Source organism: Aythya fuligula, chromosome 3 (genome assembly GCF_009819795.1).
Source record: "Aythya fuligula isolate bAytFul2 chromosome 3, bAytFul2.pri, whole genome shotgun sequence".
Lineage (NCBI taxonomy): Eukaryota > Metazoa > Chordata > Aves > Anseriformes > Anatidae > Aythya > Aythya fuligula.
Genome location: NC_045561.1, coordinates 746,636 through 1,034,993, shown reverse-complemented (window position 1 = coordinate 1,034,993; position 288,358 = coordinate 746,636). Strand labels below are relative to the sequence as shown.

Genomic DNA, 288,358 nt, shown 5'->3' with positions numbered 1-288,358 from the left:
GAGGAAACTGAAATTTCATCACTCAAGGAACAATGTACAAATAACCAAGTACTTCATGCAGCATTTTTATTTGAAGTGAAATCTGTCCTGAACTCTCTCATGTACTAGATCCTCTTCTTGAGCATGTTTGGGTGTTGTTTTTGGGATGAGAAGCTCAACCCAAAGGCTGGAGGCAGCACAAGATGCGTGGCGCAACCTCGTGGGAGGCTGGGACCGGGCACACCCAGGGGCCCTGCTGTGTCTTTGCCTGCATTTCTTTCATTGTGGTTTTCACTGGCACGGTGTTGCTGGATGCCTGACTTTGGAGATAAATCTCTGGGGTTGGCATTTTTCTGTTTTTTTGGCTGAGGCAGCCCCGCATCAGCAGCACACCTCTAATTGTGGCCGCTGACCCATCCTGCACCGTCTGCTGCAGAAAGAGCTATTTTTTGTCTGGCTTAAATGGGGCTTTAAATAGAGCTTCATAATGAGCCTCATTACAGCAGGTACTCCCGTGTAGCGGGGATTAAATTACCCGCGGCAGCTGCTGACCTGTGGGCCAGGTATTCCCCCCGGCCGCCCCGTGCACGCCCGCGCGCACCCCTGAGGCTGGCGGCCCCTGGTGGCCCATAGAGCAGGGGCCAGGAATGCGCCATCCCGCACGGCTGTCACCAGGGCGTAAGACAGCCGACAGGGAGCCGTGGACGCTGTCAGGGCACGGGAGTTATGGGGTGCCAGGTCACACACCCCTCATTCACGGCCGGGGGCACGCGCCCCCTCCTTGAATAAATAAATTAAAAAATACTCCCCGCTGACAACCCTCCCGGGGCCTTTGAGCTGAGCAAGTGAGCAGTTAGAGCAGCAGGAGGGGTGTCCCTGCACTTTTCTGGGCATAAAGACAGCTTTATGAAATGGCAGAGTCTGTCAGCGCCTTTGATGAATGGCACTGGGGAGAGGGATGGAGCCTGTGTGCTGCCAGCCCCGTGCTTGGCTGGGCACATTGTCACCACGCTGTTGGCCTGGGCCACAGCAGGCACCTTATGCAAGGGAAAAAATGGTGGGAAAATGCTGTGGCACAGTGATGCTGCTGTGCTTTGTGCGTTCTGTTGCTGTTTCTTACCAGCATTCCTCTTCTGAACAGCTCTGTGCAGCCCTCCTGAACATGGAGCACGCCTGCTGTGTTTTCTACATGGCCTCCCTCAGGGCTCCAGGACCTCCTCTCCCTCCTTTTCCAATTGCTTTTCAGTACCGAGCTGCAAGAAATGGAGCTCCAAAAAGCATTGAGGGCAAAACATCCCCCAGCCCTGCAGCTGTCTGAATAGCTGACTGAAGCTGGCTTGAGAGCAACCCTTCAGATGCTTCTTCCTTTTTTTTTCACCCCAGATTAATTCACCCAAAGTCTTATAAAAGAAATCATAGTGCAAAATTGAGGCAAATGCTTTGGTACTTAGCAAGCCATTCTATGCGGCTGGAGGTGTGCTGCTTGACATTGCATGTTTCAAGGCTCTTGAAAAGCAAAATGGAGAGAGATTTCTAAATGAAAACTCCTTGCCAGACCTTTATTATCAAATTTTTGCCAAAAGACACTTTCTCCAGCTGCCCTTTCCCACGCCTTGTGAGCCTGTGTGTGATGGCTGGGAGCAGGGCATCGAGGCTGGGGAGGGGAAACACCTCTGGGCAGCATCGCCCACTGAGCACCGCTGCCGTAAAAGATTTTTGCCAGCCAGGTATATTTGTACTCTGATTAGGATGACGCATTAAGGATGCTCTGGAGGGTTTTCCATTAATTTGGTGTTTTTTTTTCTGCTGTGCTCCAGCTGCACTATGTTTTTGTGGGTCACTCCCTAACTGACAATGAAAAGCCTGCAGGAAACTCATCGATGTGGCTCACTGTGTGCAGAGGGAGAAGGTCTTAAGGGGGACCAGGAGGCCACCGGTGCTGGCATCCCGAGCTGGCTCCGGAGCACAGGCTCAGTGGGCAGCCGAGGTCTCAGAGCGGGCACCTCACATCCAACCTGTCCGCAGTGGTTCCCCGGAGAGAGCAGGTCCTTCGCCTTCAGAGTCACTAGGTGGCAACCTAAGGCATCCTTTGTGTTTGAGAGAGCTCTGCAGAAGATGGAAATGTATCTGCTCCTGCCCCGGGTTGCTCCCCCTCCTTTTTTTTTTTTTTTTTATTTCTGAATTACTGACAGACACTGTAAAAACATCTCTTTCCCTATGTTCTTCAGCGGCTGAGGGTGGAGGACACTTCTGGATCTGTTTTATCCCAAGATTGCACCAAATAATGAGGTGAACGCAAGCAGGTGACCACATGCTGTGCAAAGCTGAGGAAGAAATGAGAGGTTTCCAAGTGGGAAAAGTGATTGAGGGGGAGAAGAGTCCTCTGCTGATCTTGCAGGCTATTGGGTTATTGAGATAACAGGCAGTGAAAATCCCAAATTTGTGTCATGTTGGGGATGTCCATGGTTAGCTTAATAGGAATTACTGTTTGGGTGCATGTTTTGAGTGTGGTTTTGCCTTCATTCTCTGACTACATTTTGAGGGTTCTTTTTCTGGACCTTTTAACAGAAAAATCTGAAAATATTGATAATATATATTTTTTTCTTCTAAAAGAGGACAGATTCAAATGCTCTGCCTAGGAATACAGGATTCATCACACTGTTGCAGCCTACAGAATATAGCCAGTGTCAGCAGGGGGAATGTTTTCTTCCCATGAGCTCTGGCTTAATCAGGGGCTGGGGCTCCCTTTCCCTGTCTGGGTGACACTTTGTAGCTGAGTGTGGGTACGGACAGGGCCAGAGTAGTCCCCCCTATCTCACCTAGACACCAGCTCTCCTGGTCCACCCTTGCCACCAGCCATGTCTCCAGAAGGGGAGAGTTGCAGCTCTGTCACTCAATAACCATTCGTTTATCCCATGACCTGTCACTTCTTAATCCATCTGCTCTCATGACTTTCTTTTCCCCTCCCTTGCTCTATTTGGAGCTTCAAATTTGTCCTGCTATTGCCTCACATGAGGAAAATACACAGAGCTAATCCTCAGTGCTGCAAAAGGCACGCACGCCTGCAACGCCAGGCAAACACTCCTGGCTTAATGCACTTCTGGTGCCCTTCTATGAACTTCCTCTAAGCGTGGAGTCCCTTTTCCTGAAACGCAGCATCTGTGCAGCTGCTGCACAGCACCCAGATCCACCAGCTCCAATGGTCCCAGTGGCCCTGGGACGCAGCAATGCAGTGGAGCTGCAGCGAACACGGCAAGCTGCCAGCAGCAGTTCAAAAGGTGCTGCGTGGATATTTGCTGCCGATGTTTAATCCAAGCAGTGCCCCAGGTGCCTCCCTGTGGCCATGCTGGAGGGGAGGCAGAGATGCAAGGGGCAGAGCATCCTCCTCAGGAGCCCAGCTGCTCCATCGCTGGGAACGCGTCCCCTGGCTCCACTGCCTCTCCACCCAGAGCAAGGAATCCATTTACACCTTCCTCCCATTTAATTTGGCTCCCAGCAGGTCTATTTTATAGGGCTGTCTACTCTGGGAACAGGGATTTTTCAGAGTATTTATTCTCTCCAGATGTTCTGACCGTCTTTGGTAACCCCTCTGGTGTGAGTGTTAGACGGTGCTTCTGTCTTCGCAGGGCATGATTGGGTAGGACAACTCACTCCTGGCTACACATGCTAATGGCAAAAAAAAAAAAAAAAAAAAAAAAAAAAGTCATGATTCATAGCAAAAGCCAGGCACAGAGTTTTATGAGACCTCAAACACTTCCCCTGTCCTCTGAACTGGGCTAAAGAGACAAAACCTTAAAGGAAAAAAGTTGGAGGGCACTGAGTTCCCTTTCCAGTAGCTGCTCAACATTGCTCAATCTTTTCCTTCAGTGCAATAAAAAATTGGGAGACTTTCGGCTGGTTCGTTTCTGACTCCCTCCCCATACCGGTATTTATGTGAGCACAGCTGGTATCACTTATTTCCTTAGTCAGCTAATAACTGATAGTCAGGTCACTTATCCTATTGAAGAGTAGTGATCTTTGAAGAAAACTAATAATAATAATTTTGTCTTTATTTTTTTTTAATTACTTTTTTCTGAGTTCTTGCAAAGTAAGTGGAAGGTAAAGGGGGATTACAACCCACACAGGATACCCAGACGGGTGTGCTCTGTGCAGTCAGAGAAGCGAATTCCCTGCCCATGGCAGCAGGCACCCTTACCCTTTGCTCTGGGCAGTGCCCTTCTGCAGCCAGTGGCCCCACAGACCGCGTGCAGGATCACAGTGCTGGGGATGACACCCAGCATTGCTCTGGTCCTGCTGCCTTTTGCTGCCACAGCCACTCAGCTGCCATTTGTCCCACCACCCCGGTTAAAGTCATTTTCTCGCTGCTACCCCAGATGGATGCCATGGTGGCTTGTGCTCATGGCCAAAACCGAGCCCCGGCGCAGATGGGACGAGGCACGACCGGAGCTGTGTGCCCTGGCCAGAGAAAACAGCCTCTGCTGGAGCATGGAGAAAGAATGGCCGTTTATGGTTTGCAGGCTACAGAAACATGATCTGCTGGGTTTCTAATGTGGAAATAGCCTGAGAAGACTGGATCTCTCAGTCTCAGGAAAATGACCGGGCCGTTGGCTTTCGGACAAAGAGCCCCACACATCATTATTTTGGCTTTGCTTTCTCCCCCAGTACAAAGGGCTGCTTTCTTAGCCCAAATCATTCTGCAGGATGGCCACTCCAGTGTGCTGGCTGCTTCCAGCTTCTCGCAGTACTGAAGTGGCAAGAATGGAGAGGTTTGGTCTGTTACCAGCCAAATGCCTCTCACGCCTTGTACTGTGGTGGCTTAATTAATGCTCAAACACAACACATAAAGTACCCCGGGTCCCTTCTACTTCAGCCTGAGCCTCCTGTCGTGCCCTGCTAGGGCTTCTAAGTCTTGCAGTCTTTACCCCTGAGTCTCAGCTTCTTTCACGGAGACCAGGTTAGGAGAAAATCTGAATGACCGTGGCCAGGTCTTCACCTGCCAGGGTGGGCAGAGTCCCTGCTCAGACAGAGGTAACTTGGCTGCTGGCACACAGGTGCAGGGATGGGTTGTTGCTCAGAGCTGCCCACCAGCAGGTTTGTTCCTCAGCCATGAGCTGCTCCCAGCTCTGACACCTGCAAGCAAGGACAATGGTCCCAAAGGTCCTTGTGCTGCCCTAACTGATTTCTGCTACAAGGCTTCACGACAGGCACGGACCCTCCATCCCGTTCAGAGAGCATGCAGGAGGACCATCAGCTCTAGGAGACGAAAGCTGGCAGAAAACAGGATTCCTTTGTGGAAATTGAGTTGAATTTGACTGGTTTGGGATCAGCTCATGCATTAACAAATTGGAGCTTGTTTCTGGTGATGCCGTATGCTCGCTTGTTTGGTGTCATCCAATCTTTCTCCTCTTGCTAGGGCAAGACAATTTTTGTTTGCCTTCCCTGCACAGACCTGGATCCATACCTCAAAGAGCTGTTTATTTTGTAGGGGGTTTCCAGACAGATCATTGGGAAATATTGCGGAGTGGTTGTCTCAGGCTGTGACCACCAGTCCCAGGCAGAAGCACAGAAAGCAGCTGTGGGACAATGTGAATAATGTGCCAGAGCCCGAGCACATCAGGTGAAGCCCAGGATGAGCCATCCTCAGGGTGACATGATGCCTGATTCCCTGGGTGAGTTTATTGGTCTCAGTGGAGGAACCCCAAAATCTGCAAATGAAAATCTTGTTCGTACCAGCTCTGCACTTGGAAGGCTGGCTTCATTTCCTTCAGCAGCAACATTAACGGGATTCATCTGTCAGGATGCAAATAGAAAGATGTGTCATGTTCTGAGGACACAATTTTTCAATGGAAACATATCATGGGACAGGCTTTTTGAGCAAAGGTTTCACATAGTTACCTTTTGCTTTGGAAAGAGTTAAAAAAAAAAAAAAAAAGTGCAATTTGGAGCCAGATTAATAAAGAACTGGACAAGATCAAAAACTATTCATTTTGCTTTACGTACTCATATTTATCTGACCTCAAAATACTGGCACATATATATATTGCATCAATAATTGTCAAATAGTGATGTTTACACAACTGCCTAATCCTGGAGCCCTTCTCCACCTGATGTACTGCTTCCACTTGGATTTAGGCATGACGGGCTTCAAACAAAGGTATGTACAAGAATCTTCATCTTTTCAAACCAGCATCATGTTCTTTTATGTCCCTCCGAAAGCTGGCCAGCTGCTGGGGCTGCCAACAAGAGCCTTTGCTGTGGCTTTCCAACAGGATAATGTCAGATTTGGAAGCCGGCAGCTGCAGGTTGAGTGTTTTGAAGCGCAGTCCTTCAACACAGCTACACAGGGGAAACTTTCAAATACGAAGGCAGCAGCTGCATTAGCAGGCAGCGGTGCAATGGGGAAGGTCTGCAGCACAAAACGCTGCATGCCAAGAGCCTTGCCTCCGTGTGATTTGGTCTTTGGCAATTTCATTGCAGCCTGTTAAGGTGAATGAGAAGCCTAGGAGAAAGCAGAGAGCAGGCGAGCCCGGTGCAGCAGCCTGCTCTTGCCAGGCACCTCAGTGCTCAGGCTTCATATGAGCTTTATGAGCTTCATCCAACTTTTATTTCCTTTTGAATTTAGCAGACGGAATAAAATGTGATAAGCAGAATACAGGAAACCCTTGCAGCAGGAGGAAAAACTCTGGGAAAAAGTTGAATTCAAGGTAATGAAACAGCTAGCGGGCGTTAGCACCATCCCCAAACCAAAACCAGCCCCTCCTGCAGGGCCGGGAACATGCAGCGGGTTTCGAGTGTGGCTGCTCTCCAGATCGCTTCCACCTGTGGGAAGGGGGTGCTCGGTGGGGCATGGGGCTGGGGGGTGCCCACCTTTCCGTGGCAGTGCTGGCCGTCCCCCAAGGTCCCAGCCTGCCCATATGGACAGTGAGGTGGCATCTCCATCTCCATGCCCTCGCCCTGAGAAGAAGGCAGGTGTGCATGAAGCCACGCATGGGTGCTTTCCAGTCACTTATCGGGGCAGAGGTATTCTCCTGGTTCAGGAGTCATTTGGGGCAGGAGATTGCAGGCAGGCAGCATGACCGCACGAGTCGTGCTTCCTTTGGAGACCCAGCAGACAAATCTCGGGATGATGAACTCAGGGTTTCTCTGTACTTGCAAGTGTATAGGCATGTGCGCTCTGGGCCTGAATCATATTTCTGGACACAAAAGCAAAAAAGATGTGTCCTATCTTTGGCCAAAGAGAGAATGAAAAAAAAAAAAAAAAAAAAAAAAGAGAGAGAGAGAGAGAGAGAAATAAAGAAAAGAGTGGGTGATGTGCCAGAACTTTTACTTTTTATTAAAAACTTAAGTGCAGATGACGAGAAACCCACCTGTTTTTGATTTTTTTAATAAAAAGTCAAATAATCCCCACAAACAATTCTTTTGCAATGGTTTCAATATCGGAACCGTAAAGATGAACTTTAAAGGCGCTTGTAAAAGAAAGAATATTACAATAATTTCAGTGCAAAACTCCGATATCATATTTTCTTTTATTTGAAAGAAAAGGGAATGTGGAGAAGATTTTTTTTCCTTCCTCAGGATACAGCAGTTTTAGATAATCTCCTCACTCCCCAAAGGACAGGGAGAGGAGGAGGAGGACAGGGAAAGCCTGAAGACCCAGAGCACTGTGCAGGATGCGCCTGGGGACACTCTTGACCTCCTCCTACAGTTTTTCCCTGGCTGAAATTGGGAGCCATGCCCCTGGCTTAGCTACAACTGTGGCATGAGAGCAGGGGGCAGCCCGTGGAGATACAGGAGCCTTCGTGGTGACATGGGGGCTTCCTTCTCCCACAGCAGGCAAGGAGAAAAGGGACAACAGTCCTTGGGAAATGATGCAGCCCTGTCACCTTCCTCACCGCAGCAAGTTCCTTAAACTCAAATGAACCAAAGCATAACCCAGCTCTCAGAAAGAAATTAATAATGCTGAAAGATAAATAAGAAAATAAGCAACCTTGTCTTAATCTGACCTCCCCCTCCCCCTCTCCCCCCCCCCCCCCCCCCCCCCCCAAGAAAAGCCATACAATTTCTTCAGGACAGTTGTACCCCGGGTGTGCAGGCACCAGATGTGGGACAGAGCTGCCCTGGTAGTGATGGGGCTGGGAAATGCCAGGTATGTCTGGCTGGGGCCAGCAGGAGCCAAGGGCGAGCAGGAAGGGGCAACATGCTCCTTTCTCCAGCAGCATCAAGGGTGAGGGCACAGAACGTGCTTCCTTTGGGGGAAATAAATTAAATTAAACTAAATGCATGGCAGCCACTCATCTGCAGGCACTGCCAGATGTCTAGGCCCTGAGCAGGGGCACAGCGCTCTTGGGTGCTCAGCACAGTGCTTTGTTTTGGACTACAGGCCTGCCATCCCCCTGCACCAACGCTGTGATTTGCTGTGAAAAAGGAGAAGCTATGGGAAAATATCCATGAGAATTAAACTCTTCTTTTTCTCTGAAAATCCTTCTTTCAGCCCACTTCATGGTCATTCTTGCTCCAACACCAGAATTTTAAAATGCATGGGAAGTGGATAAGGTGAATTTTAATCTCTTTTAAAACATACTTCAGGTGGGGGAATTAAAGCCAGTGAAGATCAGGCAGCGGTCGAAGAGCACATTTCAAAACCACTGTCAATCCGCAGCTTTATGAGATATCAGCAAACAGAAGCAGAGCCTGGCTAGAGCTCGCAGCCCAGAGGCACAGCTCACACTGCCCCAAGGACATGGCTGCAGGATGGGTGCCACATGGCTGTGGCTCCACCAGCTGCAGCAAGGGGCTCAAAGGCAGAGGTGGGCAAACAGGCTGGCCTGACTGGGGCCAAAAGTCAAGCAGGCGGAAGAATTCAGGAGCAGAAAATAAGGCTGAAATGAGCAAAACAAGCAGCTCTGGGCTGCGAGGGGAAATGCGAGGCGAAATGCGAGGCTGGCCAGTAAAAGGTTTCTTTTGCCAGTGGTGGTGGAAGGTTTCTCTTTGTTTCATTCCCCGGCTCTCTAATTTTTTTCTCTGTCCAAAATCGGTTTACCAGCTCTGATTTCCTGTTTCCATTTTGGAAAAAGAAACAATCAGACAAAAATTCCCCTGCCAGGAGTCATGCTCAAAGCATCTTCAGGCTCAGACTTGTTAAACTCTCTGCTGGGGTGAGCTGGCAGCCTTGCAGGAGCAGCCTTTTTCATCTCATTTGGAGCCTGCAAAGCCAAACAAATGATGCTTTATAGACACGTAAACCCATAGCAATCAGTCCGTGGGCTCTTTTTCTCTTTGAGAACTCACTGTTCCTGAGTACCTCTGTGCAGCGGGTCAGGGAGGCAGCAGCACAGCATGGCAGTGGGCAGACCTCCTGTCCCTGCTGAGGGGCCTCTCCACAGCATTGCTCCTGAGGTGGCATTTTCCCTGTCCGCGCCCCTCAGCTTTCCTACCCTTGGCTTTGGGACCTGCTCAGTCGTGGTGGTGGCTACTTGAACCTTGGCACCCAACTGTGCTGCAGCCAAGGTTCACAGGGGGGAGGATGGGGCTGCTGGGTGCTGCAGGGTCCAGGCAGGAGGAGCTGGTGGTCACCTGCCAAGGGGAACCCTTTGCAGGCCCTTGTGCTCGGTGCCTTCCTTGGTGCCCTTCTAAAGGCAAAGCAATTGTTTTTTGGTGGCTTCAAGGCTGTTCTCGTGCCATCTGGACTCCTCCTAAATTTCCCGCTGCTGCAGCCAAGGGACACTGTGTGAATTCCCGCCTTTAGACACTCTGATATTTCTAGCCCTGTGGGTTGGACAGGAAGTTCTGGAAATAATTGAAGATGACAAGTATGAGTTTAGCCAATGTGATTTATGCAGATATTTTTCTGAATCCTCCCAATCCTCAGCCCTCCCTTCCGACACGTTTCGCTGCCCTGACAGCCACAGTGGGGACGAAGCAAGGCCATCATCCCATGCAGCCCAGCTGGCTACAAGGTACGATGACATGCGGGGGACCTCAGGATGACCTGGTGACACCAAACAGCTCCCACACCTTCTCCTTTTGAGCCAAGGCACCTGTGATGTTGCCCATGCGACCCCAACAAAACCACTCAATTAAGGCGAGAGATGTGTGGGGCTGCGGGGACCGTGCCCCTCTGCCTGGTGCTTCCACCCGCCTGCGCTGCTCGCCACTTGTCCAAACAGCCGTAAATCACCACCGATTCCCAGCTCTCGCTGGGGAGCTTGGCGCTTCAAAGGCAGCAAGCGCAACCCTCTGGTGAGTCGCATGAGGACCCCCCAGGCTTCTCCATCACAGGGCTGCCACCAGCCACCCCAGCAGTGCGCACCCATGGGTGCACAAAGCAGACCCTTGCACCACTTCCTAGCTTGCTCCTCTGCCAAATGTCAGCGCTCGCTCACCCCACCAGCATTTTTTGTTTGTTTTTGTTTTTCCTATTGTAAGTTCTTCCCAAGTATTAGAAAGAGAGTAAAAAGGGCACCAGAGATATTGTAATCCGCTTGTCTGGAGCTCAGAGGCAAATCCCTGGTCTGCACCCCCAATAACCCACACAAAACGGCAAAGTGAGAGTGCTGGACATCAGCGTTTCTTGGCACTGTCTCATTGGGCAGGCTACAGCCCCAGGAAAAAAGAAAAAAAAAAAAAAAAGTATATTTGCATTTACTGATGCATTTACATTTGCTAGGTTAGTGGAGAACTGTCCAGCGGCACCAAGCTGCTGTCCATTCCTTTTTCACCCTTAGTCACTTAGTTTTCTTCCTTGTCATTATATTTTATTTTATTTTATTTTATTTGAGGCTTTTTAACACTGCAGAGGAAGCAGAGGTCATAGTGGGCGTTTTACATGCGAGGGGGTGACACAGCATATTCAGCTGGGAATGTCATTTCCTTCACGTGTGACCCGAGCATCAGATGTTTGCCTTCCCAGGAATCAAGGTGAAGAAGAGCAAACACACACTCGGACCAGGAAAATAATGAAAGGCAGGGGCTGGGCTGAGCTGTACAGGCACAGAGGCAGAGCCTGCTGGCTGCCCACAAGCCAATGGTGTGTGGAAAACTCATCAGTGGGCAGCCTGCCAGAGCCGAACTGTGCCTATGGGTGGTCACTAACAAAGAGTAGAAAAAGAGGAAGAAAAAGAAAGAAAAGCCTGCACTCAGATGATTTTCCATGATGGGCACTGTCTTACTGAGCAGTCCAAGCAGCGTAACCATCACCCTCCTGCTGAAAGACAAAATGTCAGCGGAGGAAGGGGCGGAGTGCCCATGGTGCTGGGAGGCTTTGGGACAGCCGTGTGGCTGCATGTGGTGGCACTTCAGGTGGCTGTGTCACTAGGGCTGCCCCTGCCTGTAGCAGCCCCTGCCCCAGCCACCCCATGCCTTCACCTGTGCGTGTAACGTCCCAGAAATGTGCTTCTCATATCCCCACACCTGCTGTGAGCCCACCTGCTTGTGGGCTCCAAAATAACGCCACTGGACTTGAGGAAACTGAGAAGGGAAACTTCAACAGGGCAACGCTGCATTTCCAAAAACGTGTTCAACTTCAGATGTAGTCTCTGCTCCCTGCCTGCATGTTCACAGTGAAGGGAGGCCCTTACCCCATGCCCCTACGAGCGCCCCATAGGCACACAGCTGCCTCTGATTGCAGCAGCATGGTGGGAGCAAGAGCAGTGAATGGACACCCTCAGGCTGTGCCAGGGAGCTCTATCCCAGCTGGGACCAGCCCAGCAGCCCCTGGCCCCCAGGCACCTGCACTTAGGCAGGGGCCAGGCAGCCCCGGGGTGCTGATCCCCCACACCTGTGCCACATTGTCACCTCCCCACCCAGCTGCTCAGGCCTATTTAAGCCCTCCCCAGGGAAGCAATATTGGTTGGTCCTTGAGGAGGGGGGGGAGTCTGGAGTCTGGTTGGGTCCCTCTAGGCTGTCCCTTCCCCTGTGGGGCCTGGCCCAGCTCTGCTGCAATGGGGTTGTGGAGAGGGTGTGAGGCTCCCAGGGAGTTTGGTGGTATTGCAGCAGGAGATGTCTTGGAGAAGAGGATGGGGCAGAGCCTGAGCAAATGTAAGGTGATAAGATATGGGAAAATGGAGAAAGATATGGGAGGGCTGTGAATGGGCTGATGACCAGGCTGCAATGTGCAGCTGGTTTGGTTATGAAGGGCTCTGGGGGGCTTTTTGGTGAAGCAATAGCTGCTGCTGGCTGAGAGGAGCGGAGTGGCTGTGCTTTGCCTCCAATAAACATGTTACAAGCTGCCAGCTTGATAGCTCAGGGGCTGCAGCTCCTCTTTGTAGGCACATGGAAGTTATTGATGCCTGTGCTGTGCTACGTTGGTAGCAGCTGGATGGCTGGGCTCTGCAGCTTGCAGTCTCAATGAGCAAGAGACTGTGCTGGGGTTATTTGTAAGGGTGTGTGCTGCTGCCTCCCTGGGATGTGTCCTGAACATCCAGTGGGTGCTGGGAGGGAGCTTACCTTCCCTCTTAGCAGAGGTGTTAATAGAGGCTCTTTTCTATGGGCATCTGCTAGTTTTCATTTTATCCCCCCTAATTTGTTGAGATCTAATTCTTTTTCCTGTTTGGCCAGGGCTGAGCAGCAGACTGAAAAGCAATGGGAAGACGCTTCTGGTTTGGTGGAGGGATGTGTACTTGAGAGATTACACAAACCCCACTTCTTTAGGAAGCCAGGCTGAAAACCCACAATGCTTATTTTCTAAGAAAATAAACCGTTCCAATACATCAACTGTCTGCACATAGGCGGGACAATCACTGCTTAGCGAAATTACTATAATTTTCCCTTTTCTGTCCTTCCAAAATGACTCCTCTAGGCTTGGATCTCAGGCAGGCTATAAAATGTGGCTACTGAAAAAGTTGAGCGTGTGGATGCTGTTTATTACATTACTGCTGAGTGCTTCTGTGTTGCAGGGCTCCGAGCTGGGGGAATTGGGCAGTCGGGATTTCTATTCCAGATGTGTTTTGTGAGTGATCTGGAGGCTTTGCAAGTGAGGAGAGCTGCCCACAGGGCACAGCATCTCCCCGCTGGGCTCTGTGCTGCAGGGTGCTGTGGATGTGCATCAGACACTGGGTGCCTGTGGGTGCCCCTTCTGCCTGTGTGCCCTGATGGTGCTCAGGTGCATCTCCCCAGGAGGAAGGAGGGGTTTGAGCTAGGAGACATGGATGGTGAGGACTTGTCTGGGCTCCCTGCACAGTGGGGTTTCCTTGCTTTCAGGGCTGCTCAGCTCTCCCATCCTGCCTGGCTCCAGGCAAGGTAGGGTGCCTTTTGCTGCCCTGCTAGCTGCTGTGTCTGCAATTAGCTATTCCTGGCTGCACTACCGGAGCTGTTAGTTGGAGAATGGCTCAGGGGCCTCTGTAAGAACTACTTCAATTTACCCCTGAGCATGGCCATACCTGTACCTGTTTCCCATGGTATTTGTTGGGGTAGACATTAAGAAAATAATACAAGCTTTATTGAACATTATTGTTGGCTTGAATGCAGCTGGGGGCCACACCTTCAGGTACTTCACTCGAGGTGCCTTTCTAACTGCTCTCTAGAAAAAGGGTGATAGTTCTGTTTGTCAGCTGTGCCCTGTGAGGCCCAGCATAGCAGAACAATGGGGTGGTGCCCTGAAGCTGTTGTTAGTCACTGGCTCTGGATCACTTCTCACCAAGAACAGCTGGTTTTGGGTCAGAAACCCCAATGGAAACAAGAAGTGTGGACAGGGTCCTGCTGAGCCCCCCAATACACAGAGAATTAATTGTAGGGAAAATTCTGTTTTGGGATCCAGCCCCCAAATCCCCTGTGTGCCCGAGGAATTTATTGGACCTAGCCCCAGATAAGGGGAGGTTAAATGGGCTCCCACACACATGCTCCTAGAGCTTTATGTGCTTGTAATATTCTAGGTTGTTTTCTGGTCCCTGATGATTTAATTCATTGTGTTTTGTATTTGTTTTATAACTGGCAAGCAGTTAATGTTATTGGCAAAAGAGTAAATAAAAGATAAATGGTGCCTGTATTCTAAAAAATAAAAGCCACATTGTTCAAAAACATGCAGGCACCCCAAAACCCATGTTCTCTGAAGCTTTGCGTGACCTTCTGTTTCTGAGCTGTCTTGCACCTCTCACCTGGTTCAGGGGATGCTGGTGGTGGGTGAGGGCTTGCTGCATGTCTGGGGCTGGGCTGGTGTGAGTGGCTCTGGGTGCTCACCCCTCATGGGTGAGGGTGGCTGCTGCCCAGACAGCTGAGGGACCTGAGAGGCTGCAGCATGGGGAAAAATAAAAAATAAAATACAAGGAGGGGTTGGGGCCTAAGAAAGTGCGAGTCTGGCAAGAGATTTGAATCTCTGAGGCAAATAAAAGTAAATGTTGCTCTTGCTAAAGCTGCCTATTAAAATTTCCATTCACCAGCTTTTCTCCTTCATTAAGACTAATGAACAGAGTAGTCTTGGCCTTTCTTTGCTCCCTTGCTTGTGCCTGCAGGCTTTGTCATCAGACCCCCCTGCAGCACCAAACCTTGTGTTTTCCCTGTGTTGCCTTCCCTTTGTGCCTGGGGTGAAACCTTGGCCCACTGACATCAGTGGCTGATTTGGGGAAAGCTGAGGTCTTATCCAGAACAATATTCTGATATAAAAAAAAACGTTTACTAGCTGGCATCAGTGTATTGATGCTCAATCTTTCTGAGACCTCATTAGTACACAAATGGTTTTTTTAACCTCTGAAGTCCCCTATCCCGGCTCCTAGAGCTATTGAAGCAAATGAAAGCACCGGTTGTTCCCAGTCCCTGCTGGGTAAGCTCACAGGTTTGAGGACAGTGCTCCATTGCTGAGCCCCATGGTGCTGCAGCAGGAGCAGACCAGCACTGCCTGGTGTGACTATAGTTACAGTAATTAAAGGGCTCTCTTCTTCCTTGTGAAAAAAGATGAGCTGACCAGGTTTCTGCACTGTTGTGGAGACTTAGCTCAGTGTGGTGGATGTTGTTCCTGTTCAGCCCCAAATGGAGCAGCCAAGTTTTACAGTGTGTCCCCAGCCCCGAGCTGGGCCCTCAGCTTCTGCCCCTGTTTGGGTGCCAGGAGGAGCAGGCAGTGTGAGCATGGCTTCAGGAAGCCAGTCACAGCTAGGTTGTGAAACGAGAGCTGCCTCCTAGCCTAATGTTTTAACCACAAACCCTCTCTCCAATGTACACTTTTTTCCTTGTATCCAAAACCCATTCAAGTGTCTGGAGCAGTTGAACATCTGGTATTAACTGCTCATCCCAGTTCTGAGTTTCAGAAAATGAATCTGAGCAATTGGATTAGTCACATCCCCAGCAGATGAGTTTACCCCTGCAGCTGACTGTCTCATTCCAACTCTTCCTGGGATTTTGACTTCTTGTTACCTGTTCCCTTCCAGGCCCACGTTCTTTTGAGTGACTGGGACTCTGTGCTGTGCCAGGGTGCTGGAGGACCCCTGCTGCCTGCTGGAGGAGCAGAGGTAAGGAAGGGACTTCGGTCTCTCTTGATTTTGCTGCTGCGCCTTGGTGTGTGGGACAGGGAGAAATTAGTATTGCTGTCTGAGCTGGGCCTGTCCTGCTTGGGGGGAATGAGCAGTGAGCAGGTGTGACCAGCATTGAGGGCTTGCTCTGTGCACAGAGATGAACAATGGCTTAATGGAAGTGCTGGGACTTCACCATGCAGCCAGATGTGTAATTTCCTCCCAGTGGAAATGTTGTGTGCTTGCTTGGTGGAGTTAGAAGTTGAGGATTAACTATGCTGCGGGAAAGTCACTGCTTTCTAAACAAAATATTTTGGAATATTCAAGCCTAAAACATTTGGATTGTGACACCTTGTAGGTGAAGTCTTTCATTTAGCAGTATCTCCTCTTAAAGTAAGCATTGTTGAAGTAAGGTTTTTCCCACAGATGTTGAGTTTGATGGACCTGCTTGTTCTGATGAGAAAGACTTTCAGCAGAAAATGTTTAACCTACTTAACTGTTAAACTTAATTCCCTACTAGTGCGGGTGCTCTGCTTCAGCTTTAAATTGCACTGTGACCTGTGTTCAAGTGTTCTTATGCCAGGCCTCCAAATGTGCATTGCTGTGAGCTGGAAGGTGTGCTGCATGGAGCTGTAGCTTAGCCAGGTGTTTTGGGGCTGGAGCTGTGCCTGGTGTCCATTACATGAATGGATGTCCGCATTGCAGCTGATGTTACTGGGAGTGCACAAGGGTGGTATGGATTTACTAATGGATGATGGAAGACCTCTGAAAGGCACAGTAAGGAACACCTCCCAATGTGGATGCTTAATCTGCTGGGAGGACGGGTGGGCATGAGGTGTTTTCAGTTCTAAATTTAAAAATATTACATAGATCAGGGCAGAGACTGTGGTTTAGAGAAGGAAGAGTGATCTGGGAAGCAGGATTCACCAGTGCCTCTCCTGGAAAACAGTTTTTATTTAACTTGAAAAACATGCCAATAACAGAAAACATAACTCATCTTGTGAAAGTTATAGTTGGCTGTAAAATAGAATACAGAAAACTTTCCTACTCAAGCTGAAATGTTTTTCTTTTAATTCCTTGGTATTCTCTCTGCAGCATTATAAACTCTAATTCATGTCTTGGCCTGGACTTCGAGATCTAGCTGTGTTTAGCAGAATGTAGCCCACTTTCAAAACTTTCGAGATTTTGTCACACACCTTCCCTAGCATTAAAAAATACCACATGTCAGTAGGTCTTTTCCCATTTATGGGATCTATGGCTTAGGGGAGAGGCAGAGAGGAGGATTGGAAGGTAAATAACTAACTAAATGGGTTTTAACTGCTGCATGTTTTAAATATCCTTTTAAAAACTAATATTGTAAACTGAGATGTGCTCCAAGTTCAGGGATTGCAGATGTCATTTATTTTCCTTCCAGGTAGTTCTTAGACCATACAGTTCCGGCCATGATTTAATGTTGAGAGTTTAAATGGAACTGTATGTAATTAGACATCGGGCAATATAACAATGAGGATTTCTGATGTCCTGTGCATTTTGTAGGGACACGGCTTCCTGTGGGAGTTGTAGGCATTTTTAGAGCTGTGGAAAATGCTTGTCTCGCTTCCCCACCCAGACCCCTGTGATATGACCGATGCATCACTGTGGATGTGTCTTGGGGGGGGGCGGTGCTGGGCTGGGGCAGGAGAGGGCAGCTTGGGCTTGTGTCTAAGCCTGACTTAAGCCTGACTTATGCACAGAGCCCCCATCTTGCTCCACCATGCTTTCCAAATGAAGAAGCAAGGGAACAGCTGCCCTTCTAGAGCAGAACAGCATTTGGGCTTTTGACTGGGGACATCATCTCAGATGTTGTTTTCATTTTGAAATAGTGTAAAACAAATGCTTTGGAAATTTCCAAGGAAGAAAACGAAAATAACCCCTGGTTATGTTTTCATTTTGTTGTCCTGAAACTCACAACAATGCTTTTTTAGATTTTTTGCATTACCCAAACTGTCGTGTATCCAGACATCACTCCCACTGGAGCATCTGCTCTGTTTGACGAGGGCTTGAATTCCATGAAAACTGTCTTATCTCCTGCAGACCGGCTCCGACCTATGCTTCCAGTCCGCTCCCCAGGCAGATCATAAAGCGTGTACTGCTGTACTGAGCACAGCTCCAATGCCTTTAGCCAATTAAGACTACATTAATTGTGGCTTGCCCTCAGGTGCATGCATGCCTGCCCCTTGCAGCAGATGTGCTGTCCCATCCCATTTGGCATCTAAAGCTCAGGGCGAGGCCATGGAGCAGTGCCTGTGGATGACCTGGCCAGCTTTTTGGGGTGTGTAAGCACCCTGTGGCTGAGATGCCATTAATGGGGTTTACTCCTCTGACATGTCATAAATCTTTATCACCATGTATGGCTGAGTTATAAATCTCATCTGCAAAGAGCAGTAAAACACCACCCAGTGTACAGGAAGGTGTCTTCATGGCTTTAAGTATTTGATGCCATTTTGAAGTGTTCAGTGTTTTGGAGATGTTATGTCCTTTTTAATCAGTGTTGTATGTCAGAAAGGGAAGGGGGATTTTATTAAATCTGGTGAAATAGTAGCATTGAAAAACTGCTCAAAGAAACAGTACAACCCTTAAACTGAAGGATTTTGTTTTGAAGTCTTATGTGAAACCTCTCTTTAATATTTCTAGTCTGAAAAGTGTGAAGGCAGAAACCTTAACTTGCTGACCAACAAGTTAGAAAGCCACGGAGCCCTGCCTGATGGGTGGCTTTGTGCAGCCAGCAGCCTGTTGCTGCTGTAAGCCATTGTCCCAGGCTCCCCCTGTAAGAGCAGCTTGTGAGTTTTGTGCTCTGCTTGTGGAAGAGGGGACAGGAGCACACAAACAGATGTGAGAATAAGTGCTTGGGGATGTTCAAACATGTAAGGAAAAAAAGAAAATAGTTATTGATTTACTTGAAGAAACTGACTTTCCACCTTCGTCCTTTTGGGACGGATGCTCCTGAACATGTTCTGCACCCAGCAGGATGAGCAGGGGACTGGTGGCAGAGCGCAACCACCTTGGTTTTGTGTGCAGGCAGCAGTGTGGTGGGGCTGGCAAAGATAAGATGTGCACCGAGGGGATGGATCTGTCATGCAGGGGATGCTGCCCTCTTCCCCTACCCCTTGCAGGTGGCACAAGACCTGTCTGTAAAGCATGGCATCATAATTTCAGTGGTGTGACTGTAAGATGCTGGTGTTTCACGCCTGTGCCATTTGCTGTTGTCCATGTTTTGTTTTGGGTGGTTAGAAAAGTTCTGCTCACTGTACTCACAGGTGCTCTTGTGGGCCTCTTCTCTCCAGGATGGCTGTAGCGCTGTTTCTCCAGCGGCAGCTCATAGTTAATTATAATGAAACGAGTGCAACAAAGGTCTCCTATGAGGAGGGGGAAAAAGAAACAGCGCAAGTGCTAGACAGGTATTCGTCTGATGTTCATAACTCACAAAATATCAGTCGTTTGCAAAGTAAATGATTTATCATAGAAAAATAAAGCATGGTTTCCTACAGACTCCTTTCTAGAAACCTTGCATTTATTTACCTTCACAGCGTGGCTGTTTGAAAAAGGTATTTCTCATGAAATATTAAATGTGTTTTTTATTTTGGAAGAGTTCTCAATGGTTGGGGGAAGTAGAAATAAAGCTAACTAGAAAACTGCAAACCTGCAAGTGAGAAGAAAAGCTGCAGCTTTTGTCTATCCTTTTGGAGAGGCAAACTGTGAGTGTCAGTAAAATGCTTTTTTTTCAGTGGTGCTCCCTGACCAGCCACAATTTAAAAGACTGAAATGTTTGTGCAAGATGGCTTCCTTGAAGTCTAATATTAGTACCTTATGCTGGAATAATATAGCAACAAATTCACCGTTTTTCTCCTGATCTGGACAGTGGGTCCACAGGGCAGCTAGGAATGTGCTGCAGGAGGATTTATGGCATGTGCTGTCTGCCAGCATTCAGCTGAGAGCAGCTCTTATTTTAAATGATAGCTGGATATATTTTATCTGAAGTATTACAATAAAAATAGAACTGTGCATGATATTTTTTATTTCACAATGGCACTAATCAGGATTCTTAAAAGGAGGAAGAAAGCTTTGTTTCAGTGAGTTCGGTACTTGCTTCCAGGTGAACAAAATGCTTTTGTGGATTTTTTTCTTGCTTTCTTTTTTCAAAGAAGTGGCTTCTTTTGCAGTTTTTTAAATAACTGCCAAAGTGCAGTTATTTAATTGCTGAGAGAACCAGTGCTGCAAGTAAAACATGGACAAAAAGCTATCTGATTTATTCTGTTTTCCTGCAGGTACTGTCCCACACATGCGAAGCTGAGCTTGTGAAGTATCACATAACTAAATGAGAAGCTGTAAGGAACTCAGCAGTGTGAAATAAGTAGCACGCACTGTTCATGCTTGCCTCCGTGTATGATCAGAAATATCTCTTTGCATGAATTAGAGACAGCCTCCTAGCTCAGGGTCCTTAATAAACATGCATGCCTTATCTTGTCTTCTTTCCCCTCCCCAGCAGAAAGAGATCTTCCACTCCCTGCTTCAGGTGCTGGAGCTGGGCTTTGGGTAGTACACAATGGGTTCTCACAGTCCTGCAGGTAAATGAAAACAGTATCCGATTGCCAAAAGCCTATGGAAATACATGGAAATCTGCATTTAAACAGGGTTTATGTCAGGCAGTGCAATGACAAGCTGGTACATCAGTTTTCAGACATCTAATTAGCTCCCTCTTTTTTTTTTTTTTTTTTTACCCTATTACATTTAGTGGTGTTAATTGATGCTAGTGTATCTCTGTTCCACTGATTGTAGGCTCTTGGTGATGGCTGGCTTCAGGGTGTTTTTTTTCAGAGATCAGAATTGCACACAGCAGTATTTTCAGAGGTACTTGCCAGAGGGTCAGTTTGCCTGCTTGATGTATTTTTTGTGAGCATTGTAAATTTATTTTAAGACCTTTGGTACTGGACTCATATTTTTTTGAGAATTGTCCTTTCACTGAATGGCAATGTTCTAGTAATTTTCACTAATGAAAGTCTCCCAAACTCAAAAGTCCCAACAGACAATGAAAATATAAGAAAGCAAGTAAGGAGAACTTGATGTTCATTTGCTCTCAGAGGAGCATTTCTCCAAATTACTCTGGACCAAACGGGGTCCCTTTTGGGCAGGCTCATGGTAACAGTGCCACAGGTTTCTGGGGGGCTCAGTCAAGCTGAGCTGCCTCTATATGGAGCTCTGCTGAACCCTGCTGGGGGGGGGGGGGGGTGTGCTGGTTGGGCTGCAGCTGCAGTCCCTGGTCATGATGCTGAAATAAGTTTAACTTCCCAGGAAGTGTTCCCCCAATAGCCAATGGATCCCTTATCCTCTGTTATGTTATTCTCTGGAATACAGCCCAAAAGGCTGTCATGCTATGCCATAATTAGTGCTGCCAATTTATTCCAGAGCTGTAGCTCTGTTTGAGACTAAGGCAGAAGAATTTGCACTCCAAGTTGTGTTGCTGTGTGATGAGGAAGAAGAGGGGTTACTAATCCAGTCACAAGGGACTGGACCTTTTTGTTAATATTTCTGTTGATATTTTTTTCCTATGGTAATCTCACATCTGGCTTCACACAGCTTAAAATCCAGAACAGGCAGGGGAAAGACCAGGAAAAAGTTGGTGAAAAGATTTCCCCCAAGGATCTGCCCCATCCCTTGGCACCTCAGTTGTGCCATTTCCTCAGTGGGAGTATGACTTCTGCCCAGCTCCTCCACATGCGGGGCTGCTTCATAGCTGCTGCCGTTTATGGCCAGTGCATTAAAGTAAACTGGCCCTGGTTCCAGTTTATTTTAAAACTCCAGGCTGTAAACCAAAGCAGTTAAAATTTAATCTACTGGCGCGTGTGAATCAATACCCCATGAGGCTGGGTTTGCATGGGAGCAGCTGAGCCATGGTCACACTGTCCTTCCTTACACAGCTCCCCTGTGGGTCACTGGGAGCTGTGGAAATTAAATGAATGATGGAAAGCCCTGGGCATTCCCAAAACTGGGGGGCTTGGCGAGGAGGTGCAGTGCTCCTATGGCTGAAGTGCAAACAGTGGCATTGCCCTGCTGCTCTTTAGAGGCTGCTGGTTCAGCCAGAGTCGGATCCCCACCTTTTATTTCCAGGAGGTCCCACAGAGGCATCCACATATATGTAAAAGGTTAAATGGGTAGAAAATACCTTATAAGCATGGTGTGCATCTGAGAGTTGCAGGTCATGCTGCTGAGAGGCTTTTGGGAGCTGCTTGGCTGCAGGATGTTCCCAAAGAGGCAGTGTGGTGTGGTGCCGGCACCCTCTAGCTGGGCTCCTCTCCCTGTGCCTGAATTACAGGGAGGAATGGGGTTTGTGCTGAGCAAGACACCCAGACCCCTGGATCCTGGGCCGGGCCATGCAGGCACTCCTGTGCCATGCTCTTGTGGCTCACAGTGATGTTATGGAGCCATTCAGCACCTGTGCTGTTAGGAGTCTGCAGCAAAGTCATCTCCTTCCTTCTGGCCATGATGGCTCTTGCACAGCCCCTTGGTGTTACTTCTGCTTTTCCAACTGCACCAAGATCAGGTTCATGTCATTTTGCCAGCAGTACTGAAAGAAATCCACTTCACCAGGGCAGCATAACAGATTACAAACTGTTGCTGACACTTTAAACTTCAGCATGTTTTGTCTGGGTCTATTTGGAATTCCAGTACTAAATGCATGGCCCTTCAGTGTGTGGATGGCTCTATATTTGCAGTCTGTTATTTACAGACATTGAAATACATCTCCCTACCTAAATAAACTGATTTGTAACAAGAAAAAGCAGTCATGTACTCAGCCTTGGAGAAATTCCCATGTGCTGTATTCAGAAGGATTTAAATTGGATGAGCTCAGTTAGAGGTGCCTTCTGTGTACCTTGCAATCTCTAACTGGTTTAAAAAAAAAAAGTTACATTACTGGTAGTAACAATGAAAAGGTATCCTCCCCTGCCACCTACCAAGTAAACATAAGCATTCAATTTGGAGGACTTCAAATTCATGTGTTTCCATCACCCTTATTTCATTTGTCAGGCGAAGGCATAAAAAGTATTTTACAGTTGAGCTATGCCTGGAAAAAGACATCACTCAACATCTATTAAAATATGTAAAGCACAGGAGATGACACATTTATCTGTATAAATCTGGTTACTTTGTACAACTGTGGAGATAAGCATCAAACCACTGAAACCTGTCTATGGCTGATTTGGATGAGACTCCCCCAGGCTCAGTTTCTGTGAGGAGGGCAGCTCAGCGAGGCCAGGGTGAGTTTTTAGTGCTGATGTCCATTATATGGATGTGGCTGCAGTTTCATGTTTGCACTTGAAAAAAGAACATGAATAAAGGCATCAGAAATGTGACTTTGCAGTTGCTTGCTCCTGCAGCAAGAAGTGAGCTGTGCTTTTTGCAATCTGGGAGCCTGCGCTAATGAAGATCTCTCTGAGAGAGACTTCCAGGCATATGGATCCCATTTGTAACCAGTGGTGAGAATATACAGGTCAGCCTGCGCTTTGGTGTCTGTCTATCCATCTGTTTTCACATTACTTGCAAATTATAGAATCCTCCAGACCCAAATGATCGTAAATCTCCACTATGAGCATGTACACTTTTCCCATCTGTCATAAAACAATGAATTAAATTCATGCCTGTCAAAATACGCGGCTGCGAGTCCACCTTGTCCTGCAGCAGGAGGAATACAAAGCACCATCTCATTGCTGTAATTTATGGCCTCCTTGGGAGATTTGGGTGATTAGGGCTTGGCCCACCAACACGCAGAAAAACAGTAGGAACTCCAATAACTCCAAATGGAAATCTTGGGTCAAATTTATCAAACAAATCAGAGAGAAATCTATTTCTGTTTGGAGAAGAAGGAGATATATTACATGTTTAGTATAAGAGTACTGCTCTGGAACATTTGGCTATTCGGTATTTGTGAGTTTTGGAATTTCTAGCTTAAATAGTATCACCAGAGGATATGTGATGTATTAGACATGAGCACATTTTTAGCCAAATAAAATATACAAGTGCAAGCAAAGAGGTTTTTCAATGTTAACAACAACATATTTGTGCAAATGATGTAACTGAAAATTTTCTAGGTAGAACTTAAAAAAGCAAGAGCTTTTTTTAGTTCTGGAAAAATACACGGGGAAGAAAATAAAATATGTTAGAAGTGGATGACAACACAACCAGTGCTGGGGGGAGAAGGTGATAAGGTGCCGTTATTCCACTTACAGAGATTTATACTGCTGGTTAATCGTTGGCTTTTGGAGAGAATCTTTTTTAGATCAATCTTTTTTTTTCTTTTTTTTTTTCCCCCCTGAACAAGACCGTTAATATGAAACACACACTGGCTGTGCTACTTCCTACCAAAAATACCATTTGCTGTTAGAGATGTGCTGAATAACAAACACAGATAAGTGAGGGCATGCGATGAAAGGCACACGTGCTCTGAATTGGCGGGGGTGCCTTGGCACACACTTGTGGGAGCGGTGGCTTGTCTGCGGCTGCCCTGGGATGTTCTCGGCGCATGGGGTCCCTGCTCATGGCTGGTGCTGGGTTGGTGCTGCTGCAGATGACGAGGCACAGTGATGCTGCTGCACCACAGCTCTGCTCCCACACCAGACAGGATGCAATTTGTGCATGCCAGGAGAAAAATGCCAGCTGCCCATGCGTAAAGGCTTGGAGCAGTAGTTTAATCCCTGCTGCAAGGCGTTCTGAAGACAAGTGGGGTATTATTACAGCTTTGATACCCAAACAAGCTGCGAGGATGCCCACATCACGCAAGCAATAAAAGTTAAAAAAAAAAAATACAGGAGTTTGGGAAGATGTTTGTTATGATTTATTGCTCTCCTTTGCCTCTGGGCACAAGGCAGGTCAGAGCCAGTCAGGGTTCATGGGATGGCTTTGCCTATGGAAGAGTGTTTCAATAGGGCAGAGATGAGCTGGAGTGTGGCACTGACCCTGGGGGTCGGGGATGGGCAGGTCCTCTCCCTTGGTCTGTAAGTCCTCAGCGTTAGCTTTACTCGTAGAAGATGAGGGGCATACGTGACAGCAGACTGTGGCACGTATCTTCAGTGGTCTCTCTGTCAGCCTGACCATAAGTGGTTAAAAATAACCCTCTGCGTTTTCTCTTTGGCATCAAAGGGCTCTGCTGCTTCTGTGCACCTCCAATCACCCCCATGCTGGGGTCACTGGAACATTGCCTCGGTAGCGGGCGGCAGAGCTCATCCAGCATCTGCAGGTATCGACAATGCATTAAAACAACACTGGAGGACTGGGGGAAAATCTCTAACCTAATTGCACTCCATTAGCCTCTGTAAGTGAAGTAACTAGTGTAACCTAAAGGCACTGGTTTATTGATTCACACTTCATAAAATAAGTTGCTGTTGGTTTTACTGCAGCCTTGGTTTTTCTGCTTAATGGGGGAAAAGGTAGTTCTTTACACGAGAGCCGCCAGTACCTGCCCAGGCTGTGCCCAGGCTCTACACTGCAGTCTGTTCATCGTCTACAAGGCATTATTAAACAGGAACATGTCTGGAAGATGAAAGACTGGTTTTGCCATTTTTGCAGAATTTGGTGGTTTGGTTTTGCAGGGTCCTAGGTTTGAGAAAGAGCAGAGAAAAAGGCTGGCTAGGCAGCGAAATGCTGCGCTGCTGCAAGGCAGGGCATGTGCTGCTGCTGCTCAGTGCCAGGGCTCAGCCCTTTGGAGACCCAGGCGCCTTATTCATGTTGCATTTTTGCAGGGCAGGAAATGCATTTGCTGCTGGAGAAATAATATTTGAAAATTGAAATATGTCCCAACTGTCCCAAATTGGGATTAAAGGTTGATTTTGAAATCACTTGCACATGCCAAAATGGGGGAGTGTAATGGTTCTGGGTCACTTAAACTGGCTCGTTTAGAATGCTTTCCTGTGCCCATCGTGCATTACTGTCTTCCTAACTTGTGCAATTATGAACATCGTTGGAAACCCAAAGATGGTTTTGCATGTGACAAAGCAAATTGATAAGATCAACATTGTTTTATTCTGAAGTTGTTTGCAGCAGGAAAAAATTCTGATACTAATCCTTTACCCTGAAAAACGTCGATTTAAACAAATTGCCCATTCCTTTTAAAATTAGTGCCTTGCTCTTTGTGTGTCCTCATTGAAGAAGATGCAAGCCTTCTGGCCCAGAACATCTACCCCAGGTCAGATGCTGAAGTGAGTGGTGAAACACGATTGATGAGGCTGAGGTGATGCTGAGGAGATGCCAACAGGGGCCTGTATGAATTCCTGAAAACCTCCCCCAGGCCCATCTGACGGGCGAAGAGCCTCCTCAGTGAAGCAGTGGGTGCTACCACAGGGACCTCTGCAGCGGCGCCCGGCAGCACATGGCCAAAAACCCGTGAACCGCACCATGCCAGGCAGGTTATTTATGGCATCCATCCCCGAATATGAAGAAAGGGTCCCACGCCTGGCAGTAATTTTAGGGTTTCGGAAATAATTTAAGTGCGTGGCGGCTGCCTGCAATCAAAGCTGCCACAAATCATTTCCAGCCACCAGCAGCAGCAGTCAGCACCGACACCTCCGCAGAGGTGTCCCCAGCACTGCGCCGCTGGGTCTGTGGGTGGCAGCGGGGCCACGCTCCTTGCGGTCACCTTCAGGAGGAAAGGGCACGTTCTGAATGCCTCTCCTCACTTTTCTGGGTCAAGTTCAAGACGCTGGGAATTGTAGAAGGTAAAGTTTTGGATTTGTGCAAGGTGCAGTGCGCTCCGTCTGTCCACAGGGTTGCTTGATGTGACTATCTCATATTCCTTGCAACAGATGGTATGAGGGCACCAAAAAGCCCCCTTTAAAAAGGTACAGATTATCTGGTGAAATTTAAATTAATCCTTTAATGGTTTGGGGAAGGAAAGTAGTAAGGAAAAAGTGGCTCAGCCCTTGAAAACATTGGGGCAGGTCTGAGCTCCAGCACACCACCCTGCTTTGTGGTTTTGTTGTTTTGTTTTTGTTTTAATGACGGCGTAGAGCATTTTAGTGATTTTGCTTTGCACTAAAGAGCATGTGGTGCAAAACATACGTGTCTTCTCTCGGCTGTCATCGTCTGGAATCTTGATGACGTCTGGTCTGCTGACTGTACGTGCTGGGGTGCTTCATCTTCCTTCACATCAGCTTCTGGAGGCGTCCATGGTGCTTCCTGGCTCCTCCTGGGAGCCTTGGGTACCAGAGCTCTGGGAAAGACCAGGCAGAGAAATGGCAGCATCAGCACAGGGCTCATTTCCATACCTGGCAGAGCCTGTAGACAGAGGGACACTGGCCAACACCTCACCCAGACCTCAGGGCCTCTTTGCGTTCATATTTGTTTAGATGAGCACATACGTTTCGGTAACAATGTTATTTTTAGAATGTTAGCAACACTAAAAGTTGGCAATTATCCCCTCATAGGCTAAGGAAGCCATGAGAGTAAATGGTATTCTGAGCCTGCCTCCCATGGGTTTTACAGAGAGACTTGGTCAGCTGGGAGAAAGAGCTTTGCATGATTTCCATTTGTGCTTTTTCTGTAAATTCAAATGAATATATTCGAAGCCTCCTTTGCCAACAGACCACACCTGTGCCTTCTGGACCTTCCCTGCCCGTGTACACAGCATAGATGGTTGTGAGTATTTAGAAAGGTCCATGTCCACAGTGAAGCCCTCTGAAGCTAAGAGATAAAAACACGGGAACAAGGCTGTCAGAGTTCGTTCCACCCATTATTTTTAAAAATAGCTCTTTTATATTTACCTTTCGTACGTTAAACCACAGCAGAAAACACTTGTAACTCAGTGTAAGACACTTACACTGTTCAGCTTCAGTCATGCAGCTCAGACATACAAACGAGCTCCAGGTTTTATACGCAGTTCATTCTTCATGTTGCCTCTCTTGGCTTGTTTATGTTAGCTTAGCTTCCATCAAAATGATGTCTTAATTAAATCTGAAAAATGGACATTTGACTTTATTTTAAGTGATGATTTCATTCTGCCATGGGTATAAATTTAAGTTATACATAACAGACATGTACTCTGCACAGCTCATTCCTGCATTATATATATTATTTAAACGATAGCATTTTTTTCTCTCCATATTTTTCAACATACTTAAAAAAAAAAAAAAAAAAATCAAATCAACCACCAAGCTAGAGGAAATTCAGATGTCTGTCTCGTGCCTGCCAACCTCAACGGGTGGCTGGGGGAGGCGTCCATAGTACGGTTCTGTCCCAAAGCGCCCCTCGGGAATGTGCCTTGCCGCCCCGGGTTTTGTGTGAAGGTCGTGTCCTTTCCAACCAAGTGCCTTGTCAAAGGTTTTGCTTTACTGTTGGCAGAATTTGTGCATTCATGAGAAAGCAAATGACCCCAGCGCCAAGATCCCTGTCTTTGCCCTGCACCTATTCAGGGCCTGCTCATGGGCATCATGGGTTTCGGGCTTCCAGTGGCTGCGTGTGCCATGCCTTTGGAAAGAGCCCTCCTCCACCAAATGGAGAACAGAGGCCTTTAAACTGTGGAAAATTAAGAAAATGCAGAACACATCATAAAATCATATACTCAGGAAGCTGTGGCAATCTTTCCTTCCACTCACAGAAGGTCCACTATAAATGAAATCTATATTTTAATGATTTCCAGTTCGGATGCCCCCAATGTGCAACAGAGAACCTCAACTGCTTGCCGTAGAATAAAAGGGAGAATTGGGTGGTAAAAAGAAGAATGCTGCAGTTAATGTGGAACAGTTGCACGTTTATATTCCACATTGCCGTGAGCAAAACTCTTCCTTTTATTTTGGAGAAAAAGCAATTGATTTCCTCCTTCAGTACAGCGTCTGTACTCACGTTATGTTTACTCATGAGCTCTGACAGGTTTACCCGTAGCAGCTTTCTGAACCAGCTGCTCTCCCAGTAACCGCTGGGGCTGTAATTCTTTTAAGTTGCAGGGCAAAAATATAATGATCTGCTGGCCTTTCAAGATGCTAGGCAGGCAGAGGGAACTGTTGACATATTTTATTTTTTGCATAGCATTTCCAATTACAGAGAGCTGGAATAGCTCTGAACTCATCGGCTTCACCGACCAGACAAAAACTGTAGTGCTGTGTGGGTTTGGATGGTTTTGAGGAGGAAAAGATGGATATTGGAGGTGCGGCCCCAGTCACCTGTGGGGAAGCTGCGGGCAGCTGGGCAGCGTGTGGTGTGCAGAGCACTGGCCCCAGGCAGTTAAACCAACCCTGATTTGCCTCTGAACAGCTTCAGGTTTGGGTCAGGTTCATGGCCTCCCCTTTCTGTGTTTTTTTTTCCCCTCCCCACTTGGGAGAAAGAAAAGGGGGAGCAGGAGACAGAAAAGTGAAATAACTCAGCAAAAATTTCATTTTTTTCCCCCAATTTTTATTTTTTCATATAAAATAATGGCACTTTTCACACCTGGTATTCAGGTTGAGAGGTGGTGTATCACTAATGTGTTTAGTCTTCAAGTATGGAGGGTCTGTAGTGTGGGCCTATTGCTGTCAATGCGCCTTTCTTTCAGTTGACTAATGGAGTATTTGATTTTTATTTATTTATTTTTTTTCTGGTAATATTAGATCTCACCAAAGATTTCCCTTAGAAAATTAAGAGCATAATACCCTAACTATTTTTCTGATGTTAGACAAAGCACTTTATTGGTCACAAATGCTTACCTATGTGTTTACGTATGTATACATATACATATAAACGCACATATATATTCTTCCTTTTCACAAACAAGTGAACTCAGAAATACACGTTCCTTATCACCTGTAAAATATCAGATGTACCAGCGCTGCCTCTGGCAAGTGCTGGCTGTCACACTTGCCACATGCCATGAAATGAGCAAAGGCTGTCAGGAAGAAAATGTAAATTGCAAAATTAAACATTAAGTTCTCTTTTATTCAGTTTTAACATGAAGGTGTATTTAGTACAAATAGTAAAAAGCAGATTCTGGCCATAGAAGCACAGTTTACTATATTTTTTTCACTGTTTCAATGCAAAGTGGTTATCAGTTTGGTAAAATGGCATCTCTGTGATTTGAGATCCAACATCCCCTGCACGCAGAGGGAATTTTTAATCCTAAAGCTCAGAGTAAATGTTGAAGCAGCCCACTAACTGCCACATGAGCCGAGGCTACCCCCAACAGTGCCCGAGCATGCTGCCCTGTGCTCACATCCCAGGGGGACAGGACTGTCCCCACCTTGTCCCCCTGCCTAGCTGCTCACCACAAGCCCAAAGGTGAAGTGTCCCCTGTGCAAATGCTCTGGATTAGGCTCAAAGCATACTAGCCTTCAGATTTTACCATGTTTGTGCATTGATATATTTTCCTTATATTAATGTGGGTTTATATATTCTTCCACTGGAGCAGAGGCTACAGCCTCTTCTGCAGTTAGGTGCAAGCTCTACCGCTAAGGGTGTTTGTGATTTACAAAGTTTTTAAAAAAATTCTTTGCGTGTTAGAGTTGCTCCATCTCGAAAGCAATGACCTTGCAACATTGTCAGAATATCACATCTCCTACCACTTCGAATGCCTGTTTTTTTTTCTTTGCAGTGATTTTGGCTTGGAGGGCTGGTTGGTCAGTCCCTTTGCTCTTTGCCAGCATCTGTTCTGGGAGGGTGGACTTGCTTTGAAGCTCTGATGGAGATTGTATGGGCTGCATTGCTAAATGCAGCTCCAGCACACACTTCATGATACACGGTGTCATCCTTCAGAAGTGGGCACTTGGCATCCCGCTGCTATGTGTGCCTTAGGCTTTTAAAGTGTTTTTCTGACTCTGGTTACAGGGGAGAATAATTAGGAGAGCTGAGCCTGAATAAGGGGGTGGCTGAAAGGCAGCTTCAAAGAGAATCTAGTCTTTTCATATCTTTGAGAGCTTGTGGCTGAAGGTCGAAGGTATTCATGATTTTTAAGAGCTACAGCTCAGTATTTCAGTGCTTAGGGCTGACAAAGCTACCGTAGTCAGCTGTATCTCTGAATGTCTTTGATGCATGTGCACAAAAGTGCACAAGTTTCTTTGTCATTGATTTAAAGTCCAGCCTGATTCAACTCTGCCACAGGTATAAACCCTTAAATGCTCTGAATATGGGCAGGGGATACAGCCAGAGGAGGACCTCTGCTTCTCCCAAGGTAAAGGTGAAAGTGGAAACAAGTCACAAGAAATTGTGTTTCTCTTTTCACATGGAAAATGTGGTCTGCATGGAGTTCAGAGTGAACTTTCATCTTAAATAAGGGTGAAAAACACCTAAGAAAACATGTTCTTAGGCCTTTGTCTCCAGACATCCTTTCCATTCCTGCTATATTGGCATGAAGCTATTCCTGGGTGGAAGGAAGCAGGGGGTTGGCATGTTGCAGCCTGGTGCAATATTTACCATCGCTGGTAGTCCCTGGCACACTGTAATGCACCAGTGACCGTGCCAGGAGCACCATAGTAATGCTGTGCTCTCACAGCTGTAGCACTGCTGTGCTCATCCCACCATGGTTATTCACAGCACAAATGAGTGCAAATGCTGCTGCTGTACGCCACACATGGGCTTGCTTGTTGCAGGAGTGTGGACATACATGTTCCTGGCATCCCTCTGCAGCCCTGGGCTGGGCTGGGTGTGCAGCAGAGCAAGGAAGATGTTCTGTGGCTTCTCCCTGCTGGCCACTCCTGCCTGCAACAACCGGTGCATGCTGCTGCCATCCCTTGGGGCTGGCAGCAGCAGGGAGGTTTTCACCATGTTTATTGCCCTGTGGTAATGCCTTGAAGCCTCTGCCATGGCACACTGGCCTTGGTTTTTCATTCCAGGCAGCTTGGCTACTGGAAAAACAAGAAAAAAAACAATCAGAAGGCAAACTGCTTAGCGGCCAGATCGTCACGCCCAAGCGCTGGCTTGACGGGGAGCAACAGCGTGGGGCTGGTCTTCCCTTTGCCAGCTCTGCCCAGGGGAAACAGGTTGGGCTCTGGGGTGAGGAGCGATGAAAGGGAAGGGAGGAGCATGGATCTCTTCTTGATTCAGGGTTTGGATTTCTTTTTTATAACATTTCTGCTAAAAACTTGTCAAGAAATCCAGGTTCTGTCGCACTGTTAAAAGCTCGATGGTTTTTTGTTCTGTTTTTGGGTCAATTGAATTCTTTCTTGTTAAGTCCCTAACCTTTCTCAAAAGGCCAAAAGACTGTCTTCTGTCCAGGGGAAAATTACACAAAACCCAGAAAATTGATTTTCTGGGGCTTGTGCAGCTCTGTGCTAGAGCCAGACCGCTCTCATTTAGCCTGGCTCTCCGCAGCCGGAGCTTTGTCCTGAATGAGGTGATTCAATGATGATGGCTTGGTGGTGCCTCTGCCTCGCTGGCCAGCGGCTCAGTGGGGCTGTGCCGTGCCCACCAGCCACTGATTTTTAGATTGAGATTAAAAGCAGAGCTTGTCCTAACCCAGGGAGAGTCAGCTGGATTAGGCCTTGATTTTGGTATGGGGTTTCTTTGTTCATTTACACACAGGAGTATACCTGGTGATGCTGTCTTCTTTCCAAGATGCTGCATTTTCTTCTGTATGATGTCTGTAAGAGTCACTGTAGGGTACAATAGACAACATTTTGACTAAGGCAGGGTGTCTTGGTATTTTCTTTTAATCCCTTCCTACTTCCAACCAGTAGCATCCGTGCCTTCATCAGAAAACACTTTCTGCTGCTGCTTCGCCAGGGAAGACACTGGTCAGCTTGGTGTGCTTGTGGCTGCCTTGTAGGTCATTAAACCCTTCTACCGGCAAAAATAGTATTTTGGAGAGAGCCAAGATGGTGGTGATGTGATCCAGCACGACAAGGTGGTCCCTCTGGCTGACCTTCCTCAGAGGGAGGGAACCATCCTTCCCTCACAAGCCCCAGATTGCGAGTGGCTGGAAATCCAGAGGGAGCACCGAAAGTAACGCTCCAGCGCGGAGTGGCCTAATGCCAGGAGGAGAACAACAGAAAACCATTCTGCTGATGGATGAGCTCAAACAGGCTGTGCCCTTAAAGTTCCTTCCAAAGAGTCATAGCTCTGGGGAAGAAACACTGAGATCTTGTCCTGGAAGTGATGATTAAAAAAAAACAAAAACAAAAAACATGTTTTTAGGAAGAATCTAAAAAGTGTAAAGACAACATTATATCAGTGATTCAAAAACAAAGAGGTTTGAGTTGCTAGATTTATCTGTGATTACTGAAAAATTTTGGATTGAATACAAAGTCTGCTTAGCTGAGCAGTATTTCTTCTGCCTTGTGATCAGAAAGGGAACTGCTTAAAGGAAGAGACAACACAAAGAAAAAATGATGTAGCTGCTGTCTGGAAAGAAAACAGATCTGTTTCCTTACTTTAAAATGTTACGGGTGTTTTTGTAGCTTAAGAAAACCTTGGACTAAGCTGAGGTCAAGAGACATTTGCATTTATATTGGTGCCCAGTTTTCTTTCTGTGTCTATTCACAGGCGAATCTCCTTAACTGAAACACCAGCAACTAGACAATAATGGAGAAACAGAGCCAGAATTAACCAATGACAAAATATTTAGGAACAGAATAAAAAAGAAAACAAGGAGCATCTCAAAGGAGAGCCTCATCCTTAAACTTATTTTGGTCCAAATGTCATCTGCCTTCACAGTCTTTCAGTTGCAGCTGTTCTCTCCTGTCATTCCACCTGACATATATATGATTTTCTCCATTCTAACTCAAACGTGTCATCTAGCTGGCAGACACTGTCCGCGGTCTCTGACGTGCCTGCTTCTTGCCTTGTTCTACAGTAACGGCAGCTACGGAAGCCTCTCTGGAGCAATGCAGGCTTCGTGTGCCAGATTTTGTGCTTTCTCTTGTAAACACATCTCCCGTGGTCCCACATGGCTCCCTACCTGCTGATGGCTGAGACCAGGGGAAGCTTGGCCTTTGGTCTCTGCTTCTCTTGGGGGCTCCTTTAGGCCCCAGACAGAGCTGCTTGCTGGGCAAGGTGCTGCCCTGCGTGGGGTTAAAAAGCAGCCAGCATAAATGCTTGTCCTCAGAAGGAGAGGGGTGGCTGAAAGTTTGCGCAGCCAGAAGGCAAAGTTGCTTGTGGGAATTAAGAGAGAAAACCAAACATTTAATGACTTACTTGAACTTTGTGGTACCACTGGGATCCGTTCCTGATTTGGTCACAGTTCTGATGTGGAAAAAGTCGTAAGACATGAGAAGTCCTTGTTGCAGCTGCCTGCTGGCTGCAGAGGCTTGCCCCTACTCCTGTAGGGCAGAGGTGGGCAGTGGAGCTGGTCCAGAGGGGCCAAGCCATCCTGACCCCAGCCACCTAGCATTAAAGCAGAGCTGGCTGCCCAACTGTGGGGAGCATTCTAGAGAGCTTCCTACAGCAGAGTTTACTCACGGGGAACTACTATGGTGTTTAATTAAGAGGAAGCCATCCCTGCAGCTATGTCCCCACTTTTTGCTAAGAATTAATCTGGGAGGACATGGGCCTCTTGGTTAAGGACTCTACACTGCTCCGGACTCTGCAGGGAGGACACGGTGGTGAGCAACCACTGAGCTTTTGCCCCCCTGCATTTTGCTCCCTGAAGTTCTGCCATCTTCTGCAACCCTGTTGCCTCTCCAAGTCGTTAAGGATCTTTTGACAGCATTAAGCCTGAGCTGGAAAGAGCCAACCAAGTCCAACAGCAGTGCAGTCAGATGGAACCTGGGTGGAGAGCCGCCTCTGTGGGAATGCAGCTGCAGGGTGCAAGTGCCAAACGGTACAGGAGGCTTCCACTGGGAGCCAGGCCTCTGCGTTGATGAATATCTGTTCCAAAATGCTGTCAGGAAGGCACATGCCAAGATGTCTGCACGTTGCAGGGAAGCAGGTGCTGTCAGGAGCTTGCTCAGAGGAGAGGTGAAGCTTTGGAGCCAAGAGTGACAGTGGAGGCAGGGAGGAGGCTGTTCCCCCAGGACCAGGTGTACCGGTATCCGGGTGTCCCAGCACCAAGTTATGCCAGACCTGGACGCAAAAGGGGAAGCAATGCCAAAGCACTGCATAACAGAAGACACTCACAGGGCAGTAACTCATGTTCACATTCCTTCCGCTTTATTTGTTCGCATCGCGTTGACCAAGAGGCATGTGATGTGCCGTGACGTGTGCTTTGGAGGGTCAGGTTCCCATCTGGGCCCGCAGGTGTGGAAGACATGACGCTGGAGGGAGTGAAGAGCCTTGTCCTGGGGCAAGCCAGGAGGCAAGAGCTGAACATAGTCCCCTGCCCCATGCACCAGTGCAGGGACACGAGAAGCAGTGCCGCCTGGAGACACCAGCCCCAGCATGGGTGCCCGCAGTAGCATCCTCACATGGGAGGTGTCTGTCCTGCTGCACTGCATGGCACGGCACTAAGCTTGGAGGGGCTGTCACATCTGCCCTCTGCCCATGCATGCCTCCCTGCTCAGCATGCCCACCCATGCTGGTGGCAAAAGAAGTTTTTTTCCTTCAGGAAACACCTGCTGGCAAAAGTGGGTCATCTCTCCAAACCCCAGCCTGGCCCCCAGGGCAACAGAAGCCTCCAAGGGCCTCAGGCTTAGCACAGGATTTGGGTGCTGTGTGGGGCATGTGGGCTTAACCAAACATCACAAATCCCTGTGCTAACCCTGTAAAAAGGACCCATGCATACATACCTGTACAAGTAATTCCCCTGCCTAACCACCATTGGGAATGCTGCATTCTGAATTTATTTAGCAAGTGCCTTGACAGCTTCAGGTGTATTTTTTAAAGCCCTGGCTTTTGCGTCACGTTATTACATATAACTGTGTTCTTACACAATGGATGTCTCTAGGCTTTATAGCTGTAGAGGAAATCTTGAAAAGATCCTGAGTCAAAAATTGGAAGGAAAAAGAAAAGAATCCAGGGTTTATTACATTTCTTATTATTATTTTCCTGGTTTCTGAGCCTGTCTTTATTTTCTTTGGAGCTAGCTGATGATTTTTGAACTCCTGGGGTCTGACAGTACTAGAACTGGGCTCCAGAGAAAGTGCCTGACTGCTGCATTTCTGTTCAAGCAGCCTGTAAGCAGGACAAACCAAACCAAACATATATATATTTATTTATTTATTTACTAGAGGCTGTGCAAGGGAGTTCCTTTGTTTCCTCAGGTTTTTTTCCTGGTTGTAACACCCAGCTCCTGCCCCTCTGCCTCCACACGAGAAATCCTGCAGACCTCTCATCCCACTGTGGCTGAAGTGAGTAAATCCCTTTAAAGCTCTGGAGATGCTTCATACTGTGAGATGCTGAATGTGACCAGATGATGCCTCCAGAGCTGAAAATTGAACTGCCACCATCCAAAGCAAGCCAGCAAGGTGTCTCGCGGGCTGCCACCAGAGCAGGAAGGGGGCTGTAGCCAGAAGTCCTTCCCATGGAGTGCTCAGGCACCCACCAGCGCTGGTGTGACCCAGGACAAGGTCCCATGGCATGAATTGGCCAGTGGGTCTCCTGGCAGAGCTCTTCACCAGCTGGGGACCTGGCTTGCTCCTCTGTGCTTGCCTATCTACAGATCCCTCTTGAGATGAACCTCTTTTCCTACATTTAAACGTTGTGAGTCTGGATGCAAGCCCAAAAGTAACATAACGTTACAAAATCTGCCAGTAACACAGGGGAGAAGTAAGCAAATCGACTACTTTCCTCTGTTATTTTTGTTATGAATCATGGATTCATAACAGCTCACTGGAAAGCTTCAGGCCTTTTTTTTTTTTTTTTTTTTTTTTTTGGCTGGTTTGTGGCTTTGACAAACATCAGTGTCTTCTCCACGACCCTCCCAAAGCCTGCTTCTGTCCCTGGAGCTGGGGGAGATGAGAGCTGCTGGTGAAGCTGATGAAAGGCAGGTTTGTTGCCTCTGTGGCTATCCGAAGGTCACCTCCTGGTCAGCTGGGGAAGGGATGCATTGGCTCCCGGGGGCTGGATTGTGGCACCTGGGCACGATCAGTGTCTGAGGACACTTCTGCCACCACAGGGCTGGAGCTGCCACAAGGACACCACTGGGTGGTTTCAGGTGCTCTGCGGGATGGCTTTGTGCTGGTGGTGGCTGTGCCCTGTCTCGTGTACTCAGCGTGCGATGCAGGAGGCATTGTGGTGGGAGAAACAGTCTGCAGAGGAACGCCTTCTCCTAGGTCCTGTGAAGCAGCGTGGTTTTCAGAGCAATATTTGGTTTGGCAGCTTCTAGATCTGTGTGATCTCCAGGATCCCTTTCCAAAACCATTTCAACTGACTTCTGGGCCGTGAGGGGCTGACCCAGCTGGAAGGATCTTTCTTTTTCATGGCAACCAGTCTTTGAGCAGCAACGCCAATCTCTAGCTCAACCTTGTGTTATTTTCTTTGTGTGCTGCTGTGACATCTGGCATTTCCGTGGGAGGAAGGCACCCAAGTGAAGACCATGACTAAAGGAGAAGTTCATTGATTTTCACTTAAATTCTCCAAGAAAAGCCTGGAGCTACAGGAACGCTCTGGAGCATCGTGCCAGAATTCCCCCTGCCTTTTTTACTGCCTCCAGGTCGTAGGTACATACTTAGCCAGAAAAGTCATATTAAGTGTAATGAAGGAGTTGTGCTTCTATGACAGGCCATTGGAGGGACAGAAGAAGACTTGTCCAAGGGTGGATGTATGGGGAGGTGCAGATGTACAGTTTTTCATGGTTAGTTTATGCTGTGTGGATGCGTTTCAGGGTTCCTGAAGGAGGCATTTCAGAAGCTTTCAGAATTGAGAAGGAATTATAATTGTCCTTTTCTTAGGAAATTAAGAAGACAACTACACTTAAATGTAAGTTGTTAATAAACAACCAATGAACGTGTAAGCGGAGCTGAGCAGAGCCATTTAGATGCCCACGGCTAAACTAGCAACAGCATGAAATGGTGCCCGCCCATAGAGCTTTTAGCCTGCCCCTCCCTGTGCCCACTTTTTGGATGTTTTGGGTTAATTGAGGCTTTGCAGCTGACAGTGGCACATATGGAATCAGTTATCACAGAGATTAAAATCAATTATTGCATGTTTTTGCAGCTCTGAGAAGGGCTCCCTCTGGATCGTCTCCGTGGGTTTGTCTGCACTAATCATTTTTATTGTCGCAGCAAGAGGCTTGGGGAGAAAAATGACTCCTCTACTACTGGTGGGGATTTCTTAAAATATTAAGTTAATGCAAAAATGCCAAGCATCACACCAGTAAAAATGTAAGGCACTAATAAAATAGAGTTAATGTTTCACAGTGCATACGCTTCTCAGAGTTTCCTGCTGATTTCAAGTGACTTTGCTTTGGCCCATAAATGTAGCATTAAAGCAACAGTCAGCAATTGCATTTAATTGTGATTAAGGTCTGAGACTGACAACAAGCAAACTTTCCCTTAGTCATATAACTGTGATATTGATTGTTTATCGATTAGTTTATTTATCAATGCCAGGAGCTTTGCCAAGTACACCAAGCCCTTCGTAGAAAGCCCCTGATCCCACAATGATCTTGGTTCACTGCACGTGTTGTGATTAGCCCCAGGGAAATCTGCAGGCACTGGCACAGAATGGGTCCACTTGCAACAAGTAGAAGCAAGCTGATGATGGGACAAGGAAGTGCAGAAGAAATAAGAGATATATTTATGTTAGTCATACGGAAACCTTAATCTATCCCCATTTTGGCATATTTTTGCATTTGGACTTCCCTTTGAGTGCATGAAGTGTGTTCTCATGACAAGTCGTGGGGTGGAATATTTACCTTCAACATCTATTTTTGCTTCCATTACTGTGATCTTTATCCATCATTTAATTTGCAGTAGGCTGAAACTGGCAGTCCAGATGTATTTCTTTAATCAGGCAGAAAGTTTCTTAAACAACAGTCTGAAGCGTGCCTCCTCAGACTCCCAGCTTCTAACATGCTTCTTTCGAGGATTTAAAAACAAAACAAGAAACAACAACAGCAAAACCTCCTGCCCTTTTTTCCTGCAGCGACTGCCTAATTTAATTACATTCGATCCTCCCTCGGGAGGGTCATAATTCTGTATTAATTTTAAGCAGGCGCCCTGTGTGCCGCAGCCCTTTGTAACAGACGTGCTAGGTGATGTGCATGGACGCTGCTGCGCGCGGCCCAGTGCGGAGCCCCCCCTCGGGCTGACAGCCCCAGACCCATGTGCCCCTCTGGAGCCCAGGCCCGCAGATCCTGCTCCAATGGGTGCTGCCCCATCGTGTGTTCTGGCTCGCTCACACTGTGCTTCGAGGCTCTGGGTGAAGCTGGTGCACAGCCCCGAGCACCCAGTATGGTGGGGAGGAGCAGGGGGAATGCTGGAGCTGGTGGGGAACACCACTGTCTTTGTTTCTTTTTTATGCCTTTTTTTTTTTCTTGTTGTTCTTGTTCGGGACAAGAAGATGTTTGCCAAATGGAAAATCTCCTCCTCCCTGAAAAGAATTAATTTCGGAAAGACTGAAACGTTTTACTTTGCCGTTTCAAATCACTGTAAAATGCTCCAATGCTTCCCCTCAGGAGAGGCTTTCCCTTGGATTTTTCCCTGATGCACTTGGATGGAATTTTCCACCTGATTCCACAGGAAAAAAGTCGGCTTCGGCAAAAAACAAGGCTAGCCCCAGGAGCAGCAAGGCAGGGATGGAGCTGCCCTGTGAGGGACTGGGGGACGGACAGCACCCCATGGACCCCAAGCCCAGGAAGCTGTGTGAGCTCCCCACCCATTTGCAGGCATCCCCATGGGGATGTGCGTCCCTCAAGGAAAGTGGGGGGCTGTTCAGTGGTATAAACAGCATTTTCTGCTTCATTCTTTCCTAACAATGTCTGCCATTCCATTTTGATGTTGTTTTTGTAGATGACTGAAGGTGGGGCTGATGTTCTCGTGTAGCTACACACCTTTCAGTACATATTTTTAAGTGATGAAAAAGTATTTTTCAAGCCTTGTGACTCTCTGGTTATCGCCAGCTCCCCTTCCCCTTGGCATTTCTGTGGGATGCAATGTGATGGGATCCTTAGCTGGTATAGTCTGACATAACCTTGTTGCACATTTTCAGTTTCTCCAAGCACATCTTTTCCAGTCATTTTGCAAATAACTATACGTGCATCTGAAAATTACTTCATTAAAACCTTTACTAGCCTGACTCATTTGTCTGAATGTAGGAACTTTGTGCTTCATTTACAAAGGTGAAATTGCAGAGTTCTCAAAAGAGTTTATTTATTATTTTTAAAGAATGCATTCAGCAAAGATCTTCCTGTAATAAGTTTTTCCTTTTTTTCCCCATTTTTCATTTTGTTTCATGATAAAATGGTTTAGGAATCTCAATCAGGCCATTTTACAGGCCTTTCTGCATCTTTCAGCTGCCCTGGCATATTAATGAATTTAGAAGAAATTGCTGAAGCCTGAGCTTTGTGCACTATTGCTCTAAATTGGTATGTTTTTGTTCTATTTGCTACCAGTGGAAGAAATAGAAATACCAAATCCTGACCAGGCTGCAGTTCTGAAGCATACCAGCAAGGTGGGAAGGTGTTTAGCTTTCCATTCCTTTCCTTTCCCTTCCATTGTGTTTGCAGAGGGTGAAACTGGGGTGCTTTAAAGCAGCAAGAGATAAAATGTGGTGAATATCTTTGGAAAAATTCCTGTGTGGTCTTGTGTTGGTCACAGATGCTCTGTTAGCTGCATCCAAACAGGAGCTGGGGAAACAGACACCAAGCTGTGGCTGCATTGGACACTTACTGTGGTCCGAAGAGGAAGCAGAATTCAGTGGAATTCCCCAGGGGATGCTCCTTGGGGTGCAGGTGGGAGCATCCCTGGCCTGCCCCTGCAAGGATATCCCTGGGAAGAGCCCAGCTGGGAGAGAAGGGAGGCGTGTCCCCTGCTCGATGAAGCACGAGGCAGCCAGAAAATAGTGGGGGAAATTTGCATTAGCGTGGGGAAGGAATGAAAAGGAGAAGTGTTCTAAGCACACAGCAACTTGATCTGGGGAGCCTCTTGTGTGAAGTCTCAGCTCATGCTGGAATGGGGGTTGCAGACCTGGACAGGGCTCAGAGAAGAGTTGAAAATGATCAGAGCTCGAAAAACGTTCATCTGTGGAGGGCATGAAAGGCGTGGCTTCACTGGCTGGTAAAGGGAAGAGGGATCGTAAGGTGAAAGCATAATGGAAACGACTAGTCAGGAGGAAGCATTTCTCAAATAGTCGCCTCGCTGATATGGGAAGGGCAAACGGGCCATCCAGGGAAAACGAAGTGTGGGGAATTCCCACAGAATGAAGCAAACTGTTAGAAATGTGTGATATAGCATAAGGGTTTATGGCCAGGCTGGTGTAGGGCATGTAGCAGGGAAGGTGATGGTACCCAGATCCTTGGTATTGGAGCAAAGACCTTGCCATTCCTGGAAGGAATATTAATTACACCTCCTGCTCAAAGCTTAGGCATTGCTTGAAGTACGGGAGGTTATGGTGAGCCCCTTGATGGGCTGGATCTCCTCTTTTTCCAGCATACCTGTGTTTCCTGCAAAGTATCAAAGTATCATAGGGCATTCCTCAGTAGATACCATTCCGTAGTGTTAGGTCTCTTCTCTTCTCTTCTCTTCTCTTCTCTTCTCTTCTCTTCTCTTCTCTTCTCTTCTCTTCTCTTCTCTTCTCTTCTCTTCTCTTCTCTTCTCTTCTCTTCTCTTCTCTTCTCTTCTCTTCTCTTCTCTTCTCTTCTCTTCTCTTCTCTTCTCTTCTCATTGTTTTTCATTTAAAGCTATGCAATTTTCACTATTCTAGGTACATTATGATAGCAGCACTTTCCATCTGTCATGTGAGGTCTTCCATCAAATGCAGAGACACTGAGGAATGCACGTGCACTCCCAGCATCAGACCCATCTGCGTGGTGCTGTTTGCTTTATCAGCAGCATCCTTTCACTTCTGTCATTGCAGCCTTGCCCCCCATCCCAACCCCACTTCTTGCTGCGTGGGACACAAATATGTTGGCCGGAAAGCAGGAAGGAATGAAGCCCATGAGTGTGCCCTTGCTTTTTCTAGGTTTAGCAGAAATGGGCTGCTTCCAGATAAAAGCATCATTTTGGCACTTGTATTACTATAGAAAAGATCAAGCACTCTGGTGAGAATCAGAGAAGTCTGTCAGGGCTGGATTTAAATGAGCTGAGAATCTCATTTTGTCCCTTTCCATCCCCAAATCACACTCTCGTGTTCTCCTGTCTCTGCTGCTCTAGCTGCAAAAATTCTAATTATTTGGGGATTGCCGAGCAAATCTAATCCACTAACCTCAAGAGCTGAAGTCACGTCCCAGTTGTCCACAGCATGCTTTGCCGGCTTTAGCAACACTTGCAGGCACGCACGGCGCCATTCCGTTATCCCTCCTGGCATCTCGCTTGTTTGCTTTTCTTCATGGGCCGGATGGCAGCCGAATCTGCTGGGTTGCTGCCCCTGGGGCTCAGGGAACGCGCTTGGAGCCCTGGGGTGCAGAGCCCAGCGCCTCTGTTCTCACGCGTCAGCTCGTGCTGTGGTCCAGCTTCATCCAAAGCTGAACCACCCAGAGAGGTTTGGGTTTTTGTTTTGATTTTTTTTTTTCTCTTGCAAAACATATCTGAAGTGTGCTGTGAGACTTTAGTTGCAATCCTGGCTATGTGCTCTTTGGAGCCACAGGAAAGCCTGCAGTTCTGGTGTGATCTGTCCTGAGTGAAGGACCGAGATCTGGCTCTGTGCATGGCAATTGCTCTTCCGTTCCTTGGAAATGCCCAGCCAGGGCTCACTCCCAACCCATGGAACTAGATGAGAAACACAGTCTCGGTTTCAGCAGAATTTGGATCAGTCCCCAAAACAGCACATTTCTTGTTTGCATTTCACTTCCTCATTAAGATTAATCGATATAGTTCCCTACTCGACGCAGAATGAGGGTGGAAAGGAGAACTCAACTCCGCTTAACCCCCAGTGTTGAAATCCGTGCAAGGAATGCTTAGTTTTATTTTCCTAGCCTTTCTTATCCTGCTTTGCTTCTCATGGAGCTGTTTGCATGAGTGTTTTGGTGTCATTCTATTTTTGCTAGGCTTTTCCTAATCCACCCAGCTCTGTGGGGTATATGAACATTTAACATAGTTTCGTGTCATTTCCATGTTGATCTTGCACACTGGATTTTTTTTTATTTTAATGAATTACACTTATATTTTACTCACGAAAGTGGGGAAATGCAGCTTAAAAGTGAGAGGAAAAAATCTACCAAAAGCCTCCATAGGCGATTTTGGTATAGGTGGCATGGGTCCTCCAGAATGCTTTCAAATGCACCACCATAGCCACCTATGCTTTATCAGTTGTGTCATGGCTGCAGCTAAAGTCATGGGTCAAAATCAACCTCTGAACATATTTAAGGTGCAATTCCTACACTGCAGAAAAGAAAATATGAGGAGAGTTTATTCACAGAATGGTACGCGCTGCAGAGTGCAGACCTGAGGCGCAGGGCGAGGCTGTGGCTGTGCATTCATCTTCTCATTCCTTCGCTACAGGAAAGAATGGCAGGCTCCTGATGGGCTGTTTCCCGCCCTGCCACTGACCTCAGCTGTGCGAGGTAGGCCCTGGGCTTGTGCAGGTGATGGGCTTGGCAAGAAAAGCAGCCTGGAGGAAGGCGTTTGCCGTTTTCACACCACACTGGGGCGTGCAGCCAGGGACCAGCCAGATGCAAGGGGGTGGCGGGTGTAGATAAGTAACTCAAAATGAAGGCAGCAGCAAAGAGGCAAAATTTCTGTGCTGTCAGCACGCTTTGAGCAGCCAAAACCTCTTGCCACGTGAGCCCTTGCCACAAGGGGGACTGCGCAAGGCTCATCACACAGCCATCCCATGCGACCCCTTGTGTGGTGCTATGGTGTTGCAGGCTGAGGTGCAGGATGCTTTTCTGCAGTACTTTTCCAGCCTCCCACTGTTTTCCACTCAGTGACTTTGCGAGCGTGACGTGATTTCTGTGTTTGGTAGCTTGCAGCAGCTTCCTTGGGGCTGTGCTCTGTCCCCCTGAGCACCCTTCCGCTGCTCCCTACGTGGAGATGCTCCCTCCCGCTACCAGCCCAGGGTGAGCAGCACGGGTAGCACTGACTTCTCTGAGTGGGCTTTGCTGACAGCTCTTAAGAGAAACCCAGGTGTCAGGAGCTGCACGGAGCCCTCCCCAGCCTGGTGCCTCAGCCACAAGAGACTCCGAGCCCTGGTGCTGCTTGAAGCAGAGAAGGCAGCGCTGGTGCAGTGATCTGTGCTAATGCTCAGAAAATGAGAAAAATCTCCTGTAAGAGCTGTGCACATCCTGTTGTGAAAATTCAATTCAAGAAGATCACTTAAAGATTTTTTCAAGCTTGATTGGGGCTTGTTATTCTGCATTCATGCCTCATTTCCCAATAAAAGTTGCTGTAAAGACAATTTTCAGGAACCTGCACGTAGTCTGAGCGAATAAACATGACTGCCATGAGCAGAATGGGAAAGCAAAATGCAAATCCAGCAGTGATGGATGCAGATGGAAGAAAGACCATTGTTCTGTCTGCTGGAGGGGCAAAAGAACCAGAGATTCATTAGGAGTGAGGAATATTTTTCATGAAGTGTTTGATCCTCCCTTTCTTCCCCTTCTCTCTATTCTGGGGTTTTTAGCAGCCTTTCCTACCGAAACCCGCAGCATTGGCAGTGTTGCCCAGCTGCCTGGATGGTGCCTGACACGTGCCCTCGGTCCTCTCCGGCGTCGGCCCCATGTCTGTGCGCTCCTGCTGACGGATGTCCCCTGGGCTCTGCCTCCTACAGGCTCCAGGAGAGGAGAATTGCTTGCTTCCAGGTGCCACACTCACCTGTGGACCCCTTTCTGCTCCACGCGTGCACGAGCCAGCTGGCTGGGCTTATCCTGGCTTCTGTCCTCAGGCCCCTTCCTGGCCCTGGAATTCTCCAAGCTCCCTGCTCGACCTCCTTGGCAGCACTGAGATGCTCACGTTTGTCCTTTGCTGCCCTCTTTTGCTTTCCAATAACCCCGATGCCTCCAACAGACGTGTTTGACAGGATTCCTGCTGCACACTCTTCTGACAGGCTCACAAACAGCATTGAAAAGAAAGCAATTAGGACTCTTGGCAACATCCAACGGCACCAGTGCCAGTGAGAAGGGGTGCACCAAGCAAACACCAGGCTGTTTCCCTGGCAGAAAACAGCAGGAGAGGCATTTCCTGGGCACCGAGGCCATGGCTCACCAGCCCCACATCCAACACAGGCCTGCGGTGCTGAAGGTGCTGCCAGCCCTCGTTCACCTCTGCTGGTTTGCTGGTGTTTGCTGGTTAGGTGGGTTTAGGACGTGGTCAAACCTGCTGGTGGGTCCTTGAAGCTCTGGAGAATTACTTCCTGATGCAGCAGCTCTTTGTGGGGGGTGATGCACTGGAAAATACAGCATTTGTGGTTTTAATTTACAGCACACAAATTACCTTAATTGAGCTGCCTGAGATGGTTGCATCGTGTTAATGTCTGGAAGAACAGCATCTTCATTAGAAATCTGCTGAAACAATGTAATGCACTGGTGGTGCCAGTACCAAGGTACTGCAGCTCCTGGAGGCGCACTGCGTCTGTCCTGCCCTCAGCTGCCAGCCCTGGCTGCGGGAACCAAGGGTGAACACCAGGCTCCCTTGCTGCAAGCACACGCCATGTGGATCAGGGGTTTGGCTGTTTTGCTGGAGAAGCTTAGGAAAGCATTGGTGGTATGGTTATTTTTTGGAAAACAAGATTTCCAAAGCAATGTCACATTTCTTGGAATTTGCCTGCAGCTGGGGGAGTTTTGGATGAGACCTCACCCAGTGTCCTTGCCCAGCAGAACTAGGATTGCTAATGGTGCCTCTGTGTCAAACAGGGAACCTCTGAACCGTCTCAATGTGGTTTGTTCAGTTTTACCTTTTAAACAGGTTTGGTGCTGTATTTCCATGCTTTGCTCTCAGAAATGGTGTGTCCCCGGACCTGAACTATAAAAAAAGCACGAAGAAATCTCAAGAGAAACATCAACAGCCACATCAAGGAGAGTTGGGGTTAAAAACCAAGTCACGGAGTGAAAGGTTTGGCTGGGATGTAGCTGCTTCTCCTGCCTTCCAGTGCCAGCCCAACCACTCAGCAGCTGGGGGTGGCAGAGCCACTGCTGCCATCTAGCACGGCCTTCTGAGTGCTTCTCCCACAGTTAGAGATGCTGCCAGCAATTCATCTGCCTTACTCTGGGGCTTAAGCTCTAAATAACTTAAAAATCACTACGTGAGGTGAAAATACTCTTTTGGCACTCAGCTGGGAAAGATATCCCTTAACAAAGTCTGCTGTGCTGGCTGCTCCCTGTTTCACAGGCAGGACAAAGACGTTTGGTACCTGTTGGTGTAATTTTTCTGTTGCGGTGTTTGTTTTGGGTTTGGGCTGACGTGACCCATGAAAGACTGCAGCTCTCTTGGGGCAGTGTAGCAATAAAGCACAAGCTTTCCTAAAACCTTTTTTCTGTCCTTCTTTTTTTTTTTTTTTTTTTTTTTTCCCCCAATCTCCAGTTATTCTCACCATCCAGCACCATGAGCTGTTAGAGAAGCCAGCCATCTCTCCCATGTTGGTAGACTATTTATTTTCCTTCTTTCTTTTTTCCCCTCATCTTTTCTCATTTGCCAGACACTTCTTCCCCAAGTTTCCCTGACTTTTGCTGGTATTTCCTGCCCCACCCCCCCCCCGGCTGTGCTTCTCCCCACAATATTAAGGGTGCTCCCCTCGAGGAGAGGTTGGGGCTGCTAAGGGACGCCTGCAGGAGATGAGCAGCAAAGCAGCAGCAGAGCCTGGCACAGGGGGTGAAGACAGAGCTGGGGGTTCCCTCTGGCTCTGGAGCTTCCTCAATGTGTGGCTAATTCCCCATCTGCAGCACATGCTAGCAGCCGTCACCACAGCTACAACTTTCCTGTGCCTGGGCTGGGAAGCTCTTAGTAGGATGCATCTTTGGTGGCTCCCCTGAGAGCCCTCCTACTTCACACTGGGTGCAAAGCTCCTGAAAATCTGCTTGGTGATGCACAGTGAAGGGTTTGGGCTGATCTCTTTGCCCTGCACCTGTGCTGAGCGTTAGTATCTGCTTACCTTTGTGAGCCTGGGTGCAACTCTGTTTGCCATGAGGTTGTGGAGAAGCCAGTGTGTGCATTCTTGCAGCTGTGGGAGAAGCCGGCATCGCCTCCCGTTCATTTCCAGACTCCCCCCCCCAAGAGCCTGTCCTGAATGTGGAAATCCACTGGAGGGTCATGAGCCAGGAGAGGAAAGAAAGCCTGCAGTAGGAGACTGCTATTTTCTGTATCTGGGACTGTAGAGGGTGCCATACCATAGACTATACCGGACTTCCCACAGGCCAGCGGGTCTGGCAAGAGGCTGGCTCCTGGTGGTGGCCTTTGCTCATCATCAGCTTTCCCTGTTGGAAAAAATGCTTAAGGAATTAAACACAATAATAACAATAACCCGGCACTTGCCGTCCTGGTGGAAAATAAATAAACTTTATGAAGAGTCATTTTTAACCTTAGTCTTCTCCACACTGTAGCCCTGGGAGCTTCTGAAATGATCAGGGAAGCCTGGTGAATCCATGGAGGCAGGTGCAAGGAGCGTTGTCCTTTGCTTTGAGCTAAGAGCTAAAGCGCTTCCCAGGTGAATTTTAGCCATGAGATAGTGCCAGTAATCGTGGACGGGGTCCGTGCCTGGCTGCAAAGGCACACACTTGAGCTCTGCCCGTAAGGCAGGGAGAGATGCTCCTGTTCAGGAAGCAGCACCCAAGGTGCTCCAGGGAGAGGGGCTTTGGTGCAAGACACCGAGCACGCAAGCTCTTTGGTGCGAGATGCAACAGTGGCAGAAAATTGTGCACCACCCTGCATCCCGAGCAGGCTGGGAATAAACTGCTTTTCTGTTCACTGGACAAAATCAAGGCCTTCTGCATACCAGCGTTGTACTTTTGCATGCTGCAAGGCACGTTTTATCAGTGTTTAAAGGCTCCTGAGTAGCAAAGAGTGGAGCAAGTTTTGAGGTCATCGAGCAACGCTGAAAGCCTTGCAACAGGAGCTAACTGTAACATCTTTCAAAGGGTTCTCCTGGGGTCCATATGTGTAGACTGGTAAAGCTGTTAACGTTCCCAATTAGGTTTTAATTTATCTTAGTTTCCTCAGTATTGCCATTAAAAGTCACACCATACAACCATTAAACCTTAACATTACAATCTCAGAGTTTTGTCAGGTGCTGGCCACCAAATCTAACTATATACAAGCTGCAGAAACTGGACTTTAATTCCAGCTTTAAAAAAAAAAAGAATGTTTAAATGGGTCAGGAGAATTTACCCTGGACATCTGTTTGACGTATAACGTGAGGATATTTAAAAGTCTTTTAACAAAAACAAATAAAGGCTTCCACATTCCCAAGGACAGAAACCATTTAATCTACTTGTACAGTCCTTTCAAGAATTTACCATTTTGGCAGGAGATATATGTCATTAAAGAAACAACCAATAAGATTTATTATGGCTAATTTATGTCTGTAACAGCTAAGACATGTTTTTTGGGCAGTAGAGCTCACCACGGGCAGTGTTTTCCTTCCTGCACATTCTTATTGTTTTAGTTTATTACAGCAGCACGTCTTGTGAGATCATTTATTGCTTAGCATGATGGTACGAAGAACCCATTTAATTACCGGGAGACATCAACACATTGAGTGAGATCACTCCCTTTCCTTTGGGTCAGCGTACTGTAGGTGATGAAATCATGTATTTATCTACAACTTATTAGATGCATTTGATTGACTGGGGATCAATTTTGTTTAACCAACTGTGCTGATGAGGAAGTTTCTCAGTGTACCACCGCAATGTTTCAAAACAGCCGTTAAAATAATTATCATAACGTGGGACCATGGGGGCAGTCCTGTAAACACATGTTTGCAGCGAGAAGAGGACAGTTCTAGCAACTAAAATAATAAGCCATATGGAAAACTCATCCAGCTCCGAGGGGAAAAAGGCTCAACCTGTTTGTAGTTCTTTTATAAATTGGGAATGGTACAGTAAATGTTTGGGATAACCCAAGTCACCAGTAGGTCTTTCCTGCCATTGCTGAACTTCTGACCTCATTTCCTTGGAGGGCTGTTAAAATGAAGTCAGAGGGCACGCAGAATTATTTGCCAGCACTATTTTGATTGTGTGGTCCAGAAAGTTAACAGATTTCCCCCCCCCTTCCAAGAGACAGATGCGGCGATGAGGGGAGAAGATGAGATAGCTTAATTAGCCTCCCAGGCCGCCCAGTGAGGACGAGCCTAGTGCAGCCTCCGATGGGGTGCCAGCTTCTCCACTGTGGGGGATGTGGTGGGGTGGCATACCACCGTGTGGAAAAGGTGGAAAACGTGGATGCTCGGTGTCACCCTGGCCTCGGTGGTGGCTGGGAACCACATTTGGCAGCATCCCGTAGTCAGGGCTCCCGCTGGGTGTTGTGACATGGAATAGAGGCAGCAGGAGAAGCTTGTGCTGCTGGTGCTTCAAAGGAGAAGTCTTGGGGGGGGGGGGAGAGCGTTAGTTCCTGCAGTGCAAACCATCCTGGTGGGACAGTGGGCATCCCTAGCAGGAGGAGAGCATCACTGCGGAGGGGTTCACGTTGTGCCGTGAGGCTGGAGCTGGCAGATGGCTCGGCCTCGAAGCTTAGTGTGATGGTTTACTTGGTAGCTGGACAACTGGTCAAAATAAAGCAAAACGGGGCAAATAAGGAGCTGGGGGACATCTCAGCATGATGTCAGAGCTCATCTGAGGACAAGGCCCTGTGCTGGAGCTGGCCCGCAGGCTACAGTGGGCGTGAATAATGGTTGGCACTGTTCATTCCCTTGACCATGGTCTGTTGCAGTCTTTAGGTGATCCTGGCCTCTCTGGGACCTTGACAAACCTCTAAGCATCTCCTATGTGCCCTGTTCTGGGGCCAGCTTGGCTTCTGTGGCAGCTGGGGGAACCTACTGGAAATCTGAGCTACAGCTGGCTCGGGCTCACCCACACCTTGTCTCCCTTAGCTTCTGGCACAGCAAGCTTCCCCGATACCTCTCCTGCCACCTTAGGGATCACCTCTCTTAGCCAGGCACCCTGCGGTTGCATGCACCTCTCTGTTTAAGCCCGTGCTGACAGCAGGGGGTTGCTCTTCCTTTTTAAGGCAGTTTCCCCCCAAATCCGAAGGCAATTAAAGAATCCGCATGTGCATACTGCTCCGCCAGACGATTCATGAGCAGCTACGTCGGTTGCTTTCTACCACCATTCAAGCTCACTCTCATCTTTCTGCTGCTCCCAGCCTTGCTCTCAGCTTGTTCCCAGGGCTGAAGTCACCATGCCAGCACCACCCGGCCCTTCCGCCTGCACAAGGTGAATGTGCTGCTTGCCTGCACCTGAACGCACGTGGTGGTGATGAATTAGCGTGAAAAGCAGTGGCAGCAGGCAATCCGCCAACACTCCGACAGTGAGCTGGGAAGTAAATAGCAGGCAGCATGTTTCGTTTTATCATTGCGCTCCAGCAAACACCAGACATATGTTCTCTGGCATGATACAAGTCCACAGCCTAAGGTAGATCATACAAACGCCAACTACTTTCAGCTGTGCCGGTGCGATGAAATGTTTCAGACATATGGTCCCAGGACTAATCTCCGCGTAGACGGGCTTGGAAATGCAGAGAAAGCATTTGGGAAGGAGTGGTGGGTGTAGGTGGGTTCCCAAAGTCTGAGGCTCAGGCAGGCTCTGGCTATTGGACAGGGAAAGCCCTGAACTCAGCCATCCAGGCTCGGAGGCAAGTTTGAATCAAATATTTGCCAGCCCCAGGCCCTGATCCTACCTACCCTCAGCCACTGTCTCTGCTGTCGTCCTGATGCAACTCTCCTGCAGTTACTCTCATTAACACTCAGTTACTCTCTTTAGCAGTCCCAGTTGCTGATGCTGCCTTACACCTTCCTCATATACATCATTTCCTAAAGGGCTGGGGGAAATCCTGGGCGATCAACGACCCATAATATAGAAAAGAAGGCCTTTATGAGGGTTTGCAGAATTAGAAGACAAAGTCCTCTCTTCCCATCCGTCACAGCTTGCCTTTGGGTGGCTTGATGCTGCAGGGACATAAGGCAGAGCCAAGGAGCTGGTCTGGAGCATGAGCAGTGGGCTCTTAGCAGAACAAGTCAGGAGCCTCGAGGTTCAAGCCCAAAGCTGTTTTCCACACTCCATCCTCACTTACCCTCCTTGGTTTTAATGTGTGCTGTCCCTCACAATGGTGTGGTTCCTGCCTAGCCCTGTTCTCAGAGAAGCTTTTGGGTTGCCTTGGATGGTGGCAAGGCCCAGCAGGAGCAGCCTCTGATAAGGAAGGCCTAGGGGTGAGTGTGAAAACTGAGTGAGTGGGGAGGATTTTTCTCCCAAGTGTTTTTCCAGCCTCTAGTTAATATGCAGGCTATGTGCAGTCTGCCAGCTGCATGAGACAGAAGGCCCTACTATAATGCTCTAATGATCCTTTATGACCTTAGAAATCGTTTCATATTACCTGGGTTGGGGTGGGTGGTTACCAATTTGTCTGTGCACAGTCTGCTCCTCATAGCTTTGCAAATTCAAGTTTTGTGGCTTGGGGAAGGTCTCAGTGCTTTGATGAATCCAGTTTCTCAACCGGGCATAGTGATACTCACCGGTCTGAAGGCAAGTTCATAAATCAGGACAGCCGAATATTCCTAGGGCACACTTCAATCAGCTTTAAGTGACTTAATTCAACTCAGGCTGATTCCTTATCGACTAAATGACTCATTTAATCTAAACTTTAATGTCAATCAATCTTTCTACCTTGCTGCTCTCATCTTCCGAGGCAGGAAGAAATGGGATCCAGCTGTTTGTGTTTTAGGTCTGTGAATTGCTGCCAAGGCAGAGAAATGTTTTTTTTTGGCATGCAGTTATCCAAACATTCCAGAAAGTTAGCTTCCCAGGCAAGGGGAGGCATGCCATGGCACCCCTGAGAAGCAGGGCTGGAAGGGGTTGTCTCGTCCATCCCTGCCACGGGGTGGGCTCAGTCCCACCAAGCCCCCCCAGCAGTCTCATCTGGGCTCTGCCTATCTGCTGAAGTGCAGAGACCTCTGCCTTGCTGGGCCAGCTCTCACTAAGCTCCTCTAACCATTCCAGAAGGTCAAGGAGCATCTCGTCCATATCCCCTTGCTGCAGCTTCAAGCCATGGCTTCTCGTCTTGCCCACAGCGACCAGAAGAAGCTTCATCCTTTCTTCTCTGTGGTAACCATTATTGATGCTTTATCTCAGCCTTCTCTATGCTAAACAATCCCATTTGCTCATTTCTGCCTTGAGGACCACATTTTCCAGACTTACGATCATCCTTGGTGCTCTTTGCCAGTTCTCCATAATGGGCCCACATCTTTTCTGAAGACTTCTGCAAAGTGTGCAGTACATGCAACAGAGTAAGGCCAAAAGAATCACAAACACAAATGCAAACTGGAGCTTTTTTTTTTTTTTTTTTTTTTTTTTAAATGAGGGAGGAAAATCAACATTCTAACGTTCTGCCCAGAAACTCTCCTGTGCAGGTATAGCAGGTGCACGATTCTTTACCTCCAGAGCTTCAATGCCCAGTGCTGGGCACCCACATCTTGAACATTTTGAATAGATGGAAGCCAGTGGAGTCAGTGATCAGCATAGCAGACTGCACTGCTTTCCTTGCAGCCAAAACCATGGGACAGATAGCCACTGATTAACTGCAGCATAACCAGTAGGGGGCTCATCAAGTATTATAACTGGCATTGTGAATAGTATTACCCACTGGCAGAAGTGGAAACTGCTGGAGAATATCCAGAACCGTTCAGGGAAACATCTGAGAACACGACCCCAAAATGAAGAGTCATGCATTCAAATTCTGGGGAAAACAGCAAATGAGGAAATTAATTCCTTAACTGGTGTCAGGAGTTAGCAAGAAGTGCCGCAGGTATTAGAGCCCAGGAAAGAATATATATATATATTTTTTTAAAAAGCGGAAAACAAGCAGGAGGTGACTTCAGCTCTGGCCTCACCATGGCTAGCCGTGTGCCCCCAGCCCTGCATGCCCATGCACCTCAAGGCACAAGGGCCCCTTCCCCTTCCAGCACCACTGGGCTGGCACTGAGGGCCCCCTGGCAGCGCACTGCCTCGGTGCAGTGTCGGCTTGTGGTTGCAGAGGGAAGTGCACCTCGAGTTCCAGCACTGTGCCAGCCTGCTGGCACGATGCTTCCAAGATGGCACTTCTGTGCGAAACCTTGAATTCCAATCCTTCTCTCCAGCATCCAAAAAACCTTGCAGAGCTGAAAATTTGCACATATGGGCTTGGCCGGGGGAGAATGTTTTTCCACCAATTTGAAAGGAAAAAACTAGATTCAGCTGTTTTTAATTTAGGAAACTGGTGGAGGGGTGTGTGTGTGGGTATTGAAATGTTTGAAATCTCTCGCTGACACACCCCATTTTGTTTGTTTGTTTGTTTGTTTGTTTGTTTTGCTCTGAGCCATTGGAACACGAAAAATTCCCTGGTTGAGTTCTGAGAAAAGAGCACAGTGAGGTGAATCTGCACCATCTCAGTGCGCTTGTCACTTTGGAGCCGTGCAAATCCTCCCGCTACCCCTACGGCAGTGATGCTGAAGCATTCCTGTGTATTATTTTGTCTTTATTCAGGCAAAGACATACAACACTCCTTAATGGCTCAAGAGCATGTGTCTGTTACTATTGGCTGATTATGTATTTCTCGGGACAAAGGACTGAATTTTAGTTTCTTGTCCCCTGTTTTCTTAGTTTCTGTGTGCTTGGCTGTGGCATCAGCCTCTGCCCTTTTCTCAGGTCTCATGGCCTCTTGGGAGTTTAATTATGGCTAAACATCATGCTGTGGGAGATTCATCAAAGCTGTGAACCTGGTTGGTTGGGGCACTGGCACAGGATAAGTCACTCAGGGGTTTAAGACTGGGTTAAAACAGCCACATTCTGGGGAAATGCTTGAGGCACCATTTCAAGGAATCAGGGCCCTAAGGAGACAGCCCGTGGGGTGCAGTGGGGTCGTAGCCCATTGTCCCTGCAGGATCAATTCCTCATGGCTGTTCCCAGCAGCCTGCTGCTCTCCCCATCCCATCCCCTTCTCAGTTACGCTGCAGGCTCACCCCTTCCCCAGCCCATCTCTTTCAGTGCTTCTCCATCCTCAGCCTGCATTTTATCCAGGATTTTCCACCCTATCAGCCGTGGACCCAAAACCAGAAGGTTGCCCTTCCTGTTTCCATCTGCTGTTCACAGCCCTGAAGCTTTATTACTGTGCTTGTGCTTGGGCTGCTCTAAAGCAAGCCCGGGTTTCCTAGCTCAGGGTGCTCCTCTTCCCACTGGTCCCTCCACAATTAGTCCCTCACCTTTCCCACATCACTGGCCCAGAGCCAAACGCCGTGCTCCCAGCAATGTACACAGGCTTCATTTGATGGCTTTGTCTGGTTTTAGCCGGTAGCAGCATACATTGCAGCTAGAATCTGTCAGCCCTTGGGTCTGGTTTCTTCTGCAGACCTGCTGCTCTGCCAGATACTTCCCCTCCCAAATTTCTGCAAATGATCTTGAAAAACTGGAGTAATGGCCTTAAAAAATCAGGCCCCAATGTGAGGAGATGATCAGAAGGCCCATGCTTGGTTGGCCCTTCGGCTGCTGCGTAACGATGTGCTACATGAGCCTGCCAGCGCCAGGGCTTTGGCCAGACTGCAGCAGAGCCAACCCAGATGAGCCTTGGCAGTTTTATTTTTGGCACGGGCAATTAAATAGCCCGTGTAATTCTCATCGATCTGTGAGCTATAGGGTATTTTTTTTGTGAGCTCTTAAAAGTTTAGAATCTTTTGTCTCCAGTCCATACGAAAAGTGGACAGTGCTGTATTCTTAAGTATAATTATGTGGATTTAAAAGTTTCCTTTCATTCTTTTTACTGTTGGAGTCTTAAATGCGGCATGGGCTATAATCAGCTGCAAAAAATGCATCCATGTGCAATGCACATGGCTAAAAACATTTCTAGCTGTATCTCTGCACTAACAGCATTGCTGGGCTCTGAAGCAGCCGGAACTTGGATTTCCGCTCCAGAAGAAATTCTTACATTTCACATGTTGCTTCATGCTCGGTCAGAAAACAACAGATTCTTTCCCCCCACCAAGTGACATTGTAAAAATTATCTAGGATCAGTCAGCATTGTTTAGACAAAAAGCAAATCTTGTACTTTTTCACATTGGCTTTGTTTTTGTTTAGCTATTTCAAATGGTTTCGACAGAGGCCATCACGGCATCCCGCCCCAATACGTGCTCTTTATTTCAATGTTTTACAACCAACTTTTCAAAGTCAGGCTGTTCTCCTAAATGTTTCATTTTTTAACGAAATGGCAGTCACTAATGGAAAACATTCCATCAAAATAATCTTGACAAACTTCAGATATATTCTCCACAATTGCTGCTTCTGGTTTTAGATTACCGTTGGTATCATAACCGGTACGTATTTAATATAGTGCTGTGTTTCTGAATATCTAATGGCAGAAAATATTCATTAAGAAGAAGAGCACATGAAAAGAAGAGGGAATTATATGGTTAAAAAAATAATAATAAAAAAGGCAATGGTGCAAATTGTGGGTATGTTGCTTGGGAATCCTTGTGCTTCAGGACACACACGTATGTCTCCTTGAAAAGAAGGAAGTTCCCAAACTATTTAAACCTTCCCAACAGACCTCCCACAAATGATAACTTCTTGAAAGCCCAAATGTCTCCAAAGATGTACGTGGCTTCAAAAGGAATCCCCTCAACTGATTAGAACCGTACAGAGTCCCATCTGGATTCAAGCTCCAATAATAAGGGTCAGGACCTTGTCCATACGTAGTTAAAAAAATACTGTAAGAAAGCACTTTTTAGTATTTCCAGATGTAGAGAGAACATTTTTTCTTTTTGAAATACAATGAGAAAGCTTTGTCAAGCTTTTTTGGAAACAAATATATAGGCAAAGCACAGCTAAGAAAAACATTTTGCCAAGTAGTTAAGACACGTTAGGGCAGGTGAGTTAGGAATTGGCAGCACGATGAGTTAGCAAAGGCCAGAATATTTTTTGAACTGTACTGTAAATGGGATTTATTTAAATCAAACGGGGAATCACATTTTAAATAGATTCATAGGCTTTTTGGCCAGAAGGATCATTAAATTTTCTAGGCTTTTTCTCCAGTATAACCTAGCCCATTGAATTCTCCTGTCAGTTACTCCTGTAAAATAAATAAACAAATGAATAAGTAACTTGCATTTGGATGGCATTTTGGAAGACCTGCTTTAATCGGACTCAGTATCAAAGGTTCAGACACCTCAAGGCCACCGCTTCTCTCAGCCACTCATTCCAATAGCATGCTGTGTCACCGCCAGCTTTGCTTTCACCTGTGGAACGCCTAGTTGTAGCCTTCAGCCTGTACTTCTTTTATCCCATTTCCCTTATGACATAGATACAAAAAATAATAATAACCTTTAAAGCACATGGTATTTTTTTTTTCTTCAGAGGTATTTATGTACCATAATCAAATCAGTTTTTGATCTTCCTTCTGATAAGTGAAACAGCTTGTGCTCCCTGAATCTCTCTCTGTTTTTCGCTCAATCCCTGGAATAGTTCCTCTGGCTGTCTCCACAAACTGTATCATTCAGGCGGGATCTGAAACTCAGATGTGACTTCCTTCCAAAATATGCTGTGAGGAATGGAATTAAATGAAAAGGGTACTTTGCAGAAAAAAAAAAAAAAAAAAAGGTATTTGCAGACAAGATAGCATTGCATGCATTTGCCAGTTTTCAAACATAGATAACTGGATGCACATGGGAAATAATTCAATTTCCTTGAAAAATAAAATAAGCAAAATATTTTTCAACACATTTGGAATTTGTTCTTGATATTTTGTAAAATCAACTGAAATAGAAGCATTTTCTCTTAGTTTCATTTTTGGGGACTTTATATTTAGTTATATACCGCATGTCTTGCTCGGAGTTTTTTTTTTTTTTGGTTCATGGGCTTCTCTTCTGCTTGTTTCCTCCTCCCCCTCATTCCCATTTGAAAAATAGGAAAAGCACAGGAAAATGAAAGATTTTGTGCATATTTCAGGGCAAGGAAAAGAACTAATAATCCTCACACAGCTTCCTTCAGAAGCATGTGCTCCGCAGGCAGACTTAGCACCATTTGCTCAGCTTAGCGTTCCCCTGCTTGGCTTCCACAGCTGCAGTGAGCTGCTGTGGGGCAGCTCCTGCACGGCCGCCAGTGCCACCCCATCCCCAGGCACCTCGTGTGGTGCCTGGGACAAAACCCAGCTTTCTTCTCCGCTTGTGGCATGAATTGGCCTACGTCCGACTCAGCAGGAGCTGGCCACAGACACTGCTGCCCACAGGAGCAGAGGAGTGGCCAGAGCCGGTCTGCAGGCAGCGGACACCTCCCTGGTCAACACCACAGGTTTGCGGGGGGTGCTGGCCCTGCTGCAGGCTCGTACTGCGCCAGCCCGTCGGTGCCACGACTGTTCTGGTGGAGTAATAGTGATGCCGACTCCTACGTCAGCATTTTAACGCCATTGCACAATACGTGCTAGGGCCATTGCTGGTGGTTGGAGGTGGAATTGCAGCCCTGAACATGCAACACCAGGCGGTTTTATTGTGACTGTGGCTGGACAGGTCAGAAGCATGTGTTTAGCCATGATCCAGCCTTTCTCTGTGAGGCAACAGTGATGGGAGTGAAAGGGCCCACGAGGTCACGGCGTGTTTATGAAAGCTCAATTTCCTGGAAGCATGGGACCTTATGAGACTTGGTTTTCATTTTTAAAAACACCGTGTTTCTAGCCCTTGTGACTGCAGAGAAAAACTCAAAAACATGATCTCCGTGGACTGGTGAGGCTCAGAAAGCACTGGGGAGGGAAAAAGAACCTTTCACGTATCTGGACTCTGAAGTCAGCTCCATGAATGCCTGCAGCCTGACTCACCGAGCTGAGCATTTCGGACTTGGCAGCACCTCGGGTAAACTCCTTGTGTGATTCGGTTCTTCCAGAGAGGGTCTAGAGGTTACTGGTGCTTTGCTTGGTTTTGGATTTTTGGTTGAATTTCTTTGCCTTTGATTTTATTTAAATAATCACTGGAGATTTTATGCTGTTACCAGCCAAATGCTGTGCTGGTTACTGATAAGAACTAGTGCAGTATCCAAAGGAACAGCAAAACAGATGGGCACCTTTTACATCCCAGAATTAGCAGTAATAGGATGGTGATGGTGGTGGTCTGGGAGTTCATCACAAATGGTTCATCCTCATCTTGACTTTTTCATGTTGAATTTATCCTGGTGAAAAAAAAAAAAAATAATAATAATAATAATAATAATTAGTAGTGCATAGCTATTTGCATTTAACAGAAACATGCCTGAAAAGTGAATGTGCCATTTAAAGGTACAGTTCCCCTGCCTGAGATCTTCCACCGGTCCTGGGCTGAGAGAGATGTATAAATTAATCCCGTGCTGTTAATTGACGGCCGACACAGATTCTACGGCCCCTCCGCTGTCCTGCACGTCTCTGGCAGGAAGCAGGGGGAAGAGGGACGCCCGTGAGAGGGAGTTGAACAGTGCTGCGAGCAACATGTGGAGTCCAGCTCCATCCATCATGTTATCTGTGCAGTTGCTAAGTAAAAGCACATTGCAGGAACCTGATACTCCCCGCCGCCAAGAGGGTGCTGCAGCGTGCCATGTGCTTGCAGAAGCGGTGCAGCCACTTGCTAAGGAAGGGTATTTTGCCTGAATAGGACAAAAAACTGTAAAACTTCCCAGCCTTTTTGTTCATCACAGCCTTGCTGATTTGGGTTTAACACGAATGCTAGCTCGCTTGGTTTGCTGTGCATTCGGAGTTGTTTGGAACAATTCTGTGCTGATAGTTATCACTTCTGTACCTTTTTTTTTTTTTTTTTTTTTTTTTTTTGATTGTGAGGATTTTAGACTTTGTGTAACTTTCCCATTACCTTGAAGAAGAGGAGTTCTGAACTGCCAGTTCTGTAAACATTCTCAAATTTATACACACACTTTGCCTCTGGTCTGAGACCATATAGTCTTTAAAATCTGTGCCTTGCCCCGGCTCTTAAATTCGGTTTTAGTCAACTTCCTGAAGGAAGCAAGCAAGAGCACGCTAACACCACGCTGGTTTGTAGTGCAGCCTGCTGCATGGCAGGCACACACACATGCTCACAGCACAGCAAACATGCCTGCAGCCCACCCTCCTTGCCATCCAGGCAGTGAGGACCCCACCAGGGCTGTCCCCACTGCGGCACCCCACGGGAAGCTCCTGCACTGCGTGACCTCCCATAGATTCCTGTGTTCCACAGGTGCCTGAGACAGCTGCCCTCCAGCTCCTGGCTGTCCTCCAGCCCCCCTATTTCTGATTTGTGGGGTTTCTAAAACACACCCTTTTCATACCCCAAAAACAGCAGGCAGGTAGCTGCCAGCTGCCCCCAAGCTCCATGGATGAGCAGACAGCTGCTCCAAAGAGCAATTCCAACAAGAAGAGCTGAGTTCCACTTGAAACCCCAATTTAGATGTCCAATATCTTTGCCCTTTCAAACCACAGGCGGGCTGAAATTCAATGTGGAAAATATCAGCCACAATACAGATTGCCGAATTCTCTATAGACATGATCTTTAAAAAAGCAACCACTAATAAGTATGTATTTTTCATCAATGCTATCTGTTTTACATTTTTAAATGCAATTAGAGCTGGCCTCAGATGCACCTTTATTGCTTTTTATGTTGTTGAAGGAGAGGAAAAAAAAAAGACAACAAAGACCTAGCTGTGTAGATTTTCATCTCGCTTGCAGTGGGTCCTTAGAGCTGGGAACTTGGCCTGCTGAGTCCAAAAGGTTAAACACTGCATGGAAATAGTTTTTAGCCAAGTCAGTGCATTTAATATTTCATTATAGAGTAGTTTTGTTTGCTAAAAGCTCAAACTGTGCATCAGACAGAACAAGGAGGCTCAGAACTGGGAAGCTGTGCTGTCTAACAGTAAAAGCACTGAGCGGGCAGTGGTCCTGGTGGGGAGAGGGTACCAGTGCCGTGAACCCTGCTGGAGCTATAGCGACGGATGGCAGTGCGGCCACTCTGCATTAGCCAGAAGGAGCTAGAGCGGCGGGTCTTGGAAGGCAGCAGTCAGGTGAGCCTCACCTTGGCATTGACAGAGCCAACATGCAACAGAAAACTTAACTTGGCACCCCATTGCCAGCAAGTGCTCTCCAGACTAGGCTAATTTAGGTCTAACTCTTTGTCTCACCAAGGTAGCCAAAAGAGTAGAGGTATATTAGCAGAGCCATTCCCTAGGGATGCTCCATCATCTTCTTTGCCTGTAGCCTCCCAAGCCCACGTGAATCAGCATCTTTGCAGTGCAGAGGGTAAATAATTGCAAAGCAACTGTATTTTTCCAAAAACATGTGTTGCTGTTTTGCGTGCAGTGAGCTGAGGTTTATAGCGAGCGGTGGAGATGAAGTTGTTTCATTAGCAATGAGTAGCACGATCCTGCTAGAGTAAAAGAGCCATGAAGAAATACCCAGATTTTCTGCATTCCACTTCTTCAACCTGATTTTAGTCTGTCTGGTTGCCTAGTCATGGATGAATTTCAAACTTTTGATTGAAATATGGACAGTATGTGATTTAATCAGTACTTGTTTTATCTGCAATGCTCCGTTTGAACTCTTTGTAGCATGCTGTATCTTGGCATGTTAAGACATGCTTCGAATATGCCATCTGGTTTTGGAATGGAGTACCTGTTTCTTTTACGGTCACACTCTGTATCCCTCGGGGGGCCTGTTTGTTTGTTCTACCATTTCTTGATTCGGGATTCCGCTAAGGACAGAGCCCTTCTCTATCACACCCTGGGAAGCAGCACAAGGGCGGCAAAGAGCTGTGTACAGACCAATGTGCTAACCTGAAAACCTTTTGAAGTTTGGTTCGGATCTGTGTCCAAAGTTGGGATGCTTTTCTGAAACTCATCCAAACATATCTGAGACTCTTGGGCTGGGAATTGGGTTAAAACCCATGAGAATAGTCACATTTTATTTTTCAGTCCTGTCTCCAAAGTTTCTGTACTTACTGTTTTTTGCAAAGCCTGGACTCCAGTGAAAATCATAATTCATGAGGGAACTCAATAATTCTCTTTCTGCTCTCGGAAGAGCTTAAGATGATCAGATATGCACAGTCACTGCAGATGGGCACGCAAGTTGAAGTTGGCCTGGCCTTCCTGACAAGGGACTGCCCGTGCCACAGGGCCAGGTTGGCTTAGCGCTGCAAAACCTCCTTTACCCCATTAGCTAGCCTGGGGGATGAGAAGACTCATAGGGGCTCTAAATCCTGAGGGGGCCTGCATATCCTCCAGCCTGCCAGACCTTTGCTTTCCCCCAGCCTCAGAGCATCTCGCACCAGGCACTGCTGACATGTAAGGCTGCGGGACGGGAGCATCATCCCCATGGGCATGAATTGGGGCCGTGGTGCCGCAGCTTGCAGGGCGCTGCTGGTCAATGCTGCCTGAGACAGGACCAAGATACAGCCGTATCTCCATACAGCCTGTAAATTGCCATGCACGCTTTGATACCACTTGCAAAAGCCTGCCAGCAGAGGAGGAGAATTGGGATTCAGACCAACAGAATGGAGCCTCACTGGGACTCTACTCATCAGCCTCAGCTCATCAAAAAGCCAGTGAAAGCCACTGTGAGCACCGCCTGCCTGCTCTTTGTTCCCTTCCTAACGAAAGTGGAAATATCTACAGCAAGGGGAATTTATGGATGGAGGAATTCCAGCTACCGTCATTTCATCTGTGCTGCAATAAGGCGGTCTGCAGCTGACAGCCTTGTAAAATACTGCCGGGTTGCAATGTCGTGGAAGAGCTCCTGAGAAGCAGCCGTCCAAGCCTCCTGCCTGCCAGCCACTCACCCAGCTGGGAGCAGGCAGCCCCTTAAGGGCCAGAAAATGTTTATAACATACTGCAGCTCCCGTTTCTTTATGGGCCTCTTCTCTAAGCCAAATGAAGGCAAACAAGTACTTTATTGAGTGGGCTCTGATGACCTTCGCTTATTTATTTTTTTTAAATGAGCAGATCTCTTTAAGGAAAAAAAAAAAAAGTATATGAAAAACCCAAACTAACTTCAGATGGCAAGTTTAACCTCCAGTGGTCACATAGATTAAAAAACATTAAATCTTTTTATCTAAATTCTAATAAAAATCAAGTCTCCCATGGTTTTAGTGACTGTTTCCAACTACACTTTAAAGCTTATTATTTTCAGGGCAGCTTGTGCACTGCACAGTATTTCATTTTTTTTTCTTTATATTTTAAACCATTAAGTTAAGGTTCATGCTTACTATGAAAAAGTACTTTAAGTATCCTTGCCTGTCACAATTTCACCTGGGAAAAGCTTCATATTTAAAATGAAGCTATGTTGTTAAGTTAGCTAACAAACGAGAGAATTTTAATGGCTTATCAAGCCCATTGCACATTTACTTAATGGTGTTTACCTTCCTTTGTATGGTGTTATAAATATCCCATATTTTGATGTATTAGCTGAGAGAAATATGTTTTTAAAAAATCTTCTATAACTAATAAAGGATGGAAAGGATCGAGGCAGCTTGTCTGGAAAAGGCTCATCTTCAGGCAGAAGCGTCCCCAGGCGCGATGCTGCACTGTTGATTTCACTGGTTGGAAAACTGACCAAACCCTCTGGATCTAAGCACAAACATTCCCAATAAAGGGAAGTTCTGAAGGCTTTAAGGGAAATCACTGCAGCTCCTGCCCCACTGAGATGGGCACAACTTGCTGGATGAGAAGGCTGTTTGTTGAGAAAATGAAAGTTTCACGAGACCACAACTATTCATTAATTAATTTGGGTTGGATTCAGCAAAGCTTGCTGGCAAGGAGGGGAAAATGAGGAAGGCAATTTCAAATTATTAGCTTTGTGTGTGTGTGTGTGTGGTTGTTTTTTCTTGAAGGGGGTGCTATTTTTTGAAATATGTTTTGAAATACGTATTGGTATCTTGAGTTCTCATCCCCAAAATGATGGTTTGAGTGCAAATGTAGTTAAATGGAATGTTTTTGTTTGCTCATTTGCTTGTTTGCTTTCAGAATGCAAAACAGGGAAAAACAAGCTCCGAGACAAAATAACCTTATTTCATTTTGGGTGAAACAAGGCATTTAATTCAATCCAAATTTGAGCATTGCTCCTTCCTGCCCTGCCTTCCCCCCCACCCCCTCAAAAAAAGAAAAAAAAATTATAAGAAAAAAGAAAAGGAAAAAGAACAAGAACAAGAACAAGAACAAGAACAAGAACAAGAACAAGAACAAGAACAAGAACAAGAACAAGAACAAGAAAAAGGAGAGGGAAGGAAGGAAGGACGGAAGGAAGATAGGAAGAGAGAGAGAGAAAGAGAGAAAGAAAGAGAAAGCCACCAAAGCTGAGCGTTTCACTTCCGCTTGATTCAAAATAATTTGGGATGTGCCTGAGGTTTCATTTGTTGTTGTTGTTCTGGTTTGCCCACTCAGCTGAAAATCTGATTATTCCCATGGTTTTCTGGGGGAAAAAAGTCGGCTCTTGTGGCTAGAGGTGCTTTTTGGGCAGCTCCTTTCAAAGCTTCCCTTCACCCTCCTGTTTGCTGGTGTTTGCCATACTTCTTCTCCCCACCCCACATTCTTATTGACAGTTCTGTCACTCACCTGAACAGACCAGCCCAGTTGCTGGAATTAGGTTTGCTCTCAACCTTCTTAACTCAATGCCTTTTTCATGGCCTTAGCCCCACTGGACTGGGAATTTCCCTTGTAGCCTTCTGCTTTGTGGATCAATTTTGTAGTTCTAAGATTTCCCTTGAGCGCTGCTTACATCTAATGCATCCTTTTTTGTGTTAGCTAAAATCAGAGTGAGGTGAGGGATAGGATGGCGGGGGACTATGCAGTGCACCAAGCTGTGTTGGGCTCCCACCAGGAAGCGCATGACTGCAGGGGATTTTATATTTGAAAATATACCATCAGATCTGTACTGCTGTTGAGCACCATATATTCACCTGGAAAACCTGAAGACATCCTCACACCCCCAAGAACATGCAGTGTTGTCAGCAGAAAAGTGCGCCTTGAGACCAGGGGTTGGTGGCTCTCAGGGGATGTCCCAAGAGACACGTCTGTCCAGCTGCACATCTGTGCTGCCCTCACCTTGGCACCAAGGGGACCAGCAGGTCTTGGCTTTGGTGAGAGCGTGGCACAGCATCCCCAGGCCTTCTGCAATGCTCTCAGCAGCAGCAAACCCGTAAATCACGCACTGATCTGGGCAGTTTGCTGTCTGCCTTTACTAGCAAGGGAGCACGGCCTGACACAAAAAGTTAGTGGGAATCATGAAAATCTTAAATAATGGGATAAAACAACTGGCTGAAGTGCAGGTGCTCTCTCCAGCTGAGCTGCTGGCCATTTTGGACACCAGTATTTCCCTCTGTAACGCTGCTGTTCAAGCAAATGAACAACTTTTGCACTTGGTAGAAGCATTTTGCTGCCAGAAAAAAAAAAAAAAAAAAAAAAAAAAAAAAAAAAAAAAAAAAAAAAAAAAAAAAAAAAAACAGGGGAAGGTTCTGGCTCCCCATCCGTAAGAGCAGTTAAACAACACTTTACATCAAAGCCCTTTCATGCCCCGGCAGAAGGAGTTATAAATGGGCTTCGGTGCAAGTGGCATGGCTCCTGCATGAGGACCGAGTGTTAGAAGTACCTCATGCTTTCATATGCCACAACATTAATATCAACCATCCTGGAAGTTAAAAGAATATTTATACACGTACACATCACATTAATAATGCATCGATTGACTGCTCTTATATTTAGAAACTAATATATTAAAACAAATTACCAAGTGACAAAACTTTCTTGACAGGAGATGAAATATATTGCTCTGCTTTATTGTATGTTATATTTATTATTAGAAATCAAGTAAATTCTTCCCATACTACGACTTTTTAAAATAAAGTCTCCATGTCTGATTCTCATTTGTGCTCCAGGCTATGTATGCTTCCCTGCTTGTGTGAAGTGGCAATAGGGCAGATAAGAATGAAGTCTTTCAGAGCTGAAGACTTTAAATCTCCCTGTTTGGGATGTACTTGATTGGAGAAAATAACCTTCTACCCTGCATGTAGCTATGCCGAGGGTGGACGTATCAAACACAGATTTCAGGGCCCCGATACTAAAATTCTGGAAGGTCTTTAGAGTAATCCTTTAATCTGTTTACTGTTAGATACAAGAGAAAATGCTTATTTACAAGAGTAAATATCTACTTCCATTTCAAATAGGAGCTTAATCTGTTTAGGGAAAGGCTTGGGAGGAAATAATTCAAACTACTTTAAAGATTAAGGTTATCTTTTTTTTTTTTCTTCAAAGGAGGTTGCAGGCAACTTTCAGAGGAAGCTGTATTCATTAAAGCTGGTCCAAAAGCATTTAAAATGCTCAATTATTTGGCCTCATAGCAGCAAATCTAGATGCAAGGTCAGGCTGATTTTTGCCTGTTTTGCAGTGACTTCAAGGCAGGCTGTGCAGATGCAGCCCTGCGTCGGGTGCATTTTCCATTCTGCAAATGTACACACTGCCCCAGCGGCTCAGGTAGGCCTTGTGCGGCTCTGACACAGCCTTGTTTTCAGGAGTCTGCATGATTATGATATTATATTCCATTCTTGCTCCTGTATTTCAGCCATTAGTAGGTTCTGCAGCAAATATTAGTGATACTTCAAAATGGCTCAGAGCTTAAATGCTTGGTTTTCTTTTAAGTTTTTATTCAAATGCACTTCTGATTAAAACCATCCGCCTGACCAGACGGCCATTCCAGGCGCAGAGCATCGGCTGACTTCTGCACAACACCTTCTCACGAGGACAGGATAAATGGACTCCCGTTTACCGTAAATCTGCTTGCCCCACTGAAAGCCAGAGAAAGCAGAGCGGATGCAGAGCTCCCAGCAGCTCCATGGGGGACCAGGATGGATGAGATGGAGCTGCTGGCTTTAACTTTGCAGCTTTCTGTGCCTGCCTACTTCAAGGAGGCCAAGTGAATGATCAGCCAGCTCTGGAAATTTCACACCAGCACTGGTCCATGTCCATGGCCAACTGCATGTTTTCACCACCTTTGCAAGACCAAATCCTTGAAGAGCAAAGCTCGGGGTTGCTGCATTCTCTTCTTCATCCTCACCAAAGCGAATTTTGACTTGTACATTAAGGTCCCCCAGAAATGACCCTTTCAGGCACATGAGGCATTATCCCATAGGCAGCAGGGCTGGAGAGGTGGGCAAGGGCCACCCTCTGAATCTGAAGGGCTTCTCACCATGCTGGGTGGCATCTGAAGTCTTTGGATGCTTTGTGCTTAAAAACTCCAGAGTCCTGGAGCAGGATATTGGATTGGTTTAGTTTAATCAGGTGTTGTTTTAAGATTTCTAGCTTTTGTGACCATGGAGAGTAGCTTAAAACTCTACTAGTAGCCATCCCAAAGGCCTCTCCTGTTTCTGATAATTAGCTATTTTCATTGACCTGGCTTTAAAGTGAAAATGAGCTGGGAGAGGCCAGGCTCAGGTTCACAGTGACAAGACCCCATAGCTCTGTGGGACTAAAACACAAACCTTTAAAAAAAACAAAACAACAACAACAAAAAAACTTAAAACTAAAATTCTTCCCCCAAACCCTGCCTCAGTAACCCAAAACACCAGTGGTGGGAATGTCACCATCACCCATAAGCAAGTGCCATAACATTTGATCTTTCCCAGAGAATGTTTGGCACAGCAGAAGAGGCCACACTATGGTCTCGCAGACCTTCCTTCGGTGAAAGCAGTCACATCCCTCTGTTATGGCTTAATTTTGTCCCCAGACATGTAATCCCAGGGCTGGAAGCAGTGCTCCCCTGTCTCTTGCTAGCTCCTGCTCTCCCGGCTTCAGAGAGGTGCACTGTCCCACAGCAGACCTTACAGTGCTTTAGGGGGGAAATCGCCTCCCCTCGGTCACAATCTTGCTGTACATGCAGGCAGGGAGTGGGGTGCTGGTGCACCCCAGGGATGTCCTCTGCATCACAGCTCACTCCTCTTGCAGCCCCAGGTTCAGGGCAGCCTCCCTGGGGTCCCTAGTTGTGCAGGGCCTGCTGCGCACAGCTCAGGCAGGCGGACCCATGCGGTGCAGTGGTTTTCAGGTCTCAGGGGGCTGATGAATACCTGCATTCTTCCGGGCAACTGGAAACCAAAAAGAACCCAAATTGATCTCCATTCTTAAAAAAAGTGATTTGCTTTTCTTCCTTCTGCAGAGGAGGTAAGATAGGCACATGGAGGGCACGAGGGAGAGTATTTAATAAAACATTCGATAAGAATGTTTTGATTTGTTGCATTGATTTTTATTATTTTTTTTTTATGGCATGGCCACTACCAGATTTGTTTTATGAGTAGTGTGAAATGTGTGTTTGGCTCCTGCTCTGACTGCTCTTCCCCTCCCCAGGAGAAAGACCATGGAGCACGGCCGAGGGCTGCCTTGGGACTGCCCCCCATACCCCACCTGTCCACAAGGCTGCACTGTGCCTAGGGCCAACTCCCGGCGTGCTTACTTTCCCGTGAAATTCAGACCCAGTAATCCTGTGTTTTCATTATTCTATTCCCATTGTAGTTACAGTACACTTGTAATGAGAGCCAGCAACAGGAAACCAGGAGGAGCGGCAGTGAGTCCTGATCGGGGTCAGGGAGTTTATCTGCAGCCATCCCGAAGCGGCCAACACAAACAACCAGCGCTGTCCATGCACAAAAATAGGAAGAGAGCTCACACAAAGCTTGACGTTAGTTTTACAAGATTCACAATAACGATATCAATAGCAGTGTAATTGTAAAAGCTTTTGGATCACTTTGAATCATGGGGGTTCAAAGCGTCGTGCTTTGTCCCGCACAGCAGGGAGGACTAGAAGTTTATTCTGCTAAAGCAAACAGACAGGCCCAGGGCTGGTTTCCATGAAACCATCTCCCTGACTGCAGGCTCATCATAGAATAAAAGTACAGCAGTGCTGTGAGCCCTGTGCAGCCCGCATGGCTGGGAACCCACCCTTGCAGCTTCCCCTGCCCCAGCCACCTGCACTCCCTGTGTGGCTGGTGCAAAATGACAAAAAACAGCCCTCAATTTCAGCCTTCCCTTTCGGTGGAGACATCAGTAATCCATGTATGTCTCAAGTGAGCACAGCCCTTACTTTCCAGCTTTGAAGAGTTCCCCTGGTGAAGTGTGATCAAGCTCCTCAAGAGCAAGTGATGTAGTAAGCAAGGTGAAAGTTAATTTCTTTGTAACTAGGGTTTAATTTAAAATAATTATTGCTGTGTTAAAGAAGCATCATCCTCCATTATTTATTTACAACTTGTGCATTAAAATGCTTGACTGGATCTCAACCCTATTAAACCAATCTGCACCATCAGCATATTATTTAGTAAGTTTTGCAGCTCTACAGTCAGCCTCCTCAGAGAGGCTGACACGATCCTCCTTATATTTTTATAAATGCAGACCCCAAAGTCACACAGATGTCAGTAATGGATTTCTTACAAGGCAGCGAGTGAAGCCATTATTCACACTTTTACCTGGGCCTAAAATCAGAACAGAGCAACAATGCACTTTTAAAATGTACAAATATGGAATATTCACATGTAAGCAAGTAAAGTGGTGAGTGTGTGCCAAGTTTCATTTTGGTTTTGGAGTGCAATAACAGCAATTACAGGGTGTGTGGCATTGTGGAGCCCATCCAGGCTTTTTTAAGAGGGACCATGGGTGCTTTTTTAAGATGCACCCCTGCCCTGTGACATGAGCGGCTTGTTTCACCACCCCTCCGTGAAGCAAAATGCTGTGTCTTTGGCTGCCTATCCAAAGACACAGGTGGTTTGGCAGGCAGTGAGAGGGGATGGGATAGGTTTGTGCATGGCAGGGCGCTGGGCACGGCATCCCACAGTTTGACCTGGTGGTGGGTAAATCCTGCCAGTGGCAGTGCAGAGCAGCACGGAAGGGAGCCGGGACTCTTCCACCTACACACGGTTGTTCACCCATAGCAGGGGATTGCTGATCCTTCTCTGCACTCTGGGGACAGACCTGCCATCTTGCAGCCCTGTGTGGTGCGGCCACTTGCCTCCTGTGCCTGGTCAACGTGGGCAGCGTGCTGGATCTTAAGCTGGGCAGGTGGCACCACCTGGCCCCACACATAGGCAGGTTTCTGAGGAAGCGCAGATTCTGCAGAGAGGCCACCTGCCATAAAAGAGGCCAGGCAATCTGTAAAATAGCCGTGTTAAGGACGAGGAGGTAATTCCCCGCCGCCTGGAGACCTCAGCTCCTGCTGTCCGGTTCCACCATTGCCTGCTCACTGAGGGCCAAGCCGGAGGCTCAGACCTCTCTGTCTCAAAAGTGTTTATTCAGTGGGGGCTGGAGCACAGGAAGCCTGTGCTTGGTCCACCTGGGCTTTTCCCAAAAGTTTGACAAAGTGCGTTTGTGGCTGTGCGTTAGTGGCAGAATTAATCACGCCTGACAAGCCAAGTGCAGCCCCGGCGTGAAAGGGCAGAGTTCCAGCGCAGCCAGCAGCTCCTGCCAGCTCTGCCCCGTGCATCTGAAGCCATTCTCCTCAAACACTGATTTATTTTCTAGGCAGAGGGGGGACTCGCCTTGGGTGCGTCCCCTTGGCAGGTTTTCATTTTTTAGTGTGACTGGCAGGGTCAAGTGACAGAAATACTTTCTTTGGCGACGGACAGTGGAGAAAGGAAGCCTTTGTCAGCATGGAGCTGCCACTCTTTTTGGGTGACACCTTTCTTCCAGGGCTGCCAGCAAGGGTGATAAAGGCAGTGATTTGTATGGTAACTCCTTATGGACATGCCTTTACTTCCCAGGCAGGCCTAATTATAACCTGAGTTTATAACCCCAGGTTAGCCCCCAGCTGTACATAGCCTGGTTCATTATGCTGGGCAGAAATGTCCTAATTGCAGCAAGCATCGTTGAATTTTCTTTTTTTCATTTTTTTTAAACTATATCTGTTCAAATGTCACTCTCTCTCTTGCAACTGGGATGCCGTAGCTCCCGTTTCGTGAGTACACAGCCCTGCAGAGGGAGAGGGGCGCAGTGGGAGCAAGTCCTGGAGGGCATGGCCCAGTTCTGGGCTATCAGAAAGCCTGCCTCAGAGACAAGAAAACCCCTCTCACCTTCTGTGCAGCAGGGAGAATGACTTTGTGCTTGCATCAGACATCCATAGAAACAAGAGATCCTAGGGAAAAAATTCACTGAGCCCTCTCTTTTTAAATGTCCTCCCTTTAAACATGCCTTCCCTTCTTAAATGTCTGTTAAACCCACCTCCATGCTTTTTTTTTTTTTTTTTTTCATCGTGCTCCCAGTCCCTTCCTTCTCCAGAAATAAATCTGAATGTCTCTTGAACTCATTTATACTGCTCGGTTGCCTTCCCCAGACTAACTCGTTCCATATGGCTGTTGCGCTTTGCATGGAGCAGTTCTGCCTGGGTTCCCTTATTTACTTCCAAGATTCTTAATTTTATGAACAATTTCCTAACAATCAGATCAATTAGAATGTGGAAAAGTCCTCCAAGGGAAGTGGTGGGATCCCTGTCACTGGTATAATGCAAATCTAGGCCAGACAAAGCAATTCCGACCATCCTCTGTGGAACAATCCGTTTCTGGCGGCGCTGGTAGGCCGGCTGATCTAATAAAGCAGATATTTTCCATCTTTGCATTCCTTGGGCCCAATCCTCTGCCCAGTGACACCAGCAGCATCGTTTTCCTCAGCTTGCTGGGGAAGAGACCGGTTACCCTCCTGCCAGTGCTGCAGAAGCGGGCGCTTTTTTTTTCCAGCATGAGGGCCGCAGGACACCAAATTACGCTGAGTGAGGCAGGCTCACTTCAACAATTATAGTGGCTGCTTCTTTTCTGTTCTCCACTTTTTATTATTCCGAGTAATGCCTGACACATGCTTATTTCATGCTTCATACCAATATATTTCAACAAAAGGCAAACATAAAGAATGAAACCAATACAGTTTTAATGGATCAAATACCATCCTACTAAAAACCACAATTTTCGAATCAACGTATTTATTGAAACAGACTTTCATTCAGAGCAAAGCATCCTACTGAAACCCAACGTTTTTGCAAAGTCGTGTCCAACAGTTGCTTTTATTTTCCCATCTCAAACAGGTAATTTTCCAATCAGACCTATTATACCAAATCAATTTACATTTACCAAAAATATATAATTACAAGAATTAGCCCAAACCAACGTATTTTTTAATCCTTCGCCTGTTAACGCAAACCACATATATCTGCAAGTAGGAATTCTTCTGGAGACCAGTGGAAATGTATTCCAAACAATGCATTCTTATTCAAATTCTTATCCGTTTTAATCAAAAAAATCTTGTGTTATCTGCAACCAATATCTTCTAAGTCAGCCCATTTTATTTTGTTGAAGTCAGACCAGTTTTGCTAATCCACTCGTTTATATGGAACTAATATAGTGCGTAAATCGAACGCGGTGCCTGATGATTTTGATACAATAACACAAGCAAGCCCCATTTTCGGTGTGAGTGTAGCGAATGGCTCTCTTGCTGCCCTCATCTGGACCAGGGCAAATTTTTAGGCGAGCAGGGGTGCAGGCTACAGCTCATATGGGAAACTTGACTCGGACCGTCTCCAGAACCTGCTCCCATCTGTAGAGCCCCACAGCCTGGAGCCCCCCCTGCATGCCTGCCTCCCCTCCAGCCAGGGAGGTGCTCGAGGGCAAGGGCACATCTCGTGGCTCTCCACAGCTCAGCTGAAAGGCGGCCTCCCCTTTCTGAGCCGGGATGTCTCAGAGCTCCTCTCTGTTCTGCTGCACCCGAGCTCGTTTGCTATTAAAGAAAGCCTCCCAGAAAGGGGTCCCAGTGCCAGCCCATCACGCTGACACCAAGGCTGTCCTGGCGCCACTTGTCCCTGTCCCTGTCCCCATCCCTGTCACTGTGATCTGCAGGGGCTGCCGAGAGGGCAGAGGCAGGGCCGGTGATTCAGGCCGTGCCTGGCAGCAGGGAGGCTGGCTGCCTTCCTCTGCTCCTTTATTTATGGAGGGGCCGGGCAGGCTTGGCAGCGTTCTGGTATTTCGGCAAAATGAGATATTAATTTTCTCCTAAATGCTCTATAATTTTATTTTATTAAAACTTTTACAAGGGGAGAGAGAGAGGTTTTTTGCACCATCCCAAATGGATGCCAATAAAATCTTTATACTCTACTGCAGGCTCAGGTACTCCGCTTTTGCAACGAAAAATACATTATGCAGAGAAATTATTTTTTTAAATAGTACAGTAGAGAAAGGACATAAAACTTTATTGGTGCTATATTTCCTACCCGCTGTTTCAGAAAGCCGACTTCTCAAGTGTTACGCACTGAGCACGCAGGCCTGAAAGGCAGGAGGGAGGGAAAGGTGGTGTTAGTCGGAGGCAGGTTGTGCCGTGGTAGCAGTGCCTGAGAGCGGCTCCATAGCCTGGCTTCCTCGGCCAGAGCTCCCAGGGCTGCCCAGGACATGCTGCTCCTCCGCCGCTGCTGCTTCCAGGCTGCCAGGCTCTGGAACAAGGGGGCTGACCCACCGCTCAAATAAACTGGGGGAGCTCTGCCAAAGCCAGACAAGCGCTGCTGTTCAAAAGCAGCCGAGAATCCAGTCCATCCTTCTAGCTTTTATTGGGAAAATTTGTTTACGGCTCTATAAGAGGCAAAGAACGATTGCACAGTGGATTCCTTTCTACAGCACTTATTCACACAAAGCTTTAATATTTGATAATGTTATTTAATAAAATCTGTTACAAGATTCTTAAATAACTCTTTATGACCCTTTTATGATTTATGTCATGACACATAACCTCGGGTGTATATATTTTATGTTATTACAGATGTGTAAACTGATATTAATTGTACACATTTTCCCCTGAAGTATAAGAACTTATTTTTTTCTCTTTTTCCCTTGGCTATATAAGTAGACATATAATAATTTCTACAGAAGGTAAAACCAGCGCGTATAGTAAAAAATGGATGAAAAATGTTTGTGCAGCTCTGCCTTTCATTTTAAATGAATATAAATGTTCGTATATGTCATAAATTTAAGCTGCAAGTAAATTACTGCCAAGTTCTGAGCCCATCTCATGTTAGAATCCTGGAGTAAAATAGAAAACATTTGTTGAATCAGTCTGCTGAAAGCAGCAAGGAAATGATGTAATGTTTATGAAATACACAGTTTTGATAAAATCCAATTAGCACTCTTGCAGGCGTGCAGGGCTCTTCCCACGCAGGGTGCCCAGGAAGCCCCCCGTATCCTGCGATGTACCTTCTTCTGCAGTGCCTACGGGCTGCTGGTGGGGACTCGCTACCCAAGGCTTCCTGGTGGGTCAGCAAAGCAGGCAAGGTTTGGGTGAGATGCTCACCCCGCAGATCTGTGTTTCCAAGCAAAAAAGACAGTTTTCTGAGTGTGAAGGATTTCCCTCCCTGAAACCCAACTCTGCAAATGATAACCCCAGCTGAGGAATCTCAGCATCAAAAAGAAGGGAAGTAAACCAAGATACCTTTCTCTTCAAATGTGATTTACAAAACATTTCAGCATCTGGAACAAGGGACATCAGTTTTGATTATTTCCTTATGATATTTATTCAATTTGTTATACTTAAAACTATTATTGTTTTCTCTTCTATCTCTCTCTCACTCTGTTCTTCTCTTTCATCCCCATATTTCTGTTCATTTGTCAAGCACAGCTAAAGAAAAAAAAAAAAAAAAAAAAAAAAAAACAGCAGCAGGGAAAAAAAAATGAAATATGTCATCAATGTGGCCTTTTTTTGTTTTATGGCATTAAATGAACTGCCTGCCCAGGCAGAAAAAATAAAGCAAGTATTTGAAGTTTGACATTATAACGACCAAAAGTGAAGCATGAAAATGAGCTAGTAATCAAATACGTGGGTAGCATATTTACCCAAACCTCTGCTAATGACGGCATAATGCCCCTGATGGATGCACGTGCACGGCTGCTGAGTTGTGAGCTGTGAGCTGCAGTTAAGTTAACTTTAACTCACATTAAGCATTACATTAAAAGTAACCGCACTTGGAGGGTGGAGGCACAAGCCGCACTTGAAGCTTTATAAACCAGTCAAAGCTGAAGGAATCGGCACTGAGTTTCTGGCAGATGTTTTCAGCAGTTGGGTCTCCTTGTTCTCCTCCTGGTTGGAGGACAGCTTAGCTGAGATGTCCCGGGTTGCTTGCCTAACCCTGGGGACATAGAGCCCAAATTTGCCTCATAAGGTCCCAGGTTTTTCTCTCCTGAACTGCCAGGTTCACGCGCGAGAGCCCGAGGGCTCCTCTTGCACTTCAGGATGCTCACCATGAGGGAGCAGCAGCAGGCACCTCTCACCACCAGGGAGTTCCTCATCACCCTGGAACGATAATGGATTTTTTTTGGCTACGTGGCCAAAAAAATAAAAAAAAAAAAAAATAGATCAGCACATGTTGAATCCTAACTTTGGGGGGAAAGTATAAAAAGCAAGACATGTCATGTTGGGTCAACCTGAAACATCTTTGATTCAATTCTAAAGCACTTTGTTTTGCTTTGCTGATTTGTTTAACTCTTTTGCTCTAACTTTTGTCTTTTAATTTAGGTCAATTTAGAAATAAATAAATGCTGTTTGGAAACAAAAGACTTAAAGGTTTTGCTTGGAAAATGTCAAATGTTTTAGCAAGTTTAAAGTGAAGTGTTTTGACATTTTCAGGAAAAAAAAAAAAAAAAAAAAAAATCCATGCTTTCTTCTGGCTGAAATCAATAGCTGAATTTGACCTGAATGTGTGAATAGTTTCTCATTTCTTCTGAAACTCCATTTTTAAATGAAATTACTTTCAGTTGCAAGAAATATGCCTGAGTGTGGTTCTTTTTGGCCCTTGCCCGGAAAGCCTGTAGGGACCCTTTCCTCTCCTGCCCCACTGGGTTTTGCTGGCACAGATGCCTGGGCTGCATGCTTCCCACATGATGCTCAGAACCCGGGCACTCCGTGGCTAATCCTTTCCCAACTATCCATCGTCCTGGTGTAGGAGAAATGCCTCTGTCAATACCCACCTGGGAGGTGGCTCTTCTTTATGGAGTAAGGACCTGGCAATAGGGAGTGCATCATCTGCAAGTCACTTCAAATCTCTGAGTGTTGCGTGTGCCCCCCTTAAGCCGTCCTCTATTTAGATGGATTTTGTCCATGCAGTAGTCAGCGTCTACATGGTCAGTGCTGATTTTGGTGGTGTTTGCTGCTTAAATTCATTTATGGCTCTGGTTGCCTCTTGTTGTTTTCTTCTCTTCAATGTCAGTGCTTATTACAAGTGTAGAAGTTGGCCCGTTACCCACCCGGAGCACGCAGAGTTTATTTAAACCAGTTTACAGTGGCATGGGATGCAGCTGGGTGTTACAGCACACACTTAATAAACTACCAGCTGGAAAGAAATGTGTTTGGACAATGGGAAGAGACAACAGCAGAGATGAAAAAGAGTACAAGATGTGCCTGCTTGCAGGGGAGCAAACGTAATGCTGCTGCCAGCAATCCCATGCAGAAGGCACTCACCTTCCCCACATTTCTGGGAAGTGCTGTTCCCCAGCTCCTGGCCCTTGGGGAAGTTTACTGAGGAAACTGATACCTTCCTAAAAGCCCCCTTCGTGCCGGTGTCACTTCAGGCATAGCTGGGTAAAAGGATCACCTGCTGCAGCCGGCAGCGCGCATTGTCTTCCCAGGCACGAATGAATGGAGTAACTTAACCCTGGCGAGATAACAAAATGCAGTGTCTGCACTACCGTTTCTTGGTAGCATTTCCCATGAAGCTGCCAGCTCTTGGCTTAAAGGGTCTTTTAGCAAATTGTCAGGATATCTGGCTCCTTCCAGGTGCCAAGTGCCTGTACTGCTTGGGTGCTCTCTGCTCCTCAGCTAACAACAGGCAAAAAAAAAAACTTAATTACCCCCTGGATCTCTTGGCCAGCATTGCCAGGCAGCTCAGGGCTTCCAGCACTGTTCCTTCATATTAATTAACACAGGCATTAATTACATGCTGATAGAAAACATAAAGCAGGGCCAGTGCCTCCACGTCGCCCACCGATGGGTGTTGGCTGCTGTAGCCTGCACTCCAAATTTCTCCATTGTTCTCCTTATGTTCCTATATTTTCATTTCAGTGTGGCAGGTAAACAAGTAGTAATCGTACCAGCTTAGGGTAACACTGATAATGATTATTGCAATCTATGCCAAAAATGATGATAAATGCACCAGCCTAAAATAATATCAGTTAGTTTGTTTGGAAATCAGTGCTACTATTTCCCACCATTTATGCTGTTTACTATGCGTAGTTTGTTGGGTTTTGTATTGCTTCTGGGGCTTGTTGGAAATGACACCTGCACTGTAGGGGAGGATGGCCTTGTTGCCCCTCGCCTGGGCTGGGTCATGATCCATCTCACACTGGTTTGGCTCATCACACTTCAGGTAGTACACCCAGGGCGAGCCGGAGTCAGCAGCCGCTGTGTTCTCTGCATCCAGCTGTCCCTCCTAAAAAGCACGCTTCACAGTCTGGGAAGATGAGGCAAACTGCTGCTGTTTCCAGGCTTCCCTCGCATAATCTCAGTAACAGTAGCAGTAGAGCTTTAGGGATTTATCAGCAAAAGTGGGGTTTCTTAAGCCCCTCACCTGTGTTCAGTGCTGCCTGCTGCTGTGGGGACTTCCTCCATGAGCAGCTGCGCACAGTAATCCAGGCTGCCAACAAATTCCCCAGCTGATAACAAGAAAGAGGTGAACTTCCTTACTTCTACTCCTATTTCACCTTATTTAACCAGGAACTATTTGGCTGGTCCTGCTCATTTTGTGTGGGTGGCGAGGCACAGCTCGAGCAGGCAGAGCACAGCCTTTCTTTTTCAGGCTTCGGTGAAGGCAGTCATTTTCCTGTCACGGACAGCACTCTGTTGTGTAACCTCCCCAGAAATGACAGCCTCTCTTCTTCTCCCTTAAGTGCTTTGTCATTTCTGCCTGTGCCCAAGAGGCTCTGGGTGGGAGCAGTGCAGACATGAAGGGCAGCGTCACCTGGTAGCCAGCACCAAGCTTTGGAGCCTGAGCTTGCAGCCTCCCAGTGGTGGAGGATTCTGTGTCTCAGCACCTATCTGCACTAAAGCCTGCAGGGCTTAGATTGAAAATTTAAGCCGGTCTTGCATCAGGTTGTCCAGCAGATTACATGCATTCTTTTCTGAGAAGTCATCTACCACTGCAAATATCTCACACAGAATAGCATATCAGTTTTATTAAGCAGGATGCTAGGCAATTTAATAGTGTTGTTTAATTTGGGAGAATTCATCCAGTTTAAGTATTTTTCCATCTTCTACTCGACCCATTTTTGATTTATTAGTTACCTGTTTCACAATATATCATGGGTTTAACTTTTTCACTCTGTAAATCATATTCCTGGAGGAAGAAATGTGTTTGTGTTTTTTTTTTTTCACAATTGAAAAAAAATAAATCGTTTCTCTATGTAAGAAGCATTATACCTTCTGTGAATATTCAAAAGAGCATTTACAATAGATGGGATTCAGCACTGAGTTAGAAGATTTGCAGGATTTTCAGGAGGTTATAGTGACCTTTTGAGGATGAACTGCATTAAGCATTAATCTTTCCTACAAATAAAACTGATTTCCATCAATAGACAGTATTTTTCCTGCTGAGCATCGCTTTGCAAAACCATAGATGCGCGGCCCCGCACAAGAGGATGCCAGTCCGTCCCTTCTGCCACCGCCTCAGCACTGGTTCCGACCCCCCTGCAGCGAGCACCTCCCTGTGAAGCTGCCGGGGCCCTCGGTGGCCATCAGAGAGCTGCCTGCCATTCAAAGAGCAGCGCGTTCATGATCAGATGACTCCTTATTGACTATGGGAGGTTTGTGAGTGTCTCTCCCAGAGCCTTGTTTTGTAAGCACTTACTGAAATGCTGCCTGAAAAAACAAACATGAAGCTTAAGTCCCTCGCCCAAATCCTGGGGGAATATTCCCATTCACTTAAGCAGGCACTAGCCCAGACTCTGGCTGTGCAGAGGCATGGCAACATAATTGCAGTAGGTCTCACAGAGGCATTGCCAAATTGAAATTAAAATTTTGTAATTCTTTTATTTTAATCGTCCTCTGCATTCAATCCTGACCAGCTCCTCCAGGCTTCAGAAATAATTCAGTGAAATTCTGGCTTCACCAAGGTCAATGGCAGGAGCTTCCATGGGCTTGGCAAGGCCACGGGCACTCCTGATGCCCGTGATGATTTCATTTGCACTGCGGTTCGGTGAACGACTGCCTAGCACAGATGCACAAGCGCCTCCTAATGAGCTCAAGATCCCTTTGGTGGTTGGGGCTGTGCAGAAATAAGATCAAGGGCTGTCTCTGCTCAGCGTCGGTGGGTCCGAGAGAAAAGCTGGGAGCAAGGCGAGGGGCGACCACCGCACTTTCAGCCCCGTGTCCCACTGCCACAGTAAGAGCTCAGCAGGCGTCTGTGGGGTCAGGCTGGAGGGCAGCGGCTGGTGAAATCACACTCAAGTTGAGGGTTTAACATGGAAAATCAGCCTTTCATAAAAACAGAACCATCCGTTAAAGTTGATGATATCATGAAAAACGTTCATCTTGTCCCCAGAAATGTACTTTCTTTCCGTGTTAAGAAGTAGAAGAGAAAACATTATAAAGAGCATTAGAGGACTTTTCTCTGCCAGAAACCAGTCAGTTGCAAGTGCTTTCAAATGAAAACAACTCAGAAATTTCAAAAATGTTTGCAAAAAGACATTTTCACTTTTCAACCAACTCTGTTATTGATTTTCCAGGCTGAATGAGGAATGCTTGTTGAATTTTATGGAAACTGATAGTGGGGACTATATGAACTGGCCATAAAAGATAACAGATTTTGTTTTAAAGTCAGATAAAAGTTATAGTCCCATGTTATTTGGCATATGAATTTCCTATGATACCAATAAAAATGTTAGTTTTAAAGCATTTCCTGAGGAATGGTTGTAACCCCAAATGATCATGGTTATTTGCTGAGGAAAATAGATTTTATTCCGAACAATAAACCTATGCAGATTTATTAACCTGGGAAACACACAGCCATTTCATGTACCAATCCAGTTCAAGCTGATGGAATTAATAACACTGATATAATGAAAAATATCTTTTACACTCCAAAACCATTGCCTGCATAATGTCACACATAAAAGAGTTTACTTAACAGCCCTTTAGCTCTATTTTCCCATTCTTTGCAGAAGTCTTCATTCACAATGGATTGGTTCTATTTAAATTGTGATATTTGCTATGTATCATGTTACTGCAGCGCTATTCCCTGTAGATGAATGAAAGCCGAGCATGAACTAACAAGAAAAATACTCCAAAGATGAAAATTCAAAACAACCAAAAATGCCTTTCATGCTTTAAAGGTGATAGCCAGGGAAACCAATGGCTGCTCACAGCCCCTCGAAGCCCTCTGCACTTCAGCTCGTGTTTGCTGCAGACCTCTCGCACACAAATAGCCTGTACTGCCTGGAATTCAACCATAGAAAACAAATGGGAAGGATGTTAAATGGAGAGTTACACGGTGCTTGCTCCTCTGCCTTCTGAAGCCACCTGGGAACCTGCCTGCTGACTCAACAGAAGTTTGGGTCGGGCTGGTAATGAATATTTCACGCCGCATTGAGCTGAGCCCTGATGGTGGGTGTCAGGACACGGAGCATCCTCAGCTGGCAGGCTTCTTTGGCTGAGTTGTATTTTTCCTCTCATCCCGCTGTAAACTGCCCTCTGAAACCACAGTCATAACTGCAGAGCATAACTCTATTACTAATGTAGAACTGGAGATGCACAGCCATAAAAGCTTCAACAAGCAGCTTTCATCTCTTCTGCTAAGATGACGGCAGAGCTTTACAGCTCCTCTCCTCCTCAGGACAGGGCTCCCTGAGTTGTTCTCCACCTGCCAAGCCAATGTCATCTTTTGATGTTCTCCTGCAACTCTTTTTTTTTTTTTTTTTTTTTTTTTTAAAGGAAGGAAGAGCTTTCATAGATTAATAACTGGGCAGGATATTAAAGGCTCTGCTCCTCACAGTGTGTGTCCACTTCTTCTGCCCTGGCTGCGCAGTGGGGCAGGGACCCCCAGCCCCCATCACAGAGGCAGGAGGCTTCGCAGGGCAGAAGCTAAAGCCCAGGTGAGGAGCGCCCTTTGGAAAAAGGGCAACAGAAACACATCCTGAAGAGAGCAGCTGAAGACACTTGCTCTAACTGTGTTCTTAAGCCAGCACAAAAATAAGATTAAGTTAGAAGAATAAGGCAAGCTCAGCGATTTTTCCCCTCTAATATTGCTTCTTTTAATTTTTCTTTGTTTTACCCTGAAACTTGCTACCACTGTTTGATTCATTCCACATTTCCCAAGGTGAGAGATGTTTCTCCTGTGGATTCATTCCACATTTCCCAAGGTGGGTCTTTTCCAAGACTACCACCCCAAATGGCAGTGTGCTCCGCAAATGTTATTTCTTTGAGGGTGCACAACAATAAGTGTTTGATCCCGCCAGCTCCCTCTGCATCCTCAGGAAGGCTGGGAGCAACCCCAGCCGTGTCAGCAGAGCAGCAGAGAGCTGTTGGAGCAGGAGGGCATCATCAGCCCCAGCCACTGCCTGTGCAGCAGAGGAAGAAAGGGGGTGAGGGCGTCCTTGGGAAGGTCTGGCCCCAGTGCTCCCGGTGTCAGGCCCAGGAGGTGCTGACAGGGCTGAAGAAGTGCTGGATGCCTTCTCCACCCCTCTCTGTAAGAGCAGGATGGACGAGCGCTGTGTTTCCCTCTGGGGTCTCTGGCTCTTCCATGCCCAACGTGTGCCCAGCAGCGTGCTCCCCTCTTCAGAGCAATTCGCTTTAAAAAAACTCCTCTGAAACCACCACTGAAAAATCAGGTGGAAAGCTCTATTTTACCCAGTTTTGGTACCTCCTTTCAGAAGGCATCAGTTCTATTGATAGCTGTGTTTATAGACCTCCGTGCGCCTAGCTGGCCAGCTCCTAAGGCAGGGGTGCCCCGCTGCAGGCAGAGCTGACTTGCTAGAGCAATTTGTCCTGCCCACCGTTCATCCGTGAGACCTCCTTCCCCAGGGACCTAACCAGGAAGGATTGTTGTGGCATGGCAGAGCCCTCTGGAAGCCCACCACTGCTGCCATGGGGCACGTACACCACAGTTACAATCGCACCGCTGCAAGGATGACTGTCTTTGCTACCTTCGTGTCCCTCTGGCATGCTCATGCCACGAGGCTGGGAGGGGCAGGAGGCCCAGTGGGCCACTGCCACGGTCCCTGGGAACAGCAGTATGTTGGAGCAGCTGAGGTGAGCCGCTGGAGATGCTTCAACCTCCCCTCCCAAAATGTTATAGTCCTCACCTGACACACATCTCTCCTCAATGGGAAGGAGAGGTTAACAGAGGATAGGGGTTTTGTACAAATCAGCACATTCTGCTTTTATAAATGCACATATCTATATATAGAGAGAAGGGTGAGGATTCCGGCTGAATTTTGTGTTTTTATAAAGCAGAACCTCAGTCTACAGGCTGCGTATTAAGCCAAACAGCATGTTTTCAGGTAATTAGTGTTTATAATCAGTTTGTAAAGCTAAAGTGACTCCAGATCGCAATGCGCTCAAGAAAAAACATGTAGAAAAGATTTTTTTCTTTGCATATGCATGCAAATGCCAAATTAACATCTGCATACAATATATGCTCTGGTCAGACCCAAAATATTGTTGTGGTTATGGCCAATTCACTTAAAAGCCTATATGTTTAAAACCTCACATTAGTATGGATGAAATGTTTTCTGTTCCTTCAACTTTTTTTAGGGCTGTTTTTTTTTTTTTTTTTTTTTTTTAAGTTAAAGTTTCACATTAATGGTACTTATAAACCACAGCTGTTTCACTGTACTACATAACAATAGTGTTTTGTATCTGAGCAAGTTTGGAAGTCTTCATGCTTACTCAATTCTTCCAAAACCAAAAGCAACCCTACTTGTTCCTTGAAATGGAAGAGGTATCTGCAGTGTTTGCAAAACAATTAGATTCTTGACAACTTCTCATAAAGACAATGTTTTGTTATCGCTTTGGAGATGAGATGAGGTCAGGTCTTGGAGCCAGATGGAATTTGACAGCGTTGGCTGCGGGGCCGTGTGTTGTTCCTGCTGTGGCGCAGGGCTGCTACCTGGTGCGCCCACTGAGGCTTGTGGGGACAGGGCAAAGCCTGCTTTGGGTCTCCCCAGGTGCCTCCAGGAGCACAACTGAAGTCAAATAGATGAGGTGCTCAGGGGTGGCCCAGTGGAGGAAGGTAAGTTCTGCCCCTTCCCTTGTCCTGCTTCACTCTGGAACCAGCGGTCTTTTTGCCCGCTTCCCCTGCCACACTGCATCACCTGGCATGGGTGGGAGCATGTTCAAATTCATAGCAGGGCTCTTTCCCACACAGCCATCCCCAAGAGCATGGTTTCCTAACATGGACTCGTGAGAGTGCTTTGCCCTCCCAAGCTGCTTCCACACAGCTGCCCGCGCTCTGTGCACCTCCCGGTGGAGGGCGTTCTGTGCTGTCTTCCACGCAAATTATGAAGCAGTTTGTTGGTTGTTTTCTCCTTTTTTTTTTTTTTTTTCTTCTCAGAACATTTCATCTCTTTCTTCAAACCTCCAGTTTTCCGGGAGAGATTTGAAGTGGCCTCATTGTAATCTGACCTCGCTTCTTGTCATATTTGCGTCATCGGCTCTGGGGGCCGTGCTAGGATGCTGACAAGTATTTTCTAACTTTAAAATATGACTCTTTGGCAACCCAAAGAAGAAAAAACAGAAAATAATATCCCACTAGCTTTGGAGTGTTTTCTGCAGAAAAGGGATGAGGGCTCGTGGCACCACACAACCACGACTGAGAGTGTCCGAAGGTGCCTGGCACCCACCCTGCTCCGTTCCTGCTGGTTACTGCAAGTCCCATGCTTCTACCCCAGGGCCAGCCTCCGGAGAGGAGCCCAACACCATGTGGCCCCGGGAGCCCCCTGCCTGCTCTGGGGGCTTCATGCAGGATCGGAGGAATAGGAGAGCAAGGGGTGGCCACCACCTGTGCCAGGAGGTCTCAGTGATGTCTCCCCATTTCCATCTGCCACACAAAGGGCCTTCCTGATAGCGGATGCTAACCCCCAGCTCTCAAGGCTTTATGAAACATTATGTGATAAATAATGCTTTTTAGCTATTTTCCCAAGACCTGGCCTTTACCAGCTGTGAGATAGGGCTTTGTCAGAAAGCACCTTGGCAGCAGTACCTGGCGTCAAGTCCTGCACTCAGGAAAAGAGGTGCATCCTCACTGGAGCAGGGGAGCTGCATAGATTTCTGTAATCTTGACATTTAAAAAAATGTAGGCCCATGTGGATTTAGAAGTAATCTCTGTTAATTCCCCAATTCTTCAAGAGACTCTTCAAGAGTTTAGGGTTTTCCATGCGTGTAAGCATCTGCAAGGTTGAAACCAAAAGATGTTCCTGCCAGCCCTGAAATGAAAAACGTAAATATGAAATATTGGAAACAGATCTGCTCTAGAGAAGAACTTTGACATTGCCACAAATCTGAAGAAGAAAGGGAAAACTCTGGCATATAATTCAGGATGACATCACTTTCTGAGAACCTGATGCCAAAACAGTGCTATCTCTGGGAGAGCTTCAGTGAAAGCTTTTGTCATCTTTGCCAGGGTTAATATAACTTTGAGATAAAAAAGTACTTTTTATTTATACTGCAGAACAGGGAATGAGGTGGGGGGGGGGGGGGGGGGGGGGGGGGGGGGGGGGGGGGGGGGGGGGGGGGTGGAAGAAGGTTTTCCCCAAGGGAAATATACGTTTGTTTTATATAGTATCAGTCAAGCAGCAGAAGACTTGCCATCTTGGATCAAGTCATTGATCTTCACTCTGCAGCTTGCTCCAAAATCCATTGACACACGATGCTTCTGAAGGAAGACTGGAAACCACGGTGCTCCTCGGTGGCCGAGTAACGCTACACTCAGGGCCCAGGAATTCTTTTTGCTTCAATTTATCATCACCAGCTCTCTGCCAATTACCAAGAGGAGCCACTGCCAAAACCCCCTGACAGTACCACTCTTCTTTAGTTTTCTTCCTGCATCCATCAATTCAGCAGGGATTTCCAAAACCATATAATGAAATGCAAAACTGTAAACTAACACTTTCCTGGAAAGCACCTTCATATCACATCACATGCAGTCTTGGTAAGTCTCTGTGCAGGAGTCCTGTTCCAGCCCTGAGGCCGGTGCCCTGCAGCACCCATGGTCCTCAAGAGCAAGCAACCCTCACTCTGGCATGACTCGCCGACGGTGTTGCTGGGCTGGCAGAGCTGGGCAGCCCTTGGTCACCTTTATGAGCACTTTGCTGCAGCAGCAAGGTCTGAGGTTTATATGTCTGAGCACTAAGGATAAAAAGGGAGGTTCATATCTTTGCCCTGCAATCTGGGAGGAAATAAGCTTTCCTCTGTGGCTGCCCGCAGCATGCAGAGCTCGTTCGCCTGCCTTTGCTTCCCTTCCCGGCGGCAGGGCCAACAGGTATCTCCTTTCCCTCTAAAGCTTCAGGTTATAAATGTCTCTCAGCACCTCCAGGAAATAAAAGCCTGTTCTCCAGCCTCATGTCATTGGGGCAGACGTCTTGGATACCAAACAAGCAACATAAATATTGCGGCTGTACAAGGTGCCGATGCTGACGGGGGGTTGTACAAGCAGAATTACAACCATGCGGATTATCGCGGTCACCTCTGGGACTCTCCGGATAGCACATCTGGTCCCACAGCACGGGAGTGCCTGGGCAGCACTGGGCCTCTGTCCTCACCCAGAGGAGGCCTGGGCCTCTGCACACAGCAGCAGAGGCTGCTTTGCAGCCCGTGGTGCCCAGCACCTGCTTGCTGTGGGAATGCATGAACTTGCTGGAAGGGAGCAGCGCGCATTCACAGGCACGCACAGGAGTAGGGTTTGCAGCGAGAGGCGAGCAGGAATTGGGCAGCGTGAGGAAGAGGGACTGAGCCTGGGGCCAGCCCCCAGCCCAGCCCAGGCAGCCTGCTTCCGGCCCCGGCTATTGGCGCTGTTGGCAGCGCCCATCCGAGACATGGCCAGGCTTCACTGCCTGCCGCATTTGGGCTCCCTCCCTATCTGCTGTTAATTGTGGCAATTTGAATGAGGCTGTGTGGCTGTCAGAGCACACTCTGGGCATGGGAGACATCTCCTGTAGCCCTGTTCCTGCACAGTGAGATAAAGAAGTGAAAACCCGGCAAGTGCAAGGCCAGCAGGGCTTCGCCTGTTCTCTGCAGATGCCTGCCCGAGCTCATGACTTGGTGCGGGGAAGGGCTGCACCCAGTGGGGGAACCACCTGCAGGGCGACAAAAAAATGGGCACAGTATGTGAGAAAAATGCCTTTCATGCCTTTGGTCCAGGGCTCTTCTGGAGGACTCGTTTAGTTATTGGCATCTCAGGCTCCGAAATGAGGATCTGAGCCCAGCCTCTCCTGCAGCCACGGCATGAGGGCTCCAGTCAGCAGTGAGCAGCACAGAAGGGCTATGGGGCAGGGCTGTGGGGCAGGGCTATGGGGCAGGTCCCTGTCCGTTTGGCTCCTGCTGTGGGTCAACACTGCTGAAAAAGTGCTGGCATGCAAAACACTGCCCTGGGTTCTGTCCAGCCCCCAACAGGCTGAGTGCCCAAAAGGCTATTTAGGAGGAAATGCTATGAAGTGCCTGAGCAATTTGGGAATCAATGTCCCATTTTCAAAAGCGACTTATGCAATTGTGGGAAAGCTTATAAATTTGCAAATGATGGTTTGGTTTGTGACTTCTGCTGAAAGCCAGGGAGAGCAGGGCACGTATTCTTGTGCTTCCTCCTGCAAATGCTCCTGCAGGAGGATGAGGATCTAGTTACAAAGACCTCAAACATTTGAACCAGTCAGAGCTTGAAAATTGTATATAGGCTGTTTTCAAACATAACTAACATTTACTGAAAACTGGCCCCACGTGAGAGCCAGGTCTTTGGCCAGCCTAATCTCCAGTGACACTGCTCAAGCAGGTGTTTGTGGCCCTGCAGAATGAGTTACCAACAGGGCCGTGCCTGCAGTGCCCTAAAATCCAGGGGATGGTGCCTTAGCAGAGCCGTGGTGCTGAGAGCAAGGTCGGAGCCTGGAAAACACCAGCCCCTGGGGGCATGTGGCCAGGCGGCGAGCAGCACGGTGGCATTGTGCAGGCGGGTGCTTGCGCAGCGCTCGCGCTGCTGCAGACAGTGGCTGAAAGCACCGGGGTGATGCGGGCAGACCTTGCGAGAGCAGCCGCAGTCTGTACTCATGCCAAACATCTGCAAGCCCCGCTCCCACGGCACGACTTGTTTCCAGACGGAGTGATGTTTTTTAAATCTTTATGATTCTTAACATGCTAAAAAGAAATAAATATGTGGTCCACCGGTGAGTCTCCAGTAACAAAGTGCAGGTCTTAGAACAAGGTCTGTAACATTCTCCATGCTGTGCCACGCTCTCAAAAGAAATGGTCATAAAGATATATGGGTCAGGTAGAGCTGATGGAAACAGTTTCAACCTAATTTTTTCCATCAGAAAATGCCATTTCATCAAAATTGACATGTTCTGAGGGATGGTATCGATTTTGACAAAATTGTCAGTGAAAAAGTGTCAAAACGGATTGTTTCCACCCTCTCGCTTTGTTCCAATAAATTCAGAAAGTTCCGCTACGATCAAGTCCAATTTTCTCTCGATTGTGTCAGCCTGCCCACTGCAGAGAGGAATTTGCTGTGAGCCCGGGTAGCCAAGAATCAGAGCAGCACTGATGTAGCCCTGTTTGGGAGGTGTTTTTGCTGCCAATTTTACTTTGCAATTTGTTAGGGGCTTTTGCTCTCAGCATTTCCCTGTGATGGGGTGCTGAGGTGCATGGGGTAAGCACTGAATTTGCCGGGGGTGCTTCGCATGGCTGCTGGCCCCAAGGCCAGCAAAAAGCATCAAAAAGCAGAACAGCTTCATTCTGTGGACATTATCGCAACTTCTGTAGCTTTTTGTCCTTTTGCAGAAGGGAAGGAAATTCTGCACCAGCAATAACCCTGGGGAGGTTCAAAGGTGTGAGCTGTCCACTTCTCAGCAGCTCCAGTCCCTGTGCCTCTCAGATCCCCACCCCGGACTCCTTCCCAGCACCCCTGCAGGTCCTGTCTCACAGCGGCTGCTCAAATCAGCCTGGCCTCCCCCTGGGCACAAGGAGGGGAGGCTGGGGCCAGGTGATGGTGGTGGTGTTCCTTCCTATGTGCAGACCAGGGACAGAACCCCAAACTCTCAGGACTTCCAACCCAAGGCTGTCATGCTGAATAAATATTCAGAGTGAGAGTAGTTTTTATCATTGTCATCACCACCGTAGGCAAAACAATCTATTTTTCCTTTTTTTTTTTTTTTTTTTCTCCTCAAAACTCGGTGATCTACTCCAGCTCATTTTCCTCCTTCTTCACACTACTTCTTTCTCTGCTGCTGTCAGCCTTAGGAAAGCACTTGCTGTGGCAAATTTCCCCACGGTGACATGCTACCCGTTACATTTCCAGCTGGAAATATCTGCATTTCTTACTGGGAGTGTCTGCAGTCTCCGTAGCACCTGCCGCTGCTGGAGCCATCAGTGCTTGTGTCCTACTGCCAGCCTGTGAGCTGGGATGCCTGTTTTGCTCTAGAAAACAGCCCTTTTGTGGCTCCAAAATCCCTGCTCAGTCCCGTGTCCCCCCTCGTCTGAGCCAGGTGTCACCGCCTGCAGACCCAGCAAGGCAGAGCCTCGCAGCAAAGCAGTGCGGGGTGCAACGAGGCTTGCTCCCAGGGGACACACAGCTGCCATGGGGGGTTCTCCCACCCAGCAAGGTTTCTCCTTGACCCCTCCTGCAGGGAACACCAAGCCACGGTGTCCTTGACCTGCCCCAGCACGCGATGGTGGATCACTGCGAGGACAGTCCACTGGGTTTTGCTCTTTGGCTGCTCCGTCTCCACCACAAATGGCGCTGGGCAAGGGCAGAGAGGAGCAGGCTTCAGGTGCCTGGGGTCAGGTGCCTGGTCCCAGTGTCAAAGTTCCCCAGCAAAGCACAGGAAAAGTTCAGACAGCTACAAGCTTTCAGACAGAGGCCTGAGTTAAACCCAGCGGTTGAAACAATGCCCAGACAAACTTTTTTTTTCTTTTTTCTTTAATGAGAAGTCCCTTCTATAGTCATGATTGTTAGAATTGCATCTTTAATAAAGGCTACCAACAGTCAAAGAGATGATCACAAAACAGAAGGCAGGAGCCAGATGATGAAAGCCACTCTGCCACTGCGTGGCATGCTTCGCTCTGCTCCCTGGCTCTGCTCTGTGCCTGGCTACAGGCATCATCCTGTGGCTTTGTGCTGCAGCTCTTCATGACACCTCCTCCCTATACCTGTGGCAAGGCAGGTTTGGTGTGACTGGGCACATCCCCTCTGCGTCCCTCTGTTCCCCGGCTGGGAAAGCGAACCCTTCCTTGCAGCTTGCAGCAAGCTCCTTTCACGTGTCTGCAGAACAATAGGGTCTCCCTCTGGTGGCAAATCCAGCCCGAGGTGTGCAGCCACTGCAGCAGGGTTTGGAGGCTGTCTGGGGTGACGGGGATTGGGGCCAGGGTGGGCGCGAAGGTGGGGGGGAGGTGCTGGGGGCTTCAGGTGGTTTGCTGAGAGCGCTGGGTGCTCACACCCATCCCAACAGGATGCCAGTCCAATGCAGAAGGCTTTTCGGCAGCCAGAGGGACAGGGACACAGGGCACTCAGTCTGTCCCCTCTGGGGATGTGGCTCTGCCATGGGGCCACCAGGGGCTGTGATGAGGTGGGGGGCTGGCTGAAATGGGGCACTGAGCCGCTCCCAGGGAACACCAGCAGGTCTGTCCTGCAGAGAGCTTGAGCCCAGGACTGAGCTTGGCCAGAAGCACCCTGTTCATCCTGCTCAGAGGCAGGGTGAGCCAGGGACACCGCGGGGACACCCTGGAGGCAACCAGGTTCTCACATCCTAGAGGATGGCTGAGCTTCTTCAGGCCCTACATGGCAAAGTTTAAGGGCTGGGGGTGCAAAGGGCTCCTCTGGCCTCCTAGACCAGCAGAGTCCCTACAGAGACAGTGCTTGGCCATCCTAATTTCTGCTCTGCTTTTTCTCTCTTCCCTCTGAGGGACTGCATTTCTTCTGCAGCAATCAGGAGACAGAGGCCCCATGTATGTGTTTGCACTTTAGGGGCATTTCTGTCACTCCTCTTTTCTAGGGCTGGTCTCACCCATGCTCTAATGTAGCTTTATGTGGATAAGCCTAGACTTAGTAAAAACTGTCAGCATCTCTCTCAGGTGACTCTTTCCTTTAAAATGTACCCTGTGGCAGTGCAGGAGGCAGGCCTGGCCCTGGCACAGCACTCTCGCCTGCTTACAATTTCCCCCTTTCCCTCCCGTGCTTTGTAGTCAGTTGCAAAGACCAGCTCTGGCTGGAGGCTTCATAGTGGCAGAGGCAAAACTGAATTTTGCCACCCTAAGGTTGAAGGCAAAATAATTTCCCGGGGTGGGATGTCAAATTTGGCATCGTTCTGCCTCCCTCCCACAAAGACACTCTCTCTGCAGAAAGCCAGGCGTGTATTCTGCTGCCAGGATATTTCCTCCCTGCCCCACTGGAGGACCTTCCCCTTCTCCAGACAATGCAGGGACCAAAGCCAATGGCAGCGGCTGGTGGAGCCAGGGAATTCAAAAGCCCAGCAGAGCCCATTCTGGTTGCACCCGAGCCAGATGGACAGGAGGGGAGGCACGGACCCCAGTGTGTGGGCTTCAAGCGGGCAGCCCCAGAGCACCACTCTGCATCCAGTGGGGGCACAGACCCCCATGCGGGGCTGCCCTGGGCTGCAGTGCACCTGCAATTCATGCTGCCCCACATTCGGCTCTGCACTGGGGAAGGATGCCAGCAGTGCATGGTAGTCTTTTTTTATTAAGGTTTGTTATTATAAAAATATATCATAAAAAGTGTGTGCTTATTTGTCCATTTACACTCTGGGGCAGAAGGCTCGCAAGGAGAGTGCTTCGGCACTGTCCGGCCGGCTGCAGGCTCCTCCCCGGAGATGCACTCCCGAGGCAGGGACAGAGCCCAGGATGCACTGAGCAGAGGCTGGGAATGGAGGCGCCCGCTGCGCCATGTCCGGCAGTCTTCAGGGACAGCAGGGAGGAGAGAGAGAGAAAACTGAGAGCGAGGAGGGAAAAAAAAAAAAAAAAAAAAAAAAGAGACAAAATAAAGATGGAAGGCTGAGCCTCTTCTGTCACCCCTTTCTGATCCAATGGAGGTAACGTGTCCCTCTGGGCAGCATGAGTGTCCCGACCATGTTCCCCGGAGTGGGGATTTGCCGTGGGAGGCTGTAACCTCTGTCCAGCCTCACACCGGCCTCCTTGTCCCCACAGGCACCTGCTGGAGGCAGTGGCACTTTGGGAACAGTTCAGTGGCACCTCTAACTGTTACAGTTCGGTTACAGCCTGTAGGTGCTTGATCCGAGGGTGACCGTCCCTTGACTGCTGCTCCATGGCTCTAGGAAGAGGAGGCTGGGATCGAGAGTCCGTGGATGGTGTTCAGAGTGTCTGGAGATTTGCCCGCAGGGCTGGCAGGTTTTCTGTCCGTGGCTGCAAGAAGAATAGAGGGGGAAAAAAAGACAACAGCAGAGCAGTGGATTACCAGCCTCCAACTTTCCTGGGGAAACCGGGAGGGAAGGGGAAACACATCTCCCAAGCGACAGGGACCGCAGTGGGGACAGACACCCCCTGCCATCTGTCTGGGAGCTGACCTGGACCTGGCTCTTGTGCTCCCACAGCCTGCTGGAGAAAGGCTTCGAGTCCTGCCTTGTCCCCAGGCTGCTCACCTCCCTGCCCGCCTGCAGAGGTTTCCCTGATTTGCCATGGGGGTTGTCACCAGACCAGGGACAGAGCTGTCCCTGCACTGCCTTTTTCTAGGGCTCCAGCTCTTTGAGGGGCAGGGGGAACATTTGGGGACATGGGCTCTTTTTCTGCATGTTTTTGGACACACATTAACAAACAGTCATATAGCAGGGTGCTGCTGCAAGCAGGGCAAGGGTCCAGATGTCAGGTCTGAGCCCTGTCTTGGATGCAGAGACAGGTCCTGCGCTGTGCAGGGAGCGGCAGAGAGAGCAGCAGGCAGAAACCAGAGGGGAAAGGAGGGGAAGGGGAGAGGGGATGGGGCCCGCCATCAGAGCCAGCTGGGCTTAAACTCCTTGTGAGCTCACCACGGCCGCAGGACCCGTGCAGCCGCCGCACCGCCCCGTACGCACCATCGGGGCAAGCAGGGGGTTCGAAAGCCCCGGGGCTGCTGCAGGCGTGGGCACGGGGCAGGGACTGAAAACAATCGTAAACCTTTTTTTTTCCTCCAAGGGGATCTTGCGGGAGAGCGACGGCAGTGAAATCAGAACAGGTCTGAGCCAGAGGGTGAAATATCCCGGCCGACCTCCCCTTTCTTCCTTCTCTATTCTTTCCTTTGCTCCCTTCCCTGACTGCCTGCTCCCCCGTCTCCGGGCCGGCAGAAGCGGGCGGCATGGGGCTGCCCCCCTGAGCGGAGCGCGGCTACTGCCGGCAGTTGAAAATAAGAAATGTCGGCACAAAACCCCTCGGACCCTCTCGGACAGCCCCAGATCCCCCCGGACCTCCCCGGCCCCCAGGCACCCTCGGGCCGCTGCCCAGGTAACCCGGCTTTGACTGGCCCCGGGTCCAACAGAGCCGAACCAGAAATTCGATCCAAAGGCAAGGGCAAAAAATGTATAAAAAATCAAATCAAATCAAATTAAATTAAATTAAATTAAATTAAATTAAGTCCTTCGGCTGGGACCAGGACAGCTTGAGGATTGCCAAGTCAGAAAATTCAGCCTCCAAGTCACTTAAAAAGTGAGAAGGACACCGCAAAAAACGGACTAAAAACGCACAGGGCATCTTCCCTCCATCTTTTGTTTCCTTTTTCTTTCATTTTTTTTTCTTCCTCTCTGTCTTTCTTTCTACATTTTTTTCTTTCCCTCTCTTCCTTTCGCTTTCTTTCATTTTCTTTCTTTCACTTTCTTTCATTTTCTTTCTTTCACTTTATTTTTCTTCTTTCCTTTCTCCTTCTTTCCCCTTCTTTCTTTCGCTTTCTTCTTTCGTGCTCTCTTTTTCTTTCTAATTATTCTTTCCTTTTTTTTTCTCTACTCACTCCATCCCTTTCTCACTTTCTGTTTTCTTTTTTTTTTTTTTAAACAAACAAACAAAAAAAACACAACAGGTTTACGATTGTCCATTTTCAGCTGTTGATCCACGCAATAATTCATCCCTGAGATGACTGATATAAGTCACAGCATGTTCCCGTAGTTAGATAGAAACGGTAAAAGGTCATATAAAAAAAAATAGAATAAAGAAATGGACTAATATGTGGGAAATGAATTGCAAATGTGAAAAATATTAGAAAGTCCAATACCACAAAAAGGAGAAAGATATTGACGGGGATTTTATATCCAGAACAGATGAGTTGGGATTTCTTAAACGAAACCACCTATCGAGGAAATAAAGCTTCCATAACTGTACCGAAATAATTAACAGGAGATAAAAGAAGTGTCCCAATTAGCAGCCACTGGTAAAGGCGTTCAGAGCAAACGCCTGCTCCGCATACAGACTTTGTCTGAGCGCTGCCTGCGGCGGGGAGCAGGGAAGATTTACTTATCACGCTGAAAACTGCTGCCCTCTCCCCGGGCTGCCAGGGGAGCATCGGGGCTGCCCTCGGCACGGCGCTCCGGGGGGCTGCGGGGGACCCCGCTGCTGGGCCGAGCGGCTGCGGACCCGCAAAGTCTGCGGGGGATGGGGATGGAAAGGCTAGGGCTTGCCCTGGGTCGCGCCGCTTCTTCGGCCAGTGGCACACGGCGAGGAAAAAATGGTTTCCAGTCTCCCCTCCCCGCACCCCCCGGGACGCTCTGCCACAATTCAGGGCCATCGAACCCCCGGCCGGGGGGCTCCCGCCGCCCCGTCGGGGCGAGCCAGGCTTCCCCCCGCCGCCCCTTTCCGCTCCCGGCCCCCCGTGCCCCCCGGCCTCCGCTCACCTTCCCTGCCGGGCTGCTTGAACGCCATCGCGCTGGCCAGGTCGCCGCCGTGCACCGCCACGCCGGGGCCGTGGTGGCCCAAGGGGCTTCCCTGCGGCTGCCAGGGGTGGCCAGGGGGGATGTAGCCGCCGGGGCCGCCGTAGACGCCGTGCTGGTTGGAGGGGGGATAGGCGCAGGCCGGGAGGAAGCTGCCCACGGAGGAGAGCCCCGGGGCGGGCTGGGGACGGGCACAGACACACGTCGGGCACGGGGCGACGGCGCCCCGACGGCGCCCCCAGCGCCCGCCGACCCCCGCCCGGTACCTGCGGGTACTTGATGTCCCCGTCCGCCGCAGCCTTGTCGATGCCGTTGACGGGCTGAGCCGGGGTGAAGGCCGTCCTGTTGACGCCGGGCCAGTCTTCCATTTTGGGGGGGGTAGGCAGAGCCCTCGGTGCCGGCCAGCGCACCTGGGCGGGACAGAGCCGCGGCGCCGTTAGCCCCGGCCCTCGCCCCCCGGTCGGGGGAGCTCCGCGGACAGCCGCGGGGGGACCCCGCTGCCGGCCCCGCTGCGCTGCCCCAGCCAGCCGAGGCGCGGCACCCCTGTCCGGCTCTGCCCGCCGCCCCGGCACTTTCCTGCTCTCCATAATTTAGGAAGCCCGACTCCTCTCTCTTGGCGAAGGAGATTTATAAAAGTGACATTGGAATTTTTAAAGATAAATGGTTGCGCAGAGGGGAATGCATGCGGTTGATTTACCCGGGTTTGGGGAGGATAAAAGGACTCGCCCCCCGCCCTACCCCGGAGCCGGCGGGGGAACCGAGCCGGAGCTTGGGGATGCGGTGACATCCATCCTAAAAGACGCGCCTCCGGCCCTCTTCCTTCTCTAAAAAAATGGGCAGATTTCTCGGGGGACGGCCACAGAGATCCGCCGTGCCGCCCGGCTCTCAGAAGCCATTTGCTTTCCCCTCTTTCCCTGATTTTTTCCCTTCCCTGGCATATTCCCCCCCCTTTTTACCCCCACCCCCTCCGTTGTTTTTTTTTTCTTTGCAAAGGGAAATTCAGGGCTCCGAATTTGCGGTCGGCAATCTATCATCCTACGAAAATATTTTCCACATTTTTCATAAAAAGTTCAAGATGTCTGAGCCTCGCCGCATCTGGCCCCGCCACTCCGTCCTGCCAGCACGGGGTGCGGAGATCAAAAAAATAAAATAAAACAAAATAAAATAAAATAAAACAAATCCCCCAAAGCCCGGGCCAGGGAGAGCTGCTCGCCGGGTGGGGAAGAGCCGATGCCTGCCGAGCCTGGCACTCCCAGGGCAGCGCAGGGCAGGGCTGCGGCCCGACAGCGCGCCTGTCGCAGTACCCACCCGTCTGCTCCATGAAGGTCCGGATGCCCAGGATGTTGGTGACAGAGTGAGCCGACGGCCAGGAGCGGGGCAGGCTGACATGGGCCGCCGCGACTGGCGCGCCGGGGTGGCTGCCCATCTTGGCGGCCGGCGAGGCCATGGGGCTGGGGTAGGGGTACTGGTAGATGTGGTTGTAGGGCAGCGCGGGCTGGGGGGGCGGCTGCTTGCTGCCATCGTAGGGGCCAGGCTGGGAGAGGCTCCCGATCTTGTTCCGCAGGATCCTGCTGATGGAGCTGACCGAGGGCACGTTGTACTTGTCGCAGACGCCGTCCGCCAGCAGCCGGTCACGGATCTCCCAGGCGAAGATGCCGGGGTCGCCCTGCTTGTAGTCGCGGATGTGCTTGACCACGTTGGGGGTGGTGACCCGTGGCTTGCTGCCGCCGATGGCCCCAGGCAGGATGGAGCCCGTCTCATTGTAGCGGGCCAGGATCTTGCTGACGCAGCCGTGCGAGACGCGGAGCTGGCGGCTGATGTCGCAGGGCCGGATGCCGAGCTGCGCCAGCTCCACGATCCGCAGCCGGATGGCGTTGGGCAGCGGCCGCCCGTTGACGAACACGCCGCCCAGCTGGTTCACCTCCCCGTACGTGTGCTCTGCCAGGGCCGGGCCACGCCGGGCCGGGACACAGCGTTACCGGCAGCGGGCACCGGGAGCGGGGCAGGGGAGCAGGGCTAAGGGTACCGGTGGGAAGGAGCGGAGGGGGGGGCAGAAACGAGTCTGCGAAAGCCGTGCCCCTTGGGGGAAGGGAAGGGGAAGGGGAAGGGGAAGGGGAAGGGGAAGGGGAAGGGGAAGGGGAAGGGGAAGGGGAAGGGGAAGGGAAGGGAAGGGAAGGGAAGGGAAGGAAGGAAAGGAAAGGAAAGGAAAGGAAAGGAAAGGAAAGGAAAGGAAAGGAAAGGAAAGGAAAGGAAAGGAAAGGAAAGGAAAGGAAAGGAAAGGAAAGGAAAGGAAAGGAAAGGAAAGGAAAGGAAAGGAAAAACGAAGAAAAAAATAGAAAAAATATAGGAAAAAAATAGGAAAAGAAAGAGGAAAAGAGTGAGAAGGGGGGAAAGAAGAAATGGAGAAACAGAAAGGGGAAAGCAAAAAGAGAAAGAGAAGGGGGAGCGAGAGAAAGAAGGAGTGAGAGAAGGAAAGGAAAGGAGAGAAAGAGAGAGAGAGAGAGAGAGAGATAGAAAGAAAGAAAGAAAGAAAGAAAGAGAAAGATAGAGAAAGAGAAAGAAAGAGAAAGAGATAGAGAAAGAGAGAGAGAGAGAGAGAGAGAGAGAAAGAAAGAAAGAAAGAAAGAAAGAAAGAGAAAGAAAGAAAGAAAGAAAGAAAGAAAGAAAGAAAGAAAGAAAGAAAGAAAGAAAGAAAGAAAAGAAAGAAAGAAAGAAAGAAAGAGAAATTAAAAGAAAGAAATTAAAAGAAAGAAAAGAGCAGAACAGCAGAGAGAAGGGAGAAGGAAAGGAGACCGAGAAGTCGGGTAGAGCCGAGCGCTCTCCCACGCCGGGACCAGCCGCCACGACGGCCCGTAGAAGCCGTTCCGCAGCCCGGCCTCTGCTCTGTGGCCGCCCAGTCCCGGTCCCTGTCCCCGTCCCGATCCCGATCCCGATCCCGATCCCGGTCCCGGTCCCGGTCCCGGTCCCGGTCCCGATCCCGACCCCGACCCCGACCCCGACCCCGACCCCGACCCCGGTCCCGCCGACGGGCCGGGGTCCGGCCCGGCGCCCGCCGCCCCCCCGCACCCCTCCTCCCGCAAAGCGAAACCGCGGCGGGTCGCGGCGCCTCCCGGCCCGGTCCCAGCCCTCCCCACAGCCGCCCGCGCTTACCCATCGCCCGGTACCGGGGGAGCGCCGCGCCGCCCGGGGAGGGGGCGCCGCCGGCCCGCCGCTCCGCAGCCGCAGCCGCCGCCGCCGCCGGCCCGGCATAGAGGGCGCGGGATCGCGGAGGGGGCGGCCCGGCCGGGCCGGCTGGGGGCGGCCGGCGGGGGGCGGCGGCCGCAGGGCTGTCCTGGCGGCGCCGCGCCGGTTCCCCGCTCGCGGGGAGCCCCCGCCGCTACTTGGGATCAATTTGACGTGGGAACCACGTCAATCCCGGCCGTCACGCTCGAGGCGCCCCGCGGCCGCCCATTGGCTCCCGCCCTCTCCTAAATGGCCGCGGCCCGGGGGGGGGGCCGGCTCCCTCCGCCCGCCCCCTCGGGGCGAGCGCCCCGGCGCGGCCGCCGCTCCCCGCCCGGGGTCCGCCCGCGCCTCCCCCCCGGTCCGCCTCCCTGTCGGGGCGCCCCCCGCCCGCTATCGGGCCGAGGGAAGGCGTAGCGGGGTACCCGCGTCCCCCGCCCGAGGCGGCGGGGACCCCCCGGACCCCTCCCGCGCCCGTTCCCAAGCGGGACGGGGCCGGGACGCGCACCTGCGCCGCCTCTAGCCCGCAGCCCCGACGGCTGCCGCGGGGCACGGACACGCAGGGGGGACAACGACGGGGCAGCTGGAGGCCGGGCCGGGCCGGACTCGTCTGGGGTTCCCCGAAGCCTGCCGCTGCTCGGCCCGCACTGAAATCCGCCCCGCTCTCGCACCGGCAGCTAACACAGAAGAGCAGCCTCGTGAAACGCGAGTGGGGTGAGCGCCGAGCACTGAGGTTTGGTTGATTTTTGCGTCCACCCCCGTCCACCTCCCCCTCCCCCAGGAAAGGCAGATCGAAAGATCGTGAGTGTTTGTACGCAGACGGCAGAAAGGCTGGGGGGAGAAGGGGGCAATCTCCTCGCAGGCAGCCGCGGGCATCGCCCGCCGCGACCCCGTTCCTGCGCTTCGGGATGCGGCAGGACGCGGGGCCGGGCCCGCCAGCCGCCCCGGATCCGGCCTCGCCGCCGACGGCCCGAGCAGGGCAGCCGCTGCCACTCCCCCACCACCCCTCCGAAGCGGCCTTTCGCTAACGAGCAGCAGGCATTAATTGCGCCGGTTCCGCCGCCGCGTGTAAATTGCAGGAGGGCGAACCCGGCTCGCTTGGGAGCGCAAACGGCGTCTGCGGCCCGCGGTGCGGAGGCCACTCGGGGACGGGCACGGCCACAAGCCCTCCCCGGGCCCCCTCTCCTCGCCCCCCTCCCCAGGGCTGGTTAAGCCCCTGCGCGCACGGTGGGGCCACAGCAGGCAGTGCCGCCCGAGAGCTGGGAATCCGTCTTCGGGAGAGTGGAGCGGATCGATTAAAAAGCAGTTAAGCATTGCGGAGGGATGGGTGCCCCGCGTTTGCTTCCCCCCCTCTTAGCCCTCCCCGGCTGCAGGGTCCGGGAGCGCCGTGGCCAGGAGTTTCCCTTCCTCGGCCGCCCGAGCGGGACGGGAGCAGTTCCCCGCAGCGTGCGGGAAGGAGGCAATCGAAAGGCGGCCGAGAACGCGAGCTTTCTTTCTCCCTGCCCCGTCATTCCGACGGAACAATTTTTCCGGTGCGTCTGGGGGTCCCGGCCCCCCTCGCGGCTCAGCCTTTTCCCTCGGGCTGCCCCCAGCCCCCAGTGGGGCTCACCGCCGCTGCTCGCCCAAGCCCTGCTCCGAGCCGGCCTGGGGCAGAGGCCTGCCCGGGGGCGGCCGAGCAGGCACCGCTCCTGACCCCACGGACCCTCCCGAGCTCCTTGCTGGCTGGGAAACCCGGCGCAGCGGTGGCCGCGAGCCCCCGACGGCGCGGCCGGGCGGGTGGCAGCGCTGCAGGGGCAGCAGCCCGCGGCCACTGGGGCTCCCCGAGCCGGTCCGGCCCCAGCCCAACCGCTGCCCCCCGGCCGGGCCAATCTCTCGTCTTCCTCTGCTGGGAAGTGCGGAGAAATCCGCCCCGGGCCGGGAGGGGGGCTCCGGGCAGCCGCGGGTGGGATCCCGCCAGGGATGGGACGGGGGGGGGCTTTCCCTGGGCGGTTGAAGAAATAAATATGCCCCTCCCCGGGCACCTGCTGCGGGGCAGCATCGCACGGCCGGGTGGCCCGTGGCTCCACCGGCTGCTAGCCAGGAGGAGCAGAAGTTCGGCCGCCTTAGGAGGTCTGGGACGTGACTGCGGGCCTTATGTGAACGGGAAAGGGTCCTCTCGGCCCGGCCTGCTGCCAGCGGGCAAACAGCAGACAGGGAAAGCGAACAAACGAGGAAGGGGCAGAGGAAAGCAAAGAAGAATGAAAAGAGGAAGAAAAAGAAGAAACAAATAAATATGAAAAGATGGAAATTAAACAAAGATCGAAAAGAAGAAAAGAAATGAAGAAAATGAAGAATGACAAGAAGAAGAAAAAGAAAATGAAAAAAAAAAGCGAAGAGAGGGAGAAGAAACAAAAGGGAGGAAAAGGGGGAAAATAAAAATAGAAAAAGAAAAAAGAAAGAACAAGGAAAGAAGGAACAAGAACAAGAAGAAAAAAAGAAAAATTAAAAAAAATAGAAAAAAAAGAACACAAAACAAAAATAAAAAAGAAAAGAAATAAAAACGAAAATATGAAGAAGAGAGGAAGAAGAAGGAAAGAAGAAAAGGAAGAAGAAGGAGGAAGAGGAAGAAGAAGGAAGAAGGAAGAAGAAAGAAGAGAGGAAGAAAAGGAAGGAAGGACAGCGGCTGTAGTGTGTGGGGCTGAGCGGCCAGGATCCTGTGGGCAGCCTGGGCAGAGCAGAGAGGGGGTCTCTCGGACACGGGGGGTCCCTCCCGCCCGCTCTCTGAGGCCGCCCGACGGCAGCCGCTAGGGAAGGGAGCAGCACTGGCCCGACAACCGCCGGGAGCCCTGGGCCACCCTCGGCAGCTGGTACCAGGGAGTGGGACCCAGCACCGGGCTCAGCGTCCCCAGGCCTGTTCCCCTTCCCGCCCCCCCCGGAGCGGCTCCTCCCTGCCCCCGCCCTGCCTCCGAGATGGTTTTAATTTGCTCGGGCTCCTTTCCCCCTTCCACCCCTTCTTTCCCCTCTCCTCTCTCAGCCCTCTTGGTTTATTGACACTCCCGCCTGCCTCCGGTTTTGATTTAGCATCATGAGCTCAGAGTCCAGCATGGAAAATATTAGGCTGGGGTGAAAGCAAGGGGAGGGCAGCCCCTGTACCCCCAGTGAGGGGCAGGCTTGGGAGCACCGTCCTCGTCCTCCTCTTCCTCTTCCTCTTCCTCTCCTCTCATTTTCTCTTTTTCAAGCCCCAGAGCCCCCCATGCTGAGGTAACGGGTGAGAGTGGGGGTGTTTGTAGGGCAAGTGTTCCCGGGGCCGAGCTTCACATGGCTGCATCATAGCATGGCTGTTTGGCTGAAAAAATGTAGCAGCAGTGAAAACAGGTAGCATGCTTTTTTTTGATTTATTTTTTGTGGTAGAAATACCAAGAACATTGCTCTACCATGGCAGCTGTCAATTAGTGTAGTTAAAGGTAGGGGTTCCCCTGTGTTTTCCCCGTTATTTATTCTGTACTCATTAATGAGTCAGAATGGCTGCGGTTCTTAGAGGGAATATTTAGTTAAGTCATGTTATGGAGTTCATTTTCTGTCACAATCAATCAAAATTAGAAAATCCTATTTTAGGCTGTTCAAACTGAGCGCCTGCTCACAGCAAAACGCACTGCAAAGCATAACGTTTCTCTCTCACAAAGTGGAGTGCAATATTATCTGAGTGCCTGTGCGTGTGCTTTTTGTGTCAGAAGGATCACAAAATTACTTCTGACCATTTTTTCTGAGCGTTTTGACACTGGGCTAATATAGAGAGCTGAACTATCCTGCTGTGATGAAAAAAAAAAAAAATGCTTCTGTTTTCTAAAGAAAAGGCTTGGAGAGCTCAAAAATAAAATCATTCTTCAAAGCTTAATGTGCTGTCTGAGCCATTTTGTTTAATCATATATTTCAAGTTTGGTAAAGGCCACAGGTTGAGTAATTAAGAATAACTTGGTTTCATTTGTCAAAAGCAATTTAGCTGTAGAAAATACACCCTGCTGCAAGCCAGAAGGCTTCTCAATTCCACATAAGGGAAGAAGAAATAGATTTTTATGTTTGGATTATTGTGTTTGTTTTGTTTTTGTTTTTGTTTTCTTTTGTTGTTGTTGTTGTTGCTGTTTTTTAAGACTAAATGTTGATCTTCATGCTAGTCAGATTCTTAAAGTGAAAATGATACCAGGACCCTGGATTCTTAATAAATTCTGTCCAGTTCTTGTGCAAAACACATTGATCTGAGGACAATACAAATCATTTTACATTATCACCATTGTTTAAATTAATAGTGATGGATGTATCCTACCTTCCTTTTTTTCTGACAGCATCACCATTTCCTCCTCCTTTTCTGCCTGCAAACCATTTAAAAATACTTGAAAGTCACCGTCGGTGGGTTTCAGGTATCTTTTAATGTCCCGAGCACCATGTGGGCAGCAGGGGGCTAGATGCACTGGGCTGCCGTCAGCGACAGGGGAGCACTGCTGTGGGCCACCCGCTGGCCTGACTCGACGACACAATCTGATAACTGCAGGGCAGTTCACACGGTGACAGGGACATCTGCCTGACGTGTGTGAGGGGACAGGCGAGCAGGAACAGCGGGCTGAAGGCAGAAACCGAGCCCAGCTGCAGGGGGATGCAGCAGGACGGCTCCTCACAGGGAGGCCAGCCTGCAGAGTGCTCTCTCGGGGGCTTCTGCCTGTGCCCCACCTCTGGGTGCTGCAGGTGGCCAGGGCCCCAGCAGAGGCTGTCCCCACCGGGTGACATCCCTATCTCACAGCCTTGCAGTGCCTGGCCACCTCCTTTCTGCTTGGGGCAGGTGAAAACGTGCGTACACCCCCGGCTCTGGAGGCACATGGAGCCACATGCCCTCTGCGAGCCCTCACCCAGCCCCACGTGGTGCTGGCGGTCCCTGGGGCTCTGCTGGGAGCCTCCATTGATGGGAGGGGAGGCCATCAATGCCACCCCTCCATTCCCTTTGGTGGATATTGGTCCTGCAGTGCACTGAAAGAGAAACAAAAATAACACTAATAGTGTTTTCCTTTAGATTAAGGTCTGGTTTACCATTAAGCCCATATGGAAGTCTTTGCCTGAGTGTAAATCTTTGCAAGACCAGGTTATTAGCTTGCACCAAACTTTGCAAACAAACGTCGCACGTGCTTGCAGACAGGAGGGTTGAAGGGCTGCTAAATCTATTCCTTTGTTTTCGCACTGAAATCGATTTCTCATGACCATAATGAAGTGGGAAGGCTGCACACTTGGCAGAGGAGCAGACATTCGGTCGCGCTCATGGAAAAACACATCGAGGAGGCTGAAATAGCACCCGGCTGACTTGTTGCATTTGGCACCCTGCACACAAAGAATAGCGGCAGCAGATGCGTCAGCGGGGGCTCAGAGACCCCTGCTCATGCAGGAGGCAGCCAGGCTTTGTGGCATGAGGCCCCGGGGCAGCATCAGCACCCAGCAGGCTCGGGCAGGGGGACATACGTTCCTGGTGATTTGTCCGTGGGCTGTGCACAGGATCTGCTCATCCCTGCAGCATCCTGGGGAGGGACAATGTGAGGAAAAAGAAGGGACAGGCAGAAAGGTGATGAAGGACACAACACAGTGCATTTCACAGAGCGTGGGGTTCCTTCTGCAGCCCTTTGTGCCACTGCAAAGTAAGCCACAGCTGCTGTAAGAAGGGCACTCTGAGAGGTGTGTGCATGACTTGCTACTCTAGGCACCCACGAGCTGTGTTTCACACGGCCATACCAAAGCATCCCATCAATGTCAGAGCCATTTAGTGGCAGGTAAACTCTTTTCAGGGATCATTTCACAGCAGAAACTTGTATCAATATGAAAATGCACTGAGGTGGCAAGGCAGGGGTGAGGTGAGCAGCAGAGAACATTATAACCATCGTAAAGACTCTGAATAATCATCTCAAAACTGTGTTTATTCCTCCCTCTATGTGACACGGGGGATATAAAATGGGATTTACAGCACAGAAAGTGCTCGGCAGTGAAAAGCTGCCTTGTTGCTCATTCTAGTGGTTCCTGCAGCCCTGGAGCACCTCTTCCTGTGAACAGCACCAAGGCACAGACCTTCCTTCTCCTCCTCCTTCTTCTGCTCCTCCTTCTCCTTCTCCTCCTCCTCCTTCTCTTCTTTCTCCTCCTGATGTTAAAATAGTTGTTTATGTCTCTATAAGTTGTTTTCATTGCAGTCTTTCTCCAGGAAAAAAAAAAAAAAAAAAAAAAAAAAAGGAAAGGAAAAAAAAAAAAAAAGCCCTTGGAGCAAAAAGGGACATTTTTTTAATTTCTTTTTTGCAGTAGTGTGGGATTTGAGTAGAAATGTTTTGAGATGCAAAAGATGGTTTTCCAACTGCATTTTCATGACAGTTGAGGTGAGAGACAATGACAAGTCCTGTATGGCTGGAAAAGTTTGATTTTCATTACAGGAAAAAGATTAAATATTTCGGGATCTCTCTGCTCTGAACTGCACCTTACTGCTGGTGGTGCCCTGAAGCCCTCAGTCTCCTCCTGGACCCCCTTCACCTCTGCCTCCTTTTTCGTCCATGCAGGCAGAACCCAAGCCCCAATCCACTCTGGCTGGTGCTTAGTGGGATGGAGATGGCACAGATGTTATTTTAACCAGGTGTTGTATCCAACTCAATATATCAGGGAATCACAGAATCACAGAATCACAGAATCTCTAGGTTGGAAGAGACCTCAGGCACAAAGTGTCCCCCTGAGACCATAGCTGAGCCTCTTTCTTGCAATATAGCCACCCAGGCACATCCCAGACCAGAGGGACTTGCTGGCTTTTTGCAGAACACACCTGGGGATTCAACCTGCGTAAATTTGTCTAATCCTAATGGGTGGGGGTGGCTGGCTGGGATTGTGGAGCAGCAGCAGCCAGGATGGGTTCAGCGTCCTCAGGGAGATGGCCCCTGCTTCCCAGGGAGCCCAGAGCATCACCCCAAGATCTGAGAAGAGAATGAAATGTGCTGCAAGTTATTTCAGTACTCCCACTGCTCTCTGGTAGCACTTCTGGTGGTTGGAGGAGCGGTGGGTGTTGAAACAGGAACATCTGAGTAGCTGGCTGCCATCTCTGGGATGGGGACCACGAACCGCAAGCAGATTACGGCTCCTTTCTGCCGCTCCCGCTCCAAACCAAGGCACACTCCCACAGGACGAGCTCGCAGGTTATTTGAGTCCCCATGAGCCATGGGACACATGAGATTCCCACACAAATGGTGGCGTGACCAGTGGCTGCTCCGAGCAGCTCTGCTCGGGGGGCATAACTGCCTGTGCGCAGTTATGGCCCCGCATGGCACAAGCTCCTTCCCCCTGCACTCCCACTGCTGCTGCCTGTCCCTCCTTTGCCAGACAGGAGCAGGGAGATGAGCAGTACCCCAGCCTGGTCTGGACCTGCACCAAGGACCAAATCCTGCCCTCTTGTCCCCAGGGGACAGCCCCAGGAAAGTCAACGCTGCCACCACAGGGCGGGTTTCCCCATTAGCTGAAGGCTACGGCCGGACGGGCCAGCAGATCGGGCAGAATGTGAATGAGACAATGTAAGAGGAAAATGTAAGCACAACTTGTAAAGGCTGCATGCAAACAATGCTTCCTGCTATTAATTCAACAGCATCAATAGCTAAGTGCTTTCAGGGCACAGTATCTATTCTGTTTTCCATTTATATGCTAGAATTGTGGTAGATGTCAGGAGAATTTAATACACATGATGTAGGCATATGAATAAGCTGGATCCTTTTCTGGGAACAAGTATTCATAAGTCTCCATGTGGTTCCACATCTACAAAGACGTGGGTATTTATTTCATGAGATCTGGACTCCATTTCAGGCAAGAAAAATCCCACTAAAGCCAATGGGGAATCTCTCTGTTCACGTCAACGGATCTAAGAGCCCCGATGCAGGAATGCACTTAAAACACATGCTTAACTTTAAAGCCAGGCTTAAGTCTCACCAAAGGCCATTAGATGTAAGCATACGCTTGTGCTGAAAGACAAGGAATTTAAACAAGCATTTATGTGCTTACCTTGAATCAGAGTTTGGCTTGTGCTCACAGCAGAGCAAAGCTGAGGCTCGTGAAAGAAATACTACAGAAATAGAGCACATCTGAAGTTTTACTTTTCCAGGTTGTCGGTCTGAGTTGTCCGGACAGTGCAGGGGAAGGGCTCTGTGTTGTCGACGGAAGGAAGACACAGACGCTCAATATGAGTGAACAATGAACTTCAACTTTAATGGATAGCTCAGTCGCCTTTTATCTAATTCGAACATAATCAACTCATACATATTGCAAAAACTAAGCTCAGCATTGGCTAACATTTCCCGCTCTTTTCAGTTTGTTGCTCCTTCTTTTAGCCACCATCCCGCCTTAGGGACTTTCCCAATCGCTCAAGGGCATCGTGTCCTTGATCCTGATTGGCTCTCAGCCAGCTGCGTACGTGCCAGACTCATGTGAGTTGAGTACGGTACTTCACTAGCCCATTGCCTCCTAACTGCCCAACATCCACATGTCCTATTTCACTTAACCATTCCTCCACAGCTCTGCTGCAGATGAAGACATGTGGCCACATCTGCTCCAATTTCCAGGGGCTGCGATTTGCAGCTTGCAAACAATATTGTGCTCCCTGCTGCATCACTAATGGTGCTGCAGGGATGAGCATCATAGGTAGGAGGGGACTGTGGGCTGGGTCCTGCCCCAACACATTGCATTTGGGGGCCTGGTGGTGTGTCAGTCAGAAAAGGGTGATTCATGGGAACGCGCACACCCGCCACAGAAAAGCAAGTTTTCTGGGGCAGAGGCCCTGTGGACACAAGAGTGAGCTCTGTGCAAGCCCCATCATCTGTCCCTGGGGTGGGGGGGCTGGGGAAACAGGGACGGGAACTCCCTGGGGAGATGGGTGCCTGAGGCCCCTGCACTGTCCTGCATTTGCTCTGCCACAAGCCCTGACTCTTGCTTTTAGCAACCTGCAGTGAGTGAGTGACCTGCTCCGGCTCCAGGATTCAACATCTGCAGTGATTAATTTCCTCAGGATTAAATTCCTCTGATTTAAAACAACAGATAATGGCTAATAAGGGGAAACATCCCTATCATAAACACTGCTTTGGCATTTACCATTTGAAATAATTTATATTCTCTGGTCTAGTGGGTTTGTATCACCAGACTTAATGACTGTTTCTGTTTAATTTTCAGATGCTTAATTGCAGTAGAACACTTCAACACCATTAAATTAAAACAAGCTACCAGCTTTTCCTTGCCTATGCTCCTGGCTTGGCTCCAACTGACATTTAAAGTGATCTCAGATGTTTTATTTCTGCCACACAGGCTGCTTGCTTATGAACAAAAAGTGTGTGTGTGTGTTGGGGCTGGGGGGGGGGGCTGCGCAGAGCCACCAACATGGGCACATGAAAAGCAACTTCCAGGCAGCAAAGTGGTGGTGGCCCCCGTGTCACCGCTGCTTTCCCTCCTCCAGCATGGTGACCGCCAGTGAAGCCAGCTGGGCTATGCACCAGTGGCTGGGCAGTGCTGGTGTCTGACAGGGCCAAGGGCCTGAGGGCACAGAGGGACCCCTGCAGGGGGAGCAAACCCCAGCAGAGCACCCTTGGCCCCATGCCACAGGACACCCTCCTCCTTGTCCCCATGTGCGCTTTGCTGGGGCTTCACTGGAAAAGATCCCACTAAGGGGCTTTTCCATGTGCAATTTCAAATCTCGGAGCAAATTTTTAAATGTGGAAGTACTTTGGGTTTCAGGTACCTATTAAAAAGGAGTAAGAGGAAATGGAGTTCCTCTATAAGTTAATATTCTTTGGTAATGGATGTTTAGAGTTAGTATGTGTCTTTACAACATCATTCATAGGGGTATTGTTTGCTTCTGACAGTTTTTCTTTTAAGATTAATGTGCTTATGAAAACCTTGTGCACTGCTCTACGAGGCAAGCTCGAAATCCATCAGCGATACCATCGCCATGACACAATGCTGGGAGAGCAAAGCAAATGACAAACAGAATCTGGTTTTTCAGAGACCAGTGTGTGTTGAAGAGAAATGATCTGAAGTGAAATTTGGCCTCTCTCCAGCCACCCTTCCTGTTCTGCTGTTGGCACTACCAGAGAGGATGGAGAGAGTAAAAATATATGTGAGGGAGTGAAAGAAAAACAAAATTAATTGGAGGGAAAAAATAACTCAAACCTGCTAGTGTTTGGTCTCTTTTTAGCAAACAAGCAAATGGAAAATTCATATAAAGTTTAAAACTATTACAGCCAAACACGCTTGTTATACATATAAATAATTTTGTCAGAGATCAGCGGAAACAATGCAATTAGACGCGAGTTGCATTTAACATGTTGGGATCGCATCCAGTTGACATGCATCCTTGTGAAAATTCAAACATCATGGACCAGACCCTTCGCAGTTCTGAACTGCCAAGCTGTGTTGATTTTCTTTTATGCCCCTAATTATTTTCCTGTTTGTTTCCCCAACTCTGATTAGATGAGACACGGCTGCCGAAGGAAACAAGACAGGGCATGACACAAGCATGCTGGCTGAGGTCCTACATGCTGAACTTGCACCTGTGGGCAAGGCACAAAGCCATCCCCGAGGCCAGCAGACAATGGCTGGGGCCGTGCCCTGCCAGAAAATCAGGCACGAGTGAAATTTGGAGGGAAAATGGGAAAGAAAAAAATAAATATATATATATATATATATATATATATATATATATATATATAATATTTATATATATATATATATAATTAACTTCATTCTTCCAAGTTCTTTAGCAGAGCAATGAGCAAAATGAGGAGGTGTGGACTTAGCAGAGCATGCAGCTCCTTCTAATGGATCTGCTCTCCCAGTGAAAACTTGTGAAATAAACTTGTGATTTAATAAAGCCCCCAATAAACCTGGAAGTGATCCATTTCCCTCAGAAGTTACAATAAGAGATGTTGCTCTGGGGTGAAATCCCTGGGGATACGGGGGTAGGAGGCAGGACAGCCCACCTCTGGCTGCCAGCTCTGCATGCTTGGCTGCCCACAGAGCTGCTCCCCATTACTTGTCCTGCAGCAATTTTTGGTGTCCTGACCATGGGTGCTAACCATAGCCCTACTGCAGAGGAGGCTCCGTGCCATAGAGCTTGTCTGGATCAGCAAAATGGGGAGAGGTGAGCAGAGAACCAGAAGCACAGAAAAGGTGAGTGAGTTCCCCAGGATCATTTATTAGGGGAAATAAAAATAAAAATATATAAAAAAAACAACAACCTGCAGAGAGAACACAAGTGCCCTCATGGGGAAAACAGCCCCATTTCATTCCTTTGTGGTTATCTGCTGATGTCCAGCACAGTATAAGCACCATTGGTCTGTCTTAGGGTGCTCGGGTACAACCTGGGGCAGCCATGCCTGCACTCCTGGGCAGCTGCACAGGGTGGACAAAGAGGACCACTTTGGATTCTTCACCTTCTGCCCTGTGCAGGGTTCACGGCAGCAGCCTCAGCATCGATTTTGGCTGTGACCAGCATCATCCCCTACAGAGTGGGGATGACAGTGCCAGCCCTGCAAAGGCAGGGGGGGCACAGGGCACTTGAGCAACGGGTGCAATCCATGCACCACCCACGGCTGTGCCAAAAGTGCTGCAAAAGGTCTGTGTGCACGGCCAGGCAGCCTCCTGCTGCCCAACACTGCCCCACGTGTCCTTGCACCATGGCCAGCCCGGAGTGGGATGCTGCATTTCTACAGGAGGGTGCTTCTGACATGAAATGCCTTGAAAATACCCCATTTCTTTGGCACAGTAGAGCACAGAAATAAACCGATGACTTTGAAAAATCCCCACCTGATTGTGACAGAGGTGCTTGCGGGGCCCTGGGTTGGATGCTCAACCCATCGATGCCACCTGTAATACTCATTTCTAAACCAGACCGAATGCAGGTGCAGCCCTGTGAAGGAGGAGCTGCCAGGAAGCTCGGTCAGCCTGCAGTACACCAAGCAAATGGCAGCACACTGAAGAACAGCCTCCAACACACTGCTGGAGATCAGTCCAGCACCAAAAGACCCAGCCTCTGAAGCAATACCATTTGTTGGGCAAATCTGGGGACCTTCACTGGTGGGCACTCCTTGGAAACTTCTTACAGCCTTGGCCGAGCCAACTCGAACAGGATTACTGGTTCCACCTTCTTTTCTTGGCCAAGAGGACAAACACCACTCCTGCATCCTGTGCCAAACACTGCAGTGAAAAGGCCGTGTCTGAACGTGGCAGCAAGCACCAAGGGATGGGAGGAGAAAATGTTGCTGGGTTCTTTAAATCTTCACTCATTAAGTCACAGAAAAACAAACAAACAAAAAAAAGTGTGTATATATATATACACACACATATATCTTTACACTGAAGCTGCTTTTTTTTTTTTTCTTTTTGGCAATGTTGCTGGATTCAAGAGGAAATGAAAAAGCAGAGATGCAAGAGGTAATTTATCTCATCAGCCATCATTTCTGAGTCACAAAGGTCTGACATTTGAGAATGGAGATGAAGTTCAGCAGGCTTTGTTTGGCAAAAATTAGAAACATTTATGGATTGTCAGCACCCCCCTCCATACATGCCTTTTGGGAAAAACTTTCAATTTTTAAAATGAGAAAAAAGGCTATTTTTCTCAAAATAATGATTTCTAAGGTGAAATTATGCTTGGGGATGTTTTGTTTTGTATTTTTGGTATGGGAGGGTCACTGGGATGATTACAAGCTCCGGAGCCAGGCCATTTCTCCACACACACCTCTGGAGCAGGCTGGGGCATGCCAAGCCAGCTGTCAGAATCAACAAGAAAGTTTTCTGACCTGGAAAAAAAAAAAAGGAAAAAAAAAAGGAGTGGGTGCCAGTGCATGGCCTGACTGCCATGCTTGTGGTGCAGGGGCTGTGTGGTGGTGCAGGGGTCAGGGCATGCAGCTCCCCGCAGTGCAGGGTGCCAGGGATGCACAGCTTCTCTCCTGGCAGCCTCGGAGGCCGGGCACCTACTGCTGGGCTTCAGGAGGGGTCTCTTGCTCTGTCCAGGTAGGTGTGAGCATGGCTCGAGCCCTGCCATTGTTGCTGGTCAGACCAGGCTGACAACTTCAGCCTTGCAACACCAGGAGTGATAAACACTGTGCATCTCACCTGCAGACTGCTTGTTCTCCTCACCTTTGAGCCCTGCCGTTACATCAGCCACAAAATCATAGGAAATGACAGGCCCAAGCTCCAGTTTACATACCTTATTATATACCTGCGTACTCGCCAACACACACAGAAGTGCTATGTGTCAAATATTTGCCCAGGGAATCCAATTCATTTCATCTGCAGAGAGGCCCTGGAACAAACACAAGAGGCTTGTCTGCGCCACCGTCCCTGCGATCACCAACAGGGAAGCAGGCTGCTCTGCTGACTGCCTCCTGAGCAGCCCCAAGCCACCTCCCTGCAACAGACAATGCAAGTGCTTTGCCCTGCTCCATGCACGACCCCTCAGCCCGTGAACAGCCCCTCCAAGGAGCAATCTCACAGCCCCTGGGGGGCCAAAACCAGAATGGCATGAGGGAGGAAACCCATGAGGGGGCACACATCAACCTTCCCAGGGAGAAGCTGGCCTCAGAACTGGGAAATGCCTCCAAAATGTTTTCAAGCAACTGGGGATTCTATTTTATTTTATTTTATTTTATTTTATTTTATTTTATTTTATTTTATTTTATTTTATTTTATTTTATTTTATTTTATTTTATTTTATTTTATTTTATTCTATTCTATTCTATTCTATTCTATTCTATTCTATTCTATTCTATTTTAATTTCTGTTTAAAGCAATAAAGCATATTTGCCCTGCGGCGCATCATCTGCTTCTATATTCTCGAATAAACTATTGAAAATTAGAGCGTCTCTGTTATCTGTTTGCTATCTGCTGTAGGATTAGAGGCGTCACGAACTAAGCTTTGAATCAACAATGTTTTATTGGCTCATGTCACCGCAGGCTGGCTATGGCCACACTAAATAAGACATCAAGCTGCCCTGTGCGCATAGTGCCATGTTTCTAGAAGCAGGCTTAAAGAAACACTTGTGTTTGTCCCTGGGAACACATATACAGATATGAGGTGATAAACAAACGGGTATGTGTTGGCCGTGTGCGTTTATAGAAGTGTTTATAAGTGTATGCACATACACATGTGTGTTTCATGTTATACATATGTTTACTCCAGAGTAATTGTAACTCCTGGGGCTTGAGACAAAAGTAGGTGAAAAAGCCGTGCCCAGGGAAATGCAGGGGGAAGCTGCAGGAATACTCTGTTAGCAGAGGCTGAGGGGCATGGGGCAGTGCTGCTGCAGCAACCCCACAAGCAAGACTGCTGCTCAGACAGCAGCAAAGCAGCAGGGCAAAGGGACTGGGTTCCCAGCCTCTGGAGAGCTCACTGATTGTCCGCAGGGAGCAGGACCAGCACAAGTGGGTCTGACAAACCCTGGGGCCACAGGGCAAGCCGTCTCCTCAGCCCACTCAATTCAGCTTCTGCCTCCTCTTACCAAGGTGGTGAAGGGGCTGTTCCTGCTGGGGTGCCAGTCCCAGCCTGCAGCCAGGACAACTCCTCTTTATGATGCTTTTCTCCAGGCAACCAAGTCATGGCTGGTTTAGAATGACCCATTCTAAATGCCCAGAAACAGGGGAAAAATAATTGGGAAATAAGCTCTTTGCCATAGATTTTCCATAAATACAAAGCAAAGGTGCAAGTTTTTAAGAAAGAAGGCCCAGATTTGCGCCACAGCTGGACTGCCAGCCAATGCTGATTACTGTAAGGCTCCGAAAGAAATCTGATTTACGGCTCCAATAGACATAGCCCGCCTTTGCAACCATGTGAGAAAACCCTGTGATGTGTTTACCACCATTTTTAGTTTTTAATTGTGCTTTTCCTTGCAGCTCCCAGAGGTGATGGTTGCAGTGCAACAAAACAGGAACAAGGGCATTTGGAAAAGGAAAATGGAGGGATCTGGACAAAAAGAAGAGGAAAGGGGGAAAAGAAGAGTGAGGAAGGGGATTGCAAATATATGTGACATTTTTCCTACCTTGCTGAGGGGAAAGGGGATGCTTATTCCTGAGAACCTGGCCCCAAACTTGGTGTAATTTTTCCTTCTGATACTGATGTGCACATGTTATTTAATTGCATAAACCCAGTCCCAGGACACAATAAGCCACCTGGAGTACAGAGTCAATTGAGCGGTGAAAAGTCATGCGCAAGAACTGCAGAATTTACATGTGGATGTTTGTGCTCAGTGTGTCGCATTCAAGAGAGTAGCGAGCTTTACTTCACATTAAATAATCTTTGGTTCTGTGCATATAAAAAATGCAGCTGGGCTGTTTCCTCAATAAGATGTCCTTACTTCGTTTTTCTATTACTGTTATCAGAGAGGATCAAAATAGACAGATGCATTTACTGTTTTCCATCAAAAGATAATAAAAAAAACAGTTTATAAAATCAGATTATATGAAAAATTGCCTAATGATTATAATTTCTAAACCCATTGCTGAATAATGATGTATTCAAGAGTTGTCATCGAATGATGAAAGAAACCTAATATGAAAGATTTTCCCTATGAAGAATGACTACAGATGAATTGCACAGAGATACAATCCTCTGATAAAGGACAATAAGAGACTCTAGAACACTTAATAATAGACTACTCAGGATGAATTGAGTATTGCAATAAAGGCCCATAAATTAAAAAGTTTCAAAATGATTTCTGATAAAAGACATGCCAAGGTGAAATAAAAAAATCCTTGAAATCAACAGATATACTGGCTGCAGCACGTTAGGTAATAGAAAATGCACTCCGTTAACTCAAAACAATTGATTTTCAAGAGAATGCTCTCACGTGCTATACACAGCAAGCTTTCACCTGGAAGGATGTGTGAGGCAAACTTGGGGTGGAGGTATGTGAGCCCCATCCATGCTCAGCTGCTCCCATGGGTGCGAGAGGAGCCTGGGGCTGCAGCTGTGCCCGTGTGGTCACCTGGCCCCCATATGATGCCCCTGGGTGCACCACCTGTGGGCATCAAGCATCCTTGGGGACCAAGGGCAAGCCAGGAGCCCCATGAAGGAACCAGGTCCTGAGATGTTCTTTGTGATTTTTTCTTCCTTTTTACTGTGTCTCCTTTCTGGCCAGGTCTGGCTCTCTGCAGCCCACAGTCTCAGAGGAGGAGAATGGTATCTAAGATGTTCCTTGTCCTTTGGCATCTGCTGCCAGCCCAATGAACCAGCCAGCACAGTGCATCCAAGGCACCTGGCTATAGCCAAGCATGTGCACCTGTACAGGAGAAGGTAAAATATGTTTGTGAGGTGTTAGAGGGGCTCTGTAATGCAGATGGCTGTGCTCAAAATAGCCATGTTTGCTCGCTGGGGCACAGAGAACCAAGATGATTTATTGTAAGCAGTGCCAGCATATATTATTCATGTTGGAGGCAAGGAAAGGTCTTTGATATGTATCTGAAAAAGCTTCAAATCCATAAAAGAGATAAATTTGTATGAATAGTGTCACTCGGAGTATAGATGAAACTCTCAGACACATCTTCATATCTCATAGTGCAGCATAGCACTCCTATACATATACAATCTGTGCATTAATTTCACTTAAAAGAGAAATTCATTACCATATCTCTACACAATGAGGGCTGACCCAGCCCTGGGTTTTTCAGGCACATCATTAAGTTTTTGTTTGCTTTTGATGCACACCACAGCCCCTGTTTGTTTGCATACTCTGGGAGCCTTGCTTTACAGACTTCCCTCTGGAGCCCACCATTTTTGGGTCAAAATGACATCAGCCCACCCCAAATCCCACAACGTTTAGCCTGGGAGTGAGGGAATGACAGCATTTGCTAAGGACCCCTGGCTCCAGACTGAGCTGCTGCATCCCTGCAGGTCTCCTGCCAGCACTAGGATTAGACTGTGACTAATTATGGCTTTATTTCCTTTAATAAAGAGACACCCAAGTGTTCAGCACAATTGCATTAGAAAACAATAATCATAAAGCCCCCCACTAAATGTCTGCAATTAGAGCATTCATTATTAATTGTGCTAATTAACCCCGTGCACAGAGCAGCTGGCAGCAGGGAGAGGCGGCCGTGTGGTGGTTGAGCAGCCACGGCTCAGGAGCAGCCCAGGGCCCCGGGTGTTATGGCCCAATCCTGCCCAAACTGCACCCAGAACAGCGCTGGGGGGGTTGTGTGGGGGGACTGCAGGGCTCACAGTAGCTGAGAGGTGTTGCCATCACCACCGAGAGAATGGGCACCCATCCCATGCCAGATGCTTGTTTGAAAGCAATTATCAGTGGAAGCAAGCACCTGAAAATGGATCAGAGCCCTGACAGAAACCAAGCCCCAGGGGCAGGAAAGCAGGCAAGGGCATCCTTCCTGCACCCACCCACCACACGTCTTCAGCTCTCCCTTGCTAGCTTTATCCTTCTTCCATTTTTTCTGATCTCTCAAATTATTGCTATTTTTAACTTAATAAACTCCAGGAAAACCCTCCAACTTTCCTGTAGGCTCTCCAAATCTCACAGCTAATTCCCAGCGAATACAACACAATAAAATAATGGCAACTGAAATAATGGCTGTGACACTAAACCCGGGTGCCATCAGGCTTCGAGGAGGAGAGCAGCCCCACTTCCTCTGCAGCGAGGGGCTAAGTTAGGCCAAAGGAAGCAGCTCTCATTTTTCCTCCCTGTCTCTGGATGAATATTTCTTTAAGCCTGTTGCTCCTGCACCAAACCACTACTGAAATCCACCAATCTGAGTGTTAGACAGACAGAAGTAAAATAGAGCATAAATGGGAAAGGAACACGGGTGCCTGCAGCATCCTTCCCTCAACTTTCTGCCTTTGCCTGTACCAGCTTGTGTCCCACAGGGCTTGCTGGGGCAAAAAGATGCCTTTCCCACATGCCCCCTTATGCCAGGGTGTCGGACACAGGGCGCGCACACCCCTGGCCCCTGCTCTCTGCAGCAGGGCTAGGTGCAGTTTGCACATCCCCACCTCGTGTCCTGTGCTTGGGGAGAGGCTGCCCCGGCATCGTGCTTCGGGCCGCTATCAGAGCCAGCTCTGCAAGAGGTTCGGGCCCTTTCTGCTTTGCTTTCTGAGGGGGAATATTCATATTTTCCCATCAGTGTTTTATTTTAAAGCCCCTTCACTCCCCTCCTCCATTTTCAACAGCAAATGTGATGCTTTTGTTCCCTTTCTTTCTCTGGCTCTGATCCTGTGAAAAACAAACAAACAAACAAAAACAAAAACAGCTACAGCATCTGAAGTGGCTGCACAGTGGGTAAAGTCCTGGCTCCCTTGAAACCAAGAGTAAAACACCCATTCATTCCCCTCGATGTGGTTCTCACCCCATGACTTCCATAGGACAATCTCACAGGACACAAAGTTGTTTTTTGTCCCATAAATGGCTCCATTGTCTACTGTTGAGGCTCTTTCCTGAGCTCTAAATTTTCCTTTAGCTCTGTTCTCCTCCTGTCCAGAGGTCCCGAAAAGCAGAGACACCACACTGCTCAGACACAGCAAGTGTCTTTGCAGGGTCCTGCCGTTGCTGTGAGCACAGGGATGTTTGTTCCCCTAAACACACCTTCTGTGACAGCCACATAAAGCTATCCCTGCCTTCATTAGCACTTTTGTGCTACTAATAATGAGTAGTAATAACAAGTAACACCACATTTTCCTGCTGGTAGGATAACAGCTCGATTTGGCAGCAGTACCAGTGCTCCCTGCCTGCCTTGCTGCCTCATGGCCCTGGTGTTTTCCTGCAAACCGGGCTGGCTGCAGCAGGGCAACCCTCCTGCAGGCAGAGGGTGCATCAGCTGCGTGCTGCATCAGATCGGGGTTTTGTTTGCTGCTGCTCCTCTTTTATTAGACACAATGGCTCTCCCCAGCTATATAAGCAGGAGCCAGAGGTAACCTGGACAGCTTCAGGGAGGCTTCCAGGGGGTTCACCCAGACACCCAAAACCAGAGATGGACCCCACCTGGTGTGCTGGCCTTTTGGCGGGTTTTAATGTGGCACCAAGGAGAAAGCACCTCTGCTAAGGAGGCACGCAGCCTGCAGCTGCAGGCATGCTTCCTCCCCAGAGCCTTATGGCTGCCAAAAGCAGGGCTGAGAGGTCCCCGGCCTTGCCACCGAGGGCACAGCACTTGGGATGGTGGTGGGGAAGGGGACACGGAAGCGTTTCGGGTGACATGCGGAGATCCGGACAGGCCTCGTGGGGAAATCCCACACCTGATCTCGCCCCCGGCGGCCCAGAGCCGTGTGCCATGGTGCTGCGGGCGCAGAGATGCGGGGCCCGGCCACAAGATGTCAGCGGAGATCGCAGCATCGCCGCCCGCCTGCCTGCTCCGCTACCCGCAGCCGCCCGCCCCCTCTCGGCCGGGCGCCCCCGGTCCTCCTGGCCCTCCCCCGCCGGTCCCTCTGGCTCCCCCAGCCCCCCCGGTTCTCTGCTGGCAGCCTCTGGGCGCCATGCACTGCCCAAGGTGGGAAGCGCAGGAGTCAGCATCAGGGCTGTGCCCAGCTGCCCCGCACACGGGGGCATGACGCCGGTACTGGGCCTCCAGCCATGCGTGGAGCTCCTTGGTTTCCCCCAGTCTCCTCTCCATGCTTGCTCTCTATTCCTCCAACTCTGCACATCTTGTCCCACTGACTCACCTGTGCTGACATCTCTCCAGCATCGCTGGCCTCCCCTCCACACGACAAAAGGGTGGCAAACAGCGACACAGCCCTTAGGGCACTGCACAGCCTGGCATGGCATGGCATGGCATGATACACCACAGCATGGCACAGAATGGCATGGAATGGCATAGCACAGCATAGCATGGTATGGCACAGCATGGCACAGAACAGCATGGTATGGCACGATATGGCACGGCACAGCATGGTACGGCACGATATGGCACGGCACAGCATGGTACGGCACAGCAAGGCATGGTATGGCACAGCACAAGATAGTATGGTACAGCACGGCATGGTATGGCACACCACAGCACAGTATGGCACAGCATGGCACAATATGGCAAACCACGGCATGGTATGGCACAGAATGGCACAGCACAGCATGATATGGCACAGCATGGCATGGTATGGCACAGGACAGCATGCTATGGCACAGCACAACATGATACGGCACACTATTGCACATCACGGCACAGTATGTGTAACAGTATGTTACACCATGACATGGTGTAACACAGCATGACATGGTATGGCAAGGTTTGGCACAGCACGGTGTGGCACAACACAGCATGGTATGACATAGCACAGCACAGTATGGCACAGCACGGTATGGTATTGCAAACCATGGCATGGTATGGCACAGCATAGCACGGTATGGTACAGCTCAGCATGGTATAGCACAGCACGGCATAGTACGGTACAGTATGGCACAACATGGCATAGCACTGCACGGCACGAAATGGCACACAGTTGCACAGCACGGCACGGTATGACACAGCACGGAACATCATGGCATGGTAAGGCAAAGCATGGAACAGAACGGCATGGTATGGCAAAACAGTACAGCACGGCGTGGTATTGATCTTATCAGTGTTTACAAATGTCTTAAGTGTGGGAGACAAAGGGATTTGGCCAACCTCTTTTCAGTGGTTTGTGGGGACAGGACAAGGGGCAATGGCCACAAAATGGAGCACAGGAAGTTCTGCACCAACATGTGAAATAACTTCACGGTGCGGGTGATGGAACAGGCTGCCCAGGGAGGTTGTGGAGTTTCTGGAGATATTCAAGGCCTGTCTGGATGCCTACCTGGGCAACCTGCTCTAGGGAACCTGCTTTGGCAGGGGAGGTTGACCCGATGATCTCTGGAGGTCCCTTCCAACCCCTACAATTCTGTGATTCTGTATGGCACAGCATGGCACAGTATGGCACAACACGGCACAGCACAGTGCAATTTGTTCTCTCACTGCACAGCCAAACATCTGTGCTCATATTGTAATTCTTGGGTGCTTAACTTGTGAGCTGCCTGCTCAGTTAGGTACTGGGCCAAACAATTTTAGCAGCACTGCAGTGACATAGTGTGTGCTATGAACATAGCCCTGTAAATCATTACTGATTTAACTCCAGGACTGGGCAGACATACGGCTCTGATATACAACTTCCCAGCATTGATCCTAGCCAACCCCTGACACACCATGAGAGGTGCTACCAAATGGACAGAAATTTTCAAGCAAAGTGCTGCTGTCACTCTCAAGCTTTTTTTCTGGCACCACTGAGGCAGCATTAAGAGAAGGGGCCAACTGCTGCAGTAACACCTGTGTCTGCACAGGCGGCACTATGTGGCTGGCAGCATGTGACCAGCAGAAGCACTGCCTCAAGGACGCCCACAAGGATCTCTCTCCCAGAACCTATGGGAGCACAGGCAGGGCAACACCAGCATCATCAAAAATGATGGGCCAGTGATGGCCTGGAAAGCGGCTATCACCTTCCCCACTCCTGTCCAAACAGGTAATAGAAAGCCCTGAAAAAAATGTAAGATTAGTTTCAAACATAGTGCCACTTAAAAAATGCAGTAGATTTTTCTGCAGCCATCTTTAGGTGTCCCTGCCCTTTGAGTGCACCTACTTCAGTTTTTCCACCACAAGCAGTGGTGCTAGCAATTTTTCTCCCCCTTTAAACCAGGGCAGAGATCACACAAGAATGTAATTGCATGAATCCAGTAAATGAGGTTCTAAAAATAGATGTGTATTCTGGGGTTCCAAATAAAACCCAATAAAAGGGATCGATAAGCCCCAAGTATGATTTTATGTCCTTCTGGAACATGAAACTGATCTAAATCCAGCTAGGGTGTCAGGGCAGGCATTTTGTGGACACAGACAGACTGTTACAAAGAACAATTGTAGGCATTAAGAAAATGCAGTCGCTCCCTTTGGCCAGAACCATCCCTCTTCCAGCACAATGAGGTGCTGGGTTCCAGTTACCGACAGACACAAAACCCACCAGAGCCAAGGCAGTGATAAATGGCATCAAGGCTCTGAGCTGCAGGCCAGTTACATGGCCCCTGGGGCACCAGTACCAAACCATCCTTGCCAGTGGGAATGGGAAAGAGCTCCCCAGAGATGTGCTCCCCAGAGACCAGAAGAAAAAAAGGTCTGATTGTCTTTCCAGAACAAAGGACGGATATTTTCTGGGTAAACTAGTCTTCTTCAAAACAAAATACATGTATTTTTTGCTTGGAACGGGCTCTCCACACAAAATTTCCATGGGCTAAATTGGAGTTTTCACGTTGGGGCAGCCCAATAGTCAGGATGGTGTGAAGCACTGCAAACCGAGGCAAGTGGAAAACAAGGCTAAGCCATGGCAGAATAATCTTTTTGTACATCCACTGGGATTCTCTGCTCTCCAACGCAAGCATAAACACACTTCACATAATGCTATTCTCAGTCAGAAGATTATCTGTGAACTCACGCAGGCATAAAGAGGAGGTCTGCTCCACAATGAGACACCTTGAACAAACAACACACTGAACCCTCACCTCCGCCGGCACAGCGCGCCGAGGGCTCCAGAGCCACAGGTCAGTAGCAGGCTTCCACTGCCACAGGCACTGCTTAAACACAAAAGTCATAACTCTGGCACATAATTACTAAGCCAACCAGCAGAAAAGCCTTTATACCAGTAAGCATGAAGACAAGCTGCAGCAGCACAAGGCAGGCTGGTACCAGTGTAATAAGAGTTATGTTATTATGGCCATTTCAGTCCAAAATAAAGTGCTCATCAAATCAAATTTGTTATAGCACTACAAAAACAACATCCAGATCATATACCTGTTTATAGAGGGCAGGAATTAAATGGAAGTGTGCTGCCTTCACCATGCAGAAAGCTGTTGAGATGCTAGAATTAAACCCAAACAATCTTCCAGACAGTAAAACAGTATCTTCAGTTATTAAGGAAGAATATGTCTTTATAAAGGATATATTGTACGACAGGGCACTGAGGACAGCAGAGACCCAAAGCTGCTGGCAGGGGATCCATACCATCTTCATGGCCACGTACAGCTACTCAAAGAGCAGTTGCACATGAATAGTGTCACCCTGAGGCAGGGGAGGTTCAGGCTGGACATCAGGAAGAGGTTCTTCATTGAGAAGGTGGTCGCACACTGAAACAGGCTCCTGAGGGAAGTAGTTGCTGCACCAAGCCTGTTGGAGTTTAAGAAGTGTGCACTTAGTTTAAGACTGTGCACTTAGTCACATGGTCTAAAATTTTGGGTAGACCTGTGCAGTGCCAGGAGTTGGACTCGATGATCCTTATGGGTCCCTTCCAACTGGGGATATTCTATGTACGGGGGGTGGAGGGTGGGGTGTTAAACACACAGCAATTAATAGATTGATAAACAGAAAGATTGCTAAATAGATGAGCAAAGATCATCTTCCACACAACTGGGAAAGGAGAGTGTCCTGACAGCATGTCACCCATCCTCTTCCTCCCAGCCACAGTCTGTGTCAGAGCCCCCACACCATGCCCCCCTCCTTGCAGCAGCAGGGACTTACAGGAATGTGTCAAAGCCCATTTCAGAGTAATATGGCTGGAGAGCCACATTCAGATCGGCGTGCTGTAATGTGTCTGACAACATTATATTCTGATCCAGCTCTTCACGTAACCTTCAATTTATTTCTAAGCCCCTGTGTTTATTTAACCGAATCTGCCTTCCGTCGTGTGGAGCAGTAGCACTCAACCTTTAAACAGCCCAAGAGCCACTTCAGCATCGAACAGATGCGGAGAGCTCCCGAGTCAGAGGCACAAAGGAGCTGGGCGCATTGTGCAGCGGGCACCATGCTGCACCCGGCTGGGTCGCATCCAGCAGCAGGGGCTGCGGCGGGGTGGCTGCACACAGCGCTGCGGCTGGGAGTGGGCAGTTCAAGGCCAGCTTCTCATGCCAGCCAAGCCAAACTGCCAGCAGGGGCTGCAGGTGGGGAAAGTCAGCACCTTTCCCATCCACTGGCATTTTGAGCAGGGTTGGACAGGCCACACGTGACTTCTGCAGCTGGTGGGTTTGGGGTCTTGGCACAGAGACTTAGTGCAGCCATGGAGAGCCAGCCCACTGCGTTTTGATGCCGCGTCCATCCAATGGAGTAGGAGGTCACCACATGTCCAAGCACTCATGCCATCACCACATCCTCATGGTGCCTTTGTCTCAGTGCAGGTCCCATTTCCCCTCACCACCTGACCCTCACCAGCCTCCAGAGAAACCCAAGTCCCACTGGACTGGTCATGGTGAGAGCACCCATGGTGCCAGGCCAGCTCCTGGCACCCACCATGTGTCCATCCCACCATGGCTGTGCCTCCAGAGCCAACAGCAGGACCAGGCCCACATCCTGCACCCAGTTATCTGCAGGGCAGATGGGACAAATCCGCCAGGTTTGGGTCACTTGCTGCCATGTTCCCTGGCAGCACTGAGCCATCAAGCAGCCCACAGGCTCTCCACCAGGTTCATGGGCTGGGGGGCACAAGCAAACTGCAGCGGGCAGCTGTGGCAAACCCACCTGCCCACCTCCACATGCCCATCACCTGTAGAACAAAACGCCGATGGCTTCCTGTTGCTTTTCCTTTCACTTCACTGGAGTTTTGTGTTGGCTTTGAGTTCACCACGCACCGTTCAGAAACCTCACGCAATTTATAGGAAAAAACCTTGGCTTGCTTTTCTGTTTACTGTTCCCAAGCATAATGAAAATGTTAAAATGCTAAGTCACTTGACATCTGCAACCCCAGTAATGCACTTGCTTTACTTTTTTTGTAGTTACAAGAGTTGGTGAATATATTTAAAGCTCTTCAATTCACTTAAGTCGAGAAAGACATGCTGCATATTCAATGAAATGCCACAGTTGTGACATGTTCCATATCCTCCGCTGTGTTAAGTCTCTTCATTTATTCTTTTACAGACAGTCACAGAATTTATTCTGTTATGAATAAAATTATCTCTGATGTCCTTCAGAAAATAATGTAGGGCTTTTGACTGAATGCTGGAAGTTCAAGGAAAACATTCCAGGTGTCCAGGACATGAAGAACAAGTCATTGAACCTCCTTCATTGAGCTGTCATCTGTTCCTCCTACTTGCACGCTGCACCCCCTGCTCCAGACAGGCTTCTGCTTTGGTGAATAATGATTAATAACACCAAAACCTTTAGTCTGCTGAATGCAAGCCCTATGCACCTAAGTGATGTGACCTGCCTCTTAGCAAAAAAATAATAACCACTGGGTCTGAAACTCTCCTTTGGTGCCACTAAAGCAACTTGCCCCGGGAAGTCAGTGAAACCCCACGGATGGGTAATGGCAAAGAAACCAGCCCTGCTTCTTGCCCTGCTGCTTGCCACAGGTGACTTGCTGCATGATGGCCCAGCATTGGGCTGGCTGGCTCTTTCTGAAGGGCTTAGGATCAGTGAATTTATTCAGTGAATTCATACAGATCGTGTACTGGGGGAAAGAAAACCATGGCACCCCATGAGGCACCCAGCTGGGAGGGGTGGGTGAGAAGCAAGGGCTCCCAGAGCAGAGCTGCAGCCCACCTGCACACCCTGCATCCCACCCATGCCCAGCCCTTTCCCTGTGAGCATCCCAAGCCTGTGCCAGTGCCTGGGGACAGCCGGGGTGAGCATGCCCCAGGACCAGCAGTTACCTCCCATAGCGTGCCCCCGCTGGGACACATGGGATGAAACAGTGCCTACGCACCTCCGAGTGTTTCCCGGCATTTAACAAGACTGACTCCTTCCAAAATTATCGCTGAGCAAAAGTTGATGATGGTATTCATTTGGGCACTGCACACACAGATGCTCCCTGAACGGCAGAATAAAGATGGGGATATGGATTCATTTTTCTGTGCCTCACAAGGTAATTTTTTCCTCTATTGTCAGCATCATTGTTGATCCTGAAATTATAGTGTCTGAGGAGTTATTCAACAGGAGATGTTCGACATGAAAAGAGAGTCTCAGAAAATAACTGCAACAAGAACATTTAAATAAACCCAGAGATTACAGAGACAAAATACAAAAATGACTTGAAGAAGCTCATTTAGCTTCATTCCACTACATTTGAGTGTTATCTGAGAGTGGGAGAAAGAAATCCGAAATTGGCTAGGTACTATGAGAAAACAAAACAAAACAAAAACAAAAACAAAAAAGGCATCTCTCTACACACATCACAGCCTATTAATTACTCTCAGATTATAATGTGGGTCAGGCATTCAGGATTCAGCTAAATCACTAGTCAAAAGCTTTATCAGCTTGCCTGCATCTCTGCTCCACAGAAGAGCTCGCCTTCTGTGGAGGACTAGAGCAAGATTTCCCTTTTGTGTCTCAGGGTATTTTTTTTTCCTTTTTAAGTTAATCTCCTCGTTTTCAAGGCCTGCCTGCTGATTTTTGTGGCACACTTAGCAGTAGGGCACAATTCCTAATTCCTCCCCTCAGCCCCAAACAGCTCTGGTGAAGGGATTTGATCCCGGTACCCAGTGTGGCTGGGCCAGCTCTCAAGGCGAGCTTTGCCTTGCCAGTGCTTGATGGGGATGCTGTGCCTGCTCTCGTGGCTCCCCTCCAAACACAAGTTTTAAAGCACACAATTTTCTGAGGAACCCCTAAATCAGAGTCTCTACTCTGTCCAATTTCTACCCAACAGCAGCCGCTCCTCTCTGGCTCTCCTCTGCACCTTTCTTGAGTCAGGTCTTCCTGCGACTGAAGTGCAGTCTACAGTGGGGGAGGAAATCAGACTGCTGCTATTTGTGTGAATAGTATTTTGTGATAAGTAAATCGTCTAGGTCTACTTCCAATTATTTTTTAAACATCAGGCTTTTATCTTAAAAATAAAACGTTTCTATAAAAACAAAAATAAACGTTTCTCTGCCTTTGAAGAGCAGAACCCTCCTGATATTCATTACTTGACTCAGCTGTTCACTCAGGTCTTTTCCTTTGATGAAAAACTTGGGTTTACAGAGAGTATTTAGCATCCTGATTAGTATATAATGTGACCTACTATTGGAATAAATGGGGTGTATAACGCTATCTCATAAGCAAAAGAGTTGACTTAGTTGTACTGAGAGGAAAAAAAAAAAAAAGAAACTTGAGAGTCATTATCTAGCATAAATAACTACTTAAAAACAAAACTACTTAAAAAAAAAACTACTTAAAAACAAACAAACAAAACCCAATGAAACGGGCTTCAGAGAAGAGGAGAAGCACATCACAACTTACCATCTACCTGTGCCCTGCCAGCCAGTGGTTTGTCCTGCTTCCTCCATGGCTTCAAATCCCAGATACTTTAGTCTTAGGGAAAAAAATAAAAAATAGTAAGTCTCTACACCAAGGAGAAGTAATAATCAAAATTTCTTTTAGTTATTTCTGTGGCAACACTCATGAGTAGCAATAACCACGGAAACACCATTAATCTCCATGCATATACAAGCCATAACAGGGCGGCAGCTCAAGGCTGAGCATCTAGCAGCAGCTGAACAAGCTCCCCACACCACTCGACGCCAGCAGCTCACCGTCTGTAATTCCACCCCAAATGTGATCTTGTGAACCGGGTGGCAACAGCCACAGCGTCTCGGGCGACCCAGCCAAGCGTGCATGGAAAACACTAGTGTCTTGTCAGTCATGTTTTCACAGAAAAACAGACTCATTGTAAGGTGGCTTTAGTTCACGAGCTCCCAGGTCTGCTTTATGCCCACAAGGAAACATTTAGGACCACTAGAAAAATATTTATCCATAAAGATCAACACCATCAAATATCTTCCCCAGCATGCACGACCTGCCTATACAGCCCCAACCCACACCTCCCATCACCATCCTGACTACTGGGACATCCCTGGGGTGGGAGCAGGGAAGATCTGGGATTACACATTAGCCAGGCCAGCCGCACCAAGGTCCCTGGTAATAGGAAGGGTTACAAGACAGCAGTCGGTCATGCTGTTAATGTGTAACGCTCGTGCCACCTTTACCTAGCTTTCTGCTCGCCTGCTTTGTGGTGTCAGCATCTGCCAGAAGCCATGGGGAGTCCAGGCAGGGGCTTCTCAACCTGCTGAAGTTTGTCCTCGCCAGCACCCTCAGAGACCCTTCATGGGCAGGTCCTGGTCTTGTGGCACCTGCTGGTGCTGGTGTAAACCTTGGGGCCCCCCCTTGCCCCTGGTTGCAGACCCTCCTGCCCCCCTCCACGGGCCAGCACCCCATGTATGTGTGTGTGCCTGTTCTGTTTCCCCTGTTCTATTTCTGTCCTATTCCACTCCATGGAGCTTTGCAAGTCCATTGACCGCTGGATTGGGCTGAGATCTCAACCACACACAGCCCCACCAGCTTTGTTGAAACAGGTGGATGGCCAGGGCTGAGCTACCAAAATCTAGTGGAAATATCTTCTCCTGGTGGCAAGGTCATGGCAGGGACTTGCCACTGTGGCCAGCAGGGCCGGTGCTGACGCTGGTGCTCAGCTTGAAGGTGCGGGACTGCACGGCCTGGCTTTGTTGGGCAGCATCCCCCTGGTGCAAGCTGTGCTGCTTTACCAGGGACACAGCTCAGCCTGCCTTATCACTGGGTTTGCATCTGGTTTCCATGGAAACTAAAGAAAACAGGCAGCAAGCCCCCTCCAAAAACAACTTTGAACAGCCCTTCCAGTATCATCTTTCAGACTGTCACTTTGGATGTGTCACGTTTTTCCTAGGTAAGTCCTTGAAATACATTGCTCTTTTCACCTGCTCTGACCATGGTTTCTGCACTACACCAAGCACAGAGCTCGAGGTAGAAATGCCCATAAGGGTTGGCAGTTGTTGCTTCCACTGTGGCTCTGTATAAGAAAGCCCTGATAATATTGTCATTGGTGATGGCAAGTTCACCTGGAAAGCACACTACGTGATGACAGGCCAAAATCACTCTTGGCAGAGCTTCTATTCCAGCTCCCAGGTCTCCCAGAGCAGCCCCCTCTCCATGCCAGCAGATCCTGTCCCCATCAGTGTACCAGGGATAGTGCTGGGTCCCAGGTTCAGTCCAGGTTGGAGCCAGGAGGCAGCAGCAGCCCCACCAGCATCCTTGCTGATCCTCACTGACAGCAATGCTGCAGCTGTGCTCCCACCTGCTCTGCCAGTGTCTGGGTGCCCAGAGATGGACGCGTGATTGATGGGATGCCCGTGATACACTTCTTATCTGTGGCTTCCCAGTTGGCTCCAATGTCGCTCTCAGGGTTTACAACATCAATGTCACTGTCTTTCCCTGGGTTTCTGTTTGTTTGTTTGTTTAAAAAAAAAAAAAAAAAAAAAGCCTGCTTTGGCTCTTTCACACCTATTCATGCACCCCAGTGACTCTGTTTCAGGATTAGTAAAATTGGACAAGCCATTCGGGGCATGACCCGTCTTTCCCAACTGTCCACAGAAAGTGTGTGCAAGTATGGACAGACTGGTACCTACTTGTCCTGGCAGGCCCACTGAGAGCTGGATCCTTCTGAAGCATCTTCCATGGCAATTCTTAGCCAAACATCACAAGTGCAAATGGCATACAAAAACCTGGGTGCACACAGAAAAAAAAATGAGATCAGCTACAGAGAAAAGGAAATGGATGGATGGGCTGTTAAGAGGAGAGAAGAAAACCAGTCCCAGTGGGAAATTGTAAGTACCACTGGAAGATGCCTGCCCCTGCCCTTTCTGGGGGTGATACTGGGGGACCCACCACTCCCTGTGCCCATGGCTGGGGTCTGGAAACAGCTCTGGGCCAAATCCTGTGCAACACTGCAACCTCCCCAACTAGAAAAGTGAAGGATTAGTGCCCTCTTCCAAATCAAATCTGGCTGAAAGGAGCAAATCCCATCTCCTCCTCCATGGGCTTCATCTTCTTCCTCCCCTCTTCCCACCAACATGAACCAGAGCCAAGGAGCCATCCCGGGGAGCAGCCAGATTGCGCTGTGTGTTCAAACCAGTAGTGATGACCTGTGGCCATCTGTTCATCACAGGTGTGTACACGGCACAGGCTGCAGCAGAGGCACCCTCAGACACACCAGTCATGGGCTGTGGTGTGCGTGGGGCTGCCGGGAGGGTGGGCGCCAGCCCTGGCTGATGTTCCACACCACTGGGGTCCACACGTCCACAGCTCCTGTGCTGCAAAGCCCTGCCAGCCACCTCAGGCATTGTTTGCCCACCTGGTGTCCTCCAGACCTCATGGAAGCGGTCCCTGCTCACCACCAAAATGTGATATCTCTGGACACATGGTGCCAAAGAAGCCCCTTAGCCAGCTCTCCTCACCAGGGGAGGATTGCCTGCTGGTCACTCCAAATTCCTTCACATCTGCAAAAAGGAGTGGGTGCATGTAAATGAAAAGCGGAAATACACCCCTGCAGGGAATATATACCCCAGCTATAGTCACCCTATCCAATCAACACTGAGTTCCCCAGGTCCAGGGTCCAGCCCTTGACATTTCCCTTTGACCTGCAACATCTGTCCTGGGACCTGGGGACCCAGCCCCAGCAGCCAGCACGGCTCTGGATCAGGACCAGGAGCACAGCCCCATCCTGCACGTCATGCTGGTGCTCTGCCCAACTGCTTCATCCCCCCCCCCCCCCACCTCCCACCCCCGCAGACCTTGCTTCCTGAAGCACCAGGGATTACACACAGGGAACACAGGAAGGGGGTGTTAGCGGGGACATGGTGGCCTGAACTGATTCAAAGTAAGCAGCAGCAGCAGCCACAGGGCCCCTGCCTCTTTGGGACACAACCAGCATATCTGGGCTTGCTGCCCTCACCTCCTTCGAGATGGGCAGGGTATTGTGTTGGGTGCAGGAGGGGAGGGCGAAGGGGATGGACGGGAGCAGCAGCCATCTGCACCCGTTGTCTCCCTGCAGTTACACTGTGTCAGGGAGCCCTTCCCAATGCATCCACACAATTTGACAGCCCAGCCTCCTCCAACAAAGCCATTGTGATTATTGGGGCTGTTCAAGGAAAAGGGAACGCCTTTTTGTTCCTGAAGCAACAATTCCTGGTGACCCTACAGACAAATCAATATTCAAAAAGCCTCCCCACCTGTGAAACACACCACCCAATAAGCCCCCAGGCAGATTTTACTCACCAATAAAGACTCAAATCACATGGTTAAGTGCAAAGGACAGCAGTACCCACTGGGAACCCACACCCCAGGAGCTGGGTGCAGCACAGATGACCACAGCACTTGCTGATGCGCGGGGCCAGCTGAGATGTTCAGGACACTGGCTGACAGCAGTTCTGGTGCAGTGCTCTGCCACATGCATCAGGAACCAGAAAGCCTCCAAAAAGGTTTGCTTGTACTAATGAACAAAAATATAAATTTATTAACAAAAATGTAAACGCATGTTTTGAAATACAATCTGAGACACAGCTTGGTTGTCACTATCAGAGGGGACGTCTGCACCTCTGTGGTCCATCACTCCTTGCTTTCCCTCTGGACCACCATCAGCATGGCAGGTCTTGTGCCAGCCAGTATCAGACGGAGGTTGAGACACCTGCTTTTCCCAAGGTCTGGCAGCAAAGGGATGGGAAGGGGCAGCATCCCAAAGGCATTAGCCTCCCAAAGGCACAGCTTGCCACTCACATCACTGGCCACCTTTGTGCCCTCCTCACCCTTGCTGCCCTCCCACAGGTCCCAGCTTGCTTCCCTCGAGCCCTCCTTCACCCACCTCAAATCCTGCTGCTGCAGCCTGGTGCTGCTCCCAGGCTCCCCTCCTCCCAGCACCATTCCCGCAGCTTGGGCACAGCACACTTCCACACGGAGCAGCTGGGGGGGGGGGGGGGATGTAGCAAGACATGCCCCAGACATCTGGACTGAATTTCTTGTTATAAAGGCTAAAGACTTTCCAGGTATGTGAATACATATCTAACTGTTAGCTTTTTTTTTCTTTTTTCTTTTTAATTTTTCATCAACAGGATAGTTAGTTTTTCCCCAAAGTTCACTCTCTTGGTCAGCAATGTGGGCGCTTTTTTATCCAAGCAAAGCAAGTTTGGCAAAGTTATTAACCGCCCAGAACAAGATCTTTATTGATTACTCTGAGGATCAATCTCCTTATCTGCAGGCTGCTCTGTTAGAGCCGCCTGTGACCAGGGTGTATTTAGCTAAGCGATATCTGACCTGGGCCTTGGAGACTTTCACAGAGGAGTCCAAGGTCTCTCCAGTGTTTTTAAAAATACAGCAGGTGACAGAGAATCTAGGTGAGGTGAGATGGAGAAGTGTCTCTGTCACCTTCCCACCAGCCCTAGGAGCGACCAGTGACGCCCTTGCAAGAGGACTTTGAGCTTGGTGGAGGTGGGGAGCTCTCCTGAGGATGCTGAAAGCATGCCTTGGGTCGTGGTGTTTGCAGGTCCCTGGGTTTCAAATGGAGCAGCAAAATCCTTTGGTACATGGGGTTTGACACCCGAAGAGCTACCCTGGCTTTGGCCTGGGGCTGGCAGAGTGAGGGGTGGCTGGGGTCCCACCTCACAGCAGGACTGGATGCACTTCCCGAGCTGCAGCATGAGAGGGACAAGAGCAGGGCCAGTCTGGGGGGCACAGGTTATAGGGTGGGGTGCCAAGGAATCCTCTCCTTGTTTGTCTGTGTTTGCAGGGGGCTGTACCTTTAGGAGGATCCTCTGTCAAACTGGTATTACTCTATTACTCTGTCCACAGCCTCAGGAAAGTCAGATAGCACCACTGGCTCCACTGGCTTTTCTTCACCCATACTATATAACAAAACAAAACAAAACAAAAAAAAAAAAAAGCACAAATAAATAAAATTTCTGCTAAAAGAAAAAGAAAACCAAAGAGGGGCAGAGGAGGGGGGCTGTAGCTGGAGTTGTCTATGGAAACCCAGCTCTAATCTCTGGCAAACCCCCGCTATCAAAGCTTGGATCAGCATATCTAATGTAAACGAGCTTTCACACATAAATAACGTGCCACATCTGGCTATTTGTTTTTTATAGCGTCTTAGCTACCGAGCGATTTATAGAGGGCGAGCTTGTTAAAGAGCAGCCCGGGCTGCCGGGGAAGTTGCCGGCTGCCCGAGGCGGGGCGGGCTGGGAGGTGCGAAGGAGCGGGGTGGCGGCCGGAGTCGGGCCGGCTTCGGGCAGCGCTGGGAGGGGGCAGAAAGCGGCTCCCGGCGTCTTTGGGAAGGGGGGGCCGGGGGGAGGGCTCTACCCCCCGGGGGAAGAGGGACGGCTCGGCAGCGGGGCCGGGGCCGGCTTAAAAGAGCCATCCAGGAACCGGCGTGTTTGCGCTTATAACCAATTTATTACCGCCGAACATATGGCCAGTATTTCGCCTGGCGTCACACGCCGGGGAGGAAAGCAAACAGAGCGGGCGATGTAAAGCCGGTGAAGGAGCGGCCGCCCGCACACGGCGGGGACAATGCGAGAGGCGTGGGGCCGCCGCGCTCAGCCCCCGCCAGCCTAGAGCCGGCCGCAGGTGAGCGGGGCGGGGGGCTGGGGCGGGGGGTCCCCCGGGGCCGGGGGGTGTAAGGAAGCCTGGGCGGGGGAGCAGCAGGTGGGTTCGTGCCTTTTTTTTTTTTTTTTTTTTTCGGGGCGGGGGGCTGGCGGTGGCAGGGCGCTGCGGGAAGGCGAGAGGCGGCGCGGAGCGACTGGGGCGCACCGACGGCAGCGCCTCTCCCCGGGCTCCGACGGCGGGGTCTGCCCTGCCCGTCCCAACCCGTCCCGTCGCGTGTGCCCCCCCTGCGCCTGGCGGTACCAGCGGCGGGACGGGCAGGGCCTTTGCGCCCTCCGTGCGCCGCAGGGCTGGGACGAGCGGCCCGGGGGGGCCGGGGCAGCGCCCCCGGGCCCGGCAAGGCTGCGGCGGGACACTTCTCGGCTGCGACGGCAGAGTCCGCCAGAGGACCGGGAATGGCCCGGCCGGGCCGCACCGCGTCGCCGGGGGCCGGCCGGCTCTGCCCGCCGCGCCGCTCCCTCCATCCATCCCCGGCCGTGCCTTTCCTGCCTTTTCCTTGCGGCTCCCCCCGCCTGGGAGCCGGGCAGGATCCCCCTCGCCGCCGTCCCTCTCCCGCAAGAAGCCTTCGCGGCTCCTCCGCGCAGTCCGTGCGCGCCCTCCCCGCGCCCCCCGGTCCGCATGCGGCAGAGCCGGGGCCGGGCTGGCCCTCGAGCCCTCCATGTTGTGCGTGCGGGTGTAAGAAGTAAATTCAGATAAGAAAGTGCTCTCAGGGCCGCGTTTCATAAAGAGCCATAAATCTCCCGCATTCAAATTACCCTTATCGAAACGAGTTGGATTTTTCTTCGCGAGGAAGAACATTTCTGACAAAGCTTAATCTCATTGGGACACGTTTAATCATTAGAGAGATGTGAACGAATACAGCCGGGGGGCTCGCTGGTGGGGACGAAACGTTTGGCCGGGAAATAAAACAGTTATAATAGAGTGGAACGGGAAGGGAGGCCCCGGGCCAGGCTTACAGCTTGGGCCGGAAGGAAAAACTAAATAAGACAAACAAATAGCTGGGCCGGGTGGCTGCGAGGTGCGGGGGCTTCAATCTGCCGGCTTTGTGCTAGCACGCATTGCGCTAACAAACTGCCTCGCGCTGTCATTGCCTCCGACTCTACTGGCAATATTTTCAAAGATCTCATTAAAGTGCATTTATCAAAGCCCTAACATGTGCCCTCCGGCTCCGACATAACCCCATTAGCCCCCAGGGAGGAGGGGGAAAATCCGAATTTCTATTACAACTCACCACCTCGGGAGGTTGGCTGGGGGGTTGACTATATCTAGATCTACAAATTTATGAGTAATATCGGTGAATTTGAAGGATTTCTCCATCTTTGAAGCTTCAGGGGAAAGAGAGAGTAATCGTGAGAATAGGAAAGCTCATTTAGATTCCTATGTCCTGGAGAAGATTTAATTGTCTCCGGGAGAAAGGCAGGCCGGCATGGGGATTTTGGGGGGTAGCGCCGATTTCTCCCGAGCCTCGATAGGGAAGGTTGCTGCCAGCTCCCTTTCTGTATGCGGGGGAATCTTCCCCCTTTTTCTCCCCCCAGTTCCCCCCCCCCCCCCTTTTTTTTTTTTTTTTTTTTACGCCCCACCAAAAAAACATCATTAACGCCTTTGTTAATACAATTTTTTCAGCCAGGAACAGAGAAGGGAATTTCACCCACCAGAAACTCCGAGCCCATCACGATTAAGTTCCTGAAAGCCACGGAGGATTCAGAGGGCCCCGGTTCCCCGTGATTTCAGGAAATCCGATTTTTTTTTTTTTTTTGTAGCGGTCCGCGGGCAAGGTAACCCGGCTGCGGGCGCCCTGAGCCTCCCCGCGGCCGCTGCTGAGCTCCGGGGCTGGAAGCGGCCGCGATGCCCAGGCGAAGGCAATTTATCGCCGCCTGTGCGGGGCTCGCGTAGGGCAAAGCTAGAAGTGGCAGGGTGGTGGTGGCTGTTTTTATCACCGACAAAAGATGTCTTCTCTTAATGACGCAGCCCTCCTTTCCCCCGTAAAACAAAGGCTGTATTGCTTACCGGGGATGCTCTTCAGGTGAATCTCCTAATAACAATTATCAGGAACTACGCTTCCCTTCCCCTGTTTATTTCAAGTGTAGCTCATTCTAAGAGATAAAATAAACCTGTTCCCCTAACAAAGGCTTTGTGCGGGCTTCGCTTAACGAGCGGCAAGGTGCAGTTCTTTTTATTTGTTTATTTGTGGTCTGGAGTGAAGGAAAACAATAGCTCGCACCTTTGGTCTAATCAGACAATAAACTAATCCACTTGACGGCTGTTATCGGAGATGCGATGTGGCGATGGGTTAGAGGTCAGCGCGAACGAGCTGCACAGGGACGGGAGGAGCAGCGGAAGACTCCTGTCAAGCATCTTCGCGTTCATTTATACACATATTACATGTTATTACATATAGTGTATGTGTATGATATCACTCGCCGGGGAGGGGGACGAAGCGTCGGTGGCTTAAAACAGTGGGAAACGGCTGGTGCTTCGGAGCGAGCAGAGCTCAGGCTCCGCGGAGCAGCTTTTCCCCGCTGGCCGGCGGAGGACAGCAGTTCGCCGCCCCAAAACCGCGGCCCCTGGGCGGGAGGTGTCGGCCAGCCGCAGCCGTCTGCTCTGCGGCCCCACGCGTATCCGCGGAGCTGCGGGGAGCGCCGGCCGCCCCGCGCACGCCGCCGCCTTTCAGGGATCACAGCAGCTGACAGCCGCTCAGAAGGGCTCTTTTCCCCTCTTATCCCCCACCAAGTGTCTCTTCCCCCTCTCTGGGGGGGGGGGGGGAAAGAAAGGGAAAGGGAGAGAAGGGGAAGGGAAGGGAAGGGAAGAGCTTTAACACAGCTAAATTCTGCAGCCGCCGCCCGCCGGGGTGGGGGCTCCCCGCGCCGCTCGGGGGGGGGGGGGGGGGGGCGGTGGAGGGAGAGAGAATGCGGGCTGTTTGAGCTACCTGCGAAAGTAAACAGGTAAACACTCCCCCGCTCCTAGAGGGCACTTGTCCTGAAGTACAGCCACTTAGCCTGTGTACACGCACCTCACCTCCAGCCTCTTGTTCGCTTGTGCAAACAGCCCCTCTGGCCGCGGGGCTGGGGCTCAAATTCCGCCAGGCCGGGCCGGGCAAGCCAGCCGGGCCCCCGGCCCCTTGCTCCCCCTCTCCCAGCAGCCGGGGGCGCTCTGCGGGGTCTCCCCGCCTTGTTCCTCCGTTTTGTTCCCCCTGCGTGACGGGTGGGGCGGGGGCGGCCAGTTCCGTGGGGGCGCCGGGAGGGGAGGACAGCGCAGCGTGGACAGGCACAGAGGGCGGCGGGGAGCATGTCGCGATCGCGGGCTCCCCAGCTCAGTGGCGACAGCCGCCGACCTGCCGTCGGGTTTTCCCCCTTCGTCGACTCCTGGCACGGGCCCGGCCCCACGGCCCCTCGTGACGTCAGAGGGCCCGAGCGGCTCTCACGTCACGCCCCGCCCGTGACGTCACGCCCGCAGCTGGCGGGGGGCCCGGCCCGCAGGCTCGGTGCCCACGCGTGGGGGCCGCCCGCGGCTGCCGCCGGCCCTGCGTAGCCCGGGCCCGCTCCCGGGGCTTTGTGCGGGCCCACAAGGGAGCTTTGTTCCCCGCTGCCCCCGGAACCTGGACGCCCGCGCCGGCTCCCCCCGGGGAGGCCCCTCCGCGCCGGGGCCTCCCGCAGCCCGCGTGGGCACCGCCGTCTCCCGTGGCCGTGGGGCTGCCGCCGCCCCACTGCAGCCCCCGGCGGTCGGCAGCCGCCGCCTGCCTGCTGCGGCATTTGCGCGGCCATTTGCCTTGGGTAGTGGGGTGCCTTGCGGCGTCGTTTCTTATTTTTATTTGTGTGTGTGTTTATTCTTTTCCTTGAGTTTTGGGGTTCTTGGCTTTTATCCGCAAGGCCGAGACTCCTAGCCGCACCGAGCGCCCCGCTGCCCCTCGGCTGCCGCCGACCTGCCTTCATTCGGGACCTTTCGTCGCCGTCACGCCGCTTGTCGCGACTGTCACCCTTATTGCTGCTGTTTTCTCTGTCGGACCCGAAACCCCATCCTGCCCCATCGGGGCGAAACGCGGCCGCCGCCCCCGCGCCGGCAGGTCGGGCCGGGGCAATAAAAGGGTCTATAGGGCCGGGATGAGGCCAGACACGAGGACAAATACCCAGCTCGGGGAGCTGCCCAGGCCCCTCCCCGCGGGGGAAGGAGAGTCGCGGGGGAGAGCCCACAAGAAGGGGTTCCCGTAATATCGAGGAAGGACTCCGAAATGGATGAAGAGATAGCCATTGAGTGTGGTTGAATACCATGACAACTAGGAACAACCTCAGATTTATTCCCAACAGTTAGGACACATTGAAAGAGGGCGTCAATCACGTATTATTTCGCCACTGAAATAAATGCAAAAACTGCGCCGAGACAAAGGGTTCCAACAGAAGCCGGACATTTGTCTACATTGCGGACATTGTCTCCAGCTTAGCCATAGGGTTGTATTTGTGTTTGCGCGGGTCCGACCACCCAGGATGTGCTCAGGGGCTCGCTTAAAAAAAAAAAAAAATCCCCTGGGCATTGTCAGCCACATCACATACTTTTATGGAGGCAGGCTGGGGGCTGGGGGAGGAAAGATGGGGGCGCGGGGAGGGAGAGGAGGGGAAGATGCGGATAAATTGATCGGCAAATAGGAGGATGTCTGAGGGACCGTTTTCCTCTCTGCCCACCGCTTCCAGCCCGACTCCCACTGCCTCCTGCGGGGAAGACAAAACTCAGACAACTTTTCTTTCCCAGAAATAAAGGTGGCGGTTGAGAAGCCCGTGCCCAGATTTTAGCCCCCGGCCCTTGGCTGCTTCAGGGACCAGGAAGGTGCGGGCCGGGCACGGCGAAGGGCGCTCACGGCCGAGCAGGGTCCTTTTGGGGTGTAGGAAGGGGGGGTGGCGGTGCTAAAATAGCAGTCGGTGTCGGTCCGACAGGGGCGGAAGGGGTTGGGAAGGGAGCGGCCCTCAGCCCCGGGTGGGCGAGGGGGAGGCCGCGGCCGCTTGAGCGCCGGGACCCGCGGCCGGGGGACACCTGCAGGGACGGCCTCCGGAACCGCCTCGGGAACAGCCAGCCCTCCTCCAGCCTCCTCCTTCCACAGGTCCTGGACAGAAATAGTGATAAGAATTAAATTAAAATAAAATAAAAATGTAGGCAGTCATATTTGAAAGTCCGTTGGGCTCCAGCCCATTACATTAACCAGACGGGTTGGGTTCCATTCCCCTGGAAGAAAGAGGCAAAATCACTGAGACCTCTTCAATAAAGCCCCCCGCCAACACTCCCCCACTAATCGCGTAGCAGATCTCTCGGGTCGTGACTGACGATAGCATTTTGCCAGTTCTGTTAATTTTCGGAGCATACTAGAATCAATTACTTGCTGTTTAATTCCAGCGTTCATCCTTAAGCCTCAACCAAAATATTGACCTAGGCGGTTTAGATAAGTTGGTCCCCTGCCATCTGAGCCGCGCCGTGCTTCGGCCCCGCGCGACGGGCGGGGGTCTCGGGTGGGCCGGGAGGGAGATGCTGCCGGGGGGGCGGAGAGTGGGCAGGCGGCCTAAGGCTCCTCGCCCCCCCCACTCCACCCCCCGATTTTTTTGTTTTGTTAGCTGCTTTTTCAAGGCAATCGGTGGAAAAAACACACTTTGGAGTGTGCGGAATATCGGGCTGGTGCGAGGCTCTTTGTATGTAACTACTGTGTTTAATAAAAAAAAGAATTTCACACACTCCCTCTCTCCTCTCTCGCGCACACACGAGGAAGGGCCCTCCCCACGCCGGGTAATTAACTGACACGTTATACCACTCATCACCAATGGTGGAAGCTCGGAGCTCGCCCAAAACCCGCAATTTCGCATCTGCAAACACTGTCTTCATCCACTTGACTTCCAAGACCCGCCCACACGTGGCCAACCTTTCCCGGGTTTAATGTATTTTTTTTCTCCCTCCTCTCGGCAGGTTCATGTGTGGGGACCAGCCTTATATGGACTGTTCGCTCCAGCAATGGCTTGTTTTTTTCAAGCGGCAGGCACGGGTTCGGGGTGTTTAAGCAAGATCCAGAAGTGATCCTGTTTTTTTACCTCTTTTTTTTCCTCTTTTTTTTTTTTTTTTTTTTTTTTTTTTTTTTTTTTTTTTGTTGCGTCTTTCCCCCTTTCCCCTGGAGTTACAAAACTATTTTCGAAGCCAGCTGCTGCTCCTGCTCTCCAAATTTCCCCCGCGGCAGAAGGAGCCTGCAGAAACCCTGAGATCCACCGCCGCGGCCGGGGCTCCTCTTGCTCTTTCGCGCAGCCCCCCCGGTTATTTTTTCGCCGTGTTTTTTCCTCCTCCGCGCCTCCCCCCCTCCCCCCCCCCCCCCCCCGGCCGCCGTGTGCGTGTGCCTTGGTGTCGCCGCTGCCCCGTGTGTGCGTGCGCGCGGGTGACACGGCGGCTCGGCAAGCTGCTCCTCCAAGTCCCCTGCCCCAATTTACCCGGACCATGGCTCTGACCAACACAAAGACGGGCTTTTCCGTGAAGGACATCCTGGACCTCCCCGACACTAACGACGAGGACGGTTCCGCCGCGGAGGGCGGCGAGGAGGAAAGCGAAGCGCCGGAGCCCCCCAAGAAAGCGGGCGTTCTGGGACAGACACCCTTGGACACTGTTCAGGCGCTGCCCCTGAAGAGCCCCTTCTACGACAACAGCGACAACCCCTACACGCGCTGGCTGGCGAGCGCCGAGGGCATCCAGTACTCCCGTGAGTGCGACGGGCCGGGCCGGGCTCGGGGGCCCAGGGGCGGGGGACGGCCGGGGCTGCCCCGGGGGCGGGAGGGGGCCGGGGGGCCCGGGGCTCGCCCCGCGCGGGGCCCGGGCGGGGCGGCGCGTCCCGGGGCGGGCAGTGCCGTCGGGGCCCGCTGACGACGCCTCTCTTCTCCGCCGCTCCCGCAGTGCACGGGCTCACGGCCGGCGGCGGCGGCCCGGACGCCGCCGCCAAGTCCCCGGAGCCGTCGGCCGACGAGTCGCCCGACAACGAGAAGGAGGCAGCGGGCGGCGGGGACGCGGGGAAGAAGAGGAAGAGGAGGGTGCTCTTCTCCAAGGCGCAGACCTACGAGCTGGAGCGGCGGTTCCGGCAAGCAGCGGTACCTTGTCGGCGCCCGAACGGGAGCACCTGGCCAGCCTGATCCGCCTGACGCCGACACAGGTGAAGATCTGGTTTCCAGAACCCCGCTACAAGATGAAGCGGGGCCCGGGCCGAGAAAGGTATGGAAGTGACTCCTCTTCCCTCCCCGCGGCGGGTGGCCGTGCCGGTCTTAGTCAGGGACGGCAAGCCCTGCCACACGCTCAAAGCTCAGGACTTGGCAGCCGCGACTTTCCAGACGGGAATCCCCTTCTCCGCCTATAGCGCCCAGTCTCTACAGCATATGCAATACAACGCCCCAGTACAGCGCGACCAGCAACCCCCAGTACCCCACAGCACACCACTTGGTACAGGGCCTCAGCAATGGACTTGGTGAACGCTGTAGGAGAGGCGCGCACACACGCACACGTCCCACGCGCGCAACCTCACGCACGCACAACACACGCAAAAGGAGGAAAAAAATAAGAGAGAGAGAGACAGACCAGACTGATGCTCCAAAAAAGAAAATCAAAACTACAGGGGAAGGAATGGAGAGGGAAACGCTATTACTATTATTATTATTATTGCTATTATTATTATTATTATGTTTTGTTGGTTTTGGTTTTGTTGTTTTTGTTTTTTGATTTTTTTTTTCCCTCTCCTGTTTCTTTTCCCCTCCATTTCTGGGGGGCTCGGTTTCATTTCGGGGGGAGGCGGGGGGAAGGGAGGGGAGGTGTTTTTGTGCGTCATTGTTTACAGAATTTTTTGCGCCATTCACAGTGGTCCTGTCTACCTACAACTAAAATAAAAAGGGGGGGAGGGTCGTCAGAATAATAATAATAATAAAAAAAAAAGAATAAAAAGCCCGGTGCTCCTGTGGTTTTGTGAGGTGCGTCTGGACGCTGAGAGCGCGGCTGCCGGCCTCGGAAGCGCCGTGCAGAGCCCCCCGAAACGGAGAGATCGATTTCTCCCCTTCTGGCACAATTTTGCCTGTGCGTAATTCCCGACAACTATTAGCAGGGGTATTTTTAGAAATCGTTGTTGTTATTGCCGCCGTATGCAACAGCCAGGGCTTTCCTTCTGCTTTGCCTTACCCGGGGCCGCGCACGGCTATTCCCGGGAAGCCAGGGGCACAAGGAGAGGAGACGCAGCCGAAACCTGCCGCCCGCCGCCACGGGAGAGCCCAGCGCCGGAGCTGTGTGCAAACAGGGCCCTTCCACATTTTACTACAAATTTTAGTAGAAACGCTGTTTTGGGATTTTTATGGAAAGGGAAGGAAGGGAAAGGGAAGGGAAGGGAAGGGAAGGGAAGGGAAGGGAAGGGAAGGGAAGGGAAGGAAAGGAAAGAAAGGAAAGGAAAGGAAAGGAAAGGAAAGGAAAGGAAAGGAAAGGAAAGGAAAGGAAAGGAAAGGAAAGGAAAGGAAAGGAAAGGAAAGAAAGGAAAGGAAAGGAAAGGAAAGGAAGGAAAGGGACGGAGAGTGACGCCGAGCCCCGGTTTCGTTTGGACTTCGCGCCGCGCCTCCTCCTCCCTGCCGGGCCCGGGCGGCCGGTTTTGGGGACGCGTTGGGGCCAGGCTGAGGATGGCGGAGCCCCGGCGGGGAGGACCCCCGGGAGGAGGCTGGGGGTCCCACCGCTCCCGCCCTGCGCCTGGCAACTTTGCCCTGGCAAGCGGCTCTGCCTCGGGCCGGGCTCTGCTGCCGCCGCGGCCGGGAGAGGAGCAGGGGCAGCGGGGCTTTTTTCTACCGGCACCGCCACTTTCCCACGCCGCAGGACCACCCCCTCCGGTAGCTGGGTCCCTCGGCGGGGGGGAGGCTGTCGCCACAGATGCCTCCCTCGAGCTGGCGGGAGCGCGGAAACTTCGGGGCTTACGCCGGGGCGCGAGCGGGAGGGAGAAAGAAAGGGTTAACGCCTGCCGGGGTGAGGGACGACACCCTAAAAGAGAGGCTGGGGGGAAAGCGGCGGGCACCCAGCGCTGCCTGGGGACACCCGGTCCTCTCGGGCAGAGCCGCGGGACGTGAGCGCTCATACCCTCACCGCTCTCTCCCTCTCCCGCTCCGCGATTTTAGGCTGCCAGAGGTACCACAAATATATATCTTTACAGCTACCGGGCCGAGCAGCGCGCAGAGCGGCGGACAGCCGGTACCGGCGGCCCCGGGGGAGGGGGTCCGCGCCCCTCCGCCCCCGAGCAGCCCTCCGCGGGCAGCGAAGGGCCGGCACAGCCACCGCGCTCGGGACTGCCTTCCTTTCCTTTTTCTTTCTTTTTCCTTTTCCCCTTTTCTCCCTCTCTCACCCGCCCGGAAACCAGTGGCCGGGGAGCGGCCCCGACGCCCAGCGCCCAGCGCCCTGGCACCCGCACCGCGCTCCCGCGGGAGCTACGCGCCCCCGGCCCCGCCGCGCTTCTGCGGGTTTGGTTTCCCCTGGGCAGAGCGGCGTACGAGCCAGGCGCGGGAGTGCAGGAAAATACTCACTTTCTAACCCACCCCCTCACCCCCCTCCCCGTTTTCTTTCCCCCAGGCTCTGCTAAGTCTATAAACCAGTTGTGTGGCCCTAACCTCCGTGCCTTATATCTCCCATGCTGCCGGGCCAGCTCCGGGCAGTCTATCTTTGCACAATATACAGTAGACTTCACAAAACAGCACAATGGGGGAGGCAGGGAGGTGAGCATGTTAGAGGCGTGCATATTAAGGAGACGGAGGCAAAGGCAGCCAGGTTGGGCTGGGCCGGAGGGGGGAAGAAAAAAAAAAGGAGAGACAGTCTGGGGGGTGGGCCCCCTCCCTGCGCCTTCCTTCTCTTCTACCCCACCCCCCCCTCCGTCCCTTCCCTCTTTTTAGGGCCTTTCAATTCATTTATCGGAGGCAGTACATCTCGGAGTCAGGGAGCAGTGTCCTTTGCGTTTTGTTACGGCTGTCACTCGTGCTCATTGTTAGGCATGTTCTACATGTTGTATCCCATATGGCCAGCTGGGCCGGGGGATCCCTCACAAAACCCAAATTGTGCCCAGCTTTCAAAACCAGCATTGTTGTCTGTGAAAGGAAGACGAATTAAAAATTCGTGCTATATCTATTCTGGAAAAAAAAAAAAAAAAAGGAAAGGGAAAAAGAACCCCTCTCTCTTTCTCTCCCTCTCTCCCTCGCTCTCCCTCTCTCTTTGAAGAATAACAGAGGCCCTCCTTTTCTCCCGGTCCCGCTGACAAGTTCGCCCCTCGCTGCGCAGGAGCCTCGCCTCGTCTCGCCTCCCCCGGCGCATCCCGCTCCGCGCCCGGCCGGCCCCGCAGCCGCTCGGGGCGCACACAAGGGCGCATTCACCCTCTAATGTTATGCAGCCCGGCAGCGCCGCGCTGACCAAGTCCCGGTCCTTTCCAGAGGAACTGTCTCTCTCTTGTCCTAGCTCCTCGTTGGGCAAGTCAGGCGATTAGAGAGAGAGAGAAAAAAAAAAAAAAAAAAAAAAAAAAAAAAAAGACAGAGAGACAGAAGGAAAGAAAGAAAGGCAGAAAAAGAAAAAAGCAATCATCCTTGACGCTTCCACCGCCCCCCACGCAGCCGAGGGGGGCTGGGGTTGATCCGGTGTGGGAGCGGGCCCGGAGAGGGGAGAGGAGACTTCACCTGGGCTCCGGACCCCGGCATCCCAGGACCCTTCCCGCCCGTTTGGCCGAAGCCCCCCGCACGCGTTCCAGCGGCAGCGGGGCACTGCGGGGGCTGCACCCTCGCCTCCTGCCTGCTCCGCTCCTCGTCCTCCTCCCCTTCTTCCTCCAGCCTCTCGAAGGGCAGAAACTCTTTAGGCGAATCAGATAACCTGATAATGAGCTGGAAGCCCCGTTAAGGCCCTGGAAATTAACTTACTCTCGTCACCTATTGACTGTTTGGCTTAGTTTTGGAACCGGTGTGGATTTTTCGGGTCTTTTCAAGAGAGGCTGGTCAATGAAAAGCTAATCCAATATTTACGACTATAAGAACAATTCTCGGCGGTGGTGTATTAAGGGGGCCGGCGGGGAAGGGCTTCCGGGGGCGGGGGAGAGCCGGGGCCGTCCCCCCCCCCCCCCCCCCCCCCCGGCCGTGGCCAGTGCCCCCGGGGTGGCGAGATGCGGCCCTACAGGAACGCGCTCCTGTGCGCGGGCACGCATCGCCGCCCCGTAGCCCCGCACCCAAACCCGCAGACACCCCCCCCCACCCCCGAGCCAAACGGCCTCGCTATCCTTCCGCAGAGGAAACAATTTCGGGGTTTATTGCTCTCTGCAGCTGCGGGGATTTGCCTGGTGCCCTTTTTTTTTTTTTTTTTTTCTAATTTTTCCTGCAGCAGGCGCGGGGCCGGGAGGCCGCTGGGAGGCAGCAAAGCCCCGCGCAGGGCGCCGCGGAGCCCCGCGGAGCCGGCCGGGGCGGGGGAGGCGGCGGTGGACCGGGCATCTCCGTGCCGGGGGCCGGGGGGAGCTGAGGCGGTGGGCACCGGCCCCCGCCCCCTCCCGACGGGACGGCCGCACCGCGGCGCTGCCGGACAAGGGACGCGCCGTCGGGGCCGCCGCCCCCCCCGGCGCCCTCCAGCTCCCCCAGCCCGCCCGTCGGGAGGCCACGATGGGGAACGGCTGTCCCCTAATCGCGACCCGGCGCAAAGAGACACAGAAGCAGGGCCCCTGGTAGCCCGATTTATTAGCAAGAGCTACCCGACGTGGGACCCCCCCCTCTCCAGGAGCCCACGTTTCACCTCCAGTCCGAGCACCAAGGGTTGCAGGGGGACGGGGGAGACAGCGAGGATGGGTGCATGGTTGCTGACAGCCACAGCTCTCACCCAGCACTCAGCCTCTTCATACCCGCTGCCTGAAGTCAAAGCAGGGGCAAGTACGTGGATAGCCATGGCTGCCTTCATTGCTCATTAACACATGGGGCATCGAGGCACCAGTTTTCCCTGTGCTCTGGCCTATTAGGTTTTCTTGTGTTAGCTAGAGCAAAGTCTAAAAGGATGTCAATAGTCACATTTTGTGTCAAAACCAAGGCAGCCTCCGGTTTTGTCCCCTCTTCTGGCATTTGAAAGTATCAGAGCAGTCAGGACAGCTCTGTAACCTCATTTGGAAGAGGAAGTGAAATGGAATTGAGTGGTGGCTCTCGTTGCGGGGAGCAGCACGGTCTGTTCCACCCCAGGCTGACCCTGCTGGGGTGCTTCAGCAGGGGACCACAGCCCTCACCTCACCCAGGCACACCCAGGCCCAGCTCCACAGCAGCCAGCCTGCTGCTTTCCCCAGGACAGAGCACAAGCGCTCTTTAGAAGAGGGAGATCCCCATTTCTTTCCCAGGACATCACCCTGCTCCAGCCCAGAAATATTTATCCTCTCTTTAGAGACTTACCCACTCCACACTTATTTCTCTCCAGATGATCCATATCTAATTTTTGCATTTAATTTGTTAAACAGTGAGGCTTTAGTTCAGTAAGTAAGCCAAAGCAATCTCCAGGATTTGACATTCCCTTTAAACATAGATCTTCCTTGGAAACGGAACGTTCACACATGAACCCCCCTACTCTTCACCCATCCCATAGACAGCTGCCGTTTCTTTCAGAACCAAAACATGGCGACTAATGGCACTTTGTAAATAAGGAACACACAGTTCTGGCTTTTCTCCACCTGCATGTGGAACACAGAAGCACACAGAGCAGCACCTGGTGGCTGGAGGCACTGGGGTGCAGGCTACCCATCAGAGGCACCTGCCTGCTGTCCCCTCCCTACCTGGCCCCATGCTGGGTTTTGGCAGGCCCACAGCACAGCACCTCCACTGTCCTGCCTTCTCCCAGCTGCCTCAGCCTCACCTGCTTCCTGAAGGGAGCACCCCAGGGCCACTTATGCCACCCACACCAGCTGCCTCCCCAAACCCTTGATCAACAAGCAGGTTTCCAGAGGCCTGGAATGATGCTCCAATGCGAGGGACAGGCATTGGGCTGGGAAATGAGGGACAGGAGACCAATGCCAGGCAACTGGGTGCGCAGTCTTTCCCTCCTGCAGGCACCCCAGGCCAACAGCACAGTCCACAGCACTCTGCAAGCTTGGCTGGTCACAGAATATAAAGCCTTTCCCACAGATAACAAGGAGGGTCTGAGAGCAGCGTGATCTTTCCCTTCCCCTACCACAGGTATGTGCTGGCATGCAAATCTGACAAATTATTTCTCAAAGTTTTTACACATCAGGCAAAAGATCATCTAAAAACATGAATCCACATCTCCTTTTAATGTTTAGGTGTTTATTGTTTTACACAAATAAGGTTAGAACTGTCAGAGATAACTGGGATGCTAAAATGGCCCCTAATTCCACTTACACATTGGGGATTTAGCTGCCAGAAACCTTCTCAATGCTACCAATAGAAAACATTCAAAATGCAATGTACAAATCAGAGAGCTCAGAACAACCTGCCTTGAATTGCTGCAGATTGACTTAAGCAAACATCAGAGTCCCTCAATTCTTCATAGAGATCTGCTGTATTTCATGGGGTTTAGTACCATTTCAGGGAGAAAGTTATCCATCAAGAAAACTGCAAGCAAAGCTGCTCAGAATAAATTGTGTAAAACAGTGTTATCACAGCCTGGTCTGGTCAAATAGGCTGAACTATTTCAGCTGTTTAAGGAAAGAGTACCTTAGAACAGCATATATGTATTCTGACAGCTCTTGTTTTTTAGTGCCAAGAACACAAACCAGCAGTATACCAGTTAAACTCAGGGACAAAACCTCAAAGAATTCAAGCACCCCCTCTGACCCCAGGAAGTACATCAAATGGGGGAGATTTGGGGGGCTTAAAGGCTCAGGGACCCTTTAGCATCTAAGGTCACATACACACCAGTAAAATAAAAGTGGTGATTACTCCTGGAACATGCAGCTTTACAGCACCAGGTAGCCCAGGAAAGGCCCTGCTCTGCCCCACTGTAGGAGCACCATTTCCATGCCACCCCTGAGCTCAGGGCAGGCATGGTGTTCCTATCCTTTGGTCACACCACGGACAGGAGCGCCCACTGGGGCTGATGAGGTGTGCAGATTTCAAACAACATGCAGCAGAGCTTCCTCTCCCCACAGCCTTCAGGATGTGCTGCCCACATCTTGCAGGAAAAAGAGTCCTCTGCAGGGAATAATAATAATTAAAAAAAATAATAAAAAAAAAAACAGCAGCTGTGAGAACCTAAGTCAAAGCATACTGTGGTGCCTTAGATTGAGTTGGGTATGGACCAGCCATGGAGTGATCCTAGAAGACCCATTTGCACACTATGAATGACCTCTAACCCGGCCATATCTTGCCTTAAACGCAAGATGAAGCATTACCTTTGTCAAAACACACCTAGAGCTCAGCTTGCATCACATGTATCCAAAGGTTTTGGGAACTCCCAAAGCTTCCTTCCCACCTGGAGAGGGGCTGTGGCACTGTGTCAGCCCCATCACCTTCCTGCCCAGGCAAGGCAATAAGTGAGGAGGGGAAGGGAACTCTTACCAATGATTTCCAAAGACAAAGGCTTTAAGGGTCAAAAGAAAAACTTGCCCGTTACTTCAAAAAGCATCCCACAAGCCATGAGTAGGGGTGGAACTTGCCTTTGATGGTCCTGTTTAGAGTTAGGTGACAGCCAGGCAAAAATCCACTACAAAAGAGAATTCAGTGTAATCATGAGCAGTGACTTTCAGTAGCAGCTGCATGCTGCATTTTTCAGAAACTGCTTAATTTGTTCTTGTCAAGTGAGGCCACTTAAAACTCCATATTATGGGCAAAAGCACAACTGAAACTTGCCTACCTTTTTGTATTTCGGCTCTCTTTTAAGGTAAACATTTCAGAAAGAGCAGAAATAAAGCTCAACCCAGGCTCAAAAAAAGAACATCCAAGCTGATTAAGAAGATGGAAAGAGAGAAGCTATCACCACCATGCTGCACCAGCAGGCTGCCACAGTGCATTTTGTGTGGGGTAATGCCCCAGTAAAGCAACCACATGGGAAAGAGAGAGGTGTCAAAGACCTGGGGACAGCAACTTGGTGGGGAGAGATTTACTGAATGAATCACAGAATTGGCCTAAAATGACAGAGAAGCTGTAACATTGACAGCAATTTTGCCCTTTTACAGTCCAGGACACTTTGGATTTACGCCCCCCCCTTTTTTCAATTCTTTGTTGAATTGCGCACTTTTGTGTTTGCAACCTGCCTCACGGCAACACATGATGATTCAGCTGCAGCCTTGGGTCCGTGTGACAACAACCCGGTCAGCACATGGCCTGTCCAAACCCACTGTGGGACGGATAAGTGACTGCCAGCTGGTAAACATGACCTTACTGTCCTCGCAGTGAGCACAGCTTTGGCAGGAGAGGCTGGGGAAGGAAGTTACTGTGGCCATTGACACACCACCTCTGGGGAAAAAGCACCTGAACATCACACTCCATCCAGACAGCTATGGGTCCACCTTCTGCTGGCCCCAAACCCTTTGAAATCTGAAGATGCTTAATAACTTCATTAAAGAAGGCTTCTGCCTTCAGAAAAACTCACATAGAAAAGCTAGAATAAGCAGCACATGCAGAAGGAACTGGATTTTTCTAGGCACCCCAGCATTGGTGAAGGAATAATCAGCTCAATTGCATGTTCTAAGCCATCTGGCCTAACATAACCCTCAGTTCTTAAAGAACAACAATGTCATAAAAACAAAAAACCTGAATTGGTCTAGACTTTCCATTTGGCTAAAATCATTATGTGAATATTTAAATGGGGAGCTAAAAGTAATCCCTTAAATTTTATCCCCTTTTCATCTCAAATGTAAAACTGAAAACTCAGCAGTAAACAAGACTTTTTCCATAACCAGTCAATTTTGTTTGGTTTAAACTAAAATTCTAGGGTTGTCTTTTCATTTATAGCTATGCTTTGTATCTAGGTTAAGAACTTTAAAGTATGCTAAAGACAGGCTTTTGTTCTCTATCTACTTGCTTTTTACCTCTCAGTTACTCCTAAGGTCAGATCTTCAGCTGTTGGAAGCTGGCGTCTCTCCATTAGAGCCCGTGGGTGTGACACTGACTGCAGCTGAGAGCAACCCGCCACAAGCGCGCTCTCTGTTCACAAAATCACCACAGGTCACAGCTCCAGAGGGGCACCTGGACAACTTTCTGTATAATTCATGATCGCTTCCTGAGGTAAATAATGTGTTCTGTGCCTTGGGTCACCGTGCTTCTTCAAAGGCCCAGTCAAATAAAAGTTTTTTTATTTTATTTTAAAAAATGACTCTTGCCCATCTTCCTTGTTCTCCCTTTATCTTGGCTTTGACCCTGACGACAGCAAGTAGTCACTGCCAGCTCACCCCTTCCATTTCAGACACCTCCTCAATGAGCAAGGATGCACAGCCATCGGCTGCTGTGTGCCCCAGGCCGAGCTGTGTGGTTTTTACTGCAGGACAAGCATGCCATGCTGTCCTCAGTTCCCCAGCTGAAACACTGGCACATGACCCCATCACAATCTCCACACTTTCCATGGGCTTGCCCTGCCCTCTTGCCCTCCCAGCAGCAGGCACAGTGGCCCAGACTTGTTCTTTGTTCAACATCTTGGCATACTTGGTTAGGGCAGAGTGGGAGAAGCTTGGTCCTGTTGTCCCTCTCGTTCAGACCACAGGTAGCTTATGTAATTGAGGAAAGCGGCACCCACCTGAATTTCAGGAGGCTCCTGTCTTGTCTCAGCCACAGATGAGGGCAAAGCTTCATTCTTCCTCCTCCGGAGCAAGGGCAGAGCACAGTGGGCACTTGGGTTTGCCTTCAAGAGCGGCTTCGGGGGCTGCTGCAAGCCAGTGACATGGCTCTTGGTGGCCTCCAGCCATGGAGTGCTGCGGGAAGCCACCGTGCCCCTCAGCCAGGCTGCACACTGCATGCGTGGTGGGATGGAGCCGCAGGTCAGCACACCGTGCTGCCTTCCGAAGCAGAGGCACCCAATTTGCAGACACATCCCCATGAGCATGAAACGATTCTTCACACAGCTTGGACAGACCAAGCGTAAGCATCCTTACTTAATTTGTGGTACAGCACTAATGGAGCCACACTTGGGGAAATTCCACATGCACTACTCTGGCTACTGGCACTGCCAGGGACAGTCATAGGCTGTGTGGGGACCTCTCACACAACCCATGCAAACAGTAATTATGTTCCTAAACATTCAGTTCCTACCTTTCACAGACTGATTTTAAAGGCAAACAACAGCTTTTCTAATTTTCATCAATTATTCATGGGCCACTTAAGATAGTCATCAAATATATAATCAAATTAAATTAATGTATTTTGAGGTTGTAACCCAAGATTTCCTGTTTCAGCCCACAGGATGCCTGCTTCTGTTTGGGTTGTCACTTAATCATTGCATAATATTTGTTTTGGCTTTGTTGTGTGTAAGAAGAGATTTTATACCATTCTATCTGGCTGCAGCACATTAGTCAGCAGAGGATAAAAGCCACCCTTAACTCCTCTGTAGGCTACGTTAATGTGACACTGTACTGCACTATAAGCTTTGGAAACAAACACTAAAGTGGAGCAACCAGAGATGTATACGACAACTTAGTTTGCCACCACCTCTATCAACCTTAACTGTCTTTACCAAATGCATGTTATCTGAGCATCTTCCCCATGCTCCATCCTCCTTGTCCCACTTCCTAACTGCTTGAATAAAAACAACACAGGAGTGCACACAGTCTGCGTGCCTCTCAGGGAGATTTCTGTGTCTTCACCACCATGAAAAAAAAAAAAAAAAAAAAAAAGCTGTCTTGTGAGAAAGGATTTCATCTGTATTTGTTTATGATGACTTCACTGTTGAAATAGCTCTTGGCTGCCCCAAGACGAATCAGGGTCCCACCACACTAGGTGTGGGACACTCCAAACCAATTCAAAGACGCCTGCCATCTCAGTCTGGAGAAGAGCTTGACTTACCACCCACTGGAATCAATGGGAAGACTCACGTTGACTTCAGCAGACTCTGAATCAGGCTCTCAAGGGAGTACAAGCTACAAGAAGTGACTGATGGATGCAGACTTCATGTTTTTATTGGCACTCAGAGATGTGACAAAGAGTTCTGACAAGTCACAGATGTAGAGTTTTGTTGTTGATTTTTTTTTTTTTTTTTACATCATCTATAATCAAGTGTAAAATAAGTGGAAACAGCAACAGTTTCAGCACGAAGCACTTCCAGCGGTACTTACCGCCGATCTGCGATCAACAAGTCAGGGTTAGGAAGGACAAGAGCAGAGACATTCACACAACGGAGCTGGATGTTGCGACGATTCAGTCACTGCAGCTCCACTGGGAGGGAGAAACAAGTGGGGCAATTGTGCCTCCTGTTAACCTCCTGCTGCTTCCCGGTGTGGCTGGCACCCAGCTTGGCACGGTGTCCCTTTGGGACATGTCAGCACACCTGCCAGCCCCAGACAGCCTGCCCATCTGCACGTGCTTCACTGCAAGAACTGGGGTGATGGGGGCAGGTCCGAGGGCTGGAAAACCTCTCCTTGGTGCTCCACATTGCTCCTTCCAGCCAGCACTGTACTATGGGGGAGGGAAGAAGAAGTTGATTAAAAACCTTCTTTTAAAGAAGGGAAATAAGATACCATCAGAATCCAATCCACAGAGCGAGTAACAGCTGAGCAGGAGAAGCTGTTTTACTTATTGAGTGGCATTTTAGGGCACAATGGTTTACATTTTAGATAATTCAGTGTATCAAACTGTACAACAAAAGTAATTCAATGATACCATTTTCAGCCTTGAGCAGAATGGATCTTAATTGCCAAAGAGACATTTTCCTTCATATCTCTGGATCTCTACTTCATGATTTTGTACTTTGAGCTCAGAAAATTGCAGCTCTCCTGATTAAGTGCTTAATTGTGGTCAGTGCTTTTCAAAGTATTTTCAGCAGTTTAAGTTCCACTTCAGAAACGCACTGTTATCGACTTCTTTATCAACTTGCACAGTTTCCCCACATCAAATGCTTTCTGAAGCATCCTCCTGCCTTGGAAGGGACTCACAAGGCAAGCTGGGCACACTCCTTCTGGCACCAGCCTCCGGCCCTCCAAGGGGCCCAGCCATAACCACCCAGCACCCATGTCCTCACCACCAGGTAGAAGCGCTCCTTCCCCTCCCCAAGCCAGGTTTGCCAGGACACCAAAGGAATTTAGCTGCGATTCCAAACCAGGAATTAGATGCTAGTATATTTACTACAATGCACCACTCACTGCTGGGTTGCCCCAGTATCGCTCCAGCATCATGGAACATAATCACTGCCATGCATCCACAGGTGCTAACAAGGACACACAGCTTCATCTCTGCCCCTTATGAGACCATGCGAGCATGCTGATGGAAGTTTGATTTTCCAGTTTTACAGCACTAGGAAATTAAACATGGTGTTTGAAGTCCTTTCTAGAAACCTTGCACCAGGTCTCCACTGATCACTGTCACATCTGCAAACTTCTATTAGGTGCTGTACCACTGTACCATCAAGTTTAGATTGTCATCAGGGGTTGAAACTGTTACAAGATTTTCAATGTTGTTTTCACAGCTGAGAGATAAAAACACATCGTCTGAAACACACTGGAGTTTAAGAACAGAATATCTCTGCACAGTTTAGAAATACTTAGACTTGGGCAAACACATTATCAATCAGCCCAGATCCTTACCTCCGGGCATTTAAGCAGTTGCCTTGGAACCAAGACAAGGGGAAAGGGCTCCTCATCTGCCCACAGTGATTCACATGAAACTGGACCTTTTTGGCACAGGAACTGTTCAGGCCATTTATCCATCAAAGCTGCCACACACATCTATTTCAAACACAGCACACCGTGTAGCAGCCCATTGCTTTCAAGCTGTCAGCACACAGAACTGCTCAGGGGCAGAACAATGGGGTGATCTGGTCAAAAAGCCAGAACCTAAAGCCTGGTTTGAAGCTCAGCTGCTTGGCACCAGCACCCGCAGTGAATGCTAAATGAACACTTACCCACCCAAGAGGCCAGCGAGGACCAACAGGAGACTTTATACCAGTTCAGATGAGGAGCCAAAACACCACAAAGGCAGGGAAACACCAGGGCTGCTGCAAGACATCTCATCGTGACAGCACTTGCTGGCTCAGAGCTGGCAGCGATGGCAGGACCCACCGCTTCTTTGAGCAGCGTCGTGCAGTCAGGAAACAGTTCCCGCCTCACCACGGGATTAATTGCCTTCTCTCCTCGTTTTATGGGAATTTGCAAGAAGCTCTTAAAGTTTAACAGCTTCTGTGCAGCATGGTTTTGAACTTATAGTGGGTCAAAAAAAAAAAAAAAAAAAAAAACAACAATCACCACAACATGGCTGAGATCAAGCCTTGCTCCAGGAAGCCCAGGGTGTCTCAGGGCTCAGTTCAACCATGCATCTCTGGAAAGTTTTTCTAAATTAGGAGTCAGGGATGGAGCTAACCAGACCTCAGCTGCGCACTCAGCCATGGAACCTTGAAGGGTCATCCTCATTCCAGGCACACTGTGATGCTTGAGCCAATTTCCTCACCTGCTGCTGAGAGCTGTGCCTCTTGTGTGCCACAGCGCAGAAACAGACACACAGCAGGCCAAGCTCAGCCAGGAAATCCCTGCCTCTGCTACCAGGCACCTTCCTGCAGTGCAGGATCTGTCCCAGCATGGGAGGCTGGTGTAGACAAGCCCAGGGGCACAGGCAGCTCCCCCAAAGCTCCCCACCAGGTCTAACCTCAGGCTCCAAGTTGACAGAAGCCACAGGGCACCACAGTGGTGCCACCAGCTGACATTCAAACAACACAGCCACTACTGGTTAACATGAAAATATTTTCATATCATTGTACATGAGAAAAGATAATTACTTTCACGGTTTAAGAACTGAATGTGTTGATCCAAGTGTAATCTCTGTATTTTAGCATTTGATTATTACATTAGAAATATAAATGTCAATGGGCTGTAGTAACCCAAGTTATCCAAAAGAAGAAAGATGTATTATTTAAATTGTAGGACAGAGAGAAGAACAGAAGCCAACAAGGGACTTAGAACTTTAATTAATTAAAAAAAAATAAAATATTACTTCTGAAAAGTATTTCACTTTTGTTTTTCTTAAACTTTATTTTGTCACAGTCAGAACAAGGAAAGACAGGGAGGATGCAATCGCAGCCTTTGTAAACACAAAGGAGGAAAAACCACAGAGCTTCCTAAATTACTATATTTTTATTGTCACCACTTCCTTTTGCACCAGATGGACAGTAAGGTCTGCAGCTCTTCCAAGAAGAAAAAAAAGAAAAGAAGCACTGAGGATCATCTGAGGAACCCAGCAGCTGTGAACTTGGGAAAACACTACATTAATAACAGCTAGCAAATACTGGATAAGAGCACTCTGAGTAGCAATGCTTGGCTCCACTTCTACTGCTTTTGCTCCTGCAGCATCCCCAAGCCAGGATCCCCCCTGCGCTGACATGGCAGCCAGCCTGAGTGCTTGTGCAGGATGAGGGCAGCCTCCCCAAGAAGGGGACAAGCATGTCTTGGCAGGGAGGGAGAGGAAGCCCCAGCACAAGCAGAACTGCAGGTGGTTCCCATTTCTTGGCCACCCAACAGAGAGATGGGGCCCAAAGGGCTGCCCTCCTGCAACGAGGAGGTGGCATATTTTACAGGTGCTTAGTGACAGCCACATACTCATCTGCCACGAGCTGGTGTGAGAATCCCAACTCATAACCCTTGGAGATGGAGGTCTGAGCAATGCTTCATTGACATTTCTCGGGGGCTCAAAGCCTGAAGATGCTTTTGTCTTCCCTTTTCTAATCTTCTTTGCAGTCCAGTTGGCACCTTGCTCTGGTGCCTCGTTTCATTTTTGTAAGCCCACGCCAGTTTGTTTGTCCTTCTTATTCTAAACCTTCCCTAATCAATCTGCCACGCAAAGAATTTTCTTTACACCTCAGACCAATTCAATTCAAAATGATGTGAAGTACAACCAGAGGCCACAACAGAGCAAAGGCACATCTATTTATTCATTTAGAAATGCGGTGCTGTCCTCCAGGATCCCTGTTCTGAACTTCTTGCTAAAAGCATCTAACACAAAACTGGAAGCCAAGACTGTGCGTAATAGTTAATAACACGAGTGTACTGCCAAGAATTGATTCAAATTGTTATGATTTGCTGTTGAACAAGCTATTGCCTTGATTTCTCAGCAAAGTTCAAGTTTACCACAGGACTGATTAGTCCTGCTAACATTCCTGAAGCACCTACTGTTGTATGAAATTTTATTAAATTGCCAGCATCAACGGGCTGTTCAAAGTTTGTTGCGCCTTATTGCAATTGATGACAGCAAAATAAGGAAATAAAGGAAGGGGGAGGGAGGTGGAACCCTGTTAAGGTTTTTTCTTTTCCTTTTTCAATAAAATGTCAACGTCCATTATATAGATGTCAACTCCATTACTGTAATGCTCCTTCTGTAACCTCAACATGTAACTATCTGCTAATAAAACAAGTTTCTCAAAGGAAGCGCTGAGGGCAAGCATACCTACTGCAGGTTTCAATTCTGTTTAAGAAAATGCCTCTTTATCCCATAGCACGTGTACCACATCCATTACCCCATTTCCCTGGTTATCTTTGGCAACAGAAACCCAAAGCCCCACATGCTACCCCGAAGAGCTGTCAGTGGCCTGACCTGTCCTCTTTACAGAATCCAGAAAGCATGGATGACGAGTGAGGCTGGCCAGGCCACAGGGAAGCTGCACCAGAGCAGGAATCAAGCCATGAGGGCTCTTGCCCAGGGCCCCCAGGTGCTGCTATTCCCATGCAAACACTCCCAGCACACAGCAAGGCACTTGGTACACAAGGCAGGTACATGCATATGAGTATTTGGAAGAGAAGACGAGGATGAAGCCCAGAGTTGTTCACAAGCACCATGCCCCACAGATTTTTTTTTTTTTAATTCTGTTTTTAAAATGAAAAACATCCCATGGGAAGATCCTCATCTGTCCCTGCGCAACAGCAGTGAGAAGCCCCGAGGAGGACAGGTTGCCTCCCCCAGCTTGGGTGTGTTGACTGTACATGTCAATATGGAGACAAAGATGAGGACATATTTTTAAAAGAATAAAGAAAATCCATTCCAGAACAGGGGGTGTTTAGATAATTGATTTCCCTTGGACTTACAAGCACTAAATAACACCCTCTGAGCTGCATCTCCCAGATAACCTTCTCCTTCAAATCTCTCTTCCAAAGGATTGGCCTTTGACAGAGGCATCTTTCAAAGTGCAAATCCAGCAAGCTTTAAGCCAGCTCATAGGTAAGGACCTTTCTGAGAGAACATGATGATGATTCCTCAAGCAATTATTTTTTCTTAGTACCCTTTGCATAGAGAGAGCTAATTAACTGCCTGCCAGGTCCTGCAGATTCACAGCAAAAAATGAAGTAGTACAAATGTCATAATTAATTAGCAGTTTAGTGTTAGAATGAACATAGCAAAGGTGCTATAAATATTAAAGCAACAGGACCTCCACACCAGCATGCTCGCTGGGCAAGCCGCCCTGGATGCGGCAGGGATGCCACTGTCCACACCGCCCGCTGGAGAAGGGCCCCACAAGGGCACTGCCACCCGGGACTGGGGCAGCGGGAGGATCCTACACACAGCCTGATCCCCACGCACCCAGCCCCTTGAAAGGGAACAGACTCAAAGCACCTACGTAAGGCCCCAGGGCTCTGGAGCAGAGTGGGCTCATGTAAAAGGGGCAAACGGGGTGAGCTTGCACATCTCCATGCTGGGGTACATACACTTCCTTCCATACACTGTGCACAGGCACACACTGCTCCTCTCATTTCCCCCTCTTCTACCTTGGCTCTCAGGGCATTCCTTGGGGGCAAAAAAGTGAACAAACGGGCAGTTCCACCAGCCACCACCCTCCCAAGCTTCCCCACAGCAGTACCACTTGTACAGTTTGTTCTGCTTTGCTGGTTACAGAAGGCAAGGCTTCTTTTTCAGTCTTTAATGCCACCATCACTTTGCATCAGCTGCAGGAGGACAGGTGCCACAGGGGCACCCAGGACACTGGGGGTCAGAGCCTGCAGAGCACACATAGCACCAAAGGAGAAAAAGGAGTCAGAGCAGTAACCCAGGGTATGAAAGTAGCATAGCCTTGGTGATGAGAAAACAGCAGAGAAGAGAAGGCCCTCAACCTTAGTTACCTTTTTTCCTCAGCCTAATGAAATCCTTCATTAATGCAATCTGGAAGAGGCCAGCACATCTTAAACATCTGCCCGGGTGCTTTGCTCAAATACCAAAACTTCTCCTTCCCACCCCTCCTCTGCTTCCACACACCTGTCCATCTTAGTGGCCTATGTCCAGCACTCCAAAGGGGCACCCTTTACAGAGGCTTCTCCCCAACAGTGCTGCCTCCCACAGGAGGGAACAGTGACATAAGGGCTCCTTTGTGCCCAGTAATCACTAGGGGACAGCACCCTGCCAGGCTCAGGCTGCAAATGCAACCCTTCCATGTGCAGCAGCCTACCCCAGAGGCTGGAAAGGCATCAGCAGGGCACTCACCCCTACAGCCTTCCAAAATCCAAAGGTAATTCCCCTAGAGAAGTGCTTGCAATCTAGGCAAAAGACAACAGTGGCTGCCACAATGGGATTTCCAGGGAAGAATCTGTGATGCCTCCCCAGAACCCTATTTGCTACCGCTTGCTCCAAGTGCATTTCATCCATGAAGCTCATTTAACCAAATCCTCCCAGCTCAGGCCTCCTCCGTGCCAGGTTGTGCCACAAACTGTCACAGGTGTTGAAAGAGGCCAGCCTGCAGTTTCAGTGAGCATACAGACCAAATGTTAAGGGTGCCTGCATGGTCTCATCCAGCCCCAGGCAGAAGGTGCTGGATGAAGCTGGAGACACACCTAACAAGACAGAGCCATTAGAGCACCTCAGGGCTGAGCACACAGGAGAGCTGTGGCAACAAGGTAGCTGGTACCCTCTCCAACACCACCTCCTGGTTAGGAGCACTGACCCCTCACAGCATTTAACATCCTTCACAAAGCCTGAAAAACCCCACTCACATCACACAAACCGTTTTGACTGAGAAAAATTGCTCCAAGCTGGTGGATCCTCTCATGGCGAATGGTGGCTATAGATGGCCACAAGACACATGCTTTCTTCAGTCACCCTTTTAAAACACTGCACACAAAAAGAGGTAAACTCTGTGGAACAGCAGCACGATGTGACACGAGGCAGACAGAGGTTGGTGACACCCTCAGACCCAAGCCCACCCCACCACCAGCCCGGCTCTGCTCAGTCCCTCCCACAGCATTCGGACCCAAGCTCAGTGAGTTAATTTTAAGCATGGCCCAGGGACTCCTGATAGCCAGTACTGCGAGTCAAATCACACACCACAGCTTCCCTCAGCATGCACATTCTTTAATTTACTTAAAAGAAAAAGCTCAGGTGTCATTTCCTTAGAAAACCATCCTTCCGCCCCGCAGCTCCATTGCCCCCTTCCAATCCCCTGAGGACACTTGTCCTGCTGTCTTGCGCATCCCAGCCTTGCAGCTGCAGGGCCACCAGCAACCCACACACACAGCGGCTCCAGCACCCAAGGGCCCCCACGCTCAGCCCCTGACCCAGCACCTCCCTACCCACAGCCCCATGCCCAGCACAGCTCCAGCCCCCAAGCCCACACAAGCACTTGCTGTCACATGCTCCTGGCTGGGCTCACCCCTTCCACTGCGCCTGTGCCTTCTCCCCCTCTGGCTGCCACCTTGCTCCACTCAGCCTCCAGGAGCAAGGGCTTTGAGTAACTATGGTTACTTCTATTGTGCAAGGAATATTATTCTGACTTCAAAGCAATGGAGAGGATCCTTCAGTAAGTCTCTCTACTTTGTGATTCCCTCACACTGTATCTAAATCTAACCCAGAGTCACCTTGACCACAGGCTGACATAAGGATGCAAACAAAAGAAATCAGGAGATGTCAAATGAACGTGGAGGTTTTTTTCCTGATTCTTTCCCCTTTCCAAAGAAAAACACGTGTGATGCTACATGCCTATCTGCAGTTTCATCTATAGCCAACTACATATCTGCAGATTGTCCAACTTCTCTACCTACTGCTCAGGCTAGGTATTGGCACCCTTTGACTCTCCCTATTAATATAAAACACGTTAGACTCTTTCCTAAGTAACCTATTTGCAGCATGGACTCCTGAATATGCCTACAGACCAAATTTTTGAGGGCCTTCACAGAATCTGGGCCCTTTCTCTCTAGCTGGGTTTATCATTGCTCATTGCTAGGATCAGAACCTTTATTTGCATGACTCGTAGAGAAATGCCATACTTCACTCCATGTTGTAAAGCACAAGCCAGTAATTCAGTGGCAATACAAGTTTCTGGATTGAAAAAAGCAAACAGAAGAGACTCAACACACCAAGGAGCCCAGACCCTGCTACCTGCCATTCTAACATCCAGCTCAGGGCACGCAGCAAGGGCGAAAAGCCTGTGCAGGATGTCCCCGGCCCCTGCAGTGTCAGCAGCACCCAGGGCAGGGGGCACCAGGCAGGGATCCCCAGCCCCACCACAGAGACCTCCCACAGACGAGAACCCAGCAGTTACGGCAATCACTGGGACAAACAGAGGCTGGCATTTCTCAGACCAGCAGAGATTCCAGATCTGACAGAAGAGACGTCTCAGCTCCCTCCTGATCCAGGCACAGGAGGAGATGGGTGCCAGGGGACAAAAATTTAGTGTTACATTAGCACACAACTTGTGCTTGAGGGAAGCACCAAGCCTTCTTTGGCAAGGGGAAGAAACTGCATGGGTTTGAGTGGCCTTCATGTCTGCAGAAAGGGCACCTCTGCCAAGTCCAGGAAAGGGGAGGCTGACTTTCACCCCAGCACACTACCCAGCAGCACAGGGATGTTTGACGCCTCCTCCGCTGGTGTGAAGTCCTGAGCACCAGGGAGGGTGTGGGGGACACAGACACCTCCAATGCATGTCAGTTCCTCTTCCCCAGCCAGGAGCAATTAACTACAAGCAGCAGGGATCAGGAGGAAGCTTTAAACACTGCCATAGAGCAACATGGCAATGCCTTTGCAGCCCAGGTCTTACTGAGACATTCAACTGGCTTTTCCACACGGACAAGTCATCGAGCCTTGTACACTGCAGCAATGAGGAAAGCCATCCTTGCTACTCAGCTATATTAAATAAAAATGAAACGAACCCAGCACAGAATGAAAGAATGCTGTATCAGCCAGGAGAGAGAGTTCACCAGGAGGCTGCTGAGGCACCCAAAGGAGCCCAGCCAGGGCACGGGCCTGCTGCCAGCCCAGAGTAACACACAGTGTGAGACACCTTGCAACAAAGGCCAAAGCCCTAAATAAATATTTGTGTTCTGTTGTCTGAGAGCAAGCTGCACAAGATGATGCTAACACAGCACTGGAGTATATTCTTCAGTGTTAGTGACTAGGAAACATAAAAATAGCTCTTGGATATTCCTTTTAATGTACTTTGCTAAATAAGCTGTTTGCAGCATGCACTCTTGAATAGACCAACTTTTGAGGGCCCTCACAGGAGGAAGAGGAGGATGCACCTGGGAGCTGACAGGAGATGGCTTTACTCACACCACCACACCATTTCTCTCAACAGAAGCCAGGCAAATCTGGGGACACAGGACATTTACCTGGGTCTCTGCAGCTGAAAGCACCCTTCTCTGGGGGCAGAAGGACCAGGGGCTGGAGCCTGCCCTGTTGCTCCTACTCCTGCTGCACAGTCTTCATGGAGCAGCCTGCCCTGCCCACAGGCATTAATAGCCTTGCCCAGCCCCACACAGGAGGCAGACAAGGCTGGCTGGTAACAGCCAGCACCTGTGCCAGCCCACAGCCACCCCCCAGTTCCCTCTTTGCAGTTTGAGGCAAGAAATGCAAAAAAGGAGAAACTGGCAAGAAATGCAAGAATGGGGAGCAAGCGGCATGGTCAGTGCCCCTCAGTGTGCAGAAGGGAGCAGAACGAGCAGTCCTGTGGTATTTCAGTGAGACTGAAGCAATATGCAGTGGAAGTGACCACTGGCACCACCTAACCCAGGCCCAAGGGATTTTGCTAAGCACAGAACGAGACACAGCTGAAATCAGTGTAATTCCCTTTACAGGAGCTGATCTCAGACAACGCCTGCACCTAGTGCCAACCCTCAGGGTGCTGAGTCTTTTGGTGCCTTTTGCAGTGATTTGGCAGGAAGCCTGAGGGGGCCAGCTGGTGTTCCCAGCCATGCTCCAGGAACAGAGATGAACTGGCCAGCAGGAGCGGCAGGAGCTGGTTATTGCCAAAGGGTGCTGAGACCCACATGGGTACGGGGCATGGTGCTTCAGGGCACACAGCACAGGTGGGTGGAAGGATGCTCACCTCCCAGGGCAGGGTGATGGGGGCTCCCAGGAGAGGACTTGGGCCAAAGCACAGAAGCAGAAGAGCTGTGAGGGTTGGCCGGAGAGGCAGTCCCAAGGGAAACTCCATCAAGCGTGCGCAGCTCTCAGGGAAGGTTTGAGATGTCCGAGGCATTCGGTGTTCATCCCAAGCAGCAAAATGTGCAACGCCTGCAGTCACAAGGGAAAAAAATGCAAACGGTAATTGTGTAATGGTAATTGTCATCAAGCAAAGATGGATGGGGCGGGGGGCCCTCGGGGTGGGCAGGTGCCAGGTTCAGTGAGGAGACCACCCCTGCCGCCTACGTCTGCCAGTGACTATTCTGTGTAAGCAGAGCCAACAAAGTCTGAGAAAATGCCTCCTGCAGCTGCTGTCCAGGTGCTGACATCCCTGGCGAGGAGACACCACCCGGCTGGGCACGGACAGCAGGAGCCACGTCTGCAGTGGGAGCCGAGATCTCTCCGTGCCGCATAAACATCATCCCTTCCCCGTGAACAGGCCATTTAGCGACACTTAAAACTACTAAATCTGGGGTTTATGTGGAAATGATTTTAGAGTGCACTGGAAACCCCAGGTTCCTTTTTCAATCTAACAACGTCTTTAGAAAGCAATTCTTTAAGCTTCCATTTCCAAGACCTTTTTAATCTCTGCAAATTATTGGTAAGAGCAGAATCAAGGCAAACTGCCATCAGCCGTGATCACAACACTGTACCTCAGCAATGAGTGGACTACTGCTGATTATTTAGAAGAAACTATTGCTTTAGGTGAGCTGCCACGGAAATAAATTAGCATTTATACTGGATTATTGAAAAATGACAAAAAAAAAAAATCAGCCTCTATCTATATGTCAATTGTGTCTTGCCAAGGTCATATCTTTACTGTAATAGACACAGTCTAAAATAGCAAGAACAACTTATCTGTGGAAATGAGTGCCGTATGGCCCAAAATATGTCATTATTATCAGAAAGACAAACTGGTTTCTGAAATGACACATGCACTCCCACAGCTTTAAGTAACGGTGACCTTTGGGGCTACATGTGTAATCAAGAAGCTATGGAAATAACTCAAAAAAATTAAAACCTAATAGTTTGACTTCTTGGTAGGTGCTTTTCTATCAGTCACCCTTATTGCATTTTGTATATCTTTTTTAAAAATCTTCTTTTGAAAGCATTTAGCTTAAATTCTGCAACTAGACCTTCCCATGCTCTGGAAGGAAACAGTCCACTTTTGCATGCCACTTCTAGATAATGACTGATTAAGGTAGAAGAATAACATTTTTATAAATGAGAATGACTTTAAGGTGTTTTTTTTTTGTTGTTGTTTTTTTTTTTTTTTTGTCCGCAACTTTTGCCTTATTAATTGGATTTTCATTAGCATTGGTCAAACATATTTTAAAGAAATTAAATATTTTTTCCCATTGGCAAAGCCAGAGTCACTGAAATCGAAAGGAAACAAATAAATGTACCAGGTTTCTGCTAACGTAAAACAGCTAAGGGAAAAATCACCTCCATGTTCATTTGAACTGGGACCAGGTATTTCACACTGGCCTTGTCAAGTGTTTCATTTATTAGTAAGAACCAGGGGTGCTCCCGGCGTGAGCAGGCATGGCATTGTGGTGGCTGCACTCATCCTGGGGGTGCCGCAGCCCATGGGGACCTTGCCCCCTTTCCATGCTCCCCCTCCCACTTCTCCCAGCAGCACTTCTGGCCTGTGGGGCCCCTTCTTGCCCAGCCCACCCCTTCCACACCGTTTGTGGCCTGTCTCTGCAATGCTACCAGCCCTGTGCCTGGCTCAACGGCTCCCCATCAGGTTACATCAGCTGCATGGGACCCTGAGGCCCCGGCCCAATTGCCAGGTTCATGTCCTGCCCAGCCACGCAAGCCCCGAAGCAGCTCTGCCATGGGCTCATTGTCGGCATCCCAGACCAGCTCAGCCACTCCACTCTGCCATCCCCTGCCTGCCTGGGGGCTCGGGCTGTGTTGCAGAGGGGCCGTGAGTCAGGGGACCCCCTCCAGGTGGGGGAAGCATCCAGCATCCACTGTCTGCAGTGGGACTGCCGAAGAGTAGGGGACGTGCTCCAGAAGGGGGCCAGCCTCAGGAGGCAGACAGAACACATGGAACAAAGCAGAACAAAATGATAAAATGACTGAAACAAAATATAAAACATGGGTGTGTAACTGCCAGCCTTCTGAGGAAGACTCTGGTGGAGCAGGAGCTGAAGCTACAAGGCTGCCCAGCAGCCCATGTGCAAAGCAACTGCTCTGCTGGCACCTGGAAATGCCCTGTTTTTGGGATGCTGGGGACCCAGCCCAGCTCTGGTGCTGACACCTGGCCCTCATGCCCTGGGTGCCCTTTGGGCAGCCAGCCAAGCCCAGCCCATGGCCCCACCAGCCCCAGGCCCCCACCTGCAACTAAGCCAAGGCAGGTGGGATGTGGAGGGGAAGAAAGGTGCACCAGGAAAAAAAAATAAAATGCAAGCACCAGGAATTGTGCCTAATCTCTGGAAAAACTGGAATTGAATAAAGTGTTGCAGGTAAACTTGGCTGGGGAGCGTGAGTTTCAGACAGCCAAACCTGCAAAAGCGGCAAAGCACGCAGAGCTGTGGATGTGTTCAATACTGCGCGGCACCAGGGTCCTCAGGGTTTGGGGGGGCATGAAGGTTACACAGAGCTCTCCTCTGGGGTGTTTATCTTGTCGTGTTCTCCCCAAGGTGTCAGGAAAAGGATGGGGTGTGGGGAAGGGAAAATCCCCTGGCACAGGGCACGGCAGGGACACCCGGGCAGGGCAGTGGGGGCAGTGGACGTGGAGCAGCCCAATGGCACGCAGCAGCCTCACCACGTACCGGAGCTGCCGTGCGCACATCAGGGGCCTGAGAGCAGCCGGTCGGGAGCACGCCCCGCTCCACGCCTCGCTCCCGCCGAGGGGCCGCGCTGGTGCGGAACGGGCCGGTCCCGGTCCCGGTCCCGAGGGCCCCGCCGCCCCTCCGCGTGCAGATGTCCGCACACCGGGCGCAGGGCTGGGCACGGCGCGGCCGCCCCGTCGCCCGGAGGAGGGAGCGGAGCCCGACTGCGGCCCCTGCCCGCCCGCCCCGACGGCGCGCAACTCCCGCGTCCCGGCCCGGGGAAGTTCGGCTGCGGGCGGCGGGGAAGGGTCCAGCAGCGCCCCGGGCTCCCCGTCCGCAAGCAGGCCGGAGGGACAGGCAGCGCTCGGCCTCCGACGGCGCAGCAGGCTTCGCCGCCCCAGCCCGGAGCGAGGGGAACGCGGCCCAGCTCCGGCTCGGAGGCTGCGGCAGCCCGGAGGGGACATTTCGTTGTCGCAAAACGAACGAACAAACGAACGAACGAACGACAGCAACAAAAAATAAAACCAGAAGGTCTTCAACCCGACCACCTACAAACGGCGCCGAGCGGCCTCCTGCGCGGGGATTCGGACCCTCTCGGCAGCGGCGCTCCCCGGTGCGTGCCCTCCCGGCCGCAGCGGGGGACCGCGCCGTCGGGGCCGCGCCGTCCTGAGGCCGATCCGCGGCGGCGGCGCTTCGGGGGGCGCTTCGGGGAGCGGCGGGGGTCCGGGGTCCGGGTCCGGGGGGCTGCTCCGCTCCTCGCCTCCCGCCCGCCCCGCCGCAGGTACTTACGGGCGCGGGCTGCGGGCTGCGGGAAGGGCCGGGCCGGAGCCGCTCTGGCGGTGCCCCGGGGCGGCCGAGCTTAAGAGCCCGTCGGCGGCCGCAGGACAATGGCCGGGAGGAGGGGGCCGGGGCGGGAGGCGGGGGCGCTGCCCGGCGGCGGGGAGGGGACGGGGCCGCCCGCCGCTGCTGTCCCCCTCCGGGCGCGCTCGCTCCGCCCCCCCGGGTCTGGCGTAAAGCTGGCGCCGGGCTAAAAGAAACGGCGAGCTACGGGCGGCCAGGGGCTGGTGGCCGCCGCGCCTCGCCAGCGCCCGGCTCGCCGGTGGCGGCGGGAGCGCACGGCCCGCCCCGCCCCGCCATGTCGCTGAGCCCCAAGCACACGACGCCCTTCTCGGTCACCGACATCCTCAGCCCCATGGAGGAGAGCTTACAAGAAGTTCGGCGGCATGGACGGCGCGGCCGGGCTGGGCGCGCCGCTGGGGCCCTACCGGCAGCCGCCGGTGCCCGCCGCCGCCCGCCGCCGCCGTCCCGCAGCACGTCGTGGCGGGCCCCGCCGGGGCGGCCGCCTACCACATGCCGCACGGCGTGTCCCCAGTTCCCAGCACGGAGCCGTCGGGGGCTACTGCAACGGCGGCCTGGGCAACGTGGGCGAGCTGCCCGCCTACCCCGAGGGCATGAGGAGCGGCGCGGCGGCGGGCGGCGGCTGGTACGGGGCCGGCGGCGACCCCCGGTACCCCGGCAGTAAGTGCGGGCGCGGGGCGGCGGCGGGCGGGGGCGGCGGGCGGCGGCGGCGGGCGGGGGGCGGCCGCTGCCCCCTGATGGGGCGGCCGCCGGCCCTGAGCCGCGCGTCCCGCCCAGTCTCCAGGTTCATGGGCCCGTCGGCGGGGATGAACGTGGCCGGGATGGGCGGCCTGAGCGGCATCGCCGAGGGCGCCAAGGCCATCGTGCCGCTGCACGCGGCCCCGCGGAGGAAGAGGAGGGTGCTCTTCTCCCAGGCGCAGGTCTACGAGCTGGAGCGCCGCTTCAAGCAGCAGAAGTACCTGTCGGCGCCCGAGCGGGAGCACCTGGCCAGCCTCATCCACCTGACGCCCACGCAGGTGAAGATCTGGTTCCAGAACCACCGCTACAAGATGAAGCGCCAGGCCAAGGACAAGGCGGCCGCCCAAGCAGTTGCACCCCGACGGCGCCGGCGGCCTCTGCCAGCAGCACTCGCCGCGCCGCGTCGCCTGTGCCCGTGTTGGTGAAGGACGGCAAGCCTTGCCCGCCGCCGGGCAGCGGCACCCCGGCCCCCGGGCAGCCCGCGCCCGCGCCCCCGGGCGGCTCCGGCGGGGCGCTGCCCGCCGCCGCCACACACCCGCACCCGGCTCCCTGGGGCAGGCGGCCGACCTGGAGGAGCTCTCGCCCAGCCCGCCGGCGCTGCATGGCCAGGTGCCCCCCCTGGCCCCCATGGACTCGGTCGGTGTCGACTACAGCGGCGGCATGGTCAGCCCAACCTGCTGTACGGCAGGACGTGGTAATCGCCCCCGTGCCGCCCCCGGCGTAGACCCCGCGCCCCGCGCCCGGGCCCCGACGGCACCTCCGGGCCGCCGCCTCCGATCTCGTCCGTGCCTCCCGCCCCTACCTCCCTTCCCCCCCACCCCGGCCCCGTTCATTTTTAGACGCTCTGGGGCTTGGCAGACGGGCTTCACCCGGAAGCGGGCGGCGGAGCGGGCACGGCCGGGGGTGTGCGCGGCTGCCCGCTGGTCCCGTGTGCGCGGCGCTGTGCCCCGGCGGGGCGGCCCCGATGTGGCGGGCAGGCGGCGAGGGGATCCGCGCCCCGTTCCCCGCCCGGTCCCGCTCCGGCGGCGGAAGCAAACTGCGCCCGGGGCCAGAGCCGCTGCGCTTACACCTTACAGGACCCATTGACCGCCAACAATAAATCCTCTGAAGTGCAACTTATCTCGGCAGAATTAATTTTATAAGGGTGCCCCTGAAGTGCAATTTCATCATTATTTGATTGAAGGTAAATGGAATTGTAACCCGAGGCCGAGGAGGCGGCGGGCAGTGCGAGCAGCCACTGTCTTTGGAGGACGGGGCGCGCCGGGGCCGCGGCCGCTCGCAGCCCGGGGACAAAGCGCGGCAGGCCCGCAGCGGCGGGGGCGGAAAGCCTTGGAGCTTCGCTGCCCGGATCGCGGGGGAGAAACTTTTCTTCGTTCTTAGGACGGCTCCGGTAGCGGTGCGCGGGCAGGCCCGCGCCTCCGTCGGGAGCCGGGGCCGCGGCGTCGCGGAGCCGCTGCGGGTCCCGGCCGGGCCCAGGCTGCCCGAGGGCACCTGAGGGGACGGGACCCGACGGGACGGGGCCGCGCCTGCCCCGCGGGCGCGCCGAGAAGCGCAGCTCGGAAGCTTCCGATGGCTTCTCTTTTTCCTTATTTTCTTTTTTTTTTGTTTGTTTGTTTTCTTTTCCTTCCTCTTTTTTCCCTTTTCCTTTTTTTCCTTTATATTTTTTTTTGTTCCTTTTTACTTTCTCCTCCGTTTTTTTCCTTTTTTTTTTTTTTTTTTTTTTTTACCTTCTTCTTTCTTTCTCTGCTCTCTCCTCCTTTTACCAATAAAAGGAAACGTGTTCTGAGGAGTTCGCCGCTTCGTTCCCGGCGCCCACCCGCGGCCCCCGCCGCCAGCTCTGCCCCTGCCGCCCGCTCCCAGACCGCGGCCACCCCCGCTCCGCGCCGCACTCCCGATTGCGTAGCGGCCCTACCCGGGCCCAGAGAGCCACACGGGGTCGATTCTGGGCCGGAGAAAACGGATTTCGGGCCGGGTCATCCCCGCCGGCGGCGGCGGCACGGAGCCCATCCGAACCTGCTCCCGGGGGGCGGAGAGCCGGGCAGGGGGACCCCACCTCACCCCACGCGGGCGCATCCCACCCCGACGCGGCTCGCCCGGCATGGAGAGCCGGGGGTTGCAGCCCGGGTCCTTCCCCAGGGGCAGGGGCATCCGCTCCTGTGACCAGCCTCGCTCCCGGCCACCACCTTTGCACGAGCATTGGCGTTTGCCACCGGTTTTGTACCACCCGAGAAGCAAAATTTATTTTCTGAGACCTAAAGGTTTGCGCATAAAGAGGCCGCTGCGAGCATTTTTCCAGGTCCATGCAAGACGGCAAACTCTTTGCATTACAATGAAGGATTCCACTCCACCTCAATCACTTGAAAATAATGAATCCAGTTTTGTGATTTCTTCCTCCCAAGGTTACAGCAGTCTGGGCTTTTTCCTTGGTGCTGGTGATCAACATCTGGGCCACGGAGGAAGGGGCTGAAAACCACTCCAAGGAGAGAGCTAAAGAAGCACCCTTTTTATTACACCCCTGCGGGCAAAACTTCCACATTTACTGGTAGATATGATACGCGTGTTTAATGAAAAAGGTTAGGTGGCACAACCAAGAGAGAGGTTATCAGCTTTAACCTGCTCACCTACCTGGATGCTCTACTGTTAGCAGAAAGCTGCTGAGTTTTTGAATAAACAAAGGTTTACTAACTATTGTGGAGGCTGCATGCAATTTTATTTTTTTTTTTGAATAAATAACAGGGAATGTGTGCGCATATACACAGATACAAAAGTGTTCTGGAGGGGGAAAGAAATAAACCACTCGATACAGCTTAGAATTTCAAAAGCCACTTTATAAAGCAAATAAAAATATTTACTGATTGGTACACTCACATGGAAACCCTAGAAAGAGTACTAAAATGAATGGAAACTCCATACTTGGAGCGATTTTAAATTATCTATCAAAACAAACAAATACACCTTCTGTGCTGTTTATGTTACAATAACAGAAGTCGGAAAACAGGCACAAGTTGTAAAAGTTGAAATGTTTTAACTACAAAGTCCAAAAATCTCTTTCTTTTTATGAGAAATTCAAAGAAGCATCTTATAAGGAATACTGACAGACTTGTCTTTAAACATCGTGTTCCCCAGACTGCCTGCTGTGTCTTCCTAGAGTTAATAAAATCCGATTTCTGTGCATTCTTTAAAACTCCGTGTCTGGCTTCAGGCTCTTATGTGTGAAGTAAAGGATGTTTGGAGTTCAAATTGACAGGCATAGCTAAGCACAGCTTGTACACATAATAAAGACAAAACAGCACTCCTACCTCATCAAATGTCTCACAAGCAAATTAGCAAATCTAGTTTACTCGTATTTTGCAATACACTATTTCAAAGCGACACAGCCCCTGCCCCCCACCCCTCAAAGTAATTCAATTCAGTAAGAAATGTGCACGTTTTAAAACAAGTATCATAGTTTTTTAAACTACAGGATTCCATTCCCCCCTTCCAATTAATAAAAGAACAAAAACAACAGACGTTTTCTATACTTAAAAAAAAAAAAAAAAAGTCAAGAGCTAATTCCAGCTGTATCTTCCTGAGGGAGGTGGCAGCGGGTAGGGCCTCCCGGGGCCATTATGCCTACAAACAAACAAAAGCAAGCATTTATTTTTTGGATTAACATCATAGTAAACAAGTTAGCTGAGCTTTAGGCGCCATACAAAAATGAAACAATGCATCCTTTACACAGAAAGGTACCGCTGATGGAGCTGACCCATCTCTTCACAGCGTTTCCAGACACTCTCCTGAAAGCACCAAGCTTTAACTTCCACTAAAGGAGAGCAACTCTGGACAGCACCAACCCCATGCTTACGTTTGTGCTGTGGGAGCAGCATAGTTTCTAAATAAGAAATAAAACCATCACCAAGACAGCACAATGACAGGCTCCTTCCTAGCTACACCACCACTGCGTACTCCTGGCTTTCAGCAATACTGGGAACAAAAAGGTACAAAGCGGAAAAAAAAAAACAACAACATACAAAACCCACACCTGACAGGCAGATCTGAAATGCCAATTTTTAAATCCTACAGAAATGTGGGTTTTGCAGTATATGCACTTTTTCTTACAAAGACAAACGGTCTAAGTGTAATTTTTCTGAACTAAATTACCTGTGATGCCTGTATGCTGTTAGCAGGATTAGGCAGGTTTATTTTTATTATTTTGTGGAGAAAAAATTCCCCTTGACTACTCCATTTTTTGTTTTAGTTATAAGCAATCCTATGCTAAAACAAGTTGGACATTATTACTGACAGGTATCTTTACGAAAAAAAGAAACTGTTTTGTTAGAGAAGCAGCATTTTTTTAGCACTCACTCGTTTTAAGTTATAGGTGAATTATCCCAAAATGTCACATTGGAAATTATTGCACATTAGATACATTTTTCTATTTAAATTTAGATCTGACAGTGATCTGATTTTACAATTATCCAGCGTAAAAAACTGTTGGAAAATTTAATAAAAAAAGATGTCCCCTTGAAACACTTCAAATGATTTTAAAACCTGATCTGTTGCAGAGACCAGAAAGTTCATTCTGCTGACAATAGCTATAGAGGCTTTGTTTTTCTGGGGGAGGACACGGTGGGATGGGGCATGGCCAGGGGTGGCGAGGAGGGCTTCACTCCCTGCTTTAAAAGAGAAATCCATCTGCACCCTGGCCAGCCCTATGGGGGCACAGAGACAACCACTGAAACTGGCAAGACAGCGAGCAAACCAGTGACAGCAGGGTGAGCTGCAGCATGTTTTGCATCAGACAATCAAAAAGGACTTTCTCAACAGAAAACAATTTTTTTACACCCTATTATTAACAGAATCTCAGAAGAGATGCACAGAAGATACTGCTTCCACTCACAGGAAGATGGTCTGTTTGGTTTTAATTGTAATCAATTAAAAACCAAGTCGATTGTAACCCTTGAATAATCCTTGCAGTTGCATGAGCAGCGGAGATCCCTGCCAGCATGTGCACAGAAGTGCAGCATAGGAGCGCTTGTACCAGCTACACAAGGAATTTATCTGGACACTCGGTTACGTATTATTACAGGCTAAATCACGATGTCAAACATCTGAGCAACACGATCGGATTTATTCTTTTATTCTCTGAAACACCTCAAAGACACCGACAAACACACACTATCACTGAGCAGCCTATATCCATGGCAGTTGCATTAATTTTGTAAGCACTTTGTAGCAGCGCGTTTATTAACCTCTTCAGGCCATGTTCTGTATGCTGTAAAAAAGAATTCAGAGGTGAAAGGTACCAAAGATAATTATTTATGCTGCTATGTGTCACCACTTCCACTTGAATCCCTTTTCAAGGCTTTAAAGCTTTGAAATTTACAGGCAGCAATGCTACATTCAGTTATTGGTTTTGCACCCTAAACCCTTTCAGGTAGCTTCTAATTTTACTCCATTGCTGTCAGCCCCCAAGGAAATAATGACATCTTAAAGTTAGTTTTTAAAATTAACACAAAAAGTACTAGCAACAAAAATTAAAAAGGAGATCAAAAACAGCTGGAAAGCAACATAATTGCTAATAATTATTTTTAAGGAAGCAAATTCACTTGGCCAGAAATACTTTTCCTTAATAACCATCATGCCACAAATACAAATAAACCACGCAGCTGTTAACTTCAAAATACGATCCAGCAGATACATCCCATGCTAATGACAGGTGAATACATTTTGGGCAGAGCTACACTATTACCAGCATCATGCTTCCTACTTAACCGTTCAGGTGGCAAGCCCCTAGAGAGCTGTGTGGGTAGAGGCTGCATGCCACAGCCCAGCCTGGTCAGTCCTGCAGGCTGCGGATGCCTGGGTGCCCCGAGGTCTCCGCCACAATATGCCCTCCCAGGTGGGACCAGCTGGGTGCCCTCCCTGTGCCCATGCTGCAGGCCTTCCTCTAAGGCAATTCCTGCTCATTTTTGCCTCGTCCAGCTGCAACTGCTATTCACTAAGATTTATGGTCAGAAACAAACTAGCCTCAGTGCGATTTTCTCTCCCCAAAATACCCACTACCTACTTACTTAGGATGAAGGAGCAGGGTGGTATGTTGTAGCAGACAGACTTTTCAATTAGGTATTAAAGCAATATGCATTTATTTCTTTGTCTCCAGTGTTTTGACTAAACCAGAGTAACTCAAAAGAAAGATTTTTGAAAACTGATCCTCTCAACATACCTTACCCAAATGTCAAATATACTGAGAAAAACTACTGAGGACAAGTTGGGCAACACAACCAGGATTCAACCCCTGCCTAGAGCACCATTTCCCCACTAAGGCTTAGTGATCACAACACACCCTGCCTAATTTTGTTTACAGCAAGAGGAAGAGCGCATGGTATACTTGCCTCTCGTTTCCTGCTGCAACACCAGTATCCACAACTGAATGAACTGGAGACAAGCCTTACTCCTGTCTTAAAAACCTCCCTGGCGCTTAAAATGCTTCAGGGTAGGAGTTGGGGAGGGGTGAAGGAGGAATCTCACTGCTGCTAACAAGGGCAGAGCCAAACAAGAGTTTAAGAGTGGGAACACCAGGGCAGGCTGCTTGCTGGCTATAGATCTTTCAGCAGCAACATGTAATCCGGCAGCCAGCAGACAATGCTGAGAATGGTATTAGTGGCTCGCAGCTGCTTCTGCTGGGCTGCTGTTCTGACAATCTGCACCAGACACAGAAGCACATGGCACTCTGTAGAAAGCTTCCTCGGCAAAGGCCAAAGGCTCTTCTGTTACAGACCAGGTTTGACAGTACCTGTCTTTTTACATTGGCTGCCTTACAAAACCCAGACTGTAACAATGTCATGGTGCAAAAGTGGTGGTGATAGATCATGCTACCCGAGTCTCCCAGTCAGAAAAGTAAAAACATGAAGTGGACAACGAATCAAAAGTCGTAAAAATGTTGTAAGACTTCAGTGTGCTGTGTGACATTACGTTTTAAATGGATTGTGCTTGCAGCCCCTGCGCTGCATAAGCAATGGAGATTGGGATGTATCCAACACACACCGCAGGACAGAATTCTGACCTACATGAAAATCACTATATGCTTCCAGAAGCATGGAAAAATAGGAGAAAACTTGAGAAATCAATCACCAGATCTGACTCTGCATCACACCGTGTAACACGTGTTTGCAGACTGGGATGATGAAAAGAAAACTAAGATCATAAAACTAAAAAGTGACTTGTCTGGAGCACGTTATGAGAGGTAGCCAAAGAACCAGGTCCCAACAGAAAGCAAATTTCGAGTTGCTTGTGCCTCAGTTTCCATATAAAGACTGGGAAATAGTGCTGTAAGCAAGCAGTGAGTGTTCTTCTCTCTTCCCCCATTAGTTCTGATTTACAAAAACATTGACAGAATATGAAGTTTAATATAAATATCTGAAATTTATTTAAAACTAGAAAATAGCATGGTAATGCCAAAGTTTTCTAGCACACAGGTGTATTCAAATTATATTTTTACTGGGATCATACACACACAAGAAATATCTCATAAGCAAAACAAGCTGCTGCTTTTAAGTATTTTAATTCTGTTGCATTTTCAGGAACTGATGACAAAGCTACCTATAATTTTCGGCTGAGGTCCTCTTACTGTGTTTGCTTGTTTTCATTTAACCACACAAAGCTATTTTCACGTGTACTCTCACAGTCCTGTTTATCTCTCTGGCCACCAGAGTCTAACATTTAAACAGTTTTTCAAAAAAGATAACGATAGCTTATATTTCTCAAGCAGCAAGACGTGTATGACTTGGTAACACACTTGATCTGGTTTTAATGAAAAGCAGCAGCAGCACAACGATGGCATGGGCCTTTTGCCACAAGCACCCGCAGAGGGACTGGACAAGGAGGGAAGCTTATTTGTCAGTACTTGCACTGGTGACATAGCTATCAGACTAAAACCAGCTCAGGAAGGCCCCACCTATGCTGCGCTCACACCCTTCTGCCACACAGCATGAAAGTGTTACTCAGGAGGAGAGCAAAACAAGGAAAAAGTCAGGCAATGTTTTCATACCTGTCTTCCCCTGTCCATTCGATCTTCAGGTCTCTGCGGGTAAACTCATTGGTCCGCCCAGCCCTTGGTACTGACCCGGCTGGTACTGACTTTGGGATGGCAGCACGCGGTTCCAGGCAAGCAGAGGGGCAGCTCCAGCAGTTCTATAAGAGAGAAGAAACACACTGCAGCATGAGCTTAACTCGCAGGGTTAGAGTTTCATACTACAAAATCTAAATTTTCTACGTCCTAGTTTGATGCATGCTGCCATTTGCCTCAGAGTTGAACTCTGTCACATCCAACCACTCCTGCAGTGGTACTGCAGATGGCAACATCACTGGAGACAAATAGGGGAAAAAAAACAACTTCTGAGGTTCTCTTACGAAACGGCCACATTTGCTCCCTGCTTCCGTCACCACAGCTCAGACATTACAGACCCATGCATTACCATAAGCAACTTTACAACCCATAATTTTTCAAATTCCTTGAAAGGATTCTGTCCATCGTTTATTTTAGAGGCAAATTTGCCAGTTCATCCACAGTGATCTTGAATGTTGATTAAAACCCAGATATCATCAAGTTAGCTAAACGTAACACACCATCCAAAGAGTAAACATGTGCAATACAGGAGAATGAGGCTTTCTTTTCTAAATGTCCAGACTCTTTCTGGGAGTCCATTCTTTCTAGTTAATGCAGGTTGCAAATGAATTCTTACTGCGAGTATTCTGAATCTAGGGTAGGGGCCTTGGCTGCTTTTTCCCATCCATTATTCTGCTCAATATGTCAGAAGGTCCGATCGGGAAGAAACCTTTTCAAGTTCTATTGATGCCGTTTTCAATTGACCATCGGTGACCTAGCAACATAAGCACTAATTGGCATGGACTGACTGACATTTGGTGTACAGTTTATATGGGAACGCAAATTCAACATCCATTATAACCTAGTTTGCCATCCGGATTACTAACAGCAAGAAATGTTTTTAATTGCCTTCAAGTACCTATTCTAACATTACAATTATAAAGCAACAGGTATAATACATCAAATCGTTGTTTGATTAAAAATATTTAGAAAAATGATATAGCCATGATATAATCTTTAAAGCTAAGCACTGGTGAGGGTACAATTCCTTACGGAATCATAGCAGTTGTGCTTTGCAGTAGAATATATTGTTGTAATGGACAATATTGGCTAGTCAAAACAGTTAATCTTTTTTGACCCCTGTTTAAGAGAGCCTGTTGAACAGTGTGTGGATAGCCTGTTGAGAGACAGCAGTGGGAACACACTGAGCATGAGCACTGCGTTTCATATTTACCTGCTGCACTTCTGAGAGTTGCTTTGCTTGTCTTTGAAGAATCCCTTCCCTAGATTTGTTTCGAGTAAATTGGTAGGACTGCAGCTTTGGACAAACAAACCTTACCCAGAGGCTGAGTTTGATATCTACTTTTGAACACACACGCAGTCAAGGAAGAGGTATGACCTCAGGAAGAGGCTGACCAAGGCAGTAGTTGTAGTCAGCTGCACCATGGCAAGCAAACACAGCTTTGGGCAAGTGAGGGAGCGACAAATTTCACCCAAATGGAATGGAGCTAAATTTTTGAATTGAAAAAAAAAAAAAAAAAAAAAAAAAAAAGGAAAAAGAAACCACCACCAAAACACGCCTCCCCCTACCATTTTCCAAAATGAAACAAATGATACCTGCTTATAAAAGCACTGCTCTAACCCTGATCAATATGCAACTGATTAACATGATGGGCCACAAATGTACTAAAAATGACTCACACAAAAGCTAAATGGCAACACGGAAGTGTGCATTTTTATTTTTAGCTTCAGAGATGTTTAGAAATGCATGATGTTATCTGAATCATGCATTAGAAAGAGCAATATCATATTTGAACTTCACAGCACATTATACTTTCAGGGGCCACTCAAAATCAGTATTGTATGTAAGATATTCCTTTTGATTGTTTTGAATATTAATATTTTTCATTATTCTTAGAAGACAGCAGGCTCTTCAGGAAGAATATACTGCTCAGCCTAAGAAAAAGTCTATTGAATTACCTACACAACCCCAGTTCTAGATGTTTATCAGTCATTCATCAGTTTCTATGACTTTGGCAAGTCTTTATGATAAATAATTTCAGCCCTGAAAATTAACAGGCAAAAACTTTTATTATATGCCTGGAATGGGAAATTTCAAAACAAATTTAATTTGACATTAATATGCATTTTGTGTAGAGTTTAAACGTTTCAATTTTACAAAGCGATTTTTAGTGAAAAGTCAGTATATTTAGCATTTTTAGTCTCAAGGCCCTCTTAAGGAGGGCACTGGAGTTGGTGATGATCAATTAGAACTACATGTTCCCGGGGATAAACGTAGTAGGAAAAAAAAAAAAAAAAAAAGGTGCAGTACATATTCTGATCTTAAAGTCAGAAAAGCAGATTACACCTTTCTGCTGCTCTTAATTCACTGAGCTATATCCTATTTTTATAAATCAAAATTTTACATTATCATCGGGTAAACAACTCAGGAAACTACAGGTCTCATAGCAATTGACTTTATGTCCATCTATTAGATGCATTGATTAGTGATTTAAGTTACCTGAGAGTGGAGATTTGTACACAGTAAAGTTGTGCCTTGTGGGTAACAAAAAATTGTGCTATTTGAAATATCACCTGAATCCATATTGTCAGAGTTACACAAATACACTGCCCAGAGTTACATCAACTAATAATTAAACTAATGCATATACAGACAGAATAGCTAAAATACAGTTTCAGTAAACTTTATATAGTAAGCATATCTGTGTTACAAAGTCAGCCTCCTAGGAGATTTCTTCTACGAACAGGTTAGGCAAAAGGATTTGCTTAACCACTAGATTACAACCTTCCAATTAGGAAGGAAAACTGGTAGAAAATATACAAAAATTGAAGGCAAGAATATAAAATAACCTTCTGTTTCCCTTCAAGTATGCTGAAAGGTGTCCCTGTTCAACAACTACTCACCAATTCTATTTTAACTTGCTATATATGGAATGCATCCCTAAATTTAAGAAAAGGAAAATCTCATGCAGGAGACAAGATCATCTGGATATGAAGAAAAACCTTTACACTATTGATTTTTTTTTTTCCACTCAGGCCTATGAAAGAAGAGCCAGTTTAGCCACAGCTGCAATACTCTATCCCAGAAACAGCACAAAGGCTCAAAGCTTTTCTGGCAGGGACAGGCTCCTCGCTTATCCCTTGCTTGATCAAGTATATTGCAACCTCCTGTCAACCCTCTTCATCTGAAAAGGCTGGAGCTGGGGCTGGCCTCTCCCTCCATTGCTTTCTTCCTGGGAGTCTAAGTGGCAGAGAACAGAAATTCCATGCAGCTCTGGGTTGCTTTTTGAGCACCTGAAGCAGCAGTACACAGCAATGGACTCAGGGCCAGCAGTGCACACAACAGCAGCTGTGCAGCACCACACAGCCCACTGCTGGCCTGGCAGCTGCCAGGGAATTAAGTGGGAAACTGGAAAACTCTTTGGGGTGGGCTGAGTTCAACTGGTTTGACCATTTTTTCTTAAAGGTAGGTAGCCCTGATGCAGCTTTATGTTTAAACTTTTGCTTAAACCTCTATGCTTATCTCTGTATGGCAACTAACTCAATGTCAGCCCTAAGCATCTGTTTGCACACCCTTCTTCCCCAAATCAAATACATTCCAAAACTACGGCAAAGTTACTTATCCTCAGCACTAAGACTGGCAAGTTAGTGCTTTTCATGAACTCCCAGAGGTGCAACAAAATACAAGACAGGAGGGGAAAGCATTGTAAAATACACTGCTGTAATTCTAATTCATGAATGAAGCTCTCCAAGCAGCACTGTATGTCTGCAAAATGTATCAGGACCAGCGTGTGATCACTTTCTAACAACATTATAGCATGAACCAAGTGCAGGAGGAATCCTCTGACAAGATTCTGAAGAGACAGACCACTATGGCAAATAAAACCAAAAAAGATATGTTCAAGTGGGAAACAACAGAATTTGTCAGAAAGGAACTACTTGCATGTGAACCAAGAAACTCTTCTACTTTCCAAAATTAAACAGCCTGATAAGATGGCAAATGTATAGCACTGTAAAAATAATTACAGAACTGTAGCAGTATTCACAAAATGGCAATATACAAACTGTATATATGTAAGGGTGTGGGGATAACAACTCTCCTGGACAAACTAATATTGAAGTCCTTAATGCAAGATTCAATTATAATGCAATATGCCACGTTGACATAGCACAGGACAAGGGAGCTGAACTTCCACAGGGATCAAAATGGTTGCCATGGCAAGTGTGACTGCAGAGGGCTCAATAAATTCTTTTAAAGCTGATATTTTCAATGGTTAACATTTGCAAATAAAATGTGGAAAAAAAAGAAAAGGAAAAAAATCTGCCTAAGAGCAGAAACTCAGAGGATCTCACAGATACTCCTATTCTTCCACAAATGCAAACAAATATAATTATTCATAGCTTTCACAGGTACGGTTAAGTTTGTAAAGTCAGCCTGACTTAAGGGCATACAACCTATCAATGAAGGATCGCATGTAAAACATCCCTTATTATCAAACCATGTCACATTCCTTCTATTCGATGGCACTTATTGGACTGCAGATTCCATAATCCTTCTCTGAGTCCCTTCTGCATTTAATTCAGTTCAGTCTTAAGTAGTTAAAGAAACTGTTTCAGTGGCAACTAATAACTACTGACCTACAGTGACACTGCCCTACAATAGGCTTGTCAGGCCTGAAAACTTGTACCAAAGAAGCTGATTAGGACTTCAAGAGGTTTGTAGCAAGGAATCAATGGTAGTCTGTACTAATGCTGTGGTTGCGGCACAGAACGATAAAAGTGGAACACCATTAGTTATGCCTCATTAAGCTCCACAGCCCTCCTAAAAAGAAATTTGTTTAGCCTGTCCAAAATCTAATGCAGTTTTAAGCTCTCTGTGTTCAATTTCATAGTATCTCAAAAGCTTCAATAAGATAAAGGCCAAAGAAACCAAGAATGGTACCAAAGCACCAACAGTAAAGTTAATTTTGAAGTCTGAGTTTTAATGGAAAGTGTTTTTGCCTTCCTTTTTTAATACAAAGTACTCAAACCTTTTAAAGGATGAACACTGCAAAGTGCACTCATAAACATAAATAAATCATGGGACATTAATTAACGTTAAAAATCTGTTGTATCTCATGATTTGAACAAATTTAAACAACCAAGTTCAAAACAGAAGTAAAAATATTGTGAAGCCTGACAGGAACAAGCACATACTCCTAGCCACATCTAACCAAACACCAGTCCCACCTGCCTTACCTTTGTGGTGTCTGTTGAAACAAAGGTGTAGGGCCTCGCCAAGTATCTTGGGGTCTAAGATCTACAGGGTAAAACAAAAGTTAAAACAGAATAAGTATATTTAAAAGAACTGCGCTCCATTTTCCACACTCCATCACTTTTAAACATGCCATAGCACTTCTTTTAAGAAGGCAAACAGAACAGAAAAGTGCAGACTGGATACACTACAGAACACATTTCACTAAATCTTTGTTGGTTACTACTGCTGATTTGACAGAGCCCCTTTATGGTGGCTGGTGACAAGCTCAATATTAATAAAAGGCGACCTTTCTAATATGTTCAAAAAGCTTCAAGTTATAAAAGAAGACGATTTTAATCGCCAGAACTATCATTGATTAATGCTTGGACACTCCACAGGTAACTGTGCTGTCTGGGATGTTTCAAAATGCAAAAAACCATGTCTGTTACTGTAAGAACTGAAGATTTAATTTAATATTTACATTTCACAGAAGTATATTCATCACTACACTATATTGAAAAGAAATAGATATGTATATAAACAACCACCACTGCTGTATCATCATGAGGACTCTCCATGCTTGTAAGCAACAAATATTTAATGCTCACAGCATGTGCAAGGTTCCTCTGATTAGGTTAAATTATTCTATAAGCCAAAAGAACAACCAGAGGATGTAATAACGTGAGCAGTTTCACTTTACTCGTGTTTAAATATACATAATTTTTGATTTATATTTAAAATTTCAAGATATTAGAGATGTATACAAATGAGAGATTAAAGATGCAATTATAAGTTAACTTGGTAATAATATATAATCTATTAGTGATCTCTCAGATAATATAATTAGACCGAGTTAATTCCTTTTGGGTAAAAAAACTTGGCCAAAGACAGCACTGTAGTTATAAGAAACTGCAATGAAAAGGACCACCCACTTCTCAATTGTTTCTTCTACCCAAACTAACTCTTTACAAAGGCGTAGCAGTAACAACATTGCTTTAACAGGACGTGCAATTAAATGGTGGTTGTTCCTCTAAATAAACTGGTCAGCAAACAGGATAAAAGACACAGCTAATCAATAGCTCCCTGGTCAGTTCACAACACTTAAATTGTGCATCAATCAAAAGCTTCAGTTTCAGTGGCACCTTTGATTATCTTCAATGGTGGTTAAGTGTGACCTGATTTTAACAGCTGGTTCCAAAAGTTGTCTGATGGACACACTACGGTGGGACAGTAACACCCTGTTAAACTGCCAATATTCAAGTACACTAAAGCTTTGCAATAATTTGAAAGAAACGGGGAGAAAAATGGATAGAGGAAAATCCGAGCCTCTCTCCTAACTCTGGCTGGATTGTCTGCATGCTTTAATGGTCTAACCTGGACAGAAACCTTTCATGGCAGCACTTGAGAGCCCAGCATATAGATCTTCAATAAGGCCTGCCTGCCTTATTGAAACAACAGTCTTGTCAGTGGAAATAAATTCTGATCCTTGCAGTACCACTGCTCCTGCCCTGGCTGCCTCCAGCCGGAGCTAATCTCCGTGGCCTAGGCCACGGAACAGTCCACAGCTGAGTGGCATGCATCTTCTTTTAAATCTATTATACGCATGTATAATATACACGCACACACTGACTGATACGAAGACACAGCCTTAACCTGAAACTTAAACAGAAAGTATACAGTGAAGATAATATCAATACTTTCCAAAATTGTTACATAGAATTGTAAATTTGGCAGAGCCCATGAGCATCACTCCCTTCAATCCAAAAATCCAGCAAGACTTTTCATTTCCAATAATTTCACAGTTTTGCAGATACCAGCACCACACAAAAAATATGCAACACAGCAGAACTGAGCTCTGCTAAAAGCATTTTCAGATACAAAAATCTTCCATCTCTTTCTTCCCTATGAGGAAAGACTGAGGGACCTGGGTCTGTTCAACCTTGAGAAGAATGAGAGGGGATCTTATCAATGTTTACAAAAACCTTAAGTGTGGGAGAGGGATTTGGCCAACCTCTTTTCAGTGGTTTGTGGGGACAGGACAAGGGGCAATGGCCACAAAATGGAGCACGGGCAGTTCCGTACCAACATGAGAAAGAACTTCTTCACGGTGAGGGTGACAGAGCACTGGGACAGGCTGTCCAGGGAGGCTGTGGAGTCTTCTTCTCTGGAGATATTCAAGGCCCATCTGGATGCCCACCTGGGCAGCCTGCTGTAGGGAACCTGCTTTGGCAGGGGGGTTGGACCTGATGATCTCTGGAGGTCCCTTCCAACACCTACAGTTCTGTGATTGTGTGCTCTGTAGCTTCTAACTACCAGCTCTTCACTTGCAGCCAGCAGGATGACTCTAAAGTTCTGTCTCTGCCAGAGCCTGGCCCAGGAGACCTACAGGTCTGATATTTTTCTCCTCCATACCTTGATACACCATAGTTTTTAAGCTATAGCTTTTTGCACAGATACCTGTGTCACATTGCAATGCAAAGTATCAGTTGACAAAAAAATGGGAGAAGGGGACTCAGTTCTCTTGTTGCTTGCTGGGAGAAAAGCTACCAGGAGAAACAAAAAACCATATTTCATGAAGGTGAGGTTTCCCCCACTTTTCTTTCCTTCCATGCAGACAGAGCTAGGCAAAGCCCCCTGACAACTACACAGACTAATACAATCTCTCCCTTCCTGACCCTCCCTGGTCAGAGCTTCACATGTAATTGAAATTTATTAACACATTTTCCATTGCAGAGCCAGGGTCAAATAGTGCTCTAGTGAGGAAACCAGTGAGAAGATACTGGTCTTGCCCTGTATGGTGTTTCCCATTCATACGGATCCTTGAATAAGGGCTAGTTAAAAATTTACTTTCACTAAAGTGAAGTCACTGAAGTGATTTACATTTAATCACTTTCTTTCCACCTGGAGAAGAAAAGGCCTGACTACCCTCCTATAACCACATGTTTTTGCAGCTTAAGAACAGTTTAAGACAGAGTTTAATGAAATCATTATAAAAACACTGAAAGCCACCTTATTACTGTTCATTTGTATGACTCTGACAGAACAATCTTTGAAGGGGAAAAAGCTTGGAACAGTAAACTGCACTTCAAAAAGGTACAAAATCGGAAGAGAAATGACAATTAATATTTTATTTAGTCTTCAAAACTTAGGCATTTCCTAGAGCTATAAGGCCAAATAAACCGCCTTCTGCAGCAGCTCCTCAAGTAACAATTTATCTAATCAGTGTGGCAATCAAAGATGAGATTTTGTGTTTACTGATTGCACTAATCAAAATCACATTTCAAACACAGCTAATTGACAAGTTTACTGACTGAAATGAAAGTCATAAATCAGATACCATGTATTGCAGAAACCAAATATGCCATTCATAGAGTACTACCATACTACACTTGACTCCCTAAGTTATCAGCACAGGCAATTATTCATCAACTGAAAATCGGCACATCAAAGTCAAATCAGAGAACAACAGTCAGGAACACCCACAGACCGCTCTTGAAGGAGAGATGGCATTTGGTTGACCGCATTGCCCTTCTAGATTCTATTTTTTCTTCATCATACATATAAAAGTGTTATATATAAAATGAAAAGTTGTTTTGCATCAGTCTCACAAAATGTGGGCATTTTAACCACGTGAGGTCTAGTTTTTCAGGAATATATAAACGTGCATTTTCAGGAAGCTTCCCAGCCCAATTGTTCCATAGCATACAGATGTTCTTTCACACATTCTACTTTCTACACTCTTGCAGTGATCTAGCCGATGAACACCTTTGACACAAGAGATTTCCCCCATTAAGAACATTCTGCTTATTCCTTCCCAATTCCTCATAATTCATTTTTCTAGTTTGAAGATGTGCACGTTGACAGAGGCATTTGTGCCTGAACTGAAAGGCATGGCTGCAAAGGCAAGAAGATAGATGTACTCTCAGATCTAGGAATACCTCCTGGTACTCCTAGACAGAAAACTGGTTGAAACTGGTGCCAAGGAGAGATAAGGCCTACATGCTTAATTCTGACAACAAATTTCCATCAAAGCAAGCATGCTGTCCACGCAGACTATTCCTGTTCAAAAAGATGCCACCTACTGAAGCAAGCTTCAGAGGGATGCTGATGTGCTCCCATCTCAACAAATCTGCTTGACACTAAACCCATGACACATTACCACGTAGGGATGTTTTCATGGTTCCGTTTTCAAAAGCATCCTTCAGTGCAAACATTGGAAAGACTGATCTCAGCAGAAATTCTGGGCTACGACACTTGAAGGTATTTTAACAAGTGCCTTTAAATGGTGTGAGCAGGTCTCATTCTTTACTCAGTAGAAGGAGCGTTCAGATGCCCATGGCCACTTGGCACGGCCAGGCCTGGCCCACCCTCCAGGTTGCAGGACGCCCTGCTGGCCTCCTGGGTGAGCTGGCACACCGCCCCTGCTGTCCAACCCGGCCTTGTCCCACTGACTGAGACAGTGGCTGTCCTTGCACCTCAGTGAAACGACAAGACGGTGAAAGAAAGATACTCTCCAAATACTAAGTCAAGAACCACCGTAGTTCGTTAATTGTCAAGTTTTCACATTGCAGTCAATTTAAATCAGAAGTTAATTAGGGTTTAAGACTAATCTCCTAGGACAACTTGTTAACATTTATAAAGGGGAAAAAAAAAACAGCAAAAGTAACTGATAAGACACATTTTCAGTGCGTTACACTCCTTTCCTCAGTTTTGAGATTTCACAGCAAAAACAGCGTGCCAGGAACCAGCTTCTCAACTCTGGAATGAGGAGCCCAGAGCGCAACCGCCCGCCAACCCTGCTTTGTGCAAGAGCCTTTGTACAATGACCATGGGCAGCACCGAACAGGGAGGGCTAACCTGACACCTTTTTTTACTGCATGTCCAGGAAAGAAAACAACCTCTGCCTAATGGAAAAAGAAATGCTAAGGAAGAGGCACAATGGGGACGGGGACAAAAAAAAGCCTTCCTCTTAGATCTGCCAGGCACACCTGAGGAACAGTAACTGGGGATGCCTGAGACAATCTGAGGATGAGGAAGGGGCAGGAGATGAGGGGAGAAAGAGATGTGTGAAGGAAAGCCTCCAGACAATTTCTGAGGCCAACAGATGGACTGGGATTTCATATTGATCAGCGGATTCAAGCCTCCTCAATTTGAAAGAATGGTGGCACTGGGGCATATTTGCATTTGGAGTGTTTCCTATACAACACAAGGTGCTCATATACCATGAGGATGAGAGCTTTATAAGTACCTAATTGGCAAAATAAGCTCCATGTATGCAAAGCTCATAAAACTGCTTTGAAATAACTATTTCCCTGAAAGCATGAAGGTTCGAGTTTCAGAAGACATGAACAATAGTACAGGTACTTGTGGGCTCACGAATACTTTATCTCCCCACAAAACCACACAGACTCTCCTTAGAGAGGAGTACAAAAATATGATGCCTGCCTGGTAATTCTGCCTTCCCATTCCCCACAGTCTTCTTTTAAAATTGTATTCTGTTTGCTCAAAAAAAACCAAACACTTGTTTTCCTTTAATCAAAGTTAATAGCTCCAGACTCTCATATTCAATCTGTCTGTCCACTTGAACCAACCTGATTCCTCACACAGGAAAGCTTCTGCATGCCCAGCTTAAGTACACTTCATCTACTTTGGACCCAGACAATAAGTTTAATTCAGAGTGGCCACTGATATTAATTATTTGCTGTTTTATATGCAGTCAAGAAATACAAGTCAACTATAAAAAGTCAGACAGCTTCTTTAAGCAGTGATCTGGTCTCCTATACATGACAAAACGTTGTAGTTCAAACTCGCCTATCTCAGCTGCTGAAGCTTCAAATATTTACATAATTCAACACTGCACAAATTCAGCTAAAAACGAGAACTTCCAACTTTAAAGCACCTTTTTAGGCAGTTTAGTGAAGTTTCATCCCGTTTCATTCCCACCATTACAGAAGTGCAGCTCCTGATCACACACAGAGACAGGACTCGTTAACAGCCCTCCTTCCTGGGTAACTGAAGCTAATTGCCCAAAACAAAAGTAGCAGATGGAAAAAGACAGAGGCACAAACCTTCAAAAGGGACTGGGCAGTTCAGGCACAGCAGGAGCAACTCTCAGATAGATACCACAGTTCTTCTCTCAGAGTCCTACAGTCTTTTCTGAGCAGCCACCATGTATTGTGCACTGATTATTTTCTGTGGCCAGCATCCTCTCTTCAGACACAAAGCATTAAAATTCTAAGCTCACCAATGCTGGTGATGTTGAGATTCAGCTACATACTTAATATGCTCAGAATAATGGACACTGAAAATCCCTATTACACTAAATGCAATTTTTCCTATTGTACTTGAATATTGGGCACAGTATTTTAAGTGGGATCTTGCTTACAGGCACATACTCACGTTTTAGAGTCAGAACAAATTTAGTACATTTCACTACAGCCATTCCAAAAAAGAAAAGTAATGGAGAAGAGCAACACAAGGTTAATCACTCTGCTTCCCAGTTTCCAAACAGACAAAAGTGCTTAGAACTTTGTATGTACTTCTGGACTCTTCAAAAATAAAACCAACTCATGCAAGACAGACATTAGAAAAAGAGTTGCATTCATTTCAAATTGTGACTTGACATTTAACTAAGTCTAAACAAAATAATTTTGTGAATTAACTCAAACACCTTTCCCCCACCCTCAAACTGATGCCAACTAACAGATAAAGGGAGGAAAAAGGGCTTTCAAGAACATTTTTTCTGGTGTATTTCATTATTTTCTAGCACGGCGTTAACATTGTTACAGGCGAAACTATCTGGTCAGGCTCTGAATAGCAAGGCTAGTCAAAACGAAACAAACAAAGTTGAACTGGCATTGATAATGGCACACTTTTCCTAGTGAACAACATATACTTTGCTGTTTTATTGCAGCAACTTTAAGGAAAAATGATAAAAATTTTAAAATCACTGTTATAGTGATTTATAGTGAACTAAGCATTGTTTTCTCATGGGAAAGAAGAGGTTTTCCTCTCCTAAAAGCATAAGTTATTTGCTTATGTGGCCAGGGGTGAGGGAGGAAATGGTATTTGCTTTTTGGCAGGATCAATCTCCATAACAAACATCAAATGAAGCAATATAAGACATTTCCAATCCACTGATGTGAAAAGTGTTCAAAATTCAGGACCTCACCATGCAAGGACACCAAATCACTTAGGATATCTGAGTATAACCATTTGAAATTTTTAAAAAAGTGTATAAAAAAGTATTGCCTGAATGTCCATTGACAGAAGAACATCAAAGCAGTCAAAATGCATCTCCTGCAGGACGAAGATGAATTCCTGAATCCACTTATTTGTAACAGTGCAACAGACCAAAATCAAACTGCAATATTTTTCAAACTCAGAAATATATAAAGCAGAACCCACTTACTTGACAACAATTTAGGAATCTGCTGCTGCCCACTCAGAAGCGGTCTGCTGTATGGGCTCCCATAAGCTCCAAGAGGTACAGCATTGGCATACATTCCTGGCATCCCTCTTTCCCTTGGCATTGTATGGCTATTATGCGTAAGAAACGGAAAGGAAAAAGAATAGGATGTTTTTATCAATGCCATCTTACAGCACAGCTGCTACCCAGTCCATTAAATACCCAGCTCTCTCCAATGCGTCAGTGGAGACGTACACAAACACGATGTGATGACTCACTTACAGATAAGGGTCCCAGACACACCACAAACAAAGCACATGTTTTGTGAACTGGTCCCAGTAAAAACTCTCATAGCAAGCCACAATAAGCAGGAAAAAAAAAAAAAAAAAAAAAAACACCACTAAAAACGTTGTCTACAAATTATGTAAGTATTCAGTAAAAACGAACTAGTCACATTGCCTGTGAAGTGAGAGCTGACAGAAATTACGGGATCTATAAATGATGGAGTCAACGTTTGCCAGGCCTTTGCTGTTTTTATCCTGTGCAGAACTACACTCTCATTAAGACTTAATGAGATTTTAATTAACGCTTGTAGTGTCTCCACTTAGAAAACAATTTAATAAGACATCATATATGATCAATAACGTAACTACATTTTTTTTTCCTTGTAACTGTAACATGGAAGAACTGAAGATTGTTCACAGGCATAGCCTCCTTTAAAACATTCCCTTTTCTGGCTCTGACAGACATACAGCTCCTTATAGTTCCCAGTAAGGGAAGAACATTTCATTTTATTTGTAATACATAATCTCAGCTCATGCTCTCAGATGCTCCAGAACTGTTCTCATAGTATGTGAGAATGCTTTGGAGCAAAGGATGAAAGTTATTTGGACTTTTGGAGAACTAACAACAACTGTGAAAATGCCTTGAAACATGATGATCAAATACATTGCATCATGCAACATGTGCTTCAAACAAAGGTTTGTAAAAAAAAAAAAAAAAAAAAAAACACTAATTTTTAAAAGCATGAAAGACATTCCTGTCTTCGTAATAATATTAACTAACGCTTGTGTGAAATAACCTCATCATATCTTCTGTACTTCAGGCAAGTATCACCAAACAAGTTAAAAAAACAACAGGAAATCTAGTTAGAAATATTAAGAAAAAAACACCCCAAAATTAAGAAGAATGCACGGTACCACTGCAAAATTATGATCATGTATGATAATTAACACTGAATATAAATATCATATACCAAAGTTTCCAACATGGAGCACCAGCATCTAATCTCTGATTGTTTCCACTCCCTTGCTGTTTTTTTGGTGGGTGTGGTTTGTTTTTAAGAGGGGCAATAAAGGGGTATAGTCAGTAGCCCTGCTGTGAGTCTTACCCTAAAGTTCTAAACGCTGACTGGTCCAAGTGGACTGGCTTTCTATCTCGATTAAAACCAAGCTGCGGTCTCCAAGGCCTGCCATCATTGTTATTTTTTTCCCAGTCTCCTGGCTTCAGAACTGGAGGAGGTTTCCTGAACATTAAAAATAGTTCCGTAAGTAGTTATTACAGCAAATGCTCAGATTAATGAAATAAAATTGAATTATATGAAATCTGACAACTGATACTTACTTTGCACCAGGTAACACTGTAGCCTTAAAAACAAAGTCTTCATCAAACTGTGGATCTTTGAAAGAGATGCTACACAAAAATAATTGAAGATTAGGTTTACTTGATAATCAAGACAAGCAAGATGAAAAAGTAATCACTGATCTATCAAGTGATGTACGCAATAGATAAGGTTAAGATGCAAGAACCCATGACTTAAACTGTAAAAATGCATTTATTATACATGGATATATTGACTATATCCATCTAATGGAGTTGGATATCTCCATTATCTTGCACAGGGTGACCTTTTTCCTCCTCTGTATCAACAGTCCATCCAAAAGAAAGTTTAATGCTTAGTCAACAGTCCCATGTTTGAAACTGTTTTGGAACTAAGTCCCATGCTTAGAGAACAGTCCAGAGACAGGAAGGGTATGAGCTTGCTGTGCAGTCTAGTCAAAAATGTACAAAACTTGGAAGTGGAATTTCCTGTAACAGGGAGTTTTTATCCCAAAAGGCAGCTTTGCAGTTGCATGTAGCTCCAGTAGAGAGAGGTACACGTATTTTCAGTGACATCTCACAGACCCTGCATTTTGAGCTGTCTAGTGTTACACTGACTACTAGTAGAGCAACTAGTGGCTGAAAGCTCAATTTCTGCTGGTAAAATGTACTTTATAGCACTTTGGGTTTGCTTTAGGTACATTCATCCACACTGCTAGCAATTCCAGTATGAGCACCCATGCCTCAGAAGGCCCCACCAGCTACTAGGAACCAGTCTGAAGAACCATTGAAAGACAAAAAACAAACCACTAAGCAGAATAGTTTCATTCCTCCAGCAGAAATAATTTTTTTTTTTTTTTTTTTTTTTTTTTTTACAGCACAGAGAATGAATTAGACTCCAAGGAAAGAGAATAATGGTGCCTTGGAAAATTCAACCAAAGGAACTGAAGAGCAGAAGCAATAACCACCCATACTATCTCAAAAGACAGGAAGAAAACTCTTTGCAACAAAGGAATGGAGAAAAGCATAAAACAATTCAAACCTCCTGACAGTGGCAGATAGAAAGCTAAAAACTACCTTTAACTCAAAGTAACTAAATTCCCATTTCAGAACATCATTTCAACAATACCCTGACAATCCACAACTTAACATTTCTTATGGCGTGTAAATAGTTGTACTAGTAGAAACAAGTTATGTCTCCTCGGAGACAAAGCATGCAAACAGATCACAAGTGATTTTCAGTGTCCCAAGTATCCTATATGACATTAAGACATGAAAGGTTATAGGCTCAAGCCTTAGATACTTATTAAACTGTGTCAAATTAAGTAACAATGACATACAGGAATTTGTTGTCAAGTGCAAGAATAACTCAATTCTTTGGTGACCACAGGATTTATCATTGGAAATTGTTTTTTTATTCATTCTTAAGTTTCCTATTATTCTCCCAAACACCACAGGCCAAGTCAGCATTATTCATACTATCTAAAACAATGAGGAGGCAAAAAAAAAAAAAAAAAAAAAAGCATTGCTAGGGGTGAAGCTTTTGTCTTGGAACTCCTTTCTCTGCAGTCACCTTTACCACATCCAAATTATTTAACCTAACAGATTAGGAACCAACACTTAAAGGAACCAGCAGGTACTACCAGCCTCACACCAGCCTCCTGCACCAGAATGATGGAGAACAGCCAACACTTGAGGGGCTGAAATTAGTAGGTGGGTTCGTCATGAGAGCCCCAATGTGCAGGTGGACAAGTCTCAGTGATCAGAAGAACCTCTCCATTAACCAAGAGTTCTAAGACATGGAGCTGAAGAGAACAAGTCTCCAGAAGAGAGAAGGCATTCAAATAAACAAATAAAAGAAATCTTAGCAATGGAAACAGTTTCTATAGAGATCTTTGCCATTCACCTCTTATGGGGCTGGAAACCCAGCCGTTCACAGAGAGAAAAAGGAAAAAACTCCTCACAGCTTACTCTTCTTTAAAACACAAAGCTTATATTCTCAGACATCCTCTGGGAATTGTTAGGAATGAAAATGGACAAAAAATCAAGAAGCACAAATCAAGAGCTGGAGGGCTCTTGATTGAAAAAAATCAATACCCAATTCTGTTTCAGAGACCTGGTCTTAAGAAAGTTTGGTTTTCTTTAATTTAAAAGGCGTGATAGAGAATACAGAGTTCTGTAGGTGTTGCTCTCTGCTTGCCAACGATACAAAGTCATGACAGAGAGCAACTAAAAAAGCAACAGCAGGCACAATGAGGTCCTTCTGAAGGGATGAAAAATACCGGGTTTGATGGACCAAGAAACAACCATTTTGGATACCCCTGCAGGACAGGCCAGCACAAACTCTGCTTAACTGCTGTAACTCAAGCCCACTATGTTACAATGTTTTAGATTCAATTTTCACAGAAAGAAAGAAATATTTAAAACAAAAAAAAATCATTTTAGTTAAGAGACTGATTCCGCAACAAATTCAAAAATACAAAACAACATAGTAAACTAAATTTTGTTACTGCGTTTAGTACAACATTGTATTAAAATCCAGCATTTACTTACCTGACTGCAGAATTTGTGTAAGATCACGCAGCATTGGAACAGGAGACTCCACGGTCCTGATAAAGAGAAAAAGCTCTGTTAAAACATCTAACATCATCATCATTTAGCATCATTGGCTCCTCTTTCTCTGTTGCTACCACTCAAATTACTCTGTCAACCTAAACCTACAACAAGTAAAAGGATTTCAAAAATACATAATCTTTTCTATAAATCAAATAGTTCTTAAGCAACAGTTACTGAACTCTTATTTCCTAACGATATCACTTTTGCAGTTGATCCTGCATTTGCATTCTCTAACATCTAATAGTGGTTTCACACACCTCCTGCTGCCCAGCTATCTGTTTACAAGTTAGAACTACCTTGCATCTTGGAAACCTTTCCATATCATTGAGGTTGGATTATAACAAGCCAACAGGTTCTACGAGGGCAGGAGAAGACAAGAGTGACAGACATACAGACACCTTGTGGACACAAACTGACTTCCCCGGGAAAAAAAGGCTTTGAAGGAAAAAATATTTTTAGCAGCCGTTTTACTTGAAGAGATTCCTTTCTAACTGAGATTCAATAGGCTGAGATGCAGATGCTTTTTAACCCTTTCCTTCAGAACTTGTATCTTCACATCAAGCAGACAAACTATATGCTAAAAAAAAATTAACCTCATCAGTCAGGAGCTAGATGCCTCCAGTTCATGCCACTATGCACAACTGTCACACACCCATATTATACACGGGTCACAAACAGCACACGTTGATTGAATTTAATCCAAACCTTTTTAGCAAAGCTAGACATATTTTGAAGTGTTGACATAAATGCTTCTTCATCTTCACAGAATTCCTAGCAAACAGTACCTCTCTAGGTAAAAATAGATATCCATTTCTCATACCTTATACAGGGAAGACAATGCCATAAGAATTTTCTTTTTTCCTGCATTACTATTCCCTCCAAGAACTGCTCTGACTTGCTCATACCCTTCACAAGCCATGACAAGAATACAGAAATGTATATTAGTGAGTGTGACCTATGATACATTATCTATCCAACAAAATCGGAGTATTTGTGCATTTAATGCAAATCAGTTACTGAACACCTGCTTATGCCTCTAAGGAAAGTTAGAAAAATGAATGCATTTCCAACAATGTGAAGATCACACTGATGATTTCTCAAACTTATGTTGAAGGGGGAGGGGGGGGGGGGGGGAAGCGCATTTTGTACATGTAGCTGGTAAGGTACCTTCCTGAATTTAGCACTGTACCCTAAATAGAAAATGGCAAAATACATTTCCATCTGTATTTTTCTTTAATGAAATTAAGATTAGCATATAAAAAGCTTTTTTTTTAAAAAAAAAAAAAAAAAAAGAAATCAGCATGCCCTAGTGGAAGTTATATCAGTCTATTAAATTAGCATTCATAAAATAGCACAGAGACCAAAACAAACATGATGTTACACAGGGAAGCCACTGATCACTATAGCTTTTAGTATATGATCCCTGATTACCTATTAAAGTTCATCAAACAGTAATAAATACATAAATGAAGCAACAACAACAGGCTTCAAAAGATGAAATTACAAATTAAAAAAATACCTGCAATTATAAACACACAAAGTGCTTTACAGATTTTCCGATGCTGTTTTAAAAGACTATTTCTGTGATAATAAATGGGATAAAATAGGCTTGTAGAATAAGAGTTCTTACTTTTTTTTAAATTATATGCTAACTATAGCACATATCTATTTAAAGTCCTAGCAGAAAGCACTTTTAGCCTTACAACTAAATGCACTGCCCTGCCAGAAGTTTTAGGTTTCTCATTGTGAGCAGAGGTTTTTAGTTGATGTTTTTTTGTTTGTTTCTTTGTTTTTAATTTAAATACAGATGTAACTGAACAAAGTATCCTTTAGCATCACACATCCCATGCTGAAAGCTATACTCACTGATCTGGAAGAACAGCATTTTCATTCAGTGTAAGCTTTCCCTGGATTCCATGACACAACTCTGGCGGTATATCCACTGGCTATGGAAGAAATAATTTTTCAGCTGAAGCTCATTATGAGAACTCCACCCTCACCACTTCCACAATCCCTTTACAACAAACATAACATACCTCTGTATTTTTGGACTTGTACTGTTCTACAATAAAGTCACAAAGTGGATGGTGTTTTCCAACAAAGAGAACATCACCACCAAGGCTATTTCTTCTGTCTAAAAAAGATGAAGAGAGCGAGGTAAGAGTTCAGAGGAAAGAAGGAGGTAAGGAATATAGCATACCAGTACACCATTCTGGTGAGACCTCTACCAGTTCTGCTCCACAGGAAAGCTTCATTGTGATTTATGAGAAAGTTTTGAAAATTCTTATCATGTCTGTGCCTAAAACAGGAGGCCTCCAGTCACACAGACTAGTAGTAGACAGGAAAACAATAAGAATATTGTGCTCAGTGGCAGGAATTTTGAATTCAGAACAAAGACAAAGACATCGGCTGAAAAAAAAATATATACAACTCCAAAGACCACTTTACCTAAAAGAACCAGCTATCATTTCGTCATAATGCAGAAAGTGAAGCCCAAATTTGTCTGTATAAGTAGAACATCAAGCTTTGCATACTGTAACTGGACACAGCCATCCCACTAAATGACTAAATTTGAAAACCAAGTTTATTCTTTTGATTCCAACATACTAATCTAACAATTACTTTGACTACACTGGTAGAAGCTTTTAATATGATTAAGCTGCCATCTAATTTTCAGGTTAGATCTCATGCAAGTCTACTTCATTAAAATAAAAGCAAGTGAAAGTTACAAAAATAAACCCATCGCAGAGCATTCTAATTACCAACACCATCCACAGAGAAGTGGATATAGCTTGACATAATTCAATTCTTGCTCATTTAGGGTTTAAAGGTACGTGAAACAGTAGCAAGAACAAGTTCTAGTGAATACACCACAGTCACAACAACATATCACAATTCTTACTTTCTTCGGGAGTGAGGTCAGGATAGACTTCTTCCAGGGCAGCTCTAAGGCGTCGCTCATCAACAAACGGCAATAATGCAACACCTGTGAAAACCAAACCATTATTTTTCATGCTTGCTGAAACTGAATTATTCATCTCAGAGACATTCTAAGGGAAAAGCATCCAAAAAAAACCAACAACCTACCCAGAGAAGTAACCATCCCTCATCCCCAATCTAAAACATCTAGCAGTAGAACAACAGACAAAATACTATCCTCCTTTTTGAGTGGAAAAAGTCAAGACGTTACAAAAATCACTTAACTTGTGACACCATCTCATTGAAAGTTATCTTTGCTACACACTGTTCAGAAGAATAAATATCATATGTGGTCCTCCATAACAGATCAAGCTATATTAGAGTAAATGAACTAGAGTGTTCTCATTCTGGGATGAAAGGGAAAATAGGAGAGAAAGAATAGCACAGGAAGTTGGGAAGCATGACTGTCACAGGATTTAGCTTTGGCTACCACCGTTTGAAACCACCTAGGCTACTTACACAGTGCAATACTCTGTGTGATTCACCATTCTGTAGACTACTGCTGCTTTAAACCACCCAGATACCAAGTTCTCAAAATGACGACTGATTGGCAAAAGTTTGAAATAGACAGCTCAGACATCTCAACTTAACAAGACATTGTAATAAATCACAAAGAAAAGATTTTGAACTGCTGTATTCTGAGCTGCTATGGCTTCAGGAAGGATAAGCAGGAGCTCTTAAAAGGGTAGCGCTGAAAAGATATGACAGAGAGCCCCAATAAATTCTTTACCCAACAAAGAACTGTCACATCAGCACAGAAAAAACAAACAGCCTAAATTTTCAGTTTGTGACCCCACAAGCTGTTTAGGAGAAACAAACAAACCCACCCAATGTGGTTCAGCAGTAGTACAGGTTGGAAGGGGATGCTTATATCTGAGCATCCCTCTTCTCCTTCTCCCTCTCCACAGTCCGGGCCAGACACTCAAGAAGTATCCACTACCCATACCTGCTACATTTAGGAGTAAGATGAGCTCATTAGGACAGTCACTATTTATCTCATTTGCTACTCTCCTGAAATAATTCAATGCTACTTTGTTCAATTTGTTAGGAGACAGTAATGGGAAGAAATCACATGAAGCTCAGCGATGAGGTGACACGTTATATTATCCATTAGGGACTATTCATACCAGCTACTAGTTCAACTCTGAAATAACATGGATGCTCCTCTCAGGATCACAATTCCTTGCTAAGCAGCACATCTCACATTTCTATGAGCCCACTCTTAATCACATTTGATGAAACTGGAGAGTAGCCTTCCCTGGTGTGCTCCAGTATACTTCTTCTATTATCAATGCTGAAAAAGCACTAAGAAATTTACTACAAAAGTTCTGTGAAGACTTCATTCTGTTATCCTTACTAAAGGTAGGAATTTGGAGTCATTATTTTAGTTTTTTACTTTATTTCCCTTACCATAAACACTAGAGCTTTATCTGACCAAGATGACAGCAAAGGTTTCCTACTGATAACATTCACAGTTTCCTATTTGCATCTAGTAACAGTTCTACACCAGCAGGCAGACCTCAGAAACCTTTGTCATTAAACTCCGCTACATAACATTCACGGAGACTCTGAACTTCCACAGGCATGGATTCCTTATCTACAACTTGGTCTGCCTGCACCACTTTTGTTTTGCAAGTTTGGTCTTCACATGGCTTTATTAAAACTTATACTATTATCCTGGAGCAGGTGGAAGAAGGAAGGGGTGTAACCAAAAACTTGGCTTTTAAATGTAATGACACATTACGTTTAAGTTTGTTACCTCTCTTACAAAAGCAGGTTGGAAGAAACCATGAAAAAGCATTAAAGAAGTCAGTACTTAGACTGACAGAACGTGTCAGAATATTATTTAGCTTACTGTGGAGCAAGGCGCAGAGCCATACAGACTTCTGTTGCCAACCACACCAAGCAAGAACGCTGCACTGCTCTTCATTATCACCAAGTTCAGGAGGATAACCTCCACACTGACTGACTACTGCTTTATCAAAGACAGCACCAGACCACAGCCATGTTCAAGTTTCAGCTGGAACATAACTACTACTGAGGGGAAACAGCAATAAGCCTACCCTAGAAAACACTTTAGTTTCACCTTCACAACCCACTGGCAGAATGACAACAAAATGGGAAGCGTTCTTAACTCCAGAGATTACAAAAAGGATCAATGGTGAGCTTTTAGAAGCATAATCACAACTCTAAAAGGAAGATCTTCAAACATTTCATCAAAAGCACTAGAAAATATTTAATCAAGATACTTCTAGCTTGGAAAATATTTCTTGTTTCACAACTGCCACTTAAACATGAAAATTCCAGATGCCAATCTAGAAAAAGTTTATAACGCAATTAAGCATTAATTAATCAAAAGTAACATCACAGATTACCAAAGCTACTGGAAGCTATCTAAAAACGTTACCGCTTTAAACTGTAAATTTGATAACCAGACATAAGGATTGAGGAAAGTTGCCAGTAACTACAACCTAGGGGAAGGGCTTCAAGTTACAGAGGGAAAACCTGCTAAGCAACACACATCTCTTAATACCTAGGTGTATTCTCTTTGGTTTTGGAACACTATCATGATAGGCACTAGTGTATCTGACTGGCTATTTCAAGCAGAAGAGGATTTGGGAGAGGAGGAACCACAGAATCACAGATGTTGGCCAGAACCTCTGGAGATCATCCAGGTCCAACACCCCCTGCTCGAGTATGGTCGCAGAGGGGCCCAGAGGTAGGGTGCCAAAGACCATGTCCGGTTGGATTTGGATTATCTCTAAGGATGGAGATTCCACAACTTCTCTAAGCAGCATGTTCCAGTGTTTGAAGTCCTCAAGTGGTTTTTAATATGTTCAGATAGAATTTTGTGTGTTTCAGTTGTGCCCAAATCATTATTTATTACAACTAATGGAGAGTTTACGCTAGTGGCTACATACCAGGTAGAAAATTTGCAGCTCATTAAAACTAATATTCTCTAAAAGACGAGACCCACATTAAATACAGTATCTTTTTTTTCATTCTTTGTATGTATTCAAATACTTCTATATTCCCCACAGCATTTTTCACAAGGTACTAATGAGCCACTGATTGAACAGAATAAAATCCCATTAATTAAATGCAAAGGAGACAAGAGACAATTACATAGTAAGGCTGATAAAAATAGAAAATGATTAATCTAGTTTCAGGACCAAATTAACAGATCTAGAATGACTGCTAAAATTACTACTAATCATTGCCAATCCTAAATCAGTTACTCAAACATAATTTGTTCTTCACACAAATTTCTTTTAAAAAAATAAGCCTGCTGCAAAATACATCTCCCCCACACCAAGTAACACAAGTTACCTTTGCTACTTTGTGTGTCATTATCTCACTAGGATGATTTTCCATTTTATTCTTTTTTTTTTCCTTTTTTTTTTTCTTTTTCTTTTTTTAAAACATATATTCCTAAGACTAAGGTCAGCGTACTGTAGTTCAAAAGAAGCAACTTGAAATTTTACCTTGCCAAGCATATTTTTTTCCCAGTCAAGTCAATAGCAAAATCTTCAGGGTAGAAGTCAATTATGCTTGATTCCTGTATATGAGAAAACACAAACAAAAAAAAATAATTAAAACCAATTATGAAATTGGCTCAGATACTATGAGCTTCGCTATGTAGCTGTACTTAGTTTTGTGTAGCTGACCCTTTGCTAAGGAGGATGCCTTACAGAGGGGAATACGCTAATGATTCTTACCGGATCTGTCATGAGCTTCCTCCAAACTTGGTGCAGAAAGTTTCCACTGGCAGCTGGAAATACTCCCATAAGTTGTTCAAGAGGCTTGAACTGTTGAAAGTATCAGGTTGATGAAGGACATTCCTAATGAGCTGTAAATCATAAATGAATAAACAATGCCCTACCGGCTTTGAGCCTTCTCAAAATCCGAGGGCATGTCTGCAATACCATCAAAAGTCAGAAGCAAATGGGCATAGTGAAAAGGGTAATACCAGTTCCAGGAGGCACAACCCTAGGACAGCAAAACAAGACAAGCAAAATCAGGGCAAATCAAAAGTGCAAAAGGAAAAAAAATATCATGTAGCCCAGTAACTAAAGTTGACAAAATTTAACCCAGCGTCAACTGGGAGAAAGAGGAATCCCCCGTTGTTAAGAAAAGAAAGAGCTCTTGCCTCTTAAAGGTACTCTGGACTTCAGGTTGGGGCTTAACTTTTCATAGCCAAGATTAGAGCGAGTGAGATCACTGGACAGTGAATGGAGACCTCAGGCATTTCCTCAGCAAGCACAGAACAGCAGATTGACTTCTCTGCCAAAGTACTCTTGCTATGTGGCTAGGTTTGAGTCACTAAGGGGAGACAGCCAAAGAGACAGGACCTAGCACCATAAACAAACAACAAAACACCTTACAGAAGGTTCTTAAAACTGAACTTCAGGGACACTGTAACGTACTTCACGCTTTTTTCTTCCCACTCTAGAAAAAACATACACACACACCACGCACAAGAAATCCAATAAAATCAAACAAGTGTCTTGCAAAGAGCAGGAAAACACAGTCTAATCCATACAGTTAACCAGCCCCTGGGTTAAGGTCAAGGAGCTTACAGCAACTGGACATATTTTCCAAGTTGTGTAAGCTGCTGGCACATCTCAGAACATAGAAAACGCAGAGGAGGAATTCTCAAGTTCTCCCATGACTATATAAACAGTAGGAATTGTGCAACTCAGAAAGCCATTACAGTGGTCTCAACAGGAATAGAGGTACTTTTCTGGCAGCACAGAACTTGCGCTACCATTTTTCAAAGCTATAATCCCACTGCTAACTTGGGAATATGAGGGACAGAGAAACCTGACATTCACACAATGTAGACTGCATTCCATCTGAACAGCATTAGTTGCAGGTTGGAAAGTATTGTTTTAAACCGATACTCTTCTATTCAGTAAAAACATTAAACAAGCACTTGAGGTAATATTTTGCTTTTCCCTCTCACTCTTTCGTCTTGAATACTGGTAAATATAAAGTGCATTCACTTCAAAGTCATAAAATAATCCTCAAAAAGAAGAACAAAAAAAATCAACTCAAACACATCGGAACACAACCACTTTAAAGGAAATGTGGCTCTACAAGGTCTAAGTCAAGTTTTCACCTTTTCAGCTAGCTATCTTAGCAGGGAGCACTTGAAACAATGCCTACTATTTTGACTTCCAATTCTGAATAAGTAATGTCAATGAGGCTCCTCCCGTGATGTTTTTGGTATAAAACCTACAGCAACTTTAATATCAGATACAATTCCTCAGGTGGTTTCAGTCTGTTTCAGAAGCCAGGTGGATATGTGCTTTTTGTTAATCTTTTTCCCCTGAAACAGATGTTTCTACTAGTGGTGCATGTTCTATGTTATTAGCTTTTTTTATAGGAGTAGAAATGCACATAACATTCTTTCAGACGTTTTATGGACAATGAACAGTGGATACTGGAAAGCAATTTGTACCATGGCAAACAAAAACAAAAAATCAAGCAAACCTGTTTTGACATTCCCCAGTCCAACAGTTTGCTAATCTAACTTCCATAGGGGCCAAAAGTGATTTGCCTGCTGCTCCATATTGATACAACTGACTGCCACACCTGTAGCAGGTTGTAGAATCTTGCCTACACATAGCTCTGTTCAGCAAGTATAGCTAAGCACATGCAAGCATTTCATTGCTACACTGTTTTAAGTCAGCAATGGTATTTTATTTTTTTTTTTAACAAGGTCTAGAGAGATTTGCCTTCTTTTAGAGTAATCTGAATACAAAGCAAAGCAGTACAAAAGCCTTAAACATTTGTGTATGTTCAAGTTTCCTTTGGAACTTCACTCAACAAGAAATACTTCTATACAGCCACTTTTCCTTGAGATCTTATTTGCACTCCTCCTCAATTTTCTTGAGAGCACTGTGGTCCTGCATGAAACTTGAAGTTATCAACCTCACTGATTATTTCTTTGCAGCTATAATAATCTAATCCTTGTGTGTATCAGTTACTTCCATCTACAAACTCCGGAGAACAAGGAGTCACCCACATACATCTCATTAACTACATGGGTTTTATGTGTTAAACTAGGGAACACTGCATAGGGACTTGCTTGTATTGTTTTAAGTTGGGTATCTGTCAGTTTATCAGCTCCTGTATTTAAAGCATTGTGGCATTTAAAAAACACAAGTCTCTCAGAAGTACCAAGGTTTGAACAGTTATAAAAAACACACCATGATATTTACACTAGGCTGTGGCATGCTCAACACAGAGCAATGACTGTATATCACACTCATTTGAATAAAAGAACCTTAATTTTTACAAAGCTCAAATGAATGTAAATATTTTGATCTCATAAGTATTTTCTCACGAACATCTACTCACAAATTCTTTTATAATTCACACTGTCTTCTGCAGTTTTTTGTTTGTTTCTTTTTTAACCATTGCAATACTGAAGGTTGCACTCACAGCTTTCCAGCAGACATCTATAGCTAATCTATTTACACAACTCAGACACACGGGCACATATAGAGTTCTAGGAATACATCTTGCCACAATTAACAGGAACACAGTAAGCTTTCAGCAGACCTTAACTGCGTGCAGGATCATGGGAATTTCTGCATGTCAAGGTGGCCACTAACTCCAGGTGGCCAGAGGAGCTACTCAAGGATGTGCACAGCTAAATTCAGCTCTCCTGCAGATCAGCTGCAACAAACTTGCAAGCCTTAAGCTCTATTGTTTTCATCCACCACAACATGCAAGTCAGAGCCCTAACTCTGATAAATACAGCGGAAGAGAAAAGAATGCCCCCTTTTTTGTTCCAAGGGAAGGAAAAAATCATATTATATAAAACTATGTTTTTTTGCATCCATGTGAGATATTTGCCCCGCCTGTACTTTAAGTCAGACAGGTACGAGCTGCCTATGAGAAGCGTGCACTTTTGTCTGCATGGCACTGCATTCACACTACACACCATGTTGAGACAGATAAACTTCATTTGCTGGCACATTCTATTCCCAGGTCACACACAAAATATAACTTACTTTGTTCGCAAAGCACGAAACTAGTTATTAACCATCAGTGCAACAAACGCCAATACGTCTAACTAATCTCCTGCCAATCTGACATCTCAATTATCAAAAGATTTAAATCAGATACAGATTACTTCAATCACAAAGCACTTCATGGAACATTATTACAATCTATGGAGAAGACCATGACTCTGTTCCTTCAAAATTCTTACTAGGATTTCACAGGCATTGTCCTTTGTTTGCTCGTTGTCATTGCGATTTCACCAGCCATGTATTGCAAAGAAAAAACATGCATCAGTTCTTAATAAACTAAGAAATACTGTTACTGTACGATAGAAACAAAAACTGCATTCAAACTTCAAGTGTCAAATAGAATGGGAGTGCATTTATATCTTCAGAAAATGATTGCTTTGTGAAAATAAGCAATGAAAAGTTATTATTTCCTGAAAGAGGAAGGCTGCAGACACAAAAAGGAAACTAAAGTTCCAGGGAAGAAATTCTTAAGTACCTGGTAATAGTATCTGAGAACCCAGCAAAGCCCTTCAACATAGGACTGTACAACTTTACGACGAAATTTCTCATCAGATGCATCAACATCAAATTTGTTTTTATAGTAGCGTTGCTTCCAACCAGTTTCCCACAACCTGTGTAATAAATATAAATAGATGTCAATACATGTTAATATATGCCAATTTACATTTCTAAATCAAAGTTTAAAGCAAAATAACTCTCTACTTTAATCGCACTTTTATACTAATACTGATTTAAATGAAAGCATGAAAACTGATACTCAGCAGCAAGATAATAAAATCCAATGGCTAACATACGGAAAATCCACAGAAATTTTGAAGCTATCATCCTGACAATACATCCTCAAAGTCCTAGTTAGAAGCAGAGTACATTTTCAAAATGAGGGTGCTACTGTCAAGATTCTTCAAATTCTTCAGTCTATTATTCCTAGTCCATAATTTCATCTTCCTTATCAGGAATCTACTACCAAAATTCATATTTGAGTTTTGCTCTTCAACTCTTCCATTAGAAACAAAAACACTCTTCTTCTTCCTTATCTAAGGTGGTTTAATCTCCTGCAGCACACTAAGCCTCTATTCTTACTACTCTTCCCAAGCGAAGAGGGCCAGTAACCAAATTAATTATTTATTAATAATAATCACCAACTTTTCTATTGCTTTTCACACAAGCTATGACTACCAGCAGAATTATCTGCAACTCAGGGAACCCGGTGCTTGCTGTCCTTGCACTACATGAGTGCCTTTTAACAGAGGGATTTTCATCTTTCATGCCAGAGGGGGATACTGGAGTCAGAAACGCAGTCTCAGACACTATTTATCACACTTCACACAGCTCCCCCTTATGTCTACTTAGGGATGGGGCACGGAAAACAACTGCATGCTCATCACTGACAAGCATTTGAATCCCTCATCAGTTCTAACACAACATAATGCCACACTTCCAGGAAAAGGTATACTATGAAAAGTAATGATAATATATACCCAAGGCTCCTCTAGGAGAAAGAAAAAAAAAAAAAGAGCAGGGGGAATGCATGTCATGGGCAGCAGCAGGCATCACCGCTTGCAGACTACAAAGCTTTTCTTCCTAGGACACCTATCAGCTCACTACAACTACCGTGTTCCTGATTGTTTGTGAGATGATGTGAATTTTGAGAACAACTGTGCCACAGGCAAGAAGCTATTAACATGGACATAAAACATCCATTTGTTAGCTTTAACAGACACAGAAATCTTGGGGGAAATTCTGGCTCAGTTTAGAAACTGCTATCTACAAAGCCAGTTTTAAATAACAGATTAAGCTCTACTTAAAGTTTGTTTCAACCATGATGTCATGCTTCAAAAACTGGCCTTCCTCACAAAGCTATCTTTTTTTTTTTTTTTTCATGTGGTGCATGCATTTTATACACGCATCTCAACCTGCATGTGAATTTCGGTATTTAAGTGAACTATAATAAAGCAAGTTACAAACCGGTTAAATCAGATATATGCCCTATAATGATTTTCATTTGTATGTATAATCTTTTTCTCAGCAATTCAAAATTTGTCATTATTGCACCTTTAATTTTGAGTTGACCTGTCAGGTTACATGTGTCCTACAGATTCTGTATGTAATTCAGACAGGTCAGCTCAAACTTAGGCATGACAGTCTCATAGCACAGTAGATATAGTATATAAAGCCTTTAAAAGTGAACAAAGGTTGCTTTAAACTTATTTAAAAAACAAACCAAACAAACAAAAAACACCAGCCCAAGATGCATATCTGTTTTGCAGAAAGAATCTTTTCCTTGCTTCCATTTCAAGCTGGTTGACCAGTACAGGGATAGTACTTATATTCAACCTGAGCCAGCTCAAAGATGGCTCAAACTGATGAGGAGGTAGAAAAAACAAGGGACATGTTCAAGAGTTTAAGACAAATAGCCAGACAAGCAAGGACAAGAGCTGCTTGTGCTGAAGTCTTTAAGGAAAGAGTCAGGAACATCTGCAGTCCATGCAGAAGACTCTATGAGTTCCCTGGCAAGCTGGATTCCTACAAGAGCTTCAAAAATCCTTTCCGTAAGATGACAATACAGCAAACACCCAAATTTGCTAGCTGACTAGAACTATTTGGGCTAGTTTTAAAGTCATTCTAATTACAAAAGGTATTTTTGTAAACAACTTCTGTATCCAGTCCACTTATGCATTCATTTTTACTTAGTAACCTGAAAATGATTATTTTAAATCTATTTCCACCCTCATCTAAATACAACTTGATACAAATCACACTTTTAAAAGTCTAAGAAAATTCATTTGTTTAACATTTCCCAATACAATGAAAATCAAATAAGTATTTTTCAATCAGAAAAGGATCTAAATAAATATTCTGAGCTATAGCAGAACTAAAAAATTGCAGATAAATGTAGTATATCCACTGGCTTGTCAGTACCACCTTTGTGAAAAAATTTACTACTTATAAATCCCCACAATTCATGCTAGTTGCTTTAAAATGAACAAATAAAACACTGTTAAAGCTTCTTTTAGCATCTCTGCTAGAATTCAAATGCAAAACATGACACTAACATTTATTCTGATATTAGACATAAATTTTGCTTGATCAATATAGAAAATACAATGACAAAACCCATTCATTCAGATCTGCATATATAATAAGTAAAATAGGAATGACAGCCAGATTATCTTATTGGAAGATCAAATTGGCTAGATGCAACAAATGTCATTACAACACTACAGTACACTAGTGATCAGTACTTCACAATGAAGTAACCCTTTTTGTTTCCTCATGACTAAATATGTCCCCTGGCTCAACAGAATACAATATCCACCGGTTGCATTTATCAGGACAGCAACTTCAACAAAGATTACAAGGTGTTCACCCTTGACTTAAAGGGTAATAGCCTGATTTAAACCTTTGATAAATTTACACTCACTGGTAATTCACTGTCAGTTAATTCTATTAAAATTCCTATCCTTTAATCATCTAGGGAACAATATTTTAAAATTTATTGCAGCCAAAAATGAACTTGCTACTAATCAAAGATGGAGGAATACCTATTGTGATAGCCAAAATAAATAATGCTGCACATGAAAGTGCAACTGAATTTTGTGGGTTAAACAGTTCAAAAATTCAACCTGAAAACAGAGGCATTCAGCTCACATAATCAAAGCTGAACAGTGGGATGTCTAGGCCAATCTAGCGCATGGTCTCAAAGGGAGTAGTGGCTTGCAGGATGAAAAACCTGCAAGCATACTAATCTAGATACTTAGATTTAACAGCTATAGCTTACACATCTCACTGGAATTCACTGAATATTCTAACCCTCCACATTAATTACCGGTGGATAAAAAGATCATAGAAAAGCATCTGAAGGCACTGCTGCTCTAAGCTAAATGGCATTAATTAGACTGCATCTATTTCAGCAATTTGCTAACAAAGTGCTACAAAAAATGGCTTCACCTGATATTATCCTCTGGCTCAGGTTCACTGTCACTATCTTCAGCTTTTCGCTTAATTCCTCCTGCCGGGGATGGGGAGCCATCAGAATTGAGACTGGTATTTGGAGATGAAGTTGTCTAGGGTCATAATTATGACAAATAAGTGGGGGGGGGGGGGGGGGGGGGGGGGGGGGGGGGGGGGGGGGGGGGGGGGGGGAGGGGAAGGATTTATTAGACATTTTAAATTCAAGTTAAAATTAACAGCTATTTGATAAAGAAAAATCACACTCATCATTTTAGTTCCTCAAAAAATCAAGGCAACACAATCCTTAAGCTATGAAGCCAAGCAGCAAAAGAAAAGACACATCTTTCTATTAGAAGGCAGGTGCTGATTTATACAGCCAAAAAGTTCATTGTATTTTAGAAAGAAAAAAAAAAAAACATGATGAAACAAACAAGACTATAAAATGATAAGACATTCCACTGACATATTCCAATTTTGTAATACAACTGTTGTCTTTAGTCCTACAGCTCATGTTACAACTTCATTTTACAGTGACAGTGAAAAATGCATATGCAGAGTACCATACAAATACTGGTTGTAATTCAAAACTGGCAGAAATACTGTTTTCTCACAACTGATCCTTTGACCTCCTTTCAAATTTATGTATTTTAATATGATAGTCTTAAAAAAAAGTCTGCCATTTTCAGTTCTACAAAGTGAAGATAAATAGCTGCAATAAAATAAGAATTGGCATTTTAAAAGAAACCTCAACAAGTACATAGATTCCATAAAAGAACTGATTTGCTTAACCCATGTGCAAAAGTTTCAAGATTAAAAAGGGAAGAACAGCAGAAATTGTATTTTAAATAAAGCAAACTATATTTATTCAGACTTAAAAGACAGAAAGTAAATCTTCATGATGAAAAGAGCCTTTTCTCAGAAATACATTCAGTATTTCAATGAAAAATTATGAACAGAAAGAATGTTAACTTTAATAACAATATAACAATTGAGACCGCTAACAGAGCATTGAACTTATTTCCAGTTACCCATCGCCTTCTAATACCTTTCCAAGGTATTAGAAATTAGGTATTACCTATATATGTACACAAACATACATGTACTCTTTAAAAGTGCTCTAGGAGACAGATGTTTATTATTGAAGACTGATTTTTTGTTTAAAGCTCTTACTAAAAAAAAGGTACTGAAAATTATAATTATACTAGAAATTCTGAGAACTTATTGAAATATAATGGAGACATACAGCTTGGGGGAAAAGTCATGGTGGGGAATGATACCATATTTTGTGCACACACTGGTAAATGGCAGCTTGCATCTTTTTTTGTACATACTGGTCTTTCAGTTTCCTGATTAAAACAAGTTCTTTGTACACACATCAATCGCTGAAACAAACAAAATGCACACATTTTATGTGCGTTTCACATACGTCCTCTCAAGCATGCAAGTCTGGATATGAAAGAACAGCTTCAAGCTATACCTCAATAATTCTCAGCCTGTTTTACTATTTCTTCACAGTACTGAGAGGCAGGAAGTCCCAACAGAAAACTAATAACCAAACAGGTCAGAGTGCAGAGATGTCACAAATTCCAAAAGCAGTAAACAGAAAATATATGTATTAAAAGAACATCTCCAGCTCAGGGAATCAGTTTGTGTCTTGCACAAAACTACTGATGAAGCTTCTAAAACTATATTCTCAGAAGGTTTGACTCCACAAATGCCAAAGTGGTTTGCTGAGTAGTCACCATATTTGATTCAGATGCATTCACCCCACATCTGCATTCCCTTAACGACTTAATGAGCAATACTATTTCAAACATTAAAATAAAGAACACCATTTTATTTAAGTAGTCTCACAATGATTGAGTATTAAAAGCCATTTCTCTGAAAAATACATATTTCTTGGTCCGCTTTTCAAGATGACCTGACAGGTTAGAAAAAACGTTGTCCAGAATTACACAGGATATAATTATTTTCCTTTTTATTTATAAATACCTTTAAACTTCTACTTACAGAATTCGGTCTGTCATGCATTCTCATCTCATAGGCAGCTTGTCTAGGGTTACTGATTGCTTGAGGACTGGATCGATTTCCCAGAGCTTGAGGGGAAAACTGACCACCGGGAATAAAAGCAGGATGATCCCTCTAAAAAATAAGTACATACTGGAATACTGAAAAAGAAATGTAATCTCCACAGCAACATGGTCATGTCTCAGAATTTTCAGATTAGTACTTTACATAAACAAGCACATTTCTCAGTTCGGTTTAAATTAGTTATGTTTAACAATCCTAGCCAGACATAAGATGACACGTGAGACCCTAACATTCCTGTAATTTATTAATCTCTTTCAGAAAGAAAAACAACAAACAAACAACACTTTTGTTGCTAATGTTCTAGTTGGGCTGAAAGGCAGTTTTTTCGGGAAGTGAGATTCCATCTGGCTTACTAGGAACATTGTACTCTTTGTATGCAAAGTGCATAACCTCTCTCATTCTAACAGGGATAATATGAAAATACCTAATTTAAAAAATAAATACAGAATACTTATAGTACTCTGAGTACACGTAGGTATATCATGCACCTTGAAAATTTTGGAAGCTGCACTTACATGAATATCCTAACCAAGAGAAAACCTATGTTGAACCAAACATACCATAACCCATTTTAAAACTATCAGAACACTTCACGAATAAAAGAAAACTCAGTATCTTTCCAATCACAATTTTAAAGAATTCAGCTTACATGGATCAGAAAGGGCAAATGTTCCAACAACAGTTAATGCTTCTCTATTACATTTATGAGATATTTGGCAACACTGACTTACTTGCAGGCAGAATGGGTAACTATAAGTCTGGGGTAAGCTTTTTTTTTTTCTGTTAGAAATGTGTCTTTAACCAAACAAACCAATTTAACGCAAACGGGTATACATATTTAAATCTAAACTCTTATGTTATACTCTATCTGCCTAAACAATAGGGTTGCTGAGAAGACTTCTATCAAAACATGGAAAAGCAATTCTTGTACAGTGTTCATGTTAAACCATTAAGTCATCATGAAAGTGCATAACTGTGTACACTTGAAGGACAAAACATACAGGTATCAGCCAACATATTCAGCTCTCTCCTTCCTTCCCCTTAAGAAACCTGTAATACACAATTCCTTCAAAGCCCCAGTTTGCAAAAAGCCACCAAAAAAACCAAAACACTAAAAATTAGTTTACACAGTCCAGAAAATATCACGATTACAATTGCAGCTTCAACATATTCTACAGTACATATTTTAATTCTTCCTAAGTTTCTGCACTGTGAAAGAAATCAATTTACCTTCATTCTTTTTTTTTTTTCTTTTTGCCGTCTTTTGAAGTTATCCTATGTAAAGAATAAAGAGAAATAAAGTCAAACATACAGATTTCTTGGAAAGATACTATAATCCTTTACCAACAAGAAGACCATAACGTTTAGAGTAATGTTCTGAATAAGATAAAGATCAGTTCTTTTATCTGTAAATCCAATGGAAGTGGGCTAGAAACTTCTACCTTACACTGAAAACCTACAGAAAAAGGTGAAGAGTAGGTGCTTATTCAGAGCCCCATAATTTTGATTGATTTCTATCACCTACTATGCTTAGGTACTAGACTAAGTTCAAGGTGACATGAAGGTATCAAAGGACTCTAAGTGGTAACACATACATAAGCTCCTTGTCTGGACTTGAACAGTTGCCAAAAAAAAAAAAAAAAAAAACAATAAACAAACGAGAAAGTTCTAGAAAGGGGAAAAGATGAGGCACAAGGAAAGATCTTGAACCAAAGATACTGAGAACTTGAACAACAAATCAGCATTTTTATTTCAAGAGTAGCATAGACTGGGGCGATTATAAATAAAACATTTTGCCAGCACTGGCAGACCATTTTTTGACTGGATAGTAAAGACAATTTTCTTTATCCTGTGCTTAATGAATACACTGCAATCAAAATACATGTGCCAAAAATGGCACAGAAAGTTTGCAGAGGCAGACCAAAACACAAATAATTTCTGAACACATTTAAAATGGCAGGAGGTGCTGCAAGGCAAGAATGCACTTTGAACTATTATTTAGTACTCCACCCCTGCCTGTTGCTTGCTCTTCCACAGGTTGCAGCAAAGTACAGAATAATTCCTTGTTTAGTGTTCACAGCAGCTATTCAAGAAGTCCAAGGCAGTAACAGAACTCACATACAGTTTTTAGTTTGCTGTTACTTGGGATAGCAACCAGAAAAACAGGTCCTGCAGTCCAGGAAAAAGTAAATCAACTGGAAGCACTCAACTCATTTTCAAATACAGACGAAGTCACTAGAGATAACAGGGTTTTTTCATACTCTATTAGAGAAATGTCGCAGCCTAACAGAAGTCATGAAAAAAAAAAACAAAACAAAAAGAAACTCTTATAATGTAACAAGAAAATTACATCATCATCTTTTCTCTTTTTGAATATACTATCTTCAACTTCTCCAACAGCTAACATGATCATCTGGACTCGCTGCAGGTTGACAAAACCACTTTCTGTGAGGTAGCCCTGTAAAATACAAAATAAAATGATTAAAAATCTAAACAATTTTTGTGGTAAGCACCCAGATATTTAAAAAAGAGAAAAAAATTACCCCAGTTTTGTGCACCACATTTTTATATATGTTAACCAAGCGATCAATTGCTCCCTCCCTAAAAACAAACAAACAAAAGCATGAGACTTGACATTTAAAACCACAGTACCTATACTATATATGGTATACATATGTATACCGTGTATATATACCATATACATATATGGTATATATACTTGTACTATATATACAGAAAAAGTGAACACATTTGTGTATACCTGATCTCTAAAGATGGCAGATGAGGAAGAAAGTCATTTCCAACAAAAAAGCACATGAAGACCCAGTCGTCAACACTTCTTTCAAAATCAAAGGTGAAAGGTAAGCTGGCCATAGTGAGTTCTCTTTCTAAATACTGCAACACGCACAAAAGACATCAGAAAGTTTTGTGCATAGAGTTTAAAAACATTATTTATACAAAACAGATGTTGTAACTGCATCAACATACCTCTCGCAAAACACATAATCGGATGAAGATAAATTCTTGTTCAGAAGTAGGAAGACTGTCTGCAAACTGATCATGCTACAGTAAAAGGCAAAAGTTGCATTACATCCAAGCTCACTTTAACGTTTAACCAGCTCAATTTTACAGTTTACTCTGAAAGGAACTTAAAGAGAGAGATAAGCACAGGTTCTCAAGTTCTTATGCAAGAATGTATCTTGATACTTTATGTATCTGTTAAGTGACTGATTGCTTTCTCTCACGAGTAGGAAAAAGAAAGCAAACCAATACAAGTGAGGAAGTTAAGTTCCACATAGTATTTATAGGCTACAGAACTACAATCTTTATTTATTAATATAGAAGGAAATCCAGGTAATTCCAGCAACATAATTTGTATTGACAAATTGCAAAACTGACAGCAAGAATAACTTGAGGATCTCAATGCATAAATTTGGTTACAAATTAGAAGAATTTCTAGAAATATCAAAACTCTTACCTTGCCTTGTTTTTCTCTAGGCAAACCTTGACAATCCTTAACCTCGTGACCCATCTGGTTACAAAGAGCACATGGCTTGGGTTTATTTGGTTTGAACTCTTCCCTAATTATGGTGAAATTTGGTTCATGTGTAGCTAAACCGAGCATAATTAGATCAGCTACCAATCAAAAGAGAAGAGTAAAATACAATGAAGGATCAACAGTTTAGCTCTTTCGAAAAAGAAAAAGCCTTAAGTCAAATACATTCTAATTTAAGCAAGCGTGAACACAAATACAACTAAGTGAAAGTTGGCCCTTCAGTCTCATGGACAGGGCTAGATCTTTCCCCAAGTATCACACAGTTTTTGAAAAATTAACAGATTAATTAGCTTAGGTACACAAATACAAATGAAAGCCTAGACACTACAGCCCAACTCGTTAAGCTGCCTTATGTTGTCTCTTGATGATAAGACATTGCTAGCCATGAACTCACCATCAGCCCCACACAGACAATGATGAGTATTCGGGTCATGGTTTGGTTGAGCTATACAAAAGAAAATTACATTTAGCGAACCAAAGTCATGTAAGACAAATTATTAACAATACCTTAGTTTAAAACAAAACTATCACATTTATTTCAAGTTTACCTCTTTGTCTTCTAATATAATCCATGATTTTATGTTCTCCTTCACCAGGAGCACTAGCATCAGACAAAATTACCTGTGAAAGATTTACAGATTAGGTAAACAATTTATGCTGTCACAGTTAAAAAAAATAAAAATTAGTTTTTATACTGAATCCGATTTACAAATATCTGAAATCTTAATTTGTAGTGTCAACTAGAATATTATGATATAAAAATAAGTTATTTAAGAGTTTGAATGAATAGACCTTCATTTCCTCTACTAATTGTAGGATGAAGCTGACAAGTTGATTCAAATACCACTGAAATTATCTCATCATTAGCTTCTTGATATATTATTAAGGCAATTGAAATAGACATTAGGGTTTTAAAACCTCATGTCTGATGGAAAGAATTAAGTCAACTGCTCTCTAATTACAACACTTTTACAGTCAACTTATAGAAAATAAGAGACCGCTGCATCTGCATTTAACTATTCTGTCCTCTTGTACAAATCAGCAAAAACAGGGCTGTTGTCAGAAACAGAACTCGATGTGGGTGGAGTTGTTGAGGAACTAGAGGGGAGAATCTCAAAGTCCAGAAAGCATAAAAGTTGATCGTCTGCTGTTGCCCATCGTTAGAATAATAGGGAAAATGTAGTCCGAGGTAACAAACAAGTTAAAAATAGTGAAAAGAACACATATACGGTGGATCTTGACACTTGTCCCCAAGATGACAAAGTATTCCTAAAACACTGTCTCCCATTACATCAAATTGTAGCTCCCCATATCAAATCTTTTCATTGCTCTTAAATGAAATCAAAACAAATGGTGCTTTTAGATTGTATTATGCGTTTCACCCTAATACCTGAAGTCCAGAAAAATGTGCAAGTTTGCCCATTATTAATAACAATGGTGCCAGAAGATGAGATAAATCTGTTAAATTTATATTCTTCAATCATATCCCAACATAGCCTGATAGATCACCTAAATGTTCCTTAAGTATGAAATTGTGAAACTTACTGTCAAATTTTTCCACCCTGGGTCACTGTTCAAACGGTCAGCAATGTAATAGCGGAGACATTTAGCAAGATTGTCCATAAACTCAGTTCCCTAAAAAGTGACGGAAGAAAATAAATTAAGCCATCATCCAGACACTGGCAATTGCTGGTTAAAGTGCAAGATTACTTACTGGGGTAATACAGTTGCTGTCAAATCTTTCTTTCACTTCTTCTGGAGGAAGAATGCCACCTAGAGCAATAAAGACATTTTATCATGCCAAAATGTTTTGAGTGTTCGATATTGGTTTACTTCTGTAAAAACCCTGAACGCTTCCCTGATAACAATTAACACTTAGTGAAAAATTACTTTGTTTCAAAACAGCTCTTACCATTACATTATCTTCATCTTAAAATATGATACTCCTACATGTATAAATGTTGCTTGTTGCTTCAGAGAAGCGATTTCACTACCTATTCTAGCGAAAATCATGAAAGAAGTCTCAAAAAAACTGAACTTGCTAAACGAGATAAAACATTAGGAAATTTTCTTACTTGTTCTCCCCTATGTTTCCACTATCTATTCACTTGGGGTCCCAAACAAGGTTACACCAACTTCTTTAATCTCTGAGCTTCATAAAGGGCCTTCATAGTCTAGAAATGCTACAGGAAAAAGCGTTAAAAGTCTTTATCCTCCCTTTTTTATTTCTAACTTAGGTTACACAATGGCCCTCTCACTTGGAATATTCATTCCTCCTACACAGTCACCTGAATTAATTTCTCCAAACCAACCAGCATGTTTCAGTTACACACACTGCTTTCATTCAAGTCATGCTACTGTCACTCTTAAGTTGTGCTTTGTTCCCTTGTTGAGTTCAGTTTCCACTCTGACAAGTAACTACACTTGCTTGCCGTTCATTCATTATTCCTGTGCCGTACTATTTTCACGATCCCTACTTTTAAGCTGTGACTCTTTTTGTTAAGCCCTACGATATGGATTTCCTTCTATTAAGAGTTTTGTTTAGTGTCCCACTACTACATTTATCCCTGTTCTTCTGTTCATTCTTTTTTTTCCATAAAAAAAATAAAAACACTCAACACAAATCTATTTCAGGCAGGGGGACAGTAAAACAAGATGTCACTCTTATCTTGGATCTTAACTTTGGAAAAGAACAGATCCATCCTTCCATAGGTTTACTATACCCTTCTTCTTCTAGTAAGGCACAGATAAATATCCAGGGAGCAAGACAACCCTTTACTGAGGCACTCAAAACCAAAAAACACAAAAAACACCAGATGTGGTCACAGCTTTACCTTTTGCCAGAATTTCTTGTCTTATTTTTTGCTTCTCTTCAGCAGCTTCCATGCCCTCCTTTGATGCTCTGAATCTTCTTGACCGCTGTTGATTCATTTTTGCACGAGGAGCCTAACAGGTACCACAATGCGTCAGTTATTGCATCTAGCCAAGTATTTTCTATCTTCTGGTTGTTTCTGGTTTTTAAGACAAGTCTTTTGAAACTGGGATTCTGTTCTCTCACTCCCCTGTCACCACTACTAACACTCATATGGCAGGACAGGGGTCTGGACAATTTTTTTTAAAATACATTTCTTCAGCTTCTAAGTGAGGAAACCCAGCAGTATGCACATCTCTTACCACCATCTCAGAAATGCACAGTGCTCAAGAATTCAAAGATTCCTTCACAGAACAAATTAACCTTGCAGGGCCACGTATCTGAAAATAATTATTTATTAAATAACCCTTTTTCCAAAAATAATTTCGTAAAATTGTATTCGTGACTCTTTTGCAAATAAAAAGACTACAGCAGATGGTACTTAGTTATTACTTAATGCAGGTATGTTGGGGTTTTTAAAAGGATACACCAACATTTAGCTTGGATCACTTTTATAGAGACAAATATCTCACTAATTCCTGCACTTGAATGCAAGTAAAAATCTTTCTATTTAATAATGCTCATCTTACCTTGAAGAAACTGCAAAGCCTAGACAAACAGCCAAAACTTAGCAGACCTACCAGAAGTCTGCTAGGGTATTTTGGTGTCTTTCACTGAGACAACACAGTCTGGATAGAGATAAATTCAGTAAAGTGAAGGTTTTACAAAAAGGTGGCATCTTTCATCAGACCAACTGATATGCCAGGTGGGATAGGGAAAAGGTATGGAAAAAGATAGTCTTAAATGTCCTGGTAAAGCTAGCCTGTGAAACACTCCATAGCATGATTAAGTCACTGCCTGTTTCAAGTGCATGTGCTTAAATGGTTTTCTGGTCTTTCCCTTTCATCTTTATGCAACAAGACTGTTGCATAAATCATTACTAAAGCCATAGAATAGAGGAAGATAAGAAATAGTTGCAATGTTACCGTCTTAAGGAATTTTCCTGCGTTGTAGAAGCAAAGTTCTAATTGCAATAGACTACATCAGTTAGCCTAGGTAAACCCACAGACAACAAAACTCACAAATGGTTTTAAATACCCTCACCTAAATCTAATTAACAGCACGTTTTACTTATAGTTTTTCATTTTAGGAAACTATTTCATAAAGGATCTTATAATAGCAGATGTCATCGATCCTAATGCTGACAACAGCTATTACCAGGAACTATATACATATATCAATACTTACTACTCCATCTATAGCCATGTATAGAAGTCGTCTTGGTCGTACAATGTTGAAAATCCTGTCAATATACTCAAAAATCGCAACCATCATTTCATCTTCATTTTTAGGTGCTGGCCTAAAACATAGATTATTTCATTTAACACGTGAAATGCTATGAATAATTCCTATTTAAAGATAGATACAAAAAACTGCCTTACTTGTCTTCTGGATGTGTACAAGGGTGAATTATACCATTCATGTCCAAATATAGATTATCAAACTCAACCTCATTAGGGTTAGGCTTGCTTGTATCGATTGAAGCCTTGACACCATTGCATTCTTTTGCCTGTGAAAGCAGATGAAACAATTATTTTAGTACTCAATTATGGAAGTTGCAAAAAATAACCAACTGAAACACTAATGTACGGACACACAGGAGCTGATTACTTCAAGAACAGTAAAAAAGACAGCAACAAACTACCCACAAGATAATTACCTGGAGTATCACACTTATAGTATTAAAGCGATTTTGTTTTAAGACCTTTATAAATTAGCATGACCTGAAGGCATTATGATGAACTACAGCAGAGCTGGCTCATACCTGTTGATTAGCATGTATTATAAATATTGTTTCAAGAAGTTTCCACACCTTGCATTTTCCAGGAAAATAATTCTTTTTATCACCAGAACCATACAGACTCCCTCAAAATGTAGTAAAGGGATTTCAAAGTTTCTAATATAATGCTCTAAAGTTAATGTGACAACAAATGTCAAAAATCTTCTTACTTTTAACACTCAATTTTTCAGATGGACACACATAAACAAACTCGTACCATTGTCTTTCCTCACTGCAATCCAACATTTAATTCACAGATACAACTGGGGAGGGGGAGGCAGCCAAAACAGTGACCGCATATTGGAGTGAAGCAGATGACATGACAAGCTTATGCAAGTAACAGTGTATCAGTACATCCTGATGAGCAAAAGAAAAGAACATTTTCTTTTCCCCCGGAGTCTGCTATACATAGAAAGGAGATCCCAGCAGACAAAAGTCACCATTTGGGATATATACATATTACTTTTCCTGTTGGCTATCAAATGCACTGAAGTGCTCAAACCTCTGAATTCTTGACTCTGAGTTTGTCCATGGATATATTTGAAATGCTAAATAAATCCCCGTCCTTACTTCCCACTTCTGAAAGTGGGTCAACTTTCAGCTCTAATGCTTCTCTTTCTTTATGTTAGTGCATTTTGTACTACGAGGCTGCTACATGCCAAACATCAAATTCAGTGTTAAACAGTAACACCTACAGCCATCTATATTCAGGGAATTATTCAGTGATCTTGAATGCTTGCAAGAAACTAAGTGTGGTAAATCCATGAATACAGAGAAAATTAATCTCAGCTGAACACCCAGGAAGTAATAAATGATCCCACTACTCAAGGAGAGGCGGGGTCAACATAATACCAGTTTATTTTATTCATGCCGGCACGCCAACAAAAAGCAACTGTCTTGGCAAAGAGAACAGTCTCTGTAACCAGCCCTGGGCAGAGATCAGCACTGGCACTTATAATACCTACGTGAGCACTCATCCCCTTCTCCCAAGAAGTCAAAAAAATAAGCTTGGAAACACGGGTGAGATCCATCTCCTCTGTTCACGGTGGATTAGCAATCACATTCTATTCTGATTCCTCGCCACACTTCTTTGTGTGTTTGGTTTTGTTTGTCAATAAGTAGTTAGCAACACGCACAGCAATTATGAGCAATTCTGCATTGTCCTTTTCACAGTACTACAGCAGAAGGTATAAATCACCAGACTGAACACCAGTAACGTCAGGGAGCGAAGAGAGGTGAGTGACCAAGATAAAGTCAAATGTATTTTTAAAGAAGTCATGGCTGGAAAAGGTTATAAAGTATGACAAAGTTGGAATGCAGAGTACTCTAGAACAGTTCGCATTTCATAGTGTCTATTTTTATGTTAAGGCAACTATCAGAGAACTACATGAGGCCACAAGGAAAACTGGTTCTCCTATTGAGGTGAAACCCATCGACAGCTAATGTGCAAGCATCAAGTGCTTCCTCTTAACCCCCACCCGCAGACTTGCTGCTCTTCTAACAGTACTGAGCTCCCCACATCTCTAGGAGGGAGCTCCAACCACTGCATTCAGAAGCTAAAACCCGCAGGCCATAGCACCAGTTTCCTTACAGTCTTCCTGCCTAGAGTAGGAGCAGAACTAGGTGAACTTATTCCAGTCATAAAAGGCAAAAGTTAAACCTCCAAAGTCTTTATTCAGCATTTACAGTTTTCACAGTTGAAGAAGTATGCAACATTTCCAGTGCAATTTTGCTGATTTTAAATAACACTAAGTACCTCTATTTCATGTTTAAGACATACAAAGTTCATGCTAATTCACATTTCTTCTATCATTCATTCAAATTAGTCAAATTCCTACAGATGAAATCTTGACCACTGTTTGGATCCTTCAGAATTCAAAAAAAGCATGTTAGCATGTTACTGAACTTCTTAAAACACAAAAACACCCTTGGCTTGAGCAGAAACTACTTGTCAAGTGGAAACACCATACTGCAGCTTATGGCTTTTATAAAGTCACTCTGGGCAACCCAGACCTACAGTTCTAAAAGAAGAGTATTCATTCTCACTTATATCAGATAACAGGACAAGCAGCTTGTCTTGTGTTCTACTTGATCTTTCATCAAACCTCTTGCCAAAGCTAACTGTGACTCAGAAGATATCAAAGGCTTACAACTATGTGATATGGAAAATAAAATTGCCCTCTCCACAGGTCCTATTTTCAGTCTTAAAGGTAAAGCAAAATAAGTCTGATCTCTTTCAGATGGCTTCGAAAACCATTCAGTTTTCATCTGCATACTGTTATGTCAGCAACTTTGCCACTACACGCTCAAAACCGATCAGCTTTTTAATGCAACAGACTTAAGTATCTGGGAGTAATATAACTAAACTGTTCACTTTTAATCTACAGCTGCTTTTGAAATGACTGAAAATAGATCTTCAAATATGATACTTTAGATGCAGCTTGAATGAATTTGATTAAGGATCTCCTAGATTTTATATTATCTTCAAGATCTTCCTCTTATTCTTCCTGCTCAGCTTAAGAAAGATTAATCAGATTTAAGAAAAACGAATGATCTAGCTAGGTAAGAGAATGAGGATCAACTGTTTAATATTTCAGAGAGAAGCTACCAGGAGGTACAAAATTTATGATTAGAAGGATTTCAAAGCCATCCTAAAACACACAAAGGAACGATTATATTGTGTGAGAAATTTAAATTCCTCTATAGTAAGACAAACTACGGCTTCTCCCTGCGGTCCTAGTCAACTCTCAAATTTATTACAACTTTTTATATTCATATATGGTCTCATAAATGTGAGGTATTCACGAGCCCTCCTAGCTGTAAATGCAACATGCTCTTAAGTTGGAACAAAGCAACACAGATAGAGACATCATTGTCTGAAGCTTCCACTATCATCTATCTATTTGACTCAAAAGACTTGCCATATTTTTCCCTTTTCTTTTAATAAAGAATGTTTGCTGTTATAATTTGGATTATTAGAAGTAAAAAGACGCACAAAAACATACTCCAAACACCTCTGCACACACCTTCGCTTTACCTGGCCATCATAGCAATTCTGATTAAATAAAGGTCCGACTCCACATTACACACTTGCCACCTACTTTCCCCAGCACGTGCAAGCACGCAGCACTGTCTCCTTGAGCCTGGATCCTCAGAATGGATGACATCTGAGATGGCACAGAAAACCAGACTTGGCCAAAGTGGCCACAGCCATCACTGTTGGATGCCAACAGCCTATTCCAGAGAAAGCATTCATACAAGCATCTCTTAAGCAATACCCGTCAGCAAACAAACCACCTTTTTTATAGCAGTTCCTCAAACCTCACTTGTGCACCAGTCACAAATTAATTTCTTCCAGCTGCAGGTAAAACCACCTTCACACATTCTGCTAAGGCAAGCTAATAAGCCGCATTGGTGATAAAGAGTAACTCACAGTTTTAACTGTGAAAGAGCTGCAGCATTTCATCAATGCAGATGTTTCCCTGCCTGAACCTGAAAAGCAAGAACACCATGACTACAACAAGAGCTGAACAGTAACTATGATTTAATGGCCTGCCACTCAGATACACTGAAACCTTGCTTAAGACAAACAGATAATGTACGAAGTCAAAAAACGGTATCAATACATAGTTTATCACGTTTTTCCTGCACATTTCTATCTCCCTCATGGTATGGTAACTCTCAGATAAGAGGCACATCTCTCCCAGGGCACGGCAGGATGCAGCGGGAAAGTGCAAGCCACAACACGAGCCCAGCAGCAGGCTCAAGAGTACAGACCTGTGTTGATCTTGGATGCAGTCACAACATCTTGTGTTGATGGGTACTCAAAAGAAAAAACAAAAAAAAAAAAAAACAGAGAAAAGCACAGACAGGAGGCTGCAGAAAGACCAGTAAGTGAGAAAAAAGCCTCACAAAAACAAACAAACAAACAAACAAAAACAATTAGAAAGACCTAAAAATTATACAGCCCTCAGGGGGCGCTCAGGGCGGCCCCGCGGCCCCCGCCGGTTACCACACAGCGCGGCCGCCACGGCCGCTGCCCCGCGGGCAGGCCCCGTCCCGTCCCGTCCCGTCCCGTCCCGTCCCGTCCCGGCTCACCTTCTCCTCCACGCAGCTGACGATGATGGAGGGGTACTTGCGGCTGAGCCATCGGAAGAAGGCCGGCACCCCCATGGCGGCCCGCCGAGCCGAGGCGCAGCCCAGCCGAGAGGAACGGAGCGGAGAGGAACGGAGCGGAGCGGAACGGGCCGGGCGGCGGCGGCGCTTCCGGGGCGGGGGGCGGCAGCGCCGGCCGCCATCTTGGGGGCGGGCATGCGCAGGCGCGGGGCAGGGTAGGCACTGGCTGAGCTTCGGCTGGCAGAAAGCCGTGTTAAAAAAAAAAAAAAAACTATTGGGAAAAAAAAAATAAAAACTAATTGAAAAAAATAATAAAAGGTACATGAAAAAAAATAACTAAAGCTGTCTTTCAGCCTTTCTGCGGGGTGGCTCAGGCAGAAGACGGATGATAAAAACGGGTCAGGGAAGGGCTTCTCCTTCAAAGCCAATGCTGCGGGGCTGCATGCAAGTTTAGTAAGACCCTCCGCTTTTTTTATTAAGAATAAAAGTTTGTCTTTTTCACCTGCAGGAAGAGAGGAAAGCACTACCTGGCACGGTGAACTTAGTGCAGGTCAGCCAAGCAGACTGGCAGGAGGGCAGAGACTGCTGCATGAAGAAACCCCTTCACCTCATTGCGCCCACACAAGTAAACACTATTAAGTTAGGTGCTTGATGGTGTTGAAATGGAATTAAAGCTTCAGATAGTAAAAAGAATTAATGTGCAGCAGACTTTGTGCGCTGCTGTGTCCTGGCCCTGTACACCAACTTGATTAGAAGGGCAGTGACAAAGGCGAGGGAGGATAGGGGAAAGGAGCCCAGGAATCACTAATAAAATAACAAAACCTCAGCAGTGCTTATTGAGTCAATGCTGCTGATTTGGTGAGGGGAGAAGAACCTTGCTAATTTGCCAGAGGAAAAATTAACCAAATATTGTATTCTTTGCCTTGCTTAGCCATTCACTGTTGTCACTCCTCTTACAAAATTTGTGACTTGAATAATTACCCAGGTAACTTTGTATTGGCACTACAGCTGTTGTATCAGCTCGAGTTTGTGCTTTATCTGTTCCTTAGAAAACCAATCCTGATTGAAGTTTCCTAGTGTATTGCTTCTCCTTCTGGAATTTTAGTATATAGTAAGGAAGCTTTGTATTTACAGTTTGTGTTGTCATCAGTTGTTTTTCTGATAATACTCTAAAAAAAAAAAAAAAAAAAAAAAAAAAAAAAAACACACACACAAAACAGCAGCAAATGAAACACAATCATCTTATCTTATAATTTATCTTGTAATTACTTGCATAAACAAGCTCTGAAAAAAATTAATACTGCAACAACCATTTTCTCAAGAAGTCAGTATACATTTTACGGGGGGAAGAAAAGCAAACAAAATAAACAAAATTATCCTGCGAAGGTCCTAAAGCAAAACTGCACAACAGCCAGCACTGGAGAACTGTCTCCCACAGAACATGCTGACGTCTGTATGAGCAGGACAACTCCCAGCCAGAGCGGAGTCACAAAGAGGACCGTGCCCTCTCAAGCTGAGGCATGAGATACCCCCAAACAGCAACATTTAGCTTGTTTTTGGAACCTTCTCCAACTATTTTCAGTGCGACCTGCATTGAACACTAGGCAATAAACCCCAATGTACGTAGGTCAAAATGAGCCAGTCTACAAGGAAATGTCATACTAACCCTTCTCAAAACAGGAGCTCATTGGAGCTCTGCACATTACCTGAGTGCCCCCGCAGACTATGCCACCTCACCAGATGACAGCACCTATCCAGCATTTTTTTTGCAGGCACCTATGTGCTAACTTGTTTCTGCGGGCGTGAGCTGAACTTTGGCCTCAGCTCTGTACAGCTGTGTGGATGTGACACACAAAAAAGGACATAGCACTAAGTCATGGTAAATACGCAGCACACTTCTTATAGTATTTTCCGTAGATGAGTGGCATGCTGATTTAAATCTGTTCAAGCTGCATTGATTACAGTCCTGCTGTCCATCAGCATCATGTCATCATCTTGGGGCTGCCAGTATGGCAGCTGTCAAGGAGCTAAATAAAGTTGACTGGCAGAATGTTTTGCATCTAATGAGTCTGTGCACAAGAGTATAATAAAAAAAAGTGCTCTGGAGGAACTTGCTATCGCTTAAATACTGAAAGAAAGATGTTGCCTTAGCAGAAACTCCCAAAGCCATCTGTCATCTGTCATGAGCTGCATGTCTACGGCTGAGCTGGACTAAGGGAATGGAAAGCACCAGAGACTAGTGATGGGTGCCTTGTATCATGCAAGGAGATTTAAAGTGGGCTGACATCAACAACCCAGAATCAAAGAGCTTAAAACGACAAAGGCAGTGCAGATTTGATGCAGTGTTACTTTGCAATGCAGCCTGCTAGAGAGACTTTTTCCAACTGAACTTCGGTCTGACATTCACTGGAAGTCATGTAGCAATAGCCTGTCTGTGGCGTGGCACACCGCTGAGCTTATATTTAGCAAATGGCTAGAACCATCAGGAATGAATTACCACAGCTGATCAGAAAAAAAGAACCAAGGAGCAATAAAGCATGCACCAGCCCTACCATGATGGGTTCAGACATTTGTTATGCTGCAACTCTCCTGGGTGATACTGAACCTACAAAAAGGAAAATAAGCTTCTAGCTTACTGCCAGAAGGCTGAGGAGAAGTTCCTAAACCTACCTGGTGGTCCACCAAGAGCAGTAGCATGACAGTGTTAACACTTCTGGTTGTACTGCCCCTATATTGCAGAATTCTTTCTTGAGTATTGCTGAAAATTTGCATGACAGTCCCGCAACGTGTTTTTGTCCTGCTGAGGCTTTGACGCTAGGAATGGACTGAGGCTGGCCACAGTTATGAGGAAGGAGTGGGAAGCTTTGCCACTCACCCTCTCCAGCAGCCCAGCATAGCCCATCCTACACCATCACTTGTCCCATGGGAATTGTTGCCTCAGGAAGCAGGAGACCTCCTGTGGTCCCCAGGTGCTGCCAGCTCCTCTTCTCCTCCTCTAACCTACCACCTCTTGGCCATCAGCCTTTGAAGGGCAGATCACAGGAGCCTTAATCCAAAGTTACCTGCAATCTGATGGGTACAGGAACTCCAGCACAGTGGAAGAGGACAAAATCCTCTGGTGAAGTCACCTCTGTCCCAGGGTCACCCCAGCTAAGCGCTCCTCTTCCTCCTGCCTGGGAAACAGAGCAAACAGCTCTGACCTAGGCAGACCTGTATCACTGGCTGGGATCCACATGACCACTGCACGCAGCTGTCTCATACTACAAGAGCCCTGGTCACACACTCACCCTGCTCCATCCTTACCAGCAGCTGATTTTCCAGTTGTTGAAATAATCAACACCACACCATTGCCAACTTCAAACTCGGGACCTATGAGATGAAGCAAGCCAACAGACAGCTATGCTAACCCTTTTTTCTGTTTTAAGCCTTCTGCAAGTCTGTATTCCATATTTTCAAGCATGGCTCAGACTACATGTTCTTTTTATTACACAGAATATTGTTACCATTTTAAATTTGTTTTTGATGGACTAGAACCAAAGATTGGTGCCTGTATTCAAAGATGCAGTACCGCTTTGCTGCAGAGTTTAATTGGGGTGCTGTTTTTTGCTTTTGAACTTATCATAATTATGAACAGATTATTTTTTTAATATGTCCCCTGGTTTCTCCCTTCGAAAGAAAATCTCATATTTAATGAACTTAATTTTAGATAAAAGGAATTAAAAGAAGAAAATTAAAAATGCATGAAGCTCCTAGAGTCATCCAATTACTGTGATGTCCATACAGCAATGCCAGCATGGATTTTACAAAGCAACTAAAAGCAGAAAATCACTGAGGATCGCCACATGTAAATGCTGTTCTGTTCCAAAATGTGCTGAATTAGAAATGTACATTTTATGCATTTCTTCTTCTTGATCTGTTGCAGAAGATAAAGATCAAACATGCCAGGCAGCCCTGAGTAGCATATGTATGCATACCCAGAATGCCTTTATTTTTTCAAAACCACATTTAGATCTGTAGTCAAAATATTAGAATACATATATGCATCAGAAGAGGATAGTCTTTGCATTCACAGTGCAACAAAAGCAGCCACCAAGCTGGTCAGCAGTAGTATTGCTACCAAGCAGTGGTGGCCTAAAAAGCTTCCAGCAAAAAAGAGAAGGCTGATGTAGCCATGAAATACTACTGTCCAGGCACAGTTTTCTTGAGAAACACAGAGAAATACATTTGGATCATTTGTGACAAGGAACAAACAGATTTGCCTCTCCATTTGTCAATGCCTCTTCTAGATTTTGATTTGAATTTGACCCAAGTTCACAGCTGACAGAAAACATTCACAGAGAAATACACACACTCAACATGATGTCATCACTGCCCAAAAGATGGCCATCACCACGCAGCAATATTACCCAACAACACGTTTCATACTTCCAGTAGCTGGGACCACCCTCAGAGTAAGTTTAATTCTGTCAAGCTAGCAGCCAGTTTGTTTTTTGACTTAATGGATATGATTTCCAGATCGTTACTGACAGACACCTCACTCGTGACAAGCTGTTCATCTCTGTCACACAGGATTACCCACAATACAGCTGCATCCTTGGCCTTGTCTGCTGGCACTGGGCAGGACCTGCAGACAGCCAGCTCCAGGAGCAGAAAGAAATGGGGTACCATACAGATGGACCCAGCTCCCTCCTCAAGGAAGTTGTTTTAAAGACAGCCCCAACCCTCTGAGGTGAAACATTCAGGGACTAGCACTGTGTAACCATCTCAGGGCCAGCGGACACATCTTCATTTGGTCCCCAAGAACAAAGACGTCACAAGTGGGCTCAATCTTATGGGTCAGGATTTCCTTCAGATTTCCTTTCCTTCAACTTATTAGTTAAGAGAAAACATACATACAAGGAGGCTATATATAATATTTATTTTGCATTTAAAATTTTCTTCAAATACAAAGTGATGAGGTGCACTTTCACCATAGCAGCACTCCGACCTTGTGCAAGATGTTGATTTCTTTCCTAAAAGCCAGAGGTGGAATCTCAATCATAGAAGTCAAATTCATCTGCTTCTGTGCTGTGAACTTGTGGATGCAAAGCAGTCTCACTCTCCAAGCTGCTGACATCAGATATGCCCCAGAAAGCTGAGAGTGAAGAAAAAAAATTATAAAATCTTTTCCATGTTTATATCACCATAATTTTACAACATAATTTTACAGCTCTTTTGAGGTAGCCAGACAGCATGGTTTGTAAAAAAGGTCAGTGTTTCAAAACACTGCCAAGCCTAGGTGTGCACTTTGGATACAGTGTGTTGTCAACAAGTTGTGGTCTCTTAATCGAGCTGCTGTGGAGAAACAGTGCACTCATTTACAAGTCTCACTTCATTGTTCCTCAAGGTAGTTTAAGGGAACATTTCCACTCCAAGCAATTTACTTGACCATCTGCTGCATGAATTACAGCTTTGTCTATCATGTTCTAATTTCTCCCTCTACTTGACCCTGAAGTGAAGTCACAGTCAGACCATGACATCACAGAGTTGGCATAAAAATGAAAATGATGTCACAAATGGAAAAACGCCACTTTGTGACAGGATCAAATCCAGGCAAAAATGACTTCAAAGACCTGGACGGCTTTAACAAATAGATCTGGTAATTAGCAAGCAATTTCACAGAAACAGAATCACATTTAAATTTGAAGTGCCTGAGAGATTCCTCAATATGTAAATTAATTTGACCCATGGAAGGAAAAAAAAAACAGAAGCCTGACACACGGGGAAGTACACAAAGCTCTTCAGGATGAAGGCCTGATGAGATGATTCATGTGTGAAGGCTGCCAGCTCAATCGTGCAGTAACTGTTAATTTTTCCATTTCCCTTGATTTAAAAGAGAAAGGAAACAAAACCATAACAAAAAATATATATATATATATCCTTTTCTCTCCAGCAAAAGTAGTTTCTTCACCACAAAAGGGCCACCAAGGACTGCTGCTGATCAGCAACAACACTGGACTCTGAAACCTTTGAGACAGCATTTGAATTTAAAAGTAGCCCCAGGACAGCAATAAAAATAGGCTAAAGGACTTGGGGAAAATGCAAGCACAAGTCAATATAGAATTCACAAGCACAAGTGCTCCTTTCCACCTTGGACTCACAGTGCCCTGGGGCAGTGCAGGGGAAGGGGAGGGACATGGACACCTGAACCCACACTTCTCCCTTCCCTGCCCCAATGAATTCCCTTTCTACAGTGGGTTACAAGGGGGAAAGAACTCATCTTTCCCCCTTGTAACCCACTGTAGAAAGTGGCCACAAGCCAGCATGTCAAGCCTACAGTTACTTCCAGAGCCACACTGTCTGCCTGTTCCTGACCTTGTCAGAGGGTGGTTGTTTCTCCAATGGTAGCACAATAGCAGTGATGCCCCAAATGAGGCAAGACCCAAATACGGATTCAGGCAGCAGCAAGAGAGGAAAGCTGTCAAGCCTCATACAGAAATTGCAGCTCATATTTGACTGAAGTACTGTTCACATACTTTGTGCTTTTGATGGCACAAGCTATATAAACACCTTATCTACAAATGCAGCAGCTGCATCTTTCATCCTGTATCCCTGGCCCGCAGGCCTGCGCTCTGCCCAGGCCTGCCATGAACAGCAGAGTGATGCAGGCTGCACATGTGGGAAGAGAACAGACATGTCAAAAGGCTCCAAAAAAAAAAAAAAAAAAAGGAAAGCTCCCAGCAGAGAAGTACATGGGAGACAGATGTGCCAGAGGCACATGAACAGCAGCAACACAGCCATCCTTAAGCCAGTGCAGATCCCACTCTTCTGAAATATGTTCTGTACAGTTCAGGATTGCTGACGTCCAAGCAAAGAGCTCATAGGTCCCAGTGCTGCCTTTGCTTACAGAAGGCTCGATTAGAGTTGACTTCAGACACCAGTGGTTATGGTGGTTAAGAGTAAAATCAAATAGAATGAAAACACACAGGGCCCAGACCTTTTTTTAAAGGAAAGATTGCTTGCTCGTGGAAAAAAAAATTGTTCCAGACACAGGTAGGTACATGAGGGTGTCTGCACATGACTACAGTAAGCTTGTAAACAAACATGCTGCTGCCCACCTGTTCCTACACCCAGTATTTCAAAGGGGAAGATCAAGAAACAGTCAGATTTTTTCTTCACTGCCTGCTATGTGTTACTATTTAATTTAAACCCTGAAGCACAAAGATTAGTACTGCTTCCAAAACATATGCACTATGAAATGCATCCTCTGTGGTCCAGGATTTCGTATGTCAGCTATTTGCCTGTACTGACAGAGGGAAATTCACCATTTTCCCAGCTCCTTAATAATGTTTGTTGTAGAAAATCCCTAAGAAAAAATACACTAAAAAAGATATTGATTTTAAATAGCATAACATTTGTTTCTTACCTTTGGATTTTATAGCAGTTACAAATCCTTTCCTGATTCCAGTCCTGGAAAAATAGAAAGATTTTAAATATTTAGCACAATGCCACAAAATTAAAATATAAGGTGACTTTTTTCTAAGCTATGACATTAAAGAAACATCAGCAACTTCTGTAACTTTTTTTTAATAAAAACTCTCTCCTAGGGTTTTTCTTCACTTTTTTTTTTTTACTTTATAAAAGGTGGAAAAATTATCATGCAACAGGGACATTGGTCCAGATGTTCAAGCAGAGTGATTTGGAATCATTCCTTGCTAGCACTGCTGATTTACACTAGTAGTGAATTAAGGGTACAAAGGATCAGAGCTTCATCTATCTCTTGCAGTCTTTCAGATACACAAAGAAAATAAAGAAAAAATCCAAACAAAAATAAAAGCACCCCCCCACTGATGGTCACTGAACTTCCTCATTTCCCTTCCTGTCAGTGCACTCCTCCAAGTTAGCTACTGAGTTCCCATAGCATCATCCGTGTCCCTATGTAAATGTGCAATCTCCCAGCTGCCTTTGATCTACCTTGATGTAGATGCAGTTACGAGTCTGTTCTGTTAAATGACTGCTCTTGTGTCTAGAGCATCACAGGCCCTTTTGAATCTCTCAAACAAGCTGGAATCATTTTGATCTTTTGTGTGTAGCATGTGTATTGTGTTGGTGCTGTGAAATAATCTCATAGGGGCAATGATGTAGGAGAATTAACTGTTATATTAACAATCCTGCAATAAGCTCTAAAAATAAAGCCTCAGCTGATTTTAATAAGGAAGATCAAATAGGAGATATTTGTGACATTACTGCGTGAACCAGTAAAATATAAGCAAATGTCAAGCTGCAATTTGAAGTGGTTGCTACAGTTAGAATAGAACTCAGTTTCCAATCAGCTGTCAAAATTTCAAACAAATTTGCTGCATTTCATTTAAAGACATGGCAGCTAACACATAAGTACTTGAAGCAGGTACTTAAAAGTATTCAAACACTACTGCCAGGGAGGTATTTGTGAAGGAGATACAAAAAAAAAAAAGATAATTCACTGCTTGTCTTATACCACTGTAATCAGTAAGAACTTGTGATTACAACTGGAAAGCTAAACTTAAAGCAGGGGGAACTTTCAGCACATTACAGCTACCTATGTTACAGCAACTCTTCCCTTCATGCTAGTTACATCATATTCCTTTTCTACGAGCTGTGAATGTCATTAGCACAAATCTTTCAAGGGATACAAAAATTCCCCAAAGTAGAATATTAAACATATCCAAAGTTCAGCCAAGATACCAAACCAACATTAAAGTACTAGCAACAAGTAACAATACTAGTTAAGTAGCAGTGTGACATAACTAGTTACATATTATTTAAATAAATAACTTTAAAATGTGTTAGCCTTAAAGACTACCTGACATTTTGTTAGCATGCCATCCAAACCCCCTTTGGTTTTATTCAGTCAGATCCTAACCTGTATTACACTCCCACTTCCAATTCATTCACTTGACAGTACATTCAACAAGTATTTTAAGTCAGATACTACGGTTTGAATCCTGCAGTACACCAAACACCCTTAGCTCTTGCTCACTTTGGTGAGATTTTCTGACCCTCAGCATTTCCCTGGAGGTGCTCAATATATCCCAGGCTCAGCCCATAACATGTGCTCAAGAGGATGCAGCTCTGGCAGCTGCATCGTTCTTCCCCTGGGCACAGAGTAGGAAGCCACTTGTTGCTGAGTTGCAAATTGAGAGGTGACTTCTGTGGCAGACTGCACAAGAGCCATTTTATCTTCAAGTATTTCATTAAAACAAGATCATGCAGCTGACAGTGACTGTTTACACTGCTTACTGCTTCGCCTTCCATTGTCAGGAAGGGAGATGTATGGGCTTTTACTATTCAGCCTGGAAGCGACCTTTTGCTCCACTTTTCTCCTTGGTTCAAGCCAAGATCAGACATGAGGGGGCTGCTCATGTGGACCCAGAGCCTCTGCAGAGCCATGGACCATCACATACAGCTTGGACACGGGACGACCAGAGGAAGACCACCCAGCTCTCAGGGAGCTCAGTCCCTCTTGCACAGCTCAAAGCACTATGCGGTGTTCCGTATCTGCCTGAAAGGCAATATCTCAAAAGTTGTAGGTGGACAAGGACCACCATAGCCATAGGAGGACCTGGAAACCTTCCCTCCTTTTCCCCCAGCTTTCCCTGAAGAAAGTGGCCAAAGCTGATGGAAGAAGGGGGAAAATAGATGCCCAAATTCTACCAAAAAACTTCAGTTTGTTAGGGTTCATCCTCCCAGGGCAAACTTATGTCCTAGAGCAGAATTCACTACCAAAATAGCACAGAGGTTTAGGGCTGCACATCAGCAGCTGGGCTTTGGTGTGACAGAACAGGGAGTATATAAAAACACTAGGAAAAGGTCTGGCACAAAAGCTGTTGGCATATAGAGAAGTGCTTGGGGAGATACAGAAAATGGAACCAGGAAGTTAGAAAGGCCAATTCAGAAACAGCTACTCTTCCAAACCAAACCTGAAAAATACTGCAAGACAGTTTTGTAACAGGGAACAAAATTCTTGAATTATGTCTGAAGTGGTAGTCAAAGCTGACAAGATGCAAGAAAAACTCTACATTGCAAAATGTCCATACTGAGAAGTCAGAAAATTTCAATCATGACCATTATCATCTGCTGTACTGAGCACACAATAACCACACAGACCTCCGAGGAGAAATTTTAGGAGCATAAATGCAGAAAGGCCAGTTTCCCTGCCTCGACTAATCCCCCGTAGTGACCCTTCGATATCCATTTACACATTTGCTTCTTTCCTAAAATAATGGCAAACTCAACCCAGGCTCTAACAAAGAAAAAACCCAAACCAGTTTAACTTCAAAGGGCCTTTTAATCCATCCTTTACTCTGATGAAATAGACTTTTTTGTGCTGAAGATACTGCAACAGTAAGAAATGAAAAAGCTCCAAGAAAATATTTTTCCTTCCATAAAGAAAACAACATTAAGAGGAAAACACCAGACAAAAAAAAAAAAGCCAAGTTAGATGCATCTCACTGAAAAACAACAGAAAACGTTCACTGTAGCCTTGGTATCTTTTTTGTTAAAGCACTTGTTGAACTACTCTTTCGGTATCAAGAGAAAATGACACTCAAGTGCCACAAAAAAAAAAAAAAAACAAAAAAAAAAACCACATCCAACACGTCACAAAAGAAACACCCAAACACCAAGTTTCATCAGAAAAACAAAATGAAAAGCATGGAGGTTTCAGGAACACTGATACTCTGGCTGACATTGTCAGAGGTTTACAGGTCTGTGTGCCTCTGCGGTGCGAAAGCAGCGCTGAAGCAACACGCTGCAGAACACAAAAAGAGCATTTATTTTTCACAAGGTAGGCTTAATAACCCTCATTGTAAGAGGTGACAGAGCTTTTCCCCTATGCTATGTGGGGATGCAAAGCTGCAGATCTACCTGTAAAAATCATGTTCTGAAAACATCTAAAAGCCTTTTAATAATATCAAGCCAGGCTACTCAGTGCCAGTGCTTCTGATGTGACAAAGCCTCAGTGCGGTGTGCCCCTGTGTGATAAATGCAGCTTTCCTGCAAGCTGCTGGAGGAGCCTGACGGCACTATCATTTTCTGCTGACAGTTTGCTAGAAATTGGGCATCACAGAAACATACTGAATTTATAGGGTTGGGAATAAACTAACAAGTCTACTCATCATCCTCCCCCCTACATTTTCTGAAAAATTGAAAGAGTAATAATGAATTTCAGTAATTATACTGCAAATATGACTCCCTTATTTTAGGATACAAATATCTCTATCAAGTTACATTTAAGGTCATTCCCTACTTTGGTATCCCACTTTGAAGGAAAAAAATATTCTTGCCTAGAGAAACTGAGACCAAAATCTGTAACCGTCTAAGGACTTACTCTATTGCAGGTCCCATGAAACTATCTTGGAAAGACACAGGGCTTTGCTGCAAAAGTAACAAACTAAACGTTATTTCCTCCTTCATACAAATGTAATGCACACAGATACATATTGTTGCCTCTCCCTGCAAACCGTTCCTCACTAATATTCCTGAAGCATCACCACTACAACATCACTGTTTCCACAGCATTCGGCTTCTAGGATTTAGAAAACATGCGATACATACAGAATTTTTCAGGAACATCTGTAACGTCAGAAAACACACCTGAGTTTACAACCAACCTCTTAAGGAAGTGGCTTGACAATTAGAAGTGCTGCAGAAGGATAAAACCATCAGATATGGACTCATTTACGCACACACATCTCTAAGGATTCAGGAAACGGTCTGCATCATCCCACGCTGCCCCTGCATTCCCCGGGGCTCCTCCGATGCTCTGAATCCCTATTTCATTGTTTTTGAAGTTCCTAGTAAATGCACATCCTGAAAACCCCCAAACCTCTGATATCTCTGGTCAAAGCTCCAGCCAAAATAGACATCTTTCCCCTCACAAGTTCATTAATCATCATCAAGGTTTAATTTATTTATTAGAGGTAGAAGATGCAAAAGTGAATTTGAGAGCTCGTACTTCAGCAAAGTCTGAGTGCCCTCTGATGGTCAACCTGCTGCCGTACATCGTGACACAGCAAGGGAAGTGCCCTATTAGTTATAGCTAGTTTCTTATTAAATATCTCCTCTGAGAATAATTAAAAGGATGAATTATAATCTGCAAACTTTTATTTACCTATCATTAAATCTGTGTTTGTTAGAGGTAGCTTTTGACTAAAAAACAGCCTCCAGAGACCAGGTTGGATTACTTCCAGAAAACAGATTAATCAAAGTTTAAAATACTTTACATGATGTTTATTTCCTGACAAATTAGAATTTTTATCTGGTTCTCAGTCTATAATACATACTTAATCTTCAGATTATTTTGAAATGAGACAGAGTAAACAAGTGAAAGAAAAATAAACTGCTTGCATTAAAATACAGAATTATCTAGAAAGCTAGTGACCTCCTCTGGCTGGATCTATTGCTACAGGGCTACAAAATGCCACACACATCGTCTTCTGCCCGCTCTTTTGGGGCGATTCAGTCCTGACTTACGATGCCTTTTCCCCCAAGTAATTATATAATTTAGTACACTCTTTTGTCTTGCAAAACCTCAACTTCAAACTAAAAGTTGTATCTCCGGGCAGTTAGATATTCTTTCAGTAAAGTAAACAAATCCTGGAAAAAAACAGTTTGATACCTAAGGTAGAAGCGGACAATATTTGCAGGAGAAGAGGAAGCTCTGGCATGCACCTCCAAACAAAAGGGAACAAGTGGTCTTTACTCAGAGAGCAGCTTCCTATTAAGACTCACTCCTTCGTACATTATGCCTTTCATCCCCACTCAACCACAAAATGATTTTGCTGTAGGAAATACAATGGTAGAAAAAGATTTACATTGAAAGAATCTTTAATAATAAACTGTTGCAGATCTGCCTACTTCCCCATGATTTATAATACAATAAACATCAGATTCTATTAAGTCTCATGCACTGAAGACATGCACTGAAAAACCGAATATGAAAGAACTCAATTCTTCCCATCTCCAGTACCATAATAGTGAAATGAGCATGTATAAATGTGCTAAGAGTATCTCTTTGCATCTTTTATAGCTTGTGTGTATTAATCTGTAAAGCTTATTAAGAAAGTCATTGCTATGCAAAGCAGCACCCAATCTCTTTCTCTTGCTTTTCAACAGAGTGCAGTGTTTAGCCAATAGGACTGGTCCCCTTCCCCTCATTCTGCATTCATAACATGCAACATTTGCACAATGTATCTCTCAAAGGCTGCTGAATAGAAAGCCTTAATACTCATGTAAACAACTGCAAACCAATTACTTAATGAATCAGGCCCACACATAATGAGGTGCCAGACAAAGAGCTATAAATGCATTTTTGCGCCCAAGCCTCTGCTTTAAAGTAAAATCCCTCAGCTGTAGTTTGGGCTTAACTGGCACATCATAATTATTGTCTCTAGGACATCAGAGGAAGCCATTTTTTTTTTTTATTTAGGTCCAGCAGGGTCTTTTTCGAGGTCACTCATCAGCTCAGTGACAAAACAGAGCAAAGAAGAATTTATAAAAAGTACCACAGCAGTACTACACAGTTATGTTTATTCTCAAGTAGTGGGTTTCGAGACCACTTGTAAAAGCAATAAAGCACAAGAAGTGACTGCAGTAAGTGGAGCGCTTAAACGTAAGCGGCCAAGAAATTTCACTGCGTCCTGACCGCAAACAAGCAGCAAGCTGCATTTTCCATTTTGCCTGCTTTACTACTTTTGCTTCACTGGCTCTCAGTAAATCCAATGTCAAGTGTCCAAAAGCAAGAGTTTATTAATAAACTTCATGTTTAAAAGGGTGCATTATTTCTGAGGCATTCTGGAAACAAAATAAGCTGTTGCATGATTATTTTTAAAGCAACACCACAACGTATCAGTGCCTCAAGTGCTCTTGCTTCCCAGCAATGAGAGGCATAAAATTATAGGGCAGAGTGATTTTTAAATCCATTACAAATAAGAATTAAAAAATAAAACACTAAAAAAAGTGTCTTATGAACAGCATCTGAAAAACACAGAAGCTGTCAAACATTATTAGCAAGCAAAGCAGTACCAAAAGGTTAAGAAAAAAAAGCTTGGAAACTTAAATACAAATAATTAAAAATGTACTATTTAAACATAGGTATTTAATAGTGATCCTGTAAGCAAGTTCCCCAAGGCCCAATCCTTCTCTTCCTGCTGTGCTGGGCTTCAGTGAATGACTAAAATTTAACATTTAAAATTCATCTACAGGAGTACCCTCGAATTTCATAACATTTGGTATTATTTGGTGCATCACTCTCAAGCAAAACTAAGTTCCAGAAAGTATTTAAAAAGAAAAGCTTGAATCATGAGAATTAGTCCTAAACAAAAGCATGAATGTCCTTCATCAATAATCAATATACTATTACAGCTTGTCTTTATTTACCGTACTGAAGAATTGCAGGAAGATTATGGTTTTTAACAGAAAATATAGAACAAAACTTGCAAAGTCAGAATAGTCTTCTATAACAAAACTGGTCTCATCAATAACAATACAAAGAAGCTACAGAAAGATATCAATGTCTTATCAGGAGAATGAGTTAAAAATTTATCAGGATGCTTTAAAGTCTTTTCCTGAGTGTTATTAATGGCCATCTTCAGCCAAGGAGCCACACAACAGCAGAACCCGCTTGCTGGGCTGTTCTAATAAGAGCAGATAAGAATCTAAAGCCAAGCCAATATTTCATGAGATGGCTGTGTTATATCCTATTTTCCGCTGCTGCTGCTTGACCACTAATTTGATTGTTGCTGTTTGATTACCATTACATGCCAATGAAGAATACAGGGAACATCTAACAGAACTGCTCAGGGACCAATAGCGAAGTGCCACATTAAAAAGCACAGAAGTGTTTTTTGTTTGGTTTTGCTAAGAATAAAAAAAAAAAAAAAAAGAAACAAACTGCATTCTTTAGGTAAACAAAAGGCCATTAAACCTACTCAGTCAGAAAGCAAGACATATATTGTAAATATCCCAAAAATAACCGGGGGGGGGGAGGAGGGGGGGAGAGGGAGGAGGAAATCTATAGACTGTGAGAAGTGTTATCCAGTTACAGCTAGTTTACATCTCAGCTACATCAAGAAGAAACCCACCACTTTATTTCTTGAAGATTTTATGTTTTCTGTCTGCCCTTTTCCTGACAACTTCTATTGTCTGGCCTCTGAGTAGCCCTACTGAGAGCAGCTGTACACGCTAATTTGTGGTTCACTGAGATGTCAATTGAGTCTTAAAATGAGAAAACAACAGCTGCAAAACAATACTTGGCTTTGGTGCAAATATTTTCTAAGGTGTACCAGAGTTTAAGTTGTTTCATTAGACAAACCTAAATACAAACCTTAACCCTAGATCACATGAAAAAAATAAAAATAATCAGGAATTCAGTCACATTCTACCAGCATCTCTCATTCTACTGCAACATTTCAAACGTTAAAGGATTTAACAACTTTACCTTGAGAGGTCACCACTTCTTTCACTGGATGAACTCCTTTCTGAACACATTTCTTGGCTTTCTTTTCTTCTGGAACTATCATTACCAATATCGCAACCTGTTAACACAAAATATAATTTTTAAAATAATAAATCTGAAGCCATACATTCTCTGTTTCCAGTGAGGTGTTCTGATGGTATTTTTGCACACTGCACAATACATAATAAACGCATCTACATTCCCTGCAATCAGTGAAACCCAAATGAGCATTTAGAAAAGCACACAGCAATATTTTCACTTCGTTTTCCTCTTGGAGCTACTCTCGGTTGTCTTTGCATAAGCTGCATGTTGCACACACAGAGTGGGCCAGGCACTACTGCCGTGGCTGGACAGACGGACAGAGAAGTCCTCGCTCCTGGGCCAGAAGCCACAAGCCCCTTGTCATAGAAGACCCTTTAAGGCTCATTTACCCCACATCACATTCAACCCAGAGGGGCTCCATGTCACATTTGGTTTTTGTCATGCTGGAAAGGAAAAAACATGTACCTATGTCTAGATTCTACCTCTGTTCCAGTTAGCTTTATTTTTCACTTCTTTTTTTTTTGAACAACAGTCAGACCTCACAATGTGCCGTTCTGAGCAAGCACCCATGTTATTTTGAAAAGGATACATGCAACAGCCATGCTGCTGGATCGATGAGAGAGTTTAGAGAGGAGGAACCACTACAGTTACAGGATGTGCCTCAAGATATTTTGCTCAAGATTAGGTAAAAATGAGTTAAAAATATAGAAAACAAGACTCCTTAATCACTTAAATTATCTGATTTTTTTTTTTTGTGAAACTTTTGCATGTTTTAACTCATTTTACACAAAAAAAAAGTACATTGACATTAAGAATTGTATTCTATCACATCAACTTTAAGCCAAACTTAATTTTCTTTTCCTTTTTATCCTTTAATTCTTATTTACTTAATCAGGAAAACTGGATATTTTTATTCTTCTTCCTCTTGAATATATGAATATATATTAATTTATTTTAATATTATTTAATATAACACCTTTTTCAACCATTCCCTTTTAAATAGAAAGCTGCATTAGGGAAACACAAGTCTTATGATCTTTAGGACTTAGCAGCCAAACAACCCACTATTTCAGTCTTATCCATGCTTTCCTTTATTTCCTCTCTGCTCTGTGCATCTTGTTTCAGTTCTGTACAGATAGATTGATTTTTAAAAAGTAAATAGAGTAAAATTTATTCACTGGAATGGTACAATTGCTCATTTTCATACTTTCTAAAGAACATGACACTCAAGTAAAAATCTCACTTTAAAAAGCTACTTTGTACTGCTAATTAGAATTGGGACACAACAAAACCTTTATACACCTGCGTATAATTTCAGTCTTCCCCTCCTGCCCCAAGACATTATAAACAAGCCCTGATCATGGAGAATTTCCCAGATGCAAGCTTGCCAGTAGCTCAGTGCTGCAGACCAAGTGCTGCAAGCACACAGCGAGAAACCACTGGCCATAAAGAAATTAATATTTGTGCTTCTTTGCACATTACTTTCAGAAAGTAAAGAGAAAAATAATCTATTTCAATGTAATCATTTCAGAACTCCTTGAAATTGTTTTTCACTCCAGCAGTAAAACACTTAACAGAAGTGTATTTTTCAGGACTCCTCATGCATTGTTCAAAGTACAACGCACAAGCAGCTGAAATTACATGCTCATGTCTTGCCTGGGTGTAGAGCTGGGTTTACTTTGGGAGGGACAACCCTCATTGCCTCAACAACGTCTTGCATAAAGCAAGGTGTGCCCAGCTAACAAAATGCTGTGGGCAAGTATTCAGAACCCACCTGTGCATGCTCTCAGGCTTGGCTTCAGCAAGTTCACAGCTTGCTCCTAAGATGAGCTCACTGCATTCCAAGAGGGAGATGAACATCTAGGTTGGTACCATCATGGTTTTAATCTCAGAGAAGTGACAGGTAACAGATCTGCAACCTCTGTATCTCTCTGGAGCAAACAAGCAAAGGATAGAAGAAGAGGGGTCCTCTGCTAGCTATCCTGATCCCTCCAGCTCTCACCCAGCAGTGGCCCTTCTGCTTGTTCCTTCCCTGACATGAGGGACTCCTCCTGCATCTCCACCCATGGCTCACACCACTACCCATTCTGCAGCAGGGGTGTACCTACAAACCCAAGGAGGTGCCAACCATGCACAAGCAACTTGGGCGTGCCCCTCCACTCTGATCCATTTTTGTGCTGCATGTCCTAGTTTCTCATTATTCTGCTTAACAAGAGCTCCAGAAACCAGATACCAACACCTGTCCCTTCCTTGTATGAGCCTCCCCATCGGTCCTCCACCAGGCTTTTTCCATTCTCGCTGGACACTCATCCCATCCCCCCATAACACGGAGCCCATCTCTGATCCAGATGTACCCACCACACCTTACCCAGTGGCACTTCCAGCCCATGTCTTTGCCACCTTTGCTAAAACTCAAGGGAGGACACTCTCATCTTGCAGCTTAGCATGCACACAAGCCCCAAGACCATTCACCATGCTTTCAGTGCCTCCACTGGCTCTCCTTCCTCCACTACATCAAACAGTAGCACAAACTACTTGTTCTTCACCTTTGAGACCCTTCAGAGCCCAGCTTTGCCCTACCTGTCAGTTATAATACAATGCTGGGCTATCGATCCCTACTTCTGCTTTAATTACACCAGACTTCCTTGCCAATTAGTCTGATTGCCCCCTTGAGCTTGTGCTTGCTTACATGCTATGCACCCTACCCTACATCACCAGGTGATCTTTCCGGGCACTCACAAATCCACCAGCTTACCTTTAAAGACAGCCTGGGTGATTCAGCTGTGTTGCAATGCCCATGAAGCATCTGACAATGTTTAAGCAGTTACTGCACAGTAACCACCACTTTGTGCACCAAGCAATCATTTCACTCTTACCTCATCCTACCCCATTCATCTGCCTAATCCCCATGCCTTTAACAATGTGTCTGCATTGTAAGTTAACAGAAGAAAACACAGTCTCAATTGCAGACGTTCAGTACTTATGACAAAAATAACCAACCTGGCTGTCCTGCAACACTTCATTCACCATGGTGGTTAAGCACAAGCAACTGGGGCAATGCGCAGGGTGGGAAACAGAAGATAAAAAATAGATTGTTAGGAGAAAGTGTTGAAGCACTTTTCTTCACTCTGGATATAACCACATTGTGCAGATCAGGGTATTTTCCTTCATAAAGCCCACCATATTTCAGGCTAAACACAAATTACTGCCAAATTTAAAACAGTACATTTATAGGGGGGAGGTTGCTTTGTTTTGTCTTTTTTTTTTCCCCCAGCACACATGCCTTGTCCCCAAGCACAAAACAGAACACTATGGCCCTAGTAAAGAAGATGCACTGAGTGGAAAAGAAGCAAAAAATGTACTGGTTTAGAGCCCAGCAGCAACCATCAGCTCCATAGGACACAAAGGACAACCACCATGGACAAGCTCACATTAGTGGCAAGAAGCATCACTTAAAAGATTTTTTAGCCAGTTTCAATGGTGAGGAAGGCTTCTGGAGTTCCTCAGCTCCACGTTAAAAAGCTGGCATTTTGAGCATTTGCTGTATGAACGGCTGGGACCTACTGTACAAACACAACTGAGGAAGCTTGATAAAACTCAGCCTTTAAACTCAAATTGGGATGTTAATAATGAAAAGTAAATTCTTAATCCAGTTGTCTGAGCAATACTGCAGGAAAACAGAAGCTGTTTTGCCGTGGATGACACAGCTCTCCTCACACTGTTTCCCCCCAGTGTATTCTTCCCTCAACTCAGAATTAGCAAAGGATCTGAGATACCACTGTTAATTAAAAAACACTCCACACTTTTCAACTTTGAATTAACTGCACAGTTTGCGTGGGTCTGAACAGCTTTCACGTCAGGTTTTACAATTCTATTCAAAACAAAATTGGTGTACTTTTCTTCATTCGCATTCCAGGAAAAACTGCCGCAGTTGCATAATGAACCACTAGCACTTTGTTCTGTGCAACAGTTAAAATGATCTTTGACCCTGAACATACTGTACCAGTGCAGAATATGGAAGATACTTTTTCCCCCCCCTTCCATGTGTTGCCCTACAACCTAGGTGCCAGTGTTCATCAATTTATAGTTAAACATCTCAGTGACAAAAAAAAAAAGGTGATGCTCTTGGCCTCCCACTTTCAACTTTTATATCTTTCTGATTGTATTATCTCTCAGAGAGAAAAAAAAAGCACACACCTTTCAGCCATCAAAACCAGCATCTATACCGCTGTTACACTTAAAACCCTTCGCTGGAGGGAAAGTCATTACAAACACTGAAGAGGTTGTTGGTAACAACACAACATTTGACTTGGCACATCTGTAAATGGGAGCAGTGCAAGCAGTTCCCAAAGTTGCTGTTTTTTTACAATGCAAACTGGGAGAACAGGAGTACTACTGTATTCACCCCAAGGCTCACATGCAACCTATACAGTCCACAAGTGAAATTGAGAGCTGTGACCTAAGCACAAAGCACATAATGAAGCAGTACAAGTAGGCATTGCTCTATTGGGAGAGGAACAAGAGCACTCTGAATGGAAATTAAAAGCTATAAACAGCTATCAAACATTATTTCCAATAATAATCAATAACCCCATATGCAAACAGAGGTAGCTGGGGGGCAAAAGATCCCAGCGCCTTTGCAAGCTTAACCCAGACATCTCTCTCATACACAAGTGAGAATATCCACAAAAAGGAACTTCGCTGTTTGTGTACCTTTATCAACAATAAAATAGTTAGCAGCTTGAGTATTTCAGCTGTCACTAGACTTCAAAGTTAGTAATGCCTTGAAAGGAATGTTATCTGGATCAGCTGAGCCTGCAAGCTGTGTAGTTTTAGTTACCTTGGCAATATTTATTGCATTCACATTCAGAAGTGCTGGTCAGTCTGGGCTGCCACACTGCTAGCTGTGGCACGAAAATAGGGAACTAACAAATCTGAACAGCCTCCTCCACCACATTAACACTAATTACTGCACTTGCTGATCATCCACAAAGAGCCATCTGGGATTAAACGTGGGAAATCAGCTGCCGTGCCACTGCCAGAACACAAACAGCAACTGTGCACACCTCTGCCTTGGGACCAGAGGTTTGAGTCATCCGTACACAGGCTTTTATATGTGATTTCTCCTGCAATAAAGCAGAAAACAGGTACAGGGAGAGGATAAGGGCTACCTGCACATCCAATGGGAGGATGTGCTCTTCTGATAGAAGGATGCAATAGAGGGATGAGCATATAGATGAAAAATCTCCAAATTAAGAGCTGAGCAGAACAGTGCAGGAGCCAGTATCCAGAAATAGGTCAAATACCAACAAATATTCCCCTTTCCTTTGAAGGAAGAAAAGAATGCTCTTAGCATAATAGTACACCAAGACACGATGCTGCCCTCTCAAGAGCAGAGAAGTCTGATGACCAAAGGACTCAGGGAATCCCAGTGAAGCACACCATCCCAGTGAGAACACTTAGCTAAAAGTCGCTGCCCCATTTAAAGAGAGACCAAGATCTTTCACACTGAATTTGCAACCAAAAAAGGACTTAGATGTCTTTCCAAAACTTCTTCATGTTAAGCAATGTAAAATATCACCCACTGGAGAATGTAACTTGAACTAATTTAAACAAAATGTGCAGTTTTACATTGTCCGAGTGTACTTCTGTCAGATTACAACAAACCAACAGTTATTAATCATGTACAGGTTACCTGTACCCCCCCCCCCAACAGTAGTTTCTAGTGGATTTATATCAAATGAAGCAAAAAGTAGGGTAGACTTATTAATGACTTTATTAGCACACTCCGAGTAGAACCTTAGGAACCTTTTGATTTCAAACTCAAAGTACGAAGGATGCTTGGCCATAGGCAAAGTGTTGGCAGGATTATTGGCTTATTAAGGGTGACCAAAAAAGGAAAACAGAATTGGATTTGTGCCCTTTCATGGCTTTTTACACTATATAAAGTTTTTTTGTTTTATTAATTCTTAGGAAGGTTTTTCTTCCTTGTTTCTAAGGAAGATTTTCTACTTCGAAAGGAGATGGCACATGATATCCAAGGCATTATGAAAGCCTGATGAGTAGAGAAGTAATGCCATTTTTATTCTAATGCTTTCAACTATAGCATCTATTTAAATCAAATACATAAATGAAGGGTATGGAGACAATCTGCTTTTGTTAAAGATTTAACAAGCCTGCCCCTTCAATAAAACCAGCAGTTTCCTACTCACGAGACTTTTAAAGTCATCCGCAAAACCAAAAAAAAAAGATTTTCTTTTTTTTTAATCTCCCATTATTCACCTATCTCAGAAATAGCAAAAAAGTTGAACACTTAATTTCTTCTACATGTCTTCCCAAGATAAAAAAAAAACAAAGCATCCAGGAAGAGAACTAAAATGAACCCACATATACTCCTCTATTCTCTCAGAGCCTTGTAAAAATGAGGTTGCTATTAATGAAATCTCAAGCTCTCCCCTCTATGGGTGATACCAATAGCCTTACTTAAGCTGAGTGGTACCTTACACAAAATAAAATCCTTTTAAGGTCACTTAGCACAACACAGCCTTTTGCAAGGTGCCAGACTTCACATGGGAATAGAAGAAAAGGGCAGACCCCACCCAGCACTGCTGGGCCAGCCAGACAGAAAACTTTGTGTGGTGCTTTCTTCTGAAATGGAGACTTTGGAAGCTCATCAAAGGCATGGGATGCTCTGACTGCTGCAGAGCCGGTAAAGCATTTTATTGTCAGAAATGGATTAAAATCCCTTTGGTTTCTGCTGGTGATGCATCAGAGGACTCAAGGTGCCCACTCCCTCCTCACACCCCAGCACCCTCCCAGCCAGCCACCTGCCTGTCCTCACAGGACAAGGAGACACTCACGGTCCTGCAGCTTTCCCATCACAGACAGCTGCCCATTTCCCCTAACTAGAATGTCAGTGAAAAATAGTTGTACAACAAAACGGTCATGTATTTAACTGACATTAAATATCAGCCTATCTAAAAAAAAAGAAAACCAAACCCTCTAAAAAGTCATTTGAGCCCAAAAAGCAAGGTGCAGATATACTGCCACTATTTTGGGCACTGAACAATTTCAATACTCCAAGGCTAGCCTGCAGCATGTAATGATGAGCAAAAAGCAAAGAGTGACAGGCTGGAATAGCAAGGAGCCAGAAGAGAATGAGAAGCCTGGAGAAGATCATGGACTGAAGATGAATCACAGCTGAAAGGAGGACCTTGCTTTCAAGTGAGATATGAAAAGCCTCACCCTTAGACACAATGAGAACGCAGGCCACTGCAAACATGCTGCAATAACAGTAGTAAATAAAAATCCTTTCCTTCTGAATCTGCTTTAACTTCAGTTACTGTTCTTGGTGTTCTAATCTGAAGTATGATTTTCTCAGCATTTTTACAAGTGGGAAGTATTAGTATTTGCAGGTCCATTTGGTGAGAAAGCTAAGGGAGAGGTAAGGGAAAGGGGATGTACACGCAGTTCAGCTTTTGACTAGCTGCAACCCAGATCAGGAGCCAGCACACCATCCGGTTCCCCAGCAGGAAAACTGCAATGGACTACTCTGACACATTTGTGACACATTTGTACACAAAATCTGCCAGGCTTCATAGCTAAAAAGAGTCCTGATATATTCTAAAATCCAGCATGGGTGAGAAGCAAACTAGAAGCCTTGGGAACTCTAGATATTCAAGAGCTCACATTCTCCTTACAAAAAAAAAAAAAACAACAAAAACAACAAATTAAGAAAATCCATGACGTCATTAGTTGGAGGAAGGCGCCATTCTTTACATCATTCTGGTCAATACTGTCTACAGATTATGGTGCTTGAACTGCAATCCTCAGATCTGAATCCTTTTAAATTACAAAGAAAATTAAACCTATCACAAAATCTGCAAAGTTTTAGATAAATGTTTTTCATGAAATAAATCACACTTGTCATTTGAAAATTCAAGTGGTTTGTAATTTGTGTGCTTTTAATTCGTCTGAAAAAATATCAGTGCAGCTTACATTCTGAAATACATTGCTGTGTGCAAGTGAAGGACATTTTAAGCAGCAGGAAAAAAGGAAAGCATTCTACTCTCAAAACCTCAAAAAAATTTAACTTATGTGGCTAACATATTAATGCTGCAGTGTAATTTGGGAATACAAGAAGCAAATTTTTATATTTCACCTGCAAATTAGGCTCAAAAAGCAGCAGAGGAAAATCTCCATAGAGAAATGAATTGCACTCAAAGACAGGCTATTTTTAAGCCGTAAAAGAGCAGACAAGAACAGCGAATGCAACAGATGCCCTTGCACCTTTTTGTCAGAGTACACACCTGCATAAATAAATATTTAGCCAAACATCAAAATTTATAATGAAGCAGCCCACCACCAAATCAGGCAAAAGAAAATTGAGACTTATTGCAAAGAGCTCTGCCCTGAATACTAATGCATTATTGATACTTCACAACTGAAAAGCAACAGCATCACAGGATCCTAAGCAAGCCTAATGCATCTGCTGCAGGGAGATCTGAACACGGTTTGATAAAACCTGATTGCTAAAAATTTGGTGTTATCAGTCAGCTTTTGTAACAGAGGCAAAAGCACAGCTTACTGTCTAGCGGGATTTTTCCCTGCGCTTATTCTAATGATACACATTCAATTACTAGAGAAAGGAAAAGAATCAAATCAGAAACATCTGTAGTTTGCCATATAATTACTGGATCTTCCCCACAGAGACTGACCTTTGTAACACTGATACTAGGACCTGAAAGGCTAAATGACGGGATATTCACATGGTTTAAATGTGTAACATGATTACAAGGAATTAAATAGGCACTGTTATTTTCCATCTTCGTTTACATTAACATGAGTGTGTACTTTATGATCCTGCATTTAATCTTTGTGCTCGGTATGTAATAGCTGAATTTACTCACTATTAGTGGACCCAAGCCCCTAAAATGCCATATTTTGATTATATAATAAAGTTGAATACTGCATTTGAGGTTAATACGCAGCCATTACTTTTACCTGTAATAGGAATCTTTTTTACCACGCTTTCTTCCTGGCTCTCATCTTCACACCAGCTTGTGACTTCTGTATGTGAACACACCATAATGAAACACATTTCAAAGTGGTGGCGATCAGACTGGTTTGTTTTCTTTTAAGCCCTACTCCCTTTAATTTCTCACTTTTGTTATCTCTTGTTTATTGATCTAAACTATCCATTACCGTTCTTAAAAGAGGCGCCTACTGTGAACTTTACTCGAATGCAGTGCTGCTGTGCCTCTGTAGCTCCCAGAGAAAAAGGAAAAGCTAACCAAATGTCTTAAATAATTTAAGACCCAATGGGATTTCAGAAACAAACAGCCAACAGTAATTCTGCGATCTTGTCCAGAAGCCCGACAGCGACAGCATAGATCATACCAACCACTGAAAATTAGTTTAAATCAAAGTCCCCATCTCCTCTGCAGATAAAAGTGGCATGGATTTAGAAGGCCTAAATCAGTTTGTTTACATTTGCTGTGTAAAGAGCATTGCAACTTAATTGCCCGTCTCTTCTAGACTTTGATGTAAGGGATGCTATGAGAGCAGGCTGAGCAAGTTGCTGTCGCCAGTTATTACACTGAACTAATCTATTACTTCCTTATCTAAAGAAATTAACTGGATTTTCACTAACATCCACCTTTTAGGCTCTGAAATGGCACTGCACACCTTTCTTATCATCAACACTCCTATTTTGGAAAATATGTTCTGCAGTCTGGCTTCATAAAAAAACACAGCTAAGATATCACACAATTTCTAAACATTTTAAAAATATGTATATGCATATAGATCCTGTTTCAATAATTACCACAATATCCAGTCTTCTACAGAAAGAAAACAGTCACAACAGGTAGCATTCATTTTAAGAAGTAACAAGAGTGACGAACAACATTGCAATGTTTCGTAAAAATCACATTAATATATTTGTAATTTGCCAGTAGGTGTAACCATCCCCAGCAGATTTGGATAACACATTTGTACCTTGCAGCAGAGCACAGCAGTAACTTGGAGCACAGAGGCAGACCTTTTAGCACTTGTTACCTTGCTTTCCTGTGCCATCAAGCTGGGGAGCGTGTTTTGCCTGCTTTATTTCCCCACCATCATTTGGGATCGATGGCAAGCTGTAAGATGATTCATTACTCTGAATAGATGACCTATCTCCACACCCTTCTTCTGGAAGGACCTCTCTCAACAGCGGTGGAGCCTGCAGCATTAAAAAAAATAAAAATAACCGCAGCCCTATTATCCTGAGTCTCGAGCAGCAGCATTTTCCAACATACATTTAGGCTAATCTATACTTCACAGAGTAATCTGTTTCCAGTGTATTTCTGTTAGATGTTGAATTACCTCTGAGTTAAATCAGTGCTAGCCCAGCAATTGCATTCTGCCTTCAAGTAACACAAACTTTGAATTATTCTTTTAACCGCTATGTTTTCCGGAAACTGTTCTTATTTTGTGCCTTAGGCATTTACTGTAAGCAAAATGTAAGAATGGATGGCACATGCTACAACAGCAATAGAACAACAACAACAAAAAAAAAGTCTTTCCTTCTCCATTTCAGGCACAGCAAAAAGGCAAATTAACACATATTGTCAGCAATAGCTGCAACAAAACATCACTGAGGTAAGTGAATCTGAAGCCAAAGAACTTGACCCATCACTGGCTTCCTTCGGGCTCAATTCAGAATTTAGTCTGTATTATTACTACACATTTATCAAGTTTATTCTCTCGTCTGCATGTGCAGATCCCTGTAGCAGCACTATTTTGACCTCTGTTAATGAAACATTACTTTCAATGATGAAAACATTAGATGGGAAGCAGACTTCTTTATAAGGAGCTGAGTTTAGTGTAAACATAGTGAAGTTAAAAGCTAGCTTTTTTTTAAAAAAAAAAAAAAAAAAAACAAAAAACAAGCATTTCTTCAGCTGTCATCCAAGTCTGTTGCTTTATCAGACTCTAAGAGCAGAAGAAAACATTCTTTCTGTCATTTATTATTCCACAAGGAGCAGCAAAGGCTTTGGGGGCATCTTTCCTTTCTTTCATTTTTTATTTTATTTTTTTTAAACTTGTAGGGCATTCTTTTGTTTTTATTGTGTCACAAAGCATGGATTTGACTCTACAAGTCTTTTTTTTTTTTTTTTTTTTTAACTCTAATCACCTTATTATTAAATTAGCTATTAAATACTAAGTAAGTCAGCACCTCAGAGATAATCCCAACTTTTGTAACTTAATTTATTTATGCTTACCTAAGAGACTGAAGTGACTTCAAGTCCAAAACCATTTTGGACTCTCAACAAGATTTCACCGTCTCCTTTCTTCAATCACATATTTATTTGGGAGCCCTGAATGGCAACTTTTTGAGTCTCAAGCAAATAACTTTAACAGATATATTGTTGTGTTTTGTTTTTTTTTCCTCCCCCCCTACTGAATTTACACAGGGGAAGACTCCACACAAAAACAAGGAAAGCAAGCTGCTACTTCAGCAGCAAAAACCAGGGATTTTATGTCTCCTTTTCTGAATATAATGAAACCCTTTAATTATTGGTAGGATGGGGATGTCTTTACCATGAGAATTCATTGCCATTTAGCAGCATCTCTCTGCTAATTTCTCTGGAAGAACTCCGAGGAAGCCAGCTCGCTGTGGCTGTCCCACATGAGCCGGACTCACCCAAAATTCAAGATCTGAAGTCACAAATGATTAAGATCCCCAGGTACAGATGGCTAATGAAGTTCATAACTACATTACATACATCTTCATGGTAAAGCAACTGTTCCTGCACATAATAAAAATATTATAAGATACAAATATATATATATATATGTATAGTAATTTATATAGCTACTGTTCTGTGCAGCCTGCTTGGAAGTCAGGCGTTTCAAAGCATAAAATGAATCCTGGGATTACATTCAGGTGAATGGATTCTTTTAAATGGAAAAATAAGAGTTAAATGCATATACGTAGGCCACAGTAAAAAGTAGCAATAAGCAGATTGTTACTGCTTATATTCACCCATAAAGCCAGCGTTATGGAGATTTGACTTGATACAAATTTTTTACATACAATCGTAAATTTATGTACAGTATTTATCTGCCACCAGTGCAAGGACACATTCCTTGTTCATCTTTTTAATACGCTGAATGTTTTAAGGCAGAATACAATCCACAGACAGAAAAAAGTTACCTTGGCTATCACTGAAAGTGTATAATTAAACAAAACATTTCATTATCCTTATTTCTATCAAATATTAAAACCAAAATATAGCCTAAACTGCTTTCTAATTTCCCATTAAAAATTAGAGGGGAAAGAACTTTAACAAATATTTTTGCTCTGGCAGTATTACATATATGTTCATACATGCATATGTACCTGTGCATACACTTTTTCCTTTCTTTCCCTGTCATTTGTACATAAGGAAAAATAACTCCTACAAAATTTGTAGAGTTTGCTTATAATCTTTCACATTAAAGTTTAAAAAGGACAAAGATGCTGTTACCTGTAAAATCTGCTGCATATTTAGCATACCAGACAATTCAGTTTTGTTTTTTTGGTTTTTTGTTTGTTTGTTTTTTTAAAAAAAGGAAAAAAAACACTATCATGCTTGATAAAAAGCTATTAAGTCACAGAGAAAAACAGATAATTAAGCCTTGTGATAAACTTGCACCACAGCAAGCATGAGCTTCTTTAGCTTCTTTAAATCAGTAACAGATCTGAAGGGTAGAGCAGGCACCTCTGAAGACCTCAGAGGGCTGCTTGCTCCACGGGGCAATACGCTGCACCTACGCCTGTGTCCTGAGACACATGGAAAGTCTGTTCTCTCCTTACCCACTTTCTAGCAATTCCAAGGGCTGATAAATGAGCACTAATTGCTCGTCCTTCCCCAGGACCCAGGTACTGGGTACTGTTAGAAGCGCAGACAGGGCCTGCTGCACTTTAACAGTGCAATTTAGTCCTTTGGCACTGTTGATTTTGACATTATGTTGTTCTTACAGGATACTAAAATGCCCACTTTGACTGATGTCAACTAGAAGAAAGCATGCTAAAGGGGACAGAGATCCTGAGAAACAACAACTTCTGGTCATGCATTTTGTGGTTACTTGGTTCTTCAGTGCCCCCATGGCCTCCAGTACCTCATTTTCTGTGGAATTCAGGTTTCTCTTCCAAACACAGAAAGAGCAAGACAGGAAAAAGTCAAATACATCCTGTGAATTACAAGAATAGCAGCAGAAGAACATCCTACCCTAAGAAATACCTGTTTTTAGCAGTGTCTCCATTTCACTCTGCCTACAATAAGGCCAGCACACTGGGGGAAGACCCACTAATCACTGCACCATTGCATGATTCCCTCTTTAACAACCCCAGGCAGGGAAAAGAGTGAGCATTTACCAAACTTGCCAAGTGCACCGGAAAACCCCAGCACCTGTTACCACAGACGTGCAGCATGCTACAAGTGACGCTAAGCTGTGGGAATTTTCTCTAACAAACAGCCATTGGGAGCTCGGTGCAGCCCAACTGTGATGAGCAGCAGCTGCAAGTGACCTGAGCCAAACAGACGGACGGACACCAAAACCAACCTGGTCATCTGGCACTTCCTTCCCCGAAACCAGCAGGTTTTCAAACATCGCCACCACCTCTTCGGCAAGCAGACAGCAGTGCCCTGCCACAAACGACATGGGGTTTCTCAGGGGAGCCTGCAGTACATCCTGTACATCCAGTACATCCACATCCTGTGGCAGGTCTGCCCTAGGGAATACAACCAAAGGCAAGGCTCAGAGCCTACGGTGCTCAGATGGGAGCTACCCTGCCTGTCTGCTTGCTTGGGGCTGGAGGGGCAGGTCAGTATGCAGTAAGAAAATGTGCAACCCCTTTTGCCCTTAACTCACAGCATACACTTCCTTATTTTTGCTTGTAAAAGCATCAAAAGCAAATAAGTCACTTTTGACTTGGACGAACTGTGGCAAGCCAGGTCAGGCAAAGGCAGCCATCAGGAACAATAACACACAGAACTCAAAGGCACATCTGCCCTGGAAGGAATGCTAGGCAGTTACAGAGTCCTCCTCAGTACTAAGAGGTGCCTGATCCTGCCAACACTCCAGTGTTGCTTAACGCAGGGGACTAGGTAAGTAACAAAGAATGGAAAATGTTTTCATTGCTGTACTAAAGAGACCTCTAATTTGTCCTTGTGGCATACACACAGGAAAGAAGGAAGTGGGAAGAAGGATGCCAGTCCCCCAGGGAAGGCTGGTCCCCACGTACCTGCTCTGCTCCCCAACCCCACGGGCAGCACACAGTATGTTCCCAGGGAGGGGGTGGCCACCCCGCAGGCTCTGCAGTAATGCCTTTGGCTGATGACAGAGAGCTGCTTCTCCAGCTTCAAGGTCATCTTCTTTCAGGCTACTGGCCTGACTATAAAAGCTGCAAAATAAAGCAGGTGCGATGTGAGGTATTTATTTGAAGATCAGAGAGACAGCCAGAAGAGGGGTGGATGCAAGGCCTGTCATATAGCCCTTGGCTAATGGGATAACCAGTGGGACAGCCAAAAGCAGCATGCCCATGACCAGGTCTTTGCAAGGGTTTGGTTACGCAAACAATGAGGGTAGAAACATCATGACAAGTTAAAGCTGAAATGGCACCTTGCATCTGCTCTGGCCAAATCAATTGTGATATTGAAACCCATTCCTAACGGCAGGCTGCGTGGCCAAGTCCTGTAAACCCTTCCTTGTAACTCCCCAGAAATCCTCCAACAACTGTTTATGAAAATCCTAGCTTAAGAAGGCTGACATTTAATTTTAAGTAAAACCACAAAGCTCCTCCCAGCTCTTGCAATTAGGAGCCCGTTGCCATTGAGTGACAGTCTGGGTTATCTGGTCCCGCTTTTGTTAACATAAGGGGTTTGGTGACTTTTTCCTCCTTTAAGAAAGGTTTTTTCTAGTTGTTATTCTGTACCCCAGCAAAGCATTATTAGCCACTTTAAGCGGACGGTCTCCTTTCATGGAAACATGTTTTTATTTCACAGGCATGATCTGCAAAGCAGGGCTGCAAAAGGCAATGAGTTTAGGCACAAGCATTTGTTAAAATAATTGGGTACACAATTCTGAGTGCCATGTTTCAGCTCAATGATGACACTGAAGCCACGGAAGCACAGGGAGGCTTCCCGGGTGCTTGCTTGCAGGTCCCCACTGCTCTGTGAGCTGGCCACATGCAACCGTGAGCATGAAGAGGCCAGCTCTGATAGGCAGCTCCTGCAGAGCTCAATCTGCACTGTGCATGTCACCAGCAGCAAGATGCCCATGATTGCTGTGGGTGGGTGAGCAGCAGAGCGACCAGGAATGAGCTACAGGGTGCACGGGTGCCGACAGGGCTTGCAGGAACCTGTCAGGGACATTTTAAACACATTTCTGTCAAGCAAGTTATAAAAATAAACACCCTCGCTTAGCTCTTCAAAGCAGCAAAGCACAGGTGATAGGCTCTGGAGAAAGAAAAAAAAGTTGCCAGCCCCCAGCAAAGCTTTCCTATTTGCATCCACATTCCCTTTTGTGTACAGAGGCTCACAGCTTTCAAAAGAAACTGTATTTTAGAGGCCAGTTCTAGGAAAAGCCTGGGCATGGGAGAGCTGCAGCCAAACTGGCCTCCCCGCAAACCAGGGACTGGTGGGACAAGGCACAATAAGCACACGCAGCAAACTATGTCCTGCAGCTCAACAACAAACAACAGCCAGCTTTGCCTTCATTGCAAATCCTGATTAAAAAAAAAACAGCTTTTTTTTTTTTTTAGACTGAAGTCTTTTCTGCACATTCTTCTTATTCCCAACTGAGGAGCCAGCCAGCTCTTGCATCCCTAGCCTTTTCTCTCCAGCTGTTGGGAAATGTAAATATCTCAAAGTCAAAAAGAATATGCCAAAAAGGAAAGAACGCCTGAGAAAAATGGTCAGTGTAATAACAATGTAAATTATGAGGTGGTTTCAAAAGGTTGAAAGAGATCAGCTTGATTTTTTGAACCAAGTTTTCTTTGATGCATTGTAAAAAAGCACACAAAACTGGGAAAGGCAATATGCCACCTTGGGAAATATTCTCTGCTTTCCTAAAACTCTGCTATTTTCCTTAGATGGCCAGATGCCAGCTTCTTCCTCCCTGCATTTTCTGCAGCACTCCCGTTCACTGCCCAGGACAGCAGCGCTGAGGCGCTGCATCAGAACCAGGTCTCCTCACCCTGAAACAAAGCAGGCAAAGCCTATAGGGGTACAGTGGCTGCTCGCCCCGCAGCCAGGCTGCCCGCTTTGTGTGGCACTTTCCAGCCCAGGTCTCCACCAGCCCACAGGGCCTGTCCACATAAACAGGTTTTTGTGAGGAAGCTGCTATTTACACAGCCAACCTTGCTTTACCAACTGAAAAACACTCTGCGCCACAGCTCACGTTATGTTTGCAATTATGCTAAGATATACCAAAGTTTTGTTTTCCATCAGACTGTTTGGCAACAGTGAGCATTTGAGTAGGAGCTGCCCTGCATTGCATCGAGTTTCCTAGACATTTGATCAGCAAAACAATACCAGGGAGATAGCATATGCAGTTAAACAGTGCTTTTTCTTCCCCCAAAGTCTTACAAAACCTGTATTTCAGCGGCTGGCTCGTTTCCTATTGTCTCCCTCCCCCTGGGTGGTCCTTCCAGGGTGCCACTCGAGAGGGATACAATAATAAAAAGGGAAGGGGAAGGAAGGGACACCAACATAAAGAAAAAACAAAATGTATGACAATCTGCAGCAGGCTACGGATCAGAGGTCAGCAAACAAGAGGTCCTTCTCTTTTACAGGTTGCTTCCTGGAAACAGTCTGATTAAGCTGACAGCTTGAATTATGTGTTACATTTTGTAATGCACAATCCATCTGTGCTAAGCCCTCTTCAATGCAGCTGAAGCAGCACAGGCATAAGCTCTGCCTTTCTCCACCCCTTCAACACCAGCCTTAAAATAGCCATCATCTTTCCACACACTAATTCTCAGAGACCCTTTCCCCCCCCTCCCGCTCCCCATTTTTAAGCCCTTGAATAAAGCACTGGGTGCCCTGAGGAATTCCAAAAGGACAGAGAGGCAGCAGGGTAGGTGCCTGCCACAGGGAGAGTTGGGGGCAGCCCCAGCAAGTCCCCTGGAAGACCTGTGCCTGCCAGGCACCACGGGCTGGAGCAGAGGGCACCAGCTGGGAGAGGCGTGCATGCAGCCTCCAGTCAAGCACACCTGCCCCGCAGCGCCCTGACACAGCCATGATTCAGCAGAAGCCCCATCCTCAGTGACTATGACAGCAGTTGCATCACCCCACTGTGGGCTGTGACCCAGCCTCAGAGACTGCCCTAGGAGACCCTTCCCAGCAACGTCACCTCTCCTTGGCCACCTGACAGCATTATCATGAGATCACTGTTTTTCCACCTGGAAAAGGCAGGCTGAAACTAGACTGGAAAGAAACAGGTTAATTCTGAAGTAAAATACAACATACAAACACTTCTTCTGGGGGAACAAACTTTTTTTTTTTTTTTCCCAAACAAGAGCTCAGTTAAAGTGATGTCTCTAAAGTAAGGAAAGAAAGGAACTTTCACCCAAAACCTAAAACATAGGACTTCCTATCTTGGAAGAAGGATTTTGCCTGCTGAGTGAGCATTGACCTCAAAACTGCCTGCATAGTTTGTTATTTACGTAATTGAAGTTCACCTGCTAATTACTGGGAAAGTTTCTCCAAGACTTTCAGCTCATGAATTATTTTGCGGGACTCAGGAACATGCACTGAATTTTGAGTACATTGGAGAGATGGACTTTAAAAACAATTGGTTATCAATTCAATAATGTAGAGGCTACGTATCGCTCCACAGCATCTTCCATGCCTGACATTTCTGAAATTTTATCTGCATTTTAGTCTTCAGGTAAAAAAAATTAAAATTTGTATCTCTTCTGCAGAAACACACAGCAGTGGAGATCACACTTGTATGGCCTTGAGAAACAGGTATTCAACTCAACATAATGTGAGAGGAAACATTTACAATCTGATTTTAGTCATGCTCCAGAGATAATGCAAACAGTGAAACCTTTCTTATAATTTAGCTGGGCTTCAAGAGCATTGCATAATATTTTCATCAGTTCATGAACAACTAGGCATCACTAGCATCTACAGAGAGAGAACAAAAGGTTAAATTACCACCGCTCAGCTATGACTTCTCCAGCAAAGGCAAGCACTCTATGCAACTTCCCTGCAAAGTGTTATGATTAACAGGTGTTATACAAAAGAAAAACTGTAAAAGCTATTTAGATGTAAATTAGATGATGTTTCTATAGCAAGCAACAGTCTGATGCAAATGTGAAATGGTGAAGTTACATAAGTGTATATTGGTGCCTATTAGCTTCTGCTCAAATGGCGTTTATTAAAAAACAGACTGATACTGAAATCAGCTCCTAATACATTGTAAACATGGATACAGGAAGAACAAATGTGCTAAACAGATCAAGATACAAACAAACAGGGAAAAAAACACTGCAAAAAAATATTTCCTCACCCTCCACAGGTGAGCATGCTGTTTTCCTCCATATGTGTTCCCTCTCCAGCCCACAGCCACCCCTCATTCAGCCTGCAGGCCTCCAAGCAAGCCCTGCACCACGACAGCCACTTCAACTGGCCACATCTCACATATGAGCGGGGCCAGCCCAAAGGCAAGGAAGCCCAGCACCAGTGGCATACAAGGTGAGGGAGGTATATGAGCTGGTAGCAAAGCCTTCACTATTTCTGTTGTGGTCAGGAAAAGCAGCGTGCAAAGAGTGATTATTGCCTTCAGGGCACAAGACGCAGCGATGCCAGCAGTGGCACAGCTCTGTTGGGGCACAGCAAGGGAGCAGAACCAGCTGTCCTCTGTAGCTTGGAAAGACATCTGGGGACACCTCTGTGACAGGTACTGCCCCGCTGGGCTAGGGATCGCAAGGACATACCCATCTGCTGCCAGGCTGCCCAGGGGCTCTTCTTCTGCTGCACAGGGGCTGGATGGCTGTGGAGAGAATACCTCTGCAGGGTGGGTGCCTCCAGCCCATGTCCTGTTCCCTGCTGCCATCAGCATCCCCTTGCCTGCACACACCAGGGGCTCGCTGCTGCTGTCCTCGCTCACTGCCTGTGATGGTTGCCCATTACTCAGGCCATCCTGGGGTCCTGCAGAACAGTAACCACCACAAAAAAAAAAAAATTACTCCCAAAACATTAGCAGGACCAAGGAATGAGTCGTGGTGCATGGGATTAAGCCAGGATGAGCCACCTGGTGCATTCTCCAATCTCACTTGCAGACATGAGCAAGCACCCCTCTTGCCTTTGCTTTGCTTTCAGGCTTTCCATGCCCTCTCCCCACATTCCGTGTCCTTCTGCACTTCCCTCACAAGGGGGAGTTTGGGGAGGCCCTGGCTGCACTCCCAGCTTAGATTTGCAACTGGAGGCAGCTGGGAGAGATGCCCAGTACCAGCCAAAAGGAGCCCTGCCATGAAGACCATCTACCTCCCAAAACTGCATCTGGAAAAGAAAATAAAGAAGTTTAAAAAAAAAAACTTATTGAGAAAGCTTCAAAAAAGCTTTTCTTGGGGGGCCAAGGGGGGGAGGGGGGAATGCACCTGAAGAGGCTTCTTTCACAGTTTTTTTAAACCTTGCAGAAGAAATGCCTGCCCAGAGGCTTTTAAATTCAGCACGTTAATTACCTTTTCTAAAGAGGGAGAATACAGGGCTGACTCATGTGCCAAGAAAGAAAAAAACGCACCTACTTTTTAAAAAACACCAAAACTGAATGGACCAACAATTGTTGGAATAAATTAGCATTGGTCACAGAAATTCCCAGTTCTCCATTAAGTTCACCATGGGTTTGAGTTAAGCAGTATCCATGCAGCTGCTTATGGTACAGCATATCCAGCTTTTTGCTCAGCTTAGGCCCAAATTATGGAGGGCTGTGATAAACAGCAGCCGATACCAGGACCTCCTCTCCTTGCACAAAGCCTGGCACATGTTGCTCCTGCTATGCAGAGTGGAGCCAATCGCCTTCTGCTCCCCTCACTTGCAGCACAAAGGGCCAACTTTCAGGAGCTGGAAGACTATGCTGTACAAATCCAAACCTGGCTGACATCAGCCCGCTCGCTCTGCAGCACACGCTTGGCAGCAGACCTAGCGAGCCCTGTAGGCAGCCCAAAGGGATCACCATGCTGTGACAAAATGTCCATTTTAATTTCAAACCCAGCTGCATGGTTTCTCTGAAGGCAGAGGTACCCCACTGCAGAAATTAAAGGAGCACTCCTTTTCCAGCCACACAGCACTGACCCCTTGCACTGTCCTTTGGGCAGCACAGAGCTGCCAGGAGAGCCCTGGGACCATCCATCCCCCCCAACTCCAGCTGGAACAGCCTCTCACAGCAGCACAGAAGTGGAAGGTGTGCCAGGTGAAAGAAAATCAGAGGCAAATAGATTTCTATGGGAAAGAAAAAGCTATAGGGAGGGGGAGAAAAAGAGCAAGTAGTACAGAAGATCATCAGAAAATGGGGATGGCAGCTTTCATCTATACAGAAAGCCATAAGCATTACAGGAGAGCTGGAGTCCCTGCATCACTAGGGTTGCCAACAGTTCCCATAAAAAAGCTCCATTTTAGCTATTCTTATGCAGCTTGGAAAACTAGTTTAAGTCAAAAATCACTATGTTAACTGGCAGGGCACGGCATTTCTTCCAGGTCTTAAAAATGGAAGAAACTGTTCCTTGGAGACAAATCTTTGTCACCGCAACTTCAAAAACAAGTCTGTTAGCTCACTTCAGAATAAGCAACCAAGCCAGTAAAAACAGGAGAGAACACATTTTGTCTTGACAAAAAAATAAAAAAAAAAAAAAAAGGTGAGAAGTTGGGAAGCAGCCTTCAAAAGGAAGCACAGTCTTTCATCCCTGTGTGAGAACATCCCAGCTGGAGAACCTGCATCACATCTCTCAAGAAAGCATGAAACAAGTAATAGTTAATCCAGCCTAATTCATGAGAATGCTGGTTCTTGATCTACATTTCCAAATCTCATTTTCAGAAATGGATGAGCTATTCTGCACAGGCATTTGAAGGAGAAGGAAATCAACCTGAAAGAGAAGTCACCTATGCTGCCAGTGAAATATGTTGACATTAAAACTCCTAAAATGAGGCTCAAACTACTTCAAGACAACTGTGGTCATAGCAGAGAAAAAAATCTTCGCTTTCTAATAGAGGTGCCATCCCCTAGTTCTCAGGTTAGACTTGACCAAGTCTCACATCTGCTAGAAGAACAGCATGCCACAGATGGATGAGGAGGCTTTATTTTACAGAAGTCATCCAGCTGAGCAGAGTGCATCCAATAGGACCCCTCTAAACTTTGAGGTCCATCTTCAGCAGGCTGCCAGGACAAAGCAGCCTCATAGGAGCCACTGAAAGGGACTGCAGAAGGTCTGGCACTGATGCAAAAAGCCCAGTACAGCTGCTTGCTCTTGATTGTTGCCTTGCACATCCTTCATCCTCCTCCTCCCTTTTGTCTGCTCACAGTGCAGAAAAGCCAAAACCCTGAGGGATGGAGCAGAGGATGATCAACAGCCACTCTGCCAACAGAGGTGAGCAAAGCAGAGTAGAAGCATAGAGCTGTCTTGCATCAAAATACCCCAGCTGGAAAGTGAAAAACTGAGTAGCTTCAGCACCCAGTGAGCCTGTGATGAATTGCCTGGGAGTAAATACAGTCAAAAGAAAAAAAAAAAAAAGAAAAAAATAAGTGAGAGTGACAGTATACTTCAAGCAAAATACAAGAGGTGTAGGGAAAAAAACAGCAGCCTGGGGCATCTGTTTGCAATACGTGTGCTCCAGCACAGTCGGGCGGAGGCTCCATCATACCTGGGATGCTTTCCTGGTCTTCCTCAGAGATGCTGGGCTCAGGAACAAATGCCACAGGGACAGGCTGCTTGTCTTCTGCACTTGCTACCAGGTGCTCACGGGTCACATCCTCCTCCTCCACTGAGGTGTCACTGTTTAAGTCAGCAGTCCTGCTCTCCACACTTCCTCTATTGGGTGACAGCAAGCAGCATTCAGCAGGATTTCTGTGCTCTGTTAAATTAGTAAGGCTACTGCACATGCTGCTCTCTGCCAATGCCACTCTGGATGTGATGGGCATTTTCTCCTGCACCAGGACATCTGCCTTCACATCCTGTTTGTCAGCTTTATCCGTACATAGCATGTCACTGCCCACCCGTGGGAAGCATCTGCCTGTCTCATCACTGCTCAGTGCTGCCTGTCTGTGGGAGCAGGGCTCAGGCACAGAGTGGCTCTCAGCAGCATGTGAGGCTTTCTGCTGCATGCTCCAGGCAGCTGACATGTGGCGGCCCATAAAGATTGTTGCTGGGTGATATAAGCCTCTTGACATGGCTGTCCTGGAGTGAATTCCTGCTGGTCTCACAACCCACGGATTCTGGAAGACACAGGTGGAAGACTGCTTAAGGAAACAAGCAGGCAGCATTATATACCTGGAGTTTTTCAAGGATTGCATGGCGGTTTCCTGGAGGAAAAAGTGTCACACAAGAATTTGCTGTACTATTGCTTTGATACAGAGAAAGCGCTTTTTTGTCCATTTGCTTTCAAAGAAACAGAAGGAGTAGACAAAATACTACAACCAGCAAAGGTGAAGCCCCCTGTGCCTAATACAGGCATTCGTTACTTCACCACATCTGAAACTAAGCACATGTCACCCAGAAAAAGTATTTGTAGAAAAATAATTCTTAAAGACATGCTAACATAAGCTGATGGGTGTCATCTCCCACACTGTAGGCATGGTTTCAGCTGCCAGCAAGTTGGAACTTTGTGCACCTTTCTATTGGAACTGCCACAGAGCTGCTGCTGAAATCCCACCGAAGACACAGCTCCTAGCCATTACAACAGCTTCATTTCCTGGGCAACCACCTCCTCCTTTGGTTTAAAGAAAAACCCCATAACGCTAGAAATCCCACTACCCATTTCCTTTTGTTCTCAAGCACCTGTGAAAGCCGAAAGCCATGTGCCCAAACATCCCAGAGATCAGCACCCTCCTGGTGCCATGCCAGCACTTGTGATGCTGGGGGCTGCCCTTCCCAGCAGCACAGCTCTGGAGATGCTCCCTGTCCTGCTGGGGAGTGGAAGCAACAAGAAGCCAGCTCTACAACACCATGGTGTTATAGGCAACGATGCAGACATGACGATAGGAGACGTGGCTCCAAGGCATCCTCCAGAGCACACCAGTCCCTTGAATGCAGCCATGGCAGCTGGCTGCCCCACCAGCCTCTCAGCGAGGCACCACCACCAATGATCCTCCTTGGCCAAGCCAAACTTTAACACTCAGTGCATCTTAGAACTTTTCTGGTTGTTTTTCCACTTGTGTCTGGTGCAGCAATACCATCAGCAGTTGGACCAAAGTCTGAATGGAGGGGCATCCTTCTCCAAGGAGCACTAGCAAGAGAAGTTCCTGGACATACAGCACAGCACAGATGGGTCTTTGAGAATGCAGCAGGATAGGGAGGAGTCCCCACAGACTCTGAAACCTACATCTGTCTTCATTTGTCTATATATCCAGCTTCACTCACGGTATGTTAACAAAGCAAGGAAGAGTAAGGAAAATCTTTTTCTTTATTGTCTTCTTTGTGTTCTTTCCTCCATTTAATCCACACCAAACAGGAAGAACTACTGAGCTAACACGAAGTAGATGAAATTTTGTTTTCCACAAGAGAACTCAGGCACCAAGTGGAAATATTTCAAATGACACTTTCATCCAAAAACTCTGTTGAACTTGCATAAAATCACTTCCAACAACATAACCACTCTGCTTCTACATTCCAGGGCTTTAATACTTGCTTTTTGCTCTTTGTACGCTTACCCAGTCACAGCAATTTAGAAGGAGTGGCTACCACCACCAGAAGGTCACTGACAGTTTATGCAAAGCCAAAATTTGTTACCGTAATGCCCTTGTTCATACTAAGCACAGCTTGCTTTTCAGCCCCAAATCACAGCAAAGCAATTTACAGTCACCTCCATACCTCTCATCTCTCTCTTGTTGACTGACCTCTTCCTACCACACAAAGTCAGCTGCCAAACGCAGCTTAAAGGAAACAAAGACATCTTGTCTAGTCCGTGACTGTTTCATTAAAAGGCTCAAATTCCACATAACAAGAAACAGAACAAAAAGCCATGGAGTTATTTTTAAGTAGTAAAGATTTGCTAATGAGATCAAGTTCACAACTTATTCTATCTCCACTACTCTTTGGTTCCTCCTAATTACTTTTGGGGTCTTGGACTTGCTGCTTTAAAATGCAGGTATTTTATGGACTTAGCAGCTCCCGAGTTTAGTGTTCCAAAACAAATGCAATTCAGGTACAAGTGCTTCATAGCACTTAGCAGAAGTACATTGCCAACAAGCTCCTTCTTGTTTACAGAATAAAAATCTGTTCACTGCCTTTGGATTCTCCAAATAACTGTATGACAGATAAGGTTGGCTGAGGTACAACTTTTACCACCAAAAACAAAACAGTAGAAACCTGTAGATAAACTACCTAAAACAGCAAACAAAGTTATCAGTTACTGAATTTCATGGCACTCAGACAGGAGCTAAGTGAACCCTCTCACAAAGCACACTTATAGGCCTCTTTTCAGTTGTGGAGTGGAGGGAATGCATGCAGGCTCCCCACTTGCTCCTCCACTAACAATCTTTATTATTATTAAAGTGCTTTGAAGAGAACAAAGTCCCTTCCATTAGGCCTTGTAAGAGGGCATCGTCTCTGCTTGGCAGCAGATTACTATACTCACCTGGTTCAGGGAAGGATGCTTGGGCACTCAAAAGTGTTCCTGGGAGGTACCCTATCCCTAATGTCTAACAGATACATCATTCCCAAGATGCACAAGTCCAAGGATTTCAAGAAAATGCTTCAAAGTTGAAGTCAGACTTCACTGCACAAAGGTTTCAGAACCCCAAATTGCATACCTCTTTCAGCCAAGAAGGACCTCTTCAATACAGGAACTCCTTCAACATGTAATGGTGGGCTGCCATTACACTGGGCTTCAATGTAACAGTGTTCAAGTCGTTTCCATGAAGGATCATGGTTTTCTAGATCACTGTTCAGGTATATGATTTAGGAGATTAAAGATTCCCATAAAAAACAAGAGTATGCACACCCAACACCTCAGAGAAGTGCTCAATATTCACATTGGTGCCTTAGGGGCACAGGGATGCTAAGCACCTCTAGAAAATGCGTTCTGTTATTGTCCATCTTGGTCTCCAATGCACGTGAGCACATGCTGCACAGAGGCTCAGCACATTGTCCTGCTAATGCCAGTGGGCACCGACACCTGCACAGGAGGGTGAGCTGACATCCAAGCTGGCACCGCAACACATATTTCTACTATAAGATTAGGCTGATTTCAAGTGAGGTGAAGGTAGTGGGAAATAAACACAGTCAGGCTGAAAAACATGGAGTTATAGGAGATCTGAGACACAGCATATAGACGAGGCAAAATGATGCACAGCCTAGATGAACTTACCTTCCCAATTAAGAAGGGAGATAAGGAGAAAAAGGGAATGGGGAAGAAAGTTCACAAAAAAGCTTTAATTGTAATTCTGTACAAAGCAGCAAGTACTTGTACTGTCCAAAATATTTTTTTTCTTTTTAAGTCTAAGTCACTGCAATCCTTTGATGTTCTAGTATTTACGTGGAAACAACTTTTCTATAGGTTAGAAATAGCATCTCCTACACCAACTGCTTTTAATCAAAGAACCCAGTATTCAAAATTAAACTCACCTTTTCACATGTCTGAATTAAAAATCTAATTCACAAACTGCTGGAGGTCTCCTTATATAAGTCAAGGTTGCTCGGGTTCATTGCTTTGTATATTACATTTTAAAGAATGCTCTAAATTCAAGGTTTTTAACTTTTTAATCTATAGGGAAAACTTCCTGTAAACTCAGATTAACAACTGCTAATGCACTGAAGAAAGAAAAACGAAAGCCTTCTTCCTACTATAAAAACAAAATAGTGTGGCCTCTGTTTCTTTTCTGATAAGAGTCTTAAATACCAAACATTTAACTGCATAATAACATTTACTGGCAGCCAGGCAGCCTGCTTAGCAGATACATAAAGCAGGTAAAAGGGGAAAAAGTTAATTTCTTGGCTGAATGATTCCATCGGTAGCTATAGGGCAAACTAGAAAGTCTTTTAGTAAAGTAGCAGTTGATTCTTCTATCAATCTGCAGCACACATACTCTTCCAAGGAATGCATTAAATATGAAAATCATATCCCGTTATCATCTGTTTCCAGCTTTCAGCCCAGTAAGCTTTTCTTAATGAATGCTGTAGCCTAAGGGACAAGCATGCTGTTGGCTTTTCTGAATAATGGAGTGATGCTACCATTTTTGCTTATTACAATATCGACTAGCTGAGGGGGTTTCACACATAGTCACAAGTGACTACTCTTGCCAGCATGCTCCAAGTTATTACAAGATGTTTTTAGACATTTCATCTAAAAGAGCTTTACTGCTTTTAGCAAAGAAAACAGCTATGGTCTTGAACTGTATCATTTATATGGAGATAGGAGGAGGGATTAGAAGCCTGCATTACTGCAGATATATAGCAGAATATATTTAAGTATTCCTTGTCAGTCTTTTTGTCTGTTACTTAGATAGGCAATCTCTTTTTGCTTCTTCTGAGAAAAGGTCAAAATGCACAAAACTGTAAATACACTACACAAATCAACATCTGCATTTTTTTTAAATACCATTCATTAAGAATACCATTTGCACATTATAACTTCTGTGCTGAACAACAAACACCACAAACATTTACCTTTCTCCCCCTTTTTAATCAAAATAATTGCACTTTTTACCCAGATTCTTTGCTTCACTCAGGCTCTAAGCAATATTTCACTACAGCTGCCACAACAAAAAATCCCCACAAAGACCGCTTCGCCCTGTCTGCCTCTTAATGCAGCAGCTCAGTTTAAAGAACATCAGTGTAATAAAACACGTTTCACACACACACACTCTCCGCGTTACCTGCTTGTTGTATTCTTCCTCGTCACCTCGTGCTGACAAGCTGCCCTCTTGAAGCGACAACACACTTTTAATTTCTCTCCCATACCATTCCTAAGTGTGGGAAAAAAAAATCCATTACATAAAAATAGAGGAAAAAAAAAGCCAATAAACCACAAATCACTAAATACTGCTTTCCGAATTATACACTTTCATTTGTAGTATCCTGGCAACATTTTTAACTTGTTCTAAGTGAAAGCCAGAAGCCCCCTTTTCTCCTAATTTTTACCACTTACCTAAACAAATGCTATGACTTCTACACAACCTTCAGTAGGTTTTTCATACACATTCATTCATTCACTTAATCTAGAAGTCTACAAAATAGTAATCTGCTAATTCGAATTTATTTAATCACAATTGGTTTTGTAACACTAAAGTATTATTTCTGCTGTATCAAGACAATGACTCCACTGCTTTGGGATTACTTTGGGATTAAGTGAGCTTCAGAATTTTTCTTTTATGTATATCTTATAACTCATTGAGCTCTTATAAGGAAAAATATATGGCAGATGTTATAAAGAGCAGCTCAGCATGAAAAGCAACTTGCTCTAATGTTACTAACAAACAACTGCGTAAAACATTTTCACCTCCACTACATTGTTTAATTGACCAAATGTAATGCATTCGTAGTAGGACTACTGCTTAAAGCCAGGCACATGCAGCACCTATAATTAATCCTATTTGTTAGTAAATGTAAACCCCAATAACAAGTTACATTGGTCCTGAATGAAAGCACTTCAACACTTATTCTGCATCAAGTAATATGCATAAAGGTAAATCTTTAGAACAATTAACTTCACCAACCCTGCACTTCATACCAATGGTGTACTCAGCAAGTCTTCTGTCTTCCAGGCAACAGAAGCCTTTCATAAAATTATAAACAACAAAACAACAACTTTTAAGAAACAGAATCTAACCTAACAAGAATTAACTTCAAAAGAAACTCAGATATAACTACTGGATTTTCCTGAAAGCTTGAGTGATTTTACTTCAACTCCCACAAAATACTTAACAGACTGCAGACAAACACAGGGAGAAAACAAAAAAGAAAACAACAAAATAGCAAATCTTTCAAAAACAAAAACTTTTTTCAGCTACAGCAAGTAATAAATTGTGTGCATAATTATGATAAAGCACTCTTAAAGGACATTCTCTCTCAAGCAAAAAAAAAAAAAAAGTAATAATTTCTGTCAGTTGTACTTCCATGCTAGATTAAATGATTACACGCTTCACAATTCTCCACAACAAGGTAGCTTTTCATAATTGTAGTATAAAGAGTATGTAATCTGTGCTTTGTTTAACAGCTCAAAAAAAGCAAGTCTAAGCCAGCAAAAATAAAATGGATGGCACAGAAATACCAAAATGGAAGCAATGAATGGAAACACTACATGCATATCAGCCCATGGCACAGCTGTGACTCACAAAAATACATTGTAACAGCCTACCACAAGGGTATGCAGGAGGGTTGCTCAAAAAAAATCCCTAAACACAACAGGGAAAATTTAGCATCACAAAATACTCCTGACCTCAATCTGCTTTGAAACAAAACAGACTTGCACAGCGACCCCAGGGATAGTCTCTAAACTGTACATCACTAAGCTGAAGCAAAGAAAAGATGTTTCTTCAATGTCACCAGATCCAACAGGCTATAAAAATTACCAGACATTGACAGGAATATAGCTGTGCAAGGAAGTTATGAATGCAGGTATGCAGCCATGTGATGCTTGCCAGATGATTGGTTTATGAGTGTAAGTCAATTGCCACCATGAGAGAGATCTGTATCTTCGGAGAGCTTCCTCACTTCCAAAGGCAGGGAGAGCAGCTATTAAGCCCCCAGGCACCTGCTCTGTACACTGAAGTCCATGACAACACAAAAGCGACCTTCCAAACTAGAAACATAAGCACAAACCCACCAACATCTCAAAGGGAGTGTTAATTAACATGAACAGTTCTCATCACTCCATCTCAAACGGGATACCAAAGGCATTCCAGAAAAATCATTAAAAATTACTACAGGCATAAAAATTCAATTTGAAGAGACAAAAGAAAAGATTAGGGCTATTTACTTTAAGATGAGCGTTGGAAGGCAGGGTTAACATATTGTGAGTTACAACTAATGGCAGAGTAGTTTGAAGCCAGCTAGTCATTTTGCTTAATACAAAACCAAGATCCTTGATGCAATCAGAGAACTAATTTAAAAACATTATGTTTTTAACTACAGTACAAAGTTAGAGTGTAGGACTTGTTACATTACACTGATGCAAAAAAGCTAATGAAGGGTCTTTGAATCCTTATAAACATTAGTATCAATAGTTTAGAGGATTTTTGAAAGAACAGATTCACGTTTCAAGTCATACATTTATCTATTTAAAGGAACTTTTCTAAACGAAGAACTGCATTCAAAGGCTTTCTTGTCCTGTGCAGCTAGTGAAAGCCAAACCAGACAGTAAGAAAAAAAAACACATTGATGCTTCTACATCCCTACTTCAGAGTAAGCTCTAACAATGCTTCCTACTGTTGTTTCCAGAGCATACTATGAGAAAAGCTTAAAGAATATTTTAAATGAAGGTTCACTTGTTTTTAAAACTTCTACATTGCTTTACACTTTTCCTCCCTCCTGCTCCCTGTTTATGTTACAGTCTGATTCTTTCCTTCTCTTACCTTTTTTCAGAAGTGCTCATACCTGTCTTTCCCTATAGTTGCTGTAACTGTAACCCCCCAGATCAGCCAATCCACACCTTTTCTTTCAGCCCTGTATCATTGTCATCCAAAGGTGCTGGTGCGTATTTCTTGAACCCAAACACAGGATTTTTTAAACAACTCCTTTTAAAAGGATCACAGTCTAAGCTCTACTATCTCAGATGAAATTGCATGTGTCCCTGAGTAGGAAAGGGAAAGAAAAAACAATATACTTGGATAAGGTTGTTCCAGTTTTAATTCAAACTGTATTTCAGACAAATAAAAGCCATCACAGCTGAGTTCTAGACAACCACACAGTATTGCGTTCGTATCACACAACAGGGGCTTAGAACACCCCAACTAATTTGTTTCTTCCCCTCTTTTATTCCAGCAAGTTAAAAAAAAGAGTGGCAGAATCACATAAATGTCCCCATCAAATGTTTTCAAAAAATGCTGCTTCTCTTCGAAAGCGGATATAAACAAACTTCCCTCCCAGAAAAAACAGATTTGATTTTTCAGCCCCCCAAAATTTGACTCCATATATAAATGGCATGAGCACAAGCCATTTCTTTGAATCTGAGATCATTTCCAATCTATATCACTTTGTAATATCCCAAATATTTCAGTTACTTCAGTGAAGTAACACAAAATAGTAACATCTCAATTACTCAAGGTGATGAAAACTCCCTGGGTTTTAATTTACCAGCCCAGAGAAAAAGTTAAATTTTACAGCTCTGAAGGCAAATGAATCAAACATATGTACACATAAAACCATTGAAAGCAAAGACCTAAGTGATTCAACAGGACTGCCTAGTAATAGAACTGACTGCAAACTCATTTTAGATATGCTTTAGTCCAAATAGTTCCAACACAGTAATTTGTTTTAACAAAAGTCACTTACTCTTATACCTTTTTGTGAAGAAAGCGCAATAGGTAGAGACAAGCCTAGCTATGTCTGCTTAGGGCAATCACGCCAGCAGAATTAAAAACGTGTCCTGAAACAGCTTCAGTGAAATATGTTGCGGCTTTTTAGGTGATAGAAAGCCTTAGTAAAATATAATCTTAATAAAAAAGTTTATGAAAATATTACAACTCTAGTCCTCTTCTTGTCCTAACCTAGACCTGCTGTTTTATTACCACTATAACTCCAAACATGATACAATCTATCTCCACAATTTTTTGATGTCAGTTCTCACTCACTTCCAAGAAACTCATAAGGACACTAGCCTGTAGTACAGGCCAAAGGTACAGTTCTGTGAAGTGCTACTGACTATCTCTGCAGCTACCGTTGTGTCTACCACCTCATTTACTAGTATCGTTTGGGTTTATTTCAAATTCTGCTTTAAGCACTCAAACATGGCATGAAGTTTCTCCAGCCTGGATGTGCAAAATACACAGACAGAACCTATTCAGCAACCCCTGTAGTAATGACAAGCACTAATGCAGTAAGTCTTCTAGAAAGTTACTTCCATCTTCTGAATTAGCTCCGAACTTGAAGTTTTCATACGAGCTTCAAACTGGTTCAATTCCTTTAAAATGGCCTGGTTTCGCAGAAGAGCTCTTTTTTGTCGTTCGTTTATTTCTTCCAAGTATTTTTTCAGCTTCATGTACTTTAGTTTTATTCTGCAAGAGAAAGAAGAAGAACATGTACTTAAGGAGTATGAAATTAAAACAAACATTTCTATTACAACCACTTTTCTTCAGGCACATACATACTAACATTTATATAGGAGCTGCCCAACTGTCCAAAGCTACGTTAAACAACAGTGATGTCCTTTTGGTTGTATAACTTGAGGTTTAAAAAGGATTTTTGGTTTGGTGCTCAAAAAGATAAACACATTTCAAAAATTTCATAAGTTTGTTCGGAACGGGTTATGCTTTGAATTAATGTGATACGCATGTCTAAAATGAAAACTGTATTTAGAAGAACATGTTCTGCAAGTCCAGCATACTGTGAACTAAGGCTGTGGTTTCACAGTTGCTTTAAATCAACCTAAATCCATGCTGCCACCAGAAGGGGCATCTCACTCCAGGCCCTTCTTTCTTTTTTGTGCCAGTACTATATACTATACACACATGGCAAATTAAGCCAAGAGCAATCCAACTGAAAATCCGTTTGAACTCTCTCTCACCCATCGAAAAACACAGATTCACTTTCAGACAGACCTATTTTTTTTTGTCTGATTATAAGTCAGCTGGACAAGTATTAGTGTTAAAGGGAACACATGAACCAAGGGCAGACAGGATCTCATCTGTTTAGGGCTCAACCTGCCTATAAGTCAGCTTGAATTGGTTGTGAAATTGCGACCTAACTCCCCCCAAAGTGCCAATATTTTGACAGACACTCCAGTTCAAGTTCTGTTGGATTAAAATAAATCAAATTAAAAGTGAAAAAGTACACGTGCATGTTTCCACACCTCTTGAGGTATTTTTTCTTCAAGATAGTCTCAATTTTCTACTCTAAAGTCCCTCTTTCAGAAGAGGAGTCTCCAAGGGATTTGGCCATGATTGCACCTAGCCCTCAGTCACTTGAACTAAAATTGAAGAGTCACCTCTCTGGCTTTACAAAACACAGCTAAGAAAACAAACACTACAGAGACAAGAATGCCTAAAAATCTGCTCCTCTCTGGAATCCAGGTGCCGTTCCTGGCAAGCTAAGAGACTTCCATCCGTGCAGACACCACATTCCAGATCCTCTTCTGGAAGGGAGGCTTCTACAGTCAATTTCAAATAAACAACCCATGCTTTTCATACTATTTTATTTTAAGAACAGATTTATGGCAAAGTTCTTCCCAAACTCAAAAAAAAAAAAAACAAACCAAAAAAAAAACCACCATAGAACTACATAGGCTATAAGAAAGCTAGGATCTTTCAATGCTCATATGCTCACTGGAAGGCCATCAGTTCTGGAATCTCTTCCCCTCCATTCTAACTTGCTCAGGGCAGGAATTTCACAGTTCAAATATAAAAAGGAGATAAAAAAGCAAGAAGCTTTGTTCATAAGAGAAGCAACCACACTGAACTAAACTTAACAGGTAATTTGGTAATTGGCAGCAAGTTCAAATCATTTGGTCTTCCTCAATAAGGCTGTTAATAGCAATGCTTATAACCTCATGCATGTTATACATGTATATAACAATATCAGTAGGACAAGAGAATGCAAATGCAGAAATATGAACAATTGTTTAATATACACGGCCAGAGTAACAAGTGTTTGTTTGTTTTTTAACCTCCACCCTCTTTTTTTAAAAAAAAAAAAAGACAAAACAAACTGTATGTGCAATTCACATTAAATAGTTAATGCAGAAACAATCCAGGGAGCTAGGACCAGAACCTAGAATATCTTGTAGTACTTCCTAAAAGTTTAAGGACATTCTAAGACCCTAGAACCATTACAAAATCAACATCAAGATAACATTCCAAAAGCATCCTGTGATACTGTAGTCTTTGTAACTAAAAAAGTCTATAAGGTTTTTTTTTTAAATAAACTTACAGGTATGCATCAGATTTTTTGTATTCCACCAGTTTTCTTTCCAATTCCAGCCTTCTGGTTTCACTAGAAGAAAGCAAACAAAAAAATTTCATAATTTAAATTCTCAAAGCGCAAGAAGTCAACATTATTCAGAGCATATACTTCTCAGAGAATGGAACACATTTCTCCTACAGATTGGTAGTCTTATGTCTTGATCCGCCAGCCAAGCTTGTCACAAAAAAAAAAAAAAAGTTCTTACTTCTCCCTCTGCTCTTCACTGGAAGAGCTAGGTTGTTTTAAAGGGAGGGCAGCAAAGAGATGACAACGCGTAAACACGTATATATCCATTTAAACCCCAACAGCACAGCCAAAAAGACTCCTGCACAGTTAAAGTTCCTATTTCAAGTCCTTTCTCCAGCAGCCTCTGGAGATGCTCTAAGCACTGAGATCCTCTCACCTAGTCCGAGTCACTCAACAAACCACGTTCAATGCAGGAAATATTTAGCTTAACTTCCTCAAACAGGCAGTATTTCACACAATAGTTTTTAACTTAAAATCAGCTACATATTTCAGACTCATGCATTAAGATCAAATACATCTAGAGATACGCTAGCATTACCTGCTGGAACTACTAAAGGGCAACAGATAAATGTAACAAAAAAAAACTTACAGTTGTTAAAACGCTGTGGGGACATCCGTATCTGTCAAAAGCAGTGCAATGGTATAGGTCCATGGGGAAATTCATACTGCTTTACAACAAACTCCATGCCTGACCCACAGCATAATTCAGATACCCGTTTTCAGAAGGAGTACGACAGAATAAAGGTGGTAATATTAGTTAATGACTACAAACTGTTTCTGAAAAGGAGCAACTACCCCATCAGTAAAAAACAATTGATGAGACAAGGGCTTCCAGTAGGCACACACTACAAATCCTGCAACAATCAAAGCAAGTACCTTAAGTTGTTCATTAAAAATAATCACCAGCTTTTACTAGCTATGAAGGCCGCACAGGCGAGAGCACTGCGGGCATACATGTGAGATTGCATGCAGCCATATGGCTACACGTGCTTTTCCATGCATTCCCCTACAAATGTGCATGTCACAGCCACACATATTTGCCTCCTCCCACTTGCCCTGCACCAGAGGAAAGCAAGGAAATCCTTCCTGCTTCTTAAGTCTGCAAGATCAAGGCATACATTTTATCCATCTTATCCTGCCACTGTCTGAAACAAGATTACGTTTTCATGTCATGTATGCAATTTAAAAGCCACGCTTCATCTGGGATCTCATCCTTTCAATTTCCTTTTACATGATGGACAGCTAAGCAAAAGCAGATTTCAAGATCTTGTTTTTACACTTCTAGAAGTAATTTTCATGACTCGATGAAGAACACTGTGATATCCTGATGGATGTAAGAGTCAACAGATGCGAACAGCCATTGGCTCCAATCCTGTTTCTCATCCTCCGATACCACAGATTGCACAGCACATCTCACTCCTCGGTTCCTGAAAGATCATTTCCTTTCTACCAGCATCCCACTTGCTAGTCAGTGCTACAGATGTTTAGGTAGCACCTGAGTATATAAATAAGGTCTTCTCTAGAGGGAAGACGAAGTATAAAAACCATCAGGTATGAGCCTCACAGCATTTGACTACCATCATTACAGATGCCTGAAATGGTTACTGTAACACCTGGGGTGTTTTGCAGCACACCTCTGTCCAAGACATGATTTAGAAGCCATTCAAAACTATTTTGTTTGGTAGCCCAGATTCCAACAAAGTTCCAGTGCAGCTTCTTAGTGTCAGTGGCAGAAGTGAAGCTTGAAGCAATACAGAGACTATTTTGACTGCTCCATTACTACATCACCTCCCTTTTTACCTGAAAAATAAAGCTCTCAGCCTGAAGCTTCTATTTGCATCAGGTTAAAGCACTGCAAACAGCCAGTTATAAACTTTATTCTTAAATAGGCAAAAATAGAACACTTCAGGACTTTGTAAGGATCCAGGTGGCTTTTTCAAACAACCCTGAATCTTCAGTCTGCAGAGAAAGCGTGTTTCTTTGGGATTTGAAAGCAGAATTAAATTCTCTGTTCAACCACAAGCTCTGTCTAATCTCTGGCATTTCACCAGGCATCAACCTGTAGTGATATCTGATCCTTCACCTCCTAGTCAAAGCAGCAGGATCTGCCTCAATATTTCTTGAGATACCGGGCCCTGGTCTCTTTGTGCTTCAGTACTGCATCTATAACATAGGAATAACAGTACTACTGTGGTGACACCCTGTTGAGAAAAGTACAGAGAAAATTGTGAAGCACTTAAATACAATGCAAACTTTCCATAGAAGTAAGAAATGTAATTTTTACAGTTGTTTTTCTACACCAGTCTTACATTAAACCAACTGTTTAGCACTGAGCTGTATCCAACAGCCTAGCCTGGTACCTGGACAGCCTGCTCAGGGTATACCAGTAGGTATCATGTAAGGCTTTGGCCAGAAAGACAAAACAAGCCAATTAACCAACTACAGCAAATACAGCCCACTTCTGTAAAAGATGCAAGCAAGCATGCAAAAGAGAAACAAAGAGTTGTGTTTGCAGGTAGCCAGTTTCCTTTAGAACAGCACAAGCTAGCTTTCTCAGGGAGGAAGAAAGGTGGCACAGACTCAGTAAGAGCAGCAGCCACTTCACCACTCGAATCCTGGAGAAACACGATGCTCAAAGCCTCCTGCATGCAAATCCAATCCCCTGGACAGGTTCGAGAGGGCCTGTTCAGCACCACCTTCTACAAACACATGTAACTGATACCAGCAAATATTTTGGAAGCTAATAAACCTGTTTTACACTCTCTGCTCAGGGCTTGTCAGTATTTGCACATGTTTACAGCAAGTCACCCGTAGCATGAGGCATCTGGCCTCACTGTTTGAGAAGGATGCTAATTTCAAAGTTAGTCACGGTGTTAAGTACAGCACTTAACTAAATAATTTATCTACTTCATCTCAAACACTGCCTCTCTCACCAGCAAGAGTAAATGCTGAGTAATCACAACACAGTCAGTTCTGTAATTAAACACCAAAGTAAACGCTCCGCCCCAGTTCATTTATTACCTCAGACACCCAATATCTAACTGTCCATAATTTTGCATACAGACACCACTGACCTGTCTACAGAGACCTATGCCCGCAGTACTGTTTATATCTTGACTGGACTATGTACCAGCATTAAGAAATAAAATTCATCAAATAAAGTCTAAGATATACATTAAGATAGTTATGTTTTTTGCACAACACTAGTTTGCACAAGGCTAATTTCTCAGACACTTTAAAACTCAGGTATTTAGAGGGGAAAAAAAAAGAAGAGATGAAAACAGGAAGAAAAGAAATATTCACAAGAGCTCCCTCTGAGCTCACCAACAGACAGGTGGGAGACACAACCAAGCAGCAGCTTCCTCCACCACACACAAGCTCTTGCATATATGGCTCCTTAGCCATGGCCTCCTGCTTGCTTAAACTGAAGAGCTCAAAGCAGGACTGCAATCTGGAGTGAAACAGCTATTGGGCACTTCAGCTCTCAGAAGAGGTGACTTGAAATTGGATCAGTGCAGAATTTCCAAGGTGTGACTTTAAAAACTGAAGTGATCCAGTGATTTTACTAAACATTTTATACTTTTTTACATTAAAGAAATGTTTAGATATAAATTATCACTTTACCTGTGAAATTCCAGAAAGGCAACTGGCTTTGCAGCACCATTGCCGGAGGCAACCCTTCAAACTCCCCAGATAGCAGCATACAACTTATTTACCTGGATCTGGGATAAACGGTTACACATTTGTCAACACCATCAATACAATCTTTTTCTTTTTCTTTTTTTTTTTTTTTAATATATATGTTAAAGCACAGGCACTTCAAGCATGCCAGAAAAGGTCTGTTTATTATCACAACATTTGTCAGCTGGGTCTGCAAAGGAAGCACAGCTCACGCGATCATGCTGCCTGCCTGTAATCCCCTGCCCACAATGTCTCCTGAACCTCCTGGCGTAAGCAAACGAGACAGAGGAGCTGGTGTCTGAGATGCAGCCTGTTCCTGGTGGTTTCGGAAGAGCTGGTGAGGGGCAGCCCACACGCACAGCACGGGACCTGATGACAGAGATGTGACCTGATGCAGAGAGGTGGCCGGCGTGGCCCAGAGCCTCAGGGGGCACAAGGCACCCCTGCTCCTGGCAGGGGGAGAGCTGCACACAGACACAGTGCTCACAGCAGTATGCAGGCTCGAGCACTGGGATTTTAATCTGCTCCCCTCCTTCACTTTCTGATGCCATGCTCTAGACACGCTGCTTTCCCTATCAAGAACCTACAACTTCTGTAACTTCTAGACAATAAAAAGCCACCACCGTGTTGTATATACATGTATTCTCCCCCACTTTCTTCCCCAATAGAAAGCCATTCCTGTTTTGTTTCCCATCGGTCTTCCGGACCAAAACAGGACTTCAGCGAAGCCGCCCGCAGTGTTTCTGCCAAGGCGCTACCGCAGGCAGCGCCGGACCCGCACGCCCCGGTGCCCATCACCGCTCAGAAGCGGCTCCCAGCCCCTGCGGCGGGCAGCAACCGGGGTCCCCGGCAGGCCCGGCCCGGTCTGGCGCGGCCCCCCGGGAGCGCGGCGCGGGGCCCCCTCACCTGTCGCGGAGGCGCCGCAGGAGGCCGCCGGTGCCGCTGCCGGTGCCGGAGCCGCGGCCCGCCCCCCGCCTCATGCCGCGCTGTTTACGGCCGTGGCCAACGCGACGCCTCCCGCCCTGCCCCGCGCCGCCACGCCCCGGAAGGTCCCTCCGCGCGTTGCCATGGCGACGGGGCCTGGCGGCGCGCGGGAGGCTTGGGAGCGGGGGGTGGCCCCAGGCCCGGGGGAGCTCGGGGGGTGGCACGGCAAACGGGGACGGCACGGCTCCCCGCCCTGCGCCCGCAGTTCGTGAAAACAGCAGGCTCGAGCCTCACGTGGTGTATGCATGCCCCTGTGCACATAAATACAGAATCACAGAATTGTCTAGGTTGGAAGAGACCTCAAGATCATCGAGTCCAACCTCTGACCTAACACTAACAGTCCTCCGCTAAACCATATCCCTAAGCTCTACATCTAAACGTCTTTTAAAGACCTCCAGGGATGGGGACTCAACCACTTCCCTGGGCAGCCCATTCCCATGCCTAACAACCTTTTCGGTAAAGAAGTTCTTCCTAACATCCAACCTAAACCTCCCCTGGTGCAACTTAAGCACGTTCCCCTCATCCTGTCACCAGGCACATGGGAGAATAGACCAACCCCCACCTCACTACAGCCTCTTTTAATGTACTTATAAAGAGCAATAAGGTCGCCCCTGCGCCTCCTCCAGGCTGAACAAGCCCAGCTCCCTCAGACACTCCTTATAGTACTTGTTCTCCAGGCCCTTCACCAGCTTCATCACCCTTCTCTGGACTCTTTCGAGCACCTCGATGTCCTTCTTGTAGCGAGGGGCCCAACATGTGTGTACGTAGATACATATGTATACATGTGTGTACATAAATGCATATCCATAGGTATACACGTGTACATAAATATATATACATATGTATACACACATGTATGTAAATATGTACAGATATGTATACCTGTCTGTCCATAAATATGTATACATGCATATACGTACACATACACGTGGGTAAGCAGCCATTGTGCTGGCCCCTATGGCAAGGAGATGCCTGAGGCACTGCTGCCTGCAGAGCTGTGCCTGAGCTGCTCCCAGACCCGGCAATGCTACATAGGGGATCGCAGCAAGCGGACCCACAGCGAGCTGTCCCACATCAAGAGATGTCCCCACAGCGAGAGGTATCCCCCTGGTGAGAGCTGTCCTTGGGGCAAGGCAGGGCTCGAGGGAAGCACCCTTGCACCCAGAACAGGGTCATTGTGCAGACCTAGCAAGGGCCTGAGGCATTTTGTTGAGGGAAATCTGCAGCATGACCTTTGGGACAACAGGGGACTGGAGATTTACACTATTTATTCCCAAATTATTACTTACACTGTTAATTTGACATGAAATCTGTTAATTCAATGATTACTACAGCTGTTCAAATGGTTGTAGTGCAGAGTCAAGTCTCCAGTCTGCCATCTTTTTTATAACCTTGAGGTAGCAATTTCCATGTCTCAGCCCCCCTCAAAAAAATTCAGAATTTTTCTGAAAAATAGAGACTTTGCAAGGTGCTAGGACATAAATCCAAAAATAACTGGGAGCTGCTGAACACTTACAGTAAAAGGGGCCATGGTGATGTACCAATACCAATGCTAATGCATTAATCATGTGAGGAGTGGGTATTGGAAGACAGGGAATTTCCAAGACTTTAAAAACGTTAAAACCAGTAAGGCAAGCATACTATCTGGGGCACAGTGAGTCTAAAATCCTAACATACACAGAGAAAATATGACAGCTTTGTTTGTACTCCCTTTAACAGTTTGCTTTATTGAGTTTATGGTACACAGGAAAAAAAAATGCAAATGGCTAATTTCCATTTGTATAGAAACCAAACATTTCAATAAAATTCACGATTGCTCCTTCTCTGAATTGTGACCTTGTCCAGTTGGCACAGCTTATTAATGTTTTCAGACAAAACTTTGTTGGTCAGTGGAAAAAGTCACACCACCTTCAGTGAGCACTGGGGCAGTCAAGACAAGCCCCACATTCAGATCTCCAGCATAAACAAAGTGGGAAAGAAAAACACAGTTTTTTAATTTTCAGATTAAAACTTAGATCCCTTTGAAATGAAGTTGTGAAACCAGTGCTTAAATTCACCAATAAAGATGGTTCCTCCCATACTGAGAGGGTATTTGAATTTAAGGCAAAGCAATGCTACATCAATGGACAAAATTGTGTGTAGCTAGAAAATGTTTAAGCATAATTAGAGCAGGAATCATTATACAGTTTGTACAGGATCATCATCATAATTACCCTTCATTAGAACTTCTGCTCAACAACAGGGACATGAAAGAATCAGTTTCACTTGCAAGGTAATACTGCCATGACTGAGGGCATCACTGGGGCCCTGGAAGAGAGACGCTACACTAGTTGCACGGGGTTCACGCGCTCCAGAGCCTCAGGAGTAGCTTCAGATTCCAGCAGCGGTGACCTTGTCCCATGGATTGGGTCCTCTGCCAGGTTTTGAGCCTGTGTGGCTCCATTCACCTGCATCCTCAAACTGGGATAACCAAATTCAAATGTAAAGCAAAAAGCTTTGCTGCAGTGATGCAGTGGTACTTAACAGTTCCCAAATTAGCTTCTGTCACTTGAATAATCATAGCTGCTGTCTGGCTTAGCCTTTGCATATCTATTATAAATAAATGGCTCAATAAGATATGGAAGGCTTTAGCTCATGTAAGAGCCTGCCTACTCAAGAAAATACACATGCAAAGGATTTGCAGATTTGGGAGCCTTTATTATTGAATTCACATAAGATGCACTCATAATAAAAGATGTACTGTTCTTTCTTACTCTTCTATTTACTGAAAGCAAGTACATGTTATTGAGACCTCTGCGGCAGCACAATTTCACATCTTAACAAGAGCTGAGAGGCAGAATCTAGGTCTGACCTTGCCTAAATTTCCAAAGTTGGACATTTTTACCTGGATTGTGGCTTCATAGCTCAGGTCCAGGTCCATCAGTGACTGCCATTCCCTTTACAAATGTGTAGGGAAAAAGAACGGACCTTTGACACCGCAGCTGCAGAGATAGCCCCACTCCTTGAGCGACTGCAACGCATTGATGCCATGGGAGCAAGCCATAGGTCTGCTCACAGACATCCCACCTGAGTGCTGGCCATGCCAGCTGGAAGCCACCCCGGCTCAGTCACCGCTTCTCAGTGCGGGGACCCAACGAGATGGAGTGGTGTGTCTCCCTGATTGCCTTGCTCAAAATCAGGTAAGGAAGTTCAGACTGTGAGCATCACCCATTTCACCTCATTTTGGTGATTTTGTCTGGTGCCAGAGAGCACTCTGTGAAGGCCTCTACAAATGGCCCTTGTGCAAAGCTAACTGTGGGATCCTACCCCTGGCTAGCCCAACTGTTCATAGTACTGAAACATCTCCCCAGCCTTTGTACCAGCATGATGTTCCTGCTCAGTCATGGGGACAGATAAAATGGAAATAACAAGGTTTGCATCATTTTTATTTTATTTTTCTGAGCATCTCTCATATGAACTCTCCTTGCTAATATCTACATCAAAATAAATAGTCTCCCCTTTAACACTAAGGTGAGACACTAAAAACTTGTTATTTCCAAATGTCAGATGTGAAACACCCTCCATCAGTCTGACATATTTTGAATGCATCACTGATTGTCAGTGCAGAAAACTGTCAAATGCTACCTGGCATTTGAACAAGAAAACACTTACATACACTACATTTTTGTTATTTTTCAAAACAGGCAAAGAATTTGGTTTTGTTAAGCCTGTACCCGTGACATACCAGGTTTGGTTCTGGAAGACTAAACTGCTTTTGAAAATATTTGTGCTTGCTAAAATAATATCAAAACTTTCAAACACTTACATTGCTGAAACTATGAACGCATATTATATTTACATACTGAAAATTTTTATACCCAATTTAAGATTTGCAAGTCTCGGTTCAAAGAAACTGATGTCCACCTGACGGCTCGGCTCAGGAAGAGAGATCTGTAGGACTACACAGTTTATTCATCTCATGACCCATGCCAACACTGGTGATATTTTAATCGTGAAACCAAGCAAACACAGGGGGCAGGGGTCTCAAGGCACTGCCTGCACAGCAGAAGGGAATTCTAGAAGGGAATGGTGCCAGCTCAGGGAGCTGCTGCCACTGCTTACTCATGGGGTGCAGGTTCCCCTGCCCCTGATCCACCAAGCAGCTCTCCTCACAGTGAGCACACTTCTAGGAACATTTCCTAGGAGCACACAGGAGCAGCTGTGCAAATAAGCAGCTGGAACCCAGTCCCTCCACTATATTTCCCACATTTTTCCCTCTTGTCCCTTTAGTCTCTGGTGATGCAGGGTGCACTCAAATCCTCTGAGGCGTTACAGAGCCAGGTCTGTGATGAAATCCTTCATGCTGACACTGATGGGCTCATAATTGACTGATGAATAATCTTATTACTCATATCCCTGATAACTAACATCAGTACCCCATCCCTGAAAGCCTACAAAGAGGAGTGTTTTGTTTGTGTTCTTCCTTTAGTACTTAACACTTCTTTTAGATTGTTTTAATTTAATTTTAATGTAATCTGATAAGAGCTGTACAACTGTCAAAGAAATCTGTCTCGTTCTGTCTTACTAAATGCACTTTGAATGAAATTATGTTTTTCCTCAATAGCTGCCAAATGAAGGTATCTCTCAATTCAAATGAAGAAGGGATTGATGTGCACTAATCTTACAGTTCAACGCATTGTTTTTAATTGAGGGAAGAAACAATGTGTGCTTTTGGTGTCCTGCTTTCCTCTGGAGATATAACAGTACCCTGCAAAGTGCAGAATTTGCCTCGTTGTGGTGAGCATCTGGCTGTGGGGTGGCCTACCTTGAGGAGAAAAAAGGAATGAGAGAAAACGAGGAAGAAGGAAGTAAAAGAGAGGGTATTTTTGTAGGGGAAAAATGAAAAAAAAAAAAAGACAAGGGACAGATGATAAGCACATGCCTCCAGAGACATCCCTCCAGAGGCAGCTCATCCAGCAAAAGGCTTAGGGCCAGCTGGAGAAGGTCAGAGAGGTCCGAGATGCCACTAGGTCTGGGAATGACAGGAAGCTGCTTGCACAACCAGAAGTTGTTGGTATCCTCCCGTAGGGTGCCTTGGGACACTGCCTCCCAACAGACACAGCCCTCGGCACGACTGCTCTAATGACAGCAAGGAGGCTTTACAGATTAAGGGCCCTCTGTGTATTTTCACTTACTGTGAGGAATGCAGATATTGCTAGAATAGAATAAACCAAATCACAACTTCAAAAGCATTAAGATAAATCATTCGTAAAAAACAAAAGGGTGGTCATCCTGGAACACTGATGTATACAGAATATACACAGATGATATACGTAACAGAGCCTGAAAAATTAATCTCAGTTCTCTGCCACCATTTTGTTATTTCTGTCAAAACACAGCAGTCTGGAGGGGTTGTGTGATTTCACTGGGAGGGGATTTGCAGAAGCCCAGGCTGTGATATACTGAAAAGAGGCTTTTCCTCTATGCTCTTATTTGGTTTTGAGAGCAGCTGTACATTTAGCTGCAGCTTGCCCACAAGCCAGGACATAACTGAATACATTTTCTTTTTTTTTTTTTTTTTTTTTTCAATTAGACTCATAATACATGCCCTGGTAGCTATGTAAAAGACATACAAAAATTTGCATAATGCCCATATAAGTCTTTTTGTTAATGAATCAAGTCCCAAATGAAGAGCACTAATAATACATTAGCAATCAAAGAGCAAATAGCACCAGTGAACATATCTCAGCAGAGCAGTTATGTGGATCCATTTCTGACTGTCAGTGTCAATGCATGGAAGCAGTAATTAACATGTTGAATTTAATGCTTAAATTTTAATAAATTTAAATGTAATAAAATGCTTTTATTAAATGTTACAGTTCCTTGAAACCTATTATTACTTGTGTCTGATGCATAAATAGAAAATACATTGTCTTACTGAAGAACGCAGTGTTTGTTGTCGACAGGACAGGTGAAATGAGTTTCTCCAGCAAGAACTTGTTAACACAGAAGCCGCTGATAATAAATGATTAAATACAAACTTAAGAACAAGAATACAGCATTTAAAGCCATATAATGTTTATTAAGAATGTAAGGGCCTTATCCAAAGCCTGTTGAAATCATTGAAAAGTCTCTAGTAATGCCATTGTCAGTGAATTCAGAATTAATCCTGTAGAATTTAGATACAAGCACACACCACTGTTTACACCGCCGTGTTGTTAATGAGTGAGAAACGCCATGCCATGGGAAGGGGACCAGTTTAGAGGCCCCTTGCTGGGAAATCCCCCTGTCCGCAGCCATCTCAAAGTGCTTTTTGAGTCTCCTCCACAGCATGGGAAGCTCTAAGACCAGGAGAGCTCATGTATGACCTGACTCTTCTCTGTTTCCTGCAAGGCAATGAGTCTGGAGAGGATTTCTGGGAGGTTGTAGGTCTCTCTGCTTTCCCAATAATTCAAAGTCACCGCAGTTTCTAAGATGTAGACATGAATTAACCAGCAGCTTCTAGTCTGTTTAAATATCTGTTGTCTGAAGAGGAATGAGTAGATTGACGGCACTGAGTTTCCCTGTCTCTGGAGAAACGAGAACTGGATTTAGGTTTTCTGAGATGTGAGACAAGAAGCTGAATTTGAGCTAGGCTACTCAGAGCAAGCCATCAAAGGGCTTGACTCCTGTCTTATCTTAAATCATCTGCCTGCTTCATGCTGCAGAGTACCCCATACAACCACTACTTTAACCTCCATTGCTCCAACTGAAAGGGTTGTGCTGTATTTCTGCAGGAAAGGCCATTTTATGCTTGCTGGGGTCACTGCAGGAGCAGAGGTGCAAAGCCAGTTGTGCTGCTCCTCCTCACAGACTGCGGCTGGACCCTGCGCGACCACACAGCACAGACCATGACCACAGCCACCAGGGCTGAACATTGTCAAATCCTGCAGATGGAGATCACCAGCCATGGCAAGTGCAACCCGACATCTCCAAACTCTGCAAATGAATCAACCTGTGCCCGAGCACCTCCCTGCCTCCTTTGCATGCGGGCTGGCGTTTGTAGCTGCCCATTCATGGGGCAACCAGGCAAAGTAGAAGCATCCCACTGCTCCTTCAGAGCTTGGTCCTTTGTGCCAAGGCAGGGCCATGCCACATTTTTGCCAGGATCCTCCCTCTGGAAGCAGTGACCTGATGGCTGCGCTTCACCACCAAGGGGTTGCTGCCAAGGCACGGCTAGCAAGGTCCGCAATCCTTGAACTAGCAGATGCTGCGCCCGCTGTTCTACAGGACAAAGATGCATTGGGCTCTTTTGTTAGTATTTTAACAACTGAGTGCATTGATCTGATGCACTGAATGAAATACTGAGAAAGTTTTTCTCCACAAATCTTGAAATGCTAAAAGGAAGATATAAAATAACTGAGAAATTCTTTTGAGTTAGATGTTTTCCTTTTAGCACCGCATTTTAGAGTGATCTGTTTTGTAGAGTTGCTTTCCATGTTGACAGGGATGAGGCATTTAGACAAGGTAAAAAGACTGGAGGATCCAAAATCCTAGACTTAAAGGGAGAATGTCTGGCCTATTGTCTGTTTTGATTAATGAAGCCTTTTGCATAGCGAGATAATGTGATCTTTACTGAGCATGGAATGCTACTGCACAGCAGAAATATCAGAAGTATGAATAATATTCGACATGATAACGACATCAATAAGCTAATCTATGTATTACTGGATTCTGCTCAAAAATGCCTCAAATGATATTTGTTTATTTCGTAATTGTCAGCCACTTTGATGCACTTGTTATCAGGTTCAACAAGTGCTCCAAGCTACAAGGGTTTGAAACAAAGGGAAGCACTTGGACGAGTCTTGCAGTTTAGTGGCATTTGGGGTGAGGGAAGCCAGATTCTGTGGCTGTTCCTAGCCCTTGCCACAGGTAGCGAGGTGCTCCTCTTTACACACACATTTACAAACAGAGAGCCTCCTGAGGATCCCTCACTACCATAAAACAAAATATTTAAACCCTCTTAAAGATGTTTCTATTTCAGCATGATTGTGAGTCATCAGTGTCTCTGTAAAACAGAAAGCGAGCAAATCAGCAAAATAGCCGCAGCAGCATGCATGGAAAATCTGTTCTGTTGAGCTGGAATTATGTTTAATTCTGAACTAATTTCCAGTGACCATTTGGTCACTGTATCCACTTAATTTTTACTTCTGCATGAGGTTTGGAAGTGGGCATCCTGACCCCATGAACAGCCAGAGAAGCTGGCGTGCTTTCCAGTAGAGCCAGTCTGCATGCCACGCAGGGTGACAGCTATATGCTGTTTCTCTATTTTTTTCCTTTGAAATCTAGTTTCAAGAGGACATAGTATTTTTCACTTCCCGTCCCAAAGTGCTGTGCTGCTTTTCTGTGATTTATTATTTTCTCCTCTGTCCTATGTAGAAGATTATTGTGGCGATGAATGAAATCAACCATGTGTATAAACCATTCATTCATTTGAAAAGCAGGAGAACAAGCATAAGACTATTAAATTAATTAAATTGTGTCTGCTCAGAGCTAAGCATCACTGGGCCCTGCCCTCTGCACTCCATTTAGTATATGCAACAGTAAATAATCACGTCGAATATAAAATAGGAACCTGAAGCAGGAGCTCTCAAAAAGGCTTGAAAACAGATGGAGAATATTCCAACGGTGCATTTAGAGAGTACTCTAAAATTGGCTTCAGCTCTACTTTTGAGTAAACACTGGTGTAAATCGGGTAACCAGGTAGGATGCATGAATAGCAAGGGTCTGTCTCACTGGGCTGACTTTCAGGCTAGAGGTCCCAAGCGCTTTGCCCATTGCTAGAAGCACACAGCAAGCACTGGGCACAGGCAGGTGGCCCTGAGGCAGCCTGTTCCCGACAGGATGGGACAGGGACAGGGGGAACTGGGGCACCTGAGCCGGGCTCTCAGCACCCACTGTGGCTGGGGCTTGCCTGCTAAATACTGACAGGCCAATCCTTGTCTCCCGAGCAGCAATGGCAACTGCAGCAGTCCAAAAACTTTTCCATGAGCAAGCCTTTATTCTTGGTCAGTAAATATACCCTGCTCAGCAGGTTTTAGCAGAAAGACGAACCCAGAGCTCACATGCAAGTCAGCCTCTGGCTTATTCTGAGTCCCTCTACTCGCATATTTTAGGATTACATTTCTGCCTTTTTTTTTTTTCCCCAAACGGACTTAAAAGGGAAGGCAACTGTTTCACAAAGCTACCTATTCTCCTACAGGGATTATGCGCTTTTTTTTTTTTTTTTTTTTTTTTAATTATTTTTTAATAAAAGAACGCACGGAACCAAACAAAAAAAGAAGTGCAAGGGAAGTTCATAACCGCTTCCCGGCTGGAAAGACCGCGGACTCCGCGGTTTCCCGGCTCTGCCGGGCAGGCAGACAGACAGGCGTACGGACACACAGCCGCGGCGCTTCCCCCAGCAGCGCCGAGGGGAGGGGACGCGCAGCCAGCCGGGGGCACCCCCGATGGCTCTGTTGCAATTCCGCGTCCCTTCCCCGCACGGGAACCTCGCGGCGGCCCGGGCAGCCGTGCCAGCAGCGCGGAGCTGCGGCCCCCCCGGGACTCCGGCGCTGCGTCCTGCGGCCTCCCTCAGGCCCGCCGAACCCGTCACCGGCAGCAAGAGAAGGGTCTGAGCTGGGCAAAGGCTTTTTCTTTAAATATACATATATATTTAACAAAAAAAAAAAAAAAAAAAAAGGAAAAAAGAAAAGCAAGCAACCAACCGACCCCCAACCCCGAGCGAGCAACCAAAGGAAGCAGCCTCCACCCGCGAGGCGCCAGCAGTTTCGGGAGTTGGTGCCAACCTCCGGCTCTCCTTCGGTCCCGCCGGTCCCGGGACAGCGGAGCCGCCCGCTGTTCTCCCCACGCCGCTGGCTGCCGCAAACGAGATGGGAAAGAAAAGGAAAAACATCGCCGCGGGGCCGGGCTGCGCCCCGGGCGGGCAGCGGATCCAGGTAGGTCCCGCCGGCTTCTCCTCCTCTTTCCGTGCTCGCCTTTTTAAAAATTTATTATTATCATTATTATCATTATTATCATTATTATCATTATTATTTGTTCTCCCTCTCTCTTCCTCTCCCCCGTTCTCTACCTCGGGTACTTTACTTCTGGCAGCTTCAGCCCCCCGGCAGCGCGGCCGGGCCGGGAGCCGCAGCCGGGGGGTAGCAGGGGGGATGTTCGTCCCCGTCTGCAGTCCCAGCGCTGCCCAAAACCCCAAAGCCCCCGGGACGCACCCCGTCAGGGGTGGCAGGGGACTCGATGCTCGGCCGAGGCCCTTTTGCACCGGGCGGGCAACGGCTCTGCCGAGAGGGCAGCGAGAACAACGCCGGCAACAAGTTGGGGTTTTCCAAAGGTTCCCTCCGGGTCCCGCCCCGGTGGGGAGAGGAAATCGTGCTGGTGGTACCGAGGCCGCCCCCCAGCCCGTCGGAGCCCCCAGCCCGGCCGGTACCGGAGCGGGACCCCCTCCCCCGGCCCTGCCCGCCCAGCCCGGCGGTGCGGTGGGGATGTCATCAGGAGACAATTACCTTTTCAGGGCGTCCGCGTCTCCTCACAGAGGCTGTTATTTGGGAAATAGGATCATTTGATTTCATATTGCACTAAATAACACCCAGCCGGCTCAAATTGCCAGCTTGCTAACAGCCACCCATTGGAACAAATTGCGGGGCGCCGCCGCCGGCCCGGCCGTGTCCTGTCCCGCTTCCCGCTGCCCCTTCCTCATTTTTCTTTCCCCGTTTTTTTAAATGCTTGGTTTACTCCTTTGGGCCAGCAGGGCCGCCCCCGGCTGCTGCTTGGCGGGGGGGGCTGGGACTTGGAGTGTCGGGGGGCGGCCAGGGGGCGCCTCTGCCCGGCGGCACGGGGAAACCTGGCGGAGCCCCGCGGAGCGCGACCCCGTGCAGGCCGGCAGGAGGGTGCTGGGGTCTGGCCTTTTTTTTTTTTTTCACCTTTTTTCTTTTTCTTTTTTTTTTTTCCCCCCTTTTTTCTTTTTCTTTTTTTTTTTTCCCCCTTTTTTCTTTTTATTTTTTTTTTTTTTGTCTCTTTTTTCTTTCTTTTTTTAGTTTAGTTTTGTTTGTTTTCCTCCAGCCTTAAAGCCGGTTTATTATCATTTTACGAAAACAGAAGCGATTTCAGTCTCATTCCCCGTGGAGCAAAGCCACCCGCGAGACAAGCGGAGGCTTCCCCGTGGCCCGCGGCGGCCCCAGTCCCCTTTTTCCCTGCCCCGTGCCCGGCCCCGCGGGCTCCGTCCCCTGGCGGCGGCGGGGCTGCGACTCGCGGCGTCCTGAGCGTGTTGTGCTCCGCCAGCCGCTAATCAAGTAATTTCCCAATCCCAGCCCCATCAAATTGCTCTTTAGCTGTTGAACTGTGGAGTTTTGCTCCTCTTTTCTCATGCTAATCAAACCCATTCAGCGTCTCTCTGTGAGGCTATTTGTAGTGGAATAAATCTCCTTGTTTGCCTGCTGCATGATTAATTGATATTGTTGTATGGCTTTTGTTTGGGCTGCGGAGAGCTGAAAGGCAGCGCATATTGGATGTGACGAAAGGAGCTTGAAACATCATTTCGCTGCTGAGGTCTTTCAGAGGTCGAGGGATAGACCGATCGCATTATTCATCCTATTTATTTATCCTTATTAGAAAATATGATGAAAGAATAAGGACCGGAGTCTTTTTTAAACAGTGCATACACAACCCCAATTAAAAAAAGTGCCAAAGACGAGGCCTTTTCTCCATATTAGAAAAATAGCTCTTTTTAACGAGGACCAATTAAATTGTACTTCATTTTACCTGGGATTTCACAATAGACTTAGCAACAAATTGCCTTTCTTCTTTGCTGTTAATTACCGACAGAGGCGGCCGTACTCCTCATGGCGCAAAGCCCTCATGGGGCGAAGGCACCCACCCCGACCCCAAACCCAGACCCTGGCAGTGGTGGCAAGCACTGGGACTGCTCTCGTGGCAGACCCAAGCTCCAGCCAGTCCCCAAATCTAGCCAGAGCAGGGCCATATCCCCCTCAAACCACGGCTGAGCCTCGGTCCCCCCATGCCTTCCTGACACACACATGTGGAGCTATTTCGGCCTGGCCCTGGCCTCCATTCCCAGGCCTCCCCGGCTCCCCCCATTATTTTGAAAACTGCACCCGTACTCCCCGAGGACATCGCTGCAACCAGGATACTCAATTAAATAATCCCAGCTCTTTGCTTCTCCCACAAATGGCTTTTTTTTTTCTTCCCCTGAATATTTCCTTTTCCAAGTTCCTTTTCAAAATGAAAAAAGAAAAAAGAAAAAAAAAAAACAAAAAAAAAACAAAAAAAAAGGAAGAACAACAGAGAAAAAAAAAAGAAAAAGAAAAGGGGGGGGGGGAGAAAAGAAAGAAACTGTTCTCCTTTCTTTTCCCTATGTGCAGGGTAATTGATAGGCTCTATCAGAGGTCAGGATTTGCATAAGAATTAAGAGCAGTAAATTAATTTAATATTCCATGCACATCTCCAATTATTCCTGCAGACCTTTGTCTTCACGGCTGGCAAAGAGAAGGTTCAGCTGCTCTTCAACCAAACAACATCTGTGCAGTTAATAATTTGATAAACAGCTCATACAAATAGTTTCTGAATTATCTGCCAACCCAATGACTATTCAGTTTTGAAACACTTGGCAAGGCCTGCTACGTGTGGTCAGAGCTTTGTAGCCTTGCTCCCGTGATTTAGCTGCCTGGACGGACATTTTTCGTCCTTATCTTTTACATATAATCAGCTTCTTGCAACAAAAAGGCATCAATAACAGTATGTAAAATAAGTTATTACCGGTAATTAATAAAAGCTCCCCCCCCCCCCCCAATTTCAGACAATTTTTGCCTGGGCTGCAGGAGTGGGGTTGCATATGCAGAGCTGCAGCCTGGGTGACGCGCCTCTTGCATGGAGCTGCCGTGGGGCCACGGACCCTGCCAGCACCTTTGGGGCTCAAGGTTTACATCCCTGCTCGGTCTGTGTCAGGCTTTATGGGCAGCATCATCGGTGCCCACACAAACGGCGGTTAATCGTTCAGGCTGCAGGGCAGCTCAGATCTATGCTCCTCAGCTGCCTCCTTCCCTGCAGCACAAGCTGCAAAGGGGCAATGCTTGTTTTTGGAAATTCCCACTTTCCCTTGCCCCAGCTTCAAAGGGAGGGAGGCTGAGAGCAGCCTTCTGAACCCCTCTTGCAACTCAGCAAGGGCAGCCTGACTTGTACCTTTGCTTTCCAGAGGAAATCCAGCCTTGTAAAACCAAAGCAGCTCTTTCCTCCCCCCAGCATGGTTTTGGAAGCCCATCGCCACATTCGCCAACCACTGCAGCTTCCGACACCACGGCAGTGGCACCAGACTTGCCTGACTTAGTTTTAAATACACACATTTAATATACAACCAACAGCAATAATTATAGGGGTAATACCCCAACAATCCCCTCTCTGCTGTATAATCGGGATGATAACCTTGCACAGACACGGATGGTCTTTGCTAATTTCCTCTTCTGCGTGGCTTGTTTTTTTAGCGTTGCTTCTGATAGGTATTAATAAGTGTGAATGGATACATGTAGAAAGAGAGAGATTTACATAGATATTGGGAATCCACTTGTAGTGAGCTCAGATCCAGTGAAACTGCGTGGATAATGAAGATGAATGGAAGGGCTAATTTGTTCCAGTGTGTGGCAATACGCCACCTTCATTTTCAGTGTGAGGAGCCCCCAGCTCAAAGGCAGATGCTAGCACTGCTGCAGGATCCGTCCCCACCACACGGTTGGTCTTTTAAAGAAATTGGCTTCCCAGCAAGGCAGCCACGCTGTATTTCAAATTGCTGTTCCATCTCTTGTATTCACAGGTCTAAATTGAATGTACAGAACCATTCCTTTCTCTGCTTAATGTAACACTTGCAGCAAAAGCGCTTGAAGCAATTGAAAACTACATCGAAGTTTTGAGTAGTCTCGATAAGAAGCGCTAGGCTCGATGTCCTCGCACTTTAATGAGGGTATGCAGCATCGATCCATACATACTGGCAAACATTCTTCAGTGCAGAGCTGCGAATGCACGGCTCCACACCAAGACCTGCTCAGCGGACAACAGCAACAACAGCTGGGTGCTTGCTGCCCCCAAATCCTCCAAATCCCCCAGCTTTGGCTTCGGCAAGAGCTGTGCCCCACGCACCAGCCAAGCTTGCCTGCGGAAAGCCCATTTACAGCACATGCTGCAGGCACAGGTGGCTCGTGGCAGAGTGAGATGTGGCCGGGAAATGCAGTTCCCAAACTGCCTCTCAGAGCTCCCGTCTAATTGTGTTTGCCAGACAAATAACTGCCCTTGTCCCAGTCCTGGGCTGTATGTCCAATTACTCTGTTGGAGTGCAATGAGAAGGAAAATTAAATTTGTACCCTGAATGCTGTAATAAATCCAACATGCCTCTGCTAATGGGGGCTATGGCGAGGGGCAGTGCCATGGGGCATCCTGACACTGCAGTTTCAAGGCACAGCCGCTTTTTTACAAACCTGGCCTGGCAGCATCACCCGTCTTCCAGGAGCCAGGCACAAAGCGAGGATCCTTGGCTTGCTTCAGCAGGCTGGGAGCTGGGGCTAGCAGGGCTAACGTGTGCTGAGGTGTGGAGCTGCCCCCAGCCTGACCCCACAGGAGTCCGTGCCGAGTCCCCATGTGCAAACTCCTTGGGAGGGCTGCACACCGACTCGCCTCTCCAGAGCCTGCCACAGGTGCAGCACAGAAACACAATGAAGGTGGAGGCCCTCCACAGCCCCAGCAGCACCGGCACCTCCTGCACGCCCCCAGCTTACACCCCGGGCTGCACCAGGGCTGGTTCTACCATGTGTCTGCAGTGCCAAGCAGCTGCAAACCACACAAAAATTTGCCAAGGGTCCACTAGCGATATCGCTGCCACTCACTACCACCAGGCACTAAGCATCACTCCAGATTAATAAAAAGGTGGTTTTTAAAAGATTATGAAGTTCTCCAGGGTAAAGGGAAGGTTAATGCTCCTCTATAGTCATGCAAGTTTTGTGTTTGCCGTCATGAAGATTAGTTGGTTTTTCTCTCCCTTCTAAAGAGAAAATTTATGCGATGAATAGGAATCCAGGAATAATGACATCAATGGAAACACAAGGATCAAGTGCCAAACGTGGATGGGTGCCTGGGACTCAATAAAGCCCTGCAGGTTCACCCAGCAGAGGTGACACGACGCAAGGCAGCGCTGGCCTGGCCATCGGGAGGGGGCTGCAAGCTGGGATGCCACTGAGGGGCAGCGCCCAGCACTGGCTGCAGAGACCCTCCATTAAGATTCAGAGGTTGCAGCCTCAATTCCTGCCACTGACAGCCCTCGCTGGGGCGTGGCATTACCTGATTGTAACACGGGATTCAGCAGTCACACCAGCATAAAACCCAGAGCTCACAATGGGGAACCAGAGCCCTGCATATTCAACACCTGCAGCTTCAGGGCTGCAAAGGCCCAGGGATTTGCAGGTAAATGGGCTCTTTCCTCTCTCCTTTCCAAAATTCAGATTCAGCTCAATCCGCTGTGCTATCTCCAGAGCCTGGTGCTGCTCTGACCTGAGATTATATTTTGCTCCATTTCTTATAAAAAACACATCAGTTTTGCACCCGAATGCAACCCCCATTTTTTCTTTGGGAAACTAAATGTGCTGCTTTAAGAAACTCAAATCCCCCTTGTTAAGGCGGGCCTGGATAAACCCCAAACTCTGAACACTTTGGGCTGTTGTGAGGAAGAAGAGCATTCCTGGCCCCGCCTGCAGCCAGGGACCCACGCCCCCCACCCGGCTCTGTTGCTCCCCCCCCCCCCCCCCCCCCCCCCCCCGTCACCTCCGCACAGTGCCCCTGGGCTTCACCCACACGCTGCCTGCCCAAACCCACCAGGTGCTGCTCCCACATGGTCAAGGGGGATGTGGTGCTTGCAGGCACATCCCCAGCTCCAGCCGTTCCCTGCTTTCTGTCTGTGCTTTGCATGAGCAGCCCCAGTGCCTCTGAAAGCACAAACCCCTTAGTTTGCCACTGCAGGCGATGATAACACAGCTACTGTTTACCCCCAATGCCTCTGGGCAGCAGCAGCCCAGGTCCCTGCCAGGACCCAGCCCCGAACAGAGCCTGCCATGGGACACCCCTGCCTGCCCCACACCTCTGGCAGCAGGGGCAGCTCCAAAGGAGCCCAGGCCTGGCATGGTGCTTTTTAAAAGCAGGAAGATACAACGAGGCATGGCACTTGAGACCCTGCCTCCTTGCTCCCATCAGCTCACCCTTGAAGCCCTTAAGCCCCTTTGGTCCCTGAACTTAACCACAGGGAGAGGATTTCAGCACCAACACTTGCCAGCGGGTGTTAGGCAACTTAATTAATGTTTGCAGAGCTCTGAGCAGGCAGCGCTACACATGCACAGATTGTGTCGCATTCCAGCCAGGCCACAAAGCCCTGTGGAGGCGCCACCTGCCCCGCACGGGTTCCCCCCTTGCCGCAGGCACCCCAGGTCTCCCTGGGTTGAGGTGGCCAAGCACAAACCAGCCTCTCCCTGCTGCTCAGCCATGCCCCATCACAGCTGCTGCCCATAGCTAATTCGAATAGGAAACAGCTCTACAGAAAGCCATCTGCAAACCACAGATACAAAATAAATAAGCTAGCAAACAGCTTCATGTGCTGCTGTGGATTTTTGTTTGTTGTTTTTGTTTTAAACCAGTACCCATCATTACTGCAGAGGCAGAACAGGATGCCTCAGGCACACATTGTCTCTCCCTCATCCATTCGGCATGGGATTAAAGAACAACCAATTTAAGGTCAATGCGGGTCTGGTTCAGGAGAGCATCCCCAGGCAGACAAACACATAACGGCTTCTTTGCAGAGCACTGAGCTCCCTCTTAAGTATCTTCTCCACACAGAGACAGATTTAAATGTTCCCCTCACTGCTGTTAAAGCACTTTCTAAGAGCTGTAGTGCCCACATTGCTTCCTTGGCAAAGGTTCACAGTGACTCTGCAACCCCTTCTTCAGCAGGGCCAGCAGAGTACCCAGCCCACCAGAGGAGGGCAGGAGACCCTCCACCAGCCAAGTCCACCCCACCAACACTGACAGTTTATTGGAGAGTGCTGGGCTCTCCCCTCCCACATAATTACACTTATGACAAATAACACCTGGTGCTCACCAAGCCCAGGGCATCGCATCTTATTGCGGATGTCAGGGCTCACGGTGCTCCCCTCCACCTCTCCCACAGCAAGACACCACCAGATCTCAGGATGCTCCACTCACATCCCTCCCCACAGCCCCTGGGGCTGTGCTACTGGCTGCTCCCACACACACCAGTCCCACTGCGTTCACTCCTGGCTGCACATGGAAATCCAGCACCAAGAGAAAACATCTCCAGTGGTCAGAAATGGCTGATATCCAGTGTCCCGGCCTTTCCTCCAGCACCACCCAGGCACATCCCTGGAGCACATCCCTGGAGCCACATTTCTCCCTTGGAGCCTCAAAGCAGAGGTGACCCTAAGGGCCAGCACAGTTCAGGACCCCCACCTCCTTCCCCTATGTCTCTGACTGGCTCTGCACCCTCCAGGCACCATCAGAAGAATCATCACTAAAGGAGGGGAGCAGCAAATGGAGTCATTTAAGCAGCTTTCTCAGTGGCTCTTTTTGGAGCAATCTCTCTTTATGGACTTTCTGATCAAGTTGCTTTTCCACTTTTTTTTTTTTTTTTTTTAAATTGAGCTATAGAAGTGTCTGTAATGAGCGATTAAAAGACTAGTCGTGCCCTGTGATTTGTTTTTGAAATTCTTGTGTCAGTGTGTGCATGAACTACACAAAGTCACCCAGCTGAAGACCACAGATAAATAATGTATCACAATATATTTGGCAAATGATAATGCAAACCACAGAAAAATATGTAGAAGAGAAAAATACATGCACTAGGTGGTAAGTTATTGAACCTTTAGAGCCAGGGAAGAGAGAGGCTGGGAAGGAGGGGGCATTTGCTTCTGCCTTCCCTCCCATGAATAAATCACTGGCCTGGCAGTGCTTGTGCCTGAATAAAATATGACAGGTCTCTCCGGCAGGGCTGCGTGCAGCTTGGAGCCAGCCATACTCCCCACCATGCACGCTGACTGCAAATTGTGTAGGTTATCAGACAATGCCATAAAAAAATTCTTCCCCCAACTGATTATGAACCTCATGCATAGCAAATGACAGAGCAATAACGCTCAGATTTCCTGTAGCAGAGGTAAAAAAAAAAAAAAAAAAAAAAAATTTACACACTGACAGGCTAATGGACACTTTCCCAAAGAGCGGTTAGAAAGAAGTAGTAAATGGGACTGCGCTGATGCAGGGCAGCGGGCCTGGTCAGGGATCAAGACACACAGCAACATATCGGATAACACATAATTGGCAGGTCACATCCAAATGAGTGTAGTCATGCATCATCCGGAAGGCTTTTGCTGGTTATAAAGACACTTGTAAACAATTCAGTCGCTGAACATGGCAATAATATGTTGATCCAGCATGTAATGAGGTGTTCCCGGAATCAATAAACTAGTCATGAAGAGCAGGGAGCGAGGTCAGAGCCTGCCTTTTTGATGACCTTTCCTCGCGGGTAAGGACATCACATACTCTGAAGAGGACTTTTCTCATATTGCAGAAGGCGCCGAGTGTCAGAACTTCCATTCGCAGCAAGCAAATGAACAGCCGGGCGCTGCATGCTAATGAAGTCCAGGCTATTTTCCACCTTTTCATCTGCACATTATGCTCTTGACTTTGGAGAAGGTGGGAATTAGGTTGGACCCTCGTGTCAGACTGCCTGATGGCTCGGCTCCGGAAAACTGGTAATTGAAGCTGATGACTGATGCGGAGGAGGCCTGAATTTGGAAATAAACAGTTTCAAGCACTGCATGTCATTTCTAGAGAGACTGCTGAGTGAATGGAAATGAGCTCTGTTTCTTCAATCTAATGCAGTTTCTCAGCAGGAAAAACACTGTCTTTTAGATAACAATGCCGGTCATTAAGATTTAAATGTTCTGCTGCTAATGTAAGGAATAGCACCTGCTTTCACCAGCCTCACTTATGTAAATGCTGCCCAGTGCCCAGATCCGCACACCACGCAGGGCGGAAGGCAGCGGAAAGAGAGGAAAACACGCCAGCCACGCAGAAAGCAGGCTTTCGAAGGGCCCAGCACTAAACCCAGCACTCCCAAAGTCATTTTCCAGCAGCTGGGCCTCCGCAGCTGCTGGCTGGGGAGGGATTAGTGCCTGCCCACTGAGCATCACAGCCCCCAGCAGGCTAACACCAGGGTTTCTAGGCAAGATGCTTCAGGGCCACTGTTTTCAGACTCCAGGACAAGTGGCTGGAAATTCA

The 288,358-nt window shown here is 46.3% G+C and overlaps 5 protein-coding genes across 9 annotated transcripts; 2 read left to right on the top strand and 3 right to left on the bottom strand.

Annotated features, from left to right (window-relative positions):
• Positions 1–89,977: 89,977 nt before the first annotated feature.
• PAX1 (paired box 1) lies at positions 89,978–95,798 on the bottom strand. Its single transcript, XM_032183664.1, is given in 6 exon segments — positions 89,978–90,069; positions 92,514–92,730; positions 92,816–92,926; positions 92,928–92,959; positions 93,858–94,487; positions 95,714–95,798. Coding segments are annotated over 6 exon segments (1,167 nt in total).
• Positions 95,799–135,555: 39,757 nt separating this feature from the next.
• NKX2-2 (NK2 homeobox 2) lies at positions 135,556–136,834 on the top strand. Its single transcript, XM_032185126.1, is given in 6 exon segments — positions 135,556–135,903; positions 136,095–136,288; positions 136,291–136,389; positions 136,391–136,582; positions 136,584–136,640; positions 136,643–136,834. Coding segments are annotated over 6 exon segments (819 nt in total). The 5' UTR covers positions 135,556–135,644; the 3' UTR covers positions 136,661–136,834.
• A 24,741-nt stretch (positions 136,835–161,575) lies between these two features.
• Positions 161,576–162,734, top strand: NKX2-4 (NK2 homeobox 4). The gene is given in 8 exon segments (XM_032185569.1): positions 161,576–161,644; positions 161,646–161,719; positions 161,721–161,817; positions 161,820–161,958; positions 162,076–162,441; positions 162,444–162,556; positions 162,595–162,703; positions 162,706–162,734. Coding segments are annotated over 8 exon segments (996 nt in total).
• A 2,817-nt stretch (positions 162,735–165,551) lies between these two features.
• XRN2 (5'-3' exoribonuclease 2) lies at positions 165,552–215,598 on the bottom strand. The gene is given in 33 exon segments (XM_032183646.1): positions 165,552–165,643; positions 170,062–170,107; positions 170,109–170,208; positions 175,382–175,442; positions 182,791–182,918; positions 184,178–184,312; positions 184,411–184,479; positions 186,945–186,995; positions 188,869–188,948; positions 189,039–189,136; positions 189,905–189,988; positions 193,467–193,488; positions 193,490–193,540; positions 193,701–193,790; positions 193,865–193,878; positions 193,881–193,971; positions 197,503–197,638; positions 200,976–201,091; positions 202,989–203,120; positions 204,300–204,344; positions 205,420–205,527; positions 205,613–205,670; positions 205,831–205,964; positions 206,058–206,132; positions 206,548–206,705; positions 207,020–207,070; positions 207,174–207,246; positions 208,171–208,260; positions 208,340–208,398; positions 209,460–209,571; positions 210,785–210,896; positions 210,979–211,106; positions 215,475–215,598. Coding segments are annotated over 33 exon segments (2,841 nt in total). The 5' UTR covers positions 215,550–215,598; the 3' UTR covers positions 165,552–165,584.
• A 4,801-nt stretch (positions 215,599–220,399) lies between these two features.
• KIZ (kizuna centrosomal protein) lies at positions 220,400–279,770 on the bottom strand. 5 transcript variants are annotated; one of them, XM_032183644.1, is made up of 14 exons: positions 268,928–268,970; positions 267,965–268,062; positions 264,281–264,343; positions 262,257–262,410; positions 258,073–258,162; positions 252,903–253,473; positions 249,983–250,196; positions 245,282–245,440; positions 244,600–244,768; positions 241,069–241,231; positions 240,013–240,078; positions 230,950–231,046; positions 222,898–222,941; positions 220,400–220,626 (listed from the first exon to the last, which is right to left on the bottom strand). In XM_032183644.1, exons 4-14 carry the CDS (start codon positions 262,392–262,394, stop codon positions 220,526–220,528), a joined length of 1,812 nt encoding a protein of 603 aa, XP_032039535.1. In that variant the 5' UTR covers positions 262,395–262,410; positions 264,281–264,343; positions 267,965–268,062; positions 268,928–268,970; the 3' UTR covers positions 220,400–220,525. The 5 variants fall into 5 exon arrangements, with proteins under 5 accessions (XP_032039535.1, XP_032039536.1, XP_032039531.1 ...); XM_032183645.1 differs by lacking the exons at positions 267,965–268,062; positions 268,928–268,970 and adding an exon at positions 279,529–279,770; XM_032183640.1 differs by lacking the exon at positions 267,965–268,062 and having other exon boundaries at positions 268,928–269,022.
• Between the last annotated feature and the right edge of the window lie 8,588 nt (positions 279,771–288,358).

Excerpts from the sequence above, each read along its gene's own strand:
- KIZ (XM_032183640.1), bottom strand. The coding sequence starts at position 269,001 with ATGAGGCGGGGGGCGGGCCGCGGCTCCGGCACCGGCAGCGGCACCGGC. Across the intron at positions 245,441-249,982 it reads GGCAGCCTGGCAGCAGATGG|CTTTTATAGTCAGGCCAGTA; the intron begins GTATGTCCTTGC and ends TTTATTTTGCAG. Across the intron at positions 220,627-222,897 it reads AACTGCTATAAAATCCAAAG|CTTTCTGGGGCATATCTGAT; the intron begins GTAAGAAACAAA and ends CTTCACTCTCAG.